This window comes from Lycorma delicatula, chromosome 9 (assembly GCF_047948215.1).
Source record: "Lycorma delicatula isolate Av1 chromosome 9, ASM4794821v1, whole genome shotgun sequence".
Classification (NCBI taxonomy): Eukaryota; Metazoa; Arthropoda; class Insecta; order Hemiptera; family Fulgoridae; genus Lycorma; species Lycorma delicatula.
In genome coordinates this window covers 50,313,259-50,573,785 of record NC_134463.1, presented here as the reverse complement: position 1 = coordinate 50,573,785, position 260,527 = coordinate 50,313,259, and the positions used below count along the sequence as shown (strand labels likewise).

General features: G+C 30.5%; 2 protein-coding genes across 2 annotated transcripts; one reads left to right on the top strand and one right to left on the bottom strand.

Annotated features, from left to right (window-relative positions):
• Positions 1–39,408: 39,408 nt before the first annotated feature.
• Positions 39,409–187,789, bottom strand: LOC142330596 (uncharacterized). The gene is made up of 6 exons (XM_075375990.1): positions 187,710–187,789; positions 121,089–121,224; positions 69,503–69,726; positions 66,382–66,536; positions 63,349–63,562; positions 39,409–62,246 (listed from the first exon to the last, which is right to left on the bottom strand). The coding sequence occupies exons 2-6, from the start codon at positions 121,219–121,221 to the stop codon at positions 41,139–41,141; spliced, it is 21,834 nt and encodes a 7,277-aa protein (XP_075232105.1). The 5' UTR covers positions 121,222–121,224; positions 187,710–187,789; the 3' UTR covers positions 39,409–41,138.
• Positions 125,945–126,451, top strand: LOC142330655 (uncharacterized). Its single transcript, XM_075376099.1, has one exon. It carries the CDS (start codon positions 125,945–125,947, stop codon positions 126,449–126,451), a length of 507 nt encoding a protein of 168 aa, XP_075232214.1.
• Positions 187,790–260,527: the final 72,738 nt, after the last annotated feature.

Below are 260,527 nucleotides of genomic sequence, written 5' to 3'. Positions count from 1 at the left end.
TTGTCTGTAACAATTAATTTCTGACATACTGATTGAAATATTGATTCCATTTCCAATCTATTTTCTTCTTCATGGGTATATATATTTTTATCTTCATTTGTAATGTCATCTGTATTATTAGTTATCATGATGGCATCTGGTAGATCTTCATGATTGCAGAAAAATTTTAGATTACAAACCAGATTTGAAATAGATGTTTCTGTTTCTTGTTCTCTTATTATTTTATGATGATAAAATGCAATATCTTTATATAAAAACTGTGCTTTATTATTATATGTATCATTGTATGTTTTATCTAAAAATATTTCATAAGCGTTGCCTAACTTTTCAATTAATTCACTGCTTTGTGTGCTTCTCTCTCTCATTGAGTATTCAATTTGTGATTCTAAATTTAAAATATTATCCATTTGAAGATGTAAAAATTCACTGTTTTTATGTTCAATTACATGATGTAAATAAAATAGTATTTTATTAAATTTATCATCAACTGTTATGTTTTCATCTTTATAATAATTAAAATCTTCAATTTCAAATTTTTTACCTAAACCACGAATTTCGAAGAACATAGATACAAATGATATATTAATATCTGATGGATGGAAAACCAGTATTCTTATATTCGATGATGGACATACACTTAATAAATTAAATAACTGTACACCATAAGGTATAGGATTAATTTTTAATAAAAATGGTTGTATTTCTGTAAAATATTTATTAAAAAAGTTTGTTAAATATGGTATATTACCATTGAAATATCTAGGTCGGATATCCTTATAAAAGTATGGATAGTTTAGTAATACGTTTAATAAATAACGTTGTTCTTTTAAAATTTTTGTGATGAGACCTCCAAGTGTACTCCAAGTTTGTGCATTATTTATGTGCCTTCCAATTACCGCTTCTAATTTATTCGTATGCAATGTCATTACCCTGTTAAAAATAAAAATATTAACATATTTCTTAAAATTAAATTATGGTATTTTTGTTTAGGAATATAAAAAAAATAAACAGAAATTCAAACTTAAAACCAAAAAGCTAAAGCAAGTGCGCTGAAATAAAATAAAATGAATGGTCAAGAATTGTTTACAAAAACTAAAAATTAAGATACACATGCATATTTTCATTTTTTTAAATCATCAATAGTTGTTTGAAGAGATTTTTAAAGTAAATACAAAAACAAAATGAAGAAATAATAAAATAGATTTCTTGGTATCAATGAAAACAAAAAGAATTGAAAAAAAATATAAGCTTACTGAAAGCAATCCAAACTAAAAACATGATGCTAGTCTGAAATAAGAATCAGATCTATATAAACTTTTCAACTAAACTAATTCATTTTTTCCAGCTTGGGCTTTTCACAAAAGAGAGAGAGAGAGAGTGTGTGTGTGTGTGTGTGTGTGTGTGTGTGTGTGTGTGTGTGCGTGCGTGCATACTCACACTAGAGTACTGCACTAGAGTGCACACTAGAATACTGTACCTCTTTGTTGTGGAGGGTAGGCAGTTTGAGGTTTAGCCATATCAGTGTTTCTTTACTGCTAACAGCTTGTCTAATATTTATCAGCCACCATGCTATTCTTTAATTCTAATTAATGACTCTGGCTTTTCAGAACTATATAGTTTTGCAGCCATAGCAACATCTCATAGAACCTATCATATCTTTCCTCACTTTGTTTTTAAAAGATCTCATTGTTCTAAGTATATAACCAAATTCTGCTTTAATTTACTCCTAGTATCTACTTTGTGTGACAGATACCACACTATTGTCCACAGTTTGCATTTCATACTAATATTGGGGTCGCAGAAGAAAAAGTATATACTGTGTGGTATATACTTGTATTCTGCCCTTTTCCAATCTTCCCACATCAGCTACTTTAATTTCCAACAACAAAGGATTTTTGTGGTAGAGATTTTATTATAATTTTGGCTATTTTACTTCAAGTTACCAAAGATTGATTTTTCCTTTTCATTGTTATTGTATTAATTTTTTCTTTCTGTAGTGGTTCAGATAAGCTCACATAATACCATCTCTTGATAAACATCTCAGAGAGTTCATTTATAGTCTAAGTATTCATAGATGGATCTGGATAATACTGTTAATAATTTAAATTATTGTCTTAATACTTAAAATTATATATAATTCTGTATGTTAGATATTGTTCCTGTTTTGTTTTTATTACATCACTATCAGTAAAGCAGCATAAAAACACATGTAAACTGATGAAGAAAGGCCTGGTTGAACAAGCAACCATGCCTAACAACTAAGAAAAGTAAGAAGTAAACTTGATTTCCCATAGCCTGCAACCCCTAAATTGAATATATTTTATAAGTTGCATACCAAACCTGCAAAAGCTAGCATTTCGTAAATATTGTCAATTAACAATTATTTTTTCATTATAACTTTTCATTTTTTTATATTTTCATTTCTTACTTCCTATTGATTGTTGTTTAACAATCAAAATGGCTTAGTTTTAAATGATATAAAAAAACTGGCTTTAAATTGCTTACTTGTTTTACAATTTGTATGAATACATGTATAAGAAAATAAGTCATCAAGATATTAAGGTAGTTAACATTGGGGAAAGTATTAAATAAAAAATGAAAAAATGCCCTTAAACTGTAGTAACACTACTAATTCATATATATATATATATATATATATATTTTTTTTTTTTTTAATTTCATTAAATGATTGCTATTTACAGAATGATTTCCTAACATCTTCATTCAGTATGCATCATATGCTATTAAAGTCTAACTGCTGGATTCATATTATTGTCTTATTTGTGTGAGGAAGTTTTCTCAAATTATAATTGATGGGTAAATTATAAAATTATTTTAAAATAAATTATAATAAGATGTAAAAATATGAATATTTCATTATATTCAATTACAGCTTCAAAACAGTAAATCAATAAACATATAAATTATTTTCTTTTGCTATACTGCAACAATATGAATATTAATTATTTAGTCTGATTTATTAATAAAGAACTCTTGTTAATATTTTTTCTCGGTCCCTTGCTTATTTTATTGTTACAAGACTGCCTAAAAAGGACTGAAATGTATTTAGGGTGTATGTATGCATGTTTGTTCCATTGTAGCAGGTTAATGGCTGAACCAATTTAGATGTACAACCCTGCCTTGTAATCCTTACTTTACCAATAAAAAGTGTCATAGGCTATATATATATATATATATATATATATATATATATATATATATATATGTGTGTGTGTGTGTGTGTGTGTGTGTGTGTGTAGTAGTAGTGGAGATTTGTCAGTTGATGTACAAACTTTAATGAATTGAATTAATGAACTGTGAACTTCTACACTGTGTGAGCTGGGTTTGAACTGAATGATTCGAATCAATCGAATAAATAATATTACAAAAGTAATAGAATTAAATGTACATAAAATAAAATATTAATTTTTTTTTTAAATCTCTGTTTAATAATAATGGGCTTCCCATGGGGACTATGTATGAGGCTGGACCAATCAACAGGTAACAGAGTGCCCTTGGAGTGCTGTTTTGGGAGGTGCAATTGGGTGCTGTTATAATATCTCTGCAAATAATCATTTGATTTTCAAAATTCAAACAGGATATTTGTTAGTAGGTTTAAGGCTAACTTCTGCATCACATACACTATCAATCTAACAAATTACGGTTATTCAGAAATGTTGTTATATCTTCACAACCATCTAAATTTAAAAAAAATTGAAAACAGAATTATACTATGTACAAAATCATAACTCAAATGCTGTTTAATTATCCTGCATTAGTTATTATCCTAAGAGCAGTTTTTTTTTGGCAGTTGTTTTTTTAATATTTATTAATGACCTACCTCAAAATCTTGAGTCATCCATTGAATCACTTTCACCCAATTATATTTGCAGCTAAAGATAATTATTTTAAAGTGATTTATAATTGTATGATAGCAATTCAAAAAAATATTCGTTGGATGGACTTAAACATTTAATTTTAGATATTGATACATCCATTATATTGTGCTTCTCAGGTAGATGTAACATTATTGATCACATAGCAGAATTCCTATTAATGATAGCAATAATATTTCTGTATCTCACAAACAGAATTTCTGGTAGTTTTATTAAATGACAAATTCTCTTTGGATGATCAAATTGATTTCATTTGTAACAAAATTAAGCTGTACTGATTTTATGTAAATGTGTTAATAAAATATTAAGTTTGTCATCAATATTAAATATTTACTTTACCTAACAAAAGTATAAAGTATTATGCCATATCTTGGGGATCCTCAAAGTCAGAATGAGTTTTTAATGAACAAAAATGGTTGGTCAGATCTTTATCTGGCTCTCATAAGTATGAATCGTGTAAACCTATATTTAGAAAATTAAATATATTAACATATCCTTATTTTTATTGTCATTTATTCTTAAAAAATAACTTTCACCTTTACCAAACTAGAACAACGTAACTGTTTTCATCATTCAACACAGTACTGCTTCTAACGTGAAAGAGCCTTTTATGTTTCCATTGCCATTTTTAATAAATTGCTGAACCATTTAAATTTTGGCCTATTGTTAGCACATGCAACTCCATCCAGTGAAGGGAGTGCACTGCACCCTCTAATAACCAGGTCCCTTCAGGAGCAATCCTGCTAGACCAAAAGGCACTATCATTAACAGATCTTTAGTGAATGGACTGAAAGGGAATTATGCCAGAAGAAAGACATGCAAATACATTGATAGTCTCCCAAGGTTGGCCCAACTTATGATTTCAAATTTATCTGTAAGGACTGAATGCAATCCACAATTCCATTCATAAACAAAACAAATATATAACTGACATTAAACAAACAAATACCTGCTGATAATAAGAAAGACCCACCCAGCAGTAAGAGGAAGTAAGGGTATAAATATTCTGCAATATCCTTCCGTTTCATTCAATTCCAACCATTTAAAAAAATCTTCTTACCAATTTATTTAAAATACAATTAAAAGATTTTTCTTTTATGGAAGCAATATTATATCATTAATGAATTTTTAAATAATACTAATCAAAAACAAAAAAAAACTCATTTGTTTTTATATAATTTTTCTTATACACACTGACGTAATCAATATAATGTATTTTATGTTGCAATCAGAATAGATTCATTTATTAATATTAAATCATTTTAATTTATTTTGAACCAATTAATTCTAAGTAGTGTAAGTTTATAAATATTACATTTTTTCATACCTTAAAAATCCAATTTTTTGGCATATTTCCCAACGAATTGATTCATTATTTAAAGTTTCTGTTACTGCTTCTTTGAGGGTTTCTAATACAAAATCAATCTCATTTTTCCAGTCTATAAAATCTTTCTTAATTATAAATGCAACTGTATTACGAAATGATTTACAAAGCTGTCCAACTGATTGTAAACTTTCTCTTGGAAGATGATTAAAAATTTCAGATAATATTTCAAGGGGAATTTCATTTAATTTCTGAAGCAAATAATTGATAATTAATTAATTCACCTAAAGTTACTAAAGGTCTGAAATTAAAGTTACCTTTGATATTAAAGAATATTATAGCTATGAAAAATACCCAGCCTGACCAGGTTCAAACCCAGAACACCTTTTGGATTAAAGTCAAAGATGCTACAATTTCACCATGAAGATCAGCAAGGCACTATTATCATAATAATCATAGTTGTAGAAATTAATAATGCTAAACATTAGAATAAATGTACTCTAGTCTTAAAAATAATTACACTGGTTTGCAAAAAGTAAGTGCTTTTTCTGTTATATGCATTCAATAAGTTGGGTTTTGTACTGATTCAAAATCAGCAAACCAAAATTGACAGGAAGGTGAAATTTTTTAGTAACATCAATTTAAAGAAAACTATTTTTTAAGGGACATCCTATAGTATGATTATTATCTTACCTTATATCTGCTTTTCTTTAGTTTTCTCCTAAATTCATCCTCTGAAAATGTTCCTTTTCAGTCTCTAGCAGCAATTAGAAAACATCTTTGGGTTCTGTTTTACCTGATAGCATATTGGCATCATTGATAAATCTTGATGAAAGCATTCACTGTGCTCATTACTAACAACACCAAGGTTAGGTGGAAAAAAAGTTCAAATGTGAATGCAAAATCTGTATTTTAGGAGATATTTTCCATCGGGAATGTCCAGGAATGATTTAAAATTATTTTAAAATGTTTATCCTGCACTACTTTCTTAGATTCATTCAAAGTCCAAATCTTTAATTAGAATGCATATCTTTGGTACAGCAAATACTCCTTCTTTTATTTTTGTTTCACTGATCCTAGGAAATTTGCTCTTAATGTATAATAAACCTTGACCAATATAAACCAGTCGTTTAAAAAACGTTTTCATCAAACCAATTTTTACGTGTAATTATCAATTATTTGCTTCAGAAATTGAATGAAATTCCCCTTGAAGTACTAGCTGAAATATTTAATCAATCTTTTAAGACAAAGTTTATAGCCAATTAGACAACTATGTAAATCATTTCACAATTACACATTTTGTTTCATTTATATCCAGTGATATACATTCTTTGGATTCTGAAGAGCTTGACATGCAACATTTTCTGCATTGCTACAATTTTTTTTCTCTTTAGCCAATCTTTTTTAATGTAGTGGTTTTTCCTGTCTCTACTGTCCCATTCACATAAGAAACAACAATAGGTAGTATAACCAGGCTGCAGTCCTAATAAAATGGCCTTTCATTTTAGGATCACCTTTAGGTTCCCACGTATGGACCAGTACTTTTCATATGTATAATTATCAATAAAAATCTCTTATGTCATGTCTCCTTTATTTTTGCTGCCTAAGCAAGAAAAATAGATGGTTTCTCATTTCTGTTATGAAGGAGGACAACTTTCAAACTTATTTTAGAGGAATTTGTAAACAACCTACATTCCATTGAATTGTGATTTTTCCCTACTAAATCCAAAGAACAATTAAAATTACAGTAGTATCTTATATTATCTTATAAAAAGACAGATGCTGAAATTCTTGCTGTCTAAAATGAATGAAAAAATCATTAACAACTTCTGATATTTTTTAGTATTTTTTTTAAATTTTTATTGTTATTATTGAGTTATTGTATTTTTTTTAAAATCAATATATTTAAATTAAAAAAAAAAAAAGTTAAAAAAATTAGATGAAGTCTGATTCGAACCGATGTGACTTCCCCTTGTATGATCCAAATATTTCATTAATTAAAATTTATTTGGCTATAACTTGAAAAAATGAAAATAAGTATCACTTATGATATATTGTTGAAAAGCTCTTAATGAGGGCTTATTATTGCAGTTAAGAAAAAGTCCAAAATTCAAATTTGTTGGATTTTGGGTTTTTTGGGTCACTTTTGGTCCAGTTGATCATTACTTTTTTTCTTGCAACTGTATTTCATGAATAATAAATGTCTATTTACTGTATGAGTAGTTAGTTTTTTAATGTTAAATAATTGTCATTGATTAGTTATGAATTAATAACTTCTGACTACTTTCTTATTTTAAAATATTTTTTTTTAATAAATCAGTTTGGTGTTGTGTATTATTTATATAAAAAGATAAAATTTACTAATAACAAACCAAACCAAATTTAAAAAAAAATATTATGAAAAATTCTCAGTAATCTTTTCAACTATCTTTACTGTTTTTACACTAGAATCAGTTGATATTACTATTGGAAGTTTCTTCAATTAAGTAGATTATATAATTAGAATCTTGCTGTAAATTGTGTTGTAATTGAGTAATTTTATCTGTCATTTATCATATTGTTGTAAGTTTATGTATTTCACAATGTTCATGTGTGATAATACAGGCCCTTTTCTGTCCATGAGTAAGATGTTATGCTTGTCATAAATTCTGTTGAATTTATGATAATGTGAGGTGGTTGGATTAATCTGGACTATATTGCTGTGGAAGGCATTTTAAGTGTTCAATGTATCTTTGTTTAAAACTCCATCCTGTTTGACCAATGTAGAATTTTGGGTTATGGAATTCGTTTATAATTTCTATCTATTGTTTAAGAATTTTTTTTTATAAAATGAATGTATGTATATTTCAGATGCTCTTGTTTGGAAATTATCTTTTTTTTTAATTTCCTTCTTGATTATCCCATGAAGAATTAGAAAATCATAAATTTACTATAGACATTTACTTACAAAAGAATAAAGAAAAGATTTGCAGAGAATTCCGATTTCTTGAAAATAAATTATTTTCTTTAATACAAAGTTAATAAAAATAAATAAATAAAAAATGGTGAGCTAGCAGAAGAAGTAATAACTTATCTACACGTATGCAGAAAATATTTTTTTTTCTTTTTTTATATATATATATATATATATATATATATATATATATATATAAACTACCGCTTAGAGTATCTTTTATTACAGCTTTAAACTTTCATTTTATAGACTTTTAAGAAGTCCACTGGCGTGTAAAAATGCAACGATATTTTCTTCATTTCCATTATCCAGATCAGCTCTTATATTATTTGTAAGACGGAACCTCTTTCTGAGGTCCTCATATATGGTACACTCTTCTATTAGATGCTTGATTGTCAGTGTTTTATTACAAACACCGCACATTGGTCTCACTTCGCCGGTTAACATATAATTTGTTAATCGCGTGTGACCGATTCTAAGTCTGGTCACCGCTACTTGTTCACGGCGAGTCAACTTAAAGTCGCTTTTCCATTTATAAGGAGAAGTTTTTACTGAATTTAATTTTGTATTTAAACTCCTCCATTCAGCGTACCACTTATTTCTTACTATGTTTGTTAGACGGTTTTTAACATCTGCCACTCTTACAGGAAATGCATCCAAATCATCGCAGACTGTTGCCTTTCTGGCAGCTTCGTCCGCGATTTCATAACCTGTAATACCAGCATGCCCCGGAGTCCATACAAATACGCCATCGCTGTCCTCGTTGTTTTAGAACGTATAAAATGGACAGGATGTTTGCAATTAGGACATCCTTAGTGTTCTTGTTCCGAATTGCGACAAGTGCACTAAATGAATCGGAACATATTAGCACTCTCTCCTCGCAATAGTGTTCAGTGTAGCGAAGAGCTTGCTGAATTGCAGTAAGTTCTGCCGTGTAGATACTGGCCACATCTGGCAGTTTCCAAAAGTGGGCTTCTTCATTTACATATATTGAGCATCCAACACCATGTTCGGTTTTAGAACCGTCAGTATAAATTCGAATATGTTCTTCGTAACTACTGACGGTTGCCAAAAATTCCTGTTGGATGATCACTGCTGGTTTCTTTTTTATTTCTCCTTGAGAGAGATCCAAATTTGTATTTACCGCTGGCAAGAGCCATGGCGGTATTTCTCTAGTAGAAATTGCCAATGTATCTGAAATGGCAATTTCATATTTACTTCTTAATTCGTAGTACCTAATTCCGGCTGGTCTGGAATAGGTAGCACGACGTTCGTATAATGCAGCCATAGGATGGTTGTTAAAAAGTTTATTATTTATATGGGCAGGATAAGCCCATATATTTGCTGCATATCTTAACAAGAGGATCTCTCTTCTATAATGTAGTGGCATTATTCCGGCTTCAGACATCAGACTAACCGCCGGACTTGTGCGGAAAGCGCCTGTTGCGTATCTTATTGCGCTATTATGAACTACGTCTAACTTTTTTAAATGCGACTTTCTAGCGGATGAATATACGATACATCCGTAGTCTAGTTTAGACTGAACCAATGCTTTATACAATCTCAATAATGTCTCTTTGTCTGAGCCCCAATTTAAGTTCGATAAACATTTTATAATGTTTAGGGCTCTTTTGCATCTATCACTCAAGTCCTGTATATGTAATCCCCATGTAAGGGATTTATCCAATACTAAACCTAAATATCTTACATTGTCTTTATATTGTATTGGATTATCATCAATTGTCAACGCAGGACTTTGATGAGGAATTCTCTTCCTACAAAAGTGTACACAGCACGTTTTTTCTGGTGAGAATTGAATCCGTTATTCTTTCCAACTTCATTTAGAGCATTGATCGCTCGTTGCAATTTGTACCTCACCATAGCAGTCTTGTTGCTGGCATACACAATTGCCAGATCATCAACATAGACGCTTTTGCTGATTTCTGCTGGAATGGCTAATATCAATTTATTAATGGCAATGGTAAACAAGGTACCGCTCAACGGCGAACCTTGCGGTATGCCATTTTCCAAATTTCTTACAGATGAATATTCGCTACTGACTCGTACTTGGAAAGTACGGTCATTCATATAGTTGCTCAGTAAGACTGACAGGTTGCCTAAGTTCTGAATTCATCAGGAACCCTTCCAGTTCTCTTACACGGGGATCTACTCGATCCGATCCCCAAAGAGAATTATGAGCGTTAAAGGCACCCACCAGTAAAACAGGTGGGGGAAGCTCAGAAATTAGTCTTGCTATGTCATCCTTATTCCAATCAAAATTCGGCAAGTATATGCTGCAAACAGTGATCTGAAGCGGACGCTTCATTCTAACGGCGACCGCTTGTAGATTTGTGTTCAGAACAACCGCTTCGGTGGTAGCTCTAGTCGATGTTAATATAGCTACTCCACCTCTAACTCTTACACTTGGCGGTTGATCTCGCCGAAATATATCAAATCCTTTTAATTTAAAATTTTCATTTCGGCGGAAATGAGTTTCTTGCAGACACATCGGGTCTACGTCATGTACCAAGCGTTGGAGCTCATGGATGTTTGAAAAACATCCATTGATGTTCCATTGTACAATCGACTCGCTAATTTTTATTTAAATTATGTCCTAGGTTTTCCTTTCGGCCATCCTTTTTTTCTCTTCTTCTCCATTATGCGAACGGCATCAAGTTCGCGGAGAACGTAGCTTACGGTCTCCGAATCGGAGACCACCGAAGCCGCCGACAACGACGGGCATGGATCGGCGCCGGTTTCAGGCGCCGATTGAGAGGCGGCAACCTGGCCGCTCCCCAACACGGGGGGCGCACCGGTCACCGCCTAAGGGAGGGGGGACACTCGCCCCCTCTGTGTGATTTTTTGTGGCCTCTGAGGCTTAGAGGCCACTTCACTTGGGAGCCTCCATAACAGTCTCTGTAGGTATTATCGTTTTCTTGTCATCAAGAGTCTCACTAAGACGGACTTGGCATTCTGCTTTGGCGTCCGTTTTCTTCAGAGCAAGAGCAGCTTTCGCTGTTTTATCTTAGGGAGGAGGCTGTACTAATATCTTTGGCTTTATTGGATCTTTAATATTGAAAGATTTCATTTTATTGTCAATAATTCTTTCAATCATGTCAGCCAAGGTCGGAGCAAGTTTACTGATGAGCTGACTTTCATCTACAGGAATTGGAGCAGGAGCAGGAACAGTAGCCGCATCTTGAGCATAAGATGTTGTTGCTCTGGGTTTGCGGGGGTTAACAATCTTTTTGGCTTCGATGTAGCTGACTTTCTGCAGAGTTTTAACTTCCTGCACAGCTACTTCTTCTTTGTAGACAGGACAATTCCTGGTTCTACATGAATGCTGTCCCTTGCAATTGATGCATGTAGGGGGCTCTCTACACGGCTCTCCCTCATGCACCTCTTCGCCGCACACATGTACAGCCAGTTCTCCAATCTTTTTAACCCCTAAAATCTTTTGAGACTGGACATCATTTACAGTCTCAACATGAAGTCCCATGAAGGTCTTCCTTATTTCTTTTACAGGGCCAGCAGCGCATTTGGTTATCTCCCGAGCGATGAGAAAAGGACTCACCTTCGAAAAATGTCCATCCTCCTTGGTAATAACCAAATATTTAGGTTTAGGTGCATTATTGCTCTTGAAAAAAGCTTTTTGTAAGCTTTTTCTACCCTCAATCTCTATCCTTTTAGTTTCCGCACTTTTTCTCCGTTTTGCCTCAGGCGAAACGGCTGGTTCTAAACGAGGGTGTTTGCGTGAACCCTCTGCCACGTTTAATTGTTCAGTTTGCATGAACAATAAAAACCTTCTGTAGTAAGGCTAGCCGCCGGGGTACACCCCCACTCCAGGGCTACCAACCCTGGAGGTCCGTTCCGGTACTCCGGTGGAACCGGCATATGTCCTGGCAGAGAGCGAATGCGCAGTCTCTGCACTGACTCCAGGCCCTTACACACCGAGGCTTTCAGAGCTCCCATTCCCCAACATGGGCACCAACATGGGCACCTTAACTACATGCTTGCCATCGCGGGGGGCATGTGGACAATGAAAGGTCTCCGTTACACCTGCAAATAACTTGACCGTGCCCGCCACATCGCCAGCTCTAAGTTTGGTATATGTCCACTTCCTAATCAATAAATTGTTCATATCCTGCAGGTAGCCGAAAAATCCAATCCATTAGGGGACCTGAAGGTGGAAACAGGTCAAAAGAAAAGCATATCCGAGGAATTTACTCGGAGCCCCGTTAGCCAGCTATATGTATTGTACATAAGTACGGCTGTTACCGCCCTGGACGTGGACGTGGACGTTGATGTTGTGTTCCGGACGTGGGGATTACCTACCTCAGGGCAACAGAAAATATTGCCATAAATTTTGAGCTCCTAAAAGTTACTTATTTTTTCAATACTTTTGATTAACAATTTACTAATTTAATATTATATATTTTTTCTATTATTAATATTTATTTTAAAATGTTTATTTTACCCTTTTGACTTGGCGTTGCTTTCTATGTCTTCGCTTTCCAAATATCATTTTTGTTTCTTTTGCTTTTAAAATTCTATTTATTTTCATTGTTTATGATTTTATTTTAAAATCTAGATTCTGAAATTGAACAAAACAATAGCAATTTAATAAATGATCAATTTTATATTTTATGTTGTTAAGTGAATATATTTTGTCTCTAGCTATCAACTGGAGGTTTCTGATTTCAAAACCTAGTTACGTTTGGCATTTTTAAAAATTCATTCATAAAAAATTCAAAAAATTCATTCATTATGAAATTTTAATAAAGATTAACCCTGTTGTTTCTAGACTAAATAAATAAGTAATTTGTTCTACAGTTTTTATGCTAGGTACACATCAATATAAGACATGCTCTCATAATGTTCTTCATTTGTCTGTCTGTTGTAAAATATATCATGAAGTATTTTATAGAATTTTTAATAATAATAATAATATCTTTATGAGAATGTTACTCTTCCCTGCTCTTATGTTTCACCTGAATGTCAATCAGTATAAAGTGATGAAAGGGAAAACATTCTTCGGGGAAACAGCTTAGTCCTACTATGAGCATGAGGAGAATTTCTACATGACTCAACATTTCACAAAGTTCAGTTTGGAGGACGTTACATGCCCATGGATACATGTTCCTTATCATGTTTGGGAAGTTCAACACTTTCAGCTTGGTGACCACGCCAGATGACTGCAGTTTTGTCAGTGTTTAACAATAATTACCACTTTCAAATTATTTTTGGATGAAGCTACTTTCATTCATAATGGCATAAACAACATATATATTTCACACTGGTGGTCTGAACAACACCCGCATACTGTAGTCATATTAAACTTCCAGCAATAATTTTCAGTGAACATTATGCCCTTTTATACTAGATGCCTTTTATACCTTTTAATTTATGCTAGTTAAGCCCTTTCATACTAGAACCACAAGTCAGGGAGAGAAATTATCTGAAATTTTTAAACAATGAATTTCTTACAGTGCTTGAAAATTTCTAATTAGAAAAACAAATTGAAATGAATTATCAACTTGAGGGAGCACAAACAAATTTCACAAATGAAGTAAGACAATTTTTAGATAAAAAATCTAAATGGAATGGATGTACAGGTCTGGTAAATTGGCTACCAAGATCAATGGATCTTATTACCTTAGATTATGTTTACAGGATGGATGAAATGCGAAGAAGTAAAGCAAAAAGCAGACACACATGATGAACTGATAGCTCAATACTGTTACCCTCATCAAAGGACACAAAGATATCATCATAAGGTTGGGGTCAGAAAATATAAGGAAACGAGTTGAAATTTGCAATGATGTCATTTTTTGAATTTTCAAAAATTTATTAATATAGTTAATAGAGTACAGATTTATTAATTAATATAGCAAATCAGAGTGAGCATTAAAAAAGAGTGAGTATTAATAAAAATGGGGTGTTTTTATTTTTTACAAATTTATATTATTTTTCTGTTAATAATTTTTGTTCTGTTTTGTTTTTAATAATAAAATTTGATTTATTTTCTTTTTCATAGACTTTATTACATCAATTTTCTCACTTGAAATTAATTTTCTAAGAGTTTGATTATCAAATTTAAGCATCTATTAATCATTTAACATAGTTATTTGTACTTTAATCTTAAAAAACCTTTTTTTCATATTAATACTGCCAGGCACCAGCAGACAGAGTGAGTAGTTTTTGCGAGACCATGTTCGGCGCAATCTTGATAAGTGATAACAATAAGCGATAACAAACAGCGAATGAGGAGTAAATCACAACAAGAAGTTTTACCGTTAATTACTGGTAAACAGTAGTGAAAGTGACAGTATTATATTCATTCATAAACTGTAAGGTAGTTCTTTTATAATCAGTGAAAGTTATAATACTTGCAAAACTGGATTGTATGAACTTTACACTTTTTTAGTATTATCTTCTTGTTAATGCAACATTAGTTTCTAGCAGTCAATATATAGTTTTTAAAAAATTGGACTGCGTTTTGGTATTTATTAATTTAATTATCAATAAATAAATCTTATTATTACTGTTATTGTTATTATTATTTTTATTGCTTATTTTGTTTGTCTTTCCATTTAATTGCCTTTATTTCTGAATCATTCTGCACACTCACACACACACTCACGTGTGCATGCACACACACAGAGTGTATCATGAAGTTCTCCCGGGTCTATCATAACCTATTCTACTTGTAAAAATAATTGAAAAAATTCATATAAACATGTGTTCTAAAATGCTTCGTTTGTGATTTACAGCTACTGAAAAATTTGGCTCGGATTTCAGCTATCCCGGTGAAATAAGTTCCTACTGAAATTTTTTGGACGTTAATTAAGTAACAGAATTAGTGATTTCTTATGGTTTTTGACCTGAAATATCAAATAAAATAGTTATCAAAACCGTACGTAGTTTTTGAGAAATTCAGGGTGAAAACAAACAAATTGGAGTAAAAACCCCTGTTTGTTATGTTTGACGTATAATAACTTTGTTAAATTTATAATAAACACATAAAACTAATAAACTAAACTTGTAGAGTATTTAAATATGAACGATACGGTGCAAGCAAAGTTGAATAAAATAAAGAAAAGTTAGAAAAATTCAAATTTTATTTAGAAACAGTGCATTACTTTATTTGTCAGAAAAGTATTTATTTAATGTAAACAAAAACACAATTCTTTTTTGGTGATGTGAAAAATTCTTTAAAACTAAATTTACTGTTAGACATTGTTGTTAAAACTTTAAAAATTGAAAATTACACAATATTTGTAAAATATAAATATTTGTAAATAAAAATTACTTAGATAATATTTTTTTTTTATTAATGACAGAATGACAGAATACAATAGATTATTTAAAAAATTATTATTTCAAAGTTAGGAATAAAATAACAACAGCTATTCAACAATGTGCAAAACTGTATTAGTGTTTAAATCATTCTGTAATTACATTAAGTATATCGGGTATTGTGAACTGTGCTGTAGTTAGCGAAGGTTTTCAGTGAATTTTAGTTTGAACATGATCGGTTTGCCATTGAAGTAATGCCATACTTATTTACAATAGAGGAATATCCTGATAATGACATTCATTTTGGGTGTGTGTAATATAATGCTACAGCTGCTGCAGTAGAATATGAAATACGTTTTACAAGTCGCAGGATTCCAGATCCCAAAACAATTAGTACGACTTTTTGCAATCTTCAGGAAGCAGGTTCACTAACTAGTAGTCTTACCCGATACAAATGATCTATCCGATACGACGCTGTTATTGAGGAAATTTTTATTGATGCAGTTCAGGCGTCAGTACATGATGTCTTTCTAAGCAAATCGAAGTTGGCATTCATTGGTTTGGAGGACACTTAAAACAGAACAAGTTTTATCATTAACAGTAAGCTCAACTTCTATACCTGATCATATACCTGGCCGCTTAAATGCTGAGGTCTACTTTCACTTTCTTCAAGAACAATTGCCGCAGCTGCTTGAAGATATCCCTCTAGTGCTGGGACACAAAGTATACTTCGGTGGTGCGCCTCCCCACTTCTCTTGTGCCTTTTCCACTTAAATCATTTCCCAGAGAAATGAGTCAATCATGGAGGTCTACATTGCTGGCTACCAAAATCACCTGATCTAACAACTTTAGATTTTTGCGTCTGGGGATGGATGAAAAATATTGTAAACAAAACAAAAATACATTCTTGTTTAGTAATTAATTGTCCACATTATAGATGCGGCTGAGCAACTTGACAGTCTTAAAGAACTATAAAGAATAAAAAAAACAGTATAGAAATGTTCCTAGAAACAAATTGAAAATGGCAGGCTCATTTCTGAATGTTTATTATAAACTGGTACATACAATGCACTTTGGTTTAAAATTCAAATTTAAAAATTAATTATAAGTAATATTAATATAAATAAATATTTTATTTATTATATTGATTTATTGATTATAAATAAATTATAATTTAAAATAAAATTTTTTAAATTTAAGTTTTTCTTAATTAAGTCATGCTTTAGAATTTAAAAAAAATAATTAATTTTACACCTTTTTTTTGTCTGTATTTAATACTATTATCACTATTTTCTTTTACATGTGTAATTAAATCTATATAATTAAAATGGCTTCTCTTAATTAAATTTCTAATTTTTTGTTGTATGAATTAAAAAAAAAATTGATTGCATTTATATTCTGTTTTGCTTTAGTAATTATTGATTTTTTAATAAAAATTACAACACTTTGCATGTAAAAATCATTTACATGTTTTCTTCAGTAATAACAGATTAACACAGAATACAGTTACTAAATAATTGATATAAAAGTATTTGCCTTGATGAATTTGCCAATGAATATGAAAAATACCAAACCTGTCCATGTTTCAAACCAAAACAAATAAAAGGTTTACCTTTCAGATAAAAGGTTAACGTGGTATATTCCCACCTTGGAGATAACTGAGAATTAAAAACTCAGACTTTTTTAAAGTTATCTTTCTGACATAAATATATCCTAAAATATCGCATTCTCAAAATTAAAATTATATTTTATTTTAAAATAAATCTGTGGACATAAAAAAATAAAGCAGAATAATTTTATTTTAGCCTGATCTTTGTATTTAGTTAGATTATAGTAGCTCGTCATCTAACTCTTTTCCTTAACCTAAATCCCTTCTATCTGTACATGTAATTTGCTTCTGTACTTGTAGGTTTGAACCGGCTATATCCTCCACATTGATACAGATGAGGATAAGGATGATACAGAGCCCTTATGATACAGCCAGTGTATTTATCATGTTGTCTGTAAGTTGCTGTCTGTGGACAGATTTGGAGATTTAGTTTTCTCTCTATTGGATGATTGCCTTCTGACGTAGCTGCTTATCAGGTGGCTTCCTAAAACTCTCTCAAAAAATGTTTTTAATGGTATTGTGGTGAAAATTTATTGTATCTGAGTAATACATTTTGAATGATGTAGTATGTTTTTATCCAAAAATAATTTATTCCAATCCTGAGAATGAAAAATAAAAGTTCCATTCCCAAAGTTCATTTCATGAAAATGTTTCAAAACATCATTAATATTTCTGTACTCATTTCATACATTTTAACCTCAGTAAAATTTAAAACTGATAAAAATACAAGAAAAAATAATAAAATATTATTTAATTAATAAGCTTACTCACAAAATTATACAAATATGTATTTCAAATTAGTCTCTGTAATTAATTTTTAGTTTAAATTCTGCTTTAATCTTCTTATGAAGAAGATCTGTTTCTTTGTCACAAACAAATTTTTCACTTTTTAAAAATAATATAATAAAAACAAAATATTTAAGCAAGAAAGTGCTGTAATGTTTTTGTGTTTTTGTTTTGAAAATTTATGTGAATGTAAGCATATGTATAAAAATATATAAACGTAGAAACATATGATGACGTTTTAATATATTTGTATAAAATGTTGTATTTTTAATTAATATTACATTTTTATAACAGATAAACATTTTGTTAATTTTTTATTTATTTATTTTTTATTTAAATAGTAATAGTTTGAAAATTATTTTTATTTATTATTTGAAGAGAAAAAAGTTTAGTATTATTTTTGCTATTTTATGATTTATATTTTTTAATAAAATGGAAGGATCAGTAGAAAATTCCTGTATATTCTATTTTACTCATATTGGTAACTGCATGTTGTTCAGTTACAGATACAAGTTTTTCTAATGAGAAAAAATTTTTTTAATGATTTATAAAATGCAAAAGATGTTATGAAATTTAAGAAGAAAATGAAGAAAAAATATTTTGAGACATGTAGAGTATGTTTATTATCAAAGCGTCTAAAAAACTATTATGCAGTTCAATTCTCTTTTAGCCTTGAATATTTAATAATAAAGATGGATTACCAAAGAATAAAAAATCTTACTGACAAGGAAATATCACAATCTGAAAGTTGGGGAAATTTCTTATTTTCTCAAGAAATGAAAAATTTTCTAAAAAATAAAAAGTAATTTTATTTTTAAATAGATATTTTCTGTTTGAAAAGAACACATTTATTGATGTTTTCATTGTAACAGAATTACTTTCTATACTGAGAAAAAATTATAATCAAATGAATAAAGAACCACTGGTTTGCATTACTTTTAAATAATCACCTACAGTCTATGAATGATTGACAGCTTCATCTCAACTTATAGGTTTTCCAGTACACTAAAAGTGTTGTATAGAATGAGTAACAACACCTAATTATATGGATTTCTCTAGTCAATATACTGCTCTCCTAAGCCCTGTTTGCAAGATCAATCATGTACCATTGAACATAATCGCTTATACCTATACATGGCACCAAACCTGACTTATACAGCTTTGCTATCACTTATGCGGCCACAAGTATTTGCCTATCGGTTTGAGTCATGGAATAACATAGTGTTGCCCACCATTAGAATTTCAGATGCAAATTGAAATCTGTACTATCTCCACTGAATTAGTGTTCCAGCCACCACTGCAGTATTGAGTTCTAACCATAACACATCCTGACCCAGTAATCCAGTGATGTGTCAACAACTCTGAAAGAGTACACTTGGATTACAAACAAAGGATGCAATTGCCTAGTCCCTGGTCCCTGAAAGACTGTTTAATAAAAGAATTTAATTACAAATATGTAATAAAAAATAAACACTGTGAAGTATGAAAAAATACACAATAAAGATTGGGTCAATAAAGCGCTACTTATAATTTAGCTGGTGGACAGTATAACTTAAAAATGTGTTAATTTACATGGATGCTTTAATCAGGATGAAGTTAATTTTGGTGTGTTTTTGTGATTGATTAGAGAGCTTACTCATTTCATTTGCCTCACAACCAACATATATGTAGCTGGTTTCTTATTTACATTAATATTATTTCTGTTTCACAAAAACTGAAGAATAGAATACATGAACTGTGTAATAACCCTCTATTTGGTATATTACATCATCTTTATAAATACCATTGTCACTTGACATTTATATTGAAGAATTCATGCCGTAAAATAGCTAGATAACATTACATCCCAGTTATGGATACAGCTTGCTATTCGCACAGTATGATTTAGGAGCATGTCAACCATTTTAGCATGTGAAAAGGTTTTCTACACTGGGCCCATATACATTTCTCCTGAAGAGCTTGGAGCCTGTTGTTGAGGCTTTCAGAGCTTTCCCTTACAACCACAGGTATATCAGCAGACTTCATGATGATTCCATTCTTGGATGATACCTTGCATTTACACCTCGTTGCTTTTGTAGTGTTTTCTTAATGAGTTGGTTAGATTCAAGATTACTCCTAATATTTTTGGATGCTTATTGTGACAAAGATTTTCATTTCCCATTTTAACTTTAAGGTGCCTTCTAGCCTCCTTTACTGCATGGGTAGAATGCACATAATTCAGATGAATTAAGGTTTGGCTGTAGAGAGTTATTTTTTAGTACTGATTTAAACAACATAATTTTCCTGGTAATTTCTCTTCTATGTCATAAAAAATTTTATGATGTACTAAGACCCTGTAGATTATCTGAATATGTGTATGAATTAAGAACAATTATTTTTCCTGAGGTATTAATTTTGTAAATATTTGGAGAAAAAAATTTCATCATATTTTAATTCAAAAGTAGATAAGAATTTTTTTATATTTCAAAAGAATTTTATTAGACCAAATGAATGCTGTCTTTTGCCATTTTTGAGATAAAATCATGATCTTGTAGCTGAAGAACTTCTAAGTTTTGTGGACAAAAAACTGTGATAAATGATCTACAATATTTTGAAGCCAAGTTTATACTCTTAAGAAGTTTTTTTTAGAAAGCGAAACAGAAGGTAGACTTAAGGTGCAAGGTCAGAACTATAAGGTGGACGCAACTTCCAAGCCAAGCTCTTTAAATTTTCGGCACGTCACCGAAACTATGTGGGACTGTTGATGTCTTGACTGAAGACATCCTAATGACTTTCCTAATGATCAACTCTGGTTGCTTTAATTCAACCCACCGGGTTGGTCTAGTGGTTAACGCGTCTTCCCAAATCAGCTGATTTGGAAGTCGAGAGTTATACAGCGTTCAAGTCCTAGTAAAGCCAGTTATTTTTACACGGATTTGAATACTAGATCGTGGATACCGGTGTTCTTTGGTGGTTGGGTTTCAATTAACCACACATCTCAGGAATGGTCGAACTGAGAATGTACAAGACTACACACTTCATTTACACATACATATCATCCTCATTCATCCTCTGAAGAATTATCTAAACGGTAGTTACCGGAGGCTAAACAGGAAAAAGAAAGAATGGTTGCTTTAATTCGATCACTTGGGATAATCTTTCCAGTTGTTAGTACAGAGATAAGGGTTCTTTTTCGGAATCCGACAGCCACTTTTTTTCAACTTTTTTAAAGTACATTTAGGTAATTTTCATTTTTAAAGATTTTTAAAACTTTTACCATTTGCAGAGAAGTTATAAATATTATCTAACGAAACTAAACCTACATTCACTAGTCAAGGTTACCGAGCGTAGGTTAAGTTTGGTTAGATTATATTTATAATTGGATGGTGAGAGGCCCTGGGAGAAGGATGTGCGTCCTAGTAAAGCTAGACGTCAAGAACGCATTTAATTGCATAACCCATGCTGCTGTAATTGACTCATTGGAGAGATACGGAGTTCCGCGGTATTTATGGGTAACGGTGCGCTCGTATCTTGTTGGACGCAGATTGGAGTGGTCGTGTACAGGATAGAATGGTGGAAAGAACACTTGTCAGGGGGTTCCTCAGGGTTCGGTCCTTTGACTGACCTTCTGGAACCTTGCTTACAACTGTGTATTTCGGGTGGCTCTACCGCGAGAGGTCAAAATAATGGGCTATGCTGACGACTTGGTCCTGATCGTCGAAGCAGGAACACGACGTGAGGCCACGGAAAATATTGCCAACACCTATACGGCGATAAGGGAATGGATGGCTGGAGCAAAGTTGACGCTGGCCCCAGAAAAGACAGAGGCAGTGGTAATCTCCTCCGCCAAACGGAGGCAGACGATCACGCTTGTGATAAAAGGTAGAAGGATTACCTTGTGGCCGGCAATCAAATATCTTGGAGTCTGGATAGACTCCAGGCTCAGATTTTGTATACACGCTATAGAAGCTTGCCGTAAGGCTGAGAAGATGATGAGATGATGAGATTGATTGCCGGCCTACTTCCAAAGACTGGTGGGCCGATACAGCAGCGGAGGAAGCTACTGGCCGGGGTGGCGTACTCCACCCTGCGGTATGGTGTGGAGTTGTGGGCAGATGCAGTTAGATATGCCAGATACCGTGGCAGACTGGAGGCGTTGCACAGGAGGTGCTATCTCAGGATAATATCGGCATACCGAACAGTCTCTAAAGAAGCTGCAGAGGTTTTAGCGGGTCACCTCCCAGTCGACCTTACGATATCGTTGCGGAGGAGAGGTTACAGGCAACTTTTCCATCTGCTGATAAAGAACTGCTAAGCAATGACATAGAAGAAGAGCTAATGGACGAATGGCAGGAGCGATGGAACCGATCTACGAAGGGACGGTGGACGCACTGGCTCATGGGAGACGTCAAGGTTTGGAGACGTCGTATGGCTCGCTGGATTACAGTCTCACTCAGTTTCTGGCGGAATTAGGGCATACCTGTTTCGATTTGGTCTAGACCACACTGACCTCTGTCTGGAGTGCGGAGAGGAGGAAAGCCACCTGCACATCTACTTATGATGTCCACGTTTCAATGAAGAACAAAAGAAGTTGTTAAATACCCTGGGCTATGGAAATATGTTCCAGCCAGTAGACACTTAGTGAATATTAATGAGCGGAGAGGAAGAGTGCATTGCAGTGGATTGATAGCTAGGAAGGTGACAGACAAGCTCTGTCTATGGGAGGAGTTCTGGTAGAGAAGAAGACATAGGGGTGCCAGGCTGGACAGGTCTGCGGCTGAGTGCCTGGGGGGCTCCTGCGAGCATGCGAAAGTTGCCTTGGCATGTGGACACTCTGTTCCCAGTGCCTGAACGTGTTGCCCAATGACTGATGGTTGTTACGGGTAAGTATGTGAGTTGAGTGCATGTTTTGCTAGGTGTGTGTGAGTTTGTGTGCATGGTGAGTCATGTGTGGTTGATGGGTGCCTCTTTCGAGAGTGCCTTTCATGCTTAGTGTTTCTCTCCACTTGAGTTCTTGCCATGTCTGTGTCTGTGCGTTGGCAGGGTCTGTACTCAAGTGTGTATTTGAGGAGGTCTCATGTGTCTGGGAAAGTGTTTGTGGTTGATTGGAACTGTGTTTGATATCCTTTTGTGAGTGCTATTTGTGATGCACATGATGATATGGCTTTGATGTTTCCTTGTGGTGACCAATTGTGTGTGTTGTGGCGTTAACCCCCCCCCCCCCCTCGTGAAGTAATGCTCTATTAGCTGTTCCAGGGGTAACCCACCAGATTGGTCTAGTGGTAAACGCGTCTTCCCAAATCAGCTGATTTGGAAGTCGAGAGTACCAGCGTTCAAGTCCTAGTAAAGTCAGTTATTTTTACACGAATTTGAATACTAGATCGTGGATACCGGTTTCTTTGATGGTTGGTTTCAATTAACCACACATCTCAGGAATGGTTGAACTGAGACTGTACAAGACTACACTTCATTTATACTCATCGGAGACTAAACAGGAAAAAGAAAGAAAAGCTGTTCCAGGGGTAGAGGTTTAGTTGGTAGTGCGCAGGTATACATACACACATAATAACATCCTGCAGAACCTATTAGGTTTTGCAGGATGTTATTAAGGTTATTTTTATTTTAAAAAAAAGTTTTATTTTGTTTTGTTATTTTCTATTGTATGAGTACTAGTGTTTTGTATTATTATGTATGATGAGAAAAAAATTTTTCAATGACTGACCAAAAAGTGTATTTTGTATTATCTAAATATAAATAAGGTTTCTAAATATAAGTTTTATAACATATTTTTAATTAAGCATTCAAAAAAAATTATTTTAGAAGTATTACGTTAAAAATTTTTTTAAAAATTGTCTGTTGGATTCTGAAAGACTACCGAATATTTATCAATTGTTTGACAGGGCGACAAAACTCATAATAAACAATTAATTCCTTTCCAAGCCCTCTACACACACGCTCACAAATACACATTCGCAGGCACACACACACACACACACAGCATCACTTTTATTGGCATCAATTCTGGCTTGACCACTGTTGGCACAACTTTACCTTGCTTCTACCATGATAAGTAATATGATTTTTCAGTAATCATATTGTTTTGAACATTCGTGTCTGTTTTTTGAAGAGGGTGGTTCGTGATGAGTGGCTAATAGAATGGATTGCCACCATCAACAATAAACTTCATCCAGTTAAGAAAACTGTGTCACCGTGGAGCTCCTCATGCAGGAATAGCAATCGAGAGGAGGTTATTATTTGCCTACAGACAGGCTTGGGAAGAAAACCTTTAGTAACAATTTCCCTGGTTATTACACATTTATTTATTAAGTTAATTTCTTTATGATTTTTTTTTAATTTAAGAAACTACATAATTTTTAAGACCCTGGAAGTATAATCCCAGAAAATCCTTTTAGATTTACTTAGTGCCTCTAATATAACATTTAGAAACATAATTCTAGATACTAGAAAGTGAGTTTTTTTTAAAATCTGTTTTAAGTAATGTTCAATCATATTTTATTATCCTAATCAAGCATTTTTTTTTTTTTCAATATGGTTAGTAAATTTAATGACAAATAACTGATTTGTAACCATGGAAACAAAAATTACAAGATTCTACATAGTAGTATGTATGGATTGGCACAAATTAACGACACGCATATCACCATTTCTTTTTCATTTTTTCAGCAACATTAAAATATGGATAAAACATAATATTCACGAAATTTATTACCCAGAAGATGGTAAAATATGTTTTGTTTTGTGTAAACCATTGATATAATCAAATATATAATCTGAACGTATTTCAAAGCTTTGGTATCATAAAATAATTTAACATGTAATTTTATTATACGTACAATGGTTTAATACTAATTAAAAGGACTGCAAAAATAATACATTGATTAATAATTTTGTTCAAAGAAAAGTAATTTTTTTACAATCGTTTCCACAGAGATATTTATTTTAAAAAGTAAAGATGATTCTCTGACATGTTTGTTTAAAAAGTGAATAAAATTTTTAGAATTGCTACATTACACTATAGATTTTTTTATGATAATACTGAGTTCAGTTGAATCGTGAGTAAACTAGCATTTCCTAAATGGAGGTATATGTGCCTGTACCTCATATAATATTGAAAAAAATATTTTCATATTTTGCTCTTAAAGAGTTATTACCTTTAAGACTAGTATGTAAAAAATTTAATACTATTATTCAGGAAATCCTGAATGAATCGTTGATGAGATCAAATAACAAACTTAAAAAAATACTTGAAAATACAAGTAAAAGATTTAAAGTAGGTACAGTGAATGAACTGTTGATAAGATATTTCAAAATAATGAATTATTTAAGATCTGAAATAAATGTTATAATAACCACGACAAAAAATTACATTAACGAAAAAATTTTTTGTTTTTCTGGAGCGGCAATTTTAGATTACTATAATAAAATACTATCCTTAAGTGTTGATGACTTTGAAGAACATTTTGATTATTTAAAAATCTTTCATTTGGTTGATTCATATTTAAACTTTTTTGATGAAAATTTAGAACCAAGATTATTACTCGCAAATGATAAATATGAAGTTTCATGGTTTGGAGTAAAATTATTTAATTTATTAGATTGTAGTTTAGATCTAAATTATAAAGTTCAGCTAACCTATTTAGGACATTATGTATTACTGGATGGTAAATATAATGGTGAAGAATTACATTTATTAGAAAATATACCGACCATTAAAAAACAATTAAGAACAGATGCAGAAAAACGTGCGTTTGTAAGTACCATTCGAAATAATATTAGATGGAATAATTTGTTATATTGTATAGAAAAATCTACTGCTCAATTGTCACAAACATGTTTTAGTGCTGGCTTACTCAGTACATCAGATTTATCTAGTGTTATTGAAAGAAAGGTTATTGAAAAATGGAAAGATGATATGCCAGGAGTTTCATATGAAGTTACGATGAAGTGTAAAGCAAATTATTTACCATTAAGAGCATCTACTTTATTTCACAGTAATGAAAATGCATCAATAAAGAGCAGTTTAAGTATTCAGGATTATAATATCGATGAAAAAGATGAAGAATTTGAATTTAACTTGACAATGAAAATCAGGACACGATTAGAAGAAGGATTATTGAAAGAAAGAACTATAAAATTATTTAATGTTGGTAGTAATTGTGTTGTATCTGAACATACTAAGTGTAATACTGAATTATTGTAATAAAATAATATATTGCTATTAAAAGAATATATTTAGCATTGTTTTAAAAACAGATTAAATTTTTGTCATTAATCTATTATAAATCTCATATATAATATTGTGTTAGGATATAGATTGTTTAGTTCTATCTGTAAAACAAAGATTTATGAACATTTAAACAATATGAAATTTACATAATAAAGTTGAAAAAAAAACTTTAACTCTCTTCAAAAAAGAAAAATTTATCTGTTGTGTCTTTTATAAAGAGTTTTTTAATGTAAAGAATTAAACAAAGGCTGAAGAAAATGGCAATCACTTCAATTCAATGGAATAATATTCTTTTTTAATATTAATAGGAAATGGAAATTTACAGATAAAGAGAATATGTTCAATGTTATAAGATTTATTTGAATTATTACTACATAAGATATTATAGAATACTTTGCATATAAAAAATCATTTATTTTATGGCTTATTTCATAAAAACGTATTGTCTGAAATAAACTTTCATTAAAAGCCAAAACTATAATAATAAGTTTCTAGTTTTCACAGCTTTATTTTACTTCTTATCTTTTCTTTTTTTCTTTTGGTTATATTGAAGAATTTTCAGACTGATTTACAATTTTACTTCATTCTGTAATTCACTGGAACAAAGAAATTTAATTCCAAATCATCAAATAAATTCTTTTCTCTCTTTTTTTCTTTTTCTGTCATGTTTTTTTTCTCTTTTGGCATAAATAAATATTTTTCCAAGGCATATAAGCCAATGTCTCGTTGTACCCGTTTTTCAGATATTTTGTTTTTTAATTTTTCTATGTTGTTTTCCATTTTATCTGAAACAATGTTAATTGAAAATGAGCTAATTAAATGTGCCCACTGTATGTGTTTATTACACATATATTTTATATTTACTACACATATATTTTATATTATAAAGCAACTGAAGAATATTCTATTTAAAAACAATGTTTAGTTTCTAATTTTAAGAGGATGTTAAAACTACTTTACTGTTATACTTATTTATTAGCTTAATATATTTGTAATGATTATTAAAAATATGTTCTGAATTAAATGTTGTAATACTATGTGTTTGTTTTAAAGTTTCTTTGGATCTGCATTTGTTGAATTGAAATATCTCTTCTCAGAAATTGGTTATAATAACTGCAATGAAATTGATCAATGAATCTTGCATTGCTTGTAGAATAAGCATTGTATTTTATAACAGCATATTAAATATTTGGCAAGAATGCTTGCAAAAGAATATTTCCAGGAATCACTAAATTACTTATCTTGTAATGTGTAAATTAAACATGCTAAAGCATTTTTATAAAAATTTTATTAAAATAAAGTTTATTAAAAATGTATTTAATTAAAATACAATAATCATTAAATTGATGATAAAAAAACAAGAAGCCTAAAAAATCTTAGTGAAAATATGACTCAGCTGATTTTGTTGCAAAGGGACATTAGAACATGGCACCCACTTTATTGTAGCAATCTCTTTTAAGCAGCATGTGTCAACGCTTCAGTTTTTTATAATTAAATTTTATTTGTACTTCCTAATTTAAAATAAAACATAATTATCTTTGAATTCTTGAAAATGAAAAATAAATAAAATAAAATAAAATAATAAAATGAAAAATAAACTCGTAAAAAATAAATTTTCATTATAAAACTAAAACATCATCTACCTTGAGACATGTTTGTAATTTCAGCTACTGTTATATATCATACAATTATAGTCAGAAATTTTTTATTACATATTTTATAGATTTTCAAGACAATATAAGTTAGTAAATTTAATTACGGTAAACATCAAAATCATATTTCTAGACCTGTTCATAAGTAAAAAGTTGTAGTAAATCAAAACAAGTACAAACTGCTTAAATAAAATGTGTATGTATGAGATAACATTAGAAATAATTAATTGTATGAACTTAAAAAATTAAGAAATGTTTATAGATTGAAAAAACAGTGAGGCCACTGTTGCTTGACTGAATCAGCCCATAACAGTTTGACTATTATATGTTAAACAAAAATTTCATTTCTAATTAAAACTCTTACAATTAACTACTACATGAAGCACTTTAATGCTTTAAAATAGTGTCTTAATTTTATGAGAATTTTATTTTAAAAATGCCATATAGAAGCATTAAAATTTCATAAAAAACACAATGCTTGTAATAATGTACGTACAATTTATCTTCATTTTAATGTTACCTATGTAGACTATAATTTACTGATCTGTGAAAGTTTGAGAAATTTTGATTCTGTGTGGGATAGGATTGTACTTTATTTTATATACAGTATGGGATTAAGAAATCCAGCTTTTTACCTGACGAGCGCCTCAGATCAGATTGTCTTTTATTTAATCATCAACAGGAAACAGAGCTTAAGACACCAATTTTTAGGTTATCTTTTTTGAGTACATGAGAAATTCTGTGTAAGAAAAGCCACTATTCACTAAATCGCACATTTAACAAGAATACACTAATAAAAAGGTCTCCACAGCTCTAGAGAAATCAGTTGTACATCTAGTCAAAACTCATAGTACTACTTGCAGGTTCAAGGATAAGGGAAAGTGACATCTATCCATAGAAAACCTGTAACAAAGACAAACCAAACGTTCTTTAAAGTCCCTCAGATAGTAGGGATGTATTCTCTTCACAGTTCTTTGGGTGATTAGAATATCCTTACCGTAGAGTAGATCAGAGATCTTTACCCAGGGGATAGCACCTACTGATCAACAACTTTTACCTACTCAGATCTAAGCTGCAACAGTCTGATTTTCCTCCACAAATTGCATACAGTCAAATTTTCAATACAATCAATCTCCAAAATTGTGTAACATCAAAAAGCATCCAAATGAGCAAAAATTCATTCAGTCAGACCTTTCCATTGGAGATTGAAAAATGTCATATTCAAGTAATAATGTGAGATTTTAAAATAAAAATCACGCTTTGAAACATTTTAATAAAATGCTGTGCTTGTAATCATTATTAAATATTTATTATGCAAACAGATATTTCAGTCTGAAATATATCATCTCTTTGAGCTTCTTGAACAAGTCAGAATGGTTTTCAAAATAAAAAAAATGAGCTTTCAGATCATTGCTTGGCATTCATAAATATGAATTGTGTAATGATATTTAGTAAAAGGTTTTTAACTTATTCATGAATTTATATTTATGAATGTGACTTTTTCTTAAATAACAATATTCACCTATATCAAAACAAACAGAACTGTTTCTGCTCACCACAATATTTGGCTTATGAAAATGGATCTTACTGTGCTTCCAATGTCATTTTTCATAAATTACCAACCCATTTTAAAAGATCTTTCATCAATTTATTAAGCATGAAATCAAAATTAAAGTAATCAAAAGTAAAAATTAAAATCAAGAGTTAGTTATTACCATAACATTATTACTCTGTTGATAAGTTCTTAAATAAATATTTCAATGCAAATTTTTAAAAAACTGAATTTTCTACAACACAATTTAATGTGTAAAAAAAAAATATGTACTCAATTTTTCATTAATGGCTTCTGAATTGTTACTTGTTATTGTTAATTTATTAACTATTTTCATGTGTTTTATTAACTGTTACTTGATGAATTTTTAAAAAAAATTATTAGTATGGACTTAACCAGTTCTCTTTTTTATTTTATAATAATCATACTTGTTCGTTGTGACTCTACCCAGATCAAGTTTTTATTTTCTTTGATCGATCCAGATAAATGCTGATGAAGTTACTTCTTTTAACTACAAAATAGCATGTCTACCTCTTTTTGATGAATAATTATGTATATAATGTAAATGCATCTGTATAATGCATTATTATATACTGATCAAAATAAAATATTTATCTATTAATTTATTATGCTCCAATTAACAAATATTAAACATACAGAAGAAACAATTCTTTGGGTTTTTTTTCTTCTGTTTAGAAATTGTAGTATAAAATATTTGATAGCTGCTATCATTTTTTATAACTAGTTACAGCTGTAAGTTTAAATATTAGTAACTGGTTAGTAGTACATTAATTAATATGGCCATTTACATACAATTTCATCAATCAAAATTAATGATATTTATCTGTGTATGTGTGTGCGCATGCGCAAAATTGTTTCTTTTCATCAAGTAAATAAAATGTGTATTTAACTAAATATAATTTTTTTTTTTTTAAGTATGGAAGAGTAATATGCACAGTGCATATGTATTGTACTATAGCACAGTGCATGCTACGCTTTTTTTATTTTGTGTAAAGGGCAAAGAAAAATCTTAAAAAGAGGATTAATTGTATTATTTAATTAATAATTTATTTATATCCCACTGATATAATGGATTTCAATAAATTTAGTTGATGTAAAATAGAAAGGAAAACTTATTAAAATTTAACTTAATAAATAATTTTTATTATTTATTTTGTCAGGATATTACTTCACCTGAAAACAATGTTAATTACATTTAAAAATTTCTGAAAAAGTAAAAAATTTATTTAATGGAGTTGAACCAATTATCTTCAAGTATTATTACCACTCCCAGGGAAAAAAATAAAAAGTGAATAAATATATGTGTAGTGTGAAACCCCTTGCCTGATGGTGATAACAAATCAGATTAAAGCATAATATAGCGCCAAATTTCAAATTGTTTGGCCAACAGGTTTTTAAAATGGGGCTTAGAAATAAATAGAATATATCCTCACCAGTAAATCCTGTTGACTTAAAACTTTGAAATTTTAAATAACTAATAAGTACTTTCACCATATTAAGTCTCAGTTTTTTTATGTCCACTAAACATATTCACCACACTTTTAGCCAGTGAATTAAGAATACATAGCGGGGTTTAAATCATCTATATTAAATTAAAAATTAAATTCTAAAAATTTAGCTCATAAGTAGTTTTGTAAAGAATTATAAAAAATGTCTTATAATCCGAGATGTTTTATTAATTTGATGTGTGCATATTACTTACTATCAGATCCACCTGAAAATACAACCAGTGTTATTAAGCAGAGAAGATAGAACATCCTGAAATTATTATTTTCTGTGTTAAAATTCAGTCTTCTTGTTTGTATTCTGTGTTTACTAGATGTTGTATACACAAGAAATTACAAACTGACTGACATATTTCTTTAAACTAATGGAAATTACTGTTGGTTTTATATTTCCACGTGTATTATTTCTTTTTGTGTTTTGTGTATTAATCATCATTAATAATGATTTGTTTTAAAAGAATTTTTGTGAATAATTAATCTGGAATGTGTGTAAGGTTTGTAAAGTCTGTGATATTAATTAGTATGATATTCTAACAATGACTAAAATTAATAGCTACCTTTTTTGTTACTAACAAACTGATAATTAAAAAAAAAAAATTTACATTACTGACTGTTTAAATCATCTGTTATCTTTTAATTTATCTTAATTTTGTTTTAGAAGTAGTTTTATTTTATTGTAACTACTTTAGTACATCCATAATTGAAATTATATACAGTATACAAAAATTCTTCTTCTTAATGACTTTTATAAATAAAAATCTTAATTTTTTTTTAAAAATAATGTTGACCAACTTACTTCTGTATCATCCTTAGCATCTTTTTTCTCATTTTAGTCTTCTACATTAAGTTCTGAATTTATTTTTCCTTTACGTAATACTGAAGTACTTAATTTTAATCATCTAATTTTTTTTCAAAATGATTGGAAGCCTTATCTAACATATTTATAAGGTTGTAAGAAGGAAACCCTCAAAAAATATTTATAAATGAAGAATGAATAAAAATTTAAAACTATATGCACATTTCCTTCAAAACAATGATCATAAGCAAATGAAGGGATAAAAGTAAAAATTAACATACAAATAAAAAGACTTGAAATAAAAATAAAATAATGATATATAAGATTATAAAAGATAAACAATACTTATGAAATGATTTGAAAAAGAAAATATCAATTTATATTTATAGAATAAAAATAACATGCTTAAAAATTATACAATACTAATATGTTATATCAATATTACCCTACTTACAGTATATTGTTCCATTGTAGAAATATTACCATCAATCTCTTGCATTCCACTATCTGTCTTAGTCTTTATTCCTTGCAACTTCATTTAGAGCATTGATCGCTCGTTGCAATTTGTACCTCACCATAGCAGTCTTGTTGCTGGCATACACAATTGCCAGATCATCAACATAGACGCTTTTGCTGATTTCTACTGGAATGGCTAATATCAATTTATTAATGGCAATAGTAAACAAGGTACCGCTCAACGGCGAACCCTGCGGTATGCCATTTTCCAAGATTATTTCACATGAATATTCATTGTTGACGCGTACTTGGAAGGTACGGTCATTCATATAGTTGCTGAGCAGTACAGGCAGATTGCCACGAATGCCCCATTCATGTATCTGGAGCATTATATCATGACGCCAGGTCATATCGAAAGCCTTCTGAAGATCAAAGAAGACTCCGACACAATGTTTCCTTTTAATAAAGCTGTTATATATAATGTCCTCTAAGCTGATCATTTGATCAGTGGTAGAATGGTATTGCCGAAAACCTGCTTGATACGGTGATATCAGGTTTTCTTTTTCCAAAACCCAGACGAGTCGATTATTAATAATTTTTTCCAGTATTTTTCCCATAGCACACGTCAGAGAAATAGGACGATAGCTATTGGGGTCTGTTAAATTTTTATTTTTCTTTGGTACTGGAACAACATGAGCTTTTTTCCACTGCTGCGGGTACGTTCAATCCCGCCATATTTTATTATAAAGTTCTAATAATCTTCGCTTTGCAGTGGTATTCAGCTGCCTGATCATATTATAGTGGATTTCATCCGGACCAGCAGCTGTGTTACCTGATTTTTCCAACGCTTTCGCGAATTCTTCCATTTAAATGGTACATTATATGTGTAATTATACTCAGTTCTAAAATTTAGTAGACCTTCGAGTTCTTCTTTTTTGGTTCGAAAACCTTCCTCGTAGTTGGCCGTTCTGCTGGCCTTTTCGAAGTGATTGGATAACAGCTCTGCAATTTCATACGGAGTGTCTTTTATTTCATCTTCATCTTGAAGGCTAGTTATGGGAGCAAAATCATTACGCCCACAAATCGCCTTCACTTTCCTCCAAACATCTGATGCAGTAGTAGTTTTGTCGATGGATGACACGTGTTGCTGCCAGGATCGTTTTTTCGAGTCTATCATAAGACGTTTTGCATACGCCCTGTATTTCTTAAAGGCAACAAGATTTTCTATACTAGGACGCTTCTTAAAGGCGTTATACGCCCTTTTCTTTCTTTTTATAGCTTCACTTATTTCATCGTTCCACCATGGAACGGGTTTCTTGGTAAGTTTCCCAGATGTTTTGGGAATATATCTCGATGCCGACTCAATTATTGCATTTGTTATGGCGTCGACATCGTCTCCGATAACTCCAGTTGTTTCTGGGAGTATCGTTCTAGCTGTGAAGCTCGTCCAGTCTGCCTTATCAAATAACCAACTTTTAGAGATGGGATATGTTTTTCTTGTAACATCAGTTACAATTTGCACCGGGAAATGATCGCTTCCATGCAGATCGTCTATGACATGGAAGCTGTACCTCGGTGCTATCGATCCGCTTATAAGTGCAAGATCTATACAGGACGTCGATCCATCTCTGGCATTGATAAGGTTCCTGATCCGTCGTTTAAAATAATAAGTTCTGAATTCATCAGGAACCCTTCCAGTTCTCTTCCACGGGGATCTACTCTATCCGATCCCCAAAGAGAATTATGAGCGTTAAAGTCACCCACCAGTAAAACAGGTGGGGGAAGCTCGGAAATTAGTCTTGCTATGTCATCCTTATTCCAATCAAAATTCGGCAAGTATATGCTGCAAACAGTGATCTGAAGCGGACGCTTCATTCTAACGGCGACCGCTTGTAGGTTTGTGTTTAGAACAACCGCTTCGGTGGTAGCTCTAGTCGATGTTAATATAGCTACTCCACCTCTAACTCTTACATTTGGCGGTTGATCTCGCCGAAATATATCGAATCCTTTTAATTTAAAATTTTAATTTCGGCGGAAATGCGTTTCTTGCAGACATATACAAATCGGGTCTACATCATGTACCAAGCGTTGGAGCTCATGGATGTTTGAAAAACATCCATTGATGTTCCATTGTACAATCGACTCGCTAATTTTTAATTAAATTATTGTTTGGGTTTGCCTTTCGGCCATCCTTTTTTTCTCTTCTTCTCCATTATGCGAACGGCATCAAGTTCGCGGAGAACGTCGTCGCTGGCGTAGCTTCCGGCCTCCGAATCGGTGACCACCGAAGCCGCCGACGACGACGGGCATGGATCGGCGCCGGTTTCAGGCGCCGATTGAGAGGCGGCAACCTGACCGCTCCCCGACACGGGGGTCGCACCGGTCACCGCCCGTGGAAGGGGGGACAGTCGTCCCCCCTGTGAAATTTTTTGTGGCCTCTGAGGCTTAGAGGCCACTTCAGTTACAGGAGGCTTGGGAGCCTCCATAACAGACTCTGTAGCTGTCACTTTCTTATCTTCAACTAAAATCGCACTAAGACGGACTTGGATTTCAGGTTTAGTGTCCGTTTTCTTCTGTACTGGAGCGACTTTCTGTTTTGGAGATATGTCTTCAGGAGGCTGTACAATTATTCTTGGCTTAACAGGTTCTTTAGTGCTGAGAGGCTTCATTTTGTTTTCAATTATCCTCTCAATTAAGCCAGCCAAGGTAGGTGCGAGTTTGTTGATGATTGCACTCTCATCAACAGCAACTGGAGCAGGAGCAGGAACAGCAGCCGCAGCCTGAGCATAGGTTGTTGTTGCTCTAGGTCTGCGGGCGTTTACGATCTTTTTTGCTTCAAAGTAGCTGACTTTTTGCAGGGTTTTTACTTCCTGCACAGCTACTTCGTCTTTGTAAACAGGACAGTTCCTGGATCTACAGGAATGCTGTCCTCTGCAGTTTATACAGGTAGGAGGCTCCTTACACGGCTCTCCTTCATGAACTTCATCACCGCACACGCATATTTGCGGCCTCTCACACCTAACAGCGGTGTGTTCAAAGCGTTGGCATTTAAAGCATTGCATTGGTTGCGGAACAAATGCCCGCACATCCAACCGATGTATGCCCGCTCTTATCTTCTTCGGCAAAGTAGGCCGGTTAAATGTAAGAATATGGAATGCTGAAGGTAGGACTTCGCCATTCCTTCTCATGTTCAACCTCCGACATTCTAATACTCCTTGCGGCGCTAATTCTTCTACAATTTCCTGCTCCGTACAGTTAAGAAGATCCCGACAGACCACAACACCCCTTGAGGTGTTGAGCGTGCCGTGGGGATCAACACGTACAGCTAGTTCTCCAATTTTTTTAAGACCTAGGATCTTCTGTGACTATATCATTTACAGTCTCTACATGAAGTCCTGTGAAAGTTTTCCTAATTTCCTTAACAGGGCCTCCAGCACATTTTGTTATTTCTCGAGCGATGAGGAATGGACTCACCTTCGAGAAATTACCGTCTTCTTTTGTAACAACTAAGTATTTTGGCTTTGGAACGTTGCTTTTGAAGAAAGCTTTTTACAAGCTTTTCCTAGCCTCAACTTCAATTTTACGAGATTCTGCGCTCTTTCTCCGTTTTGCCTCAAGCGAAACGGCTGGTTCTAAACGAGGGTGTTTCCGTGAACCCTCTGCCACGTTTGGTTGTTCAGTTTGCATGAATAGTTGATCCCTGCTGTAGTAAGGCTAGCCGCCGGGGTACACCCCCACTCCAGGGCTACCAACCCTGGAGGTCCGTTCCGGTGGAACCGGCATATGTCCTGGCAGAGAGCGGATGCGCAGTCTCTGCACTGACTCCAGGCCCTTACACACCGAAGCTTTCAGGGCTCCCATGCTCCGAACATGGGCACCTTAACTACATGCTTGCCATCGCGGGGGGCATGTGGACGATGAAAGGTCTCCGTTACACCTGCAAATAACTTTGACCGTGGCCGCCACATCGCCAGCTCTAAAGGCGGTATTAATCCATTTCCATAATCGTTAAGAATTTCGTATCTGCAGGTGGCCGCAAAGTCCAGTCCTGTAATTCGGCCTATAGATGAAAATCGGCCGAAAAAAGCATATCCGAGAAACAACACTCGGAACCCCGTTAGCCAGCTATATGTAATGTACTTGAGTACAGCTGTTGCCGCCCTGGACGTGGAACGTAGATGTTGTGTTCCGGACGTGGGGAATATCTACCTCAGGGCATTATTATTATTATTATTTATTTATTTATTTTTTATTTTTTTTTAGGGTGTTAGGGGCATCGACTAATTTGGTCATTAGCCCCATCCCGCTTCAAAAAATAAAAAATAAAAAAAGGGTTCAATATTTCACATTTTCATGTGTCAAAAAAAAAATGATCAAAATTTTACTTTTCTTATAACTTCTGATCCAATAAAATTACTTTCTAGGCTTTCCTTTCGGCCATCCTTTTTTACGTTTCTCCATTCTTCTGACGGCCTCAACCTCTGATGACAGCGTATCTGAGGCCTCAGATATGGCATCGTCTTCCTCTATTTCGGATGCCAGTGACGTTCTTCGGCTGACGTCAGTTGATGAAACTTTCGCCGGCGCTGTTACCATCTTTGCTAAAGAATCTAAATTAATGTGCGATGATGTCTCCGCGGCGGATGAGCCGGACTCTATCTCTACTGCAGTACTGGGTCCAGCTGAAATAAATGCTCTCTCCGAAGCTGATCTTTGCGCTTTTGGAGGCTCTATTGGTACAGGTTTTATTTCATCTGCGCCTGGTGCTTTTTCTATAATAACTTGCACCTCCATTTCCGCAGATTCAGGTTTTCTTGTCACAATTTCTTTAGATTTGTGACTACACGACGGAGCGATCTGTTTCTCTTTGTCAGATAAATCAAGATTTTTAATTCTTACACAATTTACACAAGTTGGTAACTTTACAATCGCAGAATTAGCTGGTTTTTTAAACGGCGCTGGTGTGTCTCTCATGTCAACGGCGTCAGTCCGGGGTTGAGCCTTCTCATCTTTACTTTGTTTTCTCTGATGAGTCGACTCAATCTTTGAATCAATCATCTTTCAATCATCGTCGCAAGACTTGGTGCCATCGTGTTAAGCAACTGCTCCACATTAATTTTAGATGTGGAAGGGGCAGCCGCTGCTTCTGCATAAGAAGTCGATGGTCGTGGTGTACGCTTATTAACAATCTTCTTTGCTTCAGGATAGCTTACCTTCTGAAGCGTTTTAACTTCCTGAATTGCTGTTTCTAATTTATATGTAGGGCAGTTTCTTGAACGACAATTGTGATGCCCTTTACAGTTAACGCAGGTTGGAGGGTCTTTACATGGGTAATCCTCATGTGTTTTCTCTCCACATATACATATTTCCTGCGCTTCACATCTTGCTGCTGTGTGTCCGAATCGTTGACACTTAAAACATTTCATCGGCTCCGGGATGAAAGCTCGAACATCAAGCCGATGGATGCCAGCTCGTACCTTTTCAGGAAGATTCGGCCTATTAAATGTCAAAACATGCGAGGCCGAAGGAAGAATCTCACCATTTCTTCTCATAGTAAGTCTGCGACATTGAGTTACTCCCTGACTCGACATTTCTTGTACAATTTCTTCTTCTGTACAATTAAGAAGATCGCGACAAACAACAACTTCTCTGGATGAGTTCAGTGTGCTATGCGGTTGGACAGAAACCGCAAATTCACCGATCTTCTTCAACGCCAAAACTTTTTGGCTTTGCATGTCGTTGATGGTTTCGACATGCAATCCATTAAAAGTTTTACGAATTTCCTTGACAGGACCACCAGCACAATTTGTAATTTCTCTTGCGATAAGGAATGGACTAACTTTTTGAAAGTTTCCATTCTCCCTTGTAATAATTAAAAATCTTGGCTTAGGTGCGCTATAGCCAAATAGACTTTTCTTTAATTCTTTACTGATTCTATCAGCATCTTTCTTTATCCTATCAGATTCTTTACTTTTTTTCCTCTTCGCTTGCGGCGAATCGGAGGTTTCTAAACGAGGGTGTTTACGTGCACCCTCTGCCACGTTTGATTGTTCAATATTCATGAACAGTGGATCCCTTCTGTAGCAAGGCTAGCCGCCGGGGTACACCCCCACTCCAGGGCTACTAACCTTGGAGGTCCGATCCGGTACTCCGGTGGAACCGGCATATGTTCTGGCAGAGAGCGACTGCGCAGTCTCTGCACTGACTCCAGGCTCCTACTCACCGAGGCTTTCAGAGCTCCCATGCACCGACATACATGGGCACCATTGCTACATGCTTGTCATCGCAGGGGGCATGTGGACAACGGAAGGGTCTCCGTTACACCTGTAATAACATTGACCCTGGCCGCCACACCGCCAGCTCTAAGAGTGGTATGAATTCATTCCCAAAATCGTTGTTATTCCATTTCCTGCAGGTAGCCAAAAATCCAGTCCGTTTAGTGACCTGAAGTTGGAACCAGGTCAAACTTAACAAAGCATAACCGAGGAATTTACTCGGAAACCCCGTTAGCCAGCTATATGTATTGTACATAAGTACGGCTGTTACCGCCCTGGACGTGGAACGTAGATGTTGTGTTCCGGACGTGGGGATTACCTACCTCAGGGCATTATTATTATTATGAAATAGAAGATCCTTTACATTTATAGCTTGCATGACTTATTTTTTTTTTTTTGAAGTTAAAAAATTCTTAACTCTTAGGTTTTTTAGGCTAATTTAGTTTATAGTTATTTTTATTATTATGTTTCTTGATTCTAATCTCCCTTGTTATGAAAAGTAGAATTCCATTTTTTGATAGGTCAAGTGTAGTATTGTACATTATGATTTATTTTTAATATTCTACTACAGTTACTTAACTAAACACTACTAAACAGTTAGAATAGTTTACTCAGCATCCCTAATTACATAAGTTATCTTCATAAAGTCTGGAATGGTTGTAAGAGGTAATATGGAGGCCATAAAAAAAAATAATTTTATTTTATGGCTAATAAATAATTTAAAAAAAAAGTAAAATGTAAGGGAGAGCAAATAATTCCTTTTGTATTGGCAAATAACTTTATTTCGTTTTGAATAGGTTATTGTTACCCCAAAACCATGAAGTTAACAACAAAAAAAGTAGAATAATGATTGATTTCTTTTTTTTTATAGATGAGAGAATTTTGATGTATAATTTGGCTTATCAGATTAATTTTATCTTTCTTATCTTCTTTACTAAAATAAAATGTTTTATTTGATCAAAAACCAGCCAAGGTTGGCCAAGAAAAGATGATGATGATTATAGATAGTTTAAAAAATGACCAACAAGAATTAAATTATTTATTTTTATTTTTTAATTATTCTAAATACATAGTATACGCTTTTATAAATTAATTACAGTAAATTAGATAAACAATTATTATAGAAGTTATACGATAACTTCTGTAACATAAATATATTTGTTCTATCCAGTTATACAATTATTTTAGAAAAAATATTAGGAGTACTTTGTTTTGCGTGTATTATACACTTAATTACATATTGCAAAATCTAAAGTATTGAATACATAAATGTTCAATCTATTAATTCACACTAAGTAAGCTGGTTCAGTTATAAGTAATATATACCACTACTGCCCTTCAAGTTTACTTTCTTTCTTTCTATAAATTTTAATATAAGACGAATTGTCAAAAAAAGATTTCTTTTGTTAAAGTTTTGCTTGAACTGAACACATGAATGGATTTAGATAATTCTTATGAAAGAAAATTTTCTTATTTAAATATACTTTAAATTTAATTTTACAATAAAAACATTTTTATTCAAATTTTAATGTGATTAATATATTTGAATGAACAAATTAAAATTTGAATAATTAAAAAAAAAAAATTAGAAATACTTTTATATTAACAGATTTGCAGCACACAGAATTTTATGAATAAGTATAGATGATTTTCTTGAAAGAAGATTGCAAAAAATACAAATGTATAACAAAATAAAATAAACAAATACATAATGTTACGTTTTCTTTTGATATGGTGGATTTTCATCAAGTAATGGGCTTCATCCATCGATTACAAATGTATTGTTTTTTAAATTATGTATGTATCTACTAAAATTTTTTATAAGAATCCTGACAGTAAGATAATATAGTTTTATTACTAAATATTATTAAACAATTGTAGTTGTATTGTCTGAAACTTTTTATTGTATGAACAAATAAATGAAGAAGTTATTATCATCCAAAAACAATAAATGGTTAAATGTAATTTATTTGAATACAGCAATTATTTGAAAAAAATATTCCTTAGATTTAATTTAAATTTGCTTTTGAAAAATATAATAAACAACGAAAAAATTCACACCAATCAAATCAAATACTTAATTTTGAAAAAATATCAAAATGTTCCAGTAATTATCATTTCAAATTTACAGTGATGAAGTTAAGTATGCTAAATATATTTAGCATACTATTTAGCATTTACGTCATAAATATTTATGACATACTGTATAGTTTTAGTCGTCTTTAAAAATTTTATTAATTTCTCTTTGTTTTGCATGAAACTTCTCTTGTTCCATAGAAGAATATGGCTTATATTTGTGTATGAATGACAATTTTACATAAAGAAAATGTTGAATAACAGTGGTTGTATAAATATGAAGGATGAACTGAGTGTATTCATTTTAATATTTTTCTTTTGTTAATCTGCCTTTAGATAGAATTAACTGAATACCCTCTATTTTTCTTCAGTCCTGAGCATTTTGCTTCATTTCTTTAAAGCTTCTTCACTTCCTATTTAAGGAACATAGTTCCTTTTTTCTCATCTTCTCCTTCTTTCCACTTTTCCTTTTGTGATGTTTTGCTGATGATGGTTTCTATATATGGTATATCGAACCAAATTATCTTATTAGTTTAAATAATTGAAAGATGTTATTTATTATATGTTGGTCTAATAAAAAGCTTTCAACAAATAAGTATATTTCTTGCCATTATTAAGAAGATCTGTTTCTTCAGTAATTACTTAAAATTACTTTTTTTTTTGTTTTTTTGAAAGTTTTATATTCTCCAATTATGTATAAAAATTTATTTATTATATGTCGAGTTGTAGTAACATCTTTCTTGTTATTAATGATCCTTCAAATTGTGATCGTGGTCTAAATCTGTTTGGTGGTGTTGTTGGTAAATAAGGATATTCTTCTTGATAACCAGATGGAATATTTGATAAACTTTGGCTTCTATTAGATTCTTTTTCCTTTTCTTCTTCTTCATCAAGAGTTGCAGATCTTAAATCTTCCACTGATTTTAATGATGCTAAGACAGCTTTTCTATTTGGTATACCTCTAAATATACCATCTGTTGAACTTGATATATCGCGAAATAAATCTTTAATGTGAAATCTTTCTGATACTTTTTTACTTTTTCTTCTTTCGCTTCCACCAAATTCTTTTTCATAACATTTTATTTTAATTTCAGAATCTGATGTTGGTGCTGATCTTACTTTCATTGAATCTTTTCTTCTACGTCCTCGTCTTCTGTATTTGCTTTCTTTTCGTTTTGGTTTACAGTACTCACCACATGAATCAGAATCAACTGATATTTGTTTTTTACTATAGGAAGATCCAGGCAATGATGATGATATTTTCATTGTAGATATTTTATCAATGTTAGTACATGAAGATGATTGTTCTAATTCTTTAAAAAAATTTTTAGCTCTTTCAAAACGCTGATGAATGCCTACTTGTTCATCACTGACCAAATTACCTTCTGATTTTGCCCGTATCATTGTTGTCGGTTCTTTTAAGTTATTTAATTTATTGTTTGATGATTTATCCACCACTTCTTTTTGTTTATTATTCTCATTAGTTTCAGGTGAGAAATCTTCGTTATTTGATGGTATACTATCAGGTATTTCTTCTATTTTACCAGTACTAAATGATCTGATTCTTCCACAAGGAGTCATTGTTAATGGATTATAAAATTCTCCATCTGACGATTCAATTGATTCAATTCTTTTTGTGTTTTTATTCAAGCATTCATTATCTGTTTCTGTATCATCAAAATAATCAACTTTTATTGTTGTTGGTGTTGTTAATGAGGTGTTTTTATTAGATTGACATTCATTGTTTTTATTATATAATATATTGCATTTTAACTGAGTGTTTTCAGAATTTTGTTTTAAATTACTATCATTAGAAATTAAACTATTTGCTTTTAATTCAAACATCTGGATACATTTGGAAACTTTTCTTTCTTTTTTTAAAAGTACTAAAGAATTTTTGTCAGTTTTATTTGGTTGTTTATTATTATTATTTTCAAAATTTTGTGATAATTTTTTATCATTTTCATTTCCAGAAATACATGTTGTATCATAATTTTTTAGTTTATTATCACTGATTGTGTTGTTTGCTGATAATGTTTCATTAAAACTTCCATCTTCAGTTTGTTCTGTTTCAATGTTTATATTATTATGTACAATGGTGTAGTTCAGATTATCATTATTTGTACATCTATAATCATTATACTTTTTAGGAACTTCAAATAGATTTCTGTTATTTTCGACTATCCCACAAACTTTTATTGATGCTTGTTTTTCTAAGGTTTTCTTTTTTATCGGTTGTTGAATTTGTTGTCCTTCTTTCTCTATCAATAGATTATCCCAATAATCTTTCCATTTATCAACTGTTTTCTTTGTCTGATTAGTTTCATCATTTTCTGTTATTGATTTGTCTGTTTTTCCATCACTTTTGTCTGTTTCACTTTTGTTTACTTCCTTCAGTTGTGTGTCATTTTTATTGTTTGCCTTTATTGTTTGTTGTGTAATAGATTCATCATTTTTTATTTGAACTTCACCATTACTCTGTTCAATTTGTTTAATTTTAGAGATAGTATTTTGTGTAGTATCATTATTGATATCAACTGCTTTATGTTTTTGTAATGTTTTTTGTTGTAGTCTTTTCTCAGCTTCATTATTAGTTGATTTTGAAATTAATTCGAGTTTCTTATCCCAGTATAATTTTTTATTATATACTAAACTATTTTTCGTTTTTGTTTTATCTGTTTCACTTTCCACTTCTTGTTGGTCAGTTTTCATTTCTTTTTCACATGAATTTTTAAAAATTTCATCTTTTTCTAATTCTTGTTTATTTGTATCTAATATTATTTTATTTTGTTTTTCAGAATTAATTTCATCTTTGAAGTTATCAAAATCAGATGAAGTAATTACCAAAAATGAACTGTCTTTTGTGTCTGCACCAGAATTTTCATCATTTGAATAGTTATTTTTAGAAGAAATATTTTCTTTATCTTTAATATTTTTTGTTACTTCATTTTCTTGTTTAATTGAACCATCATCATCCAGGTAATTTTCTTCATAAGTTATCTTGATAATAGTATTTTCTTCTTCCTTATCACACTTTGCTTCTTCAGGTATTTCTATTGCACAGTCAGAAGTACTTGTATTTGTTAAATAATCAGTTGTATTTGTATCAGTAATTACAAAAGATATTTCAGAAAATTTTTGTTCATTTAATATGGTTCTATTATCATCTTCTATTTCTGATTCACTAATATTTTTATTTTTGTCTAAACCTGCTAAATTATCAAAATGGTTTAACTTTATTTCATCATAATTTAATGAATTAATGTTATGGAACAGTGTAAATAATTCATCTTCATTTTCTTCTTCTATCATTTCCATTCTTGATGACCCTCGAGAACAACTAGAGTATGATATTGATGGATATTGTTCATTTTCATATTTTATTTGCGCATTAACATTATCAGCATTTACCATTTCTATTTGTGGTATATTAGTTTGTGAGTTGATTTCATCTTTGTTTAGTTTATCTTCTTTATTACTTTCTTGCATTGTGTCTTTATCTTGTTTGGCTGTTTGTATATCTGGTTGTGATAATTCATTTTCATTCATTTTTGAATTTACATAATAATCAGTTTGTATTTTAGTTCCTTCTTCATTAAAAACATTGGTGTTTTTGTTAATTGACTCTTTTTTTTTTATTTTATCTTGTATCCGTTTTTCTAATTTTTCTAAAGCATCATTTAAACTCGGCGCTGATATTATTGAATCAAAATCCATTTCACTTGTTATCTCATTAGTTAATATATTTTCATTTGACGGTGGACCAAATTCAATATTTGATGACCATAAATGAAATTTATTTGATGTATCATCTAAATCGATATCATTTATATCTTTATTATTCATCATTGTAAATTTATCTATAAAATTATCTTCGAATCCCACATTTACATCAACAGTTGATTCACCTCCTTCAGAAAGTAATTGTGAAAAATTATCTTCGAATGAATCTCCTTTTGGTTCTTCTACATTCTCAATCATTTCATTATTTGATAAAAGAGATTCACATAAGCAATCTGGTATTACGCCAAAACTTTCATCTAATTCTGAATTTCTTATGTTGTTGTTATATAAATATATATCACTATCAGTTGAAAGTTGTACTAATAATGAGTCATTTCGTTTTCTATCTGCAGTTATTCTCTTAAAGACTTCCAATTCATCATGGATTTCATCTGTTGCTATTAAGTCATTCTGATAATTTTCAGTAACTGACACATTGTCTACAATTTCTTTATATCCTTTGTCATTATCTTCTGATGATTCACCATGTTCTATGTAATGTAATGCATTATCTGCAGTTTCTTTATAATTTTCTTTGTTACTACCATCTGATTCATCAGGTATTGTATCATATTTTTCAAAATCATTAGGAAATAATTCCTCTTGATATTTTTCTTGTTTAACAATCAAACTATTATCACTATTGCCATGTACTTTGTTATCTAATATGTTATCTGCAATTTCTTTATAACTTTCTTCATTACCTTCTGATTCATCAGTTTTTACATCATATTTTTCAAAATCTTGATATTTTTCTTGTTGAATTATCAAACTATTATCATAATCGCCATGTTCTTTGTTATCTAAAATGTTATCTGCAATTTCTTTATAACTCTCTTCATTTCCTTCTGATTCATCAGTTTTTATATCATATTTTTCAAAATCACCAGAAAATAATGCCTCATGAAGTTTTTCTTGTATATTAAATGAACTATTATCACTATCAAGTTCTTCATTACCTTTATTAATAATTTCTTTATTTTCATCATTATTCATTTCTGAAGATTGTATAAAATTTTGTACATTGTCTAAATAATTTGAAATATCATTTGAAATTTCATCTATTTGCTTCTCAGCTACTATTTCACTTGACAGATTATAATTAAAATTTTTATTTATTATTAATTGATTTGAAATTTCAGATATTTCTATATTTTCATCAGTTATTTTGCTTGTTATTTCATTAGTTATTAGTTCTTTACTATTTTCATCCATACCAAACAGTATTTCATTTTCATCATCATTATTTGATTTATCAGTATCAGTTTCATTAATTATATTATTTTTATCGTCTGATGATAATTCGATTTCTGATACATTATTAGATATTGATATTTTGTCTTCGAATGATTCTTCTTCAGAATTTTTATCATTAAAATCACTTTTTATCATCATTAAATAACCCTCGTTTACAATATCATTAAAAAGATTTTCATTATTTATATTTGCAGAAAAATGTGTTTTGTCTGTACATACTGAACTAGAATTTGTGTCTAACAGTAATATATTAATTTCTTCATTTTGATTAGTAATTAATTTATTATGGTCAGTATATTCATTGTTGAAATCTATTTCTAATAAATTAGGCTGAGATAAGTCATCAGTTGAAATATTATCAATTTTTATGACATTAGTTTTATTCTCTCTAAATGGCTGGGTGTAAATTTCCATTTTTATTGTATTTTCATTTAAATCTTCCAACTGTTCTGATTTTTCATAGCATTCATTTTCAGATAAAATTGCATCCAAAATTTGTATTTCTTTAAAATTTTCTGTTTCAGATTTAATTATATTTTCACTTAAATTAATATTACTTTTTGATATTTCATCTTTCTCATCTTTAGATGCATGTATACTTTTAATTTCTGTTTTATCTTCTGATATACATTTTATGTCTGATTCAAAATCAACTATTTCTTTTAATTCATAACTTTTTATAAATACTTCATGTTCATTTTCATTAAATGTAATATCATTTAATTTTGAATCATTATATTCCAATTGATGTAATATTTCTATTTGATTGTTACTTTTGTGTTGAGCTTCAGTTTTATCAGTTTGTATATTATCTGCAATTGACTTATTATTACTAATTTCATCTTCTACAAACATTATTTTTTCAAGCTGATTTTTATTAATTTGTGTTAAAATTTCTTCTTTATCATTATCATTATATGATATTTCTTCTTGATCATTCTCTTTAACGTTTTCAATACATAGTAGAAGGTGTTCATTTGAACCAAAAGATTCATCTGAGACATTTGATTGTGTAAATTCACACGATATATTAGTATAGCTGTTTGTAATTAAACTATCATTCATATTTGAGTCATATTTACAAAGATGAAATACATCTTCTCCTATATCATTTTCTACTTCTTCCTCTAGTAAAGAAATATTTTTTTCCTTGGCTTTGTTTTCTATTTTTTTATTATTAGCGTTGATTTTATTAATTGTTTCTATCTCTTCTACATTATTTCTACTTTGTGAAGTTTCATTACTTACTTCTGTATAATTTTCAAAATATTTCCTTTTAGTTGTTATGTTATTTATTTTATCATTATTTTTATTTTGTGGTGGTAATGGTGTAGTTTCAGAATTAAAAGTACTCTTCTGTTCCTCTGGTTTCAATTCAAAAAAATTTATCAGTTTTTTTATAGGTCTTGGGTTTTTAATTTTGGTTGTCATTGTTGAAATATTTATGCCATTTTCAATTCTTGTTTCAGTCTCTGTTACTGAACTTTCTATTAATTTATTTGTGTTATCTTTTATTTCCTTTGCATTGGTGATTACTTCTGGGATATTGTTAACATTATTAATATTTATTTCCTGTTTCTTAAATTGTTGATTTTCTGTTGGGCTTGAAACTTTATCTGTTACTTTATTCAAAACGTCTTCTTTCAAATTACCCTTTTCTATCATGCTTCTTTCATGACTTTCAATCTCGTCTAATTCTGTTTCTGTGTCTATCGATAATTCATGAAGTTTTGTGTCATCTATTATCAAATAATCTTGGTTATGTAGTTCTGTAGATCTTTCGAAACTGATTTCAGTTTTAAATATATCTGTCTGAAGATGATCTGTTGCTGATTTTTCTAAGTTATTTTGATCTGTTTTTAAGAGCTTTCTTTCTGTCAAAGTATTGTGATATTCTTTTTGTTCTGTATTGTCATCCTCAATCTTTAACACAGTTTCACTTAATTTACTTATATCTGTAACTGAAGAAAGAAGACTTTTATCTGTTTCTGCATTTAGACTTTCAGATTGTTCAACTGCCTTTTCTTCATTTAGTTCCTTATAATCTTTTATAGATATTAGTTCATTTTTAACTTCCATTCCTACATTTAGCTGCTTAGTATCTTCCGCAGTATGCTCATAAATAAATGATTGTGTAGACTCCATAACACTCATTGTATTCATAGCTTTATCTTTATCCTGTGTGAGTACGTCTGTAGATTTATTTTTCAGACACATTTCCTTTTTCTCCTCTTTGTTTTCAATTTCAATAATTGATTTTTTACAATTTATTTCTTCTGTATCTGTAACTTCATCAGATACTTCTGAACTTTTATCAATTACTTGTATTTTTTCAAAAACTGAAACAGAAGTTTCATTCACATCTTCCATACTTATTTTTGGAAAATTATCCAGTTTTTCTATTTCTATGTTGCTATTTTCTGTCACATATTCTTTTGATAATTTTTCTTCTGAATTTTCTATGTAGTTTACAATTCTAGGGCCTTCTGTATTTTCAGTTAATTGTTTTTTAATAGTTGTTAATATCTGTTCCTTGTTTGAGTTTTGTGTTTCATTTAAAATCAGAGTATCAGTTTCTAAACTGTACTGTATAATTTCATCAGTTAAGTCCTCATTTATAAATCCATCAAATTCTATAGATTTAGATTTCTGGACAGTTTTTTCTTCTATTAGTGTTTGTGTTTCATCATTAATTTCTCTTATTTCAAATCCATCTTGTTCTGGTATATTATTAATTTTACTGGATTCTGTATCAGAAGGTAATTTTTCATGTAGTTCTTGAGAAATAGTTGGAATTGCTAAATTTGTTTCAGGTAGTTGTTCTGATTTAAAAGTACATTTTCGTAATTCATTCTCTGCTGTATGCAATTCCTGATGATCATTCCTCTTGAATAATTCTTGCCCAGCTTTTTCATTAGACAATAGTAGTTCCTCTACTTTATTGCTTTCTTTATCAATTTCAGTTTTTAAATTAGTTGATACAATTAATTCATTATAAATTACTTCATTTTCTTTAAATTTTTTTGTTACAGATTTTTCACTTTGCAATTTTTCCATTTCTTGTGCCATTGCAAGTGTTTCTCTATTTTTCATTTCTTCATTATTTGCCTCAACATTCATTTTTATTATTTCATCCTTAACCCTTACCTCTTCAGTATATAATTTGTCTGTTTGTGTACTTAATATTTGTTTTGTTTTTGTTCCTTCAGTTAATTCTGCTAATTGATCTAATTTAGTGTCACATTTTGTTTGAAATTTTTCATCATGTTTATCTATAAAAATAGATTTTTCACTCTTGTTTTCTATGAAGACTGTTGCTTCTTCTTCATCTGTTTCACGCACCATTATTGTAGATCTGGTATATCCTAATAATTCACTATTTAATCCTGATTTATTTGTTGTGTTTTCTATTTCTGCGCCTTCTATTACTTCAACAATTTTTTGAGGTTTAGTAAGAATTTCTGTAGGTTCAATTTGTTCATTTGTGTCAAGATATAAATTATCAGAATGTGTTTCATTGATAATTTGTGTAGTGAATATTGTTTGTTCTTTCAAATCTTCCTTTTCTGTGACAGGTTTTGTAGTTTCTATTTTGTCAATATTAATATTTGTTTCTAGCTTATTCACACCTTTCTCATTTATTACATCTGTACCTGGTTGTTCAAGAACATTTAAATTTGTGTTAGCTTCTTTAAGTTTTATGCCTTCAGTATAATATCCATTAACTGCTTCATTAGAACTACTTTTTATTTCTTTTACGTCATCCGTATGTTGTAAGTAATTTTTAGAAGAATATTCCATTTCATTTAAATATGATCTTTCTTTTTCATGTTCCATATCAGTAAGTGTATTTTGTTCAAAGGCTTGATTGTTTGAGTTTTCTGATTTATTTATATTATTAATTATTTTACTGTCCATTTTGTTTGTGCTTATCTCTTCAGTATATACCATTTTGTTGTGTCCTTTTTTTTGTGATTCCTCTTTACTTTCTGTCATTATATAAATGGATGTACATGGGTTTTTAACCAATTCTGCTGCATTATGTGCTATTATTGGTTCCGTTGTTTCTGTTTCTATTTTTTGATCTGATTCAGTTGTATTTATGGATTGGGCTGTTGTAGTCTCTGTTAAGTTTAAGATTGATTCTTCAGTCACCAATGTTTCAGCATGTGGTTTAAAAAGATCTTCAGTTGTTTTATTAAGTTCTATATTTTTTATTACTTTGTTATCAAATTCTTCACTAGTAATTCTTGTTGAGTTTGTTTCTCTAATCTCTACTTTTTCTGAAAGTAATTCTGTAGAATTCATAATTAAATATTCTTTAGTTTCTTTTACTTCAAGATTTTCAGTTAATTTTTTCAAAGAATCATTTTCTTTTAAGTCTTTAATTTTATTTTCTTCTAAGGCATCTTTTTCAAGTTTTGATATTTCACACAAATTTACTATTTCATTTTGCATTTCACTAAGCTCTACTTTTTTGTTTTCTTCAGATTTTGATTGTGGTAAACTTAAATTTTCAATATTAAATCTTTCAGTTTTAATTTCAACAGTCTGTGCAAGTATTTCACTTGGATACTCTTGCTGCATTATTTCAGCTTCCTGTTTAATCAATTGTGTGTCAGTATCACACTGCATATCAACACCTCCTAGAGGTTTTAATTTATCATCTGAGTATTCATTATCTGTTTCATTGGAAAGCAAATTTTTATCTTTTAATAATCCTGATTCAATCGGTTTTATTTCTGTTGTTATAGTAGTAGTATTTTTTCTGTCTTCAATTTCTAAGTGTTTATTTTCAATCATGCATACAGTAATTTCTTTACCATCTATTTCTTTTTCATGTTTATTAGTGTAATCTGTTATGCATGTATCTTCAGCAATATTTTCTTTGAATTTTTCAGTCTTTTCAATTGAATTACAGTCATTGATTTGAATGGTGGAATGTTCTACTGGTTTTGATAGTGGTCTTGTGTTTGTAGATTGTGGTCCATCATTGTGTTCTTCATTGATACCTACTACACCAGGCGATAATACAGACTGTGACTCATCAGTTTCTCTTTTTAGGGTCTGATCTATATTTTCCATTATAATTTGATTACTCATGTTGTTTTGAATACCAGTATTTTTTTGTAATTCAGAAGATTGTTTGTGTTCTGTATTCTTTTCATTTAATTGTGATATGGAAGTGATTTTTATTGGCAGATCTTCAGTTGCTTGTAGTGTTGTGTCGTCTATACATTTTATTTTAAAAGTATCCATTTGTTGACTTAAATCCATTAGGTTTGTTTCTTTATAAATGGTTCCCTTACATTCTGTTATGGAAGGAATTTGGTTTATATCCTCAATTAAATCTTTGGTGCTTTTCTCTGAATCATTCTGTTTATCTTCCGTTACAGAAATACCGGTTTTTGTAACATTTTTAATTAGATTTTCTTCTTTAGAAATTTCATGGTTACATTTGGTTACAGAATTTATTTCTAAATCTTCTTGCATATCATCCTTTGTACTTTCTGGTACACCAAAAGGAATTTCTTCTATTCTAATTTTAGAACTAGCTTCTACATAATCCGAATCTAATTTATGTTCTTGTTTGTAATCTGTTGTAAAAGCAGTTTCTATTGACTGTGTAAATTTTACCAACAAATCTGTAGTTTCAGTTGGTTCAACAACTTCCAATATTTCTTTTTCTACACCTGTTTTGAATTCTGATATGTGTTGTTTATTTGCTATTTCAGCTTCACATATTTCTTCTTGTTTTTCTCCTTTAATAGTTTCATCTATTACTTCACTAATTGTAATGCATTCTGGTGTAAATCCCAATTCTATGGTTTTATTGGATAAATTTTTCCAATTAGTTGTTTCAACTTGCATTGAAGTTCTTTCTTCTACATCTGCCTTAAACTTAAGAATGTGTTCTTTACTTACAATTTCAGATATAGAAATTTCATTGTGTTTATCTGCTCCAGTGCCAGAATCTGTCATATAACTTGTAATTGTGCTTTCTGACTCAACTGCTTTTTCAGCTAAATCTTCCCATTCAGTTGTTGAAACAGGTATTGTAGTTTCTTCTTTTACATCTGTATTAAATTCTTCTGTATGTTCTTTATTTGCAATTTGAGGCACACAGATTTCTGTTTTATCACCTCTGGTACCAAAATCTGGTGTATCATTTTTACTGTTGGATTCTGGAGTAGATAAAGACTCTGTTGCATTTTCAGATGAATCTTTCCATTCCACATTGCTTTTTGGAGTAGGTATTGATTCTGTTCCAAATAAAACTTTACATTCACTTCTTTCAATCTGTATTGTAGTTGTTTCTTTTACATCAGTTGTATATTTTAGAAAATCTTCATTATTTGAAAATTCTTCATTATTGATTTCTTCTTGTTTGTATACTATAATACCAGCATCTATTATATTACTTTCTCCAAAACATTCTTGAGTAGATACTAATTCTATAGCTTTTCCTGATAAATCTTTGCATTCAGATGCCACAGGAAGTACTGGAGCAGTTTCTCCTACATCTGTATTAATATCAAATGTATGTTTCACATTAACAATTTCAGTATCAAAGCTTTCTTTTTGTTTATCTGTTTCAGTACCAGCATCTATTGTAAGACTTTCTCTGGTGCATTCTATAATAGATAAAGATTCCATTGTGCTTTCAGGTGAATCTTTGTTTTCATCTATTTTGTAAGGTACTGCAATTTCAATATCACAAATTTCCTTATGTTTATTTACTTTGTTACTTGAATCTCTCATAATATCCCTTTCTTCAATGTTTTCTAAATTATCTACTGGCTCATTTTCAGATGAATCTTTGCTTTCAGTTTTTTGAGTAAATATTGTAGTTCTTTCTTCTGCATCAGTAGTTGATTGTGGAACATGTTCTTTATTCTTAATTATGGCTTCAGATATTTCTAGTTGTTTATCTACTTTGATACCATCATGTTTATTATCTCTTTCTCTGGTACATTCTGGAATAGATATCAATTCTGTTGCTTTTTCTGATGATTCTTTGCATTCACCTGTTTTGATAGATATTGAAATCTCATCTTGTTTATCTACTCTGTTACCAGTATCTATCTCAATGTCAATTACTTCAGTGAATTCTGGAGTAGATTCTGATGATTGTTCAGATGAGTATTTATATTCAGTTGTTTTAACAATTACTGCGGTTATTTCTTCTACATCTGTCTTAACTTCTTGAAAATTTTCTTTTTTAACAATGTTGGCTTCACAATTCTCATGTTGTTTATCTGCTCCAGTATCATCATGTTTTTTATTATCACTTTCTCTGGTGCATTCTGAAGTAGTTATCAATTCTATTGCTCTTTCTGATGAGTCATTCATTTTTATTGGTATTGTAATCTCATTATCACAAATTTCTTTTAGTTTATCTATTCTGTCACTAATCTCTATCACTATGCCACTTACTGCAGTGCTTTCCAAAGTAGATACTGACTCTTGTTCAGATGAATATTTGCATCCAATTGTTTTGACAGATATTGTTGTTTCATCATCTCCAACTGTTTTACATTCTAGAGTGCAGCCTTTGTTTACAGCTTCAGGGTTATTAAGTTCTTGTTTTTCATCTAGTGTCATACTGTTAGTTTCCACAATACTTTCTCGAGTAAATACTGATTTTGTTTTGTTTTTAGAAGAATATTCAGCTGTCTCAATAAATACTGTAACATCCCCTTCTGCTTCTGTTTGACATTCTATAAAATCTTTCATCAGTGCATTACCACAAATTTCGTCTTGTTTCTCTTGTTTCGCTTTTGTATCTAACAAGACTGTCTTAACATCTGTTTTCCCTGAAATTCCTATCTTATTTGCCAGTCTTTCTTCTTTTTCAGTTTGTGTTTCTGAAGTATATTCTTTATTCTTTATTACTAATAAACTTATTTCTTTTGACATGCATATTTCTGTTGAAGTAATCTCTGCATTATCAATTTGTCTTTCATTTCCTTCATGGATTTTTGCTATGGAAGAACTCTGAAAATCTCTGTTAGTTGAATCTTCATTTTCTGTTATTGAATTATCCTCCTTATCTTCCAAGTAAGTAATACAGGGTTCTTTTTTCTCAATCCATATGTTTGATTTTATTTCAGCATTGTCTTTTTCAGGACATTCTTTTATAAATATTGACTCTGTTAATTCTTGTTCTGTTCTGTTTGTCTCTTTTTCTAGTGTAGCTAAGCTAATTTTAATATCTTCTGCTTTTTCTTTAGTTTGAATTTGTATGTTAATTTCATCAATAGATTTTAATTCTTCTGTTTTAATTATAGTTTGATTATGCTCATCCACTTCATTTTCGGCTAATGTAGAAGTTTCTTGTATGTTTACATACAAATCATTGTCTTCACATTGTTCAATGAAATGATCTTTGTTTTGCATCACAGCATTTTCAGCTGTGGTTGTAAAATATCTTTCTTCTGTTGATGTATTCTCTTCTTCATGGTTTTCTGTTTCAGAAACAGACTTCAGTTCTTTTACCTGGAAATCTTTGGTTTGTTTTTCTAATATACTTTCTTGATTTTCTTTATCAACTATTGACAGTTCTTTTTCTGCATTTATACTTAAAATAGTTTCTAAAATATCTATTTCTTCCTCATGTTTTTCTGAGGTTCTTAAGGTTACTTTCAATGTGGTGTACAAACCTTCATTATTTTCCTTTTCTAGTGTACCTGCTGGTTTAGTGGAATCTTTTGACTCATTTCTTACCTCTTCATTTTTGGTAATAATATAATTTGTTATTGATATTTCTTGTCCTTCATCATGAGGGATTTCATGTCCTTCATCACGAGGGAGTACTGTTTCACAAACGGGACTACAGTTTTCAGTTTCTTCAAACATATCATGAAGAATGGATCTGTGATGAGGTATTTCTTTAACCATGTCAGTACATTCTGTTTTTGAATTGGTCAGTTTTAGTTGTTTATTTAACTCTTTATATTTTTTTGACAAATTTTCCTGCATATTTTCTCTTTCAACTGTGCCTGATTCATCAAGATCTTTTACTGAATTAGTTTTTCCTATTAGCACTACTTCTTTCATTTTTTCTATATCGCAATCTGATAATGAAATAACTTCATTTTCTCTTACAGAAGATTCTTTGGTACTTTCTGCATCATCAAAACAAGAAACTTGCTTTAGATTAACTTCTGTTGATAAGCACATTTCCACATTTTTCTCAGACAATTCTTTCATTACTGTATTTGATATATTTTCATTATTTAAGTCTAAATTATTAATTGAATCCTGTTGTTTAAATACAGATATACTATCTTCTACTGGCTGAACCATTTCTTTATTTTCAATTGTCCATTTAACTATTTCATTCTCCATATTACTTTCACTTAATTGTTCTGATTCATCTATTGCAGAATGTTTTCTGATTTGTTCTTCAACAGTGCATAATACATCCTTTTTATCTATAGCAGGAGCAGGACTATTTTCTTTAAGTTCCACATGATTAGTACGCTCATTCGAACAACTTACCATTAAAACTGGCTCTACATTCTCTATATCTTCAATCTTTGCTGCTACTGCTGAAATATTTCTTTCATCATCATCATCGATCATATTCAATTCCTTTTGCATTTTAGTGGTACTTGCTTCTTCCAGTAGCATTTCTTCCCTCATATTTTCATTTGTAAGTTTAACTGTAGAAAGAGCTTCTTTTGCTTCTTGTAAATCTGCCAGTATCCTATCACTATTAATTCCTTTATTAGGTTCTGAATAGGTTTGTTCTGCTATACCAGTGCACTTTTCTAAATTGCCAGTCATTGCTGTATGCATTTCCATCTTATTCGTTAAATCTTCCTGAGTTGTTAATTCCTCTAAATTATCTATAATAGGTTCCTGTTCTGTAGGAACTCTTTCTTTGTGATCTTCAATAGTGTTTTCAATTGTTGATGTATGATCAATTATTTCATTAGTTAAAACAATTTTATCGAGTTTTTCATAATTTGTTTTAGTAGTTTCTAATATTTGGGGCTCTTTTCCTTGTTGTGTGATATAATTCATCATTGTGATAGACTCTTCTTTATCTCCTACATGTTTTATCTTCTTAAATGGATCAAATTTTTTATTTATTTCATTTACATCTAATTTATTGCTAAGAGGTATAGCAACAACTTTTTCTATTACTTCTTTATACTCAGGTATATTTTCAGTAATTTCATTATCACTTTGATCAATTTTTTCTTTTGATATGTTGTTTTCAGGTTCTAATTTAAGAAGATTTAATTGTTCTAACTTGTTTGCTAGATTGATTATTTCCATTTTCATTGTTTCTTTTTCATCCTCAATAAAGTGTTCTGGTTGAGAGGAATTTTCTACTACTTGATCTTTGAAGCTTTCAGTTGTCAATGAATTACATTTTTTATCTTCTGTTGCATCAGGTTTCAGGTCATGCTCATTAATATTATGTCTGTTGTCCTCATTGAGAGTCTTTTTATATTTTCTTGTTATTTTGTTCTCTTCTATGTGTTCCGATAGTATTAACAAGCTATTTTCCTTGTCTGTTTCTTTATTGCTTTCTATTTCTTCTTGGCTAATAATTAAATATTTTTCTTTATCATTTTGTATAACTGTAATATGATCTCTATTATCTATCAAAGTAATTTTTTGTTCATTTTCTTCAATTAAACTTACATCTTTATTATGTGTTTTTTCATCAAGTTTTGCAATAAAGTCTGCTGGTAGTGGTTCTATTGATTTTGCTTGTAAAACATCTCTATCAGAAGTTTTTTGTTTAACATGTGTTTTAGATGTCTGTAGCTTATCTAGTTTGTCAGTATGTTTATTAACAGCAGTCTCTGTTATATTTATTTCTTTTTCATTCTCTAATAAAGTTTTTGGTTCAGTAGCTGATTCTTCCTCTTTATTCTCTGACGGATAAGTTTCCTTTTGGTATAATTTTTCTTTTTGCTCTTCAGTAGATGCTACTGAAATGAATTCTGCCATTTCTAACTGTAAACTCTCAGTTTCTGGTTTTGAAGTAGAACTCAGCATACTTTCTTTGTTCTCAAGTAATTTTATTTCCATTTCTTTCTCTTCTTTTACATTGCTTTCTGATATGGAAATTAATAATATTTCTTCTTTTTGTAAAGTTTCATCTTCCTTTATTAAACTATTTTCTGTGCTTTTTAACTTACAGACAAATTCTTCTTGTTTATTTATCATAGAATTCATTTCCTTAACTTGGATTATTTCAGTGAGATCTATATTACACTGTGTTTTCACATCAAATTCCATTTCATTCTTATCTATGTTGTTTGATGTACTCTTCAAAATACTTTCTTCATTTATGGTCTCTGTTATGCTAAACTCTTTAGTGGTGTTTATTAATGACTTAATTTCTGTTTCTGGTTCGGATTTCTCTGCAGGACATTCTGTGGTTGATATTGGCTGAATTATTTCATATTCTTGACTTTTAGTAACTTCATTAGTTTGTATTTCTTCACCTGTCAATTCTTCTGTAATATTAGTAGAAATATTAATTTCTGTGAAATGCAATGTAATTGAAGTAGATTCCATTGTTTGTTCTTCAGGATTTTCAATCTTTTCATCAAAATCTTTAAAGTGCTCCGATTCATAAGTTTGAGTTAGACCAAGATTCATAATCTTGTTTTCATTTGCTCTCAGTTTATCTTCCTTTTTGGTTAAAAGTCTTAAATCTTCACTTTCTCCTTGCTTATTTTCTACTACAGAATTTAGCAAATTATAATCTACTGTTTTCTCATTTAAACTATCAGTTACACTTTTAAAATCGATGATTTCTTCTTTTTTTTTTAACTCTTCTGTTTTATCATTTGTTTCACTAATCTCTGTTGACTTATGTCCTTGAGTTCTCTGATCAGTAATTTCTATTTTAAAAGAAGGCTGAATTAATTTTTTATTTACATCTTTACACTCTTCTATTAAAGCTTTTTCTTCGAAATTGCCTAACAGTTCTTCCTGATTTGATTGTGGACTAATCTCTATTAGTTCTTTATTCTCCTTATTGTATTCTGTACTTATAGCATTTATATTTATCTCCTGAATTTGTTTAATATCCACATTAATTTTTTTATATTGATCTATGAATTCAGTTTTTGTAGACTGTAATGTTATTTTTTCTATCTCTTTAGAAATTTCTTGATTAACCGAACTGATGTTAACTGTTTCTGAATGTTCTAAGCATGAATCTTGTGTTGATAGCAATTTTGTTAGTAATTCTTGATCCTGCAATGTTTTGGTTTTATCTTTATATTTATTTATTATTTCTGAATCAGACGCTTGACATATTGTTGACATTTTTGAATGCTCTTCTTGTTGTAAATCTAACTCAACTGTGTTCTTTAAATTTTCTTCTATTATTTGGTTATTAAACTTTACCATATCCATTTTTATTGATTGTGTGTCTAATCTTTCTAGCCCAGGTACTTCTGCATGTAAGTCCTCAATTTTTATTGTATTTACATCTAAAAATTCTGATTCCATATTTGTTTCTGTTACTTCTTGTTGGTTTTGTATGTCTCCTTTAGGTAGCTCTGATATTTCTGAATTTATTTTATTTATTATGTATGATTGTTCTTGAATTATTTCATATGTATTTAAACTTTCTTCTTTGTGTTTTTTAGTATGTACATCTTCTTGAGCAACTTTTATATCTATCAATTTTGATCCATACATTTTATTTTGTTTATAATCTTTTTTTGTTTCTTCTAGGTTTAATATATCTTTTTTTGTATCACTTATAACTGTTACATTTACTGTTAAATTCAATTCTGGTACTTTCAGTTCAGATTCTTTTAATTTTGTTTTTTCTGTATTATCTTTAACATTACTGCACTCAAACATTATTTTTTCTTCTGTTTTGTTTTTGTAATGTGCCTTTGTCATTGTTTGTAACAAAACTGAATCCATTTCTTGATCATCAATCTCCTGTTTTATTTTACACAACTTATCAGGCACATTTTCTTTAGCCTTGATAATACCCGAGTCCAAATTTTGATTTGCTTGTTCGTCATCTGACACTTCCTTCAATGTTGAATGTAATTCATCTTGTATGCATTCAATTGTAGTCAATCTTTTGGTTTTTGTTTCAAAAAGAGAAGATTGCTCTGCATTATTTAATTGGCTTTCATCCTCTTGATTTGATTTTTTAACTTCAGATAAATTTACTTGTAACTCACGCTCTTGTGTTTGTTCATATTTATCTGTTTCAGCTTCTATCATTAAAGAATGAGAGTCTATAGGTTTAATGTCATCCTTTTGTTCATTTAAATTTTGGGATTCTTTAGGCTTTATTGTCTCATAAATTTTTATTTTCTCATTTCCTTGTAAAATTTTTTGTTCTTTTATTTCATCTTGTTTGGTTTGTGGCTCCACATTTTTAATCTCTTGGTTTATTGATTCAGCAGTCGTTTTACTAACATTAATATTCTTTTCTGTTCGCATATGAAAATGTTCAATTTCTTCTTTCTGTAACTTTAATTCTGATTGTTCCATGCATGCTTCAGGTTTGTGTGATTCTTCTATTTGAAACTCTGTTTGCACTAACTCTGTCTGTGTATGGGGTTGCTGTAACATCTTTGAACATGACTCTACTTCACGTGGAGCATTTATGTAACATTCTTCTTGAAAATGTTCCAATAACTTTTCTTGATTTATTATTTCTTCTTTTGGTTCTTTTGTTTGATCTTGTATAATTTTTTCTACTTTTATTTTAGCTTCTTTCTGAATAGAAAATGTTTGTAGAATCTCAGTGCCTAATTCATCAATTTTTAATAATGCTGACTCTAGTATGTCTACTGTTCCATTAGTTTGTTTATCAAGTAAATGTTGTGAGAAATTTGATTCAGGTAAAAGTTGATCATTCTTTTTAAATTGTGAGGTAGAGGAGCTGTCTGTGGTACTGACTGATTCATGTGATATTTCTGTTTCTTTTATTATTGGAAGAGATATCTCATTGGCTTTAATTACTTTATCTATTGATAACTCTTTTGAGTTGGCTTGCTCTCCCTTATCTGACTTAATTTCATCTAATTTTATTTCATTGTTAATAATACTTGCGTCTATAACTGATGGTGAACTTCGATTTTTCATTTCACTATTCTGTGATTTGTGTTCATAATTTTTATCTTTATATTCTGTTAAGTCTATTCTCTTAATTAATTTCTCTTGTAATTCTTCTGGTTCTGTAAATATTGTTTCTTTATTATTTGTAGATTTACTTATTTTTTGTATCAAATTTACTCTATTTTCTGTTTTATTTTGTTCTTGTAATTTTATTTCTATATCTGATTTTATTGTAACTACCAATTTTTCAGTTTTTTCTTGTGTTTCCCATGATTTGTGATAGTTTTCTTCAGCTGGTTGTTCCTGTTCAACTTCCTGTTTTATGGTGTTCATTTCTACTGAAAATACTTTTAGTGCTGATACTTTATTTTCCTTTTCTAATTCATCTTTATTGTTCAATTGTTGAGAATTTATTATTTTTAAAAACGGATCTGATGATTCTTCTGTTGGCTGTGGTTGTTTCACGTCTGTTAAAATGTTATTGAACTCTGAAATATTTGCTTGATTATTGTCAGATAATTCCTTATTTTTTTTGGATATTGTGTCATCAGCCACAATCTCTTTTGCATTTGATTTTACATTCTCTTCAGTTTTGGGTAATTCTTCATCAATTTTTTTGTGCTCAGAAAATTTTTCCATTTTTATTTTATCTTCAGACATTAACTCATCCTGAATAAGTGTTAATATACTTGATTCTGATGTTTTACATTTTTTATCATTTTCTTTATTACTTTGAAGTGTTTTGTTTGAAATGATGGTTTCTTCTGCTTCTTCTGAAGTTGTATTTGATATTTCATTTTGTGTAGATTTTTCCACTGATGCTTCATACATTAGGATATCTTTCTTCAGTATATCATTCTGATTATCTAATTTATTGTCTATTTGATTTTCACTACCTTCTCTCCTACATTCATTATAATTTGTTAAATCTCTTGAAAGAAGAGTATTTTCATAATTTTTAATTGTAGTTGCTACATGTTTGTTTTCTTCTGCATTATCTTTTTCAGTTATTGGTCTAAATGTGTTATTTTTATCAATTGTAATTTCATCTTTATTGTTTGCTGAGTCTTGAATTTTTTCTTGTTTTGTTTGCCTCAACTGATCAGTAGTACTTACAATATAATTCTTTGTAGGATTTTCAAATTTTTCAATTAATTTGCATATTGCACCTTTTCGTAATGGAGATCTTCTACTTTGCAAAGAATATTGTTTATTCAGTTCTCTAACTTGTTTATAAGTAATTTCTTCTTTATCATCTGTTTCTTTGTTAGATATAATTTTATTTGTTATATTTTGTATTTCAATATCCAGTTGTTTTTCTGGATAATTATCATTTCCATTGTTTTGATTATCATTTGGTATTTCTAGTTTAATTTTATTAATGATATGATTATTTTTTATTTCTTTTATTTTTGTATTAGTTATTGTTTCTGTATCTGTTGAATTTGAATGCATAATTGCAAAACTTGAATTTGATAATTTAGAATTTCCTTCAATCTTAAATGACTTTCTTGCATATTCAGCATTATGCTGTGATGAACTGTCATTGAATTCTTCATTTTTAATGCACATTGAAGTTAATGTCAGTGATTTTTCATCATTATGATCAGTAATAACATTTGTTTCCAAATTAAAACTATTATCATTAAATTCATTTTTATTTGCATATATGTCATGAAAAAGGCAAAACTTTGATGTAGCATTTTTTTGATGAATTTTTTCATTTGTAATTCTTTGCAATAATGGTGATGAATATGATGTTTCTTGTTTATTTAAATTAAAAGTTTTATTAATTTCACTATTTGCATAAGATATGAAATTTATATCTTCATTAGTATGTAAATCATCTTCTGAATCTACTTGTGTTATATTTATTTCTGGTGTTTTACATTTAATAGCTTTTGATGACAGTAAATTTAATTTGTTTTGATTTTCCTCTCCGTTTTGATCATCATCTTCTTCCTCATCTTGTGTTACAGTACATTCAGTTTGAACTATAATATCATTATGCAATTGTCTATTTAGGCCTACAGGTTTATTGCTTATTATTTTATTTGTTGAATCTATGGTGAATTTTTCACAAGGAATACCTAAAATATTTTCAGCAGTCTTTACTATTTCTAAACATTTTTGTTTTGATGTATGATTTAATAAGAAATCACAAGTATTAACTATTTTTTGACATCTTTCTTGAAATACTAATAACTGTAAATTCTCATTTACTTGAGTTTCTACGTTTTGATATGATTTTTTTTTTTCATCATTGTATTGTGTTTGTATACATTCTGCAGCCTGAATTAATTTTTGATTAGTTAAACTTTTTGAACGTATTTGATTAGATTTTTTTTGCCTTGGTCGAGGACTTACGCTTCTTCCAGATCGTCCACGTCGATTAAATATTGGTGATGGTGAGCTCGGTCTAACATTTTCTTCAATTCTAATTAATTTACCATCATCTGTTAAATACATTTTCTCAGATACAAAATCAATAATTCTACTCACAACTTGCATTTTCTTTTTCTCTTCTTCTTCTTTCTTTTTTCGTTCTTTTTCTTCTTCTGAAAACCATTGTTTATAACTATATCGTGCCAACGCTATACCGCTTGATTCTTCAACATTTACTGGAAATGGAGATCCGGGTATATGAAAACCATACTTTGTTAAGTATAACTCATGAAGACCTAAACTTCTGGGTAGATAACAAACCTAAAATTTTGAAAAATAAAGATTACCAAATTAATGTTGTACAAATAAATGTAAAGTATTACAGAATTCAGCTTTGTGTTGTGGTGTAAACTGATTAAAAGTTAAAACATATGCTAAGAGTAAGGATTAGAAGCTGAGTGCCTATTATCAAATAGAGTGAACTGAACACTATTGTTTTGTATTTGTATCTATATTGTTTTCTAATACTACTATCTACTATTATAAAGTTTACGTAGTTGTATAAAGTGAAATTGGCCAACAGGTTAGATATGATTAATCTCTTTCAAAGAAAAAACATAATTTATTATCATTTGCTATGTAAACCCCAGGCATAACTAGAGAGGAATTTCAGGTAACAGTTATCAGATACTGGCCAATTTTCTGCATTGAAAGCATACAGTAGTAATTAATAATTGGTAAATTTACCTCAAAAATGTTTTTACTCATAACTTCAGTTAGTATTAAGTAGTTAAACACAATTGATTATTAATTTATCATGTCTGGGGCTCAAGGAATGCTGATTTGAAAAAAAATGATGAATTATAAAATAAAATAATAAAATTATCATGTCAGTGAAATGATAAAAATTTTGTATTTTTGCAAATGTTTTATTTTATTGAATTTTCTATGGGAAATGAATACAAAAGAAACAAAAAAAAAACATAGTTAACATAAATGAGTGTATTATCCTCTGTAAATAATTAAATCTCTTAAAACCTTTTCAGACTTAAAATTTTGACTGGTTGGTCTCATGTTTTATTTGTAAAATTTCTAATAAAATTTAACTAATTCTGACCACATCTGTTTCTCTTAATGATCACATTTATTATTTATTCACTCCAGCAAATATATTTTAGTTATAACTATCTTAATATATTTTGTTTGTAATGAATATTAGTTATATTCATTTCATTGTCATTCTTAAATAATTCATTTTTTTTTAAAGGTAAGAGGTTTTTTAAATTTTCTTTTGTTTTTTATTCATAGTATTTGTTTCATTTCATTCATTTAGATGTAAATAACTGAAAAGTATCTTAGAAACATGTTAAACAAATTGAAATGTACAGTATATATATATATATATATATATATATAATCTTACCTTAAGACAGTTTGGAGTTAAGCGATAATCAACTGGAATAGAATGGCTCTCACTATCACTGTCTTCACCAGATGTAACTATACCATAATCACCATTTGGTCCTCTGATTTCTACTGTAATATCTACAAGACTGGAATCATCCTTAGTGTATATAAAAAATATAGCTCGTTCATTTATACTTGCTGTTATAAGACCCATACCTCTTGCTACATATCTGAAACAGGCATTTTATTATAAAACCACTGCTGTGAAATTTATAGTTCTCTGTAGTATAGGAACATTTTACTTGCACAACTTATGTGTGATTAGTACTCTTAATTCAAATTCCAGTTATTCTTTTAAGGAAATAAAAATGCGATATACCAGATAAGTCAAAAGTCACTACCCACTGTGAAGGTTATTATTTGAACACAAAACAAAAACAAATTGAATTCATAATTAACTAACACTTTATTAAAGCTGTATGAGTATTTATTATAGTGTTTCTCAAATTTTTTTCCATCTTTGCCAATACATTTCTGCAGACGATCTGAGATGCTTAAGCATACGTGTTTTCACAGTTGTGTATTGGAATCTATTTCTTCCAAAGTATTTTGAATAGCATCTTTCAAGTCCTCAATTATTTGTGGTTTTATAGCATAGACTTTATCTTTAACATTTCCTGAAAAGAAAAAATCCATAGGTGTAATATTTGGAGATCTGTATGGCATTTCTATTGCCCCTTGCCGTTCAATAACTTTCCATCCAAATAACTCATCAATGTAGTTTCACACAGCTGTTGCATAAAGTGGGGTGGGCTCCATCCTGTTGAAAGTAAAGTAAGTTGAAGTTGTAGTTCATTTGCAGCCCTGGAATCCCATAGGTTGTCAACATTTCCAGGTACTTCTCTCCAGTTACTATTCCATAAGAATCCATAGTACTGTAAATACCCATTTAGGTTCTCTAAATACTCATAGGTCGAGTTGTGTCAGTTGACATGGCCTATTAATTTTAAAATTGCCTCATCACTCCAAATTATCTTAGAAAACAACTCATTATCACCTTCTCTTACTTCACTTAACATTGTCTTGCAAAATTCAATCCTACGACTAAGATCTTCTTCTAATAGACCATGTTAGTTGAGGTATGTAATGTTTGAATTTAACTTATGCAAAATTCTCTAAATAGAAGTTCTAGAAATATTCTGTTTGGGAGATAGCCTACGAGTAGACTTTTTAGAGCTCTGTAAAACTTTAAACTTAGTTTCATCACTTAATGAAGGCCTACCTGACCTAGAGCAGTCTGCTGCAAATGCATTTCTCTCAAAACGTTTTTGTAAATTATAGAAAGCCTTCCATGTTGGTGGTGTTGAAATGATTATTCCACTAATTTATTATTAAACTGTAACCACCTTTATACCAGGTTTTTAGAGCATGAACAAAAACTCTTTCTTCATTGGTAAACATCTTCAAAACAAGTTAGAATCAACAATGTCCAATGAACAAAACAGCTGCATACAACAGATGTTTGATTGAATAGCAAGCAGTACACTCTGGTGTTAGTGTCAATAACTATCCGATGAAAACAAAAGGTGGTAATTTAAAATCTATGGCAAGATCACAAACAAGATCATCTTAATGTTTACAATGGGTAGCAACTACTGGCCCTCCCGGCTTATTGATCTATATTTGTAATTTTAGTAAATTAATTTAACAGTAGTCTTAATCTTAAATGAAACAAAATAAAATTAATAATTGAGTAAATTATCATGTAAAATTGCTAATCAATATAACTTAATGGAGCATAAATAAAAAGATAATGCGTTTAAGTTCATCAGTCAGTAAGGATAAATTTTTATTGTTTCTAGAAGTATTGTTTTATAAACAATTCATGATTAACTAATCTTATTGAATTGTTGTTTGATTATCTTTTTTTTTTTTGAATAATTGCATTGTGCTCCCTTATAAATTAACTCTTTCTCTTTGTTCTTCCTTTGTATAGTAAAGAAAATTTAGATTTTATAAATTGAAGATTTGTTTTATATATAGAAGAGTAAATAAAACATGGTTGATGATATTATCTCCAGCATAATATTAAGAACAGTCCAGTACGTAATATTTCAGTTTATTAATTTTAATCACCTACACACTGTTTCAGAACACTGAACATTTTTCTTTCATCACTTTGCTACAACTCTCAGCTGAAAAATTGTAACTCAATTTTCTATGTACAAAAAATCAAACATTTCTCAGATCTGTCTAAAACAGCAATGAACTACAGATGCAAATGCAAGTTATCAATTAGATTAGCAGTTAATGTTATTTGCAATTAGCTATTTTTATAAAATGAACCCAGTTTTTCACTCCACTGCTATGATGGTTACATGCAGTTATTGTAACCATTACAATCTTTTTATAACTAAAAATAAACTATTTTCTTAACTGCTATAACTATTCTCTTAATTTATATTTTACTTTGGGTTGTATACCAGCTGAGCCCAAGCTCTAACTAGTTGTGATGAATGCAAGCACCAATGTTGTAGAGGGGGAGTGTGTGTTATTAATGTTTTACTAAACCTTTGTTTGTGTTGGTAGTAACAACTAACTGATTGAAAAACTCTGTAAGTCATTAATCAATAGTTGGTTAATTTTTATTTGAATAGTACTATTGATGGCATTTCACATGCTTATACATCTGTGTTCCTCCTTTATACAGCAACTTTTCAGAGCTTGGACTTATCCATTAGTACACCATCTACAATTGGCTTTTCAAATGTAAAGTCAACAGATTGAGTTACACTGGTTAACTATTAATAATTAAGCTATTAATAGTTATTTATTCATCCACTTGAGTTGTATTTATTATTTATAATTTATCAAATATATAAATTATTTTGGCTGCAGTCAAAATTCAATGTTGGGTTGAGGCTTTAGAATATACCAGCTCTACTGCAGTTCTGTCAATCATTCTTGTCTTTGGTGAATTAGAAAAAACATTTTTTGTTGCTTTTAGTAATAAAAATCTACTTTTAATTATTTTAAAATGACCACTTACTCATCAGCAATTAAGAATTCAGGAATATGTTCTTCCTCTACTGAATTTCGAGCTGCTCTAAGCAGCAGTGCATGTTTAAATGTAAGTAGGTAACGCCAAAACCGCTTTTCAAGTGTTGGGGACAATTCCTTATGAAGTTCTGTGATACTGAAACCCTATTAAGATATTAATTAATTTAATAATTATCAAAATCATTGATTATTATTAATTTATATAATTATTTAATAGGAATTGTAAGACTAATTAATCAATTTTTGAAAAAAAAAAGAAAAATTAATTTTCTTTACATCTTGAATTATGAGGACTGTGAAATACCATTCACTTAAAATGGGATTTCCTATATATATATATATATATATATGTGTGTGTGTATAAAAGTTTGTGGCTCACAAACTACTTGATCAATTCCGTTGAAGTTTAGGTATATAGCAATAGTGTATCTGAAGGTGTGGATATGAAAATTTGATCAAGATTGGTTGACTCATTTTTGAGTTATGCTTAATTAAAAGTCAAAAAATTTAAGCGGGACAAGTTAGAAGCATGGTTTGTTTTATTGCTGCAAGTTTGAATGTTGATGTGTCTTTTTATAAATGTTTTAAGTATTTACAATAGTAGCACAAGATTGTTAATTTACTAAAACAAAATTTTACATATAAATATTTGAATAAATCATATAAAACATATTTATTTTGTACTAGAATAAAGTTTTTTCCATTAAATTATGGTTTTATAATTTAATTTTGTAATAAACAGAAAATGTAATTTTTTTCTTCTTGGCTACAGACTTTACAATTGGCTCCCTTAGGACCACAACAAATATCTTAATCATTTTTCCCTTTTGATTTCCTTTCTTCCCAATATTTCTTCATGTCTATTTAATAATTTATTTCTATTTAAGATTATTTCTTCTGTGATATTTAGTTCTCTCATGTGTTTTAAAGTTTCAAGAAAATAAAATTTAATATCAAAAAAATTATTCATCTTTAGTTTTCTCATTTTTTTTTAGAAAATTTTAGATTAAAATATCATGACTCCTTTTCAAACAAAATAAAATAACATAAAGTTGGTCTTCTTGGACAGAACTGTACAAGTTTTTTTTTTTTTTTACTGTTATTAATTACAATGTTTTTTTACAATTAAAAAATTATTTACAATCAAATTAATTCATCTGTGTTAATAACACTGTTTTACACTTATCTAATTGTTGTATAAATTATAAATAACTCTTCTTTTTTATACATTTCAGTTGTTCTGTTTTACTTAAAATGTTAAAAATATGGTCATTTTATGTTTCCAAATGTTTTTCAAGATCTGAAAATATCATATACGTCGTTATTTTTTTCTTCAACCTGCCTTCCAGAGTTAAGACACGTTCTTATTTTCTCATTCTTTTTCTAAAAACTTATCCATTTTCATCTAGTTCATTGTTTATCTTTTGTTCTGTTCTAAAAATGATTATATTTAATAATTTGAAAGTATAAGATAATGCACTTATAGTGCAATTCTTTATATCTGCTCTTGGTTTCTTTGTAATGCTAAAAATAATGTTTTTATTGTAATATGAAGGTATTCTATAATCTCATAAATTTTACATATTTGGATATAAATTTTATTTCTATCAAGCAACATAAACAAGCATTGAGATATCATAATAATGTGATAAACTGAAGAGAGACAGGTCTAGTAAAAAGGTAAACATTGAAAATAAGAAAAGGAACAGGTAAATCATTTTTTTTTTACTTCCTTGTACGAAGTAAAGGAAGTATTGTGATTGCAAAAAATTTCAGTTTTCAGATTTCAACGGAAATATCCATTTTGACCATCACTGAATCCATTTTGACAAGTTTTGTTGTGACTTCTGTACATATGTATCTCACATAACTAAAAAACGATTAGCCATAGGATGTTGAAATTGTGGTTTTAGGACTGTTGTAACATCTAGTTGTGCACCTCCCCTTTTGATTGCAATCAAGTGAACCAAAAATATCCAAAAAAGCCCAAAATCCAAAAAATTTGGATGTTGGACTTTTTCTGCAGTAATAAGCTCTCAATGAGACCTTTTCAATGATATATCATAAGTGGTACTTATTTTCATAGTTTCCAGAGTTACAGCCAAATAAAATTTTAATTAATGAAATATTTGGATCTTACAAGGGGGAGGCACATCGGTTCAAATCCAACTTCAACTCCTTTTATTTTTTATTTTTTGTTATTTAAATATATTGATTTATTAATAATTAATCTCTGATTGTAAAACAATTTTTACAATAAATAATAATTCAATAGTAGCAATAAAAATATATGAAAAAATATCAGAAGCTATTAATGAAATAAAATTTTATGTACTTTCATTTTAAAAAGATGTGTATATGTAATTTACTAGGCGTACAAGGAAGTCATGTGATGTCCACATCTGATATTTCTTCTTTTTTTTTGTAATGAAATTTATTGAATAAGTGATCTCAGGAGTAAACAGGTAAAATTTTTTGTAAGACACAACGTTATTTTAAGATAATACATAAAAAATAAGTAGAGCAATCAGTCAAGTAGTTTTAAAATCAATGAGAGCTTTTTTGTGCTTATTCACCCTCTTAGTATCAAGCCGTTCAGGCTCTAAGCTCAGATGAAACAATATAAAAAATAGTTTCTATCTCTACCTTTTAATTTAAATATGATTTTCATAAAAATATATAGAATATAACTTTGTTATGTCATACATTCATTAAGACTATAATTCATGAGAAATAAACTAAAGGATACTTACTATTGCTGAACCATTTCATAAAGTTCAATTTTTTTTGGAGAAAAAATATGTTTTGAAAATTTTAATTCATCTTCTCAAAAAATACAAGATATCTAAGATAATCTTGATGGTTTGTTTGTAGAAAATCATCTGGTGTGATAATTTTTTTATAAAAAAAAATGTATTACATTTTAATATTATAACATTTTGTACAGATTACCTTAGAGATTTTGGATATTTCAAGAAATTTTATGGTATGATATGAAGATTTACTCATTTTCTTCTGTATAGAGTAAACAAATAGTACAGTGTAGAAATATTGTATATGTTTTATAATTTTTCATAAGTAATATGTTATACTAAGTAAATTTTGATTACCGGTGGCAAATGCAGAACATGTGTAGCCAGATCTTGTGCATGTCTCAGAGGATTACCTTTATGATCTCTTAATTCATCACAGACACCTGGTACCACTGAATGAATTGCATCACATAATATGGATCCGTCTATCCAGATAGAATTTAAATTATGTACTTCTCTTTTTGACATTTCTTCCAACCAGCACAACAATCGTCTGTGTTTATATCGTGTTCCTGTCCAATCTGAAATAAGCAATTACAGATAAATGTAAAAATGTAATTATAAATAAAGTTCTATAATTTATTTCTTAAATTATTATATAATAAAAGATGATAATAGCTATAAACTAATAAAAGAACAAAAACAAACTGATACATTCAAAAATTAAATTTAAGTAACATATATACCTGTAATATATATGTAAATTTTAATAACATAATGTTAATTACAAAACCTTAGACTAGTACTTACTAGAAACCAAGATAGTAGAAGTTGCAGAATTAAAGTTATAATAGCACAAGTTCAAAAACAAAACAAAAAACATTAATATAATCTACAACAAAGAAATATTAATCATTGTTTAGTCCAGACAAGTCAGTTATTTGCAGTTAGGAACTAAAACAGCATAATTTGTTTAAGTAAGATAAGTTTTAATTAATATTGTTACTGTACAAAAATTGTGCGTAATAAATACAATTGTGTATAAATGTATATATATATATACACACACGTACAGTACTGTACTCCCCATTGAGTTTATGCCTGTAGGCATTTATATTACTTAAAATTTAATAAAAAAATTTTTAATATTTTAGTTTTATATTTTTTAACATTTATGACTACATATTTTTATATGTTATAATTTAAATGGTTTGAATTTAATGTGTGATTTGAAAAAAAAATGTTGACTGATGTTGAGGTAAAACCTTGAAAGTGCTATTAAAAAAAATAATAAGCTAAGGTAAGAAGCATTATGGAATTCTATACTCTTGGTGATAAACGGCTTTTATACTTTTGTCTTTGAGATATTAGTAAAGAGGGGAATATGGACAAATACAAATATATATATTAGCATCCCTATCACAACATTGCCCTCACATGTGGTTACTTGTATTTCCTGTGGCAGTCAGGGAATATTTAACTGGTCATGGTGAGCAAAGCGAGTCATTCTCATCTAGCCAAAGGGTTCTGCGCCTTGGACCCTGCTGTTTTATTACTGAATGCGTTGAATACATGCTTGTGAGAATAATAATGATAAATAAAAATTAAAGTCTGTACAATTTATAAAAATTGTCAGTGTATTGAATTTCTTCAGAGCAAGAGTTTGGTCAGTTCAGGACCCAGAAACTTTGAGTGACCTAAGAATGTGGGTTTCAAAACAGTCAGCCTCCCATCTTAAAAATATTAGTTATAACTGGTTACTTGTCCTTCCTAGGGATAAAAATGTATTTTGCCTGGTTCTTAGCATTATATGGCAAACACCACTAGGAGGTGATTGTACTTCATTTCTCTCTTTTTTTTTACATTTTTTAATTACTTTTATTTTATGATTTTTAGTCAAGTAACTGGAGGCAGGTGAAGCCAGTCAGCTGGCCTCTGTGATGCGAATAGTACTATCTCAACCTTTCATCTGGAGGTCCTGATTTTGAATCCATGTCAGGCATGACATTTACACACACTACAAAATTACTATTTCATCTCATCCTTTGAGGCAATACCTATCGATGGTCCAGGAAGCTAAAAAAAAAAAAAAAAAATCACAGTACAGCTAGTTGCATCGTACATACAATAGTGGCTGTTTTTGTTGGCACTGAGCTATACATTCCTTAAAAAATTGAAATTCAACAAAACCCAAAAATGGTTTTTAGATATTTATCTAAAGAGCATTTACAAGCCCCAGCCTAGTGAATATATTGTTTATTCACTAGAATAGAACAATAAAAATGAGGAAAATTTGAAATCATTATTCAAATTTCTTTTTTACCTTTCTTCACCCCTTTAAAGGTCAAATATTGAAAAATCTAGAAATTGGATTTTAGATATATACATGAAAATCACACATACCAAAAAACAAGTTGATATCTTCATTTGTTATGGAGAAATTAAAAAAAAGAATTGCCAGATTTCAAAAAAACATTCAAAATCCATTTAATACTTTAAACTCGGAATTTAAAAAAATCTAGGAATTAGATTTTAGATATTCACATGAAGATTATATACACAAAAAAAAATCAAGTTGATATTTTCATTTGAAATGAGAAATTAAAAATTAGTAAATTTCATTCGTACTCCATTTTAACCCTTTAAACTCGGAAATTCAAAGAATACTTTCTTAGAGTGCACTTACACCATAAGAACATATATACAAATTTTCAACACTTTATCTTCGGTAGTTTTTGTGGAGCATTGATGTCAGGACAAGCTTCTTTATAGATACAGTTATGTGTAATTGTATTATTTATAAAGAAGGTTGGGAAAAAAGTTTCTTTGTACTTTAATTCAAAAGTGAAACAAGGTTTTCTTATATTTCAAATGAAGATTATTTTTAAAATTAAATATATTCCATTTTAATTGAATATCTTTTGCTGTTTTTGAGGTAAAATCATAATCCCATCACTGCTCGTATCTAGTGAATGTAAACTATGATAAGTGATTTTTAGACACTTATTTTAAAGCCTACTTTAAACCAATAAGAGAGTTTTGTAGAAACTGAACAAATAAGTCTAACGGTGCAAGATCAGTACTATTATGTAGTTGATGCATCAAAACTTCCAGACCAAGTTCTTTCAATTTTTGAGGAGTTACCAAAGTGTGGGGGTCTGGTATTGTTGTAATAGAATAATACAAGACAATAGTTTTCCTACTGTTTAATTCTGGTCACTTTATCTCGATCTCATAGCATAATCTTTTTGCTTGTTGACAGTAAAGCTAAGAATCAATCATTTGACTGGGCAGCAGCAACTGATAGTGAACAATTCCTTTCTGATCCCCCTACACACACGCACATGCACACACACACACACACACACACAACATCACTTTGCCGCTGTTTGCAGAGCTTCATTTTGCTTCGAACATGATCTTTTTTAATACATTATTGTGGTACATGATCCATTTTTCATCGGCATCAGTCAGTGTTCTGTGCTATTCAAATTCCAGCTAAATACTTTATTATGTGTTGATCATATTAGTGGTCTTTTTTTAGAAGTATAATATTGTGAGGTGTGTGATAAAAATGAATAAATATGATAACAAACAAATAAAAATATAAATATGTTAATATGGATAAATATGTCCAGATAGGTTTGGATAAATATGTTTTTTTATTATGTCATACTGCAAAGATCAATGTCGTACTAAGAGGAAACTATTAATTATTGATTTATGTTTGGCTTAGACAACCTAAAATTGCAAATAAATAGACCATTTGTAACAGAACTATTTTTTTAAATGCAACAATTTCACAAAGATTAACAATGGAAAATTGTAGCACTTCCTGAGTGTATTATGATGCTATTTCTTATTATTTGTATGTACAAATAAAATTAAAAATATTTACAACAAAATCTGTTTCATCTCATATTTACAAAGTTTTATTTTATTATTAATAGTAACCTATATTTGTCAATTAAAGTGAATAGCAAGTACCAATGAGAAACGTGATATTAATGTGATAAAAACATAACAGCAATAAACCACTAACCCAATAAATCTTACTTCCAGTCTAGCAGTATTTAATTTTCAGTATATTTAGTTACAAAAAACATTAGTTGTGCAAGAAACTAAGCACTAAACAAAAATTTCCTGTTAACATCGGTCAAATTTTAACTGGTACAGAATGGTAGAAATGGGGGGGGGGGTGGCAAACAGAATGTCACTAGGCAGGTGTCTTTCCCTACGGAGTTGGGATGATACAGAATGGTTCACACCCCTCAGTAAAGTAACATTTAACTCCAGCTTCCACTGTCATGTTACCATTGAAACAGTTAGGCAATATTATTATAATATTAGGATGTCTTAAAACCCAAGGAAAAAATTATCTGGTACAATTTAAGATATAACATTTTTTATGTATTTTATTACTCATAAAACTCACCCTCCCCTACTCTGATTTTTTAAAAATCAGATTTTTATAAAATTTTTTGATTCCTCTTGACCAGTATATTAAGGTGTGAAATAGCCAAACAGTATGAAATGAGAAGCAACTTTAGTAACATTCCTTGGGAACTAATAGATGAGTGATCCAATTTTTTATTTTGTTGTCTTGTTGGGCACTGAACATATAGTAAATATAAAACATGTATATAGAAAATTTTTAATAGTTTTTTGTGTTGGTACTTAGAAGCCATTTGTGCATCTTTGGATATTGTATTTTAATTGTTTATTTGAGTTGTTTCATGAATTTCTATTGGTATTGAGGGCTTCTATGTATGCAATGAATAAAACTGCTGGGAAATATCATCTACAGTTAAAAATTACAAACTTGAGACTTCTAAAAGTAGTATTTTATTGTAACTAACTTAATTGGATTAAGTTGAAACGTAGAAGTTAACTGGATTAATTTTACGGAGATTATAAAATGTTCTGTCTTTTGCATTTCACTGCATGATTAAACTTTTAATCTTTCAAAACCTCTTAATGACAAGATATCATGCCATTTATTACATACACAAAAAATCTAATTGTTAAAAATTTAATAGCCAGTTACAATCTTCTGTAATTTAAACATTTTATTAAAACTATAATTTTATTATTGAAACATTTTACAACATTTATTTACTTTTAAAACTCCAAATCAAAGGGATAAATGAATTCATACTAATAAATCACAATTAAAAACAAGTTTTTAGCTCATTAGTTTTGCAAGTTTTGAATAAACTTTAAATAAGTTTAGCTCATATAGATTTATTATAATTATTAAACACCTACAACCCTTTTCTTTTTTCGGAATCTCTCTTTTAAGAGTATAGTACAGACTGGTTACCCCCAGGATTAGTAAAACATTTTACTTTTTTAAATAAATGTTTAGTTATATTTTATTTATTTAGTTTTATTTTGGTTATTTTTTTTAGAAGTATATTTTTCTGAGGTATTTTATTACTCATAAAACTCTTCACCCTCCCCCACTCTGATTTTTTACTAAATTTTTTTAGTAAAATAAATGTGCAATGTGTGAATCACATTCTCACATTACATGTACTCACACTATTTGTTCCAAAATAGTACAAATATTAGCACTTTTTAAGTATTATTATTATTATTGGTACAAACCAACTTATAGTATTTTTATTTCAACATAAAAGTAGTTAAGTGTCCTAAAGGAGGTAGCCACTCAACCTAACATCTCATTTTGAGGGCTTTCCCCCGACATGAGTACTAAATGAGTACTCAGCAATAAGATAAATACAATACTGCCATGGCTAGAAAAGAGATACAGAGAGGAAGAAGAAAAAATAAATTTTATTAATACAGTAGTATATTAAAAAAAAAAAAATGTTATTAAATATATTCGAGAAGTGATTAAACTGAAACTTATATAAATTTAATAATGTGATTAAAGTTTATATAAATTAATTAAAATATAAACATATTAGTTAATATAAAGGTAAATACATGAAGATATTAAATATAAAAAAAATAAGTACAAAATAATTTATAATCTAGGTGATAATGAGAATTATCAATTGTGCATCTTGTGGAACAAGATGCACAAAAATTTAGGGATTTTTAAAACATATTTACTGTTTCAGTTATAGCTCTGTTACTACTGCAGAAAGTTATTCAAAAGTTATAGATATTTCTGGAAGAAATATCCATGTATGATTAATATTTCTGGACTATCTGAATATAAATTCTTTAAAACAGATTCAAAATTTTTTTATATATATTTAGTATTAATGGCGTTAAATTATGGGTAAAATTAAAACGGGGTTTTTAGTTTTTACCATTTTTTTTTTATTTTTTACTTTTTATAAATTCATCGAAGAAAATTGAGCTATTGCACAATAAAATTACTTATCAAATTTTTAAATCAATCAAATTTAAAAATGGAGATTTGTGAACCTAAAAAGTTGAAATATTGTCATATATATAAATTTCAGCTTTAGCCTGATTTTCTACCCCCATCAATCAAGGAGCCATCACAAACAATCCTTTTTTTTTATAAGAGTAAATAATTACTGGAATAAATAAACTTTTAATCCTTAAAAAAAACAAAAAAAAACAACGGGTGTTGAAATGGATGCATACTTAAAATATCACTTTATAAATAATTCCAATTTCCAATTTTCAAGACTGAAAATCTAACTGTATCTAGTATTAATGTTGATGAGATGGGAATTTTTTTTTAAAGGTGTTCCCATAGGATATCAGTTTAAAAATTTAAAAAAATATTTTTCAATTTATGATAATTTATCTGTTTTTCAAGTTGTGGCTGTTATTGAAAAATGTTACATGAGATAGCACGTAACTATATAAAAACAAGGGGGTCAAATAGACTCAAAAATTTAATTCCCATTTGGTACCAAAGGTAAAACCATCATTTGATCAAAGGGGTCAAATCAGGCCCAAATTTGTTTACTGAACAGTTTAATTTTTTTCACAATTCTACAAAATATTGGATAATAATATATTTAATATTTAAAAACCCTATGATATATTTGAAATAAAAATCTGTCAAAGCCAAATCAAGGAAAGTTATTTAAACCTTTACTGAATTTTTAATTAGTATTATTTAAAAAAAGCTGATAACACAGTTGTTGAACTACTGCAACTGTGGGTTGTTTCTGATGCATGGCTTACACACACAACTTAATTTAAAATATTTATCATTTTATTTAAATATAATATTTTATCGTTTATTTGATCCAATGATTCTGACTAAAGCGCGTGCGCGCGCATACCGTATTTAATTCACTCGGGTGTAGCGGTACTACCGGCGACAGTCGGCACTAACTAAACTAATGTAATTTCACAATTTACATAGGACAAATTTCGCTTGTACGGTCGGTAGACCGGTGCAGCCGCGAGGCCTAACGCACCAGGTACCGATTTGACCGGGCGATCGAGTACGAGACCATGCCAGACCGTGTTACTTTTTTACACTTTAAATAGTCATTTATTTAATTATACCGCTCATTTATGACGTCACATCATCGCAGTAATTTGGAGCATTTTTTGGAGTAAGGGTGCGATTTTGCAAAACCTTTTTTGCATATATTGTTATTTTTTAATTGTTAACAAAGGTGCCTAAGAAAATTATGACCTTAATCAGGCGAAATCTCGAGATACTGATAGTGACCTTGCTCTACAGCTTCACCTCTTAACCTTTTAAGTTGAAAATGGCATCAATGCCACATATATAGATGTAATCTGATCCAGTTTGGTCAAAATCGGTCCAGTAGTTCTGAAGATAAAGTGATTTAGAGGTCAACACCGAACACACACAAACACATACGAACATTAACATCTGGAAAATTTCCATCCGGACTTTTGGTTTTTTGGGTTCCTTAGTTGTCAAAAAGTCAAGATCCGGTGAAAACGCATATGCCCGAATCGAACCGATTACAATACTTGCCCTTCTAGAGCTATAGTTCTGCTATAGCGCTAGATGGAATTTAAAATTAATCAAAAGAGTAATATTGTTTAAATAAAAGAAAATTTATTTTAGATTAATTTTTGTTCAAGGATTTTTGTTATATATATATATATATATATATATATATAGTTCGGTAATTCATTTACTAAAAATGGCAACGAAGGTTTTATATATGGGTTTAACTTGGTAAGATCGTATTCAAACACAATATATAAAGACTTGGTGTTTTAAAACTAATATACATGTTTTTTTTGTTTTTTTTTTAAATTATAAATCTTTTAATCATTTTTGGTAATAATAAAGTATGTCATAAAAATCTCACACATGCGCACGGTTTTTTAATTAAAAAAAATTAAGGCTTTTCCTTGAATCGGAGTTTTAAATAATTTTACTTGATTTGGTGAACATTATATATTTAGCCTTATTTATATATTCCCATAAAGTAGAAATATCAGCAGGAATTGAGGACTGAATTCATGCTATTATGTTGTTAATAAAGCATACGGAATTGCTTTATTAACAACAAAAAACAGGGATGCACTGATGCCGGAATGCCGTTATGGTACTGCTTTTTGGAAAAATGTTCCTTTTACATAAAATATGTTTCAATTTAAGTCTGGCCTACGTTTTATTTAAACATTAAGTCTCCATTTTTATCATATTTTTAATGAAAAATGAAAAAAAAAATTTTCTTTCTTAAATGGTACGTGACGAAGGACACTACTGTAGTGGTGTGATAACCGATCTTTTTTCAGGAATCATTTTTTTCGATTTGATTCTCAGAAAAGATTCGTTAAAAAGAATCGTTCCTCCGATTCAACAATTCTTTTTCCTTGCCCCTACTAACAGTACTGTAAACTCTAATGCGCATCCTCTCTTTCTCTTCTTCACCCATGTTTTGCGGTTCATCTCTCTTCATACTCTTGTTCAGCTCATCTGATGCAAATGCATACCTATTAAATGTCTTTGATTCTTCTCTTTTCAAGTCTTATTCGACTCCGTAAGAAAGATGAATCGAATCGAATCGTAACTGAGAAAGATTTGGTTTCCTGTATTCTATCCAATTCGTTGTTGAGAACCGTAAACAGGATCGGTTTCTTCCGCAAACCGATTCTTTCATTCAGTATAAAGAATCGAATCGAAGTAACGACTCGTTCACGATCTTTCCATTATTACAGTACTGTAGTTCAACACGTTCGCTGCAGTACGGCGCATGTATGTATCGTAATTGGGTATGCTTAGTTTCGTTGCGTAATTCCAGTACAGTGCGAATTAACCCAGCGGCTTGATCTAGTGGTGAACGCGTCTTCCCAAATCAGCTGATTTGGAAGTCGAGAGTTCCAGTGTTCAAGTCCTAGTAAAGTTAGTTATTTTTACAAGGATTTGAATACTAGATCGTGGATACCGGTGTTCTTTGGTGGTTGGGTTTCAATTAACCATACATCTCAGGAATGGTCGAACTGAGACTGTACAAGACTACACTTCATTCACAGTCATACATGTTATCCTCATTCATCCTCTGAAGTATTATCTGAAAGGTAATTACCAGAGGCTAAACAGGAAAAAGAAAGTACAGTGCGAATTGGTAAGTTATCATCTGTACGGGCCTCATTGTTGCCGTGTTGTTCTTGACGACTGTGCGTTACGGCACATAATCTGCCGTATGTAATGAATATTTTATTTTTCTTTATAAATAAAAATATTTTTAAAAATTATTTTATTGTCTACGGTATCTCTCAGAAAACATGTAAATTAACTCTAGTTGAAACAGTTCTTTTATACAGATTCTTAATTAGCGTCTATTCGTAATCAAGTCAAAATAAATTAATTTGTTAATTTCGATGGTGTTTACAAGTAAGTATAAAATTTTATGTGAAATGATTCAGACCGAATTATGTGGAAATAAATTTTATGTTCGTCTAGTCTTTATATTATTTTTTATCTGAAAGGTAATTACCGGAGGTTAAACAGAAAAAAAAGAAGTCTTTATATTATTAAAATATACATTTGATTGGATGTGTTTTTAAACAAAAATATTTCTACATATATTTCATTTAGGAATAAGTTGACAAATCAAAACAGTGAGTAATGGATTAGGTGAAGTAATATAATTAATTTAATTTATAAATAAAAACCAGCTTTTATAAGATTACGTAATATTATGAATGTTTTATACAATAATTTATTGAACAACTTGTGATGTAAATATATCAAAAGGAAATAAAATTGTCAGAAAGAGATTGAAGAACAATCTGACATGCGGTACGGTACAAATGTATACCGCACGAAAATCCACAGTCAAACAGTTCAGCATATACAGTAAATCCGTATAAAAACTACACGCACAGCACAAAACCTCAGGACGGGCCAATATTCGGCGTAACGCGGTAATTACTATACGGCATCATAGTTGCCCGTACAGTAAGATAGTTAAGTTCCCTATTTTATCCGCCGCGAACGTATTTTAAATATATCCTACATAATACTGGGCAAGTAGTATGAGTCAGTGACCTGTTTGTTTACATTTAGAGTCAGAAAGCCATATCTAAAAACGTAGCTTCAAAAACACCGGGCGGCAGACGACACGCTTTCTTTTCTATTTAGCTTCCGGGAATTACCGTGCAGGTATTACTTCAGAGGATGATATCTATAAGTGTAAATGTAGTGTAGTGTCTTGTACAGTCTCAGTTTGACCATTCCTGAGATGTGTGGTTAATTGAAACGAACCACCAAAGAACACCGGTATCAATGATCTAGTATTCAGATCCGTATAAAAGTAACTACCTTTACTAGGACTTGAACGCTGGATCTCTCGACTTCAAATCAGCTGATTTGGGAAGACGCGTTAACCACTAGACCAACCCGGTGGGTTTGGCATACGATACCCGATCGAGACAAACAAATCCAGCTACTTTGGATGATACGAATTTATCTATTAAACTTTTGTTATTCAATGGTCACGTGGGCGTATTGAAATTGAATTTTAATGCATAAAAGTTTTCGTATTCAGATGTTTCAACTATTAAATGTCAAGTTGTTCATGTTTTTGTGGATATTAAAATTATTTGTTTTAATTCCTAACCTTCATTTCCCTTTTACCTTTATTGATATGTTATTAACAAATGCCGATCGGGACGGAAATGGTAATGCCTCGGCCTTTTATCCGGAAGTTCTGGTTTCGAGTCAGGCATGGCATTTCTCATATGACACCAAATTCCATTTCCATATTTCACGTTCAAGTTTCAAAGCTTCAGTGTAATTTCATCAACCAAAAAATAAAAATAATGAAATAAAATATGAGGAGATTAAAATGTAACCAAAATTATAAAAATCAGACCGATGAAAATGATCCTTGCTTTTTGATATCGCTAGTAAATGTCGACAAAATAAGTCGCTAAAAATTTAAATAATGAAAAAGTGAAAGATTTGATATGAAAAAGATAATCTTTGTTTCTTATCAATGTAAAAATCGAAATGAATGTGTATTTTTCATAACATTTTATGTAGCCTGTAGCTGTTGACCATATTTTGCGATCTGCTAAAATACAAAATCAAACATTCCGGTACTGAAAATCTACTAGTTCACCAGAGTAAAAATTAATGTGCTTACTATAAAACAAGAAAAAAAGGAACGGAACATTACAAAAAAAAAAACTATTTCAATTTAAGAGCTCAGTACTTAGAGAGCATCATTTTTGTAATTATTTATTTTTATACTTCGCTTTTCCTTTTTTAATGTGTTTTTAAATAATTGAGACTTGTTTCTTATAAGCTTGAAGTCTTGTAATAAGCCGATTAAAATCAACATTTTTATTTTATCTAACATATAAAAACGATTTCTTTAAACTTCAGTATTTTTGTCTGAAGTGTACACTACGTGAGCTGAAGATTTGCCCCTGTCTTTGTCAACCAAACTTTCTAAGTATGTTTTTTTGTATTTAGTAAAAAACGTATATTATGCATAAGATTTATCCTCCCGTGGTTTACCTCTTAGCATTTCTATTTTCTGTAGATATCACTTTTTCATGGTGTATAATGTTAATATATGTAATCAGTTTTATTCTACAGAAAAAATAAATCAAAATTATAATAGTAATATCTTAAATAATATTATCGGTAAAATCTAATATAATACTGTAGATAATGGAAAGGAATTGATTATTATGCCTAATTCGTGGTTTGAATAAAAGATTACATTAAATTAAAAAAAAAAATAATAATAATTTAATATATTTTGATAAATATTAATAAACTTAAAATCAAACATATTTTTTATTGTAAAACCTATTTTCGTTTTAGGTAGATACAGTATTTTTTAAAAATATTTATCTGAATTTCCCAACAATATTAGTTGCAATATTACAATATTTACTAATATTCTACAAGTTTAGAAAATATTTCTTCTGAAATGAGTAAATTAGTTTTGATTATTGAAAAGCCTTTAATTATCAATAATTATTTAGGATGAAAAATATAAAGAAAAATATTTATTAAGGTTATTAGACTTTTAATTAAACGTAATTAATTAATTCAACGCATAAGGTAGTCGTGAATAAGGATATAATATTATTATTATTTGGGTTCCGATTATAAGCAAATATATTGAGGTTGTTATAAATGTTATCGGTATACGAGATAGCAATGAGAAACTAACTTAAAGCAACGCAACACCTGTGCACTGTGGTTAAATGGTTATATCTGTGTAGATCAGATTGAATTGTTTTGCGTTGTCGCCGATTTGATAGTCAAATAGCTGATGCTGCCCGCGTGCCTTCTCATCCCCACCCTATATAAGCATTTGCAGTTAGTGAAGCGTGCCTATTACAACGATTTTGTTTTGTGATCGTTTGTTTATAATATACAGTTAAAATGAATTACAGTGTTTTAGCGGGTTATAAGACAATTAAAACTAAATCGGTCATTATTAAATTTAACGGTTAATTATTTTGACGTCATAATTGTTTTCTTTAACTCATATAATATACATAATTTAAAGGTTACGATTGCAGTCTGTTTTCGACTACTTAAAATGTAGCTGATCGGCTTAGGTATGTACAAGTATGTTTACTTAACGAATTACTATAGTACATTTTTTTGTATGCTTACATTTAATACAGATTTTAAATTTATTTGTTTTTAGTCTGACAGCTTGTGATACAACAGTCATATTTTAAGAAAATAATTTACAGCATTGTGGATTATACGTTTCTCATCACTGTACATTGGTGTTCGCGATCAAGAGACTTTACTTGAATGTAGAATTCCCACGTTATTTTTAATTTATGCATAAAAACATTACTTTTTTAAGAAAAATTCTGTGTGAAAATTTTAATTAAAGATTCTATATGAAATTATGAATGTTCGACTATGTCAGACATTTTTATCTTAAACATATAAAAAGGGAACATTTAGTAGTCACAATCAATATGAAGTGATAGGTTTAGGAAAAGATTCCACGAATATTCAAACGTAAGTAAATAATTTTCAGTTTGTTTTCCATCCAACTGCATTTTGTAATCAAGACAAGTTATCTGAATTTTTCCTTACGTAATTTTTATTCCAATTTAAAATATGCTTAAAAGCAATTATTTTCATATGGATACCGGTAAAATGCAACAGATTAGAAAATTATTTGAGTATTTTTTAAAAAAATATTTAAGTTAATAATTTAATTAATGGAAGAAATTGCGATCAAGAACTAGATGTTTCATTGAAAGTACTACTCAAACTACTTTAATCATGTATTTTCTGTAATAAAGTTGATCAGATGATAACAAATCTATAATTTTAGCATGTTCTAATAATTTAGATAGGCATCGACAATGTTTCCACCAACCATTCTTCTATATCATTGATTACATTATTTAAAAACAAGAAAATTAGAAAGTACTTGATCAGTCTTTGTTTTAGACCAGAATATATTTTGATTATCTTTTTTCAATACATAATTTTAAAGCTGAAAGTTTATCTTAATTTATTTTTTAGAACAGGTATTAGTTTAGGTAACACCTGTATTAGTATGTAAGAAAAGAAAGTCATTGTATGGTTATCTGCATTAAAAAATCCCTTGCACCATGTAAACCACCACTCCTCTAGTCCCAACTAAACTATTACATTTTGAGGAAATTTCTAATTCATTTTAGATTGTGTATCATTTTTACAACCACTTTCTAATGCACTTTTAAATATTAACTGTTACTTCAGTCAAACCTTCTCTCGTACTATGTTTCACCTAGTCAGTTTTTCCTCTACTGAACTGTTCTGAATAAGACTGTTCTCATTCATTCCCCACATAACCTAATCATTTTTCAATCTGTCTGTTCAATCTAATTTTTTTCCAATTTTCTCCATTCCCACATTTCAAATGCTTCTGGTTACTTGTTCCTTTTTCTTACTGTCCATGTTTCACATATATACTGAAGTTCACTCCATTTTATCAAGTCTAACTACATCTTACTGCATAACTGCTTCTTTCTGCAAAATGTTTCCTTAGTCAGAGCGACTCAATCTTTTTTAAAATTATTCCTAATTACGTGTATTGTTTTATTTGTTCAGTACTTCCTTTTTTGTGTTTGTTTATTGTTTACTATTCTCATTACTTCTAATGTCTTAACATTCATTTTCATCCCATATTATACTATCTAATTTTAAAATTAACAAAAAAAATTGTATAATTCCATAATGCTACTTTTATATGAATACTGCTGATTAAATATTGCCATATTACCAGGATTTGTTATTATGTTTAAAGGAGAGCAACTTTTTTACTCAAAATCCATTCTCTATTTAAACCATGATTCCCTTTACATAAAAAACTAATTTTAGTAATTTTTTATAACTTTTAATGGTGTTTTTCTGTTACTTTTTTCAAAGGTTCTTTTTTCATTTTTAAGTATATTGGCATATGCGTGGATGTATATTACATTTTTTTATTTTAAACTCTTTCACAGCTTAACTACTTAGTAGGTTTGGAAATAAGTTCATTTAGTAAGCAACTCATTTTCTGAACTGTCTTTTTGGTTTTTACAGTTTAATTGGTAAGAAAAAATATTAAAGAAATAACATTTTTTACTGTTAAGGCTTTTAGACTTAAATTGTTCCACTAAAATATAATTTAATAGTACATTAATTTAACTGCTGTTAATTGATTTTTTTTTTTAATTTTATAGTACAGGGAGATTATGTCCATGATGAAGTAATTAATAAATATATTTAAGGATGTCAATTTTTTAACTTATTTAAAATTTTAGTACACAGTACAAATTTAATATAACAAAATCTTAAAATAGGTTCTATTCAAAATAAAATGTTGCTTCATTATTATTGTTAATTAACACATTAATAATGTAATTGAAAAAAGTAAACCAAATTTGATTAAAAGAGAAAGAACAAAAAAAAAGGCAAATTACATATTATAAGAGTAGCACGCAATATACTCACAAAATACTTACATCAAAATAATATTTATTAGTTATTACTAGTTTAATTTGCCATGAACAAACAAATATAATTGGTATTGGGATTTACTGATGGTTTATTGGTGAAATAATCATCACATGAATATACAAACCTGTGCAAATGGATGAGAGTTGCATGTCATAATAGTTAATTTTGTTTCCATCAATTTGAATATTATTATAACATTGACAATTATTAATTCTTGTTGGAGTAGTGTATATCATATTATTCCCTACATAATTTATTCCTAAATTTCTATCAAATAAGTATTCTCTAATACTAATTTCATAGTATTGATGTGATTGTGAATAATAATTTCTTAATATTTCTGTGTATATTTATATTGTTTATTCCATTATAACAGGAGTTTGTATGAGAAAATTGTTTATTATTCTTACCTGACTTAATAAATGAATATTACTTTGATGTCCTATTTTCGCAGTGTAATTTCAAAGTATAAAAAATTATTTATTTTTAAATACACGATAATAATGGCTTGTTTTTTAATCAATTAAATAGCTAATATTTTTTTTTTATTTTTATTAATTTGTGTAGTTTTATGTTTGACGTTATGTGGTGGAATTATACAGAGTGATGTTAAAGTATGGAAATGGGTTCATATTTCAAAACTGAGGGATACTAGGAGGTAAAAAGAAGTGTGAATTTACATTGTTACAAAACTACTACTTTATGTTGTTTGAAATTTCATCTGCCATATTGGATGCGACTCGTTGAATCAGATTTTTTTTTTAAATACGAAAGTGGACATGTGATGCATGATTTTAATGTAAATTTTTTTGAGAAAAATGATGAAAACGGTGTCTTAATAAGTACCTTCATTTCCGAGTAATTAGCAGTCAAAATTTCAAAGATGGTAAAGTTGTAATAAAACAAGGAAAAATGCCCATAGTAACCTTCTTATCTTGTATTACTTCCAGAATTACATTCAGTAACAAACGTTAAACAGTTAGTGTGAGAAGAAATGACCCAAACATTAATAAGCCTTCACAATAGTTAATAATAATATACAATAACTATTAATTTACAGTACTACTACTAATTTAATAGTTAGGTCGACTGATATTATTTACTTTAATTCTCACAATGTTTTATTTTAAAATTTAGTTAAATGTTTTCAGTCCTAAATTACTTGACAATGAATTTTGAAAAATTTATAGAATTTTTAAAAATCTTGAAATTAAAAAAATGTATGACACATTTAGAGTGGTAAATCAGGGTCTTACTTTACAACAATGCAAGTTAACTTCACACTTGGTTCTTACTTTAATATTCAAGTGTAGCATTTGATTGTCTTAAATAATTTACATATTGAAAAATTAAGTTGTAGTGGTTCAAATTTTTGTTCTCTAGTGCAGATTTTATTATCTTGTTTATTTATTTAATTTTATCAAATAATTATGCATCCTTTTACTGAAACCAAAAGAATAACTATTGATGATGTATGGGCACAGTGATAGAATTCGGCTTCGATAAGAGGTATGCGATTTATTTTATAATAGATTTCAAAACAGAAAACTGATAAGTAAATCGACTGTGACCAAGACAGTTCAACAATTTGAAGAAACCTTATTATAAGAAGTAGTCCTTGCACTGGGAGACCAAAACCTGCCATTAATGAAAAAAATCATTAGTTGTTTCACAGACATTTGTTGAGGACCCTTATTCAACAATTCAGAAAACTGTTATCCAACATGACATTAGTTATTTTTTAGTTAATAAAATTCTTAAAATCAATCATTTTTAGCTTAACAATAAAACTACACTCACGCAAGAATTAAAATTTTGAATTTTTTGTATATTTATTTAACATTTTTACAAATAATAACTGTTCAGCTTACATTAAAATATAATTAAAAGAAGTAACTAATTTTGGTTATTTTATACCTTTAAATATTTGTTTTACTATCATTTCATTTACAGTATTTATTATTTTTAACATACTTTGTGAAGGAGAATGTTCAATTTGATCTAAATATCTTTTTTTGTGCCGGGAATAACTTTTCACAAAGTGCACCAGTATGGATGAAGTTTTTTTAAACAATACAGAATGATCTCACAATGGCTTCACATCATTACTGAATGGTACTGTACCATTAAGAAAAGTATAGTGGAGAAAAACTCCTTTCTATGTAGAACATATTTATTGCTTTTCGAAAAGATTCTACTTTGAATATGTGTTTTCAATTGCTTAATACTTGATGTATATTCTGTAAACTAGTATGTTCTACATCAGCTCTTTCATTTTGCAGTTTATCCCCTTGATGCTGTCTTTCAACAGTTTATCAGTGTGAACATTCTTCAGACATTTCATTACAAATACGTTTATGAATCAACAAAAAACAAAATAATATTTGTTCTTGAGTCACATATAAAATAGCTCTTGATATTCAAAACATGTCAAAGTTCCCTTTCAGCTGTGTTTCTTTGACAACTTACATTTTAAATATTCCTTGATTTTAGAGAGCTTCTGCTATATGTTCAATATCACACTCTTGTCTCTGAATCCTATCCATCCTTTCCCTCGGATTAAGTAGTTTTGAATGAGCCAGTTTTGTTTCAAGAAAATGTTCTTTTCTCTGATGAGCAGTTTTTTTGTAGACGTGCCCATAATTACGCCTCCAAAAAGTTACAGAACTATAAAGAATAAATTAGAAAGTTTTAAAAAAGAATTTAACCAACTCCAATAAAGAAAAAAAATATATTGCACTGAAACAAAAGATGTAATTATTCCATTTTCCCTCATTATAAATAATTTTAAACTTACTTTTTGAAGTTTGTGCAAAATTTTAGAATTAGCCTGAAACTTTAATTTAAATAAATCTTGTAATCAGTCTCTTGCTCTAATTCGTTTAAAATTTGGCCCTGACCTCAAAAAATAAGTTACAAAGATTGTATTGCAGAGGCATAGCGGAAAAATTTTTTCCTTTTCAGTTATATATATTTTAAAAAATTTTTCTTTCTTTTTTTTAGAATCAGGTCAATCTATTTTCAAAAATGTTTTATTATGTACTAATATGGGCTTTAACCCCATCTGTTTTTTTTTTTTTATCGATATTATACAACACTTATATCAGTTTTAGTTAGAAAATATCTTTTCTCTGAATGAAGTTATGAAGTTTTATCACATTTTCTGTTGATTTTTGTCAGGTGAATACTGAGACTATTATTCTAATCTATTCTTCATGTATGATTTGTGTAATTTATAATTAGGGACTGAATAAAACATCTATTTATTATTTTTTAGCAAGTTTTTGTAGATTTTTGACTGTCTGAAAGATTGTGCGTGAGTGTTGATATTTCATGTTTATAAATGTGCAGTTTCTTATAAATTATTAAAATATATTTTTTTCCGATTTAATTTACATTATCGTAATCGATGAACTTATTCCTTTGAGAAAACCTTTTTTCTAGATAAAATTAGATTAGATCTTTATTTGGATTATTTTTTATTTGTCCTAAAATGATATAATTATGTTCTATCAAAGATACAGTGTTCATTTATTTTGACTAAACACAACAGTCTGCACACAGTTTTATAACAGTGCACCATATTATTTTAATTATATTATATTCAGATGATTGTATAAATGAAATGACAAAAAAACATTAAACTTTTACAATAAAAATGTACATTAATTGAAAATGTAATTAATAATCATAATATGAAATATGAACTTAAAATGATAAATGTTAATGTAGTGTCTTGAATATTTATTAAACATTCGCATCAGTATTGAACAAATTTTGTATAAATGAACTGTTACACAAATAATTTTCAAGTTTACTTGAATACAGTTTTATCCAAATTTTTACTTTCTTGCATGATTTGTTTTATTTCTGTGTTTATTTGTTACTGTTTTCCTAAATACATTCACTTTTGTTTATTATTAAGCTAACTTATAATAGACTTATCAAACTTTAGTCAAGCCTACACTATGAGAAAGTCAAATGGGCCACTCCATAGGATGTCATTAATTGAACCTCAAGAACTAAATAAAACAAGTAACATTGCCTTCAAATACAAATAAAAGTTTTTGAATTTATAGAAAATTTTCCTATATTATTTTTAACTTTAACAGTACAACATTATTACAATAATGTTTAAAAAGTTTACCTACGGCATGCTTAGAAATGGAAAATAGACCACTAATATTATACAGTTTATTACTCATAATGACAAAATGCACTTAAAAAAAAAAACAAATAAAAATTTTAACTGGTAAGAATTTTTTAATTTTTTTATAATGAAAGATTTTCTGAATTTTTAATGGTGTATGGTTTAAAAAAAAATGTTTTTTTTTTTTTAATAAATTTACACAAAATTTAAAAAACAGCATGCTTTTTGATTTAAATTTTATCATAATTTTGTCAGTAAATATTGGAGTTACAGTTTTGGAGCCTTTTTTTCTGCTTTCATATAAGATTACATATAAAACTATTATTATTTGCAGTAATTTACGTACATAGATCATTTGTATAATATTATTTGACTTTTACAGAACAAAAATCTATCACTAGTTACAACTAAAAAATATAGCATTTCAAACCTACGTTTATATGAATTTTTTATTATTTTAATGTGTGGGTTATGCTTATAAAGTATAAGAATACTTATTGAGACACTCTCTAATTATATATCTTTGTATATTTAAGTCATGTATTGTAGATAGATAGATATGTACTGAAATCTGTAGGTGTTAAAGCAATAAAAATCCTGGGTTCAATCGCTGCCATATGCATGCTATTATTTCACATTTGTGTGTGTTTAAGAGAAATACTTATCATAATAAGTAACTTATCAGTAGTATTACTTATAATAAGTAATACTTATCATTAATAAATACATTATCATAATTTACAGAAGGTTTGAAAATGACGTCCATTCACTTCTATGCTGTAGTCAACAAATTTGACAATTTTCCTGGCTACTCTTGTTAGCTGTACCTTATCTATTTTGTGGATGGCATTGGTAATGCTTGTCTTCAATTCCTGCAAGGTGTGTAGATTGCTCTTATAAACAATTTCTTTTAAGTAACCCCTCAAAAAGAAGTTAGAAATTAGTCAGATTAGGGGATCTTCGTGGTCACAGTTTTGTGATGGATCCTGTAACATCTCCACAGTAGAGCAAACTGTATGGCAAGGGGCAATGTCCTGTGGCAACTAGTAATCGCACTCATCCTCTTATAGTTGGGCTATGAACTGTTTATTGGTAGATGGCAGCATCCACAGTTTTTTCAAAAAACAAGTTTCCTACTATTCATCACTTGGATACTGCACACCATATGCCTGCCTATTTTTTGTGGATGATGGGGAGATTCAAAGAAAATTTGTGGGTTTTCAATATCCCAGGTCCAGTAGTTCTGACTATTAACATACCACCAAGGTGAAGCCATGCTTCATCTCTGAAAACACTTTTTCTAAAATGCCAGTGTTGGCTCTAATGAAGTTCATGAACCATTGACGGTAGTAAATCCTTTTAGCATGATCAGTATTAGCTCATGGAAAATTTACATTTGATATGGATAACATTTCAGCATTCTCCTCATGTAGTGTGGGCTTAGCCTAGTGAATTAGAGTAATAATAATTTTTTCAAAAACTTAATTTTTACATTTAAAATTAACTTAAATTAATGCGCAGAAAATCAAGTCAGAAATAAGAGATTAAAGATTAAAAAAAAATAAAAGATTAGAAGATTAAACAGCAAAATAGCATTTTTTAGAAATTTAACATACTGATTTACTAAAATCTATTGTTTCAAAATTGGGTTGAAGTTAGAGATACCATTTACAAGTAACAAATTGTTATCTGTCATATTAGTATTAATCTGTCACATTAATAATTTAAAAAAAATTTGGTTAGACATCAGTACTGATAACAAAAAATACTTCATTATTAAAAATTGGTAAATTTAGCTAAAAATGAGGGAACTTTAGAAATAAAAATTACCAATTTTGTCATTGATCTCGTGCTTTCAGTTATTAACTACTCATATTTATACAAATTTAGCTTTTGTAAAAATCCGTGCTCTCAGTATTACTCACATAATTTTGATTCCTACTTCAGAAAAACTGAACATTTTTGAGTTTTTGAGGCAAAAGTGTACCTGGCAAAGTCGTAAACTCAGTATACATGATATATACTATCATGCATGATTGCACTAGAAAGAACGATTGCTTCATTATATTTTCATATCCAAGGTTATTATTTATAAAGAGAAAATATAAAAGAAGATTTTAAATTCATTAAATTTTCTCAATTCTTTCCAAAGTTCACTACTAATTAAATCTAGTTTTGAAGGTTTGACACTCAGAAGTTTTTGACTTCTAAATGTGTTGTTACAATCCATTTACAAAAAAAAATCGAAGAAAAACGACTTTTAATTATAAGAAATTGTAACAAGATGTTTGTATCAAAACTATATGTTTGGGTGAGGAGTTTATATATATTTTATGAGGAATAAACATAGATTTGAAGCTTTATAAAAATTATTATTAAAAATAATTATGTGTAGGAAACTTTATTACAGAAAAACATTATCAGTACTATGACAAAAGCAATTAATAAAGAGTTAATTAAAATTCAGTTGCTTTGATGATAATTACAGAAAAAGAAAGGAGAAAACTTAAAGATGTTTTTAGTTTATATAAAAATAATAATTCCCACCTTTTAACAAAGAATATGACAGCTTTATTTTGATCTTTTAAACAAGAATCTGGTATGTATTATAAGAAAAAAGATTTTAGTTAAATATAAGTAACTGTGTAGAATAAATGTTCATGAAATGACAATGTTGAAACATTGTTATAATTTTTCACTGAAATAAATGAGAAATACAGAATTAAAAAATGTTTTTAAATGTGATTGTTACTACATTTTGTTGGATGAAAGGTAACTGAACCTAAAGGTTATTGTACCTATGTCTTCTTTAATTATCTGTGGCAAATTTTTAGAAAAAATTGATTAATTTAGTTAAATGAATGAATGCCTTCCCTGGAATTTCATCCAAAAATTATGAAAAATTTATAATGGTATTTTAAAGATCTAATAATGATATATAAGAAGTCTGAGTGGACAATTGATTCTTTAGCTAATACAAATTTAACTAAAATTTCGGAATGAATTTTTATTACAAAAAATTGCTTAAATGTAAACTTTTCTCTACAAATTAAAAAAGTATTCTACAAAAGTACAAAGAGGACGCTTTATTGTGACATGTAATTAAAATATTAATAAAATTTTGATGAATTTTATCCATTAAATTAGGAACTGAAATTAACAAAAAATTGTATTATTTGACTGTAATATGCGTATTATAGTATATGGTGTAATTGATTTATTTATTGTAGGAATATAATTTGTTTCACATAAAGAGCAAAACACACACACACATATGTATATATATATATACATATATATCTAAAGAGGGAGAGAGAATGAGAGGAATGTAATACAGTCTTTTTATATGTTATACAGAAAATATTTTTTTGTGTTCTGTATTATATGCATAATTTCATTTTAATTATTTTTTCTGATTTTTAAAAAAAATTATTAATTAGACTATGAATTGGAAAATATGCAGGATTAAGAGAATTCAAAAATTCTGGAGGGTAGTGGACTACATCTTCAGTATTAATTACAGAATATATTCAATATTTCTTTCTTTTCTCTTCAGCTTTTTCTAAAATAATATTAATTTCAAATGCAGAAATATTTTGAGGAGTTATGATAGATCTTTTGCAAAGCCACTTGTATGGTTTTTGTAAAAAGTTTACTAATTTTTGAATAAATATTGGAAATGAGATCATCCATTGTATGCACAACAGTATCAATATTTTCATCAACAGAAATGTAACCATCATTGTTAGGAAGAGTCCCATTTCCAATATTTAGTAGTTGTTAGGGAAAGTTAGCAGTTGCTACCCTGAAGATGAACTCTCATTAAGTTAATAGTGAGGAGAAATTTCCATAAGGATGATATTTAAGGCATGCCTGAATAACCTCAGCCCTAGTTCCCTTTCCCTAGTTCTCAAAGGGTTCGATCAGTGGCTTCAATATGAGCTCGATGACTCATTGTACATTCATCCCACACTATAAGTTTAGCATGTTGTAAAATTTGTCCAAGTGGGCCATTTTTACAAATAGAACGAGCAGACTTTTACCCACATGCAACATTTAACAGTAACTTAAAAGTGGAATGCACAGTTCTCCCACCATTTATAAGTGTAGCAATTATTCTTGATGATGCTACACCGATTGCAGTATTTTTAGTTGAGCAAACTTGAGCAAGAAGCAGATTGATTAAGAAAGTTTTCCTAGTTCCTCAAAGAGCATCTTAGAAAAAAATTGTAGGGTTGTTGCTAGCAACACTGTCATTTATATCATCAAACGCCTTACAATCTGGTACTAATTCAGGAAGATTAATACTTACAAATTCTTTCTGTTCTTTGACGTCGAAAGAATATTGAATCATAAGCATTTATAGCATATTGATTATCACATGTTGTTAAACCGAAATCCCATAAGTATTTCTCACTTAACATAACGATAATATCTTTAATCTTAATGATCCTCTATTCAGTATTTCATCTGAAATTTTAATCTCAACATTATTGGTTTGACATCGGATTTGATATAAAATATCTTTACAAATATCTTTTTGGAACACTTCCCACAATACATTCTGTTGGGCAGGATGACAACAAACTTAATATAATTTCAATAATTCTCTCAATTTAGGCGAAGATTGACAGATAAAAGCATCAGCAAGTGTGTCTTTCCAGTAATTATCATTTTCCAATAAGCCAAGTGCAGTGCAAGCAGCTTTATATGTTTGGTGTAGCACATCATCAACAGTTTTCAAGTTATCAAAAGATGTAGGTCCTTCAACATTATGCAATAACATATGCAGATGAAACCATTCACTTCGGTCTGGGTGAACTGTATATACTCTACCCAAAGCGACATCCTTTTTGATTCCAAGAAATCCTTCATTGTAAGTTTCACGCTTTCTTCTGCTAAACTTGTTATTATAGGTATAGTATCTAGGAAGTTAACAGTGAATAGCGAATATAACAGTGTCTTAGCGAAGTCATTGGACTGACAAAGCTCAAAAAAAGCAATAAGAGTGGTTTTCTGTGGACTTTCAAGAACTTGTTGGAGATTTTGTTCCGTGAAATAAATTTATTGATAGTTTTCTAAGTGGATGCTAAGTGAACAATAGTGGGATAACGTAGATGTATTGGAATGTCAAAAAATCACCAACTGGCCTCAGATATTCATATACATCTACCATTTACGTACTGATTCAGTTCATCTCTGATTTTCAACCAAAAAAGTTGCTTGATTTGAATCTTTGGTTACTTATCTGCAGATATATCGAATCGCTTCCATGGAGTTGCAAAATTCAACATTTATGTGGGCATTAAAGCAAAGTGACAATAGTGGACAATGTGGGACAATCCATTTATTATCAATATCAGTTATGTTACTTAGTTTTCATATGTTTAAAGTTTTGCATATGCATGTTTAAAGTTTTCATATGACCTCCGTCTTCTGGACTTCTCCTGCGATAAGTCAAGTAACTGTCATATGCAGTTTGAGTGTTGCAAATGTACATTCAGAGATACATTTTTGAATATTTTCCATTTATCATGCATGTGATAATATTTATATCATCACATGGTTCAACACATATGCTTACAAACAGTGTCATAATTTTTAAATGAATCAACATTTTTATCAAGAAGTTCAGTAGATATAATAACATCAATTTTGTCAGGTCATATTTTAGTTACTAATCATACCAACTCTGGATACAATATCATGTTTATCAGTAGATTTACCAGTGAATAGTTTGTTTTTTATCTCTGGCTATTCAAGATTGCACGTAAAAGTTATAAATAAATCTGGACATCCATATTTACCTGTGTATCTCATAGCACCTTGAGATTTCTCATGCATATACCGTGGTGAACCAATGAAAGATGAGGGAAGTATAACAAACACTTTGACCCATGTTGTTAGCATTAACATTGGTGTCTTGTTACCCAGTATCTGAAGATGAATGTAACCATAAGCACGTAATTTTTTTGGTTATTACAAGTAAAGGCTAATCTTTCAGTGATCAATTTGGCCATCATGTCAACACAATATTGATTAAATAAGTTTCTGCAATAATGCAAAAATTTGACAATGTTATTTTGAATCATAAGCTTAAAATTGCACACAGGAAACTTTTAGTTTGTTCATTATTGCTTAGCAGAATAGGTAGATAATAAATATTTTCACCCTACAAAAAAATAAGGGATATTGTAAAAAAAATCATAAGAGCGATGAAGCTCAAACACACATTTTCATTTGACCGTCATGACAACGTAAGATTATATATCTAGGTACTTTATCTTCATCGACCAGTAAAACAGTAACTTTATTAGTAGTTGGAGCATTATAGCGAGATCCCTATGCTGATTAACAGGTACACGATCAGCATGAATTATTAATTTTAAATCTTCCACGTTACATAAAGTTGTGCTGTCAATATTGCATTTAAACTCTCTGATCAAATTATTATCTTCCACCAAAACTTGCTGGAGTGCTGTTATTAGTTCTTTCTTCAAGTTTGAACAATATTAGTTCAAAAAGAAGTTTGATTAGCATCAGAAAGGAAGTAAATTTGTAAAAACTGGTGACGACACAAAGTGCTGTCAATAAACTTCCTATGCGATGGTAAACTTGACCTTGAATTTTAAAATTTGGCTTGAAATTCCCTTCTACAATTTGTTTAGCACCAAAAGAAGTCATCTGAAATAAAGTGTTGTATTTTCCAACATTATCGAGAAAATGTTTTTACAAAGGATGAGATCCTAAAACGAAACTGTTGATTGGTTCTGGTAGCTTGTTAAGTGTGGGAAGTGAAACTTTTCCACGAGAACAACATATGCCAGGTGCTTCATCTTTTCATTTTTTTTTTTGCAAAATAGTAATTGCATATTTTAATCATTGCACCAATTTGTAAATCTTTACTATTAATATAATACAAATGAGGATCATATTTAAAAGCAGATCTGAACTTTAAAGTGATTTTCCTATAATGTATAGCATCGTTAAATAGATCTTCACGCTCTTCCACATCTCCCTGTAAACGCGAAGTAGACATTTGATTCGCATCTGTAGATTTCTATCAATACGTCTCTTCCGTTTCGGCATGATTTTAGCAAAAGAACTCTACAAATACCGCTAAAATAGATAGATAAATAAATTTGAATAATTAAATATTTATCGCCGAAGAAATGCCGCCAAAATCATTCTGTATAAAAAATGATGATGTGTGAGTTTGTTTGTCGTATGTGCTCAAATTTTTATTTTAGCTGTTGTTGGCGCAGAGCGGACCAATGGTGGTGCGCCGGGCGGCTACACACGGCTCCCATTACACTAAAAGTTCGTAAAGGTTTACTTTACGCTCTCTCCCGCTAGAAGCAGTTCGTTGTCAATTAATTTACAGACTGTTTAACGTAACTTCTAAGCGTAAATTATTTTTAATTATATTTTATATTTGTATCTTTTTTTATTTATTAATTTTATTAGTGAAAGAAAGAAATGAATTATTAATTAATATTTATCAGTAAAAAAGAATTCTTTATTTAGCATACGTGAGGAGAGAGTCGTGGGATGGAGCATCCCACGACTCTCTCCTCCTAAAAGCAGTCCGTTATCAATTAATTTTCAGATTATATTTAAATTAATTTCTAACCGTAGATTATTTTTATTTATATTTTATCTATTTGTATTTTTATTTACTTATTAAAATTTATTAATTTTATTTATTTAATTTCATAAATTTGAATAATCAAATATTTATCTCTCAATAAATATCACCAAAATAGATAGGTAATAAATAAATAAATTTTTTTTTTTTGTCTTCAGTCATTTGACTGGTTTGATGCAGCTCTCCAAGATTCCCTATCTAGTGCTAGTCGTTTCATTTCAGTATACCCTCTACATCCTACATCCCCAACAATTTGTTTTACATACTCCAAACGTGGCCTGCCTACACAATTTTTCCCTTCTACCTGTCCTTCCAATATTAAAGCGACTATTCCAGGATGCCTTAATATGTGGCCTATAAGTCTGTCTCTTCTTTTAACTATATTTTTCCAAATGCTTCTTTCTTCATCTATTTGCCGCAATACCTCTTCATTTGTCACTTTATCCACCCATCTGATTTTTAACATTCTCCTATAGCACCACATTTCAAAAGCTTCTAATCTTTTCTTCTCAGATACTCCGATTGTCCAAGTTTCACTTCCATATAAAGCGACACTCCAAACATACATTTTCAGAAATCTTTTCCTGACATTTAAATTAATTTTTGATGTAAACAAATTATATTTCTTACTGAAGGCTCGTTTAGCTTGTGCTATTCGGCATTTTATATCGCTCCTGCTTCGTCCATCTTTAGTAATTTTACTTCCCAAATAACAAAATTCTTCTACCTCCATAATCTTTTCTCCTCCTATTTTCACATTCAGCGGTCCATCTTTGTTATTTCTACTACATTTCATTACTTTTGTTTTCTTCTTGTTTATTTTCATGTGATAGTTCTTGCGTAGGACTTCATCTATGCCGTTCATTGTTTCTTCTAAATCCTTTTTACTCTCGGCTAGAATTACTATATCATCAGCAAATCGTAGCATCTTTATCTTTTCACCTTGTACTGTTACTCCGAATCTAAATTGTTCTTTAACATCATTAACTGCTAGTTCCATGTAAATATAAGTAACGGAGATAGGGAACATCCTTGTCGGACTCCCTTTCTTATTAGGGCTTCTTTCTTATGTTCTTCAATTTTTATTGTTGCTGTTTGGTTCCTGTACATGTTAGCAATTGTTCTTCTATCTCTGTATTTGAACCCTAATTTTTTTTAAAATGCTGAACATTTTATTCCAGTCTACGTTATCGAAAGCCTTTTCTAGGTCTATAAACGCCAAGTATGTTGGTTTGTTTTTCTTTAATCTTCCTTCTACTATTAATCTGAGGCCTAAAATTGCTTCCCTTGTCCCTATACTTTTCCTGAAACCAAATTGGTCTTCTCCTAACACTTCTTCCACTCTCCTCTCAATTCTTCTGTATAAAATTCTAGTTAAGATTTTTGATGCATGACTAGTTAAACTAATTGTTCTGTATTCTTCACATTTATCTGCCCCTGCTTTCTTTGGTATCATAACTATAACACTTTTTTTGAAGTCTGATGGGAATTCCCCATTTTCATAAATATTACACACCAGTTTGTATAATCTATCAATCGCTTCCTCACCTGCACTGCGCAGTAATTCTACAGGTATTCCGTCTATTCCAGGAGCCTTTCTGCCATTTAAATCTTTTAATGCTCTCTTAAATTCAGATCTCAGTATTGTTTCTCCCATTTCATCCTCCTCAACTTCCTCTTCTTCCTCTATAACACCATTTTCTAATTCATTTCCTCCGTATAACTCTTCAATATATTCCACCCATCTATCGACTTTACCTTTCGTATTATATATTGGTGTACCATCTTTGTTTAACACATTATTACATTTTAATTTATGTACCCCAAAATTTTCCTTAACTTTCCTGTATGCTCCGTCTATTTTACCAATGTTCATTTCTCTTTCCACTTCTGAACACTTTTCTTTAATCCACTCTTCTTTCGCCAGTTTGCACTTCCTGTTTATAGCATTTCTTAATTTCCGATAGTTCCTTTTACTTTCTTCATCACTAGCATTCTTATATTTTCTACGTTCATCCATCAGCTGCAATATATCGTCTGAAACCCAAGGTTTTCTACCGGTTCTCTTTATTCCGCCTAAGTTTGCTTCTGCTGATTTAAGAATTTCCTTTTTAACATTCTCCCATTCTTCTTCTACATTTTCTACCTTATCTTTTTTATTCAGACCTCTTGCGATGTCCTCCTCAAAAATCTTCTTTACCTCCTCTTCCTCAAGCTTCTCTAAATTCCACCGATTCATCTGACACCTTTTCTTCAGGATTTTAAACCCCAATCTACATTTCATTATCACCAAATTATGGTCGCTATCAATGTCTGCTCCAGGGTAAGTTTTGCAGTCAACGAGTTGATTTCTAAATCTTTGCTTAACCATGATATAATCTATCTGATACCTTGCAGTATCGCCTGGCTTTTTCCAAGTGTATATTCTTCTATTATGATTTTTAAATTGGGTGTTGGCAATTACTAAATTATACTTCGTGCAAAATTCTATAAGTCGGTCCCCTCTTTCATTCCTTTTGCCCAGCCCGTATTCACCCACTATATTTCCTTCCTTGCCTTTTCCAGTGCTTGCATTCCAATCTCCAACTATTATTAAATTTTCATCTCCTTTTACGTGTTTAATTGCTTCATCAATCTCTTCGTATACACACTCTACCTCATCATCATCATGGGCGCTTGTAGGCATATAGACGTTAACAATCGTTGTCGGTTTAGGTTTTGATTTTATCCTTATTACAATGATTCTATCGCTATGCGTTTTGAAATACTGCACTCTCCTCCCTATCTTCTTGTTCATCACGAAACCTACTCCTGCCTGCCCATTATTTGACGCTGAGTTAATTACTCTAAAATCACCTGACCAAAAGTCACCTTCCTCTTCCCACTGAACCTCACTAATTCCTACTATATCCACATTTGTCCTACCCATCTACCCATTTAGCCTACCAACCATTTTCAAGCTTCTAACATTCCACGCTCCGACTCGTAGAATGTTATTTTTTAATTTTCTGGTGACCCCTTCCTTAGTAGTCCCCACCCGGAGATCCGAACGGGGGACTATTTTACCTCCGGAATATTTTACCAAGGAAGGCGCCTCCATTATTGCTATGTGAAAATGCAGAGCCACATTTTCTTGGAAAAAAAGCAGCTGTAGTTTTCCATTGCTTTCAGCTGCGCAGTTCTCAGAGGACTGAGTGATGTTGATACGGCCGTTTAAGTCGTCCTGACTCACGCCCCTAACAACTACTGAAAGAGCTGCTGCCCTCTTTCAGGAATCATTCCTTAGTCTGGCTCTCAAACAGATACCTCTCCGATATGGTTGCACCTTCGGTCCAGCTACTCTGTATCCCTGAGCACTCAAGCCCCCTCACCAACGGCAAGGTCTCATGATTCATAGAGGAGGATAAATAAATTAGAATAATCAAATATTTTTCGCCTATCCAGGATAGAGTAACAAATGAGGAGATGTTGAGAAGAGTAGAAGAGGAAAGGAATATGTTAAATACCATTTTAAAAAGGAAAAAGAACTTGTTAGGACACTGTATGAGAAGAAAGTGCTTACTAATAGATGCAGTTGAAAGATTGGTAAATGGTAAGAGAGGAAGGGGAAGAAGAAGATTTCAGTTGATTGGTGGAGTTAGAAAGAGGAAAACATACGAAAACAAGAACAGTTGCATAGGACAGAACAAGTGAACCCACCGGGTTGGTCTAGTGGTTAACGCGTCTTCCCAAATCAGCTGATTTGGAAGTCGAGAGTTACGGCGTTCAAGTCCTAGTAAAGCCAGATATTTTTACATGGATTTGAATACTAGATCGTGGATACCGGTGTTCTTTGGTGGTTGGGTTTCAATTAACCACACATCTCAGGTACGGTCGAACTGAGAATGTACAAGACTACACTTCATTTACACTCATACATATCATCCTCATTCATCCTCTGAAGAATTATCTAAACGGTAGTTACCAGAGGCTAAACAGGAAAAAGAAAAAAGGACAGAACAAGTGGAGAGCAGCCATGATAAGACCTGCCCAATTGGCAAACACAATGAATGAAAATATTGCCTAACACAACCAATATATCATATTACCTGAGAAATCGAATTCAACTGCATTAACTTAACTACTATACGTTTATCAAAGAAACGAATTAAAATTGTTTGATATTCAATTATTAACAATTATCGGCAGCTTACGCTCTCGTGATTAAGTAGACTGAATTTAGCGCAACATGTCTGCTACCTAGCGAAGAGCCAATATACTACATAAAAGCGAAGAGCTAATATATTACGTAAAATGTTTCCTGAGCGCAACTTGTCCGCCGCCTAATGGAGAGTCAACATATTACGTATGATGGCAGTGAAGCATTATCGTTTAACGTGGTTTTTTATTATTGGCTTTAATGTTTCTTCGAGATGAAATATATCAACTGATTCAGCCTTCTCAGTTATGCCAAGAAACATTTGGTTGCGAATGATCGAGTTTCCTTCCATAACGTAACTTCTGCAGATTCGGTAGGTTATGTCGGAATGCAATTTTATAAATGATGAAAATTGCTTTTTAGCAATTTATATTTTGCATTTATTTACATTATTTTTACAAAATATTTTCAAAATGACCACCCTGGGCAGCGATGCACTTTTGTACTCGACTGATCATTGAGGTCGTTGATGCAAAACGTTATTGTCAATTGCGTTGATTTCTTATTGAATGTTCACCTTCAGTTCATCAATATTGTAGGGATTGGAACGCAATAGTGGCGAGAGTTTCATTTCTCCCTTCGGAAACGCAGAGCCTGGACAGTGTCCCTTGCTGCTGTATCTATCTGTTGTTCGGGCGTGTTTATGGGTTTATTTTAATGTCGGGTATGATTTTAATGTTTTCTTTTAGTTATATGGACGGATTTTGTATAGCGTTCCATATCCGTATGAGTCCAGCGATTATCACACCCAATTCTGGGTCAGTCCGCAGGAAGCTAGGCTTTTAAAGCCCGCGCTCCCGACTGTAGGGATTAGATGCATAAACTCTTTCCTTTAAGTAGACCCAAAGGAAAAAGTCGCAAGTAGACAATTTTGGGGAACGTGGAGGCTACCGTCCTCTGCTGACAGCTCGTTCATTTGTGAAAGCTGCATGAACGCGATTCAGTGAAACGTTTGATCTGTGACACATTGATCAGTCTTTTTGGAAAAAGCTGTATTCTTTTTCATCTTCAGTTAATTGTACATAGAATTCTTTGAAAATGACATTTTCTGGACTGGCAGTAATTCTCCTTTCAGTATTGCCAATGACCTGTGGAGTTCTAGTGGAAGGTTATCCATTTCGTTTGCATTTGAAACCAAACCTGTTGTGCACCATTTTTTAACTAAATTGTGTATGCTACTCTTTAGTGGAATTCAGGCATTTGGAAATTTTTCTATGAATACTTGACATGATTCTTTAAACGATCCAGAACAAATATAGGCCTTAACTACAGCTATCCTCTCCTGGATTGAATAGAGCATTTTACACAAACACAACTGCATTGCAACAAAACGTATACTGCACTGACATGTAACCACCTGACAAATGGCGGCAACAATTAGTAGTAACATATACATCCACTAGTCGCACTAGTTGTGCAAGAGTCTTTCATAATTCATGTTGGGTAGTGGTTTCAGTATGGGTTCGGTTTTATGTTGCTCACCTGTGTGATAGTATAGATGATAAAATTGAATATCATATAATAAATCAGTAATTATGAAAATTAATGTATGTGTAACATACTGAAAATAATTCAAAGGAAGTTGAATCATATGTTATTATTATTGCTATGAGAATTTTAATGTTAGTTTACCTCAGAAGCTTAAAGCTTGTAGAGATTGGACATTTTTTATAACTTATGAGGATTGAAAGCCTGATTGGGATTAAAATGTGGGATCTTTAAGATCAGAGGCATAGTTACAACTCTACCATGGGGATTAACTATAAGTTAATAAATTTGGTTTAAATATTCATTTTACAAAAAAGAAAAAAATTATGCATAAATTACCAAATATCTGTTTCTATTATATAAATGGCATTTGTTATAGCCAACAAAAAAAAAAAAAAATAAATAAATAAAAAAAAATTGGAAAAACTTAAATATTTTAAACTATATTTTACACATCTATAATCACTCATTCTCTTGCTAAAAAATGTCATCTTAAGAAATCATTTGACTTTCTTGTTCTTCATATTTCATTAAAGATATTTAATTTACCCTTTTGATGGATGAATTAATATAATTTTAAAGATTTACAAAGATATCTGTTTTTCCATAGTTTTTCTCATAAATTATTTTTTATATCCTATTAGATATATGTTGCTTCATTACATCAGCATCTCTCTTTTCTTCTGAAACCTTTTTTATGTTTGTTTTGCATTTTTACTGACAACAATCTATTTATGGTGGTATGAAGCAGAAATGAGTATTTACATTTATATGATTGGGGATAGAAGTTTTAATTTTTGTAATTGATTTCACATCTTTATTTTTTCTTCCCGTTTAGCTTCCAGGAATCACCATCAGGTATTACTGCAGAGGATGATATGTATGAGTGTTAGCAAAGTACAGTCCCGGGCCAACCATTTCTGAGATGTGTGGTTAATTGAAAACGAACCGCCAAAGAAGACTGGTATCCATGATCTAGTATTCAAATCTGTTTAAATTTAAGTAAAATTAAGTCCTTTACTAGGATTTGAATGTTGGAACTCTGAACTTTGATAATTTCACTTCTATGATTCATTTCTCTTACTTTTCGTACAAATGATTCATTGCTTATTCCTTTTTTCAACTTGCTTTTAATATTATATTAAACCATCTCATGTTAAATATCAGAAATCTTCTTCTGTTTTTTATTGTTCATGTTAAAATATTTATAAAGGACTATTTTTCATTTTTCAATCTTTGTTAACTTTTTGTGTTTTATTAATTTAGTCTATCAGATTTTTGTAAAAAATCAATAAAAATTTGAAAGATTTTCTCTGAACTGCTGTTATTGTTCTATCACTTATGAGACAGCTCTGGAATTGTAAAACATTTTTTGTTTAGAATTATTCTTGTAGGGTTGAAATTGTTGCTAAAATTATTTGTTTACACTCATGTTTCTATATATAAACAGTATGTATATATACTGTTTATATATAGAAATATACATACCTTGTATGTATGTGCATTTATTACAGTTTGCTTCAAATCTTTGGAATAAAAAAAACTTATTATCATGAAGTTATTATAGTGTCATGTATACAAGGCATCAACAGTATCAAATTTGTACGAGAATGAGGTGACAGGGTAGACTGGTAACCGTTTAATCTATAGTGGGGTTAAATAGATTTGGGAAAGCTTTACAGATCCTTTAGCAGCTTTATACATATTTTAAAAAGAAAAAAGGAATGAAACAGAAATACATATTAAAAGAAAATATATTGGCAAATATAAATTAATTTTTTAAAAATGTCAATATGCTTGTCACTTATAATCCGATAAACTGGTACAAATCATGATATATTCATAAATAACAGTAAAAGATTTTCTTGTCTAATTTAACATTAATATACTATGTATTTAATGAACAGTACAGTATAAAATAAAAAAAATAAAAAAAACAGTTGGGAACACCTACTTTTGTTGCAGTAAAAACCTGTAGGTTTTACATCATAATAATAAAGAAACAAATCATGTGTATAGTTTTGGAATGCCATCCGTCACCTTTGCTTCAAAAAATGTTTCAGAACTGCATCTATATTGAATGTTTTAGTATGTAACATCATAGAAATTAAGTGTCTCTGGAAGGATTGGTTAATTTATTTGCGCAGACTCATATTTCACCACATTTCTACTTTATTAACGTTGATTTTTAAATTACATATTTTATCATTTAGTTAATGAATATTTAATTAATTATTATGTTTAAGTTATTCGTGCTTTGTGCTTTCAATAAATTTAAAAATAATATTTAAGAATTCTCATTTGTGATATGTAAATTAGAGTATGAAAAATGTATCCAAAAGGTTCAGTGAATGTTTAAATATGGAAACAGACTTTTCATCAGTAAAATAAAAGAGAATTCCATTCAGAATTCATATGAATTATTAACCAAAGAGTGTCAAATCAACATTTTATATTTTCATCTCTTTTGAATAACGTTATTCATTGACTTATTTGGTGCTTTCAAATGTATATGTTTTATTTTTTCTATAATTTACAAAATATGTTTTGAAATATTCATGGTAATTAAGGGAAATTAAAATATTTCATCCAAAATGTTATTTCTGTAAAAATAAATCAGTAAAGCTTTTTCATATAAATGGTTTTACCTTATGTAATTGTCTGCTTTAAGTCAGATACTTTATATCATACCCACCTTGTTTCGTCCCTATTTCCAGTTAATTTTTTGAATTTTTCATAACTCCTGTTCCCTCATATTTTTATTTTTTATCCTTTCTTCTTTGTACCTTCTACTGATTCTCCTTGCACTGTTTCTTTTGTGATGAATTTGTTTTCTTTTACGATATGATCCAGCCATTTGGTGTCTCTGTTTTGAATATTTACGATTAAGTTTCTATTCCTTTTTACTTCCTTATAACTCCTCCATCATTCTTTGAACTCTTCTTATTTTTTTCAATATTCTCCATGCCAATTTTTCAAATACTTCCTGTCTTTTTTATCCCGTTTAATTGTTACACATTGTTTGTTTCTGTACAGTAGTCCACTACAGTTTCAGAAGTATGATGTAATTTTTTAATTTGTAAGTGCACCATACAAAGTAAATTTTATTTTCTGTATTTTTAAATTCTTTTGTGAAAGTAGTCATTCTTTAAAACTTGTTGAATTCTTTTACTTCTTTCATGTAAGACATTTCTTCAATAAATTGGTCTTAAAGAAGCATAATTAGTTAACTCTAGCTTTTTCAGTTATCATATACATATATATATATATATATATATATATATATTTTTTTTTTTTTCAGTTTCCCGATTGTAGTTTGTTGTGGTTAAAAATTGTCATATTTCTTACTGAAATCATTTTTTGCTTTTAACTTTCAGTATATAGTTTTTGAGTGAAGAATAAAGTTTGATTTCTTTTTGATTGACATCTAATAGTTTGAGCTTTCTTATTTGTTTATAAACTAAAGCGCAGCTGAAAGTTTGCACAAATAAATAAATAAGCTATTTATTTTCAATAACTTGAACTGATGATCGACACTAATGATTTTTTTGAAAATTCAAGATACCATCTACCTATTAAGAATGATAGATGGAGGAAGTTATTCTCAAATATATTATTTATAAAAAAATTATCCTCTGCCGAAGAGGTTTATTATTATTATTCCTCAGCAGAATGGAAATGCTGGCTTTCATATGGAAGGTTTTTTAAAATCTGGTGAGGCTTGAAGATTTTTCACATGCTACAAAATTCATTTCTTATCATCAAAATAAAAAAAAAAAGCTAACACAGTTATAGGAATTTCCCATCACACGACGGGAAAGTCCTTTTATTTATAAATAAAATATAATTATTAATGACATATTGAAAAAATCCCATGTTTTAGTTACAAAATAATAATATTGGCTTGAGGTTAAAACTGCAAATTTCAGATCTGATTATTACTAAAGAAAAAAGTCTATTTCAACAACTTTAAATATTAAAATCGTTTTCAGAGCTTTTGAAAATGTATAAATTGTACCTCACATGACCATATTTGTTACTTTTTGCATGAACCCCAAAGTGGTAGTCAAATTTTGATTTTATAAAATTTTTTTTTTAAAGCAATCTTGATTACAGTAAAAGTGGGAATGAAGAAAAATGTTAAAAAGTACATAAATTTTGGTCAGGTCAGGGCGCTTGGTGAGGTTTGGGGCTCCTGATTTAGTAAAGATTAATTTTTATGCGTAATTAGACGATAATAGAAGAAACTGCAATGAAAAACAACTATCATAGCAATCACAATAAAGCTTCAAATTTTAGAGCATTTTTAGGGCAGGGATACGATTTTGAAAAAAAAAATTTTTGTGGAAATAAACTTATTGTTTAATTAACAAATATCTCTAAAAACATATGACCTTAATTAGTCGAAATCTCGAGATATTAAGTGTGAACCTTGCTCTACAGCCTGACCCCTTTGACCTTTTTTGTTGAAAATGTAATGGCCCCGTTATCTGACCAAGTTTGGTCAAAATCGATCCAGTAGCTGTGGAGATATAAGTTGAATTTAAAGGCCAACACTGAATGCACACATGTACATACATCTTTAAATTAACACATTAACATTAACATCTGGAAAATTTCCATCCGGTTTTTTTGGGTTTTAATTATTAAAATGTCAAGATCCAATGAAAACCGCATATGCCCAAATTGGACTGATTACAATGCTTTCCTTTCTACAGCTATATCTCTGCTATAGTGCTATCTAGATGAGAAAGTAAAAAAATATAAAATTACCCTGTAGTTGTAACGGAGTAAATAAATAATTAAAAATTTTGTTTAAATATAATGAATATATTTAATTCTCGTTACGTGAAATTTTTATATAAATTTTAATATTTTATATGTTGTTATATTTATTTTAATCATTTACTTGAGTAATATTTTTTTTTTTTATAATCTCTATGTTCCTTTTTTTTCTTTTTTTTAAGAAGAAAGTATTTTGAAACGTGAAAAAAGTTTTGTAAGTGTGGGTGGACATTTTCCTCTTAGTTTTGGAAAAAATGGTTGTAAGAAAAGTGGGAAAGAAAATATATATTTTCAAATATTTACAATGTTAGGTTGAGGTAAAGTAAAAAAGAGCGAATAAAGATGATTTGCTCATCTCAAAGCATCTTATTTGGTGCCTGTCTGCATATTTAACTCTTTCCTCAAAGGTGCCCCGTTGGAAGTTTTCAGTGTTTATACTGTTATGTAAACTAAATACTTGACTTCTATGTGTATACTACCACATAAGTATTAGACAGAGTTCTGCTGCTGGTAATGTTAGAGTACGTTTATTTAACTATCTCTGTTTATGATAACACAACTTGCTTTAACTACTTGAAATCTTATTGCAGTTGGTATGTTTCAAACGATATAAGGTGCACATTATATAGCTTTTTGTGTATTCACTCAAATGTATATGAATTTCTGTTAGTTATGAAATACGTACGCTATATGCCGTTAAACTAATTTCTTTAAAGATTATACAATAACAGAATATAAGCACAATTATGATTTGGGCTCACTTTGACTAGTCCAGAAACGGTGTTATTAATTCAGTCCATGAACCTTACAAAAATGTAAAATGGGTATTCAAATCCAAACTAAAACTATTTAATGAACTTTTAATATCAGTAATATTAATAAATTAATAACATTTAATATCAGTAATATTAATTTACCTTCAGTAATAACAGTTTAATTTTGTGCAACAAAGTCAAACTATTTTTATTTATTTTTTTTGTTAAGGAGTTGTTCAAATATTTCATATATAAACACTTTTAAAATAATTCTAGCTCTTTCTTCCCTTTAAGAAAATGCCATATCCTCTTTAAGCTTATACCAAATCTATTTTAAAAAATATGATTAATTTCATAAACTTACATTACCTAATAAAAAAATTTGTATAAATATACAAAATGCTGTAGGAACACTACTATATAGTTATAGTAATTATATAACAAAAGAAAATATTATATAATATTTAGAAATAATGTTGCTTATGTTAGTATCATAATAAAATGGTTGCAAACACTCTAGTGTTATCTATGATTTGCTCCTGAAAATTGTAGAATCATTGCCAAAAATATCATCCATCCTTTATCATATTTGTAGGAAAAATGAGGGATGACATGGCTTCATGTTTTTTTTTATTTATTAAACTGCAGACACTGCTGAACAAGGCTTTCAGAACCTTGCAAAACCCAGGTAATATCAGCAGCTACGAGGTTTTACCTTCATTTACTCCTTTTATCATAAAGACTACCTGCATAATGACTGCATCAGACAAAGCAACGTTGGTTACTGCTCTTTGTACCTCAGTTGTTATATATATATATATATACTACAGTCATAAGAAGAATGAGGTTTGGTAGTATAAAGCCTAGTACTGCAATATCTTATTTAATAAATTTTTAATAAAATTAAGTGATTTTTTTTTTATTGGAGTTATACGTAATTATGTAATTGTGCAAGGTAAATTTGTCTTTTATTTTTAAGATTCTATATTTGATGGCTATAGTTTATGATTAATATAGATATTTATTCAGCATTTTCACTTGACATACTAAAATTTATCTAAAATTCTAGATTTTTTTTTCAATATATTATACATAATCTGTTATAAAACATTTTTATGATCATAATGATAATAATAATTTAATTTTCTTCTGGAAGAAGAACAAGTCAGTGAATATCTATTTTAAAATCGTTACATATGAAAATATCAAGTTCCCTGACATATTTAAAAACCAGGTACAGAGAATAGAAAAAGTAAAATAGTTTTCAAAATTATAGAATGGAACGCCTAAGAAAAAATAGCTTTAAAAAATCGGGCAAACAAAATGAAATCAGCTTACCGCCTAACAGATAAAACGTACAGCAAAGTATGTATTTCAGAATGCAAAATTAAAGCTCTTGATTATAGTGATTCATCTAGAATTGTTGTACGATGTGCAGTGTTAGACAGTTTTCAACACGGGCTTTCAGAAAAAAGAATTAGAGATTTTTAAGGAAAACATTTGGTCGTAAAAAGGACAATACACTTAATTAAACTCCACCCCACAAAATTCTACACAGAAATTTAAAAGAATAACAGAAACAATGCATTAGAGGAGTCTGGCTTTCATAGGCTGCATTTATAGCATGAGTAATAATAGCATTCCCAAGAAAATTCTCCTATTTTATTTAGAAAGCAAAACTAAAAGTGTATATTGTGATAAAATTAAAAAAGAGTTGAATGAAGCAGGAATAGAAATTCCAAACTTACAAAATAGGGAATTAATCAAGAAAAAAATTAAAAGTCATTACAAAGATACAAAACAAAAAGAAGGTTTCAGAAGGATCTAGGAGAAAGCCAGTCACAGGCTTAAAAAGTACTGGAAGGAAAGGAAGTTGCGCCAAAAAAGTGTTAATCATGCGTGTTTGATAGTTGATCTAAATGAAAAAATGATAATTTTTTCAAGTTTGATATTTATTATTATTATTTTAATTTAAAGTACCATTAAATTCTAAAATTAATCATTTCTTTTTAAGTGATGTATGCAAGTAAGTTCTCTCAGAGTTGCTTTTCCTAACACACTGTAAAAAAAAAGTGACAGGATTGCACAACTTACCCAATTTTGTCCTTGACAAACTTCTATTTCACCTAAAAATTTTGAAAACTTGTATGTGAAATGTAGGTTTATTTGTTAGAATAGTTACGTAACTAATAAGTCAGCCTGATCTGGCATAATTTTTTCGACAAGGCTAAAAAAAATGTTTACTAAAGAAACAAGTGGAGTTCGTGATACCGCCTTGTTTGATGAGGTTAGAAATCACCTATATAAATACTTGTACTTTGTGCAAAATTTCAACTTTTTTGGTCAGTTAGTTTTCGAGGTTTGAGGGAAAACTGTTTAGAAATAATATTGAATATCTACCATCCCTAAATCTAATTGTCTTAAAACTTAAAATGAAATGACTTAAAATGGAATTTTAAATAATGTATTTTCTTCATAGTACTAAGGCAGTTTTCTATGACCATTGTACAACTAGACAAAGATTAAAAATTGGGAAAACTCCTTTTTAAATCCTCTTCAAAATTTAATGTCATCAATATCCCGTATACATACATACATATATATGTCATTTTTGAAGAGTTTATGTTGAGCCAGTCTGGAAAATTAATCAAATATAGATCAGTAAGTATACTTTTTTCGGAAATTTTATAATTTAATTTTTAGGAAATTTCTATTTTTTGGACTTTGGGTATTTTTGTAAACGTAGACATTTGCAAAAATCCTGATACCAAAAATTTTAGAACACCTTTGTATTTTCTTTTTGCAGCTATGCTGCTGCCACAACAATAATTGGGAGGTGATAAGTAAGATAAGTAAAAATTGTGTTGTAGTTTGTATTAGTTTAAAAATGCTTACAATCAGTATTAAAAATAGAGGATTTATAACTGATTATTTTTTTGTCAAATATATATTATTTTTATTTAAAAAGTTGTAAAAAATATCTGAAGCTAAATAGAATTAAAAAACAAAGTAAAAAAAAAAGAATTAAAAATTGATATCAGTTATCAAAATTTTGATATTTAATATAGGATTCCATCCTATGAGTTATAAAACAGAATATTCTGAATATCCCCGCAGGTCCTAAATTCTATTTATGCAAGTGAGGGGATCGACTGTGCAAGGGGAACTCCCAAGTGTAAATTGGCAATCAGCTTGGCATACCCTTGTTACCTTCCCTTAGCCACTCTATGCTCACTCTTACCCCAATATTTCCATAACTGCCCTTAAACCACCTTCTTGAATTACTGTGTGATAAACAAACTTAAAATAAACTATAAAATGTATAGTTTTGTTTCTTATTTATTTATTTTTATAAGGATAAAAAGGAACATTAAAATTTATGTTCATTAAAATATTAAATTTAAAAAAAAACAACTGTTGAAAATGGTTTATTGTTTTTTTTTTACATTAACAAAGTTCTTATTCAATTTTTTCAGAAATGTCCATGCCTTCTTATTTCAATTATACTGCAAATTTCTAATGATAGTTTTTCTGTTTTGGGCTCATTTTTTTCAAATTTTTCTGAGCACTACAAAGTGACAGAATTTTATCACCAAATGCCATATATAATTGCATATTACTATAATTTCTTAATTTATTATATTTCTATTATAATTATCTCTTAACACATAAATGTATCATTTATTTGCATAGCGTATTATTTTTAACATAAAATTTCATTAAGTTTTTTAATCTTTTCTGTATAATTTTATTTCTTTACTCAAACTCAAATGCCAGTTCTGTGTTGTGGCCCAGTTGAAATTATTTTTAAGTAGTAACAACAGATTAAAAACTGTTTTTGTTTTTAGATGCCATTACCATAATGATAGTGGGTGAAAATACATATTAGTTAGTAGTATTTTCAGGTAAAACCAAAAGCTAAATTTACTAGAGAGCTATAGAACTTTTATTCATGCACCTTAATTTCTGCCTCCTTCTTTATAATTACATCTCAAAAGCCTCAATTTAGTCTCTCTCCTTCTTCCTCATTGACCATTATTCACTTTCATACAACAAGGCACTCCCATACTACCATTCGGCTAACCTCTTCCTTAACAAAGCTTCTTTTGTCATTACGTAATCTTTGTATACATAACCATAAAAATTTCATGTAGAACATTTTTTTCATACATTTTTAGTTATGAAAATAACAATTACAATTAACTTTATAACATTATATCACAATTAGTAAGCTGGTGCTATAACGTAGCGCCATTATAGTGGTTACTATAATGGTGTTGAATTTATGGAAGGATCACTGAAATTGATAGATGAAAAATTGTACTAACTTTTTATTTTAAGGTTATGTTATTTGAAAATCAGTTATTAAAAATTATAAGAATTCTTCATTTTGCATAATACACCCAAATTTATTAATCAGGCTTTATTATCAGTAACAGTATTGAAGAGTGGATAATGTATTTTTTTAAAATTACTCATTTATTTCTTTGAATTTTGGTAACCATGATGTAATGTATTAATATATATATATATATATATATATTAAACAGTTTTTAAAAGAACTAAATACACTTTAGTTTAAGATGAAAGTTACTGTAAAAACAATTTTTTGACCTAGCTTTAATTTAAGTCAGTGTTCTTGGAATTGTTTTTTCTGAAAAATATGATATTGAAAGTGTGTTATAATGGTTTTATAAACTGTTTTACATCTTTGTTAAGTTTCTACTGACATACTTATAACCCACTAGGTTGGTCTAAGGGTTTAACTTGTAATCACAAATCAGCTGATTTTGAAGTCGAGAGTACTAAGGTTCAAATTCTAGTTTAGTTACTTTTGTATAGATTTGAATGCTAGATCATGGATATACCATGTTCTGTGGTGGTTGGATTTCAATTAACCAGACATCTCAGGAATGGTTGACTTGAGACTATGCAAGACTACTGACATATTTATGGTCAGATTAATGTTCAGTGAAAATTAATAGAGTTGTTATGTAGTTAGATAAAGTATCAAGCCTATTCTATATGTCTAACCTTGTATATAAGAAATCTTTTCTTATTTTGAGCAGTGTATAATAATAGTTTGTATAGAATAGTTGTATATAGTTTGTATAGATCACCTTCAGCATTGGGTAGATATGCTGGAATTGCCCCATCATTTGCTTTGATGGATCAAAGGAAATTTAGGTAAAACATTGATCAGAGTTTTGTGTGTTGCGTAAATGTTATGTTTCCAGATTCAGTATTTTCATTAGTCTCACTGTTATTGCACTCTTTCTGTTTCCTAAGAAGAAAAAGTTCATAAATCTTTAAAAATGTTAAAGAATTTTAAAGTTATAATTCACTGTATAAATAAAAACATTGAAGATTGATAACTTCTGGTTACCTCATGCTCTTGTTAACATTGATAAATGTGGTGGTTCAGTCAAGTCAAAATTTTTGGATTTCTATTTTAATTAATTATATGGTGATGTTTAGTAATTGAACAAATGAAGTGAGGTTGTGTTTAAATTTGATTGTTTGAGATTTTACCTGTTTGTGATGTTGGCCAAATGCAGTTTCCAGTTTTTATGATTTTGCAGTAAGGTGTTCTTTCTGTTAGGTGAAACAATATATTTGTGCTTGTAAAATTTTTCATTTCAAAATTACCATCAGTACAACTGTTGGGAAGAATGCTGTTTAGCTCGTATTCTCTGTGACACTTAGCTTTTTTATTATATTTATTTTTTATACTATAGTTAAAAAAAATTATATAAAAATATACAAGAATGCATGAGTTATAAATCTGTGAAAGTAAATCCTTGATAGACCTCTGAGTGATGTCTGGTCTCCCTAGAAGCATTGCTCATGATGTTGCTCACACATTATATTTGCCGCTGGCCAAACTTTCCATAATAGATTATTTTTGACAATTCCATATTTACTTTATTTTAATTTTATGTTTATAAATTTGAATTTTATGTAGAACTCAATATTAAATGCAGTACAAAATGAGTGAGGTCTATTATTGATCTCTGAACTATTAATGATGTGATATATGTGGTTACTTCATGTTTAAATAGTTAGCTCAGGATTAGCTTCCTTAATAACATTTGCTTGATATTACAAAGAGAAACACATGTATATAACAGAATTAAATGTACTTCCACTATTTATTGGATGTTATCTAAGGACTGGTATTTTATGTTTGAAAGTTAACTAATTTAACTATTAATGAAATTCAACTGTTTTATGATTCTGTAAAAAATTATTCAATATGGAAGCTGATTATAATGGAATCATCTATTTATGTAATTTAAATAGATAATGTAAAACTAGATAAAAATTTATGAAATATAAAGTATAATAAAAAAGTTGATGGGCTATTTATTTTCAGATTCTACATATTAAAATGAACAGAAAATGTTTTATGGAAAAAAATGATTCCCCTTTATTTTCTTTTTCCAGCTTTTTACTTTCCCATCTAGATAGCTGTAGCTCTAAAAGAGAAAATACTGTAATCAGTTCAATTTGGGCACGTGCGGTTTTCATCGGATCTTGATGTTTTGACACCTAAGGAACCCAAAAAGCCAGATGGAAATTTTCCAGATGTTAATGTTCATACATACACGTGTTCGGTGTTGGCAGCCTCCAAATTACCTTATATCTCCAGAACTGCTGGTCTCATTTTGACCAAACTTGATTAGATTACTTCTGTATTATATACGGGGCACTGATGCCATGAAATTTTCATTTTAAAAGATCAAGGGGGTGAGGATGTAGAGGAAGATCACCTCCAATATCTTAAGATTTCGCCCAATTAAGGTCATATTTTTCTTAGGCACTTTGTTAACAATTAAAAAATAACAATATTTGCATTGAAAAAAAATGTGCAAAATCGCACCCCCACCCCGCAAAATGCTCTAAACTATTGCTACATTGTGACATCACAGATGAGCCATAGAATTAAATAAATTAATAATATTTAAAATGTAAAAAAGGAACCTGGTCTACCTGAGTCTTGAACTTGATCGTGTATTAAGCCTCGCGGTTACAGCAGTCTAATGAACGTACAAGCAAAATTTTTTTCTAAGAAAGTTGTGAAATTACATTAGTTTAGTTTGTGTTGACCATCGCCGCTAGTATCGCCCACACCCATGTGAATTAAATACGGTATGCGCATTGACTTTGGTTAGAATCATTGAATTAAATAAACGAAAAAATATATTTAAATAAAATGATAAATATTTTAAATTAAGTCATGTGTGTAAGCCGTACAACAGAAACAACTACGTTGTCAGCATTTTTTATTTTTCAGAGAAACATTATATCTCAAGATCAGAATGAGACATCGTTTATAATATTTGTTAAATATATTTACACCAACTTTCTTATTAAAAATCCGTTATTTAGCATTGTGATTATAAAAAAAAATTCAGTCATATTCTAATTAATTAATATAATAGTGGCGGGGATAAATTCAGCTGAAAATAATGTTACCGATATTCTGCAACTCTTTTACTTATAGACTGTTGATCAAAAATAAGATGCCATTTTGTTTACAGTAAAGGTTTAATATTTGGAATTATTATGATATATTTTGTTAAAACTAATTATTATTAAGGTATAAAAGATTAAAAAGATAACAAGGCCACAACTTTGAAATTTATGAATGTGTATATGCTGTAATTTTCTTATTTATTGGAGTAAGTTTATACAAACATATATATATATATATATATATATATATATATATATATATATATATATATATATATATATATATATATATATCTGTTTATATAATATGTGAATGTATATATGTGTGTGTGCGCGTGCACACACACATGAATATTTATATAATTTAATTAAAATAACATACTTCAAAAGGGTTTAATATTATATGAAATTTTATTATTAATTTATTATGAAATTACTTCATTTGTTTGAAATGATATTCATGGAATATTGAGCTCATTAATTTGTTTTGTATTGTAATTTAAGCATTATTAAATTTGTTGTGATGAAATTTAATCCAATATCATGAAATCATCATTCTCTTAATTACTTCCTCATATTGCTTACTCTGCTAACATACACCTGTTTACTTCTAGGAACGTTTAAATAAATTACGTAGGCATACTTAATTTTATTAGTGTTTACTTTAATATTATAGCGGTTTATATGTTTGCAATATGATTAATTTAAAAATGTAGTCATAGTTGTATAATATAAAGTATAAAGAATTATTATATGTAACTGAACCTTTTTTTAAGAATGGAATTAAAAAATTCTTGCATTCCAAACCTGTGGAATATTGCTTATAAAAGATTTTTTTTGGAGTTATGCAGCTCTTTCTTCAGTGAAATTGCTGGAGTTGCAGTCATGTTCGACAGCTACCATACCATTCTGCTTAATATAGTCTACTACAACAGATGTACTACTGAGGATGATGATGTAGTGATTGTTTTAATGATTATTTTTGTTTATTCCAGTTTGTAGTTTTAAATTAAATTCTTTGTTTGAAGGAAGTTTTTATTTTTTCTCTTAAAAATACCTGACTACTCATTTGACTGTAGTCCAGTGCAATTTCTGTTGTTTTGTTTCCTTGAGTAATCGGTTCTTAATTTAGAAGATTTTATTTCCTTGCAATAGCATTAAAGGATCACTATTTGTTGTCTCCAATGTGAGGCTTTTGAGTGAAATTTGGGAGTTGTAGATGGTATTTCCTTTTTTTAAATGAATTTAAATTTTAAAAAACCTTAATTGTATCCTTACCATTTTTTTTTTAAATTGTGCAATCAAAGGCATTCTCTTCAGTATTATACAATGATTCATTTAATATTTGAAGAATCTCTTCAACATATACTCTTTCAAGATTTTTTCTAATATTTATTCTAAATTAGAAATACTTTTTTTTAGATTGTAGTGTACTCTCTCTTTTTCTGTTTAGCCTCCAGAACCACCATAATGTATTACTTTAGAGAATGATATGCATGAATGTAAATGAAGTGTAGTCTTGTACATGACCATTCCTTAGATGTGAAGTTAGTTGAAATTGAACCACCAAAGAACACCAGTATCCCCGATCTAGTAATCAAATCTGAATAAAAGTAGCTGCCTTTACTAGGATTTGAACCTTAGAATTCTCGACTTTGATATCATCTGATTTCAATTCATCTGATGACAAGTTCAATCATCTGATGACAAGTTCTAACCACTAGACCAGCCTGGTGGGTCGATCATAGTGTACTAAGACCATTCAGCAGTACTCTAGTAGATTTCTCATTGGTAGGTTATTTCATTTTTTCATTAAGTTATTTGGATGGTTACTAAGAAGTTAAAAAGGCCACTAATAAATTGTTGGTTTTTATTAATAATAAACTAATTTTGACATATTCCCCAGCTTGACTTCTGCTTCCATATTTTCTTTAAAAACACATGTCTCTTATTTGTAGGAATGAATAACAATTAATTAATATTTATTCATAAATTAGGTTGTTATAACTTAAGCTAATGAATGAAATATTTCCATCTTTTCATTCTTCTATAACTTATATCTCTCTTCTCTAAATTTTTCTTTATGAAAGTTTTGAAGTTGATTTTTCTAATTGTACGTAGTATGTATATTTGAATGAAAACAAACGTTTGGTTATTTTAATAAATATGTTTTAATTATTCAATAAAGTATAGAAAAAATATTTTTATTTGTAATCATTATTATTTTAATTAACTTTTTATTTATGATTGAATGATGTGTAAATTATCACTATACCAGTTCTTGAGAACTGTGAGAGACGTGTGACATCATGCATCCACACTACAGTAGATCAAAACACTTTGGATTTACTATTCATTTAAAAAACATTTAGATTAAATGTGTTCCATTTATTTACTACAGTTTTTCAAATTACTACATTGTTAGACGTATTTTAAAATTTAGATAGTTTACATTTTTAGACAGTTAATTTCACTTGAAAAATGTAAACTTAAATTATATAATTTATTATTTACATATCGGTAATTTTAGTTTTTAATTTATTTTTGCTTTTAAAAAATATCTCAGTATAAGTGAGTTAAACTTGCATGGCATTTACAAGGACTAAACAGAAAAATAAATAAACATAAAGTTTAGTCTAAAACGGAAACACAATGTATTTACAGAGATGACATATCATATTATCTTTCTTATCTTAATTAAGCGGTTGAGCAAATTCCAAGTCTGCTTCGGGATGTTCCTCATGACTATCACTGTTACTTTATCTATTGTCAGACACCGGTTTCTATTTGGCCATCCGTTCATCGCAAGTGACTCCTTTTCTCAGAAGGCATTGTCTCATTTTTTAATCTACTACATTTTTAAAAGGCAACGTATCAATTTTTATACAAAGTATGGTGTGTAGTCAATTACGATAACTGATCCTTTTTGAGAATTTGACACAACTTTTTCTTATATAATTTTTCAAAAGTCATGCCATTCATTTGCCCTTGGTAGCTTCCAGAAGTTGTACCGGCTTTGAATATTAGCTTGAACTCATTTATGCAAGCAAGGGTATTATTAGTCTTTTAAATTCTGCCCACTTTAAGTGAATGCTACAATCACTTTTCTAGCCTTTTTCTAGTGTTAAATTGCTATCTACCCTCATCTCACCTAAATATACTATCTTTATCTTTTCTTTACAAAACTGCCTTATTTGTTTTAGGTACCTCTACTGCCACATAATAGTTTGAAGAATTTCAGTTAGTACCTTTTATTTAGGAATCTTCTTCTTTAAAAGAAGATTCCTCTTTTAAAGATTTAGGATTTCTTCTTCTTTAGATTTAGGATTCTTCTTATTTTATTTAGGAATTTTTTCATTTTAACTTTATTGGTTTTCTTAATGAAATGTTACCCCTAATTGCAACTTATTTCATTCTTAATAAGTAACATTTTTTCCAAGGCAGGGATTTTATTTTAGATTGTTAAAAATCCTGAATTGTACTTTTAATTATACAACTATCAAATGTGTTCACTATTATACTGTGGTCTTGTTTTTCTCTGGAATATTCAAAAGTAGGTCATTGTACAAGTTTCTAAACGTTTTTATTTTCTCTAGAGATCCACTTAACTATCGATACTGAAACTTTGGAATAATGTGCTAGACAATTAAAGAAAAGAACAAACTTTCTGAAAGGCCTTTGAAACTTTCAGAATAACCTCATGCCTTTTCGCAATGAATTACTTAAAAAAAAAAAAAATTATGTATATATTTGTCTAAAATTAGTAATAGAGAGGAATAATGTAATGAAATACAGTAATAAATGATAGCACAGAAATAAAAGTAACTATTCGTACATTTGTTTATTAAATCATGCAATTATTTAAGAAATTATGATTCTTTTTATTGTAGTTCTTCAACAAGAACCAACAAAAAGAAGAAACTAAACACAACATTAGTTAAAGTTAACCTTCTTTCTTTCTTTTTCCTGTTTAGCCTCCGGTAACTACCGTTCAGATAATACTTCAGAGGATGATATGTATGAGTGTAAATGAAGTGTAGTCGTCTTGTACATTCTCAGTTCGATCATTCCTGAAATGTGTGGTTAATTGAAAAACCCAACCACCAAAGAACACCGGTATTTTCGATCTAGTATTCAAATCCGTGTAAAAATAACTGGCTTTACTAAGACTTGAACGCTGGAACTCTCGACTTCCAAGTCAGCTGATTTGGGAAGACGCGTTCACCACTAGACCAACCCGGTGGGTTTAGTTAAAATTAACCAAAATTAGTAAAAAATCTTTAAATATGAAGTAAAATTTAAAAGGCATGTTTTTTATTTGCTTGTACTACGTACAAATAATAATACAGTAAGTACAAGTAACATTAAGTACAACAATAACAATACGTATAGAATAGTAACAATAAGTACAAGGAAGTACAAGCAAGGAATTAAATCGCGAAATCGGTTTTCAGATTTCAAGGAAAATATCCATTTTGGTCATCCCTGAATCCATTTTGACTAATTTCTGAGTGACATCTATAGGTACATACGTACGTATGTATGATTACATACGTACGTATGAAGAACGATTAGCCGTTTAATGCTGAAATTTTGAATTTAGGACTGTTCTGACATCTAGTTATGCACTTCCCCATTTGATTGCAATCGACTGGACCAAAAGTGTCCAAAAAAGCTCAAAATCCAAAAATTTGGATTTCGGACATTTTCTTAACTTCAGTAAAAAGTAGCTCCCATTGAGACCTGTTCAACGATATATCGTAAGTGATATTTATTTTCATTGGTTCCAGAGTTACAGCCTAATAAAATTTTACTAATTTATATATATTGATTTATTAATAATTATTAACCTCTTATTGTGAAAAAAACTTTACAGTAAATAATAATTCAATAATAATAACAAAGAAAAATAATAATAAAAAATATATAATAAAAATTTAAATCTATTACAAATACATGTAATTTAATAGGCTTACAAGGAAGTCATGTGTTGTTCACATCAGATTTTTTTTGGCTTCATTTTTGGCTTTATCATCAAAAGGAAAACGTATTATAATTTTTCAATACATCCTTTCATTTGTTGTTTGAAACGAGTAGAATTTGCAAAAAATTGGATCTCTGTTTGGCTTATTTCGAATTATACAGTTTTTAGTTTAGTGTTTATAGCTGTTTACAAAATTACAATAGTTCGTTAGTGGATAATTAGAAAATTTTGTTCGATATTTTTCATAGACGGCAACATTACGCTAATTAATTTTCAAGTTACAAAAGCATAAAACTTCGTTGTTGATTTATATACGTAAATGCCATAAAAATACATTTAATTTAATAGGCGTACAAGGAAGTACGCCTATTAAAAAATTAATAGGCGTACTAGTATGATTAACATAATATATGAATAGTGATTTGATCAGCTAGCAAATAATGGTCACGTGATCTAACGAAAGTTTAAAACGTAAAAATTATCACTTAAAAAATTATGTAAGTTTAATATACAATCATTAGCTTATAAAGTGTAGAAAGTTATTAATTATAGTTAAACTCCTGTTCAAATATCTTTATTAAAGATATTGGAAGTATAATTCAAATTAAATTACAGCCAAGTTCCCCCCCCCTCACAATCCTATTTTTTATTTTAGAAATTACAACTATCTTTACCTCCGTTTGAAATATCAAAAGAGCCTAAAATAAACGCTCAAATGACCCAGGTTACAAATATACATATGATAAACCGTTTAAAAGATATAGGCCTTTAAATTTTTCAATTTTGACACATTGGTGACCTGAAATTCATCCGAGGTATTCCTTGGTTACTCCCACCAACCAGTTTAATGCAGTTGTATTAAATCAAACAATAATACTCAAACGTGTTATACAAATATGTAATAATCTAAGTAGAAGTTAGAGATGATAACTTTGTTAGCTTCAACCATAATTAATCGTTCAAAAATTACTGTTTTATTTCAAATAACAGAATTAAAAAATTTCATTATCTTTAAAATGTCTTTAAAAGTGTGCATTTTATTTGACATAAAACAATATATTTTCTTTTACTTACGTCCTGTCAGTATACTGTTGTAAAATCTTAGGAATGGGTTAGTTATTCCCAAAACGATATTCCATAATAATTTTGAAATTCCGAAGAATCCCTCCCATATTCTAATTGCCACAGTTGTTTCTTTTGATGACATGATCTGAAAAATAGAAAATAAACAAAAGTTACTTGGGAGTTTTTCAATAATTAAATATATTAACTATGATATCAGATTTGAATTTTTTTTTTGTTCGTAAAAATTAAATTAATCACTGTGTATAATAGGGGTAGTGCTTAGTAGATATGTATTTTTACAAAAAAAAAGGATAAATTGTGAGTGGTCGTTGAAAAGTTTTCCAATCTTGCCTGTAAACATTCGATTAGATAATTTATTTCCTAATAATAGTAAAAATGTAGGGTGGTTATATTTTCTAATCACTTTTCTATTAAAATATATTTTATATAATTTGTATAATTAAATATATTATATATAATATAATATATTATATATAAATAAATAAATAAATATATATATATATATATATATATATATATATATATATATATATATATATATATATATTTATTTATTTATTTATGCGCGCGCCCGTGTGTGTAAATTATTTCCTGTTGCAACCATTAACTAGCTTCAAAATCCTAGAATACTTAAGCCTGCTTAATTTTGGTATAGAGGATTTACCTACGCTTAATTTTAGTAGAAATTAAGGTTTTATACAAAGTAGAAATCCGTATTAAATTACGTGTTTTGATTGTTAAACAGTAATCATCAGTAGATAAGTACAAATAAACCTCAACTAATATATATTTTTTACAACCTAATTATTTAAATAGAAATTTATAAACATTTAAAATTTATCTGTATGACTATCTGATACGAGATAAAATTTACTCTTTAAATTGACTGAGATATTTTCAAGATACTAAGTATTTCGTATCCGGTGCTAGGGAAAAGTGAAAATAGAATGGTTTTCTATTGTTTTTATTCATGTTGGGGGGGGGGATATTGTTTACATTGCTACATTGCAAGTTCATCAAAAGACGAAAAACTTATTCCTACAAGTGATAACTTCACTCGATTCACCTTAGATGTTGCCTGTATTGTGAACATTATTACTCTCAGAGAAAGCAATTCTGATTAATGGTTCTTATATTTTATATTCTTTAAATCCGTTAAAATCATATGTTATATATAATGTAAAGCAGTGATTCTCGATCTTTTTAGCGCCATGACTCCCAAAAAGTAAAAAAAATATATATATAGTGAATATTTCGCGATTCCCCAACTCCAACCGAATGAAATCTGTATAAAACTATTATATATATAAAAATATAACTGAAATATATATAAAACTATAAGGGCAGCGACTAAACCGTCGCTGCCCTTTATAGCGAAGGATGTGAAGATTCATGTTTGACGGGTACGAACATGAGCAATTTACAGGTTCAAACTTGGTGAGTATGTGCTCCTTGTAATTTTGTCTGCTTGCGTATTATTCGTTGTGATAGCGTTATATTCGAACATGCATATGATACATTTGAACGCCTCGTTCTCTCAGCTGTGTAAAAGAGGCGTAAGGGATTGCAGAACATCAGTTTACCTTCGATGCCTTTATTTAACTTTTTAAAAGTATACTTTCATTGAAAATAATAATTGAGGTTTCTGTTTTTTAGTGTGCGGTCAAACGGTGTAACTGTGATGTTTTTTCAATTAGATTCTAATTTAAAATGGATAAATCTGTGAAAAAACTAAATGAGCTATCATATCCAGTGAATCGATTGGTAAAAAGACAAGACTGTACTATTAGTTTTTTAAGTTATAGTTTTATCTCATCGGAAGGAAAGCTACAGTGTACGTTATTTGCTTTCAAGTCCTCGCCGACGAAAACATAAAGTCATTAAAATTAATTTTATACTTGGAAACTAATCATCCGAATCATAACATCAGGATTTCTGAAAAAATTAAAAGGTCGTCTTATACCAAAGGTGGAAGGAACGAACTGCTTCTTCACAGACATGCCCTTGCCACAAAAAGTAGGTCGGAAAACTCAATCAAATTCTTTGTAAAGCTGTAAAAATGGTTAATTCTATTAAAAGCAGACCATTACAGAATAGGTCTCTTGATAAACTATGCGATGAAATTGGCGAAAAGAAACAAAATCTCTTCTTTTCCATACAAACGTCAGATGGTTATGGCGGAGGAAAGTGTTAAACCGGTTATTGGAATTGCGAGTTGAATTAATAATGTTTTTCCAGAGTAAACAAACGCCATTCTCAATGTTTTTACAGAAAATAATGAGTATAGGTTGATATTGGCTTACTTAGCTGATGTATTTTCGCATTTAAACGACTTGAATGTGAATTTACGAGGATGTGATAAAAGACGTTTTATTAACGATAAACAAAGTTCACGCTTTCATTATGAAGCTTGATTTCTGGATTATTAGCTTTCAGAGCAAAAATTTTGATATTTTTGCATTCACTCCGATTATATTGAGAAAAATATGAACGAAGAAGACACTATTATTCACCACAGTTTGGATACCTTTTTTTTTTGTCTTCAGTCATTTGACTGGTTTGATGCAGCTCTCCAAGATTCCCTATCTAGTGCTAGTCGTTTCATTTCAGTATACCCTCTACATCCTACATCCCCAACAATTTGTTTTACATACTCCAAACGTGGCTTGCCTACATAATTTTTCCCTTCTACCTGTCCTTCCAATATTAAAGCGACTATTCCAGGAATTACTCTAAAATCACCTGACCAAAAGTCGCCTTCCTCTTCCCACCGAACCTCACTAATTCCTACTATATCCACATTCACCCTATCCATTTCCCTTTTTAAATTTTCTAGCCTACCAACCTTTTTTAAGCTTCTAACATTCCACGCTCCGACTCGTAGAATGTTATTTTTTAATTTTCTGGTGACCCCTTCCTTAGTAGTCCCCACCCGGACAATCCGAACGGGGGACTATTTTACCTCCGGAATATTTTACCAAGGAAGGCGCCTCCATTATTGCTATGCAATAATGGAGGCGCCTTGTAAATAATGAAAATGCAGAGAGCCACATTTTCTTGGAAAAAAAGCAGCTGTAGTTTTCCATTGCTTTCAGCTGCGCAGTACTCAGAGGACTGAGTGATGTTGATACGGCCGTTTAAGTCATTGTGACTCACGCCCCTAACAACTACTGAAAGAGCTGCTGCCCTCTTTCAGGAATCATTCCTTAGTCTGGCTCTCAACAGATACCTCTCCGATATGGTTGCACCTTCGGTCCAGCTACTCTGTATCCCTGAGCACTCAAGCCCCCTCACCAACGGCAAGGTCTCATGATTCATTTGGATACCATGAAGATATATTTACGAGGCTAAAAATTCAGTTGGCGAAGTAGTTCCCAGAAGATAAATGATTTGTTGTAGAGATTGGTACTGAATCAATTTAGTGAAAACGTTGTTGCAACTGCTAAGTTACCAGTTGAGATTCACGACTAGCTCATCGAAATGTCTGCCGATAAAACGTTACAACTAAAATTCATATCTGATGATTTAGATACGTTTTGGCTTGCTCGTCGAAGTTCATATGGAAATTTAGTCACAGAAGCATTGAAAATGTTAATCCCTTTCGCCGCGCCTTACCGTTATGAAAAGGACTTTTCGTCTACGGTTGCGCTAAAAAGTAAATATAGTAATCGTCTTTTATAGCTTAAAAACAATGTCGTTTTGTGTGTTTCTAACATAAATCCACGTACGGAGAAACTTTTAAAAGAAAAACAAATTCGACCATCTCATTAATTTATTTTCTTTGCATGGTTAAATTTACATTCTATAATTGTAAGTAAGATGTTTATAATAAATGATTTTTTTCTCATAAAATGATCTCATTATTGTTTACGTAAAGTTGTAGGCTAGTTTCGCAATCCCCCTTTCATATCACCGCTACCCGTGGGGGTAGCGGTGATATGAAAAAAAAAACAAAAACAAAAAAACGACTCTCCTAGCGGCCAGGAGAGTCGTAACACAAGCACCAGATGCTGCCTATGTCTTTCCGGCGGTGAGCATAGGAAATTATATGAAAAAGATCTTATCGTATCTGCTAAGAAATAAGAAGACACCAATTTATATATTGACGATACAAGGGGACAATAGTGCAAGACATGTTGGTACAAATCAAGTACCCATCAAGAAAGCCACACCGCCGGCTGAACAGAGCCGCACTGTTGTTATGAAAGCTGAAGGCAAGTCTTATGCTGAGCTTCTAAGGTCGATGAAAGGAGCTGTGACGAGCGACGAGGCCAACAATGTCATATCGTTGCGTAAGGGACGTAATGAGGAACTACATGTTAGGATCGAGGAAGTACAGAACGCAGAGAATTTTACCACTCTACTCAGGGACAAGATGGCTGAACTGCATGTAGACCTTAAGAGCAAAGCCAGTAGGAGAGCGGTAGTACACATCAGGGATGTGGAGATGGATGCTGCTGAACAGGAGGTGATGGCCGCGATAGCCAACAGGATTGGTCCTAATGAAGAATATAAGATTTCGTCAATCAGAAAGGGTTATGGCGAGACTAGAAACGTAACAGTAATTACCTCTTATAGAGCCGCTTGTAAATTAGTCGAGCAAAGGCTGAGGATAGGGTGGATAAGCTGCAGAGCATTTATCCGAGAAGATGAGTAAAGGTGCTATCGTTTCCGGGGAACCGGGCACAGGAGGCAGGAATGTAAGGGACCGGACAGGCTGGATCTCTGTTTTAACTGTGGATGCCGAGATCATAAGATATTGGACTGTCAAGAGCCGAAACAGTGTCTAGATTGCGCTAGCAAAGATCACAGGACTGGGGCATGAATGTGTAGGAAAGATCAGCATGTATAAGACATTGTTTGCGAACGTAAACAGGAGTCTTCTTGCACATGATTTGGTCGCACGAGTAGTAGCTGAGAAAGATATAGATCTTCTTGCAGTCGCTGAGCTTAACAGATACGAAGCCGCTAAATCTAGTTGGATAACTGATACGGAGGGTGACGTTGCAATAATGCTTGTTAGTAGCAATATCCATTGGAGGCTCAGGTTCAGGGTTAAGGGTATTGTTGCCCTGGAGAACGAATCAGTCATGCTGGTGGCGGTGTATGTGTCACCAAATATAGATTTAGCTGATTTTACTCGCTTTATCGACACATTGCAGGGTGTAATAATTAATTCGCTGAAGAAGTTAGTCATGCTGGGTGACTTCAACAGCAAAATGGTGAATGCAGGCAGTAGTTATACGAATAGAAGAGGACAAATCCTGGCAGATTTGATGGAAACAATTGGGTGTCGCTGTGTTAATGACGGCACCCCTACCTACGTCGCCAAGGCCACCAGTCGGTTATAACCATCCTGGATAACAAATGGAGAGGAGAACAATTTAATTGGATGGTCCTTCCTGATGAGATCGCCAGCGATCATCGAGCAATGAGACTGGATCTGATAGACCCAGGATTCGAGCAAGCGGAGTGTTCCCGCCCATTGAATTTTACAGCTGATCAGATAGAAGTTATAGTTAATAGGACAGCTGAAAGGTTAAGGGATAACCAGAAACAAACCCCTGAAGCTCTATCGAATATTGTTATGCAAGAGATAGACAGGATGGCAAATAGTACTACAAGAAGACGAAACGTATATTGGTGGACAGCTGAGATTGGTAAATTGAGACAAGAACTTCAGTTCTTAAGGAGAAAGAAACAGAGATTACTTACGGTAGAGAGGTAGACGGTAGAGAGTAATACCAATATGCTGCAATATGATAAGAAGAAAAGAGAATGTTGGAGCAATATCTGTAAAGAGTTAGACACTGACCCATGGGGTCAGGCCTATCGCATAGTGACGAAGAGATTCAGAAGACGACTACCGGTGTTAGACAGGGCAAGCGCAGAGATACAGGTAGCGAATCTGTTCCCCAGAACAATGGCAGAAGATGGCGGACCCACCCCCTGCGAGGGTAGGAGATTCACCATTGACGAATTACAATTGGCAGCCAAGAGTTTGCCATTAAAGAAGAGTCCCGGACCTGACAGGATCCCCGCAGCTGTAATAAAGGGTTTGATTAGGAAGACTCCCTGGGAGTTACTAGAGATTGCTAGCTAGCCATGGATTAGAGAGGAAGTTTTTCCCTGCATGTTGGAAGGAGGCCAGAGTGGTCTTCCTTCCAAAGGGTGCACCTTTGGTTGAGGAGGTTACCTATAGGCCGTTGAGTCTGCTAAATACCATGGCATAGAGAAGATGCTAGCGAGCAGAAGTATACAGGAATTAAAACAGGGTGTGGGGATCAGTTCAAATCAGTACGGTTTTTGGAGGGGGAGGTCCACGGTGCAGATCATTTATCGAATTACAAATTGGGCCAACGAGGTCAGACGAGGAACTTGGCGTACAAGACGCATACCGTTGATAATATCACTCGATATAAGGAACGCCTTCGGATCAATTGGCTGGAGACATATAAATAGGGCGTTGACCTCAAAGGGGCTGAGCCCCTACATACGGAGGCAAATTGAAGATTATCTGTCAGATAGGAAATATTGGATCGATTCCCAGGAGGGAAGGATACATTTCGAGATGCAATGTGGGGTGCCTCAGGGATCAGTCCTGGGGCCATTGTTATGGCTGTTAGTCATAGACGACCTCCTGCTCAAAAGGTTCCCTGACGGAGTGGAATTGCTGGCTTATGCGGGTGATTGCCGTCTTTGTGGAGGGCGGAACGATTGATAAAGTACAAGAAAGAACGAATGCGGCCACTCGTATTGTTCATGAGTGGATGGACTCTAGGGGTCTGAGTTTGTCATATGAAAAATGTTGGTGTGTTGCCATAGTAGGCAGAAGGGTTCTAGACCCCATTGTAGTATCTATTAAGGGTAATGTTATTGAGGAGGTCCACAGTTTGAAGTATTTGGGTGTCACCCTTCAGAGGAACGGTAAATACACGGAACACATAAACAACATCTGTAAGAGGGCTGAAGATATGGCGAGGAGTATTAACATCATAATGACGGCACAGAATGCCCCCAGGGCATCCAAGCACAGACTGTTAGCATCAACAATAATATCTTCAATTATGTACCCGGTACCTGTCTGGCATCAGGCGATAGACATTGGACGTAACAAGGAGAAACTTGTCAGAAAACACAGGAGGATACTACTTGGTGTGGTGGCCGCTTATAGAACGGTGTCCTACCAGGCACTTTGTGTGCTTGCAGGGGTGCCACCGATCGATCTTTCCGCGAAATACAGGGTAGAGAGGTCTAAAGGAAAAACAGAACAAGAGGCCAAAGAGGAAATCTATACTTTGTGGCAAGGAAAATGGAATAATGATGGTGTGGGTCGATGGACGAGGCGGCTCATCCCTGAGATTGCATAGTGGGTTAGAAGAGGATGCGATGAGATGGATCATTACTTGACACAATTTTTCAGCGGACACGGAGTATTTAATTATTATTTAAATAAAATAGGCAGGAGGGATGAAGCAACCTGTATGTATTGTGACCAACTTGACGACGTGGAACACACTATTTTCATGTGTGACAGGTGGAAGGTTTTGAGATTTAACCAGAACATCAACGGATTAACACCTGATATTAGAGTGCAATTTATGAATAGCAGTGAACATAACTGGAACACAGTAGCAGGATATGTTAGGCAGATTCTGGCACAGAAATATGTTGATAAGAGAAGTCAAGGATATTAGTATAGACTAGGGTAGGGAGGACAGCCCCAGCGAGGAGGGCCGACATGCCGAGGTGTGTCGGTTCCAATGAACCGCTGGGGACTCCGGGGGCTCTTAGTTAGGAACACTGGAAAAGGATGATCAGTGAAAAGACCCGACACCACGTCACGGCTAACCAGGTATTGCGTGGTGTCAGAATTGGGCAACTAAAATAAGGACCTCTCAAAAAGAGCTGAACAGGTGGGCCGAATTGCCATGCCGGACGTACAGCTGGTAGGCGGGGAGGCCCATTAGAGTCACTCCCTTGGGCGGCGTTATACCGGCAAGTCGGTCCGGCCCAGGGGCGATGAGAGGGGGAAAATAAGGTTAAGAAACGCTGGTGGTAAGAAACAAATTAAAATTGAAGAACGATGTGCTTTGTTCACTACGAATCCAGTGGGAATTAAAAAGTTAGTTTATATAAATTTATTTATTAATATTTATAAATATTAGTAAACATGTATTGTGCTTTGAAAGGTTGAGTTTATTTATTTGACTTTCTTTTTAACTTTTTATATCTGTTTAATAATTCCATTATAACTACTGCTGATAATTACTTTTAGTTAAAGGTTTATGATTGTACTAAATATTTTATTTTAGTTTTATAATATATTATTATTTTATCTTTCTTGACTGTATAGGATTTTATTTGGTTACGTATATACATATATTCTAATAAAATATACAATAAAGATGGATTAAATAAATAAGTAATAAGTTGGAGAATAAATTTAAATAATTTTATTTTAAAATGGGACTTATAAAACTGTAAGTCAAATAGAAACGGATTTTTGGTCATGCATTTATAGTCGCTCAAATGAACTCTTTTGATGGTATTGGAGAGAATGGGAGAAAAAGTGAGAGAGAGAGAGTGAGTAAGAGAGTGTGAACTTCGGTCGGGATTATGCATACCGCAGTCGTCTACTAAGATTTATTCACTATTAGCATCTCCCTGAAGAGCCCTACACTTCTTTACTTCATTTAGGTAGCAAAAGTCTTAAATCTGCCGCAGCAATTTCATAAACTCTTGAGAGTTATTACAAAAGAGAATTTCCACCAATTTTTTTGGTAATAATAATGAGCGATGAAATATATAACGTCCTCCTTTTAATGTATTACATTGGTTTTTTCCTTTTCTTTTTCGTTATTTTCTGGATTTTTCTTTTTAGGTACTTTCTTTTATTTCTTTATACTTTAGGGACTAAAACAATTCTGAAACTGTCATTTATAAAGAACGATAATTCTTACACTTTTTCTTGGAATAAGAAATTGGTTCTGAATAAAACGTAATACTGATTCTGTGTTTTGATTTTACTTAAATGACCACTTGTCAAATTTATAAAACTTTAAAAAAAAATATAAAACAGTAAGTAAATAAACATGTTTTATATGTAAAAAAAAATGGAAACTAAAAATATGCACCTTAAAATGTCTTTTAAATTTAGTCTGAGAATAACGTTTTCAGTTAAGTACAATTAATATTATGATCTTAATATTATTTTTAATGTTTATCAATTATTACGTGAAATAAAAGAATGACCAAAGTAATGTAGTTTCGTAGTGTTTATTTGTTATATGTTGAAGTTAAATTTTGAAGTATATAATAGTATAAGCATATGTGTAGTACTGTTTACGCTTTAAATAAAAATAAAGCTAAAATTTTGGGCTACTAATTTAACTTTAAAGATTGTTAACATTTTTTGCTTAACAATGTAGAATAATTATTATTAATTTAGTGTATTATTTCCTTTAAGGTACGCATAAACTATGTTGTAGATTTTGTTTTGTTTCTTTTAGAGTGAGCAACATAAAACCGAACCCATAATGAAACCACTACCCAACACTATTTATGAAAGACTCTCACACAACTAGCGCGACTAGTGGATGTATATGTTACTACTGATTGTTGCTGCCGTTTGTCAGGTGGTTACGTGTCAGTGCAGTATACGTTTGTTGCAGTGCAGTACTGTGATTGCAGTTGTGTTTGTGTAAAATGCCTTATCCAATCCAAGATAGGATAGCTATAGTTGAGGCCTATATTTGTCCTGGATCGTTTGAAGAATCACGTCAAGTATTCGTGAAAAAATGTCCGAATGCCTGTATCCCAGTGAAGAGTAGCATACACGATTTAGTTAAAAAATGGCGTACAACAGTTTCGGTTTCAAATGCGAAACGAAATAGGCAACCTTCCATAAGGAATCCACAGGCCATTGCCGATATTGAAAGGAGAATTACTGCCATTCCAAAAATATCACTACGCAATTTATCCCATACACATCTTATAAAATTCTTCATGAATTAAAATTGAAACCATACCGCGTTACAACTGTGCAACAGCTGAAGGAGACATAGAAACCAAAACTGTTTGATTATTGCAACTGTCTTCTCGAAAACATTGTTGGTGGACAGATAATGTCGTCTACTTGCAATTTTTTCCTTTGCGGTTTACTTAAAGGAGAGAGTTTATGCATATACTACCCACAGTATTGATGAACTGAAGGTGAACATTCAACGAGAAATCAACGCAATTGACGTTTTGTGTCAGACGACTCTCAATATGATCAGTCGAGCACAAAAGTGAATCGATGACCAGTGTGGTGATTTTGAACATCTTTTATAACAATAAGGAAAATAAATGCAACACTTAAATTACTTTTTATGTTTTTTGTTTTTTTAAATTTAATTTATTCGTATTATTCATAAAATTCCATTCCAACATAACCTACCGATTCTGCAGCGTTTACCTGTACGGGTTCGGTTTTATGTTGCTCACTCTGTATAATTGTTTAACTTTATTTATGAAGCGGTTAATATTTAAGAAGAAATAAATGAATACTATATATACAGTCCCATTTGAAACCCTATCTTTTTTTTAACTACATCTCCCAAAATATTAAACATATTGACATGAAACAAAAATTAAATTAACTATCTTTTCAAGTTATAACAAAAAATCACGTTACATCACATAATTTCCACATGTGCCCATCAATTATACAAAGAATATTCAGCCGATAGGCGATTTCTTGCCATGTTCGTTGCAGCATTTTTGGTGTAATAGTTGAAATAGCATTCTGAGCGCTCTCACGCAGCTCCTGATGTTTGCTACTTTTGTCGTATACACCCTTTCTTTGACATATACCCCGGAAGAAGAAATCCAGAGAGGTTTGGCGATCTGGGTGCCCAGGGAATTGAACCACTTCTTCCAATCCACCTTCCAGGAAACGTCTCAATCAGCCTTTCCCTTACCTCAAGGAGTCAGTCCGGGGAACCACATCTTTCTGGAAGAGGATATTAGGATTCCTATGCTCAACTGTGGTACCGCAAACGGCTCCAACATGTCAAGATTCCTGGTAGGTAACAAGTACAGAAAGAATAATACGATTTTCTGTCTATTTTTCTTCAATAAAAACCCCGATTTTTGAACGTTTTTATTGGTTGTATTTACATTAATTTTCTCAAAATCAAATTCCCTACAAATTTTGTTGCTAAATCATCCGCATTTATTGGTCATTCAACAAAGCTATTGTAGTATAAACTAAAAAAAAACTTGTTTTCTGACACCGAATATCTTAAAAACTACAGAGTTACAATTCTGGGAGCTGTTTTATCTTATTTCCCAGTTCAAATTACGTAAAAAACTACCATACTCCTTAATTTGGGTCCCAAAAATTACAGTAGGGCTTTTTTTTTATTAGAAGTGCTGAAATCCATGCGAAATCTTTAGTTAGCCGTAACTCGAAAAGAGAGCGTTTCTAAAGCTATGTTTATCTGAAATTTTTACATTATTTCCACCAATAGAACATGTCCTGAAAGTTTCTCCGTTTATTCGTGGGACATTCTGTACATAATAATAGTAAATATAACTCAGTTCATCTGTATGTATATGTGTGGAAATTATAATAATAAATAAATTTTCAAGTAAAGGTGACTGAAATCGATGTTGATGATTTTCCAGTAATTTGTACAGAGCCCAAGATTTAATCCTTATCGTAGTGATAAAGGTGAAATTTTTACTACCGCTAAAGTTTTATTTATTTTTTTATCAAAATAGAAATTGTTAAAAAAGCCTGTAATGTCGTTGAACAGGATAATATATATTTTAACATAAAAATGTGAGTAGTTCTTCCAAAAAACCTTTGTCAAGTAGCCATCAACATTTTTTTTCAGTAGTGAATAAATAACATCGTGATGAAATAAGCTGAAGAAGTTATTATAATTGGCTCAGAAATAGCTTTAGAAGAGTTTTTTTTCATAATATGAAATTAGTTTTTTTAACAATTTTTAAAATGCATATAAATGAACACTTACGCTGGACTTACTCTCTCTTAAACTATCATATAATGAATTAAAAACACCTTCTCAAATTAAAACCGTATATTGGGCCAATCGTATAAAATGTTAATTTAAAAAATAATTTAAACTTTTTTCTCCCGCTTACCTCAATGTTGAGGATTAAAACTATCTTGCCGACATCTTTCTAAGAAAATAAGTTTTAAGTTGGTTTATTTAATGAATAATATTTTTTAAATTTACAATTTTTTTTACGAGGTTTTGACTTTAGTATCAATGAAACCACCTGTGAAAAACTTTTATCACTCTGATAATAGTTCAAGGATATATTTTTAAATCTTAAAAATATACAAATCAAAAAATTATTGATTTGAATTTTAACTGTTTAAATTTAATAAACCTTTCCCTATTTTTAAGGTTAAAATATATAATAATGTACCCTTTGAAATTGATTAAAATTGTTCTTACCCCAATATCGTTACGTTTAGAAAAGAATAACAAAAAATTAAAAATATCAAAGAATTGTATAAACTTTAATAGTCTGAAGTTAGAAAAATTCCTATAAATAATTTTTTGTTGGGGGTAAGCTATTTGTTTATATGAAAATATTAAAACAAAATTTATTAAGGTATTTTGATAAAATAGAAGCACTCATTATTCAAATTTCTATAAAATACATTCACTTAATAAAATGCAGTAATCTCAATAACATCCCATCATCGCATACGATTTAAAAAATTGAAATTTAACATCACTTATTTTGCTTGAATTAATTCTTTACATAAGCTCGGGGCGTGTGCGTAGGAATATTGGAGATTTCCGTACAGGAAATTCTGTAGTATATGTAAAATGCTATCGTAACCGGGATTCGAACCCGGGACCTCTAGATAAAAGGCCGAGACGCTACCAGTTTGCAACAGACGTAAAAGGTTGCTGTATATTTGATTTACTGTAACAGTGTAATTGAATAATCGATGATCCGTTCTGAAGATATAGTAAAAAAGAGATCAGCCGTATAAGTTGGAATTTAAATTGTAGAGGTATATGTACTTACCGTTTAGCTTTCGTTTATGTTTTCCCACATGTTAATGAAACAAGAAGAATAATCTGAACTGAAGGAAAAATTTGTAAGCAGAATAAAAATTAATTCAAAAAATAAAGATGGAGAAATACCCACCCTGATGACACTTTTTGAGGAAATAAAAAAAAACTACCTATTGATATAGATATATTGTTCGGAAGGATATTTAGTTTCAAAATAAATAAGGGTAAATCAAGGGCGATCAATTGTGACAGAAAAGAGGTTAATGAGAAATTATACAAGATTAATATAGTAGAAGATAAGGTAACAGGAATGGGAAAATTTTGTTTAGGTAGAAAAAGGGACAAGTGATGGATGGAGTAATGCAGATATCCTTTTACAAGCAAGGAGAGTTATTATGCTAAATAAAAGTGGGCTATATCAGATATACGAGTAGATCTAAGAGTTAGGAAAAAAATCCTTGAAAATATTTTTATATAGCGAGCGTAACGCTTTATGGTGATGCAGCATGAGCATCAGGGCAAATGAAAAGGAGAACATACAGAATTCTGAAATATGCTGTTTTAAAAATAGATCGGTCAGTAAAATTTGAAATAAATGTGTCTTAAAACGAATAATAAAATATAAAAGAAAGAAATTCGTTGAAAAATCTTGTAAAGAGACAAACTTGGTTGTTGGCTATGAATTAAGATATTCAGGTTTATTTAATTTGGTGACAGGACATAGAAGGTCAAAACTGAAGATAAAGATAAAATTAGAAAAAGACGATTCAGAATCTAAGATATAGTAAATATGTTAATGTTAAAAAATTAGCAGAGAAGAGAAGAAATGAAAAATAACATTAAATCGGTCTAATGACTGATAACTTCGAAAATAAAAAAAAGTTATCGAATACTTCATGTATACGTTTTGTCAAATCAAACACGAGATTCCCATATAACAGCTTTTGTATTTATATAATTCATCTTTGATTGAAATACCTTTTATTATTATATCTTTTTTGCTTGATGATATCGCCACATAAGCTTGAAACTTATGCATGGGATATGGATATGAAATTTTGTAGCGTATGAAAAATGATATACCTGACAGGGATTCGAATCCGGGATCTCCGGATGAAAAGCCGAGACGCTACCACTCCGCCACAGAAATCGGCGATTATTAGAATAAACGATTGATTACTGGAGGTAAATCCAGTCAACTATTGATTGATCTTTGTCTTAAAATATCCAAATAAAATACTCGGGAAAATACATTAGTTTTTTGGAAAATCTTTAAACTTGTACTGGCGTAAAAATTGAGTTAGGATACAAAGTAGGGAAATTTATCATTAGTCTTTTGAAAACAAATTTGAATAATAAAATGAATTATATAGGTACTGGGAAAAGTAATTTTGGTATAAAGTAAAATCACCGTCAGTTTTACACTGTTATTATGAAATGAGTAATTAAAGCCTCAGACTCGATAAGAAAATATTACGCGACTCTTAAAATTAGCTTGTATCTTTACCAGCTTAGATTCTCTTGTGAAACCTGACTAATTACAATTATTATATGATACAATAGTAATTTATTTTCTACTTAAAATATTTAAAAATTTTAGATTCTTTAATTTTTTATTTTATATATTTCACGTTTTTTTTTTTTTTTATTTATAAGTTACCGATTTACTCGTAATAAAAAATTATCGCATCTATTAACAATCCTTTGTAGAAAAATTGGTTCGAAATAAATTTGAAAGCACTTTTCACGTAAATCGATCCTTATTTGACCTGGAGAGTGGGTTTCCAGCAAATATTTGCTAAATACTTCAAAGTAGAGTCCTACCTAACTTGACTTATTCCCAGTAGACATACTCTTTTTCTTTTCATCATTCTTTTTTTTTTTATTTTGCATTTATTTTCTTTTTCTATTCGTTTTCAAACGTAAAATACAATTTATTTGTCATCACATCGTCGGTGAAGAATGCATAAATATATTTTTCTGTATATCGGATTAGAAATTTAAAAGCTATGTTGATTGAGCCGCCTCGTCAGACTGTTTTATACGTTTGATTGTATATAAATAGAATTAATATTATTAATAGCATTTGACAATCTGTTTAAATTTATTCTGTGTATTTTTAATTTTAATATCATCGTAAACAAATGAAAAATATAAAAAAATTCCCTCTTATTTACAGAAGCTCTCTTTGATATATATATTTTTTTAATTTAAATTAATTAGAACACCATTATATATTTTACATTTGCAATCACTAATGTTTGCCAAATAAATTATGAAAAAAAGTAAACTTAATAATTCTCTTAAAAATCGTCAGAAATAGTAATGAAATGTAACTTTATTTACTTAGAAATTCTTTCCTTCTTTTTTCTATTTCATAATTTTTATTTTAACTAACTCAATTAATGATGAAAAACGTTTTATATTGAGAATTGTCCTTTTTTTAAAAACAGAATTACGTTAATAGATCTAAATATATATAGGTCTGACATTTTTATTTAATTTTGTTCTCATATTCGTCATAATTATCTTACCTTATTAAAATTCCTCACTTTATATTTGCAAGTAACAACACTTTCCGAATACGTTGTATGTAATTAAATATAATTATATTACGACCCAAGTAATTATTGAGAAGAAAAATTTTAATTATTGGTATTCAAAAACGTTAATATTGCATTAAAATAAAAAAGTTTATACATTTTTCCTAAATTTTAAAGTATTGCCTCATACTTTATTTATTATTTGTTTGTTACTTTTGTTTTAAGTTGCATTTATTGTTATAATTATTAGGATTATTGATGGATTATAAGCTGTGAGACGTAGGAAGGACGTTGTGGGTCTGTAGTAGTGGATGACGGTGTTTGTATTAGTAATGTTTTACTAGAATTCTACTTGTAGCGGTAGTAACTAATTATATTAACTAACTGAATAAAACGCACTGCTATATATATCCTGTTAATGTTGGCTAGTTTTATGATATGAATAGTATAATACTGGTAATACATCACACACTTGTTAACCTCGTCCCCCGAACGCGCTTAGATCAGGCAGTACATTGGGGATGACTTTTTCAAATTTTTCAGTTCTAAGCTGGAAATCGAACCCCTAATTTAGAAAGCAAGCATGCTATCGCATATTTTATTCAGATGGTAGTAATTTAAATTTAAATAATTAATGCAGTTTAAAAACTAAATAGATTAACTATGCTGTTAATTTATGCTTTAACTAACGTTTTGAACTGATATGAATGTAAATTAAACGCAATTATTGTTCTTCAAAGTTTAGAAAATGTAAATACTTAGATGCACAGTGGTTCTACCTGGGGTATCTAAAGTAGTTTTGGCATTGAAAATAATATAGTGAAGGGAATATAGTATCCCAACAGGATGTCGTAGGTAGTAAGAAGTTAGTCGCTGGACAGCAGTTCCTTACTATCTTTTGCATCAACTGAACTTTCTAAACTTTGACGAAAAATACGATTAAATTCATCATTTGAAAAAAGTAAAATAATTGAAATTAACTTGTCACTGATCATGATTAGTAAAGATAATTATTTAACTATTTTTGGGATATATTAAAAATATAGATTAGATTGTTAAGAATTACTAAATAGCCTGAACGAAACCTATATTAAAACATTTAAAGATAAGACAAACAGCATTAAATATATATATATATTTTTTTTTAACAGAATAAATGGTAATGTTGTGTAAAGGGACGGCAAAGGTAGGTTTAGGATTATGAGTGTAGTCTTTGGTTGTGTTTCTCTTCTGAGACTATGGGTATTTTGATATTTAAAACATTTTTGACAAAAAGGAGTTGATCTAAAACGTTCTGTTTCTTCATAAAATTTTATACTAGAATTGTTGTTATACTACAATATATATATATATATATATATATATATATATATATATATATATATTGAACGGTTCTTTTAAAACAAAACTTACAGACAAAAAATCTAAAATTCAACTTAAAGATGGTTTAGTCAGGAAAAATATAATGCGGCAGATATCATACGTCACCACTATGCTAATGTAACGAATGTGAAAAATAGCATTTTACAGATTCGTCAATTTACGACTAATCTCAACGTACTGCATCTTGTGATAAATTATCCAATTCGTATCTCTTTTATGAAGGCTTGTTTAAACCTTCTTCTCTTTTACGAATATGCATTGCTATTTAAAATTTAACATAACTGTAGTTTAGCTCTCCAGAAATGTTGAGTTTTTCACATTCGTTACTTTATCATAGTGGGGACGATGATAGCAAACAGTATTCGTTGATTTTGAGAATTATAGCTGTTAGTTTAATTGTTATTCCTTGTTATAAAACTACACAGCCAGAAAATTCTATGGTAATTATTATTACCGTTCGTTATTATTATATTCTAACTAATTTTTTTATAACCAAATTTTATACGTCTCTGAGACTAACTGTAATGTATTATTTAAGGCCAGCGAACTTGGACATTCGATTTGTTCTGCAAATTCATTTTTAACCGTATCATTTAAAGTTAATTTTTCTTGCGTCGGTGAACTGATGTAAATAAACGTTCTACTCGATTATTGGTTTGATCTTTCATCTAATGGAAAATGCTAGCGCAGTACATTCCAATATGATTACATATAGATAAAATAAACAACGTTAATTTTGTTTATAATATTATTATTTCACGAAATATTATAATGTTTATATGTAATATATAAGGTGATTATCTTTATTCCTTTATCATGGTTGACGCGCGGTTTTGTAGGGAAGCAGCTGATAAGCACAAAAGTCTGTCGGCCAAGGTTTATATGGGTATTCTAACCTAACCTTGCCCTGAAACGATTTGTTTACATCTTTTCTAAACACATATGACACGGATCTTAATGATAAATTTACTTATTTTTCGAGTTCAATCGTAGCGTATCATAATTTTAAAAACTTGTAAGTTATTTCAATTTGATTATAAATAAGATGCATCCCAATTTTTATAGAGCAAAATATATTTTAAAAAAGGCATCTTATATTAAAAAAAAACCTCGCTAATAAGCTAAATAAATTTCTTACAAGACAATTTTATAAAAATAAATAATTATTTGTTATTTTACCGCTTATATATTTACTTTATTACTTTAGGAAATTTACTTTAGAGTAAATTTTAGAAAGCCAATCTTATTCTAAACTTCTCTATATGAACAGTTTCGTCTTCTTGGTAATAAAAAAAAGTTGTACGTTCGTGGTGATGTGATGATCCGATTAAAAGAATAAAATTAATTATTCCTCTGAAAAAAAACAACCACTCGCATTGAAGTTCAATTAATAAAGTATGTGTGTGTGTGTGTGTGTGTGTGTGTGTGTGTGTGTGTGTGTGTGTGTGTGTGTGTGTGTGTGTGTGTGTGTGTGTGTGTGTGTGTGTGTGTGTGTGTGTGTGTGTGTGTGTGTGTGTGTGTGTGCGCGCGTGCTCGGGGGGGTTAAATACATTGTATCATTGAAATTTTAATTGTCATATTTAATAGTTTTATTGTTGAAAAAATTTTTTTTAAATTTTGTTTTAATTCAGAAATTCATAGCATATTGTAATACATGTGCATTCTACATACACTGTAACAGAAATTGTACTGTATGTACAAATTGTAAAAATTCGTTTAAATAACTGTAAAATTTCTCCTTAATATGGATCCTACTACTTAGGGGAGTAACTTCATAAAATAAATAAAAATAAAATTTTGGCGGTTATTTTTTTTTTTTTTTTTTAGTCAAGAAACCGGAGGCAGGTGTCGCCAATGGCGTCCCACATACAGTAATAATGGCAATGGTTGTGTTGGTTGAGCCGCCGCGCCGCACACTCTTAAAAAACATCTAATTCAAAAAACCCGAATATGGTTTTTAGATATTTATCTAAAGAGTATTTACAGGCCCAAATCGAATGAATATTTCGTTTAGTATAGTCTGAAATGGGGGAAATTTGCAATCATTGATGAAAGTTTTTTTTAAATCTTTCTTCTCTCCTTTCAATGTCAAATTTCGAAAAGCCTAAAAATTTGTTTTTAGATATTCATATTAAAATTAAGATATTCACACACACTAAAAATCAATATGATATCTTCATTTGTTATCGAGAAATTACAAAAAAATAGTCGAGTTTCAAAAAAAAAATTTCAAAAATCTATTTTAACCCTTTAAACTCGGAATTTAAAAAAAATCTTTTCTTATCGTGTAATTACTCCGTAAGAAGAACGTGTATACAAAATATCATCAAATACCTTCGGTAGTTTTTGCTAGCTGTTGAATATGAATTGGTCACGACATGTTTTATATATATATATATATATTTATTTATTTATTTATACACACACACATGAGTATATTTATTTATTTTCCTAGTGTGTACGTTGCAATCCTTTCAACTAGTAGACAATAAGCACCGCCTTCACGGCCCAGTGAGATGAAGATGATATGAATAACATAAATGAGGTGTAGTTTTGTATAGAGTCAGGCCGACCATTTCTGAGACGTGTGGTTAATTGCGATATCCACCTCTAGTATTTAAATCCCTATAAACCTTTTACTAGGGTTTGAATGTCAGAACCTTTGACTTCGAAAATCAATTAACTGATTTTCGACGACGAGTTAACCACTAGACCAGCCCGGTGGTGTGTGTGTGTGTGTATATATATATATATATATATATAATCTGAACCTACAAAACAATTTGTTCTGACTGATTCATCAATGTCCAACAAAAACTAGTGAAGACAAATTGATGAAAATACGTGTTCTTTTTACGGTGAAAGTGCTCAGTAAGAAAGGATTTTTTGAAATGCCGAGTTTAAAGGATTAAAATGAAATTTACTATTTTTTATTTATTGGTAACAGATGAAAATATCAACTTTATTTTTGGTGTGTATAATCTACATGTGAATATCTAAAAACTGATTTCTAGATTTTTCAAAATTCAACCGTGAAAGGAGTGAAGAAAGGTAAAATAAAAATTTGAACAATGCTTGTAAATTTTTCCCATTTAGGAATAAAGTAAACGAGAGATTCACTAGAATGGGGCTTACAAATACCGTTCAAATAAATATCTAAAAACCATTTTCGGGTTGTTTTGATGAATCTCGATTTTTTAATTAATACAGCCACTGTTACTGTATTTACGATGCGATTGGCTCCACCTGCCTGCAGTTACTTATCTAAAAACATAAAATTAAAAAAAAATTACTGCGACGGGAAACGCAAGTATACTCAGCGCGGGTGAAGCCGCGACGGGGATGCTAGTTATTTATGTATATATATATAATTAAAAATATTAGTAGGAAATAGATTATAATTTAAGTATGAGGTTATCTAGTATAGATTAGTACTTTGTATAAATTAACTAGTAATCGGTGATGAAATTAAATCACTTAAACAACTATTTGAACAATATAACAACAATTAAATCACAGTATCAACAACAATTATGATAATGACTTTAATATCGACATGAAAATAAAAATATATGTTAGTATCTTTATCTAATTAAACCAATTTCTTTATCATACTGCAACACTTCAAAAGAGTTTTAACTGAACCAACAAAAAAATAAGATAATACATAAAATTAATCAGCAAAGTATTCTTAATACAAGAAAATTTGAATGAGGGAATCGGTCCTGTATTAGTTAAGATATTTGGATTTGGACATTCGAATAAAAATTTAATAAAATGTTTATTGTACGTAATTTATGGCATTTTTATATTTTTAAAGTCCAAATTCATATTCAGAAATGTATTTATCTAGTACGAAGGTAAAAATTAAATGATTTAATTTCTTTCTTTTATCGTAAAAAAAAATTGAAATTTGAAAAAAATAATTGATAAATTAAAAAATCAAACTGAAAAATGCCGAAATACCCTACATCATAAGAAATCCCCCCCTACCTAATACAAAATAGGTTCACAGTTTCCGGAGTGACAAGCATTTAAAAAAAATTAATAGAAATAATTATTTTACTTATTTTTATTGAAGAAAATCAGAGTAGGTAAAAAAATAATAAACAGGGAAGGCCAGCCAAAAATTAGGTTTTATAATTAAAATATTTTTATAATAAAGTTAACTATTATCTTTAGTAATTTTTATCAATTATTTTATTTTTTCTTTCATACCCCTTTCACGTTTTCACAGAGTTCTTTGCAGCTTCAAAACGGTTTAAGCTATTTTAAAAAATTAATGAGATATAAGTTTATCTCAAATCATAAATATTCAATTTTTGAATGTCAGTGGTAGAGATAGATTGTATTGTTAGTTTTCTAAATTATTTAAATCAGTTTTAAAGAAGCAAACACTTGTGTGAAATTTCAAAAATTTTACTAAAGTTCAAGTGCATGGGAAAGAAAAAAAACAAGTTGATAATTAATATAATGAAATACAATCTGTTTTTGTCTTCTTAAACTTAATTAAGAATCGTGGTTTAGTTTGGAATTTTATCAAAGTTAATAGATTTGTATACATTGATTTCCTAAGGAAACATATAAATTTATATTTATATATAATGATATAATATTTTAATAGACCTATAAATTATTTTAAGTTTCAGAAAATAACGTTATTTATCTTTATATATATATATATATATATATATATATATATATTTATATAAATGAATGTTTGTTTGTTTGTCCCGGATGCGTTTCCCATACCATTCATCCGGTTGCGATGAAACTGTGGTGAGTGTGCGCACGCCCGCGAAATTATCTGAATTAGTTTGAACCCGGTGAGGTCGAGATATTTAGAAAAATTGTATTTATGGTTCGATTTGGCTCATATTCAGAATATATTTTAGTTACGTGAAAAGAAAAAAAATTGCAAAAACTATACCAGCTAGGTGGTGCCGAAGTCGAGATATTTACGAAACAAATATACAGACTTTCTTCTTTATATGTATAGAAGGTAGATTATCCGTGCGGACAAGATGAACATTACAAAATTTTACATTTTTTAAATTCGACCGGAGGATTTTGCAAGCAAAAAAGTACGTAAGGAAACAGAAAAAAACCTGAAGATCTAGCAAAAAAGTACCTAAGCTCTGACACTTTTCATAAGTGTTCAGAAAAAGGACTGTGAAAAAGTGCGTTAGCAAATGATGTATAAACAATAAAAAAAAAAAAAAAAATGTTTAAACTTGCATATGGTTGCGTAATTAAGATAATAAGATTTTATTCGAAGTTTTTGAGTTGTGCGCACGCCCGTGTAATGTTCTGAATTAGTTTGGACCCGCTAGGTGGCGCTGGGGTCAAGATATTTTGAAAAATTGTATTTATGGTCCGATTTGGCTCATATTTGTCCAAAATGACAAAATATTGATCGATACACAATTAATCATATGTAATCATCTAGCGCGGGCGAAGCTGCGACGGGGATGCTAGTAATAAATTCATTTTTGGTAGCGTTTGAGCCTTTAATCCATAGGTCCTTGGTTCGAATCCCGTTAGGCATGACATTTTTCATACGCTACAAATTTTCATTTTCATAGGGTAAAATCTTCAATCGTTACCAGTCATCTCAAAAAAAAAAGGTAGGCTCTTTATGACAACTAATTTCATTGGTTGATCTTAAAAAGATAGAAGATGTGTATGTATCTATATTTTCAGTTATTAATTTTATAAAAGACAAAATTGAATAAATATTTTATTTTTAAGGCGCTCTTTCTCCACTGATTGGTGCTGCTGTTCTCATCTGATGTCGGCTAATGGTTGTTTTGAGGTAGGCAGACACGGATTTAAATTGTAAGATTGGAGTTTAATTGTGAATATTTCATTTCAGTTTGAATAATTATTATCGTTAAGTGTTTATGTACTTCAGTATGGTCTATTATATTAAGAATAATTGATAAATGTTAACGCTATATTAATATTGTATGTTTTTTAAATTAATTTTACATTAGTATTAACCAGTCACGTTTGAGCAATAATTTTTACCTCCGATCATGGAATAGTTTTTGAATTTTTATTTCATAATTAGGTTTCATCCAGTTATAAGGTTAATGATATCAAATAAAATGAGCGCTTCTGGGCTGTGATATTATTACGCCAATACTTAAAGCGACCTTGTAATTACTGGATAATGAATAATACATCAATGTTATAATGCACGGTGATTATACCTACTCTATTATTAACAATCTATATCTCCACTTTGCATATTGACTTTATAATTATGATGTGTTACGTTAAACTTGATGATTGTTACAGAAAATTCAATCGATAATGAATTCTGTTTTTTTGTGTTGTAATAAGAGTATTTTAATGGAAGTCAATGTTTTTTTTGTAACTTATAAAGTATTTTTGAGATTAGAGAATAAGATTCAAATTTGGGAATTCTAAATTATGTTAGGTTGCATTCAGTTTTTACAACATTTGTATTTCTTTAAACATTGTGGAAAATGTAAGGGTTATTGTACTGTAAAAATATGTTTGTTTCAGGAACATCAGTTGTCTCAATTAATATCTAGTTTTTACTATTTTGTATAATCGTATAAAAAAAAAGCTGACAACACTGTTGTAGGACTTTCTCGTCACGCGGCTAAAGCCGCATTCCGGGAAAGGCCTACAACTGTGGGTTGTTTCTGTTGCACGGCTAACACACATATAACTTAATGTAAAATATTTATCATTTTATTTAAATATAATAACAAAATTTTATTTAAATATATATTTTCTTTTCTTTAAATATAACAGCTACCGAGTTGAAGTTATCTAAGTTTGGTTAAAGTCGGTGCAGTAGTTTTGGAGATATAAAGTGATTTAGAGGTCAACACCGAACACACGTACATAAGAACATTAACATCCGGAAAATTTGCATTTGGTTTTTTGGGTTCCTTAGGTATCAAAACGTCAAGATTCGGTGAAACCGCAAATACCCAAATTGGACCGATTACAATACTTTCCCTTCTAGATCTGTATCTATATAGTGTATTCTATAGCGCTATCTTCACGGCAACTAACAAGAGTTCCAAGATAAATTCATAGACAAAGCTGCCTCACTATTTTACAGAAATTCATAGTTTGTTAATTACTCAAACGGATTCCTACAGTATTAAACGGGTCAGTTGAGCGTCTGGAAAACAATAGCGGAAATTCAAGGTAAGAAAACCGGGTAAATAGTGATAAAAGATCGAGCTACCTGTAGTTGTGCGCGAAAAAACGCATCTTCAATCAAATGACTGATTTTCACTTACCCTACAGTTATATATTGCAGGGGACTTAATTATACATTGGATAACCAACAACTTGAACCAAACACTGGAAATTAAAACCTGGATAAAAATGGTTAGAAGCGCATTTCTCAAAATGCGTACTTTCTTGTATGATCGGCAGGTCAAATTATATCTGCGAGCTAGAACGGTAAAATTTTATGTGTTTCCTGTGCTGCTATATAGAATGGGGACATGGAAATTGAAAAAACTACACATGAAAAAACTGGCGGCCTTTCAAATGTGATGCTATAGACGTATGCTAAGGTTATCTTGGAAGGATAAGGTGTCAATCAGGATCAGAATGTCAGGTGTCATAGAGAGTATGGATAAACAACTCGAGATTACATCTATAGTACAAACAGGGAAATTACATTATCTAGGTCACATACCCACCGGGTTGGTCTAATGGTGAACGCGTCTTCCCAAATCAGCAAAGGAATTCTTGACTTCATTTCGAAGTCAAGAATTCCAGCGTTCAAGTCCTAGTAAAGTCAGTTACTTTTACACGGATTTGAAAACTAAATCGTGGATACCGGTATTCTTTGGGGGTTGGGTTTCAATTAACCACACATCTCAGGAATGGTCGAACTGAGACTGTATAAGACTACACTTCATTTACACTCATACATATCATCCTCATTCATCTTCTGAAGTATAATCTGAAAGGTAATTACCGGAGGCTAAACAGGAAAAAGAAAGGTCACATAACAATGGGAGAGAAGTTCGAGTTGCTCCATTTGATCGTGCAGGGGAAAATAGTGGGCAGAACGTTGGGAGGCACAGAATTTCATAGTTGCGCAATCTGAGGGAATGGTTCAGCGCAACGTCCGCCGAACTGTTCCGAGCTGCCTACTCAAAGTAGCGATGATGATGGCAAACCTCCTGAAAGGAGATGCCACTTGAAGAAGAACACAAAAATTAATATTTTTTCTTTCTTTAGTATATGCAATTTGCGTGTTCGATAATTGAACTAAACAAAACATGTAGTTAATAATAATATAAACTTTTATTTTTAATCACATAGAAGTTTAGTTCATTTGGTTCATGATTTTGAATGTGATGAGCATTTAAAACAATGCTATTTCTAGTTCCTATAATTGTGTTGAAGTAATCTTTTGGAAAAGCAAACGGTTTTACAATAAATATTTAAAAATATGTTTCTTTATAACATTTTTTGAGAGTAAAAATTCCACACGTAACTGGTTATTTTATAGAACTGTGTAATAAAACTTGTTATACATTAAAAGTTTTATCAAACTGTACAGCTCGAAAAATATACTGTGTATATAAAATATTGTTGATTAAACTCGTCTTCCCGCGGTTTTCTACTAATGAAATTTCGCGGTTTTTCGTATTCAAATGAGCTCTTAATTTAAGTAAAAAAAATAAAAAATAAAATAGTTTTATTTTCTATATGTGATGTTCTCTTTTTATTTAACCAGACTGCAATTAACTTTTGCGTAAATTAATTAAAAAATAAATTTTATAGAAAAAAAAAACAAAGTTTAGCTTCTAAAACCTTTCGAAAAATTAAACTATAATACTTTTAAAATTACTTAAAAATTTTTAAGTAATCGTTAAATAAAACAACTATTTACAATTTATTAACCATAAATTTATTACCGACTTCAAATATTCGAAATTTATTGAAAACATTTTTTTGTAGTCTACTGTTTTTTTTTGTAAAGTTGGTTTAACTTTTTAAGAAAGCTTTATTTATTTTACGATTATTATTTTATTTTTATTTAAAGTGTTGGTACCCCTACAAAAAAAACAACAAAAAAAACTGCCCATATATAAACAATATGTTTTGCAAGAAACGTGAAGGCGAGACACCTGCGTCTTGATAAAAATAAGAAATGGATTGCAACGACGTAAATCGCTACTAAGGGTGAACTAAGGTTTCACTCAGGAATGAAGAGATATTATTATTTTTATTTTTATCTTTACGTGACAAACTAATATTCTTACATTTTTTACTAGAATATATTTTTACTTGGTTTATTTTAACTCGCAATGTTTTCTTCATTTATTTTCATGTTTGGCCTCAAATCTTGCATCCTTAATTTAACATACTTCCTGACATTGCCGATTGATGAAATTTTGCAAAGTTACTAAGGTCGGGTGACAATACAATATTCCATCAATACTTTTGCAAACATCAACCTGTATGGGGATCAATTAAGGGTGCGGGTGTGAAAAATTGCAAAATCTGCTTAACGGCTATGCGGGTTTTAAATCCAAATTAATCTACTAACTAAATTCATGCAATGTATGATAATAATTTGATTAATGTATTACTAAAAAATATAAAGCAAGTTTTTAAAAATCTTTAAAAAATTTTGTAATATTATTGTATTAAAGTCATACAAGGTAATATATATCGTTAGGATATAACAATCCATTAATAATCATTGACAAAAGAATGAAAAAATCTTCAAATTTTATTTGTAAATATGTTTCGATTAAAAGACCTTCTATTTAAGAAAACCTTATAATGGGTTAATTAGAGGAACTTTCTGAAAAAGTAATAAAGAAATTGAAAATCACGTTTGCGTGTGTTTGTGCATATATATATATAGCTGCATATAAATTTTCAGATAAGAGAAGTATATATATATATATATATATATATTATTGGAAAGTTGGTACCACGCTACGACAAATGTCTAAATCGGAGTGGCGACTATGTAGAGAAATAGCGTAACTATGTAAGTACTTGTTACAAACAAAAAATTTATTATATTCACTGTGGTTTTAATTTCGTGACTGATCGGACCTTGAAAAAAAATAACCCTGGCGTATTATATATATATATATATATATATATATATATATATATATATATATATATATATATATTATTATATAATTTTTGTGTGTGTATATATATACACACAAGGGTCGTTCAACAATATTATAGACAAATGTCCGTTGAAAATTTATTATTTATTCAATAACAATGAAACTAACGCTTCTTTTCAAAATAATTACCGGGTATATTTAGGCCCTTCTCCCTCCCATCTTTCTGTGAGTGTTACTAATGAATACATTGTTGCTCATGCAACCTTCTTTCTTTCCTGTTTAGCCTCCGGTAACTACCGTTTAGATAATTCTTCAGAGGATGAATGAGGATGATATGGATGAGTGTAAATGAAGTGTAGTCTTGTACATTCTCAGTTCGACCATTCCTGAGATGTGTGGTTAATTGAAACCCAACCACCAAAGAACACCGGTATCCACGATCTAGTATTCAAATCCGTGTAAAAATTACTGGCTTTACTAGGACTTGATCGCTGTAACTCTCAACTTCCAAATCAGCTGATTTGGGAAGACGCGTTAACCACTAGACCAACTCGGTGGTTCAAGTTGCTCATGCAACCTAAAAAAAAGTTACATTCCGCTAAAAAAACGTCGTTGAAGTTCCATTCAAATTTGCTAGTTTGGATATCTTTGTGATTTTAAGTCGACCATTTCCGAACTCAACACGTTTTTCAGCAATTCAGCTTATCATGGATCTACTTCCAATGAAGTGGATAGTTTTATTATCAAATTTTATATACTTAACAAATTTTTATGGGTTTAAACCTTGCGAAAATCAATAATGCGATTTGATTAATAACCTTCATTGATCTTCTAATAACCGAAATTTTGAAATAAACAAAAAATGTCATAAAAATGGAAATTCTTTTCGAACAGCTATTTCTGTTCAGGAGTACCTACTTGAACGAAGGAAATTACAGTTTATTGTATCAAATAGAGTTTTTACTGTTGCCGCTTGTTTCTTTAATTATTGAAAGACCCCACGTATTTATACAGCTTGAATTGAGTCCTTTATCTTATTAAAATGTCTTCTACGGTTAAAAATGATTATTTTTAGATCCATCCGAGATAGGCTTATGCTCTGAGAAAGGTTTTTATCCACAAATTATATGGGGTATGGAAGTATTCAACCAAAGTATAAATTATTCTTCGATAGTTTATACTTAGAACAGTCAATAACTAACTGTACGAAGTCTGTAAATATTTATTTATTTATTTTTCGGTTGATGAATTTGGTTTTATTTTCTATTTTTGGAAAAAAATTGATTTCTGGTTTGACTATTAAATTAATTTGAAATATTTGCAGTGTAGATTTTCTCGCAACATTTAAACAATAAATAATTAGAATATTTTAAAAAATTCTGCAGTGAAACATAAAATATGAATAAAAAAAAGATATTAAAATTTCCTGTAGCTATTGAAAATGGGTGAAGTGAGCGTAAATATGTAAAATTGAAAAAATGAACTATTGACATTTTAAATTAAAATAAATATAATTCAGTTATGTAAAATTCGTTCAAATCGTTTTTTGAAAAATTCTATTTTGATATGAAAATATTTTATGCACGATCAATACAGATAGGTATGAAGATTTTTATTCAACCGTACCAGAAAACTGTTTGACTGATTTTGATGATTTCTTTTTTTAAAATGATTGAATTGAATGCAAAATTGAAGTAAAGGTCGTGTTTGCTATGCAAGAGCAGTAGCATCTATATTTGGATTTTTCCTTTACTTATATACACATATTTTTTTATTTATTTATTTTTTCCATTCTATCCGCTATTAAATTCCATTTCATGACTTTCACAAAATTTCTTTCGTTTTATTTTTGTTTTTATTTATTTTTTTTCATGAAATATATTCATTATTAAATAAAACAGAAATATAATTACTATAATAACTGTATTATGTAACATTTAAAAAGATTTAAGCTTATTACATTTCTTTTTATCAAAATCTTTTAATTTTTACCAGTATACAAAGCCCTGTAACAGATTATTTACTTTATTTTTAATAAGAGGGGTTGAATAGATATTTTGTTGAGTCAGGGTTAAAGGGAGTAGTTGTAATTAAATTTTCTTTCCCCTTTTACTTATTTCACTTTACTACTTCCTCTTCGTTAGTACGATGCTACAGATGTTTATTATCAAATTATTTCTATTTAATCTAACAATTTGTTAAATAATATATGAGATAGTTAATTATGTTCGTAAAAAATATATAAATTCTCTGTTACATTTACTTCATTTAATAAACATTTTTCTTTTTTTATTAATACTCATATACAGATGATCACAAATTATTCAACCCATTTTCGGTGTTAATAAAAAAAATAACAAAGCAATGTACTTACATTCATGTTTTATTGTTAAAAAGGACATTTCAAATAATTTCGTTTACAACACTTATTAACTTCAAAGAAGTTCCACATGAGCACCTTTTGTGGCGCGTAAATTGTCCACACGATATTCAGTTTCACGCCACATATTTTATTTACTTTTTTTCCGTAGGGGGACGAAAAAGCTCTGCCAGCCGCCGCCAGGCCCGCTCTGACAGTAGTGCTGGGCTCTCACCCGCTAAGTAACTTCCCCCTCTAATCTCGCAGGGGCCGAACCTAAGCCATATAGTATGCACACAGCTCCTGCGCGATCACCCGGGGGCGCTCTTATTGACGCTTTGGGATAGGCCAGGTAGCGTCCCCGAAGGGCCATTGACGGACGACGACCAGCCGCGGAGGGCGCTACCCGCCCACCGTGGCTGGCCGCTCACAGCTACCCGGCAACGGCTACTCTGTCTCGGATTGGTTACCTCCTTCCGGCTTGCCTTCGTTCTTCTGCTGCCTTCTAACGATCTAACTATCTAACCGGTAGATCTAACAATGGCAGTTACCGCAGTCGCTATTCTATTCCAGAAATCCCTGTCTCTTATGCTGATGTTATCTGCATTTACTGGACCTTGCTCCAGTATATCGGCCCTAAGGCCTTTCCATCTTACGCACGGGAATATTACATGATCAGCGGTGTCCCGCTCACCACAGCCATGGCAAGTCCCTTTATTGCTCCTGTTCATTCTACGTAAATAGTCTCGAAAGCATCCATGTCCTGAGAGGAACTGGGTAAACTCACGACTGATGTTCCCATGCTTCCTCTCCACCCAGCTTCTCGCATCGCGGATAAGCCTTTTTTGTCCATCTTCCTGTAGCTGCCTTCTTCCATCTGTTATTTCAGGCTCGGAACGTAGCGTCTACAGCCGTTTTCCTGCCACTTCCCAATGCGATGGAACGTCTCGTTTTCGCCAGTAGATCTATTGAGGTCATCCCGGCTATTACTGCCGCCGCTTCTGTACTTATCGTCTTGTATCCGGCGATAATCTTTTAATTCAGTCTTCTCTGCTGACTCAGTAATCTCTTGCTGTTGCGGGCTCTGTCCAACGCACACCCAGACATTTACCGTCGAGGCGTATACGCCAGACAGTAGCCTCATATTTGCAGTTCCGGGGCCGCCCTTGTTGTCCATCAACCTCGTCAGCGAGCGGGAGGGACAACCCTCCCGCTCTTCCTGGCAGTTTCTTCTACACGGATCGTGAAGGATCGGTGCCCGTCCATCCCCACCCCCAGATATTTTGCCGCTGGGCTTGGGTACACTGTCATTTCACCCACCCGGAATTGAATGGGACTTAATCTCCGACGACGCCTTGTCATAACTACTACCTTTACTTTGTCATCAGCCAGACCCATTCGCAGACAACCATCTCTTTGCCTGATCTACCGCTCCTTCTCCCACGGCCTTCAGCTCACGCCACACATTACGAAGAATATTCTATTCATTACACCTCTGATTCTTCTTTTTAGTTCATCGATGTTGACAACCTTCGTTGCGTACATCCTGTTTTTGGCAAACCCCTCAAAGAAAGAAATCGTGTGGCGAAACGTTAGGGAATCGAGGTGGCCAGGGAATTGGTCCATCAATCCTACGTCGAGGAAATTTTTCATGTAGGTAATCCTTATCTATATGGGACCTTAAAGGGTTCGTACCTGAGTCCCTAACATATAAACTCCACTGTGGTGGTGCGCCAACTTATTGGAAGTAAACGTTGGGTTTCGGAATTTCAATTTGTTGTACCGCGGGCAGGTGGACCCGATGAGTGTTAATATTCTCTGTGCGACTGCCACGCCTGCCGACGGGGAGGCTCCGGGAGTTCCAAGGGCCGCTACGACTATTAGTGATGGCGGAGTTATAAGGGTGCGGGCGACAGGAAAGTCCTACGCAGATCTTCTAAAGGTGGTTAAGGTGACAGTGATGCAGGAGAAACTAGGTGAGTTGCTGTCCCTCCGACGGGGCGCATCCGATGAACTGTGCATGCGGTTCAAGGGACCCAATAAGGCTGAGGAGTTTTCGGCTCCCCTACCAGTCAAATCGTCGGACTTAAGCGTTGATATAAAGTTTCGGGGCACTAAACGGACTGTTGTTAAGGATGTTAATGCGAATACAACTGACCAAGAGATACACGAAGCTGTAGCGGCTGTTATTGGGTTGATTGATGGCTACGGTGAAACTAAAAACGTCACAATTATTACAACGTACCGAGTGGCTAAACATATGACGGAAGGGAGGATCAAAATTGGATGGGTCCATTGTAGGGCGGTCATTCGGGAAGATGAGAATATTCCAACCCCGTAGGGAAAGACACCCGCCTACACCCTCTCGTTCCATGTCCTGTTGGGCTTTAACGGGATTCGTCTATCGCCCTCTTGACTTTTTATATCTCATAGTAATAAGTCTGGCCTCGTTGGGATGCCACTGATGTAAATGCCTCGGTAAACATTTGCATCAATGACTTAATAATTCAGCTTATTGCCTTCGCTGTAGGCCTCGTCCGGACATCTTGAATGTCCTATTTCGTATCCCTCTGAACTAGCTAACCGAGCTCGCGGAAGCGCAAACCCCGCGCCTAGTTCTACTTATTATAAGCCAATTTCGTGAATGTCTCGTAATTCGAGGCAAAATGAATAGGACGAGAACAGATATTATCGGTGCTGTACTATGGGGCACGTTTCGGCGACCTGTGCGGGAACCGACAGGTCGCAGCTCTGTTACGTTAAGCAAGAGGACAAAGAAAACGAATATGAACAAATATAATTTATCAACTGAAAGTTGTGTTTTCTCCACCGCCCAAAATATGTTTTAGTTACTGGATAAAATATTTTTTCTCAGAATTTTATTCTCGAAAACTCCACACTTTCTTTCATCCAGTAACCTGAAAGACGAAGTTTTCATACCGTACAAGACGTCCTTTAAAATTATTGGTTTATATATCCTAATTTTTTGTCGCTTTGATTGTACTCGAGAGCTCAAAAGCTAAATCGCTGAGTAAAAACAGGCGTTTCTCGAATGCAGTCTTTTCTGAATGCATGCTATATTAAATGTTACGGTGGAAAAATTACTGTATTTATCATCTAATACGTGTTATACTGCAGCTTTTGTGATCAGCTATACTAGTATGTAAAACAATACAAGGGCTAGTAATTTTCTTGTAGCAGCTGTATTTTGATTGCACTGCTGCGAACTATTAAAGCTCATTTTTATTAACAACCAATTCGTACGCGACGAAATAACTATTGTTATTATTTTCATCCAAAAAAATTACAGTGAAATTGTAAACCGTACGGTAAGAGTCTCGTAGATATCATTTTTGTCTGCTCAAAAAACAAACATTTCTGTAATATAAATAAAACAGTTTTTTTAGAAAACGATAGTGGTATCAAAAAAAGTAAGACACTACATTTCTATTATTATATCCGATATTAATTTAGAATTTTGTTTAAAAATATACATGTTAAATATATGTACTATACAATAATAGATAATAAACAATGTTTTAAGGGTTTTATATAATAAACAAAAAAATGAAAAAAATTGTTACAAAATTCTTACCGGCCCGATTTCATTTATTGAACAACGAATAATCATAAGAATTGCATTATTTCTGTAAATGTGATATGTATTACATATAAATGAAATCGGGCCGGTAAGAGTTTTGTAACAAATTTTTCTGTTACATATATATATATATATATATTTATTTTAAAGAAAATTCTGAATTAATAACATATTTTTATAATAGAAATGTAGTATCTTACTTTTTTTGATATCAGTATCGTTTTGTTAAAAACAGTTTTATTTATTATTATTATTATTATGCTTTTACGGCCAACATGGGACCACTTAAGTCAATTTTAGTTACATCTTTTATGAGAAAAGCGTGTTATTTTACTCTTCCGAGCTGCTCAGTATTTCTTCATCCGTTCAGATCTTGCTTTTTTTCTTCATCTGTAAACTTAGTACAAAATACAACTTAGTTGTATTTTGTCGTTTGTCTGTCTTTTTTTTTAAATCTAATGTTTTTGTCTTTTAGCTATGTAATTTTTCCAGTATTATTCTGTAGGTCAGTCAGGGAAATTCCCAATTCTTTCATATCTTCTCTAATTTCTTTGATCCATCCTACTTCTAGTTTTTGGAACCATAGCTTTTCAATGATATTTCTTGACAGTCTTGTTTCCGGTGTCCTTATGAGATGAGCAAAGAAAGAAATTTTTTTCCGCATAGTATCAGTAACAGGCGGTATTTCTCGATACACCACCTCATTTGGCACAATCCACCATTGGCCTTCTTTTTGGTGTTTTTTACTGATACACGTTCTGACAATTCTCTTTTCTATTTTCAGAATTTTATCAATTCGGTTTTTCTGAGTGATTTTGAAAAGGGTCTCGCTTCCGTAGGTGACGTCTGGCTGAACTACAGTTTTGTAATGTTTAAGTTTTGTTTTAGTCGAAAGGCAGTTTTATTTATATTACAGAAATTTTTGTTTTTTGAGCGGAAGAAATGATATCTGCGAGACTCCTACCGTACGGTTTACAATTTCGTTGTAATTTTTTTGGATATCGCTGCGTTTTGTTAGATTATTCTTGTATTTTTATTTTTTATGAATTACTGATTGTTTTTATCTTATGGATTTATTATTCACATTTATTGCCTTAGAAAAAACAAATTGAATTTCACCGCCAGTTTTTTTTTGTTGATAGTCATTTCATTCACTTCCTTTAGTCGTGAGTTCTAGGGTTTAAATCTAGGGTTTAAATCAGTTACTTTTTATATGGATTTGAGTACTTGATCGTGGATACCGATGTAGTTCTTCAGTGGTTTGGTTTCAATTAATCACGCATCTCAGACATGGTCGAACTGAGACTGTGCAGACTACACTTCATTTACACTCATACATGTCATCCTCATTCATCTTCTGAAGTAATCCTGATGGTGGTTCCGGAGACTAAACAGATAAAGAAAGTATAATGAATGAACTTTACGAGTAGAAAATCCGTGATGTAATATTACATTTATTATTTTGTAAGTGTAACCCTCGATTTTTATTGTTAAATTCAATTTTACCAATCTAATTTATTTCTGTTTTATTTATTCCTTTTTTAATAAAACTAGTATAATCGCTTGTAAACTATTACTTTTATTTTTTTTTAAAGAAGTGATGGGAATTAAAAAAATTGTTTCATCTTCAGTACTTTCATTTCCATAAGACCATTTACTATTAAAACAATCTGTAGTATATTTTGTTTTAACTTTTATTATTTCAAGTACATTATCAAGTTTTTGCACGCTACCTAGTACTATCAAGTACTGCTATCTAGCGGCACGATTTGTAAAGGTACATTAAAAAAATGAATAAAATGACATATTCGAGTCCCGTGGCTCATCAAATGGAAAAAAAAAACGTTGGCTAACAAAATTCGAGGTATTTTTTGGAAGTATTCTTTTATATTTCAGTTTAATCTAATTAAACTGAAATATGTTTTCACGGTTATTTTTCCCCTCATTTTCATTTCACTGTTCTCCGTGATTGTAAAAATATTTAGTTTCATTAGAATTAATACCCCATTTATTCATATTAAAAAAAACTGTCTTGGCTAACAGATCTGTTGCTTAAAATATGACTTTTAAGTGGAATACTGATTGTATAAAAATTCTCAAATTGGAAAAAATGAATAATAGATAATTAGGCAGTTCATAAAACATATTTTTGACTGAAAAATCAAATTTGATTGAAAACAAATAGAAATTTTTATTTCCGTTAGTATTTAATGAAAAGGGAAATGAAATGAGTTTGTGTAGGCTAATAAAAAGTATTAGGGAAATAACAATCCTATACTGGATTTTTTTGTTATAAGGAAAGATATTAAACCTCCGTCCAATCGCCAAAGATATATCTCGACTAGTTCAGTGTCAACATTTATGTATTTCTTTCCGCCTCCTGTTTGTAGGAATTCAGTTAGCTTTCAAAATTGGGAAAAATTCTTAAGTTAATAAAAACGATTCTGTAATGTATGCAGTAGTAAGTTGAAATTTTACCAACGTTATACTTTATCCAAATAACTAAATTACAACTAGAAAAAAAAAAAAACTCTTATTCTCCCTCAGGGAATTCAAAACGGTAATGTTCTTTTTTTTCTTTTTTCTATCAGTTATTTGATTGATGATCTCTATCTTTTCTCTTCCTTTCTTTTCTTTGTTAATCTGTTTACCTTGATGTAGTTTCTTTATCTTACATTATCGGCTATCCATTTCATATGGTTTTTCTAATTAATGTTTATGAAAAAAAATATATATATATTATGAGAAGATGATTTTTAAGACTAAATAACATTTAAACTCCCTTTTCATTATTATTATTTTTTTTTTTTTTTTTAATATTGATGGCTTAATATTAGTGGATTTCTTTAAAAAAAATTGAAATGGAAAATGTGTTTTATAATATTTATATTTGGAATTAAGCAGCATAAAATAAAATCTTTTTCTACGTAAATTTTCTTAAATGAAGTTTATTCCAAACGGTTATTATTTTTTTGTAATTTTTTATATATGTAATTGAAGAATTACACGCAGAAATAGGAAATTTTAAAGTGAGAGAAATATAGAAATATTTTACACTTTTTATTGGATTTTTATCCCACATTATCATCTAAAATTTAAGGATTTTTAATAATAATTTTATCAAACATGGCCCGTTGGTATGATTATACAATAATAATTATAATAATAAAAAAATTGAAGGAAAGATCGAGTCCCAGCGGATGGGGCGGGGTTTCGGGAACGACAACGGATGGGACGTGGACTCTCGGAGTAGCCGGGCCCGGTTATCGTCTCAGAAGTTAGAGGCAGACAAATTAAAATAAGAAGATCCAGAACCGGCGGGCCAACCTGCCATGCCGAACCAACTGCCGGCAGGCGGGTAGGCCCGTTAGAGTCGCAAGAACACGCCCCTGGACTGAGTCATGCTTGACTGCAGATCCGGTCCAGGGGTGTAGGGGTAAAATTTATAAAAACCACTTACCAACAACTTTTATTTATTTATATGTTCAAGTACTTTTGGATACCAAATCCATCTTAAAAAACACAAAAAAACATTTATATTATTCTTAAAATAAAAAAAATAAATAAATAAAACTCATTTATTGTATGCAAGTTTTTAAGTAAAATGTAAAAATGTACAACAGTGATCGTCATGTTTTTAAAAAATTATGTCGACAGCGTCCAGTGACAATAAAAGTTTCCACCGTTATCATAACGGTGTACATATCTGTTATGTACGGTGTACGTAATTGTTGTACATTTTTACATTTTACATAACGATTTGCATAATATGAATGAGTTTTAGTTTTTTATTTTAAGAATATTATAATTTTTTTTTGAGTTTCTGAAGATGGATTTTGTATTCGAAAGTACTTGAACACATAGAAAAAAAAAGAAGTTGTTGGTAGGTGGTTTAAATAAATTATTATGATTTTTAATAAATTATAGAGTCGTTAAAAAACTTTTCCATCTAGTTTTAAAGTAGAATTAAAATATTTTCTTTTACTAAAACATTTTAATGACACTTATGAGAAAGAAAACAACTCTGTTGCAATATGTGCGTTAGAAGGGCGGATTTCCGGTTTTATTTAACCTTGAAAACGAATCGAAAACCAGTTTTTGCTCTCCAACTCCGGTTTCTGTGAACGGATTTGCTTTAAAGTCAATAGGTCTGTATTTCCAATGAGTTTACATGATCCTACCAATTTTCTTCAAAATCAGCTAAAATTTACGTCCGGTATAGCGGGCAAAAAAAATCGTATGTTTTTATATATATATATATAACACGATTCTGTAATGTATATATACATTGCAGAATCGTGTTCAGGAGACTCTGTAATTTAAAAAAAAGTTGTTACCCTCCTCCCCACCGACACACCCTTACACCCTTATAAAATCTGTTCGGGTGCAGTTGCAATTTTTATAAATTCATTAGAAAATAAAAAGAAAAAAGAAGTAAAATAAAAGCTGAAAAGAATAACGTTTACTGAATTATTATTGAAGTATTTAAGTTTCTCTGTTAGGATATCAAAATCAGAGAAATATTTCTAGTGGCACACATAAATATAAATAATAGTAATATAAATATTACCTATGACACTATAAATAAAAGTATTTTGTATGCTTCACCAGTGCATCATAGGTTTTGTATAGAACAGCCGTTAAGCATCAAATCACCCTTATCTCATAAAATAATTTTTCTTAAGAAATTTTTAAAAAAATGCGCCTGTAGAACAAAAAACTGAAAATATACCCAAAAATCTCGTTTTTGGCTCGAGGAACTTCGGTTCCTCTAAACCGATTAGTTGAAAAGTCAATAGGGCTCTATTATATCACCCCACCAAGTTTCGTCAAAATCGGTTGATTTGTGTTCGGTAGAGCGGACGAAATAATCTTATATATATATATATATATATATATATATATATATATATATATATATATATATATATATATATACACACACTTATATATACATGTATATAAACATGACTGAGCACAGTAGCGATTTCCAAATTCTTTGGAAATCCTTTGAAGTTTTACTAGCTTTCATTTCCCTTTTAGTTATACTTTTTCTGATATCTATAATTTGATTACTACTTTTCTTCTTTACTATTTTTACGCCCAGTTTATTTACTCACATTGAAAGATTTGTATAAATACAGTATAGTACCGTACAGTTGTTCACCGTCGATAAAAGTAAAATAAAAAAAATCATCAGAACGAAAAATATGAAATTTAGGCTACGATTTCAATAAAATAGTCCACAAAGGGTTGTTGCCCAGTTACTCAAATAATATAAACATTTAGAAAGTTAACAGTGCTCTTTTAAAAATTTCAACAGAGAATTTTTAAAAGAGAGTTCTTCGATGAACTTTTTTATCATTTTTCTAGCAGTGTTTCATCATCTCTTTTCCCCTACTGATAAAATCAGCCAGTTTTTATTAAAAATTCTATTATCTTTTACTTTCTTCATTACTTCTTTATCTTTTTCATCCTATCAGTCTACATAATTTTCTATATTCTCCTGTCTACTCAGATTTCAGATGGTTTCAGGCCTGGACTTTTTTTTATTATTAATGTTTCGTATACATATAAAAATACGTCTCAGATTTAACATTAAAATATATATATATATAAAGAAATTAATTTTTCAAGTCGTTTTTTTTATTTATACCTTTTAACTGTTATTATATCATACTTTTTGTTTTCTTCTCTCTTTTGAAGCATTTTGTTAATACGATTGGTAAGTATTTGTGCTTTTATACTTATTCAACATTCTTTTCCTTTCGTGTACACATTTATTGGATTATTATCCTGTATATTTTCTTATTTATTTGTGTGGAAAATTAAAATTAGTATTATATTAATAGATTTTGATCATTTGTATGCTAATTATTTTATATGAGTACCAAAAAGGATTCTTATGCAGTTTCAGTAGAAAGAATAAAACAGCTTTCATGCTGTTTGAGAGCACAGTAGATTATTTATTTAATTGTGTAGTGGCAAAATGTAATAACCCGATTACATTTTAATCATCCGTTCATGTTACATCCATCAGAATAATCCTATTAAATAAATATTCAGTTCATTATATATCTAATAATTAGTTTTCCATTATATTATCGCTGCGGTGTAATATACAAAGTTGTTACTGATATTGCGTTTCCCTTTTTACTGTATCATTCAATATGTAGAAATATATAGAGCCTAACCTAATCATTAAATTAATTTAAGCAGGTAAGGAATGTAAGGTTGGAAAGAGAAATAAAAGAAGTAAATGGTAAAAGGGTTGATGTAGGAAAAAACTATTGCTGTAAATTTGTAACTGAAGAAAATAAGAAGTGCGCGCCCCCTATTTCCACTTAATGACAAAGGAATTAACGTTAAGCCTGATTATTTAACGAACCTCGAGCATATTGACGTTAGTAACAGTCCGTTGGTGTGATTTAATTCAATTTTGTTACCATGACAACGGGTAGCAGTAATATCACACTAGATTAACCTCAGTTTTGATTTCATTAGCAATAACCGCCTGTTACGATCAAAAGATGTACAGTATTTCCATTTATCGATTTAGTCTGTTTTTCTCTCTCATTTTTTTTCTTTTTTTATAAACTTGAAATTGTTGACAAGTTTGTTTTTATTAGTTCATTGATTAAAAAACGCGTTCATTTGATTAAAATATAGAAAACGTGAGAAGATATTCTTTGTACATGTATAAAATATATACTTGTATTAACCTAAATATTTAGAAAACGTACATGAATCTATAAAGTAAAGAAAAAACAGAAAGGTATTTTAACATTTTTATTCAATCGCTATGAATTATTAAACAGAAAAAAATCATCCAAACATTTTGTTCTGATATTTAGTAATACTACTGAAAAGTTTTTTCATTTCAGTTATCGCTATCTAAAAATTTTAAATTAGCTGAGTAATTGTACAATCCTTTGTCGACTATTTTATTGAAATTGCAGGCTAATTCACGGGTTTTTCATTCTGATGACTTTTTTTATTTATTTACTTTCTTTTTGACGGTGAACAATTATACCGTATTCATTCAATTCGTTAAATTTGCGTAAATAAATTGCGCGTATAAAAATGGAAGGTGGCCTAAAAATAACGATTCATATAACATCCTTTTCAGTAAGCGTATTTGTGTGTACACACAATTTTTAAAAGACTACATTTTTTACTTTAATTGTTTTATGTATTTAAAATTCAACGTCTTTATCATTTTATAAAATGTTCTTCAAAAATCTGGAAGATCATTTTCCTTTACTACTTTATTATTTATTCATATTATTTTTTAGCTGTTTGTAGTTCATTTCGAAAAAAATTCGAACTCGTTTTACGAATAGCATTTTAGTTGAAATCTTCAAATTGTTCTCCTGTTGTCTTGTATCAATAAAGAGAGTATTATTCCGTTGTTAAGGAGTGTTTTACGTTGACTTCAGCTTGTCAGTAGCCCCACACTCGCTAATCACATTATACAGTAATCGGTCACAAATACCCCTTATGTAAGCAGTCTACCTTACATTGTCATTCTTGGCTTAACATTGCAGGCTACTTCCCTTTCATATACGTATATAATCGCGTGATTTTTTTTTCGTATCTTAAGTATTATTTTGTACACTCTTTTGAAGGACTTCATGTATTGATTGTTTTCCTCCGTGAAGTCAATAAAAAAAGATATAACATAATAGACACACTTCGAACACAACACACGCAAGTCGCCTAAGAACGTTTAAGAAACACTGATGGAAAACGAGACCTGATATGGGAACAAGTGTTGGATGGGATTTTGAACTGTCCCGTACATACAGTTATCAAGTAATTTTTAGAGGTTTTCATGCACGCGCACAAGTAACCAAAAAATAAATCTCTATTTATTTTTACTGGATCGCTTTTTGTGAATTTTTATAAGAGATTCTTTATCTCCCGAAAAACTCAAACATTGTACATACACCACAGGTAAATTGGAAAAAAAAACGGCAAAGGATTGCATAACTTTACCCAGCTTCTTCGCTCGTGAAAGAATTTCATATCAAATGCGCCATTGGGTTTTTAAATATTATAAATATTTTAAATAATAACCTCATAAATTTGCTGCATAAAGTGGTTGAAAATTAATATTTTTTAAAAAATGTACAGCTACAATATAAAACGGTTTCGTTACAACAGATAAGATGACTTAGTTTTATCTAAGTCGTCCTAAAGATCGAAGAACTTTAATTATTATTATTTCCAATTTATATGAGGCTCAGGTGATAAATTTTGCACATATATGCATTGCATGGGAATGAAAACAGATATTGGAGCGAAATAAAAAATGAATAAAAATACAATACCTTAGCTAAAAAATGCAGTATCTATTTTTCAATATAATCCCCGTTTACACTGATACACTTTTCCCAAGGTGTGACAAATTTTTGCATTCCGTTACTGAAAAATTCTGGCAGTCTTTCTCGGATCCAAGTGGCCACAGCTTCCTTCACCTCATCGTCGGTGGTGTAATTATTACCTTTGAGATCTCTCTTGAGATGAGGGAAGAAGTGAAAGTCGCACAAAGCCAAATCCGAAGAGTATCGCGACTGCAGAATAGGCTCAAACTTCAGCCTGCGGAGAGCCATCAGAGAGTTTGCGCAATACCCATCTTGCACAGATTTTACGGTAACACAGTCGCTCGACAATATGGCCTATTCGTTCTTTAGATATGCCTAACTGAATAGCGATGCGCTGCTGGGTGATTCGCCGGTCACTTTGAAGCTAATCGTCCACCTCCTTTCGATATTTCTCGTCAGTCACAGAAACTGGTCGTTCGCTGCGAGGTGCGTCCTCAATTGTCGCTTTACCAGCTTCACATTTGCGAAATTTCATCGCCTACCTATTCAAAATACTCCTGTCAACAGTTTCCTTACCGCAAACCGCTTTTAAACGATGAAAAAATATTCGTTGGATTCACATTTCCTGTGGTTAAAAATTCGATTACTGCGTGGTATTTTAACCGTGTTGACATATTGGCCGTACTCGACTCCATTTTACCTGATACTGAAAACAAACCGGTAAATGGATTTCAACGCATTATCACAGGTTTGTGGAGGGGGATTTAGCTATCGTGTGCTCCCACGCCCAACTCGAATAGTACCTTTTGTCTCCATATAGCATGCTAGTGTGGAAAATTTATCAGCCGAGCCTTGTATCATTACAATTGGTTAGAGGGGATAATAAATCGTGATTTCAAAAATTTTTATAATGTATAACGGAAAGGAATAACTTTAACTAAAAATCGTTAGGCTATTTAAAAATATTTAACTAAACATTATAAGTTCTGAACACTTGACTTGTGATGTGTAGCGACGTGTGTCGCTACACATTTTGATTCAAATATTATATATTTGAATAATTTTATACATTTGAATAATATTAACATTTCCATAAGTTTGATTCAAATATTATATAAATCAATTTTTTTAATTTTCCATCACTCAACATAATGGAATTTGCGTATCCATAGAATCACCGAATACCATTATACTTTAAATAGTTTCTAAATGAAAATATTTCCTGCTTTTAGATCTTGCAATTTTACGAGATAAGGAAAATCGTTCATTTTTTTCAAGATAAACAAAATACAATACGTGGGTACCGATATCGCCATTCCCGACGTAATGAAGTAGCGGAAGGAAAATTGTGAAATTAGATTGTAGGAATATTTCTGAAAACGATGATCGTTTACGTAGCAGTGTGTAACAGCTGGAAAAAGATACTGTAAAGTTAATTTAATAGTAAATTTAATAATAAATTAAGTTTTTTTTTTAAAGAAATAAGCATTTTCTCTGTAATACTTAAGTATCTTTTCTAGATTAGTTTCGGGTTAATGCCGGTTGACAGTCATTAGTTTCTCATCCGGATATTTGTGTGGTCATCGATCAAAACAATTCGAAAAGAGACAGAGAGTTTCTCTTCCAGATGAAATTTTAAAAACTATTTTTTATTTTTATTCAAATAATAAATTTAACTTAATTTTTTAGACTTAAGTGTAAAGAATTAGACTCGAGTTATATTAAAATGATATTTTCTAGAATTATATAATGAATGACTTAAATATAAAATGTATGTTTTATTGGCACTACTGATTAAATTTCTGAAAAAAAAATACAAACATTAATTAAAGAAAGGTCAAGATAAACTTTGCTAACGTACAGTATATAGAATTGTTCACTACTTTGAAAGTTAGAATTCAGATAAGAGGATTTATAAATGTTTTCCACGCATTAGCATTTTAAAAGACAATTAATCACTGAATAAGAGCGGTGTTCATTTAATAATATCGTTTATTCTCTCCGTTTTAATTCTTTTCCTCTCGAAATTAGCAATCAGAAATTAAATGAAAACCTTATTATTTTTTTATTTTATTTTTTATTTTAGGTTACCAGTAAGAATCCCGAACGGGAATTTTACTTTTCCTTCACATTTTCGTCCTTTTATTTTTTGAATGAACTTTAAACATTATCAGTTGAAAACTCTCATCTACTAACCAAATCTACTTTAGATTTTAATTATGCAAGATATAATTTGCATAAGTTAATTAAATTGGTCAAAAAAAAAAGAAAAGTAGAATGCTATTTCCGGTACATTGTTATTATTATTATAACGATTTAACAAAACTGTTTTATACAGAAATATATAATTGTTTGTGTGTGTCTGTGTGTATACATACACATTCATAAAACAAAAAAAGTATACCTAGATATATATATATATATATATATATATATATATATATATATATTATATGTATCAAAATGAACAAGAGAGTTTTTGTAAAAAGTGGTTATTTTCTTTTCCTTCTGTTCACAATTACTATGTTTTTAAAGGAAAAAAGAAAAGAAAAAAAATTTATATATATATATAACACATAACTTAAAATTGAATTGTGGAAACCGGGAGCAATTGTTGAACTCATGGGGAGCGTTGTTGAACTCCACGCTTCAAAAGAAATTAGAAGCCGTCCAAAACATAGCGCTGCGGACGATATTTGGAGCACCGTGGTTTGTCAGAAACGTCACTCTTCGCTACGATGCGGGACTACACACTGTATCCGAGGTGGGAGTGGCGCAGGCACGCAAACTTTTCGGGAGAGCGGCCGAGTCCGAACACGGCCATCTCCGGGACATCTATCGAGAGAACCGTTCTCCACAGGGTATAAGAAAACGGCCTCATGCCGTATTAAACGAACCACCCTGAAGAAGGCGGTACGAGAGTCAAAAAATGACAAACCAAGCTTAGGAGCCTCTATATCGCGCAACCTATAAATGGAAACCGCACGAAAATTCCGGCCGCGACAGTGACCGTTTTCGCAGTTAGATTTTGTTAAGACTATAAAATGCTAGACAACACCCCACACCGTCCCACGAAGAAACCACAATTTCATTTAGTCAGCATATGCGACTACCTCCGGAGAACGGGGCGCATTTCTCCCTCCAAATAACTAGAGCTCCGGTAGGTGCACTCCTGCTAGCCCATAGGTGCTGGTACCGAAGGTACTTCAGCGTATGGACTGAAAGGAATCACGCCGGGATTACTAGGCTCAAAATCTTAGACTATCACGGCCAGAACCAGTAAATAAATTACACCGTGGTTCATACGGATAGGAACGCAAATTACCAAATCCGTCCACAAATAAAACTTAAAATTTATAACCTCCACTAAATAACCGATGAAATCCGCCCGATAATAGAAAGATACAGCAGCAAGGGACATTGTCCAGGCTCTGCGATCTGTAGGGAGAAATATTGAAACTCCCGCCATTCTTGCGTTCTGTTCCGTTCCGAATTGTGGAATCATTTTAATATTTGGTACGTATGTTTAATCTAAATAAAAAATCGGATGTGAACACCACATGATTTCCTTGTACGCGTATTAAATTACATATACACACACTTTTTGGGGCACTTCATTTAAAATTATTTCATTTGAAAGTGAAATACGATCTCTCCAATTCTTTACTAAAATGGACAGTTACGCAATTGGATTGTGGTGGATTCCACATTGATCACATTTTTTTTTGGGGTCTCCGTATCAGTATGTTATATTAGTTTATATATTAATTTTGTTTCACGTCGCTCAAGTAGTTATGTGGTGTAAGTGAGAACGTGTCGGATTCGTAACCATGCACACGACGGTTCGAATCTGACTTTATATACATGTACTGTATTTTAACTTATTTTTTTTAAATTTAATTATTTAATCTATTAATAATTAATTATTAACTTCTGTAAAAATTTAAGAATTAAAATGAAAAGTACATAAAATTTTATTTCATAATAACTTCTGATTTTTTTTAATTGTTATTATTGAATATTACTGTAAATTTATTTTTACAGAGATTAATAATTGTTATTAAATCAATGTAACTAAATTAAAAAAAAAAAAATTGTAAATATATGTATTTGAAGTTGGATTCAAAGCAATGTGCCTTCCCCTTCTAAGATGCAAATATTTCATTAATTAAAATTTTATTTTGCTGTAACTCTGGAACCAATGAAAATAAGTACTATTTATGATATATCGTTGAAAAATGGATCTCGATGAGGGCTTATTACTGCAGTTAAGAAAAAGTCCAAAAAACCAATTTTTTTTTTTAATATAAGTTTTCAATTTAAGTTTTGATATGAAATTTTTTTTTGATACTTTTTATTATTTAAAAAATTTTTTAAAGAAGCTTCACCAAGTGTTTGACTTCGCTATCCTGTTATCTTTTTCTCGTATGCCTACTCGTTCGCGGAAGATAACTATCGTGAATCGTTATGTAACATTCATTCCGTGTTAAACAATGGGTTCTGATACAAATAGATTTTATTAAATCAAAAGATACATTTTAAAAGGAGATAAACCAATAGATAGAAAATAGAAAAGTTATTAAAAATGTTTTTCAAAACTATTTTGATTAATTAATTTTAAAATCGATCCTGATTTTAAAGTAATTTTATTGATTTATATTCTTTTAGCCATTTATGATGTAAAAAACAAATTTTAAAATTTCTTTATTTTTTAAATGCGTCTTAATTATTATTTTAATCCATGTGGTTACAAAAAATAAAATGTCTCATTTTATAAAGTAGGTTCTAAAAAAGTTATTTTTTTGCGGATTTGATTTTGCAATGATATTACTAAAACTAGCACGTATTGCTAAAAATTGAATTTCTGAAAAGAATAGGAGGTAATTTAGAATGTATGAAATAAGGGTACAGATGCTGCTGACAGAAAACGGAAGCGAATAAGCCTTTGTGAAAATAATAAATGAAAATTGTATCTTTCAAAGACGGAAATATATAATTAATCAACAAAAAAATACACAAAGATTTTTAAAACGTATAAATTCATTTATTATTTATAGTTTGTGAAAAAATAAAATACTGAATAAAAGATTAATTTTTTTTTTTTTTTAGCTATTTAATATTTAATGTAAGTATTTTTACTCTATCAAATAATCTTTGAAATACATTTTGTGGAGACAAACCGAAGTTAACAGTCGTAAGAAAAGTATTTATAAAAATACTGTACAGTAAATTTATTTATCGATTACAAGACTGTCAAATGTGAATAATGACAAATAATACAGTTACAGGCACTGTCCTCCAAAACGGATGCACAGATTTTTTCAGAAGACATTAAACCAATGAACTGTATAAAAAAAATCATTGTTTAAATTCATTAAGAGGGCATTAAGTACGTGCAAATTTAATAAGAATCTTTTTACTTTCTTTTACGAAGTAAAGAAAGTATTATGACCACTAAAAATTTCGGTTTTCACATTTTAATGGAAATGTCCATTTTGACCATTCCTGAATCCATTTGTCTAGTTACGGCGTGACGACTGCACGTTCGTATGTATATATGATCTTACATACGTATGTATCTAGCATAACTCGAAAACGATTAGTCGTAGAATGTTGACATTTTGGATTTAGGACTGTTGTAACATCTGGTTGTGCACCTCCCTTTTTGATTGCAATTGACTGAACTAAAAGAATCCAAAAAAGCCCAAAATCCAAAATATTTGGATTTTGGACTTTTTGTTAACTGCAGTAAGGCCCTCATGAGAGCTTTTCAACGATATATCATAAGTGATACTTATTTTTATTGGTTTCAGACTTATAGCCAAATGAAATTTTAATAATGAAATATTTGGATCTTAGAAGGGGGAAGCAGATCGGTTCGAATCAGACTTTATCTCCTTTTTAACTTTTTTTTTGTTTTTTGTTTTAAATATATTAATTTATTAACCTCCAATTGTAAAAAAAAATTACGATAAATAATAATTCAATAATAACAATAGAAAAAAGTATCAGAAGTTATTAATGAAATAAAATTTTATGTACTTTTTATTTTAAAAAAATGTCTTTATGTAATTTAATAGGCGTACAAGGAAGTCATGTGGTGCCCACATCAGATTTTTTTCAATTTCAAAAAAATCAAGTTCTAATTCTATGATATTCCTTTTCCGTATTTATACTGTTTATTTATCAGTATTTACATATTATATTGGATTAGATTATCATTTTTTCATATAGTTTTTCCCTTTATTTTTTAATTTATGAATTGACGTAAATAATAATTAAACTTTGTCTTTGCAGAACTACATTTATTATTTTATCTTTTTATACTCTTTATACCAGTTATTTGATTTTATGTTGATTCTGGATATCTATGAGTTAGTTAATATTGTGTAATTTACCGACCAATAAACCAGATTTTCCTTCCGTTTTACTTTATTAATTACTATCAAAACTAACTTTAACTTTCCTGCTTCCTAAATAAACTAATATAATTTAAAATGAGAAATAAGTAAATTTAATAGTTACAAACTAATCGACCGATATTACAGTTGTTTATGAAAGATAACTTTTATAATACGTAATGTTGTTAAACGTGATGACCGCTCTGCCTCGTGATCGGATTACTTTTAGTGTTTACGAATCCACCCCCCCCCCCCCCACGTTATACTTTCAGATTAGAAACTAAAAGATGTCATTTGACTTTAGTACATTATATGATCTCATAAAAAACTTAATAACCACCATTAGCGTATTCTACCGTTTAACTCTGTGGAACAAAGAGATTTGTTCTATTAAGTTAAAATAGCATACAAATAATACACGTTAATGATTTAATATAATACGTTCATCATTAATTAAGTTTATTGTTGTAAAAAAAATTAAGGTATATTAATAATTATGTTTAAAACTTTTATTACATATAAAAGAACATAATGTATTGAGATGACCAATATATATATATATATATATATATATATATATATATATATATATATATGTATTTGTCGGTGTTCAAAAAAACCCGTCCACCCCTTTTAAAACGACAAAAACTGTTTTTTTTTTTTCGAAACATCATGGCTGCATATTAAGTAAATTTGGTATGCTCTATCGACTGTTGATAATATTAACTTTCGATTCCCATCGGAAGTGAGCTATCCAGACCGGAAATTCTTTTTTTAAAATAGAACAAGGATAGTCTGACCACGGATTTTTATTTGCAAAAAAATTTTTGGCAAAATCTGCTATATTGTGACGTCATAGGTGAGCGGTAGAATTAAATAAATGAATAACATTTAAAGTGTAAAAAAGTAATTCGGTCTGGCTGGGTCTTGAATTTGATCGCATGGTACTTGGTGCGTTAGCCTCGCGGTTACACCAGTCTATCGACCGTAAAAGCAAAATACGTTCTATGTAAATTGTGAAATTACATTAGCTTAGTATCGACCGTCGCCGTTAATACCGCCATACACACACGCGAATTAAATACGGTACGAGAGCGCACGCTTTAGTTAGAATCACTGAATGAAATAAACGAAAAAATATTATATTTAAATAAGATGATAAATATTTTCAATTAAGTTGAGTTGTTAAGCCGTGCATCAGAAACGTAGGACAGAAATGTAGGACTTTGGGAAGGTCCTGTAACTGTTTTGTCCGCTTTTATTATTTTCTAAATTTAATCCTGATGTTATTGTTCATGGTAATTGCTATATTTCATTAAAAAATCCTTAAGTTTATGTATTTCTTTTCCCGTGAATATAGCCCATTTTCGTTTTTCTTCTTTTGTTCTATAGTTCCCTTTTTTCTTTTTTAATCTTTCGAATCTCAACTCAATTTCCAATTAACTGTTTAATATAATTTAATCTCTGCCTTCCTCTTCATATCTTACTGTTTGTCCTTGATTATCAAATTTACTAAAATATAATGTTAGTAAAAATTATGTTAAATTATTGGTAGATCATCTATTTACCAGTCTAGTTGTAGACTATTAAGAAGATTTTTCCACAAGTTTCATTTCCCTCTTACTTTTTCTTAAAACACATTCATTCATTTTAATTCTTTTCCACCCATATAATTTACAAATCCTACAACATCAAGCTCCAAAAATTTCTGCTATTTTTTCCTTTCTTCTTTTCCATCGTCCTTATTTCGCTTCAATAATATATCATGCTCCACAAAAATATTTAAAAAAGAAAATATATCTAATTCCCTTTCCTAAAATGGATAACAGATTTTTTTCCATAAAAACGCTCTCCCTGTTTGTACTAGTTTACTTTTGATATCTTCCTTACTTCATTCAACCTTTGTAATTTTATTTTCAAAAAACTTACTTTCATTTGTATTAGAAAAATCCTATTACTTCGTATATTGCGTTCCCTGTCTTCACATTTAACGTTTTATTATCTTCCTTTCTATTTATACTTCATGCCATCGCAAATCAACTGATTTCGAAAGTTCTAAGATTCAAATCCTAGTAAAGACAGTTACTTTTTTACGGATTTGAATATTAAATCGTGGATACCGCTTTTGTTTGGTGGTTGGATTTTAGTTAACCACGCATCTCAGGAATGGTGGACCAGAGATTATACAAGACTACATTACATTTACATTCATACATATCATTCTCATTACTTCTCTGAAGTAATACCTTACGGTGGTTCCGGAGGCTAATTAGAAAAATAAAGAATTATACTCTATGCGTAGTACTTTTACATTCACGGTGTAAATTAAAATTTTTCTTCTTTACAAAAAAACTTTTTAAAGTTTTTTTTAATATGCCTGAGAAGTGAATTAAATGTGAGTGTGTGAAAAGATTACTTTATTAAATTAATAGTCATGTTACTAAAGCAGGGCTTAAGTAATATTAGATTTTTATTTTATACAATTTTCATATTAAGTAGTCGAAAGCGAACATTTTTGTTTTTTTTTTAATAAAAAAAAAATTTTTTTACATTAAATGACACGATAGTAATGAAAAGAAAACAAAAATATGTTTTAATTTTCAAAACACTCCTTAAAGTTAAAACAGAAACGTATAAAATTATTTTCATTCTTTAATATCTAATAAAGTAGTAATTTGACATTAACTTTTTACTCATAACAGACATTACGTATGATTGCTCTTAACTATATACTTATATTAAAGTATAAAAGTCAAGAAATGTCTTTATGTTTGCCCGTCTGTGTTGCAAACAAGTGTTTGTATATGTGTGTGTGTGTTTATATAATGAAGTGAAGTTTGCATAAAGGGTAGCTGCTTTTAGAAAGCATAAGGGAGTATCTCCTCCTCAAAGTGCCCCTGTCTGGCCACAAGGCTTGTTAATCTATGGACGTTTCTCAACTCAGTGCTCTGATTGGATGAACATAGATAGCTTGGTATCGGTAGGTAAATCATGCATATACATAGGGGCTCTTACGGCAGCCGTATATATATATATATATATATCGTTCTACTTAGCATATCACTCACTATAACACTGAAATACAAACAACTCAATTCTTGTCTTGAATATTCCGTTATTGAAAAGCATAATATTATCATAAATCGACATTTAAAAAAATACTTCTTGGTATGTTTAAGAAAATGGAATGTCTTTGTATAAAATTTATTTAATTAATTCTTATTTAATTATTTCAATTTTTATTCTAAAAATGAATTTTACAATAACGAAAAACAAAAAAGAAGTATAAACATTCTTCATAACAATTGTTTCAAAAATATGATTATTTTTGAAGTATTTATGTAGTAATCCAATATAACTTTTAATGGAACCAATCGATTAGTTTCGCCTGAAATTACAGAGGGAAAAAATAAATTTAGAAAAAAAATTACCGAATGCATTAATCATCTTATGAAAGCTAATCTTCATTAAAATTTTTCAACAAATCTATAAAGCATTTTATTTAATATAATAAGTTTAAAATTAAACAAATAAAACGATGTTCAAAAAGCAATCGGAGAGTTGAAAAAATATATAAATATTTCATTAACATCTTCTTTAAATCGTTATTACATTCTTTAAGGATCATCTTTAAATTTTTATTTCTTAAACTCGACGCCAAATTTGTAGAGTTAATAAATTGTTGATGAGTTTTTATAAATTTAATAAGTAAAAACTAGTATTTTATATTTTACATTTAGGATGGTTCTTTAAAGTCGGTTATATTATATATATATATATATTTATTATTATTATTATTATTATTCATTTATATTTTTAAGATTGATTTTTATTTAAAAATAAGATTTTAAATTAGAATCCTATGAAAAAATATTGTCTGAAAATAAATTTGTTCACTCAAAATAAAAATAAAATATCTTGATATAAATAACAAAAGAGGTACAAACAGCGATTATTAATATATATAGATAGATTATTAATATTAATCATAAGCTAACAATCTGTGGAATAGAGGAGTTTCTATCCTCTATATTTTTTTTTAAGTATCAACAAAAATCATTATATTACAATGATCTGACGCAGTAATAATAACGATAAAAAATCAAATAATCGAATCGTTTATTTAAATAATTTAAATTTACTTCCTTGTACGAAGTAAAGGAAGTATTGAAATCGCGAAATTAAAAGGTTTTAAGATTTAAACGGAAATATCAATTTTGACTAGTTCGGCGTGACGTCTGTACGTACGTAAGTTTGTATCTCACATAACTCAAAAACGTTTAGCCGTAGAATGTTGAAATTTTGGATTTAGCATTGTTCTAACATCTAGTTGTGTTCCTTTCCTTTAGATTGCAATCGATTTGTCCATAAATGTCCAAAAAAGCTCAAACTACACAAAAAAATGAATTTTGGAGTTTTTCTTAAGTGCAGTAATAAGACCTTATTGAAAGTTTTTTCAACGATATGTCATTAGTAGTTTTTATTTTCATTGTTTCCAAATTTATAGCCAAATAAAATTTTAATTATTGAAATATTTGGATCTTAAAAGGGAAAAGCACATCAGTTCGGATCTGACTTCATTTCCTTTTTTTTTTTTTTTAGTTGAAATATATTTATTTAATTAATAATTATTATTAATCATAATTAATTAATATTTAATTATTATTATTAAGTTTTGCAATAAATAATAATTTAATAATATAAAAAAAATCCTTTATTACAGAATTGGAGGATTGCATCTCACTTTCAGATGAAATAAGTTTAAATGAAGTACAGCAAAAAAAAAAAAAAAAATGTGTATATGTAATTTAATTGGCGTTCAAGGAAGTCATGTGGTGTCCACATGAGATTTTTTTAAACTTATTTAAACATATACGAGGTCTGTAAATAAAGTAATGAGACTGGTTCAGAAAAACCTTTTATTTACAATCCAAATACATGGACTCTATTACCTTCGAAATAGTACCCTTAGGAAGTCACACAACGCTTCAAACGGTTTTCCCACTATTCATACAAGTGTTGGAACTCGGAAACCGGAATATCCTTCAGATGGTCAGTTACATTTTTTTAATGTTTTCTACTGTTCCAAAATGGTGACCTTTGAGGTGTTTTTTAAAGTCGGGAACAGGAAAAAGTCGCAGTGATTCAAGTCAGGTAAATAAGGTGGTTGAGAAACTACAGGAATATTTTTCTTTGACAAAAACTTATTAATTGAGAGTGCAGTGTGTCAAGGTGGATTGTCATGATGCATAATCCAGCTGTCTTTGATGGTTGGTCTCACGCGGGCAATTCTTTTCTGTAGTCTTTCAAAAATTTTCGGTAAACATATTGATTTATGGTCTGTCCTGTAGGCAAAAACTTCTTATGGACATTACTATCGAAGAAACAAATTTGCTTTGTTTTGATTTGCTCATTTTTGCTTTTTCAGAACGTAATAAGTTTGAAGTGATCCACTCCTTGCTCTAGCGTTTTGTTTTTGGGTCGTACTCAATATCCAAGATTCATCACCACTAATAATAAAATTGTTTAGATCAGTTTCAATTCGCCCTAGAAGATCGCGGCACACTTCCTGCCTGTTGTGTTTCTGTTCAACAGTGAGGTTTTTTGGGACCAATTGCACAGACTTTTTTCATGTCAATTCGTTTGTCAAAATTTGATGTACTGTGGTACGGTTCAAATTCAGTTGTTCTGCAATCATTCCGACAGTTATTCGCCGGTCATACTGTATCAAGTCACTAATTCTCTCAACACTGTCGTCACTTTTTGAAGTTAACGGTCTTCTAGCGCGTGGATCGTCCGCAACTGATTTCCGGCCATCTGAAAATGCTTTAAACAAGCTAAAACGTTGGGCTCGTGACAGAGTGTCATCTTCATATGCCCTTTTGAATTTTGAAAAAGTTTCAGTAGCATCTCACCGAGTTTAATACTAAACTCGATTGCACAACTTTGCTCATAATTAGTATCACTCATTTTCGTAACGCACAACAAAAACTCGTTTCACGAAATGTTTGTTTACATCTCACGTGGCTACAATAGACTAAAACTATTAATACCTAATATAAATCAGCTGTTTATGTAACCATATGTTTACAAGTAACATTACAATCGTGCCAAAAAAAAAAAAAAACAATCTCATTACTTTATTTACAGACCTCGTATAAATATTTATATAGCCTGTGCAGTCTTGTAAAAAATTTTTAGTTTTCTTGATAATGATTTTTTTCTTAGATGAATTTTACCCTTTACTAATCTCTTTTTCTTTATTTTGTTATTTGTTTAACTTGAAAATATTGGGATTTTTTTTTTTGTTTTTAACATGATTATAAGTTATGAAAAACATTGATCCCTGCCGGGATTTTACCTTAGACTTTTCAACGTTGTACCGGTTTTATTTTTATGTTCTTTTTTTTTAGTTTTTCTTATATATAAAAAAAACTTTCTTAAGAAGTTTTACCTAAGAGTTTTTAGACGGGTGACATTTAGCTCCTTCTTAACTATAATAAAAGTTTGCTTTTATAATGTAATACTTATTTTGATACCTTGTAGCGTAATTCAGTATTATAATGTTTTAAAGTAATATGCATTTTGCTTGGAAGATAATGTTTTTTTTCTACTTGAAAATTTTATGCACGTTCTGCTTTTTGTAGATGCTACCTAATGTGATGTATTTAAATATTATATCATATTCATAACGTATAACCCTTTATAAGTATTTAATATTACATTTTATGCTGCGTTTTCTTGCTTATTTTTAAAAAAATACATGAATTATTATTTTTAAAGAAATATTATTTATCATATTTCGTAAATATTTTATTTCTAAAATTAAAAAAATAAATCGAATTTCGTTGTGTTAAGTCTTATATATTTATTTCCTTGAAAATGTTCTTGAATGTTGCTCTTAGTTTATTTTATATTCATTTTAATTAATTTAAATTACAATTTATGTACAGAGTGTTCCGTAACCAAATTTAAGGAACGGCTTAGGAGATCAAAATAAACAAAAAACAATGTAGTGCCTGAAATTAAATATAAATAAATATATAAATATTTATTATTAATATCATAAAAACCAATAATAAAAATTGTTGTAAAGTAAAGGAAAAAAGTACGTAAAAAATTTTCAGACTGCGTCAATTTTTGCGAACCACTGTAACAATTTCAGTCCTATCTTAGTTATTTATAAAGCAATTTGTGATAAAATAAGTAATCATTTTGTTCAAATTAAAAAAATTAAAAAGAAATTAAAAAGATTTTATTTTATAAAGAATAATTAGATATAACTAATGTTTACGAAGCTGTTAATGACAGAAATTGTTAAGTGGCCTCCATTTTGAAATTTTCAGAGGTAAAGTATTTGAACTAATTTATTGTTTAGAATGTGTGACTGAGTACATATATACTAAATTTCAATAAAATATCTCAATTTGTTTTAAAGATATACAATTTTATTGAAAAAAAAAAAATACAAATTGGCGTACCGAAGGAAAGTGAAGCGCGATAAGGCATTTGTCTCTACGAATTTTAAAGAAACTAAATCTATTAGTATTACCATGAAATAATATTTTATTATTAAACTGTATTATACAGAGTGTATCACGAAGTTCTCCCGGGACTTTCATAACTTATTCTATACGCGAAAATAATGGGAAAAGTACATATAAACATATGTCCTAAAATGCTTCGTTTGCAAGTTACGGCTAGTGAAACATTTTGCTCTAATTTCAGCTACCCCGGTGAAATGAGGTCGTTCTGAAAGTTTTAGGATTTCAATTAAGGGGCAGAATTAGTGTTTACTTATAGTTTTTGACCTGAAAATTTAATAAAATAGGTCCGTGGACCATATCTCCAGTATTTTTTGAGAAATCTGCAGAAATTTTTTACTCCAATATTGGGGTAAAAAATTCTGTTTTTTTTTTTTTATCTTTGATGCACAATAACTTTTTAAATGGGTAATAAACACATAAAAATTTAAAAAAACATGTAGAGAATTTTATTTTGAACAAAAGGGTGGTGTAAAATAAGTTGAATAAAATAAAAAGAGATTAGAAAAATTCGAATTTTATTTAGAAATATTCGTCAAGAAAAGTACTTATTTAATATAAACAAAAAAAAAAAAATTGCCTTTTGGTGATGTGAAATATTTGTTAAAATAAAAAAATTAACTTTAAAAAATTGCTATTAAAATAATAAAATAAAAAACCTGGAAATTACACAACAATTGTAAAATAACAATAAATAAAAAATTTTATTTCAAAGATTGCAATGAAATAGTAACAGCTGATCAACAATGCGCATACTATATTAGTGTTTAAATCTTTCCGTAAGGTACATTAAGTATATCGGATACTGTAAACTGTGTTGTCGTTAGCAAAGTTCTGTGAATTTTAGTTTGAACGTGATCGGTTTGCCATTGAAATAATGCCGTTCTTATTTACATTAGAGGAATACGCAGATATGGTATTCATTTTGCGTGTTTTTGATGGTAATGCTATAGCTGCTGCAACAGAATACAAAGTACGTTTTATCAAATCGCAGGATTTCAGATCTTAAAACAATTAGCGCGACTTATATCAATCTTCAGGAAACAGGTTCACTACGTAGTATTCGAACTAGCTAGGAACGATCTGTCCAGCACGACGCTTTTATTAATGAAATTATTATTGATGCAGTCCAGGCGTCAGTACATGACGTCACTCTAAGCGGATGGGAGTTTCAATTGATAGTTTGGAGGACACTTAAACAAAAATAAGTTTTATCCTAATCATAAACAACATCTACACCCAGGAGACGATCCGCTTCGCTTGGAGTTCTGCAACTGGTGGGATACAAATCGACAACTTTACAACTACGTTTTGTTTACCGACGAGGCAAATTTCACTCGAGATGGCGTCACGCAATGAGCAAATATGGACTGAAGTAAATCCTCATGAAACGGTGAAAGGTAATTTTCAACACCGATTTATCGTCAGTGTATGGTGCTGCCTTCTTTACAATCTACTATTTGGACCGTTAATTTTACCTGTCCGCTTAAATACCTAAGTCTTCAAGAAGACTTAGGCAGTTTCTAGCTGCAGAAGACTTGCAGTTTCTTCAAGAAGAATTGGTTCAGCTGCTTGAAGATGCTCCGAAACACAAAGTTTACTTCCATTACAATGGCGCGCTTCCCCATTTCTCTTGGGCCGTTTCCACTCAGTTAAATCATCATTTACCTGAGAAATGGATCGATCGTGAAGCCACCACATTGCCTTCAAATTCCTGGCCACCATCACCTGGTCTAATACTTTTAAATTTTTGCGTCTGGGATGGATGAAAAATATTATATACAATATAATATAATGCACTAAACATAATGCAATATAATATACTAAACAAAAATACGATCTCGTAAGGAATTAATTGGCCGCATTATAGATGCGACCAAAACAACTTAAGTACAGCCTTGAAAAACTAAAAAGAGCAACAAAAGCAGTACAGAAGCGTGCCAAGAATTGTGTTTATAAAGGCGGCCTAATTTTTGAACATCTATATGTATACTATTATATAAATAGGAAGAGGGTGTTCGGCATAAACAAAAAGAAAACTACTAGATCGCAACCAAATTTCTACCCATGTTTCTTGGCATAACTGTGAAGGTTTTTACATTTATCTCATCATGAAAAAAAAATATATATATAGTAGTGGCGATTTGCCGGTTGAAGCATGAACTTTTTAATGAATTGAAATAATGAACTGTGAAGTCTCTATCACTGTGTAAGCTGGGTTTGTATTGAATAATTTGAATCAATCGAATGAATAATGTTACAAAAATAATAAAATTAAATTTACGTTAAATAGAGTAATATCAAATAAATTTAAAAAATTCTTTCTAACAATTACGGACTTCGTGTGGGGACTGCATTTGAGGCTCCAGTGGTGAGATACGTGACACCTTGTGGGAGGCTAGGCCGATCATCATCATCAACGGGTAACAAACGGGGTTCTCCTGGGGCGCTGTTTTAAGAGGTGAAATTGGGTGCTCTTGTAATAACACTACAAAAAATCATCCGATTTTCAAAATTCAAACGGGGTGTTTGTAGTTTGATGGCTTACTTTTGTAGACATCAGGTACACTCTCAGTCTGTCAGATCACGGTTGTTCGGAAATGTATGTATATATATGTATATAAAACGTTTTACTGTTTGTTATCGCATCACGCGACCTACCTACCGATTACTTTCAAATTTGCAGGATACATTCGTGTTATCTCAAGGAAGGTTTTAAGCCGTCGATCGAGGCCTAACTACCTTGAAGAAGATATTAATAATATTCATTATTTCTTCACCCCCCCAAGGAGGGTGAAGTTGTGAATTAAAGATATTCATTATGGAAAAAAAATAGATTATTATTTTTACTTTATTGTAATATTTCTCCCAACATGGGAAGAAATAAGGTATGACTTATTCGTCTTTATATGAAAATGTCTTGTAATTACCATGGTTACTATTATTCTATCATTTGTAATTTACTGCTGAATAGCACAAGCGAAACGAGCCTTCAGTCAGAAATATAATTTGTTAACATCAAAAATTAATTTAAATGTCAGGAAAACATTTTTGAAAGTATATGTTTGGAGTGTCGCTTTATATGGAAGTGAAGCTTGGACAATCGGAGTATCTGAGAAGAAAAGATTAGAAGCTTTTGAAATGTGGTGCTATAGGAGAATGTTAAAAATCAGATGGGTGGATAAAGTGACAAATGAAGAGGTATTGCGGGAAATAGATGAAGAAAGAAGCATTTGGAAACATAAAGTTAAAAGAAGAGACAGACTTATAGGCCACATACTAAGGCATCCTGGAATAGTCGCTTTAATATTGGAAGGACAGGTAGAAGGAAAATATTGTGTAGGCAGGCCACGTTTGGAATATGTAAAACAAATTGTTAGGGATGTAGGATGTAGAGGGTATACTGAAATGAAACGACTAGCACTAGATAGGGAATCTTGGAGAGCTGCATCAAACCAGTCAAATGACTGAAGACAAAAAAAAAGTAATTTACATTCTTTTTCAGGTTTATGTAAAGCCTGAATACTATAATTATTATTTATCAATATTATTTTCACAACCATGATGATAACGTACAGTGCGGGAGTCCGGGGGATGGAGCCCTCTGGGTAGATAGGAAAGGCCACCGAAGCAGTACTGCAAATGACTAGGGCGCCGGTCCCTCTGGCAAATTGGGAATGGCGATCGAAGCGTACTCTGCGGTCATAAGGTAGGCCCCGAGGCCTTTTCTTAAAAAGGCCTTTTTCTTTTATTAAAAAAAGAAGATAACAACAAAAAAGACAGCCATAGGGAAAACTAAGCATTTCACGTTTATTAAATTGTTTACTTAAATGCTACAACAGATTCCGTATATTTTATGGTAACTCTCTATAAAAATTTATCGCTAGTGATATTCAACTGACTGTGTTAAAAAAAAACAGTTATCAAAATATGAATGAAATTTCAAAATTTTTATCGTATGTCCCAAAGATTTAAGATGCAATACACTTTTATGCTTCATATATATATATATATAATAAAACCAATTACAGGTAATTACTACTATGATATATAAAATGACGAGTATTCGTATGAATCCACATCGTGATATTTTATAATGAAGATACGAAAAGTTGGTGGTGTGAAAGCTCCCCTATTAAATAACTTCCATACTCTCTCCAACATCAACAAGATGGTGAGAAAACTTTAATTATCTTGTGAATTTACTTTTCCGCCTGTTATAGTAAGCTAAATAAAGTAAATATTATAACCTGAAGGAAAATATAATATTTTGCAACTGTCAAAAAATTACTCTCCACAGATTTTGTATTTACCGACTTGTGATCTGCTGAACCACAAAAAAAAAGATAATAAAATTTTACTATAAAATTATATACTTATGAAGTGAATAAACGTATATCGGCCTATACTAATCTTTATATTTTTATAAATAGTAAATTTATAGTTCAGTTAAATTTATATTTGTAGGCTTTATATCTTATAAATAGTTCGATCTATAATCATGAAATATGATGATGTAGCTTTTGTATTAATGGATGTTATTATTTTAAGTTTTGGAAAAATGGTGAAACTAGGACATGCTTCATCCCAAAGAAGTCGTTAAGAGAATTTTCTCAAATTATTTTTAGGAACAGAAAAAGCATTTTTTAACTACACAAAATAAATTTTTAACATTTAATAAAATAACTTAAATCTTATAAAGCTGACAACACAGTTTAGGACTTTCCCATCACGCGGCCAAAGCCGCGTTCCGGGAAACTTCTACAACTGTGTTGTTTCTGATGGACGGCTTTCACACATGTACAACTTAATTTATCATTTTATTTAAATACTACCTGCTCAGCCACGGCCACCGGGCGGGTTGCCCTGGCGGACGGCGTCTCAGAATGGGATTATTAGGTGTCCAAAATTGATTACCTCATTTGTATCATTTTATTTTTTAAATGAGGAAAACTGATATAATGAAAGTTAAATTAGATATTTAACAGTAGAAATTGATACTAACGAATCGGGATTTTCAGCTAGTGATCGGTACATTCCGGTGCCTAATTTTTGGGTTATACTTCATTATTTTATAAAGAAAAACAATCACATAAATGAAAAATATGCTATTAATATATATCGATATATAATAATATAAGAAGTATTCATCTGACCACCACGAGACATGTACAAAAAAAGAGCGAGCGAGCGCATACCGTATTTTATTCGCGTGGGTGTGGTGGTACTAACGGCGACGGTAGGCACAAATAAAATTAATGTAATTGCACAACTTACATGGAATAAAGTCCGCTTGTACAGTCGGCACACTGATGTAACCGCGAGGCTTAACGCGCCAGGTACCGAATCAACCGTGCATGAATTGAGGTACTGAGTCAACGGTATCAAATTCGAAACCAGGCCAGACCGATTTAGTTTTTTACACTTTAAATATTATCCATTTTTTTTTTTTTAATTCTTCCGCTCACCTGTGGCATCACAACATAGCAATAGTTAAAAGCATTTTTTTTTGTATGGGAGTGCGATTTTGCAAACATGTTATTTTTTAATTGTTAACAAATCTGCCTAGTTAAAAATATGACCTTAATTAGGTGAAATCTCGAGATACTGAGGGTGACCTTGCTCTACAGCCTGTCTCCCTTGACCTTTTAAGTTAAAAATTTAACCACATCAATGTCCCATAGACAGAAGTAATCTGATCAAGTTTGGCCAAAATCGGTTGTTGTTCTATCAAATAATTATAGTTTTTAATTCAAAATACACTTAGGAAAAGATTATTTGCTGACGGGTAGATTTTGAAATTTCTTCTGGAATACAAATTTAATCTAGAGTTATTTTGCGATCTAAAATAAACAGATGTGAATACGGTACGATCTGAACCGTACACATGTGAATTCTGGTATAATTAAGATTTTGAGCCGACCGTCTCGGAACACAACTTCAACAGTTTCACGGTAATTCAGCTTTTCATGGATAATTCAAAGGACAAAAATGATACTCGTACTACAAAATTTAAAATATATACTAAATATTTACGAGTCTATCCTTGCGAATAAGGTCATTAATTTATGTTTATCAAAACGTCAGTCGAAATTTCAGTACGATAAAAATCGGTGACATTTCTTCTTCGAGATTAAAAGTGTTTGTTCCACATGTAAAAATTTGTATGACTTTTTATAATACAGTTTTAACATCCGCTGATGAGCTTCGACCAATTTTACGCGTTCATAAAGTAAAACTCTTATCACAGCACGCCGTTCTTCCACTGTCCACGTTTAAAGCGGAATTAACATTTAGAAATGAACGAAAGAGTTTATATAATAATGGGGATTGTTTCGAATAGCTGATATTTTGTTCGTTATGTGTGTCAATTTGAAGGTCAGACGGTTTCAGTTTATTTTATAAATTTGTGTTTCTTCGTTGCCATTTAGTCTCTTTAATTATTTAACTCGTATAACTGCTTTTTCTAAATTTGATTTAAAAATTCCTGTTTCAGCTCCATAAAAGAAACTGTAAATATCCACCGGTATCATATAAAAGTAATTAGTCACTAAATAATTGAAATATTTCTGAGTATCAAAGTCCTTCCTTTTAATTTATCTTATCAAGTAAATTTTTAACAATTCTTGTATCATATCCCAGTCGAACAATTAATTTTTCTGTATTCTTAAAAGTACAGCTTTTTTTAAATAAATGTCATAAACATCAGGAACATGAAACTGATGAAAGAAAGGCTACGTAGATCATGTATATAATTTCTAACAAAGTGACCCTGAAAATAATTTTTCGTATTTTAATTAAAGGAACTAAGGACGAAGGAAAACTTCCTCCCTACCCTAAATACACTATTGAATTACTGACTGAAACAATGCAAAATATGCGATGCATAATAATGTGAGGGAGAGATACTCTCTCAATCTACGATAATAGTATATTAACAACCCCGCATGCTTTATAAATTTATCAATGTGGTATTCCGATTTATTTTATCTATCTATCTATCTATTCCTTTCTTAAAATTTCAGACCATTCATTGTTTTTGAAATTATTAAATACTGATGTAATTAGTGACTATTACATCTGTTGACTACATTTTTAATCAGAAACAACCCATAACCCACAGCTGTACGACTTTCCCGGAATGCATTTTTAGCCGCGTAGCGGGAAAGTCTTACAACTGTGTTGTCAGATTTATTGTTAAGTAAATTAAAAGTATTTTAATTTATCAAATGTTATGAATTTTTACAAATTCAAAATTGCTGTTTCCTTAATTTGATTAATTTGTATCTTCCCGCATTCATTTATTCACTTTAAATATTTATATTAAATTGACGTATTTGTACGTCATAAATATTTAAAACAAATAAATTTCGTTATTCGAACAAATAAAGTAAATATACTTTTGTTCACAAAATAAAGAAACTGCATAAAAAATGACCATTTTTAATTTTTTTCAGCAATAATATTTCTTAATATTTGATTTCAGAATATGTGGGCAAGAATATTTCTGTTTAAACAAAAAGAAAATGCTTAAATATGATCTTTCTTCATTTTTTTGCCTTAAAGAATATTGTATTCAACATATTTATTGATTTTTATTAAAAAAAAACATCTCGATTCGAAATTAGAAATGAATCGGTATTGTATTTTTTTAAAATATAAATAACTGTTGAAAAGAAAACAAAAGAGAATACACAGAAACAAATCTTTTCCAAGCATATTTTTATACAGCGTTTACTTGTTTTTATATAAGGAATTCACTACAAAGTTTTATTGTGTATTTCAAGCAAATAAATATATGATTTATATTATTTTGTTTTTCAATTTTAATTAAATATATCTTCATTGGACATTTAGTATTTTATGTTTATGTTTTGTTTAACAAAATGTATACGTGTACAATCTGAATATCATGTTATGTCTATTTCTCGATCCGCTTTTCTTCAGGTCACATTCTGTCAAAGTAAAAAGATCCAGCCGCATTATATAAATGGATGAGACAAGCAGAATTTTAAATTCGGGTCTGAGATGATGGCTCGGATATGATTTATGGTATACGTAGACGTGTAGATACAGAAAGAGAGAGAAAGATGCCCCGCGCGCGCATGCGTACGCTCGAACAACATACCAACTCACACAAATAGTATCCTTGTGCTTATACGTACAGGAATTACAGCTGAACTAGAATATTTTTGGATTATATTTTGCAATATACTTATCTATGGTTAACATATAAAGATATCTCAGTACCACTTAAATTATGTTGTATTAGACGTTAAGACTATTTTCCAACGAATTCAAAAAATATTTTTAATGTGCCTTTCTCTGACTGGGAATCTGATTTACTTATTTGAAACCAAATTATTATTTGATTATGGAAATACATTTTTTATTTAGTAATTTTTTGTATGTTTTAGATTATTATTAAGTCAGTACATGCTGTATTCAATATTGGTAATAGATACTTCTTTTTTCAACGGTTTAATTGTTTTACTGAAAAAAATATAGAGAGAAGAATTAACAGTATAATTGTTGCTGTTTGTAGGTAATAAAAATAATAATGTATTGGTTGCTATAATATGAATAGTACGATCCAAAACGAGAGATAAAATATTGATATTCCAAAAATTATATGCTATAAATAATCAAATCATAAAAATAACTTTTTTACTAATCGGGTTTCTACATCACACAAGGGAAAAAATTATAGCTATCTCTAGTACAATAAACCACTCCGAATTTTTGTTTTCTCTTTGTTTTTAGATCCCCAAATATAAAATTATAAAATAAAACTTTTATTTATTTATAGAAAACATGTATATGTTGGCGTCTTTTAGGTAATGGGCATATGATTCGACTTCCAGAAAATTTCGACATATCTTCGCGTTTAACATCCCCAGATCCGAAAACCACCGCAGCTCAAACGTCTATGGGCAAAATCTAAAAGTTCTAAATAAAATTAATATAATTAAATTAGAAATAATTACGAGTAAAACTAAATAAAAGTTCTAAAAGTTATGAGCAAAATCGGACCAAGGGGTGGAAATGGGGGGCTTTTTCGAAAAAACAAAATATCGTTATAACTTTCTTATTAAGTAAAATATCGAATTCGTTTAAAGTTCCTACTATTCTTTGGATAAGGGCCTAAAAATTATCTAAGTAAAGTGTTTTGATATCGTTAACCATTGGCCCAGGTGGTTGAAAAAATTGGGTTTTGAAGACAAAAAAAATCATACCTCCCTTAATAAGCAAAGTTTCGAATCAGTTTAAAGTGGCCGTTAGTCTTGTAAAAATTACCTAAAAATGTTATCTGTGACAATTTTTGATATGACCGACGCTTATGGCAAGGATGATCAAAACCAAAAAAAAAAAAAAAATTATTTATACTTGTTTGTGTGTATATATATATATATATATATATATATATAACAAAAATCGCTATAACTTTCTTAAGTAAAATATCGAATTCGTTTTAACTTCCTACTATTCTCTTTGGATAACTGCCAAGGAGTGGAAAAAATGAGGTTTTAAGGACAAAAAGATCATAGCTCCCTTTTATACTTTCAAATCATCCTCTCAACATCACTGTAGTTACATTTATACATAATTTTAAATAAAACTTTCTAAAAACATTCTCTTTTATTATTAATACAAAGAGATAAACCTAGAATCTCCCACTAATCCTCAAATAGGTGTGTTGTCAAGCAGTTCAGGAAAATTTGTAATGAATTCTTGATAAATTTAGCTATAGCTTGTAGTCTAATGAGAAAACGTAGTGTTCGTAAAACATGGAAAGTAATGTTTAATACGAGCTCGTACAATCGAGTTCGCCTACCCCTATTTTGCCCCGGTGAAATCTACGTCTGCCTTCCGGCGTGCCGAAAAGAATTTTTTTTTTTTAATTTTACAGGTACTGTTTTTTTAAATTACATTTGGTGTGATGACAAGGAAGTTTTATTTAAAATATTAATTTTTTACCTATAATTATTGAAAAAATATGTACAGTTTTTTATCATAATTGTAAAAACCATTTTCATAAATATTTTTTCGTTAATTCCAAAGTAAACCAAGAAATAGCTGTTTCTTTGTTTATTTAAATTTTTTTAATTATGTAGTAATCTATTCTTATCAGTTATGGGACTAATATTGAGTCATGACAATTTTTTTTGGTTTGATGATATCACCATATTAGCTTGAAGCTTGTGCGTGAGATATAGAAAAGCAATTTTGTAGCATACGAAAAATGCCATGCGTGGTCCAGGGATTCGTACACGGGACCTCCGGATGAAAGGCTGGGACGCTCCTACTCCGCCACGGAGATCGGTTATTTTTATTGTTTAAATTTAAATAAAATAAGATTTGATGCAAGTTTATACTCTTATTTCTTTTCATCATTTTTTTCAATAAACAATTTCACTAAACAAAACAAATTAATATTTCAATAAACAATTGAATGAAATAATCTTTTTTAATCTTTTGAACGCTATACGGATTTTAACAATTTTATATTTAAAAAAAAAAAAAATATCTAATTTATATTTATATAAAAAACAACTCGTGGATTAAAATTGAAGCATTGAACTGGTAGTTCAATTTTCCAGAACAAATAAATGTTTTGAAAATATTTATTCACAACTTATAACGAATAAAAGCTGGGACAAAGTTCCACTTTGAAAAAAAAATTATTCAGTGTTTGTAAAGTTCCGGCAAAAGTTAACTGACGTAAAAAAGTCCGTCCTCGTAAACTTCATAGTACATAGTTTGCTCTTTTTTACTTCCTTGTACGAAGTAAAGGAAGTGTTGTGATCGTGAAAAATTTCGGTTTTCAGATTTCAACGGAAATATCCATTTTGACCATCCCTAAATCTATTTTGACTATTTTAACGATTCTTTGTTTATAATACTGCGAAATAAAGTTGAATGAACGCATCAAGTTGAAGAACAGACACACACACACACACACACACACACACACTATGTATTTTACAATCTAGAATTTTTATTATTTTTACTAAATTAAAGTGAATTCGTAAGTATATAAATTATTTTCAAGTATATCGTTAAAGAAAGGTTTAAATTTCAAGCTTATGGTAATTCTGGTATAGTTCATCTTTGGTTTTTGTTTCTTTTGGAATCGTAAATGTAATTAAAGCAAGTTTTTTGTTTTGTTTTTAAAATAATAATAGTTTTAAAATAATCATTAGAATATTAATAATAGAAATAATTTCTATTATTTAATTATTCAATTAACTATTAATATTATTATTTTATATTGAAGTTAACATACTGTTAGTGCTGGTTGGATAGTCGTAGAAGTAGAGAAGAAGGTAACACCTGCAAAAACTCACATTACCAGTTTTAACTCCGTAACGATACTAAATGTAAAATACCTTACAGTTGCATTTTAAAAGGATTCATTTGATTGTATTATCGCTTTTATTAGGTTTCTTTTCTTCGTTCCATTTTTTAAATATTTTTTTTTGTACTTTTTACTTTTTTATCTATAACTTGAAAAAATTATAAATTATATTTTTATTCTACATAATTATATTATTATTTTTGTTCTAGGTTAATTGAAACCTTTAAAAACTGTTTCTACAATTTTATCGCGTAAATAAAATGAAATAAAATGAATTTACGTATACTATTCAACATTTATGTTGTATTCTGAAATTAATAAAGTTTATTCAATGAAAAACTTTTACCCAAAAACGTTTACGACCTCATAAAATCAATTTAGTTCAATTTCTGGGCAGGTCCATTTTGTAATCGGTTCTTCTTATTTCCGAATCGTGTGAGTTGTTTTATTCTTGCTTCTTTTCTTTTTGCCCACATCTTTCTGAGGCGTTCTGATCTTTGGCGTCTGTCCTCGTCTGAATACACCATATTAGATTTCTTTTCGATATTAGGTTCAAATGTTATTATCATATTAGTCTTAATTAGTTTGTCGTATTTTCCAGATTTTGTGATTAGATCTTCTTTGGAGATTCTCAACTTTTCCATATCTTTTCGGACTTCCTTTATCCATTTCGGTTTTGTTGTTCTTTCCCAGTACAAGTTAATTATTTGGTTTGTAAGTCTGGTGTTTTCTGCTCTAAGTAGGTGCCCCAAGAATGAAATTCTTTTCTTCCTGAAGAAATTTGTTAATGGGGTAATTATTTTATATACATCTTCACTTGGGTTTATCCTCCACTGTCCTTCTACTATGTTTTTCTTGTTTATGCACTTTCTGACTACTTCCTTTCTATCTTTTCGATCCTTTCTACTTCTCCAATCTTGTGTGGTCCGAAGAGAGTCTCGCTGGCGTATTATATTTCTGGAAGAATTACTGTTTGGTACTTCATTTATTACTTCAAATACATCTGATATATCTCCTCTGTATTTAACGTTTGACATTGTGTTTTTTAAAGTTAAGCTGATCATTTTCATTAGTTTTGGATTCAGACCAAAGTTCCTTAGTATATTTAATAGGGATTCCCTTTTATTAATATAAATATTTTTATTCTTTTTTATCAAAAGTTTATTGGAAAAAAACTTCAGTGGAGGGGCAAATAAAACTTAAATCAAATAAAATAAAAAAATTAAGGTTTTTGGTTGGAGAATTTTTTTGAATTTTATTTTAAGCAGTCTTCATGTGAGGCGATCTATGCAACAAAAACTAACTCGAAAAAATTGATTTTGAGAAAATCTCGTTTGAAGAATTTAAATAGTTTCAGATTAGAAAAGTTGAACTATTTTTCATGGAAAGTATAAAAAAAGGGAGAGAAAGACCGAGATCCGGCTACAAGGGGGGATCTGAGAACGGCATAGCCGGCCAGTTTACTTTTTTTAAAAGTAATAATTTTAGATTATGATGTAAATAATACAAGCAGGTTACTTGAAATGATTCATATTATCAAATGTAAAAATCTGTTAACAATAGAACGGATATTAAAGGGTTAAGTGGAGTGTATGCTAGTATAGTTTAATTTATTTTATCTGATTTAAATGGTGTGATAAATGATTAATATACAGAATATTATGTAAAAGCGTTGCTATTTAGGTGTATGATTTATTATTTGTTATCAAATTTCCAGTATGACTGAGTAATAAGATAAGTAAAGGGTATTAATCAGCGCACTACTGTATATGGTCTAGTCCAATATTGTTGATCAAATGATAAGTAAGTTATGTTTTCCAGTTACACTAGATATAGCTTCGAATTTGAAGCGAAACGTCGTGCTATTATTATTTTATTGAGTTTAATTTTGTTTTAGGTAGATTTCACAAGAAAGCTACCTCTATTGTAATAAGTACCATGATTCGACTAACAAAAATTTCAACATATCTTCTCGTTTCACATCCCCCAGACCCCAAAACCACTGTCAGCTCAAAAGCTTTTATATACATTTATATATATTGTTACCACATATATGCCTAACTAAATAATGGCGGACGACAACGGTAGGAGCTCAGATGTCAGCGGGTGTACAGTACACTCAGGCGTTTGCACAAGCGTTACTCTCGCCGCGCAGTTCTCCTACCATAGTGGCGCTGTGGCCGACTCAGAGCGTGCACGAGAGTGAATTTTTAATTCATCGTCGACCACCACCTGGAAAATACCGATAAGAAGAAGAAGATGGAGGAAAACAGAAGAAGTTCCCTGGCCGCCTCAAGGTGGGAGCTCCAGGCGGATGCCAACGTTCCCGCCGGAGCAGCAGGCCTGGCCTGCCCGCCGAGGGAGCCGGTCCAGCATGGGATCACTCCGGGAGAACTGTCACCGACCCGACATTGCGGGACTCTGAGGACCACCACTACCACGCTGTAGTGTGGACCCAACTGCCGCTGAGGGGAAGCCCGGTCTGATTTCAATAGACGAGCCGCAACTCCCCGAACTACTACAGCCAAGTCGACTTCGTCGGAGACGAGCCGTTCTGTTGTTAACAGAATTTTTACATTTGATAATGTGAATCATTTCAAGTAACCTGCTTGTATTATTTATATCATAATCTAAAATGTTTACTTTGTCAGACAAATTCTGCATTTATGGAATATTTATATATTGCTGATAATCGTTTTTATCACATCAGTGATGTTGCTTTTGTTGTTTTCATTAGAATTGCATATTCTTAAAAGCTATCACGGTATATACTGTGAACTAATTTTGTGGGATAATTATTTTTTAATAAAAGATTTTTTGTTTCCCTAATTATTTTCCTTCTGTCGATTGGGTTAGTAAACAATAGAACGCTGTTTGCCAAATATTTTATCACAACTTTTTTATATGACATGGGCTGAACTGACAGATTGTTTAAATATCTAGCCGAAGAAATCTTTTTAGAGAACCACTGTTATATATTTTCCCATTCTGATGGATCAGTTTCAGGTAAAAGGTGAAACTAAATTTTGCATGCAATGATAAATGTGGGCAACATCCTAATCAAATGGCATATTTTATTATGAAAAATGTAAATTGCAGAATTTTGCTTATTATATATCAAGCGTTTTAGGAAATTTCTGCTATAATCAGAGATTTATAAACATAAATTTTCCCCAAAATAATAAAAAAGTTCTTATAAACAAAGTTTTTTTTTTTTTTTTGTCTTCAGTCATTTGACTGGTTTGATGCAGCTCTCCATTATTCCCTATCTAGTGCTAGTCGTTTCATTTCAGTATACCCTCTACATCCTACATCCCCAACAATTTGTTTTACATACTCCAAACGTGGCCTGCCTACACAATTTTTCCCTTCTACCTGTCCTTCCAATATTAAAGCGACTATTCCAGGATGCCTTAGTATGTGGCCTATAAGTCTGTCTCTTCTTTTAACTATATTTTTCCAAATGCTTCTTTCTTCATCTATTTGCCGCAATACCTCTTCATTTGTCACTTTATCCACCATCTGATTTTTAACATTCTCCTATAACACCACATTTCAAAAGCTTCTAATCTTTTCTTCTCAGATACTCCGATTGTCCAAGTTTCACTTCCATATAAAGCGACACTCCAAACATACACTTTCAAAAATCTTTTCCTGACATTTAAATTAATTTTTGATGTAAACAAATTATATTTCTTACTGAAGGCTCGTTTAGCTTGTGCTATTCGGCATTTTATATCGCTCCTGCTTCGTCCATCTTTAGTAATTTTACTTCCCAAATAACAAAATTCTTCTACCTCCATAATCTTTTCTCCTCCTATTTTCACATTCAGCGGTCCATCTTTGTTATTTCTACTACATTTCATTACTTTTGTTTTGTTCTTGTTTATTTTCATGCGAAAACAAAGTTTTAAATACTGTATATTTTCTAATTACGGTTAGCGAAATATTTTACTCAGAATTTTTCTCTAAATGTCAAAGCTCTAACCTAAACTCTATGGACATAAATTATTAAGAAAAATTAGAGTTTTTATATGCAATCTTACATGAAATGAAGTCGATTTAAGTCATGAGATATCCATGAGTGGGTCTAGTGTGCCCTATTTGCAAACTGCAAGTTGTAAATCTTCTGTCGACGATTTTTCTGCATGAAGAGTTCCTCGGTAACACATTTCTCTGAGTTGGACGAAGATTACTGTTTATGGTAGCATTCTATTCCCTTTGCTACTCATCACGAACCACCCTCTTCAGAAAACAAAGAAGATTAGTGAAAGGAGGCTGTAGTCAAGCCCTTTTGCCGCACTATTAGTGCGGTCATTGCCTGAAATACCAATTTGACTGCGGAAGCAGAGGTTGTGTTTACGCTTAGAGTCATTTCAGAAACAACAGACTGTATTGCAGTCAGTAGAGAATCTGGAGTATGTGTCACCGATCCCCTGCACTTTGATTTTCGGATGTTCATCTCCATTAGTTTTCGAGAGAATTCGTATAAAATCCAAAATTTGGAGTCTAAAAACATTATTGTTTAGGTTTAGTTTAAATTTCCAGTTTGTAATTTGCCAGTACCAAATAACATTTTAAGATAAATTGTTAGAGAATTTAAATTTGAGAAAGTAATTAAAGTTAATAAAACCAAATTAATTTTTTTTATATTAAATAAAAATGGATTTAGAAAAAATTATTCAGTTTTTATCGACTTTAATTATCTTTGTATGAACGTTTTTCATTATTTTGATGAGAGGAATACGGATATATGTACGGATACATATAATTATGGTTTATTTTTTGTATATAAGATTTGTGTATGTGTGTGTGCTTTTGCTTCTTATTTAGCTACATTGTTAACGCACCATCCTCTTTCTTTAGTACAACATAGATATTTATATTTACGTTTTGTAATAAAACAGAAAAAAATAAGTAATTATTTTTTGTGCATGAAAATTAATGGAATGGAAATTTTACATATTTTCAATTCAATATATATTATATAAATTATAAGAAACTTATCTTTTTACCCGGAGGTTGAACAAATACAGACCATCAGGGACGAAATATAAATGTAAACAGACCATTAATCTTATCCGATATTACGATATGAAAAATAATGTGGATTTCAAAGATTGCTTTTTTTAAGATTGCCGTGTGATATAGTATATGATTTTGTTACAGTTAAATGAAAATTCTAATTTCCTCCATTATAGGCTTTTTTACCGTTCTTTTAAGTATACTCTGATATATTGGTTGCAAATTTGTAGTGATGTTCGATGTATGAATATATATGTATTACATTGTTGCATTGATTGTGTAATATTTATGACTGTCTCATTTCAGGCGTATGTTTATGTACTTGCTGGATTGGTTTTGCTGATTTATTTTATATGATGTTTTAATTTTTGTGATACTTTATGTTTTCTTGAATTTTTCTTCTCTTGTATTTGTATATGTTGTATGATATGTAATGTTGTTCCTTGTGCATTCCATGTATTTCTGACGTATTTATTGCTGTGTTTTGCATCCTGAAGTATGTTTCATGTTACAGTTTTCTTTCTATGTAGTTTCATAATCTGTTTTCTGTATCTTGATGTATTGTGACGTATCATGTTTGTTGTGAATGATGTGTTGTTTTTGTTGATATTTTTATTGTGACGAGATTGCACTATGACGTATGAATGTGTGAGCGGGTGTATCACCCCCCCCTTCCAGAAGGAATACTTCACTAGCGGTACCAGGAAGGGTGGTAGCCAGATTGGTGATTTAGTCGGTAGTGCGCAGGTTTACATAGTCATATTTTTTTCCCCTACTCCCCCGGGTCGGTTATCCAATTAAGTATACGCAGCCCGAGGGAGTGTCCTTTTACTCTAAGGGGGCCTCCCCACCCACCGGCTGTATGTCCGGCACGGCAGTTTGGCCCCCCCGGTCGGATCTTTTCTTTTATTATTGCCTGCCTCAAATTCCCAGGACCAGGACCGAGTCCGGCTATGCCGTCACCAGCCCCAGCCCCAGGAACCGGGTCTCGGTCTTGTACTTTGCCTGCCTCTAACCCCGCTGAACACCGGCATGGCCCGACTATGTCGTTCCCAACCGCGCCCAGAGGGCCGGGACTCGGTCTTGAATTTTATTACCTCATTATTAATGTTAAAATCCTCTCCTTCCCTCATCATCCTTTATCCTTATTACTTGTGTCACGAAAGATTCAAATTTGTGCCAGTTGTTCTTATTGGCAGTCAAGAACGATAGCATGTCTAAATCAGTCAAAACCTGTATCCCGTAGCACCATCTCAAGGGTAACCATCTGGGGCATGTGAATAAGGTATGTTCCGCTGTGTCCTCCTCAACACAAAACATGCATGTTGAGGAGTCTCAACGTCCGAATCGATGTAGGTAATGTTCGAAGTTTCCATGTCCTGTCATGGCCTGTGTGGTATAAAAGCTCATTTCACCATGTTTTCTTTTAATCCATCTACGGATGTCAGGAACCATTCTTCTTGTCCAAGAGGCAGTCACGCATCTGTCCCATCTCTCCTGCCACTTATCATATATAATTTCGTTGGCCTCTCTCTTGTCCTTTTTTTTTGTCTTCAGTCATTTGACTGGTTTGATGCAGCTCTCCAAGATTCCCTATCTAGTGCTAGTCGTTTCATTTCAGTATACCCTCTACATCCTACATCCCTAACAATTTGTTTTACATATTCCAAACGTGGCCTGCCTACCCAATTTTTCCCTTCTACCTGTCCTTCCAAAATTAAAGCGACTATTCCAGGATGCCTTAGTATGTGGCCTATAAGTCTGTCTCTTCTTTTAACTATATTTTTCCAAATGCTTCTTTCTTCATCTATTTGCCGCAATACCTCCTCATTTGTCACTTTATCCACCCATCTGATTTTTAACATTCTCCTATAGCACCACATTTCAAAAGCTTCTAACCTTTTCTTCTCAGATACTCCGATTGTCCATGCCGTGAAAACGTAGCCATCGCTCAAGGACCAAGAGTTCTATAGGTGGGACCGATGCCAACACGCATGCTGCCTCATATGAGATGGTGCGGTATGCGCTTATAACCCCAATCAACACCCTCCTGTGCACACTCTGAATGCGTCTGACATTTTTTTGATGTTCATAGCTCTATGCCAAATCGGGGCGGCGTATAACAAGGTGGAAGTCAATGCAGAAGCAATAATCTTTCGTTTGGAAGCTTTCGGCGCAGCTGTTCTTGACATAAGGCCCAGCAAAGATTTCAGTAACCCCTCAGATTGCCCACATTTATTGGCTATGTGGGAGCTGAAGGTCAGCAACTTGTCGATAATTACTCCTAGATATTTAGTGTGTTGTACTCTCCGTATATTATATCCGCCTATTTTGAGGTCTAGGTTGCGTATGTTTCTTCTGCCTGCTAATATGTTATAATCACATTTTTCAAGGGACAGGGTCAGACCGACACTTGTCAGCCACTCATGAATGGCACCCAGGGCAATGTTCGCAATAAATTCTAAGTCATCTACAGCTCTGGCCCCGACAAGAACGGCCAGATCGTCAGCATACGCCACTAATTCGGCGCCTACAGGAATTTGTAGTCTCAGTATATTGTCAAACGGTATGATCCATAATAATGGGCCAAGAACCGACCCCTGAGAAACACCGCCCAATATCTGGTGCCTGATATTTCCGTCGAGTGTTTCAACCACAGTCCACCTTTCGTTTAGATAGTCTGCCACTTGTCTCTGGAGGTATGGGCTGACCTGTTTTCTGTGCAGCGCCTCCAATACTGCACCCCACCTGACAGTGCCAAAAGCGTTTTTAATGTCTAGCGTGATAAACAGAGGAATTCTCCTGGTTCGCCAGGTCCCGGCTCTAGTATCATGTGCCCAGGATACTATTTTATTAATTACATGAACTGCCGACTTTCCCTTTCTGAAACCATATTGGTTATCATGTAATCCATTCCTGTCTTCTAATTCCTGGGATAACTTGTCGACAATTAGCCTCTCCGCCACCTTGCCCATGTGATTAACTAAGCTAATGGGCCTGTATGCTGTCAAATTTGCATCTGTGGTTCTTTTAGGTAAAAATACGGTTCGGGAAGCCTTCTAGCAGTCAGGGAAAACTTTGTGCAAGACACCAAAATTGGCGATGTCGGTCATCTCCCAAGGGACTTTTCTCATTAGTCCCTTGAGGATAGCGGCTTGAATGCCGTCAGGTCCCGGACTTTTTACGTCTGTAAGGCGGCCTATTGCTTCTTTGACCTCTTCTTGCGTGAATCTATATCTTTCACAGTCCGGCCATTCAAATCGGCAGGCATCTCTGACCGGGAACAAATCTGTTAGTTGTGCAGTTGTATTCTCCGACGTGAGGAGGGGCAGACGTCGTCCGAACCTCTTCATAACTATTTGGTAAGCCCGCCCCCAGGGATCGGAGTCCAATTCAGAGCATAATTCCCTCCATCGGTTCCTTTTTGCACGCTTGATCATGTAGTTAAGCTCTCGCCTTGCCGCCGCAAATTCATTAAGTGCGGCTTCAAAAGGAGGGCCGCCTCCTGCTCGTAATCTATATTTCTTCCTTCTCCAGTACTGTAACCTGTTGCGCTGCAGGGCAATTTCTGGTGACCACCAGTAAACTGGATGCTTTCTGTTAACCGATTGGTGGATCCTGGCCGTTTCCTCTGTAATTATATTCTGCAGGACTAATGGTGTGAGCTCATTATTATTTGCCAGTTTAGCAGCAGTCCTATTGACAACCATATCAATTTGCCATCCGTTTAATCGTGGTGGTTTAGAAGAGGCATGGGCGGGAGCGTGAGAGCTGTCCATGACCAACAGGGTGGCACAGTATGTACCACAAGGTGGTACATACTCATATTAATAACATCTTGCGGCACCTGTTAGCGAACCCAACACTGCTTAGATGTCCGTAAATGGGATTCCCCACCTCTTTAACAAAAAAAAGAAAAGAAAAAGTATACTCGTTATTTACTTGATTCCTTTTTTTATGTAAAGGTATAAACAACAATGCATAATGCATTGTTTTATGCTAAAAGGAGTGTTCCGATTTGTCATAGTAGTTTTTAATTTTTCATTTTTTTCTTTTTGTTAAATTTATTACAATTGTGGCATAAGTAAAGGAGTTGCAAAAAAGAAGCAGTAGGCAGAGATGCTTTCCGTGAGAGTATTGATGTTGTATACATTACTACTAAACTCCATGTAGTGGAAATATATCATTTGTAGAGATGAATATTATTCGTATATTAGAGTAGGAGGAGAGGCTTACCCCATGCTGGTATTTATAGGCTGAGTGAAGAAAATAATGGGACAGCATTTCCACAGTTAAGCCTGCCATGTGAAGCTTGTTATTCTTTAAGAGTTGTTATTAAATTTTTATTTTTCGATAGTTTTTATTGATTTTATGATTTAATGTTATTTAATCAACAATTTTTTATATGCTTATAAAGAACTGGTTGACTTAAAAGTAAATTGTCTAATCCCTATTTTGCAAATCCCGATTTTTTTAAATAGGGATTTGAAAATTTATAATTAATTATCTGTATCTGTAGTCAAAAGAATTAATTATTAAAAAGAAATTTCTTATACGATTTTCTTTTATAATAATAGTTTTAACGACGAGAAAAATATGTGTTACTTACCAAGCATAAATGTAGATTTACTTTATTGTAGAAGTAATTTTCGTGCGCGTAACATTTTACAATGTAATAGTTATTGTTTTACAGCAATGACAGGCTATAATATTGGAAATTACGTTATTCATGTAAACAGTACAACTAATATCTTTAATGTGGTTGCCTTTATGTACCTTAGTTTGTTTATTTTTTTTTCTTCAGAAAAATATAATCTAGATAAACAAAGACACTGATTGATTGAACAGAAATGATGTGTTTATACCTCTAAAATATGCAGTCAACATATACATATATATAATATATATATATATATATATATAATACTTGCCTGTATGTATAGTGATTTTACGATGTACTGCTGAAGCTGGAGAAACAGGCCTTAGTATCTCATTATAAATTATTCATGACGGTGTATGAATATATAACGATCTATAACATTGTAACCAACTAGAGAACTGTGACCTGCAACCTAAAATTCCATACATTACTGTATCCATATTATTTTTCTTTCTTTTTCCTTATATGTTGTAGAATTTTCATCGTTTAATTTCATGTTAAGATAAAAAAAAGCCTCGCTGTGAAATCAGAAATGCTTATTTTTAGTAAAAATTATTCTGTTTCTTTATCCTAATATTTTGTATTTATTTAGTCTACAGTTTTTGTTAATTAACATTTTAAGAAAAAATTTTTATTTGATTTTAGATTGGTAAACTAGGTTTCCATATTTTCGATTATTTATATATATTAAAAAAAAAAAAAAAAAAAAAACAAGAAAAAATCATACAATTTAAGCTTGTAAACTATTTAATTAAAAATTAAAGGCGACTTTCGGTAAAAATTAAGTAAATTATAAAAATAAACATGTAGAATTATTGTGACAGGATAAACGGGTTACTGAAAACGTTTTTGTTTATACGTGAAAATATTCAAATCCCTGCAATGCTTGTAATTTTCCATGCTGTATGAAATTCATCCATCATGAGTAACTGCAATTAGCCGTTATTTTTTCATTATATTTTTTTTCTTATTGTTTTAGTTAATTTTATCAAGAAACCGGTTTATAATTTTGGCGTCTGTTGTAAACAGCTGTCTGCATACGGGTCACTGGATTTTGTAAATCTATACATATTTTTAATAAAATTTAGTATCTCCGTCAAAATAACATTCTTTATTGAATATAACAAATCGAGTTCTTTTTCGAAAATGAATAAAGTGAAAATTAAGTGGTACATATTTTCATTGGTTCCAGAGTTATAGCCAAATAAAATTTTAATTAATGAAATATTTGGATCTTAGGGGAAGACACAGCGGTTAGAATCAAACTTCATCATTTTTTTTAAACTTTTTTTAAATTTGAATATATTAGTTTATTAATAATTCAATAACAAAAAAATCAGAAGTTTTTAATGAAAATAACATTTTATGTACTTTTCATTTTAAAAAAATATGTAAATGTAATTTAATAGGCATACAAAAAAGTCATGTGTAGACCAGTCCACAACAGATTTTTTTCCAAATGTTGACGTTTAACCTGAATAATAGCACCTTATAGTCGGTCTGTTAGAGAAGCGTCATATTTTCCCTGTTATAATGGTCCTGCATTTATATCAGTTAGTGTGTATAAGTATCATACCATAAGAATTCCAAAAATATTGTTTGCCCATAGTTTGCTATGTCTCTAGCGGGTAAAAAGTCCAATCCACATTTCATCTACTGTTTATAAAATATCAGTTATTTTAAACCGTTATATGAAAACTCAGCGTAATCGTGTTAAAGTAACACCCTAGAAAATTGGGTTCGGATGTAATGTGGTATGGTCCACCTATCAATAAATTAGTATCCAGCGATGAATAGGAAAATATTTGGCCAACGTTGATATATTTTTGGCCTACAAACAGGCGATGCGTCACCGAAGTAGACATTAGCAAAAAATTGGCCTCCTATCCGATCCGGAAGGAACGTACGAGAGGTCTATGTTATAATCAAATTGCAAACGCAGCTCACCTAAAGTATATCTATGAATACCTCATTTTTGAGACGTTTCAAGATGATGCACAATAATAAACGTAAATAATAATATAATTCATATTAAAAAAAAAAAAAACTAATAAAAAAAAAGTTAATAAAAATAATTCTAATTTCTGACCAGAATTTTTTTTAAAGTAATATTAAAATATAATAAATTACCAAAATTGATTTTTTGTGCATTTTATGACGACAGGTAGCAGGCAATTATTATTAATAAACTGTACTGTTATTAGCCAGGGGGAACACCATACACAGTATTTTATTTGTAAGTAAAAATTTATTTTTATATCACAATTCATCATTTTATTCTATAAAATAAAAATAGAGTGTTTTCTTAAATTATATTATAGTCTCTAATTAATAATAAATTAACTTGTATAAGGTAAAAATATAATGTAAGAGATTCTCAGGTCATATTTTTGAAAGGATTTTTTTTTTGGGGGGGGGCTCGCAACGAAGTGTCGTTATCAATACCCGGACACAATTGTAGGATCTTTTTCGGAGTTCCCCCATCCAAAAAAAAACATTTAATTTTTTAACCAATGAGCCAAAAATCGATAATACACACCATCTCTTTTATACCGGTCTTTTTAAACATTCTCCATATTAACACAGTAAAATATAAGCATTATTGCTTATAATTGTAGATATAAATTATAAATATAATCAACCAAACTTAACCTACGCTCCCTTCGAGCGCTAACATCGACTAACTTACAGTAATGATTTGATCATTTAAATCATAAATAATTGCAATAGTTACTAAATTTATTAAAAATGTATTAATCTAACCAAACTTAACCTACGCTTGCTTCGCTCATTAAATTCGACTAATTAACAGTAATGTTTTGATTATTTAAATAATAAATAATTAACTGAATTTATTAAAAATTGATTAATCTAACCAAACTTAACTTACGTTTGCTTGGCTCGCTAACCTCGATTAACAGTAATTTTTTGATCATTTAAATCATAAATAATTGCAATAATTACTGAATTTATTATTTAAATATTCAAAACAGTACTGTTAATAAGTTTAGCAAGGGTAAGTTAAGTTTGGTTAGATTATATTTATAAAATAAATAAATATAAATGGTTATGGTGTTATTTCTCCAATCTGGTTATTGTTAATATCAATATTTCTTGCTGTTTTCAGTTATCTCCAGGTGAAAAACTTGCAAACTTTGGGCGGGGGGGGGGGGTTGAGAGAGAAACAAAAAACTACCAATTTTTATTTTTTATTTTGAAACATGAATATTCCCATTTAATTCTAATTGGATATTATGTATATATATTATATCTGCTACCTCCGGAGGTGTTGACCAAAGGAATTGATTTTAGGACTTCAAAACATCCAAATATTTCATTTGGACGAATGTAACTTTATTTTTATTGTATCCGCTTATTTTGTGTTTTGTACAAAAAACATATTTTAAGGACGACAGGAGGGGTTTTAATGAAATTTTGTGTACGTATTCCCGAACACAATTTTTACAAATTAAAACTTTAAGTTTATGATTCTTAAAATTTTTATCGATTAGTAGTTCAGAAAATAATAGTTTCAATGAATAATGTTTTATTAGATAAATAGTTAAGCCTTTATTCCTTTTTTTTTTTATGAACAAATTGACATCTCATTTCTTCAGATCGGTTGATAGAAAGTTGTTATAAGGCTCTAAGTAAGCATTTAAATTTTTACAACTACAGAACGTAAGCACTCCGCGTCTTGTGAGTTATGTTAATTGTCAGTAAATTATTTACGATTGGATATCCGGTCGGGGAGAGTAGGGAAACAAAAAAAAAAAAAAAAAATTATTTACGATTTAATTTTTAATGTTTATTTATTATATAGTACTTATTAAATAAAAGGACGGTACTTACGTATTAACGCCACCGCAGCTACAGCTGCTGTTAAGGTTATTTTGACTTTGTGTACTGACAAATCGTACGTATATCAAAATAATCTAACCTACGCACGCTTCGCTTGCTAACCTCTTATAATTAACATTAAATATGTATAATATATACAACTATAACCTTAATATTATAGCACCGAAATCCAATTAATGTTAATCCGCCGAAATCCGATTCACTACTGTGTTTTTAAATAAATCTGTAGCTGCGGTGGCGTTAATACGTAAGTATTAATACGTAAGTACCAAAAGGACTAAACGAAAAATAAAACTGCAGTTATAGCCCTTAATTCCCTTAGCCATAAAATTTCATCAGTTATTTTCACCGTTGCACGGCCTTAGAAAATAACAAGAAATTGGGTTACACAATCATATTGATTCCTAAAATATTTCGGATGTTAGCCCATAATTTAAATTTACGACACATTGCGCATAATAGACACAGTCCACGTCCGGCGTGCCGTTAATTGGCGTTCGAAGCGAACACAAACGGATGTCTCGGTCTGAGCCATGAGAGAGCCTAGTGTGCCCTATTTGCAAACGGCAAATAATAACCACCTGTCGACGGTTATTCTGCATGAAGTGTTCCTCGGTAACACATTTCTCTTAACTGGACGAGGATTACTGTTTATGGTAATATTTCATTCCTCCTACTATTCATCACGAACCACCAGTTTCATAACTGTAGTGGAATCACTCTACACCATAGAGACACCAAACAATGAGTAGAAGTAGATGTGGAGACAAACAAAAACTAAACAAACGGTTTTTTGTGTCTGCACTGGTGCCTACTTCCGAAAAATTTGTAAACGATTCAATTAGTTTTATCCGTTGTCTATAAGTTAATTGATAATGGACATATTAGGTATGTTCCACGTTTACTGAAAACCACAAAAAACCCAACGGACTAACAGTTTGAATCTGAACTTTATTTATACAATTAACATTATTACAGTTGGTATACAATGATTGTAAATAATTAACTTTTAACATCATTTTGCTTATATGTTAATGCTGAATTAAATAGGACGATTTAAGTGCATCGAATGAGTACTACAATAGAACTTTACTTACGAGAGTATTCAGAACTGAATAATTATAATGTACAGTTGGTACAGTGTGCAGCTGCATTGCATTCCATCGTACGGTATATTTCTTAATATTAAGTGATATGAAGCACATATTATGGCTTATGGAGTGCATGCGTCAGGATTTTACTGTAACAAAACTCCTTTATCCACAGAGAAACACCGCCGTGGGGTTGATCATCAGGCACAGGTGTGTTTTCCTATAAATATTCAATACACAATACAATAGTAACTACAATTAATATGCAATATAATATTACCTAAATGCATATATCACCTCTGACCATATTATTTTTCCTAACCATCGACAAATTGTTCATTTTTTTAATTCTAACGTTTTAAGGTCTACTGATAATTCAGAGTGTCGACTTCGTCCATATTCAATTCATTTACATGAATAAATTTAGGATACCCATAACTTTTAATCATATACTGTAGTGGGCTATCCCTATACAGTATTTGACTATTATTTGAATTTATTCAAATATTCCTTATACCAGTCTAGTTACACTTTTTTTTTTCATTTACAATCGTTAACCTGTCTTTCCAAAAATAATACGATTCTAAATTATAATTTTCAATTAACATTAAATAATCAGATGTTTCACCAACTCTATATATACAGATATGTAATAATGCCTATTAAATTACATTTAATCATTTTTAAAAGTACATAAAATTTTATTTTAGTAATAAATTAAGATTTTTTTTATTGTTATTATTGAATAATTATTTATTGACATTTTTTTACAATTACGTGTTAATAATTATTAATAAATCAATATAAAAATGTGGAAAAAAATTTTAAAAAGTTAAAAAAATAAAACAGGAGATGAACTCTGATTCGAAACGATGTGCCTTCCCCTTAAAATCCAGATATTTCATTAATTAAAATCTCATTTCGCTAGAACCAATGAAAATAGTACCACTTATGATATAACGTTGAAAACTCTCAATGAAAGCTTATTATTTAAGAAAAATTCCAAAATACAAATGTTTTTGGATTTTTTTTTTTGACTCTTTGTTCAGTTGATTGCAATCAAAAGGGGAGGTGCACTACTAGATATTACAACAGTCCTAAATCCAAAATCTCAACATACTGTTATGGCTAATCTTTTTTAGTTGTGAGAGATACGTACGTACATACATATAAACATACGTACAGACGTCATGCCGAAACTAGTCAAAATGGATTCAGGTATGGTGAAAAAGGATATTTCCGTTGAAATCTGAAAACCGAAATTTTTCGCGATCACAATCCATCCTTTGCGTTGTACAAGGAAATAATAAGCGGTAACCTCTTCGCTTTTGTCTCATCATATGAAGTAACTGATCAACAATGATTTTGTTAAATGAAAGTGAATAACTGATTATTATATTATTTTTCATGATGTTTTAAAATATGAAATCAGAATTATTATATCAGGATTAGTTTATTTAAACAAAGGACCTGATCAATTCTAGATCATTATGTTTTAAGTAGTAAAAGTCCTCACTTTGAAACCAATCATAACAGTTAAAGGAACTGATCTATTAGATTTTAATAAATTATAAGCAATTGCTATACGGAACTCCTTTAATTATTTATGGTACTGAACAATGTTTATACCACGACCCAATCACCTTCTTTTTTTATCAACAATTACTTTTCTAAGAGGTTTGTGATTGTAGAACTTTTACCAATCACGTAATATAATATTGTTCTTGACCGATCCGTTATGAATGTTTCCAGTACGACTAAAAATATAATCTCTTAGTTCTGTATACTTTCCCAGTTCAAACCTTATTACAATTTCTTGCGTCTGTTAACATTTTTGTATAACGCAAGGCTGGATGTTGCTGTGTCTTATTTATATTCTGTGTTAGTTACCAGGTTAATTTTTTGTAGGTGGTTGGTAAACATGTTCACTCACTACTTTATATTTGCTTAAAGTTTTTGCATCTAATGTCGGTTTATATATAATTTTATTATAACTGCAGCTCTCAAGTTATATACGGGTTCAGCTTCTATTCTTGTAGTATGGATTTTTTGAAAACATTTTCTCTGGTAAAATGTCAGAAAGGTTTCGGTGCAAGTTAATCGGTTAATATTTTACTGTAGTATTTTGTTTTATATACTGCTTTTATTAATCAGTTATTGGTGTTTTACGAGTATTCACATATTATAGAATATTAATCCATAATGATACAAAATAACAGATATTTGATAAAAAGTTAAATTGTTTTTAAAGCGTATAAAATTATCTGGATTCTCCCAATTTTCTATGATTGCAATAAATTAGAGCGATTTAAAAGGTGTGTAAAATTATAATTTCATTCTGTAATATTTCGCAAACTTTCTCGCAAAAAATAAAAAATAATAAATATATATATGCATGAATGATTAAAGGTTTTTTGGAATATGATAATGGTATATATTAAAAATATACTTTAAAAACTATTAGAATATTTTTTTTTTCTCATATACAAGTAATATTTTCTTGTATTTAAATATGTCCTTTATTAAATAAGACAAATAAGTCTTATAAGACTGAAATATATTATATTAAAAAAGGCTTCAAAAAATCTACTACAGTTGCAAATGAGAAACTGCAATACCATTATCACTGTCCTTCCATTTTTTTATCTATATTTCCTAAAGGTTATAATAATAACCTTTTTTGCTATTAAGGCAAATAGCCTTAACAGATAAATAAATATTAAATTCAATATTAATAAGAAGAAATACAATAATTCAAGAAAGCAGTTCATTTTTGTTTGATAGAATAAACAGGCGAATTGTGTAAAAAAAATGTACTAATAAAAAAGAATATTATTTACGAAAATTAATACCAATAAAATATTGCGTATGATGTTCGTTCTGGCTATTAGCAGAACTGTTTATTGATACTTGCCTGCTGCCTATCGTCGTAAAATATAACAAAATTTAATTTCAGTAATCTATATATATATATATATATATATATATATATATAAATGAATGTTTGTCTGTCTCTATATCTGTTATGCCTTCGTAAACCGTTCATCCGATTGCGATGAAACTTTGGTGAGTTGTGCGCACGCCCGCAAAGTTTCTGAATTAGTGTAGACCCGCTAGGTGGCGCTAGGGTCGAGACATTGCGAAAAATTGTATTTATTGTCCGATTTGGCTCATATTCAGAATATGTGTTACTTACATGGAAAGCAAATGGACCTGCTATATGGCGCTGGGGTTGAGATATTTAGAAAAATTATATTTATGAGCCGATTTGGTTCATATTCAGAATAATATTAATTGCGTAAAAAGAAATATTTTTGCGAAAAATGGACTCGCTAGGTGTCACTGGTGACGAGGTAATTACAAAATAAATATATAAACTGTATTTCTTCTTCTATGTATATAAAAGGTAATGTTTTTTAATGTTCGCTATACAATAAAAACTACTTGACCGATTTACGCGTGGAAAAATGGGAAAAGGGGAAATTGGGAACAGGGATAGTAGAAAAAGGGAAAGGAGGGAAATGGGAAGGGGAAAGGAGAGGAGAAATGGAAAAGGAGATAAAGGGAAATGGAACAGGGGAAAACGAGAAAGGGAGAAGGGGAAAAAGGGAAAAAGTGAAAGATTAAATTTTGTGAAGATCCGAATTGTTCAGTTTTTAATGTTTTATCAAACTTTCAATTTGTTTCATTTCATCTGTATATATATATATATATATATATATATATACTCAAATATAGCAATAGCGAACCATTGCCGGGTCTGCAAGTTATATTTAAATATTAATTTTATTGAGATTTCTCTTAAGAAATTAAAAAATTATTAAGTATTTAATTAACCCTTTATTTATTTATTATTATTTTTTTTTTATTGTAAATTATCATATTATTAACGTTTATTATCGTTCATCATTTTGAGACCTCTCAAAAGTGAGTTAGTTGTATTTCAGGTGAGTAGCATTTACGATTCGGTTTGTGTTTGATTCTCCTGTCCCAACCTGAAAGGGATATAATTTTTCTAAGGCCTGAACAGGGTAGGATTTTGCCAATGCAGGCCACAGATTGATAAAGTATTTAATTTGTTACGGTTTATTTGTATATGTCATACTGCTAAGTTTCATAACAGCAGTGGAAACATGGATTCATTTTACACCATAGAGTCACCAAAATATGGGTAGGGGAAGGTGTGGGGACACAAACCAAATTTGTAAATTCGTTTACAAATGCGATTAGTTTTATCGTTTTCTATTATTGGTTCACACTAATAATCGACATTAAAAAATTGGTGCCAAAAAACGCAACTGACTAAAATAGTGGGTAAATATAAAAATGATTCCTTTTTATATCCTTTTAGACTTATTCAGTAAATTTGGCCTTGTAAGTAAATGATCTTCAGATAAACATTTCAATACAATTTTCAGTTTTTTTTTTAAATTCCGATTTTTTTAAGGGTTACGATGCTGTGGCTCAACCGACACAACCACTGCCACACCGTTCTGAATGTGTAACTGGTTGCACATATCTTACTTAACTAAACTTAACTAAAATGAAAATGTTATATGTTTACTTAACTAAACATATATTACTTAACTAAACAACACGGCGTGGTTTGGTCTACGGAACAAAGAAATTCATTTTTTAGGGTTACCGTGCGTGCGTTCGAGAGAAAAGCGATCGATTTGCAAATAAGTACAAAATAAGACTTTAACTATCTAGCAGGTACCTCTTAGACAATGGGAAAGATGTAATGCTGTGAAAATGGATTCGTGTATTACATTTTGGGACCGATAATGATATTGGGAACGAGATCTCTCCTTAAGTTTTGCGTCATCAGTGTTTATATTATGTTTATGATCATTTATTTATTAATGTTATATGTTTCTGTGTTCTATAGTTGTTTTATTCAAAGTACTGGACATTATAATGATTTTTAATTTATTACAGGCTTGACTTTACAATACTTACACTACCTTTGATTTACTACTGATTTCTAGGATGTAATTAAGATGTTTAAAGGGAAACTGCTTTATAAGTTGATTATTGTCATAAAATATACTTACGGGTTCTAATCTACAAAACCGATTGTAAATATAATTTGAGATACAAAAGAAAAATGTCCAGTAAAAATTTGTTAATTAAATCTCAGTATTTAATCAGCACCGCTAACAACAAATCACTGACATATAATTAAACAGTAGTAATTAAACCCTAACAGGAATCGATAATCGTGTATTACCTGAAATCGTTGAACTATTAATTGTAATCATGTTATTGAATTTCAGTCTGTTATAAATTTTTTTTATGGTAATCTAATTTCTTAATTAATTGTCAATTAATTTAAGTTAAATTCTTATCTGAATGTGAAAAGTAATGATAATCTTAATAATACTAATAAAACCTCTGTTTTTACTTAGGAGTTTAAATTTGGTTTTCTGTGATTATTTCTCTATTATATTGGAGTAATTAAACGATTTTTGCAATTTTATTTGTTTGTCACGGATTGATATGTTTTTTAATTAATTTTTAATGAAACTTGAAAAGTATTTCTTTTAAACAATTAATTGGTTAAAAATCAATTAATTTAATCTATTAATTAATAAGAATCGATTAATTAATTCGTATGATAAACCGGGTATATATTGCAGCTTCTGATTCAGCTGCCTAACTTATTTTTTACTGAACGTAAAATAATTCATTACGTATTTGAATCGGTTGGGCATGATATTTTGTTGAAGAGAACCAAAAAGAAAGATTGGTAGCTGGAAAGCAGTATTAAGAAGCGTTAATAACTTGTCCTACCAGGCTTAGAACTAGCAATCTTCTCCATGAGGGGAGGACTCTGCGCCCTCAAAACAGCGCATAGTGTTAATTCTTTTCTCTTCCTCCAGAATTCTTTCACTAACTTGTTTCTTTCCTTTTCTTTTTTACCTTTTTTTTCCTGTTTAGCCTCCGATAACTACCGTTTAGATAATACTTCAGCGGATGAATGAGAATGATAAGTATGAGTGTAAATGAAGGGTAGTCTTGTATATTCTCATTTCGACCATTCCTGAGATGTGTGGTTAATTGAAACACAACCATTAAAGAACACCGGTATCTACGATCTAGTATTGAAATCCGTGTAAAATTAACTGACATTACTAGGACTTTAACGCTGGAACTCTCGACTACCAAATCAGCTGATTTGGAAAGACGCGTTCACCACTAGACCAACCCGGTGGGTTTTTTTTTACCTCTGGAAACCCTTAAATTTCTTTACTGTATAAAATTTTTTCTTTCCATATTGTTTTTCTTTTTAATTTCCAATTATTTAATTTTTTTATCCATTTGTTAATTGCTTTTGATATAGGGTTGGAATGTTCAATTATCTTCGTAGATAATCTGTCTTCATATTTCCTGACTTTCTTTCTTTTTCCTGTTTAGCCATATAATTACCTTTCAGATAATATTTCAGAGGATGAATGAGATGTATGAGTGTAAATGAAATGTAGTCTTTAGTCTTGTACAGTCTCAGTTCGACCATTCTTGAGATGTGCGGTTAATTGAAACCAAACCACCAAATAACACCGGTATCCACCATCTAGTATTCAAATCCGTGTTAAAATAACTGACATTACTAGCACTTGAACGCTGGAACTCTCGACTTCCAAATCGGCTAATTTGGGAAGACGCGTTCACTACTAAATCAATCCGGTGGGTTTCATACATCCTAAGTTCCCATAAATTTACTCTTCTTTATTTCTCTATTTCTCTTTAAGTATAAACAATATGCTGCATTCAGACATTCCGGTTTTACACCTGTATTTTAGTGTCTAATTTCAATTTTTTATATGCATTGTCTATTTATTGTAAATTTCTTTCGTCAATTGAAATTCTAATTCCATTTATCTTATCTAGCTCTGTTTTTGTAAGATTCTTTACACAGTTCATTTTTTGTAATATTTACCCAGATATTCAAACTTTTCTATTCTATTAATCTTGTCGTATTTAAACATTATGGTGGAATTTTATATCAGTTTTAAGTTTTGTTTTATCCGAAAATATTTGAAAAACAGTTTTTCCTGTTATTTCTTTTTTAGTATGTATGTTTTATTTGTTGCTGCATCTATATTTTATGAAAAAAATATAAATCGTCGAAAACCTTAAATAATTGATTTTTATAGTTTGATTTTTATATCCCGATTTTTCCTGTTTGTTTATGTTTTATTCTTTTAATTTTTTCTCCATTTTCTAATAACGTTTTCCTACACAAAGTTTAATATGGCCGGTGTAAGCCTGTTTCCTTCCCAGATACGTGTTTTAATCGTAAAGGCTTCTAAAGTTTCATCAATAAATTTAATTTTATATGTAATATTCGTTTAGTAACTGCAATGTTTTGCCATCTACCTCATATTCAACCAAAATATTAATAAAATAACAACAATTACAATTTTTTATTTTGTATTCATTTAATACTGATGGTGGATTTTAAATTAAAAATTTGTTTTGTACATGTTCTTTCTTTTATAATGTCTTCTTGATATGCTGTTAATATTTATTGTTTTTATTATTTCTATTTATAATTTTATATATATATATGTATGTACAGATCTAAATGAATATGGTATGCATTTTTAAAATGTAATAATACCGTAAAAGACTAAAGTTATTTCAAAGTGGTTGATTTGTAAGGTTGTCTAAAGAATATTTAGACTTGGGAGGCCAAAATTGAGAATACATCTATCATTATTGGAAAATAACATGAGACCAAATTCGCAGCATTTTTAACGATGACCTCCTGTCATTTTTCCGGTAACATAATCCTGTCGCCATAAAACATCTGTAATTTATGGTCAAAGAATTCTGAAACGTAGTTTTCACAGGCCTCTTTTGAAATTCACGTAACACCATTCTGAGAGGTCTGCAGAGACCGAAACAAATGATAGTCTGACGGTACCAGGTATGGATTATACGGTGGATCCATTAAACCTCCCAGGCAAGTTAAGTAAGTTCAAAAAAGTTATAAATATTTGGGGAAGATGTATATAGGTAAGTATATTTTTCCAATTTTTGATAACAAACACACAGTTGTGGGCTAGATTAATATCTCCAAAGTGGCTCAATGTAAACTCTTCGAAAATAGTCCAAAAACGTCTATACGTGAGGCATTAATGGCATATCATTTTAGACAAAATTAAAAAAAAACTGATGTAGCCATCACATGACTTTCTTGGACGCTTATTAAATTACATATACACATTTTTTGCTGCACTTAATTTTAACTTATTTCATTTGAAAGTGAGATACGATCCTATAATTCTTTGATGAATTGGACAGTTACGCAATTACTGAAATATTAGTTTTTATTAACATCAAATATTTATACAATTATTAATTCAACAGTCTTTCATGAAATATTAGGATAGAGTAAAAGTCCCTTTGTTACTCGTATTACTAGATCACTATTATTCGTATCTTCGTAAGTTGCTGATTAGCAAAAGTTTCAAATTTATGGTGTGTCGTTAAAATAAAATTTAATAAAATTAAACTATTCCGTTTAGTGAACTCCTGTACACTGGTTACAATTTTTAATTTCGACCTTACGGTGTAAATTTTCAGTTTTTTTTATTGAATTATTGGATTAATAATCACAAATGTAAAAATAAATATAATTTAAAAAAATAAAGAAAATTTGAAAAAATATATCTCAAAAAAAAACAACAAGAAGATGAAAATGAAGAGGAAGAAAATGTTAAAAACAAGGGAAGAATAAAAAAATAAGAGAAGGTGATGAATATAAAGAGGAAGAAAAGTTAAGACCAAGGAAAAAATAAAAATATTAAGAGAGGATGATGAGTATAGAGAGAAAAAATGTGAAAACTAGAGAACGGGTACACGAATTAAGATCAGAAGAATTATATCAAACCAAAGAGCGAATAAATGATTGACAACAAAAAACAAATAAACGAAATGATGATAAACTCCGACTTAAGGAGTATATTGTGCGACAATATCAGAGGAATAATGAACATGAAGATGATCTAGTGAGGGTCTACTTTGCAGTCAGTTTGTAGTTAAATTTAATGTAGATAAAATTAAACAAAAATTCCAGAATAATTAAATAAAATTAAACAAAACTTAAACTAGAAAATTGAAAAATAATACGATTCTAAATTATAATTTTCAATTAATATTAAATAATCAGATTGTTCACCAGAACCCCCCTATCACTATTACATATACACATATGTAACAATGCCTATTAGATAGCATATACACATTTTTAAAATAACATAACATTTTATTTCACTAATAACTTCTGATTTTTTAAATTTTTTTTTATTATTAAATTATTTATGGTAATTGTTTTACAATCACGGGTTAAAAAAAGTTAAAAAAATAAATTTAAAAAAAGGAAATGAAGTCTGATTCGAACCGACGTGCCTTCCCTTTTAAGATCAAAATATTTCATTAATTAAAATTTTATTTGGCTATAACTGGAACCAATTAAAATAAGTACCACTTATGATGTATCATTGAAAAGCTCTCGATGAGGGCTTATTACTGCAGAAAAAGTCCAAAATCAAAATTTTTTTGGGTTCAGTCAATTGCAATCAAAAGGGGTGGTGCACAACTAGATGTTACAACAGTCCTAAATCCAAAATTTGAACACTACGGCTAACCGTTTTTGAGTTATAAGGCCCTTTATTAGGACTTTAACGCTGGAATTCTCGAATTTCAAATCATCTGATTTGGAAAGACGCGTTCACTACTATACCAGACCGGTGGAATAAGACAACAAACAAAAACTAAAATGCATAAATCAGACAATAACCACTAAATTGTATTCTTCATTCCACTGTAGGAGAGGAACCGCAACAAACATTTTTTTTAATTTAAATATATTGATTTATTAATAATTATTAACTCGTGATTGTAAAAAAAAATTTGCAATAAATAATAATATTCAATAATAAAAAAAAGAATTTGAAAAAAATCAGTAGTTATTAGTGAAATAAAATTTTATGTACTTTAAAAAAAAAAATGTATGTGTATAATCTAATAGGCATTATTGCATATGTGTATTTTTTTTAAACTTCGGGACCACCGTTAGGTATTGCTTCAGAGGATGAGACGAATGATTTGTAGCGTGCGTGAAAATCCCATGCCTGACCGGTATTCGAACCCGGGACTTCCGGATGAAAGGCCGAGATGCTACTACTCGTACCACAGAGGCCGGCGCATATGTGTATGTGTAGTAGATTTGGTGAAACATCTGATTATTTAATATTAATTGAAAATTATAATTTAGAATCGTATTATTTTTTAATTTTCTTGTTTAATTTCTATTTAATTTTATTTAATTATTCTGGAATTTCTGTTTAATTTTATCTACATTAAATTTAACTACAAACTGACTGCAAAGTAGACCCTCACTAGATCATGTACACTGAGACATACATGCCTGATCTTTAATAATATGCAAAAACATTGTTTTCTTTTAGTTCATTATTCCTCTGATATTGTCACACAATATACTCCTAAAGTCGGAGTTGATCATCGTTTCGTTTATTTGTTTTTTGTTGCCAATGATTTAATCGCTCTTTGGTTTGGTATAATTCTTCTGATCTTAATTTGTCTACACGTTCTCTAGTTTTCAAACTTTCTTTCTCTTTATATTCTTTATTCTCTCTTAATCTTTTTATTCTTTCCTTGGTCTTAACGTTATCTTCCTCTTTATATTTATCATCTTCTCGTAATCTTTTTGTTTTCTTTGGTTTTAAAATTTTCTTCCTGTTTATATTTTTCATTTTCTATTAATTTTTTTATTCTTCCTTCTTCTTAAAATTTTCTTCCTCATCATACTCATCTTGTCGTTTTTTTGTTGAGATATACTTATTCATGTTATCTTTCTTTTTTACGATTGTTTCTTTTTCATTTTTGATTATTCACCAAATAATCCAATAATAAAAACTGAATATTTTACACCGTAAAGTCGAAATTAACTTTTTTAACCTGTATACAGGAGTTCACTAACGGAATAGTTTAATTATTATTAACTTTTATTTATACGACATTCCAGAAATCTGAAACATTTGTTTATCAGCAACTTACGAAGATACGAATAATACTGATCTGGTATAAAGAGACTAAAGAGAGTAATAGACTTTTACTCTATCCTAATATTTAATGTAATAAATATTTGATGTATATAAAAACTAATATATAAGCAATAAATTGTCCACGTCATTAAAGAATTGTAGGATCGTATCTCACTTTCAAATGAAATAAGTTTAAATGAACTGCAAAAAAAAAATGTGTACATATAATTTAATAGGCGTACAAGGAAGTTATATGGTGTCCAAATCAGATTTTTTAAATTATTTTCTAAATATATTGCGTAATTAAGTAATTAAATATATTAATAATTAACATTAAATATTTTAATTTTTTATTTAATATTAAATATTACAAAATTTTATTTCATATTTAAAATAAAAATCATTCGCCGATCTCCGCGGCTGAATAGATAGCATCTTGGCATTTCGTACAGAAGTTCTGTGTTCGAATCCCCTGTACGCTACCAATTTTTAGTGGGATAATGATCCCCCTATTGATGCCCGCTTTTTCATACCAAAAAAAATCTGTTAAAGGCAAATTGGCTAAAGTTTTATAACCTTTTACCGACTCTTTTATTTACCTTATATCAAGCAGGTGATGAATTTCGATTCAGTTTATTATAATTATAGTTTATCGTAATTATTAAATTGTTTGTATAATATTTTTCACAATTTTTTGACGATATTTTTAATTAATTCTTTTCTTAGAAAATTTTCTTTTTTTATATCAGTAGTTCAATATTTATGTTTTTTTTTATAGTTATTTTTTTTTTTTTTATCTGAACTGAAATTTGATCAGTTATTTTTTAAGGTTAAAGGATAAGTGATATTTTTGTAAAAGTTTCAGGATAAATAAGAGCAAGAAATATAAGGGCAGATGGGAGGGAATCTTTTAAAGACAATAGGTTCTTAATTACGATTGATGATCTCAGGGCATAAGGGATCTTAGATAAGAAAAAGAGAAAGAGTGATAGAGGGAGGGTTTTAGAGTGATTGAGAGAGAAATAGTGCCCCAACTCTTATCAGTTTCCTATAATGGTTTCCTACAGCACCTGATTATAGTATTTTCAACATAACATTCTTTCATTCTCTGTGTATTCCTTATTCTGCATTTAAGTTTGTCTAAGTTACTGTCAGATTACTCTTTGTTCTTTGTTTATATTGCTCTTTCACATCAATTTTATAGAGCTTCTTTGTTGTTTACCGAGATTAGTGTTTCGTTTTACGTAATTATAATAAACATTTATGTAGGATACATTTATAATACAGAAAATTACGTGTTTTGTTTATTAACAAAGTTAAATTGTACATATTTAAACACACAAAATGCATGAAAGATCCTTAGTTAAATTGTAATAACGACAATAGTTTTTTTGAAAATGAAAAATTTTCTAAAATGTTGATTGTTACTAAAATAAAAATCTGCAAGTACTTGCTGCTTTGAAAAATAAAAAATTATAATTTTTTCTTCTGAGATTTAGAAATTACATTCATTCATGTTTTACACGGTATTGTAATGCTCTAATTTAAAGTTTTAATAATCTTTAAATTCAATGTAAAACCCATCGCATGAAAAACATATAGAAAAAATTATAGATATACATAAAAAAAAAAATTATAGATTTTCTAGTCTACACGCAATTATATGCTTCTAATCGCTTCTAAATGCATCTTATTTGCCGGATTTATTTTCCAGTGATTATTTCCTCTTTCCCAACAGAGAATTTGTTCTCTGGAAGAAAATTTATTTCTAATGCTGAAGTCAGAGCTGAGAGGTCACCACTTACATTGCAGATTTGGACAAATCGCATTATACTAATGGAATTAACTCCACTTCCTGGAATTTTACTTTTCGTTTAGTTATTTTTATTTAATAAGATTGGATGACAATTTATAAAATTAAATCTACAGGTATTTTAGTCCTAAAACGCTTAGTGCTTCACATGGTAAAAATTTAATGAAAGTGTCATTTTGCTAATGATAAATGCGTTAAAATTTTACCTAATAAAACATTATTATTATTATAATATACTATTATCAATAAAACTAATATTTACTAAGCTACAAGTGATTAAAACCTTATAATGGCCATCATATTAGAATTTTGAACTTATTTACATTTAGATGTAAAGTCATAATTAGCAGAAAGTGTGATGGGGAATAACGTACCTCATATTTCCTAAACATACTTCACGAAACACAAGCTAATGGACCGAGAAAAAATGAAGCGATTTGGAGTAAATATTTCCAGAAAAAGATTTTTGATGTCCTGAATTAATCCACCCGTGACACCTAATAAATAATATTCTTTACTAGGAGTTTAATATTCTTAATTATATATATATATATAAGTAAAGAATGATTAACAAAATGTTAATAATTCTTAAAAGATTCGTGATTGTCATTTAAATTGTGTATCTTTCCAGATTTAAGCGCCGAAACACTTCGTTAAATATTTGGAGAGCAAGGATTTGATTTACAGTACAAAATAAACTAACAGGACTTTGTTATCATGTTATAACATCTACTGAATTTAGTGAAAAGTATTTTATTTGTCATTTGCAAACATCGGAAGATTTATACAATTGTATAAAATAAAGTTCTACTTACCTACAATTTTAAAAGTATACATCCGAGTACTTTCGGAGCCGTTACTCCATTATGCAGAATTTCCAAAAAGATGTTACTACAAATTCAAATATATAATTATATTTAAATTAAAATTGTTACGTTCATAATAGTCAGTCGTCAAAAAATTAAATTAAACTGTACGTCAATAAAACCGTAACGACATGTTCGTAAGATGTTTGCGACTATTATGTTTGCAAATATTTACTGTTAGTTAATATTTGGGCGTCTAAGAGATGTCTTATTTTTTAAGTGGCTTTGTCCATAATTTTTTTTACGCTGTACCTGCCTGGTTAAGGCATTTGATTACAAAAAGAATATTAATAGGCTGTCGTCGATCCAATGGCGAGCAGCAATTAGTATTGTTGCGAGTATACCGCGAGTATACCGCACGGTATTTTGTAGTGCGGTTGAAGTCATTGCGGATGTTCCTCCAGTTTTTTTTATGAACGGGGGGTTGGTGTAGCGACCGGAAGCGTCAAAAGATGTCTTCCCCAACGGGGTTGGGATGTTCCTCCAGTTTGGTGAGGGCCCAAATGCTCTTTTGGGAATACAATGAAATTACTAAAGCTGAAGCCGGGCATATACTGTTAACTGAGTGGTAAGATACCTGGAATGCCTCGCCTACTGGGGAATGGACCCTGCGTATTATATATAATATTGATTCATGGGTGAAGCGTAGCTTTGGGGTGGTGAGGTTCTACCTCTCCCAGCTACTAACAGGGCATGGGGAGTTCGAAGGATATCTGCGAAGTGCTACCTCTGCCTGCAGGTATTGAGAGTTACCGGATACACCCGAGCAAACCATCTATAAATGTTATAGATGGGATGGTGTGAGACTGGAACTTGGATTAGTCTGGAGAGGACCATGGACTACATGTTTTCCAGTAGTCGGGCCTGGGATGATGTTGAGAAGCTTCCTTCAAGAATACTGATGATAAAATCCCGTGATGCTTCGGAGTTGGATCGTGAATAGCTTTGGCTGCATGACGTGTGTAGATGTGGGTGGGGGTGAAGATTAGCTTCTCATGTAGTCGCCGTCCGTCCGGTCTTGCTTAGATGTGGGGACATTGGATCCCTTGCGTCTTCCGGCTGAGTAGCGATTTTTTTAGGGTTACATTTAGAGCTTCACCAGTGGGGCAGCCTGCAACGGGTAAATGCAGTAGCTAAATCAAATAACAGAAGATCTAACCGACTGCCTGACCTCCCATGCCGGACGTTATGCCGGTAGGTGGGGAGGGGTGTTTGACTTAAAGGACACGCCCCTGCGTAATGCAATACTTTGCTGCAGGTCCCGCACAGGGGTCAACAGTAAAGTAAGAGGTTCAGAATTATCACCGAAAAAACAGTTTTAAAAGACATTAGTTTTCCAGATTGTGGTGGATATTTACGTTTTTTAAAATGGGTTCTTATTCACGCATGATTCAAATTACAAGGGCTAGCACTGTAATCACTGCTATTTTAGAAGGTAGAAGTTTTATAAAGAACGTTCCTAAATGCGACCCAAAATTACTTTATTTTATATAGAACAAATACTAAAAATTCATCTTACAGCAGGATATAACTTTGCTCGATACACTATATATAACGTAAATTAAATTTGAACTAAAATAAAATAAACGTAAAATACTTGTACAATAGTTTGATTATTACATTTTCGATAGTTTGAAATCTGTGGTAAACATAAGGATTACTGTTGATTAGTTATTTTTAATTTGTTGTCTAATTTAAAAAGGGAAAAATAAAAAACAATATTTTTTACTTTGTTATGTAAAGTAAATTACATTTACTTTACAGTTTTTGTTATAAGTTAGATCGTATCTTTCATATTTAGATTCGTATTATTACGGACAATACAATTTTCTTCTTAAAAAGGAGTAATTATAAATTTTTAACTACCTTTCACGAAATTCATTAGATGTTAAAATGTGATAACAGAGGTCTGTTAGTTTATTATTTTGTACTATAAAAATTACTTTGATATGGATTAGGAAAATTGTAGTGGCAGCAAAATTTGGAACTTAAAGAACATATAGTGCGATATATAAAAAATACTCAAATTTCTGTTTTCCAAATATTAAACGAAGAATTTTTTCGGCGCTTAAATCTGGAGAGATACACAAATTAATTGACAATCACAAATCGTTTTAGTCAGTATAGTTTTAAATTAAGGGATTAAGAATATATTAATAATTTCTTTACTTAAGATTTATATATAAAACTGTAAATGTTCGTTTGTTCAAAATCTTAAATCTCCAAAATCTTCACCGATTGCTTTGAAATTTTCACACCACGTTGCATTCGAATACGCGCGTATTATTATTTACCTGCTATTTATAAACCTAAGATGTTATACCTGTGACAGGTAAAAACATATTTTTTTTTTTAAAACAGCGCTATCTGTGGAACGTAAAAGCAACATACACTATATTAAATATTTAAGATTCCATTTCAATGTTTCCGATATGTGTGTTCGGTATAGACTAAAAAACTACTGGGCCGATTTACGTGCGGGAAGAAACGGAAAAATCGTAAAAGGGAAAGAAGAGGAAAATGGAAAAAAGAAAAAAGGGAAAACGGTGAAAAGGAAATGGGAAAAGGAAAAGAGAAAAAATAAAAGGGGCGAAGAGGAAGGGGAGAAGGAAATAAGGGAAAGAGAAATGGGGGAAGGAAAGGAAGAGAGCGAGAAAATATGAAAATGGGGGAAAGGGCTCAACTGGGAACGGAATATGGTAAAAATTAAAATGGGGAAAGAGAAAAAGGGAAAGGTTAAATTTTATGAAGTTCCGTAATTTTCTTTTTGTTAATGTTTTATCAAACTTTCAATTGTATTCATTTTATATATATATGTATATTTATATGTGTACTCAAATCTTGCAATAGCGAAGCATAAAGCAGGAAGCATTTTATGACTAAAATGTCTATAAATTTAATTTTAAAAATTTATAATCTGTTCTTAAAAAATAAAAAGAACGAAAAATAAAATTCCAAGAAGTACAGTTATTTCCATCAGTATAATGCGATTTGTCCAATCTGCAATATCAGTGGTGACCTCTCAGCTTAGACCTCAGCAATTGAAATAAATTTTCGTCCAGCGAGCAAATAATGTCTGGTTGGGAAATAGGAAGTAATTTCTCGGAAAAAATCCGTTGAATACAACGCATGTGGAAGCAATTAGAAGCATTATTAGGTCATTAAATTTTTCAGCAACAATCCGAGACGTGCGTGCCGATGCTGTATCACGGAAAAGCTGGTTTTCTTCTTGATCAACTGTTGGCATTTAGCCTAAATAGCATCCCAAAATTTATACATTAGTTAACAGTATTTTTCCTCGGAGTTGGTTCAGTGCCTTTTTACAGGTAGTTTGTTAGTACCATATCACGAGAAAAAAGAACTGTTACCGTGATTTTTCCTTCCGATGAAGTCTTTTTCGCTTCATTTGGCGCACTTTCATCTACCTACTATTACAAATCTTTTGCTGTTTCTTGCGTGTAAAATGATTGATCTATATTTCATTTATTGATGTAAAACATCATTTATAATTTTTCTGAGAAGAATATTAGCAGATCGCGTATAAATAAAACACCCTTGAGAATTGTGTTTAGTAGATTGCGCTGCTTTTTTGGTTGGTTGTAAATAAACTCGGTACCTATTCCATATGTCCAGTATCCATGAACTTGTAGCCAACTGTCGTTGGCTAGGTAATAAAATAGTTTGCAAATACTACTCGATCAAAATACTATGATTTTCAAATACTACTCAAACAAAGTTGGTAAACTTAGTCGTGCTATAAGTTTACATAATCTATTCTATAGTACTATATCCTTGTACTAAAAGTTATATTCATTAGCATACACAGTATTAAATCACTTGTAGATTTAATATGTGTAACAACATAACGATACTGACGCGCCCAAAAAGTGTTTTAGAAATTTATAATTTTCTTCTTTAAATTTTGCAATATATATTTACAGAAAACACTTAATATTATTGAGTTGGTTTTACAATTCTTCTTTAATGTCAGCTAGATCATAGAAAACGAAGTAAATTAAAAAATAAAAAAAACTGTATTTTTTAGTAAATATTTAAAAAATTCTGTAAATATCTTCATATTATATATGAAGAACCTTTTAAAAGAATAATAGACTTAAACGTCAGTTATGGGTTTTTTCCACAGGTTACAAGGTGACAAATAATAATCCATTTTGATGATCATTTTACTATACTTCCAGTGCTGTTTAAAATTCCGAGAGTTCATGTTCACGTATTTAATTCAAACCGCATAATAATCGCTTCCCAATGAATATGTATGGTTTATATTCGTAATTTACCAAAAATATGGTGAATCACAAATATAAAGAAAACCATCAATACAGCATAAATCAAACAACAGTACCACTAATATATGAAGATAGTTGAAATCTAGCTAACATCAAACGGAATTGCACTTAAGTATAACTAGCTCACTTTTGAGAAGTTTCACAGTGATTCACAATAATTAACGTAAAAAATAAGATAGTTGGCATTAAAAAAAATAAATTAAAAAAGCGAGTTGAACAAAAAAATTAATTTAATTGCTGAACTAAAATATTTAATAAATATTATTTAATTTTAATTACTGTAATTTATTTTTTTTCCATTTTACGACGATAGGTAGCAGACCTATTTTAATAAAGTGTACTACTAATAGTAGCTGGAACGATCACCATACGCAGTAACTGTATTTGTAATGATAATCAATTTTCTTTAGTACAATATTTTTTTGTATATCACAATTCGCCTGTATTCTATAAAATTAACATAAAGAGTTTTCTTATATTATAATATTGTTTCTAATTAATATTATATTTAATAATTATTATAAGTTAATTTTTGTTTCTTGTTAACCTCCCGGTCCACCGTTAGGTATGGCTTCAGAGGATGATGAATGATTTTTAGCGTGTGTGAAAATTCCATGCCTTACCGGGATTCGAACCCGGGACCTCCGGATGAAAGGCTGAGACGCTACCACTCGCGCTACGGAGGCCGGCTCGTTAAATATTTAGCAAATATTCTTTTTTTTTTTAACCTATACGTTTCTAAAGTCCAAAAGGTTTTTATGAACATTTATATATTTTTTTCTTCATTGCGTATAAGTTTGCGATACATATTCTTACAGAAAAACGTATTATTCTATGTAACAACTTGATCGTTCTAAATTCACATAACAAAGAAATATGGGACTTAACAGATAATTTTACAGGCTTAAAAAAAAAAATCTAATTTTATATCTTTAAATTAGATAATTCAACGTAATATTTTGAATTATTATTCTACAATCATATGTGAATACCCCTGAAGGATAAACATTCAATTATTTGAAAAAAAAAATTAATAAAAAGATTACTATAGTAATTAGGAGCTGAATTACACACAGGGAAAAATCGTTGTGCTTATTTTACTATATTCTATGTTTTTAAAAAATCCACAAAATATTTACCATCATTAATTCCGTTTTGTACTTTATTTTAATTCACTTTATGTATTTTCCATAACAAACCCATTTTGTTATATTTTTCGGAATATGTTCCATATGATTATGTCATTTATTAAAAAGTCAATAGAAGAAAGTAAATATAATGTTTTCTTTAGACCAAAATGTGATCTTTTCTGTTATTCGAAAATAATTTTGTATCTGTTTTTTTTTCTGTTTTTCATTCTATTTTACTCCATAGAAGCTTTTATATTTTTTTTAAATACGTAAACTGACTGTTCATTTTTTCTTATGACGAGTGATTTCTGTTATTATATTGAATTTAATAAAACTAATAATATTTTCGGACTATTGAGTAAATTTAAAATACAACGGTTTGTTCTAATTCGTATACGAGTATGACAGTAGTAAGTAAGTAAAGCATTATATATATGTAATGCATGCATATGTAATGCATTATACGCGTGTATGTGTGTGTGTGTGTGTATATATATATATCTCCTATAAGTCTTGCCCTTTATAATTCGTGTTTCCGCCTTTAATCCAAACAGAAATATAATTATTATAACACAGATCAGTTTTCCTGGCATCATAGTTCTAGAGCTTTACTGCAAGAAGGATAGTATTGAAATTAGTCGAAAACGGGGTGTACGTTGTTTCATTCCTTATGTATTTTTTAATTTTGTTAAAAATTTAGTCGTTTAATAAAAGTTCAACTAATAAAGTAGTAGTTGTAATTTTACAAAAATTTCATGATTATTCATTCCCGTAACACAAAAGAAAAGAAGAAATTATAGATAATCTTTTGATTTGTAGTACATTTTTTTTAGTTTCTTTCATTTAATATAGTGAATAAAGAAAAATCAAAGAATTTTCATTGAATGTGATTTTTGAGGTGGAGAAGAAGAAACCAAAAAATACATATTTGACTTTTTAATTATTATTCATTTTTGTTATCTTAAAATGGTAATTATAAATTAACATTCATTACTACTATCCTTTACTACAAAAAAACACATATTATATTATATATTATAAGTTTTTATTGTATAATTATTTTTCCACTATAGAAAAATAAATAACCAATGCCAGGAAAGTATTACAGCTTTGTTGTCCGCTTTTTTTTTATACCTCGCTGTTTGAAAAAAATCGTCGGATAGAAACGTTATTTTAAAAAAAGTATGTCGAGTCGATCTTTTTTTGCTGTAAGTAAAATGAAGTTTATTAAAATATATGGTATATCTTACCATATAGAAATTACTTTTGTCGAAAAGATTCTTTCAATACTATGTAATGCATTGTAGTAGAAATGCATTTATTACGTTAATCGTAATAATAATAACACATATTTATATTTTTGTTGAATTTGCCCTTTTTTTGGAATATTATGAATATAAAGTTTCAGTTCTGGTTAAGTTGTGATCCAGAATAGAATTATTCTATAAAATAATTAAATTATTAAATAATTGCACCAGATTAGTGTAGATCTTTGTGTCAGACTAATAATTTATGAAAGTTCTTTGAGAGCATGTTATCAGCACGCCTTAACGTTGACATCATGACATCATAGCCAGTTATTAAATTATTATTATAATAAAATTATTAAAGAGTTTTTTTTTATTAAAAATTGATATTTTTTTATAAGTTTTGTTATAATATTTCAAAATTAAATAAATGTTAAAAGTTCAAGAAATTACCACTATTATTTATTATATGATTTGAAAATTTTAATACTGTATTTGTGTAATTAAAATAAATCGCATATTACTTAAAGATTGACCTACTACTCTTTCGCAAAGATCTGTAGTTCCTAGTAAAACAGTACTTTCTACTGACCACAATTTATATGTTTTTGTAAATATTACAATGTTAGCAAACAACAAATTTTTTCGAACATAAGAACATTGCCTATCAGTAGACAGACTGTTCCGTTCATACATTAGTAAGATATGAATTTTTTTGAAAAGTAATATTAATAATTTAATGGAAATAATTTAATGTAAAAACTAATTACTTTTTCTTTTACAAAAACATGCATTATATAGATATTAGAAAGTTATTTTTAATTTCTTGTTATGAGAAGAAATTGCGGCTGAGGAGATTACACCTTTCGAAATTCATGAGCTTACCAGGGCTGGCAAAAAAATGAACCTACATAAAAACCCGGAATCGGATGATATCTCGGTGCAGATAGTTCGGATCTTGGAAGAGACTAAGCTCGTGGTGGTTTTGAGGGTCATAAACTACATGCTCTTCCATGATTACACACCTGATTCACGGAAGGAGTCAAGATTGGTACTAATTAAAAAGCTTAATTCGGAAGATTAGTTTAGACCTTTGTGTCAGACGAATAATTTATGCAAGTTCTTTGAGAGCATGTTATCAGCACGCCTTAACGTTGACATCATGGCCAACGGAGGGTAGAGCGACAGAAAGTATGGTTTCGGATAGGTAGATCCACGATCGTTAGTAAAGTCAGTTATTTTTACACGGATTTGAATACTAGATCGTAGATACCGGTGTTCTTTGGTGGTTGAGTTTCAATTAACCACACATCTCAGGAATGGTCGAACTGAGACTGTACAAGACTACACTTCATTTACATTCATACATATCATCCTCTGAAGTATTATCTGAAAGGTAATTACCGGAGGCTAAACAGGAAAAAGAAAGAAAGATCCGCGATCGCATCAGACACTGGAGACTAGACCAGAATGATAATTCCCCAAGTCAGCATATGGAAACAGGGGGTATAGAGAGGTGGACTTCCATCTCACACAACTGTTAACTGGACACGGTGAGTTTGGGACCTACTTCCATCGTTTTGGTAGGTTCATGATCCCAGACTGCAAATACTTTAACAAAATTGACTTGGTAGAACACTCGAGACACAGATGTAATAGATGGGACGATTTGCTACTCATTTGGGATAAGTCAATTGCATCCGCAAAACAAGTTGCAGTGCATGCTAAAAGGAAAACATAAATGGAATAACATAGCCTCTATGATAACCAGAATAATACAAATCAAGGAGAGAGACGCTAGGGAGTGGGATGGGGGACTGATACCGGAGATAAGGAAATACAAGGGCAGCCCTGTTCTTGAAAGGGCGGTTCGCTGAGGTGTGCCGCTCTCGATGAGTGACCGGGAACCTCTTGAGTTCGGGGGAAAAATGAAAAGACCGGACACCCGGCTAGATCCCCTCTTGGAGGGTAACTGGTTTGAGGCATGGCACAAAGAAAAGACTGAGTCCCGGCTTACTGGGTGAGCGAACCCCTGCAGGGCACGGCATCGCCGGATCCTGTGAAGTCCCGGGAGGTTAGAGGCCAGGCAATTACTGAGGATGCGCAATCCGCATCCTCACGTCCACGATCGACGTGACAAGGGAGGTCATTGGCAGGTAGGGCTGCTTCAGATACTTGGCGTACCAGAAAGATCCCAGTTGTTGTGTTGCTCGATGTCAGAAATGCGTTTAACTCACTGAACTTGGAGTCAGTTTTTCAGACCATAAGGCAGAATACGATCTCTAAGTATTTTACTGTTCAAATTGTCCAAGAAGAATACACACGCTGTATGAGATTCGTGATTTCGCAACCCAAGAAATATCCCATTGTCTTGGGGTGTTATACAATCTATTACGTTACGATTTGTACAGAGAAGTATGTAATTTTATTACAGATTTAAAAAATTAAAAGTCTTTCAAACGGAATTTAAATGATTGAATAATAACTAAAAAATAAATAAATTTAATCGCTGTTCATAAACAGAATTTTTAATAAAAGATGAGATCAATAGTGTAGAAAAATTATTTTTTTGTTTTATTAATTAAATTTCTGTTTACTGCGGTTTATTTCTTAGATTTTGTTACAGATAATGTAAAAATAATAATTTCTAGAGACTGTCATAAGAGTACTAATGTATGGATTAAGGACGATACTGAAATTAATTGAATGAGGACTAACAGGTCCGCTCCCTACAAACTACCGTCTGTTCTAATTTATGCAAATTTATGAGTACAGAGGAAGATCAGATCCCACAGCGGACGATTAATTATCATTTACGACAAAGTCCGTTATACCAAGCCCGAGAATTACCGCAGGCTTGCCGGTACTTCACTCGCTATACGTTGTTACCAAAACACTCTACATTCATTTCCTGCTAATGCATTTTTCTGTTACAAAATATATAGCCCTAAAACATAACATCATCTTTTGTTAAAAAATATATTTAATTATATTAAAGAAGAAGATTTTATTAAATTTATATTTCTATATTAAATGCTACCAGTTTTATGTATCGATAAAATTATTATCCGTCTAGTTTACATAGAAATACCGCATTTAGTTTAAAGAATAAATATTTATATAATTTAGGTCACAAAACATGAAATGAATGAAACGTAGTTTCAGCTGATTTATTATTTCATAAAAATATCTGTACACCATTCTGATTTTGACACTTATTCCTTCATCTGCATTCAAATTTATAATTAATTTATGTACAAAAATGTGTACCAATTATGTTTACTGTAGCCCAGTTAAACTTAAATTGCATAAATACATTTAAATATACATTTAATTTATTTTATTTTTTTCATTCTGTTTATTACGTTGTTGTTATTCCTGAATAATGATTGATATTAGATAGATATTTTAAATAGGTTTAAGTGGCAATTTAAGAAGTTATAAAAATATATATTTTACTTTAATAATAGAATTGTTATTGATTTCAAAACTAAAAGTAAGATTTGTTCTTTCGGGTCATCTACCACGTTATATATAAACTTGAACGATTATTTATGTGAAATACTAACTTCATAATCCTTTAACTAATAAATATCAAATTTAATATAGTTTCGTAATCATATTCTCCGAACAGATTTGCCTAGTTTTGGTAAAATTATTTTAAGTAAAATTCTGGAAAGCATTTAATCACTCATGGATTAATGATAAATTCTCGTAGATTATACCAATTTGAGGGATATTTAAAGTTATTTATTTTTAGCTATATTTTTATTTTTATTTTTAAATTTGATTTATTTTATGAATCTCTCACTTTTTTCTCAAGAAAAAGTTTGGCAGTCCAAACTTGAGAGAAAAACAATGAAAAAAAATTAGACAAAACAGTCTATAGAATAGACTAGAATCAATATAGGTAGTCATTAGACAAATATTGAAAGTTCGCTAGAATAGGTAAATAAGTTTATTCATTTTAATAATAAGGTTGATAAAGATAATTTTCGAAAATAAAGTTAGTAATAAAACAAATCTTTACGTGTAAAACAAGATGTTCTGACTGAGTTATAATCAACGCCTAGCAAAAAATAATGAAGATAAATTGATGAAAATTTGTATAGAAAGTTCTTCTTACGGTATAAGTGTACACTAAGAAAGGATGTTTTGAAAATTAGTGGCAGCTCGTAGCTAAACTTAGTGGGAGGGGGATGCTGACCAGAAATTTTTTTCTGGGCCTTTTCAAGGCCATAGTTAAAGATTTTGTAAAATATAAAAACCAAAAAAATGAATCAAATAGAATAGCTGGAAGCAGGATAATAATCTAATTCTATACTTTATCACATTCAAGAATATGGTACACAGTTTTTAGGCACAACACACGCGGAGTAAAAAAAACTACCTTCCACCAGCACGCCAGGGATGGCACTGCGGGAGCGACAGTGCTCTCTCTCCCTCGCAGCCTCGCGAGCAGCTTCCTATGTGCCCACCATTCACACAACAGCCAAACACCACCCCTGCTGGAACTGTAAAGCGCACAGTTCCGTACAACGATTTTTATATTTTTCTCATAAACTGGGGAATGGCTACTGACATTAAGCTTAACGGTTATACAAGCATAAAGAAAGAATTAAAGAAAACGACTCATTATATTAAATACGATAATATCAAGTGGAAATAGAGGGTTCTGCAGTTTCACAGTGTCTGTCGAACCGCCACTGTTTTGAAATTTCGAGTCTATTGAGTAACATTAAATTTAACATTTTTTTTTTATTTCTCGGTAAAAAATAAAGAAGTCTTGATTTCTTGTGAGTATAATCTTCATGTGAATATCTAAAAACAAATTTTTAGATTTTCTGAAATTCGACCTTGAGAGGGGAGAAGAAGATTTAAAATTTTAAACAGTGCTAGTAAATTTTCCCCATTTCCTATTATACTAAACCAGATATTCACTCGATTTGGTGTGGGAAATACGTTTCAGATAAACATCTAGAAAACATTTTCGGTTTGTTTGAATTTTAGTATTTTAAAGTGTATAAAGACAGATTGTTATTACATTTTTGTTTTTTATGCTATCGCTATTGAATCAGTCTTTATGACATTTTGTAACATAGTAATATTTAAAATTACCATCACTATGTTACGAAATATCATTATATATCAATAATTCTATAAATTTTGATTCCTATTTTATCTCAAGTAAAAGTTGTAATAATTACAAAAAATAAAAATTATTCATACATCTTTCCATTGGCAAATGAATCCTACAATCCATCATGATTATGGGCCATATTGTTTGTTGCACATTCGTACTATTTGTCTTCATTTCTTTTTAAGATACTTTGTATTATTATTATATGCTTTTCTTTAACCCACCTTCGTTCCATGTTTCCACGGATTCGGTATATTTTAAATGCTAATATTAATTTTTTTTTTCATATATATAAATTATTTATATTCTGTATAAATAGATTCTTTTTTTCCTGTTTAGCCTCCGATAACTACCGTTTAGATAATACTTCAGAGGATGAATGAGGATGATATGTATGAGTGTGAATGAAGTGTAGTCTTGTACATTCTCAGTTCGACCATACCTGAGATGTGTGGTTAATTGAAACCCAACTACCGAAAAACACCGGTATCCACGATTTAGTATTCAAATCCGTGTAAAAATAGCTGGCTTTACTAGGACTTGAACGCTGGAACTCTCGACTTCCAAATCAGCTGATTTGGGAAGACGCGTTCACCACTAGACTAACCCGGTGGGTTAGTATAAATAGATTCTATAACAGTTATATCAAACTGTACTAAAAATATTGTAATTAAGTAATATATAAAATGTAAATATTATTAATTAAATTAATAAATTAATTAAATAAATTAATAAAAAAAAAATTAATAAAAAATTAATTTAATAAATTAATTAAATAAACAAAATTTTAAAAACACGTTTTTAAGAAATCTGATGTGAATACCACATGACTTCCTTGTACGCCTATTAAATTATATATACACATTTTTTTTTTTTAAATGAAATATGCATAAAATTTAATTTCATTAATAACTTCTGATATTTCTTTTTATTGTTACTGAATTATTATTTATTGCAAATTTTTTTTACACTCAGAAATTAATAATTATTAATAAATCAATATATATATATATATATATATATATATATATTTTTTTTTTTGCTTTTAAGGCCGCGAAGGACCACTTTAGTCTGAATAATTCAAGTCTTTTTTGCCGATCTTTTGGCCTCTAAGTTCTTAGCTTTTACTTTCTTCCAATATTTAGTCATTCTTAATGATCTTGCTTTACGATCCTCTTCTGAATAAACCCTTTTTGTATAATTAAAAGTTCTTACTTTAAAGTTGGTATTCGGATCTTTAATAACAAATTTTTATTTTTCTGATTTATTAAGTAAATGTTCGTAAGTCAAATTTAATTCTTGCATATCTTCTTTAATTTCTTTGATCCGTAATGGCGGATTTTTTAAAGACCAAAATTGATCGATAATTCTCTTCTTACTAATCCTATCCTGGAGTAATTTTGACAAGTGTGCACAGAATGAAACTCGCTTATTTTTCATAGTTTCAATTAAGGATTCCAAGTTTTCGTACAGAAATTTATTAGGCAATAATCTGTACTGATTTTCGTGTTTATATTTTTTGTTTATGCAGGCTCTAAGAATCCTGCGTTCAACTTAAGCAAAGGTTCAGTCCTATTTTTCTGATTTAATCTAAATAAAGTCTCGCTCGCGTAAGTAATTACTGGTTTAACTACAGTTTTGTAATGTCTAATTTTAGTATTAATCGAGAGCGATTAATACTAAAATCAATATATTTATATTAAAAAGAAAGGAGTTGAAGTCTTATTCGAACCGATGTGCCTTCCCCTTGTAAAATCAAAATATTTCATTAATTAAAATTTTATTTGGTTATAACTCTGGAACCAATAAAAATAAATACCACATATGATTTATCGTTGAAAAGCTCTCAATGAGGGCTTATTACTACAGTTAAGAAAAAGTCCAAAATCCAAATTGTTTTGAATTTTGAGCTTTTTGGACACTTTAGGTTCAGTCGATTGCCACCAAACGATGAGGTCCACAACTAGATGTTACAACAGTCCTGAATCCAAAATTTCAACATCCTATGGCTAATCGTTTTTCAGTTATGCGAGATTCATACGTACGTACGTATAGACGTAACGCCGAACCTAGTCAAAATGGATTCAGGGATGGTCAAAATCAATTTTCCGTTGAAATCTGAAACTGAAATTTTTCGCGATCACAATACTTCCTTAACTTTGTAGAAGGAAGTAAAAAAAAAAAAAAAAACAAACACCAGTGACAAACGTGGTTTTACGGCTTTTTTGGTGGCATCGAACGTATATATTTATACAATAAATGCATTTTACATTTATACATTCATAAGGCCATTGTCAATTATAGAGTGCAGTTTTTAGTGTCATAGAGTGCAGTTTTTAATAAAGTGTGATTAATTAGTTGGTATTTAAGTATATAATAGAAATTTACTATGACTAAAAATTGAAAATATAAATTGTTAAAAATATACTTTTTCTACATCTAAACGTCGTTCTTAAAATGTAAAAAATAATATTTTCAAAAGTAATGGACTATTGAAAAATTAAGTTTAGCATACGAAATAATTCAATTCAATTCGAGGAAAAAACGATTCAAACAATGGATTATTCGGTAAACATAAATAGAAGATAATTTTATTTTCAACAAAATAATATGTATAAAGTTGCCTTATTTTCGCAAGACCGCAATGAAAAGCATGGAGCGCGATCTCAGTTCTCCTTTGTATCTTAACTTTAGTTCAACCAAAGAGATTTACTAGTTATTGTATATTGAAGCTATCATTTCCATTTTGCATCAAAACCTTTGTCATATTTAAAGAATTTATGTAGATATTGAATGTGAAGCGCGCCCCACGCTTCTCATTGCAGTCTTACGAAAGTAGACAACTTTACACATATTATTTTGTTGAAAACAAAATTATCTTCTATTTTTATTTACTGCGTAATCCATTGTTTGGATTATTTTTTCCCTCGAATATAATTATTTTGTATGCTAATCTCAGTTTTTCAGTAGTCCTTTACTTTTGAAAATATTATTTTTTACTTTCTAGTACGATATTTAGATATAGAAAAGCATGCTTTAAAAATTTATTTTTTTTTTAAATTCAAATAAATTTTAATTAATTAATACATTTTTTTAAAATTCAAATAATAAAATAAGTTTCGCGTGAGGAATTAATTAACATAAGTAAATTAATTAATTTAATATCATTTTTTATATTCATATTCAAATTCTGATTACGTATTTCGCGAGCGAAGCCGTGATAGAAAATACTAGTAAAATATAAATTTGAAGTATGATGAACTATGTCAATTTTTGTTTGGTTCTATTTTGTGGTAAATACAGATTTTCGTTGTAAACTGATTGTTATACAATTTATTTCATAAGACATTATACAAATATAAAATATATCATTCATTTTTTAAAACTAAAAAAAAAAAATATAATTAAAAAATTTATAGCAAATAAAACTATTTTGCAAAATAAAAATAAATTAAATGTTTTAGCTGATTAATTTCGTTGTGTGCTGGATTTGATTTATTTGCCACAACTCAATTTATTACTATAATATTCTTAGGTTTCATTTACCCGTAATTAATATCTTTTGGTGACAAACATCTATTCACCTTTTTACTTAAATATTTTTATTTCGTTTAAAACATTTGTTTTAAAGCATTCTACTTAGGTTAATAAAAAATTCCATTAAACCTTTTTCTTTTTCAAATAAAATAATAGTATAATACGATTATAATTGAATTGAATAGAATATATAATAATAATTGAATAGAATAATAGAATTTATTATTCTGTTATTACAAATTATTATAAATTTTCTTTAAATTAATTAGTAAAGGAACTTTCATCGTTTTGCGATCCCCGTTTAACAATTTTAGACTCAAACCGGTTTATCAACCGGTTTGAAGAAATAAGTTTTCATTTTTTTTAGAATAAAAAGTTTAAAATTTTATGTAGTAAAAGATATACATGTTATTGATGTTTTTAAGAAGGCAAAAAGCTTACAGAAGAATTGGCTTTGATTTTGAGTTGGCTTTGAAGAGTAGGCTTTTTGGACAAATTGAAGATGAGCCTTCATCAACCTTATATTATACGCGACTACCTGGAAGGACATTAAAAATAAATGGTCCAGTATTTTTTTGTCTGTAATACCGGAGCAAACGTTTACGTGGTACCAGTGTTGGTATCTTGTTTCAATGGTACAGTGTGAATTTTCATGACTCCATATATGATGATCTTTTAATTAAAAATTCCGCTTCGAGTGTGGTTTCATCTGTAAACAAAATAGAATTTACGATAGAAGGAATCAATAGTTTGGCAAATCGAGGAGATATTCCTCGATTTATACAAATTTACAATAGATACAATTTTTGCAGCATTATCATTAAAATAACCATATTCTATCCCGTAAATGAATATTTGTTTTGATAATAATATACCCATGATTTTTTTTTTGATGATGTAACGCTTTGGCCTCTCTTTTATTTATCAACTTCTTTCTTAAAATTCTCAAATTTTTTAAATATTTTATTAAAAAAAAATTGTGTTTCTTTTCAATAAAATTTATATAAAAATGAAGATTTTCTACTATTACCGAATTATTAACCTCTATTTAAAATATGTAAACGCCTGATAATCGATTCTAGAAAAATGCTTATTTGGGAAAATTAGATTAAAAAAAAATTCAAATAACTTTATAAAAACTTATTTATTTCCGCCTATATCGATTATTTGCATCTGGAGATAAAATTGATGTTTATTTCTGCGTGTGACCCCATGTGAACCGGGAAGTTAGGTTAAATTGTACGAGGGGTAAGAAATAAGGCGTGGTTAAATGTTAAGGTTAGACTACTAGTAACGTATGGTGTTGTATGTAGTATGGATTTACTTTGGGAGGGTGGACAGAAGTTATTGACGCGTCTAATGTGGTGCTTCCCGTCTGTGGTTAGACATGTGACAAATTGCTAGGGATGCTTGTACTATTACCACCACTCTTATCACTATCAAAACAACACTAATACCAACTTTTGTATTATTCCACTTAGTTCAGAGTAAAATATTGCTATAAGTTTATGAGATTACCTTCTACTTCTGCATTGTAAAATATTAATTAATATATTCGAACTTGATTTATTTAAAAACAAATAAAATATCTATTTTAAGTAAAAACATTTCGGATTTTTAACAAATTTCCTTCATTCCCACGCATACTTTTATATCCAACCGAGTCGAGTGACCTTGCGATTTACGACTATGTATATTTTTGTGCTCCGTTCGATCCCAATTAACTTTTTAAGTGACTATAAATTAAAAAGCGCTTTTCTAGTAAAATAAATAAAAAAAAACTTGACAATGTACTCTAATTATTTTAACATAAATTAGGAATTTCATTAAAAACTAAATATATTGAATTGGAATACTTTTCTTTCTTTTTCCTGTTTAGCCTCTGGTGATTACCGTATAAATAATACTTCACAGGATGATATGTATGAGTGTAAATGAAGTGTAGTCTTGCACAGTCTCAGTTTGACCATTCCTGAGATGTGTGGTTAATTGAAACCCAACCACCAAAGAACACCGGTATCCACGATCTAGTATTCAAATCCGTGTAAAAATAACTGACTTTACTAGGACTTGAACGCTAGAATTCTCGACTTCCAAATCAGCTGATTTGGGAAGATGCATTCAGCATTAGACCAATCCGGTGGGTTAGAATTGGAATACTAACGCGCGCTAAGCTCTTCACACTGCGCAATCCATTTATGTATCTATCTTTACTCTCTTTCTCTAATGCTATGTAGCTAAATGGTTTACATTTCAATGAATATTTTCTTATACATTAAACATTTCATTTCACGTATGTAGTTTTTCGGTAAGGAAGCCTAAACTTATTATCAAGTGGCTATTAAATATTTTAATGAAAATCAATGTTACAATTGTGATTCCGAGTTTCTTTGATTTAATTAATGTAAATAAAAAACTTAGCTTTTAAGTTCATGGAATATTATTTATCGACTACTGGTAAATTGTTCTAACAATGTACCAAATAATTCAGCATTGTCAGTGTTTCGTCGAAACTGTACAAAATCAGTTACGAATCTAATATCGACGTTTTTATCCCGCATTTTTACTTGTTTTTTATATTTTTAGACGCCCTTAGCACGTTTTAATTTTTGTTTGCAGGTTCTTCTGGATCCACAAAATTAATGAAATGCTTGACAATATACTGTTCGTACTACAGATTGTTGAAAAACTGATGCATCCTTATGGGAAAATGAGTAAATGAAAAAATTGTTGAAAGTAGCCTCCATTATACAATTCATATATTTTAATACGACGTTGCATGCTCTTAAACACATGTTTTAACGTTTGTTGAGGAATTGCGGCAACACATCGTTCAATTTCGCTTTGCGATTCGGGAATGGTGTGAGGATGAGTTTTGTAAGCAGCACCCTTAAGATAACTCCACAAGAAAAGTCAGGAGGAGATAAATCAGGAGACCGAGGGGGGTCATAACCCCTTCGAAATCACTTGTCCATGAAAACACTAATCCAAGAAAGACAGAGTATTGTTGGCTGTTTCTACCGTAGCATTGTACTACTGAAACCACTTATACTCTAGCCGGTATGCAAGAATAATGTTTACAAATTGTTGCAATGAAATTTTATGTAGCGCTCACTGTTCACTGTGCCTTGAAAGAATGTATGAAGATTCGCTTATGTGAAATTGTACACCAAACACCCACTTTTTGTCCGTACAGAGGATGTGGATTTTCTGTACGCCAAATATTCTGCGGATTCGAGTATCCATCAAGTTGAAATCGTGCCTCGTCAGACCAAAACGAATCATCGATATCTAATCCATCTGGCGTTACAGATGACATGAACCACCAACAGAAAGCTACACATTTTCTAGTTCTGCAACTCATGGAAAACACGAATTCTGTACGGATGCATCTTTAAAACACTTTAGCATGCCAAGTACCAACGGAGAAACCAGACTGGCTAGATAAGGGATCGCATAAGAATTTTGTGACTAACAGAATATGTAGGTTGCACGTCGATCAACTTTTCTAATGTTAGTCAGTGTGAATTTCGGTCGATCATTTTTGGCTGCATATGCCACAATCCTTGTTTCTTGGAACTTTTCGTACAGCCGCTTGGAGGAATTGTTTAGTGCATCAATACCATAGTTTTCTGTGAAGGCATTCTGGGTCTGAGCGTAACCGGCAAATTTAATGTATTGGGAGACAATGAGTATTATATACTGCATTGTATTACCCATTTTTACTCATTTTTTCTCAATTAAACCAGCAAAAAAAAAAATAAAAATATTCTTCCATAAGATTGCATCATTTTTTAAACATTTTACTTGGCAGATAAATTAGGAACGTCGGCGTGTGATTACTATAAATTTGATGTCTCAGACTGAATTTTATTTTACATTACGTCTAGTAGTTTTAAAATCATTCAATTCAGCAATAAATTTAAAAAATAGTTTTTTATTTAGATTACTTTTGAGTCTTAGTATGTAAGTTGTTTTCTATTTCTACAGGTATCTCTTCGGGGTTTAAATATGATAGCGCCAACAAGATAGCTCTGAGGTAATATTTTAACTATAGTTTTTTTTGCACTACAGGTATATATCTTATATTAACGAATGTAAACTAATTTTGCATAATACATTTATGTAATATACATAAAATTACATATATCTAAATAAATATTACTACAAATAACTGTTTACGAGATATTGTTTCGGTTGGATTAATGTTTTAAAGTAAAGACGATTATTTTGCTTGTAGTCTATCAGTTTGAAAGTTGAATTTTACTTCTATTTCAGTTTTTGTTTGCCTTTCTTCAAAAGGATTTGTTTGAGCTGTTGAAAACTTAGTTTTTTCTAACTTTTCCTTTTGTTACATTTTTTTTTTAATATCTTGATTACTTTCCTAAGTTTAAACATATGGATTTCCTCAATTGTTGTACAAAAATTATTTAGTATTATGTTTTATATTTTTATTTAATTGGTATATTATTCGATATTTGAAGTTTTAAGGTGAAAAGAATAAATTGATTTTAATTAAATTTTTAAATGATAAAACATATTTCCGATTTTATAATATTTGTCTGTTTTTTACGTTTTGATATTAAAAAAAAACGCAGTGTGCTTACTTTGTTTATTATAACCTCAAAAAAAAAGTTATTATTATTACTGTTAAAGTTTTATAAAAGTTTAACTTCTTATATTTATTTTAAGGTCTGTAACGATTTTACAAGTAATATTCAACTTGTAAGGCTTTATCAGAAATAAAACTTGAATAGATATACTAATATTATAAACTAAAGTAGAATTACTTTAGTCCTTTATTTTATTAAAGGACTTTAGTCCTTTACAGTCCTTTTATTTATATGAAATTGTGTATTGATTTAATTTTCTCTTAGATATAATTAGGTTTAAATTTACTAAAAGTAACCTTGTAACCTTGATAATGTAATTTGGCTCCATAATCGCTCAATTAGATTTAAATTTGGACTCTTATTATTATGATTTGGAATTATTCATCTAAAATTAAGAATTGTAAGGATTTATTTTCTAAAGTATCGATAGTTTTTAATAAAATCATGTAAAATATTAAATAAAATGTATAAAAAATAAAAAAAATGATTGTATATAATTTAAAATTATTAAACCCCAGGAATCATTTATACAATTTCTTTAATTTTACAGTTTAAAGCTATGTGTATAATATACATTGACTATTTTTTCTAGATGAGGCAGTACAATACTGGAAATAGTTTTAAACTCTTTTTCTATCCTATAATAATATTGGATAAATTAATTACCCCCGCAGTGATTTATATTAAAATAACTTAAATTTTGTTGTAATTTTAACAATATTGTTACCAATTGTTAATTTTATAGTACTTAATTTTATATGGTACCTTAGATCAGATTACAAAACGCGAAACGTTGAATTTTTATTATTTTTATTTTCTTGGCTATATAGGTACACACTAAAGTTATACAATATAACACGCTAACTGACTTATTGACATAACAATATCTTTTTTATTTTTTGTTAGGATGAGATGGATGTGTGGAGAACATGGGATTGCGGTGTGGAAGAGTGTAAGTATTGAACTCGCTCCTCAAAGGGGACAGGAGAACAGGAGAGATAAGGTATGTTTTCATTAGAGGCTTATTAAATTTGTGAATTTGTTTCTTGATTTTAAGTAAATCAACAGGATTTTGAGTAAATTGAATTGTAGGACAATATTTTCGTTATTTTGATCAACATTTGTTTTGTTTGTATGAGGATAATATTTTTGGTGTTTAAATACTCAATCAAGTAATGATCTGAGTGCGTAGTCAAATTGAAGTTAGATATAGGAACAGGTTTTTTTTTTGTGGAACTTTCGGTGTTAGAGTAAGACGCGAGGACCGCGAATCAGTAAATTTGATAGTTGAGGGTTAAAAGTTACGGTCGTGGTTGGAAAAGGCCATACTAAGGCGAGATAGTAGCTTGGGTAAATACAGTGATGGAAATGAATGCAGAGGCATTTGCATCGGCGGCATCCTGAAGAGACCAAACTGATGACTGTCTTTTATTATCAGGTTTAGAGGGTGTAAACGACGAACCTTTCAGGGCTAGGAACAGAGGGAATTGTGTGGTGACCGAGGCCGTCACAAGGCGGGTGTCTTCTATGGACTAAGGATATTTCTGGATAACTTCTGATGAAAATATCTACCATCGATGCATTTGCATCGATGGCATCCTGACAGAGGTCTAGCTGATGACTGTAATATGAGAAAGGATGTTTCTAGATTCTAGACAGTCCACATTCTTGTACTAACTAGATAATTTCATTACATTCGTATGTTACTGTGATTTTGTTCTCATATTTGTTCAATAGATTGCATTCAGGATTAGGAAATAATAAGCCTAATTTCATTCAGTTACTGATTTACTTGGTATCCTTAGAATGGAATAACCGATTTTTATGACATGAATAACCGACTAGGACGACTTTTGAGTACGAGTCATTGATGGCATTTAATTTTGGTTACAATTCGTCAAAGGAATGGGCAGATACGGACATCACGGTTTATATATTTTTCACAAAAAGTAGAATAATTTTTTCTTATAGTTCAATATCTCTGAAGACTTTTTGCTCTTGTTTTGTTTTCTTCGGGCCCTAAATTAAAAGGTGTGTGAATTTTTTTTTTTAATGAGTTAGTAATGTTATGTATTTATTTTTATTTATTACTAGCAGACCCGGAAATGCTTCGCTATTGCTATATATATATATATATATATATATATATATATATATATATATATATATATATATATATATATATACAAAGAGTGAGTTTAAATGAACACAATTGAAAATTTGATAAAATATTAAAAAACTGAACTTCACAAATTTTACCTTCCACTTATTCTTCTTTACCTTTTCCTTTCACCCTTCTCCCTCCCCCTCTCACAGTTTCCTTTTTACCCTTTCCCGTTTTCCTATTTATCTTTCCACCTTTTCCCCGTTTTCCATTTCTCCCTTTTTCCCTTTTGCCCGCGCGTAAATCAGTCCATTAGTTTTTTGGTCTTTAGCGGACACACATACGAACATGCCCTTTATATATATATATTTTTTTTTTATTCTATATATATATATATATATATATATATATATAATAAAAAAGTCTGTTTGTATATTTGCTTGTTTGTTTTGTAAATATCTCGACACCGGACCCACCTAGCCGGTATAGTTTTTGCAAAAATAATTCTTTTTTGTAACTAATATTCATATTCTGAATATAAACCAAATCGGTTCACAAGTATAATTTTTCTAAATATCTCAACCCCAGTGCCACCTAGCGGGTCCAAACTAATTCAGAAACCTTCCCTGGCATGCGTCCAACCATTCCCCAAAGTTTCATCGCTATCGGATGAACGGTTTAGGAAGGCATAAGAAACATACAGACAAACATTCATTTTTAGATATATAGATTTGTTATGAATATTTATTTCATAAAATATGGTGTATAGTATAGGTTATTATAGTTAAGTTTCATATTTAAACCCACCGGGCTGGTCTAGTGGTGAACGGGTCTTCGCAAATCAGCTGATTTCGTAATCGAAATTTCTAAGTTTTAAATCCTAGTAAAGGCAGTTACTTTTTTACGGATTTGAATACTAGATCGTGGATACCGGTGTTCTTTGTTGGTTGGGTTTCAATTAATCACTCATCTTAAAAATGGGCGAACTGAGACTGTACATGACTACACTTCATTTACACTCGTATATCGTCCTCATTTATCCTCTGAAGTAACCCTGTCGGTGGTTCCGGAGGTTAAACAGAAAAAAAAGGTTTCGTATTTAATAAATCAACGTGATTTTACTTTGAAATCAGCCGGTTACAGATCAGGTTGTCTATATATAGGAGTATTTTGATATCTCTACATCGGTTTATCATACTATTTTTAAATTTACACAGAATTGAGTGTCACTTTCTTCCATCTATTCTAAATATAATTTTCTTAGCAAATTAAACGTACTTAGTTTTATTACAATAATATTTACTATCTACTCTTTTTCGTATGATTTTTTTAAGAAAAATTTATTTCAGGTATTTTTTTAAAAAATAATTTTTAATGTTCAATGTCTATTGCAAATTCACTTTATTTTCATTCGATTGAATGGTATCTATGTATTTTTAAATTGTCTAAATTGTTGAATTCTAAAATAAATTGTTTTATCTCTTAGATCCTAACGCTGGGTACATCTTTTTTGTGGCTTGAGTGTATTTATTTGAGAATATTGAAAATTGTGAATGTATTTTATGTGACACGTAAATATATCCTAGTATTTAATTGGAGTATATTAGGTTTCTGTAAATAATTAGGAATTGAAACAGGCAGCGGTAAAGGAAGGTTATACGACTAGTTAACGTGTTGTACGTTCCACGTTCAAAATACGTATGTCTGCACTGAAGTAACGTACCGTAGTAATCCATTGAAGAACAAACGTTCATGTTCACAGGCGGCTTTAATTACTGCAGAAGGAGTGATCGTTATATGTGACCACAAAACGGCATTCAGGTGTAATATTCAGCATTGTGGTCATATACGTTCTCTCCATTTGCTACTGTTTCAACGACCGCTAGATTATTCCATTCAAGTACCTAAGTATACTTAACTATTATACAATTACCTTTGTTATAATATTATGTATGAATTTATGTTTGAACTATATGATCCGTTTGTAATTGTATTTTACAGTTTAATTAAATTACATTTACTTGAAAATAATAAAAAGTACTTACACATTTAAATTGACATTTAATCGTTCATAAATGTTGTATTCTATGTTCTATATTTTTTGTGTTGGATATAGACTACTTCACATTAAAATTGAATAATTTAATAAAAGATTTACTCGATAATCTTACCCTGATCATCTGATTAGAATGAGTGTACTCTAATGTTATTCAATCTATCTTACGAGAATACTCCAGCAAAAAGCCAGGGAGGATGGTGCAGCGAGGGGTTGATGGACAGCCCCCTGCGGAGCTACCGTTTGTCTGTGCTTACACGGATGGGCGGCAGTGATGAAGCACTTGTACTTCCTCATCCCTTCGCGAAAAAGACCGAGACCCGGTGTGAGTGCCCTATACAGAGTGCTCTCAATAGATTGACATCAAGACCGAGTCCAGGCTTCTGGGGTGGGATCCAGGAACGACATAGTCGGACTTGGATACCCCGCCCTAGGGGTTAGTGGCAGGCAATGAAAAGATTTAACCGGCGGGCTGACCTGTCGGAATAGATTTATGGCCGGCGGACGGGGAGGCCCGTTTGAGTAGACAACCCCCTGGGATGTGCTTTGCTTTGTTTTTTTTTGGATCCGGCCCGGGGGATAGGGTGAAAAAAATCTTTGTTACGAGAGTAAGATTATCCTGTAAAACCATCCTGCTGTTTTTCCATCCTTAAGAAGAAGATAACCAAAAGACAAAATCGCAAGACAAAAAAAAAAGATGAAATCTGTACCATCCCTGTTTAGATCTATTAGTCAAAACGGATAAATATATACATCACATTACAAATGACTTCATTCATTTTTTGAGAAGCTTTTTCTAGAGAAAGTCGTAAATTTGAAGAAAAGAAAAGTTTAATTAGATAAGGAAGACGAGAATAATGTTTGACATAAGACAATAATTATATTTGTCGACTGTTCATTGAGAAAATTGTCAATAAATGTTTCAATGGAGGAAGAAGAGCTTTTATTGGTGATCGAAGAATTGAACATAAGGTGTTTTTTGAACGGAATGAAGATAAAGAAACTGAAAGGATGGAGAATTTGGAAAAATGTAAGGATGTGGAACGAAAATAAACAGAAAGGGAAACTAACATTAATACTGAAAAAAGAACTGTTGTATGAGTATCTGGATAAAGATATGAGGAAAAGTTAAGTACAGCGAATGAGTGACACTAATGAAAACGCTTTGATATGGAAAAAAAATAAAGAAGATAAAATGGACAGAATAAGTTAGAAATTAAAAGAACAAAGATATTAATTAAAGTAATAAAGAACAGAAAAGAATGTATAGGGCAGTTATTAAAAATAGAATATATGTAATGAAGGATTTAAAAGTATGGTGGATTGAAGAAGAGTTAAACAACGAAGAAGATTTCAAGCAATTGATTGTGGAAGGGAAGTACGGGTAAACTATAAGGTTCCCAGAGGATCGATTGTGTTGAATGCTTGCTTTGTGCTGAGGCTTGCCAAACAGTAGAATACTCATCATCATCATCCGTTATGGAGGTCATATGTTCACCCAAGAATCTATTTTCCTTTTTTTATGTAAATCGTAATTTTTTCGCATCTGTGTTTTGCCGAAATGCAATAATATGATTTTTATACAGTCAAAATATCATTCTTCCAAGATTTCCCTGTTTCTAAAGATTCATCACAATTCTTGTTTACTGGCTGAAAGAATCCGTGGTTTAATTTTTGCCTTCCGTTTCCCTACTGATCCTTTTTTAAACTAATAATGATTTTTTTTCTGATTGTTTTTATTTTCTTAGGAAACTTTTAAAAGTGTATTTTCTAAGCTCTTCAGTTTAGCTTGTAAAATTAAATATGTTTTTGAATGGACCTACCTAGTTAATTTTTCTTTAAAAAGTACCTTATATTGTTAACACGATTATATACTGCTTTATCTCACCAATACATTGATCGGATTTAAAGTTGTGCCTAATTCCTTAATAATTTACTGGAGTTGAAAGGAATTATTTCAATTTCTATCAGGATAAAAAAATTTATAAATCGTTCTCTTTGAAAATAAAATTTTAAATAACTTAATCAGAATTTTAAACGAAATATTTTATTACCTACCATTCGACAAAGAAATTAGTAGATTGTCAAGGTGTGTTAAATATTTGAAATAAATGTTTTATATTATGCAATTATTTCGTAATGCAGTTTACGAAAGTCATGAAACCTTAGCAATTTTACACTACATCCGAGAAAAATAGTTTTTAATAAGTCATCTATTTTTTAAACTGTTTTAATTATCAAAATATTTTTTACCCTTTACCTAAGTATTACATTGTGATAAATTTCATCAGGTTTTTATAATATAATAGTCGGATATAAATCTGATGTTTTCAAAAATGTAAGCTAATTTTGGAATATTTATGTGTTACACAGAGTTAAAGCTTACAAATTTCTTTCATTAATCATTTTTTTTTAATGTATTTTCTGGTAAATGCTATTTTGTTTTCCTTTTAATTATAATTTAAGGCGACGGCTGGGATTTTTATTTGTCTAATTTAAAACAAGTCATCAGTCTTAAGTAGATTATTGTACTTATCCATTCAGTTTTTTGAACATATATATATTTACATTCTCAGTAATATTGTTTATGAGATCCATTCGATAATTAGACACACTCAAATTGCTTTGGAGTTAAAACGCTTTCTTTTATCAATGTCACATGTTTTTCACTTTTTAACATAATCTCTAGATACTAGTCCCATCTCTGACTTATACTAGATACTAGTCTCATCTCTGACTTATACTAGATACTAGTCCCATCTCTGACTTATACTAGATACTAGTCCCATCTTTGCCTGTTTCAACGAAATTTTCGTTTTGATGTCGAAGTAAATTACCTCCTTTTTTTTCGCCGTCGTCATTGTCATTAAACTTCTTACTAAGTAGCCCCTCTTAGAATTTACCAAACAGTGGAAATCTGATGGGACCAAGTCAGGACTGTATGGGGATGAGGTAGTACTTACAGATGCAATCTGTCGATGGTTTCTCAAGTTATCTGAGCCGTGTAAGGCCGAGCCTTATCCTGAAGCAGAATTACGCCTTTGCGTTGAAATCCAGGCATTTTTTTCACATTTCTGGCTTTAGTATGTTGATAAATATGGCGTAGTTGTATGCGCTGTTTATTGTACGCTGATCTAGAAGATCAGCATACAATATGAAGCATACAAACGAAAGATGGGTTCCTCTTGGAACCCATCTATCGTTTGTTTTACTATACTTGAGCTTGTAGGTGATAATTTTCTGAACTGTACCGATACTTACTTGTGATTTTTCAGCTTTAATCGTAACTTATCGGCTGTTATGGATGTAGTCCTTAATGGATATCCGTAATGGATGGAGTGAGTCTATGAGAGTTCAATTGCCAGAGTTGAAACTTGAATCGGACATTCAGAGCGATGCTCGTCAATTACTGAAATTCGATATCTTTATAAATTTTCTACCCGCTTGTAAAAATTATTGTTCATACAATACTTTCCGTATTGTTTGGTCGTACGAAAGTAAATTTAAACGGGATTTTCCACCGGAATGCAAAAAACCGATTATTGCACTCTGTTCAACTGAATCGTAAACGTCAAGAGGACTCGCCATCGTAAAATGTGATTTTAAGGTTCTAACAAATCAGTTTATTCAGTAGGCCGATAAAATATCATAGGATTACCAACCTACTGTTTTGAAAATATACTACACTTCTTACCAACTGTTTTACCTCCACTGTTTAATGTGTTTTAATTATTAAATGACCCTCATATTTTAACTCTCGTCTTCTCTACTTTTATCCCTTCCTAATTTACTTCTGTTACCAAATTAACTAACATTGGGCGATATAATCCATTACTTACCAACGATGCAAGTATACTACGATTCGAAAAAAATGTGATGTAGACACCACATGACTTCCTAGTACGCCTATTAGATTGCATATACACATTTTTTTTTTGTCATTAAAATTTCATAAAATTTTATTCACATTAATAACTTCTGATATATTTTTTTATTGTTATTATTGAATTATTATTTATCGTAAAAATTTTATTACAATCAGAGGTTAATAATAATTAATAAATCAATAAATTTAAATTAAGAAAAAAAAGGAAAAATGACCCTCATATTTTAACTCTCGTCTTCTCTACTTTTATCCCTTCCTAATTTACTTCTGTTACCAAATTAACTAACATTGGGCGATATAATCCATTACTTACCAACGATGCAAGTATACTACGATTCGAAAAAAATGTGATGTAGACACCACATGACTTCCTAGTACGCCTATTAGATTGCATATACACATTTTTTTTTTGTCATTAAAATTTCATAAAATTTTATTCACATTAATAACTTCTGATATATTTTTTTATTGTTATTATTGAATTATTATTTATCGTAAAAATTTTATTACAATCAGAGGTTAATAATAATTAATAAATCAATAAATTTAAATTAAGAAAAAAAAGGAAAAAATAGAGTATGAAGAAGGATTAGAACTGATGTGCCTTCCCCTTATAAGATCCAAATATTTCTATAATTAAAATTTTATGTGACCATAATTCTGGAACCAACGAAAATAAGTACCACTTATGATAAATCATTGAAAAGCTCTCAAATAAGAATTATAATAATAAGTCTTATAATTACCAGCAGTAATAACTGCTGGTAATTTTTAGAGCGAGGTTGACTGTATGTTCATAGGTGATGAAGGAAGACAACAGCTTGTTGCTTGTTGAATATTGGTTTAATGAATTGTCGTATGACAGTTAATGAAATGAATTGTAACATAACGTATAACTTGGCATATAAAAATAAAAGATATAAAATGAAATAAAACATTAAAGTTAACGTTCATCCGAACAAAGCATCCATCCCGACTAAGAGTATGACGTGACCGCCTTGGATCAGATTCGAGCGCCGAATGCTAGTACGAGCGTAACTCTCCGGTGAGCGCTAGCACCCACTAGATCGCAGCACCGGATGGCTCGACGTGGAACGGAACAACTGCAGTTAAGAAAAAGTTCGAATGTTTTGGATTTTGAGCATTTTTGGACACTTTTGGTCCAGTCGATTGCAATCAAAAGGGGAGGTGCGCAACTGAATGTTACAAAAGTCGTAAATCAAAAATTGTAACATTCTACGGTTTTTGAGGTATCATACGTAGTAAGTACAAAAGTCATGTCAAAACTAATCAAAATGGATTCAGGGATGGTCAAATGGAAATTTCCATTGAAATCTGAAAACCGAAATTTTTCGCGATCATAATACTTCCTTTACTCCGTAAAAGGAAGGAAATATCGGAAAATTCCTCTTCATTGATAACTGAAAGGAAAGAGAGTAAAAATGGGACTCGAAGATTTCAGATTTGTCAGAAATCTGAATTTTAACCCCCTTCATTTCATACTGTGTCAATATTTGGAAACAAAATATTGATATAATTTTATTTTATGTATCATATTTTATATTTTCAAAGGATCTTTCATGATATTGTTGTATTGTTTAATTGGGGGCAGCGCTAGCTGTACTTATCTTGAAAATAATAATTTTCAGCTTCAAGATAATCAAAATCTTATTACACGCAAACTCATAATCTTATGAGTTTCTTTTGTTCAGGTTATATTAACTATTAATCATTTAATACACGTACATTAAAAAAAAAAAAAAAAACTAATAAATGGGATATTGATCATTTCTATGAACCATCCCTTATTTCGGCCTCGTATTTTATGTTAACATGTAAGGTACGGATATTATCTTTTTAAGAACACGCAAAATCTTTCACCAAGAAAAGTCTTATTATTTGTATTAAAAAACTACAAGGATTTTATGTTATCGCAAAAAAAATTAATTATATATTTTTCATTTTTTCAGTAATTAAAACCAATATTTCATTAAATATTGCATTAACAATAGACGTAATTTCTGTTTTCAATAAGGTACTCGTATATGCTCATTTATTCATAATGAGAGGTTGCTAAGTATTAAGTTTAATATAGATAATTTTATTTGTTCGGTGTATGAGAATAGGGGAATTGTACGTCTTCAGCGTTCATTAAATATTTTATCAAAGATAATAAGATATAAAAATAGAGATAGTAAAATAAAAAAAACAAAAACAGTGAAATGTTACAACTAATTTCATAAAAAAATTAATTTTATTGATTTAAATTTAAAACTGAGTATCATATTTGATATATGGAACATTTATGAGCCATAATTTTTTAAGTTATAACTAGACTATTCATTGTATTTGTACTACAAATAAAAGATTAAATCTAATTTTATTTCTATGTAAATACACGTTGAAATTTTGAGTAAATACAGATAAGTGCGTTTGAAATAAGAAATTGAAGGTAAATCATCTAAGCGACGCTATTATTTAATATCAGTGTGAGAAAGTTATGGATTGCGTATTAGTGGAAGGGGTAGCTTAGGAGCTTAAGCTAAGATCTAATCTGTTACTGTATGGGATGATTTACAATAGTAACACGGGGTGTATAGCTTAGTCTACCCTTCACTGAGTAGGTTGTGGTGTTGAAACAAATAGGGCTGCTTTCCTATATAAATCCGTCTTCTCATCTATAGCCTGTAATATATATCTGTAGTCTTGAGATTATTACAACTTTAGGATTTTCAAAATATTTATAAAGATTAAATTACGGAAATATTATACTTATTTTTATACATTTCTATTGGGTTACAGAAAAATTTTCTTCGTATTTTAACGCAAGTGTAAAACAAGTTTTTTTTTAATATTTCAGATAAAAATTATTAAACAAAGTATATGCCTTTTTGATCGACCATATTTTCCATTTTTTGAGTTAAAATTACAATCCCGTCACTGTAGAACTTCTGTGTTTTCTGGACGAAAAACTGTGGTAACTGATTATCACAGGCCTTTTTTGAAGCCAAATTTATATCGTTAAAAGAATTCGTATCAAATGGTATTGTGGAAGTGCAAGGTAAGACCGACGCGGAGGATGTATCAAAACTATCCAGCCAAGCGTTTTAAATTTTCAATAGGTTATCAGCAGATATATTTGGAGTTTGGTGGAATGGAAGACGACGAGTTCCTATCGATAAATCTTAGTCGCTTTAACTGGATTGTTTGAAGAAATCTTTCCAATTAATAGTAGAAGTTAGAACCAATAATTTCAGAACCAGTCATTCCAACGGGTACTAGCAGCTAGTAGTGAATGTGTGTATGTGTGTGTGTGTGCGTGTGTGTATGTGTGTGAAACATTTTCACTCTTATTTAAGACCCAATAACCTTAATGTATTTTCTAAAAATACTCTGTGATATGCTACCTTTTAAAAGTACCCAACGTAGACAAATTTGATTTACATTACCAAAGTTATTTCGTCCAAAACAATCTACCGGAAATACAAAAAAATTTTATCTTCAAGCCAAAACATAAAATTCCGTATGGGTTTTAATATTAAAATCAAAATTGATAGCACTTTGGTACGTCGTATGACCGGGCGAAGGACTGGTTTTCAAATATCGACCTTTTATATACAGGAAAAGTATAAGTTTTTAATTTAAAGAACAGACAATACCTAGTTAAAAAGTACCGCTTTAAGATCTCACCACTACAAAAAAGTTAATTTAAAATATTTTGATTTTACCGAAAATTTCTCGACTCATATTCCAAAAAACGTGTTTGTCATTTTCAGCCTTTATATATAATTTTCATTGATGTTCTAGTTATTCAGCTCTTTATTTTTAAAGAAAAATAATATGCCTGAAGAAATTAATTCCGAATGTTAAATTGAAATTGAGAACAATAATATTTTTATTTTTGTTGGCTCATAATCAGATTTTGATTTTTCAACGTTAAAAATAAAAAGTTTTCCATACCAAAAAAAAATTATATATATATTTCTTTAAATTATGGGATAATGATGTAAAAAACATTGAGTGCTTTGTCAGCAACTACTCGGTTTCACTTTAAGGATAAAAAAAATTGTAAATAAAAAATTTCGTGAATAGCAGTATGTTTAAAAAAAATTGATTTTTTAATAAATGAATAATTTAGGATTTTAATACCTTGAATTATATAAGTTTTGAAAAAATATGTTAAATTTGAACATTTTTATAAATGACATATTACCGCTTTATTTTTAGTGCAAGAAAGGATGGCCTAAAGAAAAGGTACGTATCATTAATCTGATAATATAACAAAATTTTCAAACAAATAATAATAATACAACAAATATATTATAGTAATATGTAAAAAAAGAGCAGTATAACGCGTCATCTGCCATTCTACCACTTTTTTTCTTTTTCGTTTTTAGCCTCCGGTAATTACCGTTTAGATAATACTTCAGAGGATATGTATGAGTGTAAATGAAGTTTAGTCTTGTACTGTCTCAGTTCGACCATTCCTGAGATGTGTGGGTAATTTAAACCCAACCACCACCACCAAATAACACCGGTATTCACGATTTAGTATTCAAATCCGTGTAAAAATAACCGACTTTACTAGGACTTGAACGCTAGAACTCTCGACTTGCTAATCAGCTGATTTGGGAAGACGCGTTCACCACTAGACCAACCCGGTAGGCTAGCCATTCTGCCATCCGATGTACATTAAGCCTATAGTCTACTATAAACACTGCCGCCTATGAATTAACGAATCGCTTCTGGAAATCACTTCATTATAAAATATTCTCCTTTTTCTTCTTTCTAAATTTTTTTTATCTCTTGTACGAATATATGAGACGTACAGTCAATTACAAAATTGCAAGTTACTGTGAAGTACCTCATATCAATGAAACAAAATATGCGTGCACCTAATTAGAATATTTTGTAAAGCAAGTCGTTTTAAATTTAAAATAACAAAATGAAAATTAATTAAATTATGAATATTTTTAACTGTTTTTTTTTCTTTTATTTTTAACAACTTATATTTTTATTAACTTAATTTAAATTTTAAAAAAAGTTTAACAAACGAAGAATAAACACATGTTAATTTATTATATTCATAATTTTACTATAGAATTTACGTCTTTTACTGTACGCATGCTGCACATATTATATAATAATTATGGAGGAATTACATAATTTACGAGTATACATTAAGATTGAAGATTCGTTAAATCTCAAATAAAATCTCTGCGTCAAATCTTACAAACAAGGTAAATTTGTGTAGTCTCAGATTCGGTTTCCTCGTAATTTCGTAAAAGACTGTAAATTATTTTCTAAAACCTACCTGTATCTATGGGATCGATATATGGGACACCGAGAGCAGAAGTAATGTCGATATTTTACAGCGGTTTCAAAATAAGCTACTGAGTTGTATAACAGAGGCATCTTGATTTACTAGAAACAATGAGACCCAGGATTAGGAAACGGTCTTTACGGGAGGAATATAGTATTTCAGTTCAACGTACGAATTTCAGCGTAACTATTACACAAATCACTTGGCAGTAAAGTAACTAAACAATGGGGATGATATTAGAAGGTTGAACCGAGGGCGCGTTCTAGACTTAGTGTCCTTTTGTGTCTTAATATGTCTATCAATCTCGGATGTGAGTATTGTGTATACTTTTAACTTAAAATTTTTACATATACTCTTTACATTGGTTCATCGTATTTTTTTTTTTTTTTTACTACTGTTTATTACATATGTCATTTTGCTTTCTATTGTAGTAATGGTGTTTAGTGTCGTTCATAATCGATAATTTTATGTGCTTGGCATACAAAAGTTTTTACTATACTAATATGTAGTTTTGAAGAGTTTTGCTGAAAACTTCTTATCAGGCGATTTGGGATGTGATTCAATTTACTAAAGATTTATGTAAATGTAACCGATTGTAAATAAGCTTTGAAATAATAAATAAAATCTCTATCGGTATGCCGGAACACGGAAATAGATTTCACCGGTGCTAAGTAGGCGATTAAAAAAAATGTCCACCTTAAAGTTAAAAAAAGCTTCTCATTTACTCAATACAATAATGGTTGCAAGTGAAAAAAAGGTTCACGTGTTTATCGTACAAGCCCCATCTTCTTACAAATCCAGCAAAATTTTGGTTATACCTTGCCGTAAGGATTGATCATATTAAAAATTGTTACAAACAAAAGTTTTAGGTAATGTTTAAGAGGACTAACGACCACTTTAAACCGATTCGATACTGTGCCTATTGAAGGAGATATATATTTTTTTTGTCTTCGAAACCCCATTTTTTCTACCCCCTGGGCCAATGGATATCAAAAAACTTTACTCAAATATGTTATAGGTCTTTATCCAAAGAATAGTAAGAACTTTAATATTTTACTTAATAAGAAAGTTATAGCGATATTTTATTTTTATTTTTTTTGAAAAAGCCTTCCCATTTTCATCCCTATGTTCCGATTTTGCTCATTTACGACCTCGACGGAGATTTTGAAGCGTTATATTTTATGTAGGCGCAAAATTATTCAAAAAAAGCAAAATTGGCAAACAAATTGAAATATGTAGTATGTATATATATATATATATATTTACATTTTTTCGGAATAAATAAAATATATATATATATATTTGCGCAAAGTTTTGGAAAAATTTTGGAAGTTTGCTTTTTTTTCGGATTTTTGCGCCAATCACTTTCAAACTGATACATAAAATATAACGACTCAAAATCTTGGTCGAGTTCGTAAATGGGCAAAATCGGACTATGGGGATGGAAAATATATATCACTTTTGAACTGACGGTGGTTTTGGGGTCTGAAGGATGTGAAACCCGAAGATATGTCAAAATTTCTATATATATATTGAATACTGCCCTGTTTTTCAGCAATAATTAAATTAATAATAAATTGTATACATATCCTTTTTAATTTTTTTTTGTTTTTAGAAAGAAAAACTTGCTTAACTATTTTTTGTTCGTTTTTTCATAATTATTCTAAGTAGATGTACAATTAGTAGCTGGGTTTTTTGTTGTTTAATAATTATTTTTTTTTACTTATTTTATGTTACATTTTAAGAAATGTTTTGCTACCTACATAAAAAATTATGTATGTAGATTATTAAATATCTTTTAGATATTTATCAAACTTTTACGGATTTTTAAAATAATATTTTTTTGGTATTTTTACTAACTCCTACAAAAAAACAAACAAAAACGTTTTAAATAATAAATACGAATTTTTGTGATTATGCGCGCGCGTACGCATGTGTTTTTGTGTTTGAGGGCTCGCTATAGTGAACAAATTCACTATAGAATTATAACGAGCTCATTCTGGTATTTTAAAAAGTATTTCATTCATAAAATTGATTTCTACATACTGTACAGTTGTATGTTCATTTTTAATTGTTTTTATTAATAAATAAATTAATAAGTATTAATTATATTTAATACGTTGATTGAAAAAAAAAATGTTTTAAAAATTAACTTTATACAAAATTTACTAGTACATAACATTAAAAAGAAAAAGTTTCTCTTCATAAGATTGTAACCATGTTCGGGAAAAATAGCTTATTAAGTTTGATTTATTTTATAATATTCCGGATAAAGAATGGGTTTTAAACCACTTTTAAATTTTATATTTATATTTATCACATAAGTAGTCTACTTTTAAATTACTAAAAGTATTTCATGAATAAAACTTCTTCTTTAACTTTGCTTTTGTACGGTGTCGAATTCTTTACTTTATTCACTTAACATGAATACTTAATTTATACGTTTATTAAAAGTTCCGTTAAAAATAATTTTAGTTCACTCTGTCTTCGAGGAAAATTTTTATACCTGATCACTTACCCTAAAAATTTCATATTTGGGTAATATAAATATATTATATATACTGAAAAAATGCTTCTAAGAAAGAAAAACTTGCTTAACTATTTTTTGTTCGTTTTTTCGAATTATTCTAAGTAGATATACAATTAGTAGCTGGGTTTTTTGTTGTTTAATAATTATTTTTTTTACTTATTTTATGTTACATTTTAAGAAATGTTTTGTTACCTACATAAAAAATTTGAATATTAATGTACATGCATGTAACGGATGTTTGTGCGTTGTATTCCTGCTTCCTTTTGCTGATTCAATTTTTCGCATATATATCTAGAGAAAGATGAATTTTTCGAAAAAATCATAACCGGTATAGTGTTTCTTTTTTTTTCGTTTTACGGAATACTATCATTAAAATAGCTTAAATTTTTAATTTTGTCCCTCAGTGTAGCGTCCCCCTTGTAGATAAAATAATTTAAGGTAGCCTATGTCACTTCCAGATCGAAGACCTGTTACTACCTAAAAGTTGGTTGTAATTGGTTGGATCAGTGATGATTACAAAACGAAAAAAATATACATAACCGTTAAAAACACATTACTATTTTTCCTATGTGCGTAGTAAAAAGCACAGCGCTATTGCTCCAGCAAAGAGTTGTTTAAATTCTTCTTGTTTTAAAAAAAAAAAATTAAAAATTATTTTTGAACTGAGAAAAAAGTATAATTTTTTCAAAATTGGATATTTTTGTTTTTCATACAAACGCTAATTTATGGGGATACCTTTTAATATACTGTTAAAAATAAAAACGAGTAGGTCCTCTATTCAACCGATTGTTTTTAATTTATGTTCAACCCTTAATTTTGATGATTAAGGGTGGGTACGTGTAAAAAGTTTCATTAGTGATCCCATTATAATATTTTCCCCGTAAATTTAGGTGGTAGGTGGGAAATTAAAAAAAAAAAAAAATTATTTGCTTTATAGATAATTTGAGAATATTTTATTTATTTGTTTATTTTTTCTACTCACTTATTAATACTGGACTATAATAAATAGCTTTAATGACATGATTACTCAGACATGATTTTGAGATTTAACCTATTTTTGAGCAAGAATTAAAGATAAAATAATCGTAAGAATTTAGATAAAAAACAACATACACGTTCCAGAATCTTACCTCTACATCAAGGTCAGTTGTATTATCTTGACGTCGTTTTCCATATTATTTTTCTTTTTTCATCGAGAATTTCGTGCCTTTGCGTTTTTTTCTTTTATTAATTTCTTTATTTTTCTTGGGTTGAGCATTATTAATTTTTGTTGTAATAAACTATTACTATTTTTTAAATAAATAAAACAAATATAAAAAATACAGAAAAAACTTTTAAACCGCCTAAAGTTCACACCAAAACAAGAAATCGTAATTTTTGTTTAATTTGTGGACGATTGTTAAAATTGAAATTTATAGGTTTCAAAAGTATTACTTTTAATTTTATTTTTAGTTTTTAGAAATTGCTTTAAACTGTATTTCATTTATTAACGTAAACTACTTGAGAATTAAAGGCAATTTTTTGTAGATAAATCGTCCTTGTTTTGTTTAGGCAGTTATTTTTATTGTTATTATTTCTTATATTCTGATGAAAAAAGTAACGTTTTTTCAAAATAATTAAAAGTAAAAAAAAAAATATATATATATATATATATATATATATATTTTATATATATTTTTTCTACTTATGTTGACTACCGTGCAGTCTGCTTATCTAGTGAACAATAAACAACTCCCACGACCCAATGAGATGAGACAGATATGTATGACTTGAAAATGAGGTGTTGTCTTATACAGAGTCAGGCCGACATTCCTGAGGCGTGTGGTTAATTTAGCCCCAAACACTAAAGTACACCGGTATCTACTGTTTAGTATTCAAATCCGTATAATAGCAAGTAACGTTTACTAGAATTCGAACCTCAGAACCTTCGACTTCGAAATCAGTTGTTAACCAACTGATTTATGACGAGGAGTTAACCAGGGCTAATGGAAAATAAAAAATAAAATTATAATTTTATTTATTTATTTCTGTAAACTTTCATACATTGACTTAATAATCTACGTTGAAGTTTATTTGTTGTTTTTTTTACGTTTTTAATGTTACATATTTTTCTCATTTTTAACAAACAGTTCGTAGATGAATTCGGTATATGTATGTTTGTGAAGACTTTATACCACGTGTTCCGTTCCTAGTTTGAGCCAACTAGTGCTGCGCTCTAGTATGTACTAGCGCTGGCCTGCGAGTCAGTTTCTTATTTCCATTCGACTGAAGAATCCCGTCTGGCGTGATCATACATTTCCTAAGTCTAATGTGACTTGTTTTGTAGAGTATTTTAAGTATGTCATGTGACAAAATTAAATTCAACTATCCTAGATGAACATGGTTTCATCCGAATATCAATACAGTTCATGCTAGCTCTAAAGACTCAACACCACGGATTTTGATTTCAGATTCGGATTAATCATCAGTAGATATATAAAAAAATACACGAATGGCCACGGCGGCCTTCGGGGTTGCTTCAAAATGGCCGCCAAAATTAAAATGTTGGCGGCCATTACGCAGCATCGGTGTAACCTGTTAGGTTGATTCAAACGCACTAATTTAACGTTTACTAAAATGCATTAAATATATAAATATCAATTTTGCAAATCAAGTGTAAAACTTCACTGTAGCGGGAAAACTAACTTTTTAATGATTGAGAAATATATGCCATAAAACCACCAAAACACGAGATAAATAAATATTAACTAATCGTATGTAGCTTAAATAGAATTAGAGATAATAACTTTTGTTGGAAATGATTTATTAATTGAGAAAACAGTAATAATAACGAGAATGTTTGCTCGGGAAAATCTTACTAGACTTTTCATTGAAAACTGTTACAATTATTTTTATACTACATATCTTTGGCAAGGATGTCGGAGGTTGTAATATTTTTCTGCCTATTCCAGAATATGAACTTACGTTCTCTGCTGCTGGATCTTTCTAGTTGACTGGCGAGTAAAAAATACAAAAATTGGTGATATTCATGAATTATGTAAATTTTGGGACTGCGTTTTGATCCGAAGGGATTTTTGGTGGCAGGGGCCAATGGAAGGATTTGTTTATAGCTTATCTTCCTTGATGCGATCTCTATCATTCGATAGTGGGCAGAAAGCCTTGTGATTAGGGGCCATCTTCCCGTAATTGATAGGTGCCGGAGACGACTTTAGAGCCTGAGCCTATGTAGTCCTCTACAGAAATTAGGTTACAGTCGAATGCGGGTTGGTTGGGCTGTTCTAGGATATTCCATCCTAGAAACCAATATGTTAGACTTAGTCTAGCCAATAATGTTGGGTAAGGAAAGAGATGGGAATAATGGAAGTGATTTTCCGAAGTGATCTTATACTGTCAGTTTCTCTTCTCTTCTTTTTACTTTTGATTAACCGCTAGTTCTAAAAAGAACTAAGCGGGCGAAAGAACAGTCTATAGTTTTGCAGGTGGTTTCGTAGCACCTGTCTCTCTTCTCTTCTGTTAACATTAATTTAACCACTAGTTTTGAATAGAACTTAGCGGTCGAGAGATAGTTTCTGCATTCTTCCTCTTCTTTTTTCTTCTTTAGGAGGAAAGGATTAGCTATGAAAATCATGCCACAAGCGATTTGGTGGTGCATGAGGCAATACAAAATCAAATGCCGGTATGTGTACATTAAAAAATTAATAATTCAATTATCTTAAGAACAACACAACTCACTTTCTTCACTTAGACTTTCTTAGGAGACTGGCGAGATGTGTTTATTACACAGAGTGTTATAAGACGTCCAGGCGCTGGGTAAATTGAAATTTTAAAAAAATTCCTTAACCCCTAGCATTATAAAAATGATTGTGGTCCTAATATACAGCCGCTTTCAAAAGACAGGTCGCAGATAAAAATTTGGCTTGGAATGGCGATAACACATTGTGGTACCTGAAAAAGTCAGAAACAAGAAAATAATATACAGGCAGACGATGGGCTCTGCTCCGTTCTTCTTGCATGGTGTGCCCGATCACTCTTCTCTGGATGATTGTTTGAGACCTGTGAAACAAAACTGAAGTAAAAAATAAAATTAGTATTTTATAGTTATTATAGTATCACGTAGTAATAAGTGAGTATACTACACATTACCTCACACAGGCTCGTCCAGGCTGTATGCAAGCTTTTCCTGACATCCTGAGGTAGCGGATCTTCCCAACAGTGACCTCGTGTATGTTGAAACTCGGAAGCAGTCGTCATCTTGAAGGATTTCTTCTTCGATTGTTGTGTTCTGATTTAACGGACCATCTTCATTCTGGCATAGGGCGAAATGCGATGTTCCTGAATATGTGGCTCCATAGATTATCAGCAGATGTCCCATATTTTTACGAAATCATTTTTTATTTATAATTTATATATATATATATACATATATCTTCCCCCCACATACATACGCGCGCGCGCACACACACCACACACACACATATATATATATATATATGCAATTACAATTTTATTGGTTTTATTCTTATAATTGTAAAAATATATTTAATAATATACGTACGTTTCCAATATAATCTTTAATTTTGATTTCAGTTTACCAATATGATAAAAATAGAAAGCGCCAAAGCAAAGGATTGACATTATATAAAAAATTATTAATACGAAGGGTTCCCCGACGTTTCACCTAAAAGCCTAGGCTTTTTCATATTTAAACACTCGCGCGCACATAAACATATACACAGATTTGCTGACCAAATTGTACTGATCTATCACTTTACCTCGTCTATGAAATTTCCACCTCCTGGAATACCTAAATCCTAATTAGTTCCTCTCACTTATCAATAATTGATTGATAGTAGGTAGGGTTTAATGGTTAGTCCAGAACGTATTTACGTCTTTAAAATAAAATGCTGTTTTAGATTTTTGACAATAGTTTGTGTAATCTTAGCTTAATTTTTGTTTTACTATTTTTTCTTATATTATCTAAATGCATATGTGTTTATTTGGTATTTTCTATTCTAATGAATAATCTAAACAACTATCTAAGACGTACATAGAATTAAATTGTTATATATTTTCAGGTAACCATTTTGATACAAGTAATCAGTTTTTCAAACAATTTTATTTGATAACCCATAAAAATAAACACAAGTTTAGTTTTTATTTTTTTGACTGGGAAAATTAACTTTTATAACTATCCGTTGTTTTTTTTTATTTTTAACATCACTCAATTTTTCACCCGATTTCACTTTTCATATGAATTTTTGGATACTTATTTCGTAGTAACTTACGCAGCCGTACTGAAGTTACATTGTATTTACAAACATACGAGTATATCATCACAATCATTCTGATTATAATAATATCAAACTGTCACTGATATTAAAGTTATTTTATAAATTCTATGAATCCAAAAAAATGGCAGGAGTACAAAAGATTGAATGATCTGCCTTATGATAGGAAGTTTTAATATGATCTTTTGCATAGTATCATTACGAGCTAAAAACAATTGTTATATATATGCCATAGAATCGAAGAAATTAAAAAAAAATAAAATAATGATGCAGATATTTACAGAATATATTTGTTAATTTTTATTAATAGTATAATTTTTCATTTCTTTACTTATAAAATAATTTTACTTACCTTATTTATTTATCACGCTTTTAAATTATTAAATTAAACACCTAGAGGACAAAATGCTTTTATATCCAAAATAATTTGTATGAATAAATTAGTTTTTATATAGTTTTTAGGCCACACATACTCATACAGTCAGGAGACCAGTTAGTAACAACGTGTTATTTACTTTGTTTTGGCTGCCGTCCATATATAATAAATTTAACTCTGGATCTAAATGATGAGAATTTCGCAATTTTCAGTGTACGATCGATGAAAATTTCCTTGTCTTTCACTATCGTACGAACAATATTTTTCAGTTTCGTGTTACGACTCCTACAAATCTGAAATACTGATTTCATCTGCTATGAATGATTGATTGTATCGGCTATAATGATTGTACGGGCTAAATAAATTAAGGTTCAATTAGGAAAAAGAGAAAGAGAATTGCGAGAGTGTTATTTGGAACAGCATACGAAGAGAATTATAATATCTAGGTTCTTCTTATAATATATGCCACTAAAAACATATCGCTAAGGTTAAACTCTACCAATATTGTATTAACGTTGTAAAAATGCATTAATTCAACAATCATGTTTGGGTCTTTAGTTTGAATGGATTTTTCCAAAAAAAAGTCTGTACGAATTTCCTTCAAATAGCTTTTTTCCAGTCGATCATTGTGCATGTGCTCATATATAACTCATTTTTACAAAACACTAATGGTGTATTTCTTAATTCGCAAGTAAATTAACGATTCCAAATTATCAAAGGGGACTTCTAGTCACGTAACCTTTCATAATCAATTTCAGTTTTACTATATCTTAACAGATCATTTCTCTCTAATAATTGCAAGGTAATTTCATGACCATTCATTTAATATCAATATCCATTAGCTTCGGTGGAAAATAGTATGAACGGAATTAATCGGTAATTATTGTTACTCACTGACAAAACTGCATTCGTCTGGCATAGTCACCGAGTTGAGGTGTTGAAATTTCTGAATATGATAAGGTCGCAGTCCATGAGCATATAATGTTCTCCAAACTGTATTTTTTGGATTTTTGAGTCGTTTACAAATTCTTCGCGTGCTCATTGTAGGACTAACCTTTTCCTTTTTCCTGTTTAGCATCAGGAAATTATCGTCAGGTATTAGTTCAGAGGATGATTGAGAATGATATGTATGAGTGTAAGTGAAGTGTAGTCTTGTACAGTCTCAGATCGACCATTTCTGAGATGTATGGTTTATTGAAACCCAACCACCAAAGAAGTGGGAGGAGTTACTTTAGGGAAAAAATCGAGACCCGGCTGCTGGGGCAGGGGCCGGGAACGGCGTAGCTGGACTCGGTGTCCCTGGCCTTAGCAGTTATAGGCAGAGGCAAGATGAGAATAAGAAAAAGATCCGGAACCGGTGAGTCGACCTGCTTTACCGGTAAGTGGAGAGGCTCATTAGAGTCCCAAGGACACTCCCTGGGCTGAGTAATAGACTGTTGAGCCGGCCCAGGGGAGCAGGAGAAAAAAAAGTACAAACTGTAAAACCAACAAAAATGCTTGCAATATTTTTAAAATGATTATTTTAGGTTAAATAATGGTATAAAACTTATTTAAGAAATTGTAAAATTTCATAAACATTTAATCAGAACGTCTGCCAGTGATCTAAAACGGAACAAAAGTGTGTGAATATTTTTTTAATATTTCATACAGCATACAAGCTATTAATAACATGATAAGATTTTTGAGCTTCAAGTTGGGAAAGTGCAGGATAGAATGCTGTGGGAACCTACCGGGTTAGTCTAATGGTGAACGCGTCAGCAAATCAGCTGATTTCAATGTCACGAGTTCCAATGTTCAAATCCTAGTAAAGGCAGTTACTTTTATACGGATCTGAATAATAGATCTTGGATACCGGTGTTCTTTGGTGGTTGGGATTCAATAAACCACACATCTCAGGAACGGTCGATCTGAGAGAGTACAAAACTACACTTCACTTATATATATCATCCTCTGTAGTAATATCTACGACGGTGATTCTCGGAGGCTAAACAGAAAAAAAAATTATTTTGGAAGGTACATTTATAATTTCTATATTATTTTGATAATCATAATGTTATTATAAGCGTTACGCTTATGACGTGTTTAAATGTTATAAAAAAAAACTTTAAAATAATATGTGTGGTTGAAACAATAGTGGTCGAATTCTACATGTTACCCGGAAGGATTATTTAGAATCGTAATAAACTTAACGTTTTTTTTTTAATTTAATTTTTACTAGTTTTTTGTTTTTAAATATTACCGTTTGTTTTTGTTTAACTTATTTGGTATACGTAAATCGTTGATATTTATTACAGTTTAATACCATTAATGTCTTTTTGGAAATAGGACTATTATTTTTCCTCTTTTAACCAAGATATATACGGTAGCAGCATACCACAAGACGTGAATGTCGTATATTGAGTAAACTTTCACGTCCTGTAATTTTTACGGGAATAGCAGCTATTTGACCGCAGTGCTTAGAGCCATGTTGCAGCACTGGTGGTTTTATAGTCCTAGAAGAAGAAGAAGAAGAAGAAGAAGAAGAAGAAAATGAAGAAGAAAGAAGAGGTTATTATATGTTAGAAAGAAAAAGAGGCGGGTAGAAGATCGTTGATCGGTAGATTTTTAGTTTTCTGTTTAGTGAGGTAAGATATAAGACTTTTACGCGTGATAGAGGGATGTTTTCAAGAAGGGGTACTATTACTATTACTACGGTTGTTGAAGATTCTTTGGGGGTTATTGCAACATATACGAGAGTGAAAAAAGGGGGTAGCCGTATCAATGGGTGGTATAACTACGTACGGGTGGCCCACAGCCAAACCGCGCCAAAATATTG

What these genes read in the sequence shown, in the direction of transcription:
- LOC142330596 (XM_075375990.1), bottom strand. Translation starts at nt 121,221, where the DNA reads ATGTCATCAAAAGAAACAACTGTGGCAATTAGAATATGGGAGGGATTC. An exon ending in CAACAGTATACTGACAGGAC is followed by an intron (nt 69,727 to 121,088) that starts GTAAGTAAAAGA and finishes TGCTTATTTCAG; the next exon opens with ATTGGACAGGAACACGATAT. An exon ending in ATGTTCTGCATTTGCCACCG is followed by an intron (nt 66,537 to 69,502) that starts GTAATCAAAATT and finishes ATATCTTAATAG; the next exon opens with GGTTTCAGTATCACAGAACT.
- LOC142330655 (XM_075376099.1), top strand. Translation starts at nt 125,945, where the DNA reads ATGTATAAGACATTGTTTGCGAACGTAAACAGGAGTCTTCTTGCACAT.